The sequence below is a fragment of the Lissotriton helveticus genome, chromosome 10, assembly GCF_964261635.1.
Source record: "Lissotriton helveticus chromosome 10, aLisHel1.1, whole genome shotgun sequence".
NCBI classification, from domain to species: Eukaryota; Metazoa; Chordata; class Amphibia; order Caudata; family Salamandridae; genus Lissotriton; species Lissotriton helveticus.
In genome coordinates this window covers 914,055,146-914,343,503 of record NC_136071.1, presented here as the reverse complement: position 1 = coordinate 914,343,503, position 288,358 = coordinate 914,055,146, and positions in this window count along the sequence as shown.

Sequence of the window (288,358 nt, the reverse complement as noted above, 5' to 3'; positions counted from 1 at the left end):
TTTTCCTTTCACAACATTGCCAAACTCTTTATGCTGAAGAGTTATCAAAATAGGTAGTGTGAATCCAAGTAAAGCCTCTATTCAAACAAGCATTCGCAGAACTAAAAGGCGTGGACTTGGCAAGCTGCTGTGATGATTATATTTTATCTAAAGCATATGCCTTAAAAAAGAAGGGGAAAAAAGCTGACAGACAGCTGCTAGCAATACAAATTTGAAAATGTATAAAAAAAATAACTATTTCATATGACTTTAATAATACTGACCCATTGCTTCCTAGTAAGCAGGCGTATTTGGAACGGACATTGAAAACTGAGTTTTAATGCGCATCACAGGAATTTGTAATTCATAATAGTGCAAAGTAAGGTGTGTTTGGCTTTGAGTTACTGTAATATGACCAATAGCAAACAGTCTGAGCACCTACGCCGGAGTGATGTAGACAAAGTACATATTAAAAATGATAACTCTAACAAACGTAACAAAGAGGATAGTGTTTAAAATACACCATCCCACATAACTAATACTGAGCTGGCTACAGATGGTTCACCGAGCTAAGGCTTTACCTCCCCAGGCCTCACCTTATACAAAACAATGAATGTGCAGGCCTAAACCTGGTCCCTTTCAAGTTAATGAACAACCTACAGTTGCTTTTTCTTAGCTGATATGAGTCACATGCCCCACCCCAGGTCTTCCTGCCAAAAGGCCTAAGCCATATTTTCTGCTCTAGGAGCAGTTGTCTCACTCCATTAAACAGAAGAACTGATAGGGGCAGATGCTGCCAGGCTAATGTTAATCAACATTTGTTAGAAATGGGGTGTCTAGTAGGCAGAGGTTTGCACCCTGTCCAAGTAAGGACCACCACTGTAGTCAGGGTAAGTCAGATACACACCTTGTGTGTATCTGACTTAACCTGTGCTCGACCTCTGGTAGCTTGGCACAGAGCAGACAGGCTTAACTTAAAAGACAATTTGTAAAGAATCTGTGCAACACTTAAATTACAGTAACTCAATGAAAACACCAAAACGACAAACATCCAATTAGTAGAAGTCGAGCTATGAATTTTTAAAGATTTAAGACCTGATATCATTATAGGATGTAAGGGAATTTACATTTCGGCGGATGGGATATCCATCACCGCTGAAACAGAGTAACCCTTCCGCCGAGATCTAAATCAGGCCCCCAAATGTGAAAATAGCGCTTTGAAGTCATTAGAGGTCAAAAACTTCCTTGAAGTCACGAGGGACTGGTGCAAATCCAAAGTTCAGGCTGATCTTGATGGAGCACTGGCCAGCATTAGGGACTCTCTTGGGCCCGTTGAACACAATCCTTTCAATCCTGAGGCGCAGTGAGGCTTTCACTGTCCAGCATCAGTTCCAAGAAGCTGTACGGTGAGGCTTTGCAAGACTTCGTGTCATCAGGCATCAGTTCCAAGAGGCTGTGTGGTGAGGCTTTGCGTCATCTATTCTGAGGCGCTGTTAGCAATGCTGCGAGGCATGGTGAGTCTTCACGTCATCTGGTGTTGGTTCTGAGAGGCTTGCAGCGAGGCTTTGCAAGGCTTCACATCATCTGGGATTGGTTCCAAGAAGCTGTCAGCTGTATGGTGAGACTTTGTGGGGCTTTGCGTCGGATTTTGCAGAAATCAGCTGGTGAACCCACTTCTGAGACTTAGGACTGGAGGGACACCTCAGGCAAGGGCAGGTCTTACAGATGGCAGAGTCCAGCAGCACCAGAAGATAGATGAAGTCTTTTATATCTGTAAGACTACTAGAAAGAGGAGGCAAGCCAGCAAGCCCTTGGAATCATTCTGGGTTAAAGTTGGTGGGTCCAATTGTTGGCCTCAGTGGGGCAAGATCAGCAGGCAGAAGAGCAGCTCAACAAAGCAGAGAAGCAGTTCACAGCAAAGTGGCAATCCTTACAGCACAGCAGTCTTCACTCCATCAGAGTTCTTCCCCTAATCCAGTAGTGTACTGATTTGATAGGGCCAGAGCCCTGTAATTTAAGCCTCAAAGTGATTTTAAAGTAAGCACTGTTTGTGAAAACAATGGTTCCTATGTGGCAAGAAAATAGTCCAAAAAGGGACGCAAGTGTTGTATCAGAGTTAGGAACAATACATCTAAAGTTTAGATAGGCAAGTAATGCCAAGGGGAGCAATGAATAGTGTGACCAGGGACACGTTCCAATCAAAATAACATTTGTTATTTATTTTCGATAATATGCAAAAAAAACAGTTCAGGAGCTCACATATAAAAGTGACAACAAGCGTGATGTGATAAGTGGAGGTGACTTTAAAATATATACATTGCATTGGTAACACAAACAAACTCCTCATGAATAGATTATACAGAATGTATGGAGTTCTTGTTGTAGGGGGGTTGACAGCGTTTCAATCTCAGTGATTTGAGATTATCTTCAGGACATAGCATATGTGAGCAGGCTCAATCTATAAGAGATGTTATATGTGTTAAGATAAAGTCCCTGGATTATTTGTTTATATTATCTCATAGTGAAAAATGTGGACTAGTGCTCCCAGTGAAACAAAATAATAGTCATAAATCCTCATGTTACTGGAAACTCTGTTAATTAGTGCCATTCATGACTTGCTATACATTTCCTCAGTCAGACAGAGTTATGTCAGAAAGGTACTTCGAGGAGATTGTGCCCAAAGTTGCATGTAAAATGTGATAGATGAGGTATAGATGCAAATATAAATTTGGTTTGAAAATTAATTAAGGAGACAGGGGGAGGCGCGAATTGGAAGTGCAAAATTAAGGAGAGCAAGGAACTTACTCTGAACCGGGCATTGGCGGAGAAAATGGAGAGAATTCATTGAGATGACAGCAATTAAGGAGTTCTGGCTGTAACTGGTGGAAGAGCTTTAAGTTGCTTCCGCTGGGACTGGCGCTTGCTAGCTTGAAGTATAGACCCCGCTGATTAAAGGTAAAAAAACTAATTAGGGCTAATGAAACCCACGGACGAGGTAAAAATAAATGAGTAGAAGAAAAAGCACTTACAAGGAAGTAACCAGCGCGGGTGTGGTGAACAAGTCTAGATGACAGCGCAAGGAAGGAGCTCTCAAATTAGCTACACCGGGTCAATTTGGGAAACGGAAAATACCACGGGGCCGTTTCCACGAAAGGCTTTACCACACATGCATTAGAACCACAAAAGCCTTTACAACGCATACCTTTACTACGAGGTGCGTAGTAAAGGCATGTAAGGTAAAGGCAAAAAAAAGGGGGCATTGGGGGCCCCCCTCAAAAGTGAGAATAAAAAGGGGGGTTGGGGGGTCTCCCCACATAAAAAAAGAAAATGAAATAACGAAGTAAAGTGGAGACAATAGACAATCGGCGTTGTTAAAGAGGAAACGGAAAGAAACTTCTGCTTCCTCTTTACAACGTAGGACGTCATCAATGAACATGAAGGAGAAGAGACGACGACATGAAGAGGTAAGGGGAATAAAAAAAAAAAGATTGAGGGTTAAGGGCATGGGTAAATATATGAAGGTTTGGGGGCTGGGGGACACGTAAGGCTACAGGGGAGGGGTATAACCTCTCCCAAGAGTATGCCCATATCATGCATAAATTATCAACGAAAATCGTTGTTAATCTATGCGTGGTAAAGCAATATTTGTGGGAAAGGTTATGCGCCAAAAAAGTATTCTGTTGTAACGCATACGTGGTAAAGGCATGTGTTGCAACGGAATGCGTTGAAACGACATATAACCGGTCAATTTCTGTAAGGTTAAATGACATAATGCAGACTGCAGCTGAAGGAAGAAGATAGTGAGTAGTGCCAGTAGTGACAAATTGCGGACTTACATGAGTGGCTAGGCTCGTCATTCAATAAGGTGCAACATAGCGGTGTTACCTGAGGGGGAGGGTAGTAGGATTCCGGCGAGAATTACACTTACTTGAATTTCAGACTGCAAGAGGCAGGCCATATATATGAAGAACGGGGCTATGTCTCCCACTTCTAACAAAGGGCGTGCTGAGTGAGGGGAGCTGGGACAGCGAGCCAGGGGTTTTAAACAAGCCGCCGGTGCCCGAGTGCAGAAGCTTAATTGGGCCGGGGGGGTGTCTAATTGACTACGTCTGGGCCATGCCTATTGTTGCAGGGTATTAACCCTCACTTACCCTACCAAAGAAGATGAAGTATTTGCTAACGCTATAGAATAAGCGTGAATGAAGGGCAGTTAAGGGTGAATAAAAAGACAGAAAAATTAAAGATTGAGACAACTAAAGATATTAAAGTAAAGGTAATTAAACAACATCTCATTTTTGTAAAAAATAACATAAATGTTATAATTAGAGAAACACAAACAAAATCGACATCATCCTTAAGAAATTATATACAAGAAAAAACGGGTATGATGTAACAGGTTCAGTAGTGTACCCATTTACAGGAACTGGAAAGGGAAACATGTGCTCTGTGCCACATATCTGATGTATTTTATAAACAAGGATACCTCTGACACCATAGATAAAATACTTGTTTGTTGCCACAATAGTCCCTTTATTTGACCTTGGGCTTGAAACTTATAATTTTTCGTTATTTTCACTTTTTTATATACACAGTTAGAATCTCCTTCATTTCAAAAATTTAATCACCTCTCCTTAATTCTTATCTATACACAGTCTCTATATATACAAAACATTAATTTATACACAACATCTATATACACAAAACATATAGATTTGTACACCATATGTACATGCAACTTGTTGCTTGATGCAGTATAGAATAATTAAACTCGATGTTACTTCATCATAATTAAACTTAACACATAGAATTTCTATTGATTCACAAGTTCAAAGATAATAAATTCTCTCTTGTTTGTCCTACTTATAATTGAGAACATCCCACACGAGGGGCCAGATGTAGGAGCCCTAATACCGGTCGGAAACAGCCGATTTCGGCCGTTTCCGATCGGTATTAGGGTTTTCAGATGTAGGGGGCTGAAAATTACAGAATCGGTATATTTACTGATTCGGCAAAATTACTGATTCGGTAAATTACCGAATCGGTAAATATACCGGTTCTGTAATTCCAAATGTAGGTGGCACAGTTTACAGTGCCACAGGCCCTTAAGAGTCGGTATTTTACCACACAATCCTATTGTGTGGTAAAATACTGAATTCAGGTGTGCATGCACATCTGTGCATGCACACCTGTGCAATGTGACACACAGACATGCCCTTAGGGCATGTATGTGTGCCACATGTCACACAAGCCTGTACTTGGGGTGCTAGAGGGTGTCAAAGTGACACCCCCTGCACCCTTGCAGGATTCGGTATTGCCCATTGATTCCTATGGGCTTCAAGGCCCATAGGAATCAATGGGCAATACCGATTCGGTATTTACCAAATCGGTAAATACCGAATCATACAGATTCGGTATTCCTGAATTCGGAATTACCTACATCTGCCCCCTTCCCATTTACAGACTCTTAAATACCGAATCGGTAAAATTTGGTATTTAAGAGTCTGTAAATGGGAATTACCTACATCTAGCCCTAGGACTTTGTCCTTCTTAACCTCAGTGTCACCTAAAAAGTGGAGTCCTATATAGGGTCGGAGATTAATTAATTTCATTCACACAGTGGAAAATTGAGTCCATTCCACTGAGGGACCTTTGTGGGAAAGTCTATTTCATAGGCTTTTATTCACTTGCCATGTGAAATCCAGTTCAGAGTGTCCTTTATCCAGAAAATGTTCGACAGGCGCTGCTGTGGTAACCCTGCAGCGAATCCAGCTCTTTTGTTGTGAGATCCTGGTTTTTATCTTCTGAGTTGTCTGTCCTATGTATAACAGCTTGCAAGGACATTCAATGCAATAAATCACATTTTGTAAATTACAATTTGAAAAAGACGTTAATGTGTGTTTTATACCTCCATATTCAAACACTTTGATAGTCACAGTAGATTCACATACTAAGCAGTTATTACATTTATAGTGACCTTGTAAAGGGGGTAGGTTGAGGTAGAATTGGAGCGAATTATCCCTACATGCGGGTCTGTGAGCCCTAACCCAGTGGCGTCACTAGGGGGGTGCGGGGGGTGCGGACCGCACCGGGTGACACCAAACATGGGGTGACACCAATCTGTCTGGTTACGCTTTGTAATACAGCTCTGCAACCTCGCCTTTGCTCTGCAAGAGCACCTGCTTACAAAATACTGCAGTGCACACCACGCACGCACCACCTACTACCCTAGTGGTAGTGGTGATGCGATGCGCGGCGGCGGCGTACCCAGTTTGTGGGTCCCAGGGCCGTCAATCTTACAGCGCTACCAATGACGGCCCTGGGACCAGCCCCTGCGCAGAGCTCTCTGACGCACGGCACCACTAGGCACTGAGACTCAGCGGAAACAGTCTCGGCAGAGGAGTGCTGCCGGGCGATTTGCAGAACGCCTAGGGGCCCAGCCACCACTACTAAGGAGTCTAAAGTCTAGTATAGGTAAGGGCAGTTGTCCTCCCCACCATTTAAAACACAGTTAAAGGAGAGTTACCCCACTGCTGCTCTTCACGGTTAAGTGCCGTCATAAATGCCTCATATTTCACAGTTGACTTTTGTTTATTTCAATTCCACTCCCTTATTAAACTAGCACAGTCGAGGCACAGAGCCGGCAGCGGGCGGTGCATACGGCGCTTTAGGGTTCCCACTAAAATCCGCTAATATCGTTACCGAGAGCACAGAACAGCGGAGTACACAGGAGTGCAGCGTTTAACTGCCTTTTTTTAACTCCAAGCGGGAAGGGTTTGAACGTGTTGGTTGGTTGGGGTCTGATAGAACTAAAGGCGTAGCAATTATGCCAGGGGCCCAGCCAGGTGCAAGCAAGGAACACGCAGTCTTTCACTGCTGCTGGCATAGTATAGACGGAAATGCTCAGGGTTCAACGGCCTCCGATACGACTGCACCTGCTGGGCCGATGGTAACTACTACGCACCTTCTAGAAATGTGATCCATACTAGCAACCCGGACAGTGTGATTCCCACTTGTCCAGCGTTCTTCGTTTTTTTTCGCTGCTCAGCTGCATATCTGACAACCTGTGGCCCCTTTGATGAGAACGAGATCAGATGTTTACGAGGTTTGTACTATTGAAGTGAAGGGAGGGAAAGGTTTTGAAGGTGGTGCGGGTTTGCAAAGGGGTGACCCCATGGAAGTCTTTGGCAGGATGCTGCTTTTTAGGAGGGTAAATATAATTGAATGGGTTGAACCCCTCAAAATATGGGCAGTTGACAGGTATTCGCTTACGTGAAAAAGAAGGAGGCTTGTGTGCGTCATATTGCATATGTGCATGATGAGAAACAAGTTTGAACACAATATTAAGCACAGGGTTTTGCAGATGTTTTTGAGGTAGTGATAGGACATGCATATGCCAGCAAGCAACCAGAGCTAAGATTTCTTGTCATCGGTCCCTTTGAGTCCATGAGTGCTGGGGGATAGGTGCCGGTGCTAATGGGAGGGTGCAAGTAAAGCTTAATATAACGTTCACCCTGGACCTCAAATCCCATACATTTCCTCACCTTGAAACCGCCTGTGACTGTCAGCCCCTGACCAATCACGTCTCTTGAGCGGGTGTGGATTGTGCCAGATTCTGCTGCTCTTTATTTATACTCTCTGCTCATCAAATGCACTACACCTGGGGTGTATTTTCGTGCTCGTTTTTTACCGGTGAAGCATCAATTATAGAAAAACAATGTGTAGATACTTCTCGTGAATGCATTTTAAATGCGTGTAAAATTACAGTCTTGATAGAATTCCGGCTCCTTATTTTATCAAGTTGTGTTATAACTTTAAAAAATATAAATTATAAAACTAAATTATATTTTCGTATGTTGTGAGGTCGGGATTCGAACTGATGACTTTTTCTTTGTTATATAATTCATTTAGCTCCTGGTGCTAGCGCAGTTGATAAGATCGCCCTCATTTATTAAATCTTCAGTCCGTTCCTCTGGTGTCTATTTACTATATTAGGGGTAGCCCAAAATTACGTTTATACTAATTAATATGCAGACTTCAAACTGGACGGCCTTATTCTTGCTATTAAGTTCTTCAGATTCCTCATTATGTGCATGTTTTGACTTACGATTATCCTTTACAATTATTTGTTTTTCTAAACATGACCTACCGTCGCTGTTATGTTATTTTCGCACTCACAGGAGTACTCGCTATTCCTCTCATTCTCTATACCTGTATATTTATGTACTAATTTCTTCACCGCTAACTTATAAAGAAAAACACTTGTCATACTTAGAAGTATTTATTTATACGCTTTAAAATATATAAACTTAAGTCTTGACACTCATTGTTTCAGGTTGTGGCCCCTATCAAATTGTTACTTATCAACTTGCAAAACTACCAATGTCTAACACCCTAAATGAATGTTTCATGTGTTGGCAGGTCGGGAGTCAAACCTACAACCTTCCTTCTAATATATGCCTCCTCCAGCTTTATATATATATATGTTTCCATGTGTTGTCCTGAAGCGAAGCCGCACTCCCCATCAGGTTTCTGATATAGTGGAAAGAACCATGTGCTTAATAATGTATATGGTTTGCATTTGACCCGTGTAACTTCCCTGTGTGTAATCGGGAAGATTTTGCGCGTGTTTTATGATTCCTAGGGATTTAGTCTCCGAAAAGATCTCAATTCTCATGGCTGCAATGTTTATTGTTGAACACAGACGGTACAGCCAAGGGTTTCACGTCTTCAATAGATGCCAAAGGGGGGCTGAACTATTTTACTGTAGTAAGGTCGCACCTCAGTGACCTCCTACCCGCCATGACCCCACAAAACAGGTGATCATCCCCTCGGGGGATTGGAGGTTGCTGCTGCCAGACTGTTGTCGGTATGCCCACTGCAACTGGATTCTGCGGCCATACCCAGGACTCGGAGGCGGTCCTTACTGGACAGCTGGCACGCGCCCGAAGAACCACCAGACCAACAGTGATTCTGAGGGGGTGACACCATGAGTTTCGCACTGGGTGACACCAACCCTAGTGACGCCACTGCCCTAACCAAATGATCTTTATTATTGCGAGCCTCTTTTGAAAGAGCAAAAAACACAGTTGATGGACAGAATTTAGAACAATGTCATACATTCACCCCAGTACAAAGATCTGGGCCTAAATCCATCGTTTTTTTGCACTCCACACCACCCTGGGTTAGACACTGGCTATATTCAAATCAGCTCTGACCCTGTGCCTCATGGGAACAGTCCAGTCCGAACTACCAAGCCATGTCTTTCCCAGACCGGAATCAAGCATCCAAGGACCGGTTTCTGGCTATCAGCCTTCATTCAGCCTGGATAGCTTGACTCCAGTGGTGTGGAGAGCCTGGGACTCACGTCTGAGCATACCCCGCCCACTCGGGGTGAAAATTGCAAAAAACACAGTTGATGGACAGAATGTAGAACAATGTCATACATTCACCCCAGTACAAGGATCTGGGCCTAAATCCATCGTTTTTTTGCACTCCACACCACCCTGGGTTAGACACTGGCTATATGCAAATCAGCTCTGACCCTGTGCCTCATGGGAACAGTCCAGTCCGAACTATCAAGCCACTGGGGTGAATGTATGACATTGTTCTACATTCTGTCCATCAACTGTGTTTTTTGCAATTTTCACCCCGAGTGGGCTGGGTATGCTCACACGTGAGTCCCAGGCCCTCCACACCACTGGAGTCAAGCTATCCAGGCTGAATGAAAGCTGATAGCCAGAAACCGGTCCTTGGATGCTTGATTCCGCTCTGGGAAAGACATGGCTTGGTAGTTCGGACTGGACTGTTCCCATGAGGCACAGGGTTAGAGCTGATTTGCATATAGCCAGTGTCTAACCCAGGGTGGTGTGGAGTCCATCAACTGTGTTTTTTGCTCTTTTGAAAGAGAGCAAGGGGGCTCCTGTAGTCCAGTCTAAAGGTGCTAGGACTGACCAGTGTCATTTTAGTCAGTTTATTGCTCACTGGGGAGTATGTACTGACACATGATTTTAGAAAGAGATGTTTTTTGCTTGGGTTGGAGCAGGTATTGTCGGTGCGAGTACCATGCTTGTTTCATTGAACGTTTGACTAAGTGTTTTGGATAGACTCTGTCAGTCAGGTTTTTACAAAGTATCTCTGCTTTTCTGAAGCAGTCCTCTTTGAATATACAATATCTTCGGATTCTAAGCAATTTTCCATATGGTTCTAGGGTGTGAACTATTGTACTGGAGAAGTGCATTACACTTTCCTGAATAGTGTTGTAGATAGTTCTCCGTCAAGGCTTTTTATGGTGACATCTAGATAATCAATTTCTGTGTTGTTGTGCTTATATGTGAATCTCAGATCAGGCTGACTATTAAGCCATGAGCAAAAATCATGTAAGGCAGTACTGTCGCCCAGCCAAATCATGAAGACATCATCTATATATCTACGCCATACTCTAATTTCTTTTAGCTATGGATAGATTATGTTGAGAATTATAGTGGTCTCTACGTTGTCAGCGAACAGAATCGCAAACTTTGTGGCAAAAAGAGCGCCAATGGATGTCCCTTTGCATTGTCTATAATACTTCTCTTGGAAGAGAAAATCATTTTTGGTTAGGGCTATTTCAAGAAGTGAGATAATGAAATCGGTGGGGGCCTGGTGTGGAGCTTGTCGTTGGTTGAGGTGATTTTTGATAACATCAATATCCTTGTCCTGGGGGATGTTCGTGTACTGTGATTCAATGTCTAGAGTGACAAGGAGTTTAGTTTGGGGGTCAAAGGGTTCTGATTCGATCAGATTTATGAAGTGTGTGGTATCCTTCACATATGTATTGGTGCCCTATGCCAGATCCCGGATAAAAAAGTCAATATATCTGCCTAAGGGTTCTAAGATAGAGCCGCAACCATATAGGATGGGCCTGCCTGGTGGTGTTTCCAGGTTTTTATGTATTTTGGATGGCGTATATAGGACAGGGGTACGAGGAGTTTTGTTGTTGAGAAATAGGAATTCATTCTTACTGATAAAGCCCTCTTCTACAGCTTTTTTGGTGACATTCAAGATGAGATCGCTAATATCCTGGAGTGGATTGCGCATTAGTTGCTCATAATGTGTAGCATTATTGAGCCAATGGTAAATCTCATTGTCATAGGCTGTTTTATCCTGTATGACTATTCCACCACCTTTATTACAGGGTTTTATAACAATATCGTCAAGATCTTTCAATCTATAGAGACTCTGTCTCTGACTCTGTTTTAAAGTAAGCAAGACTTCAAAAGAAATCTATGAAGTGCACAAGGATACCTTTCAATTCAGCCCTGGCTCCAGACTACCAATAGGGGATAAATAAGCCGTTTGTATGAGGGTAGGACACAACCGATTCAGATGTAAGTGTGAACACCTCTCCCTGCCCAGGAAGACTATCACTACAGGATAGGATAGGATAGGATATGTGTTTATAAAGCGCTCGAATGCCGTGGCATCTTGGCGCTGGTGTATGTGGAAGTGGTGCAGTCCAGATTACAGAGACTATATTAAAGCAAACAGCCAGGTCTTCAGGTGTCTCCTAAAGGATTGTCTGTTGGACTGAAATCGCATGGCTGTTGGCATTTTATTTCACAACTTTGCTGCACAATTAGAGAAAGTTCTTCCACCCCATCTCACTCTCCTAATCCTATCAATGTGGAGTAGGCCCAACTTATTCAACTTATTGGATCTTAGGGCACAACCTGGGGTATAGGGCCTGCACATTTTTTGGATGTATTTAGCTCCTCCCCCGTAAAGTGTTTTGTGGACCAGGCACAATGCCTTAAATTCCACTCATTGCTGTACAGGAAGCCATTGAAGAGCTCTAATTCCAGCAGAGGTTGGTTGGCCTCTAAGTATATTCAGAAGCGGCCTCGCGGCAGCATTCTGCAGTATCTGGGTTTTGTTAGTACCCAACAACAAGCCATTACAATAATCATAATAACAACAGTGGTCCCATGCATGTAACAATGAGCACAACCATTCAATATAGACACAATGGAAACTATATTCAGTAGGTTGACTTATCCAGCCGGACAGAGGTCACAAATTTTTACTATACAAAAATTCACAAAAGATGCCTTCACAGTTCTTTAGGAGTAGAGCACAAGCCTGTACCCTAACGTTTTCAGATTGGCATCGTGAAAAGATAGTTAAGCAGCAGAGAAAGGTATTTAGGCAGAAGCAAAGGATTTCTGTACAATGAACCATAAGCAGAAATTCAAATCACACCATTACAATCGTATCCCCTACGATATATATTTCATAGTATATGGTGTTACAACAAAGTCGACGGCGTTTCGATCCCATTTAGAAAATCAAAAGGATCATCATCAGGACATCATAATTGCCTAAACAATATAAGCCACAATAGCCTAAAAGGACGAAGAGAAAGGAGAGAAGCAAGGATCAGCTTAAAAACAGATAATAAAGTTGTATTAGAAAAAGCCAATATACGTGACATTAAGTGACAGTGAAGTCACTCACGTGAAGTGATGACCGTGCATCATATCAGGAGAATTGGCGTAACAGAAGTGAAATTAGTGCCGAGACAGCTAATTGCTTACAATGCGTGGTGAACAATTTGATTCAACGTGAAGTGAAAGTGACTATTCGAAGGGATCACACCAGGGGCCACAAGGTCCATGTAGGAGGTCTAATATTAATAGTAGCCCGGAAGGTCGCATGCACAACAGGGTGATTGGTCAGGTGGGCGAATTCTAACAGAGGCGACCAGATACATCCACAAGGTTGCGAAAAACTTTTGGTGACTATTTGTGACTATGAAAACGGTGTGTTTGAGCAGAGCCGATCGTGTCCACGGGGGAGACGTGCTTACCATGGAGCATGCACTGGGGGAAAGGTCAGGCAGACTTCAGAGGGGCGGTGGGTGTCATCACAGCATCTACAAATTGAGAGTCAATGATGCATGTGAATTGACAGCGGCAGCAAGCCGTCCTGGTAGTAAAAAGGGGGTGGACAATTGTCTTACCGTTTCGGACTCGGTAAATAGCACAACAGGCCTAGGCTCAATAAACGTGGATGATAGCGCGGGATAGGTGAGCCAGGCTCTGATCCTGGTGAAGGGTCTAGTGTTACCGCCCGGAATCCTAATCCCCATTTTTTAGGGAGAGGAGGGGGAGAAGCACCCAAGAGAGGCAGGGTGAAACAACAGGCCCGATGGTACAACCCTCCCGGGGAGCGACAAACGAGACACAAGTTCTACCAGTGGTAACCAACCTCGACACCTTAGACATGACCATCCCGATATTCAACTTGTCTGACCATAACCTGTCTTCACAGGAGATATCTATCCTCAGTAAGGGGCTCTCGTTTGTACCTACCACCTATCCCAACTTCCTTGAGCTGCAATCCGAACTATTAGGTTTCTTTAGGAAAATAAGACTGCGTGCATTCTTTGACCAGAACCCAACTCTACCTAAAAATGCTATCACCCCATTCAGACCCCCTTCCACCTTCTTCCCAACATCCAATATGATCCCCAAAGAAATTCTTACGTTTGAAAAGGTCATTCTAAAAGAAACCAACAACTTGTCTAAAGCTCACATGTTTATTCCTTACAATATCTCGCTTGATGAGAAAAAGGCTATGACTTCACTACGTGACAAGAGTGATTTAATCATTAAGCCCGCTGACAAGGGCGGTGGTATTGTACTACAGACTATAGGCAGCTATAAAACTGAACTATTACGACAAGTTTCCAACACAGATCACTACTGCAGACTCCCAACCAACCCCACTAAAGAGTTACAAGATTTGATAAGACAAATTACTTTGGAGGCACTCGACACTGGTTTCATCTCCAAACATGAATTCAATTTTCTCAATATCACTCATCCCCGGACGCCGGTCATTTACACACTACCCAAAATTCACAAACGTTTAGATAACACCCCAGGACGCCCCATCGTCTCTGGCTGTGGTTCTGTGTTGGAACCGCTCGGTCATTATGTTAACTTTTTTCTAAAAGACTTTGTATCAACCACTAACTGTTATGTCAGAGACAGTATGTTTATGATAAATCTTACTGAAAACCATCCTTTTGCTCCCGATAATGAAACTCTGTGCACACTAGACGTGGAGTCACTTTATACGAACATCCCTCAAAGAGACTCCTTGTTTGTCATGGAAAATATCCTGAATGATCGGCCACGTCCACACCATGTACCGACTCTCTTCATTATTCAGCTCCTGGAGATCTGCCTCACTAGGAACTTCTTTATGTTTGACAATGAGTATTTTCAACAGGTTAAGGGGACAAGCATGGGGGCAATTTTTGCCCCAACGCTACCAATCCTCTACATGGACTGGCTGAGTGTGATACCATCCTCTCCCCCACGAATCCTTTTCATCAAGGGGTCCGTATGTGGAAACGTTATATAGACGACGTTTTTATGATATGGGGTGGCCCTGTTGAAGTCCTTCCTACCTTTTTGCATTGGTTGAACAACAACTGCAACGGGCTTACCTTTACCCTATCTCATAACAAAACAAGTATACCCTTTTTGGATCTTTGTATCCAACATAAGGATGGTCTACTCTTCACCTCTTTATTTCGGAAACCCACAGAGAGAAACACACTGCTTAGCTACAGTAGTTGTCATCCCAGACCCCTTAGGGACAGTCTGCCCTACTCTCAGTTTCTTAGGCTGCGAAGAAATTGTTTCCAAAAAATTGACTACTTCTATGAGGCAAACATACTTGCAAACAAATTAAGATTTAGGGGTTACCCTCGGCGCCTTGTTAAGAATGCCATGAAAAGGGCTTGGTATTGCCCACGTGAAACATTGCTAGAACCAAGGGCCAAGAAAACATCAGATAAATTGGTTTGCGTGACGACTTTCTCCCCTGTGTCAAACAAAATACGTAACAGTATAAAAAAGAATTGACATATTCTCAACTCAGGTGACCTAACATTAGAGACTCCCATGTTCGCTTTCAAACGGAGTAAAAACCTAAGGGATCAGCTTGTAAGGGCTGCTCTTCCCTCTCAAAAAACAGCGAATACTACCTTGAATGACCTATGGTTACTCCCTCCTCTAAAGGGACACTGTAAATGTGGCTGTTGTGTGGTTTGTGACTTTTGTATCGAGAGTAAGGAATTTGTTTATAAAGAAACTAGCAATGCACTTAAAACATTCACAAACTGCAATAGCTGTAATTTGATCTACGCTATTTTCTGCCCCTGCGACATGATCTACGTGGGACAAACGAAACAAAAGATTAAACTGAGGATTTCCCAGCACCGAAGTCGTAGTAGATGCAAAACCGCAAATGCACCCTTGGTTGAACATTTTGTTGATAAAGGACACTCCGAGAGTGAAATCAGATGGACTGTAATCAGCCAGGTCATTTTACCTCCAAGAGGCGGCGATCTGTCTAAGTTGCTGAATAAAGAGGAGCTCAAGTGGATCCTGAGAACTGACAGTCTGAATTCAGGACTCAACTTGCAAGAAGACTGGACAAACTGAATGTAATGTGGTAATCCATTTATGACACTTCAGTACTCGTTTTTAAACCTCTTTTTTATTCTTTTTATTCTCTTTATTCTTCTGTCTCTGTTTTATTGACTCTACAGTGCACTGTATATAAGTTTCACCCACCTAAGATGGCCACCGGCAAGTCCTACACCTATTTTGCTTCTCCCTGATTGGCCGACCACCTCCCAATCAACCACTCCCTCACTATCGAGTGTTTTTCTTATAATCATCCCGTCCCGCGGTCTGCCACAGCTACCGTCAGGGAAGACTATTGAAGGCCTACTCACGGTAAGTCGAGTCCATGGCCCGGCGGGAACCCCCGTGTCCAACTGTTCCTTCTCCCTACTACATTATTCTTATATTTTTCATTTTTTCATAGCCTCCCTGAAACGCGACCAAGCTATCCGCTGGCGCGTGACTGCCTGTTCCCTTACTAAGGGAATCCAACTGCTCATCTGGCCCTGTTGTCGAGACTACTCACCCGGACACAGCCCGCCTCCATCCGAGGACGGAGCCTGGCTCGCCTATCCCGCGCTATCATCCACGTTTATTGAGCCTAGGCCTGTTGTGCTATTTACCGAGTCCCAAACGGTAAGACAATTGTCCACCCCCTTTTTACTACCAGGACGGCTTGCTGCCACTGTCAATTCACATGCATCATTGACTCTCAATTTGTAGATGCTGTGATGACACCCACCGCCCCTCTGAAGTCTGCCTGACCTTTCCCCCAGTGCATGCTCCATGGTAAGCACGTCTCCCCCGTGGACATGATCGGCTCTGCTCAAACACACCGTTTTCATAGTCACAAATAGTCACCAACAGTTTTTCGCAACCTTGTGCATGTATCCGGTCGCCTCTGTTAGAATTCGCCCACCTGACCGATCACCCTGTTGTGCATGCGACCTTCCGGGCTACTATTAATATTAGACCTCCTACATGGACCTTGTGGCCCCTGGTGTGATCCCTTCGAATAGTCACTTTCACTTCACGTTGAATCAAATTGTTCACCACGCATTGTAAGCAATTAGCTGTCTCGGCACTAATTTCACTTCTGTTACGCCAATTCTCCTGATATGATGCACGGTCATCACTTCACGTGAGTGACTTCACTGTCACTTAATGTCACGTATATTGGCTTTTTCTAATACAACTTTATTATCTGTTTTTAAGCTGATCCTTGCTTCTCTCCTTTCTCTTTGTCCTTTTAGGCTATTGTGGCTTATATTGTTTAGGCAATTATGATGTCCTGATGATGATCCTTTTGATTTTCTAAATGGGATCGAAACGCCGTCGACTTTGTTGTAACACCATATACTATGAAATATATATCGTAGGGGATACGATTGTAATGGTGTGATTTGAATTTCTGCTTATGGTTCATTGTACAGAAATCCTTTGCTTCTGCCTAAATACCTTTCTCTGCTGCTTAACTATCTTTTCACTATGCCAATCTGAAAACGTTAGGGTACAGGCTTGTGCTCTACTCCTAAAGAACTGTGAAGGCATCTTTTGTGAATTTTTGTATATTAAAAATTTGTGACCTCTGTCCGGCTGGATAAGTCAACCTACTGAATATAGTTTCCATTGTGTCTATATTGAATGGTTGTGCTCATTGTTAAATGCATGGGACCACTGTTGTTATTATAAATATGTTCCCCGAGGTCCTGTGTTGACTCGTATGGGTGCCCTTGTTGTGTTTGATAAATAAATTGCGCAACCATATGGTTGCAAGGGCTTAAACGTCCTTCTGCTCCTAGGAGTGGTTCACTTTCCCCCCTGTCCTTCCGTGAGTCTTATTGACAACCTCACCCTTTCCTCAAACACGAGTACACTGATATGTCTGACCCTCCCCCTCTATACTCGGATGAGTATATTGATAATATTTGTGCAGGACGTTCATTATTTACAGACCAAGATGAAAATACTGTAGCTGGTAGTTCAAATCTACTAGACGACCTAGAAAAACAAAAAAAGAAATTTGTTCGCCTAGAGTTGATGACCCTAATGCTCAAAGAATATTTAAAGTCCAAAACTATACCTTTAGGGCTTCAGGCCTGAAACATCCCAGGGGTGTTTACAGATAACCCCAGGTACATTACTGGCTTCAGCCATATAGGAACAACTTGTTCCCGCCATTGGCTTGTCCTGGGTATAGAAACAGCTAGTGAAGAATTGAAGAAACTGGCTGATATTATTAATGATTTAGAGAAGCAAATCTCTGAAAACGATATCATTACTGATGCCAAAAAATTGCTAGAGAAGATTGAGAAGAACGTAACTGAATTTCACCGTATTGAACAAAACAAAAAATCTGTGAAAGTTAAAAAAGATATCAAATCATTTACCCCCGAAAGAACATACCCCTACCTTCAGAAGGATTTTTATACTAACCGTAACTTTAGTCAAAATACGCAGAACCCAAGACCCTGGGGACGTTTTAACCGTAGGAACACAGTAGTGGGGTTTACGGACTTTTCTGCTGACTCCTCGGATAATTCTGATCCTGGTGAAGGGTCTAGTGTTACCGCCCTGAATCCTAACCCCATTTTTTAGGGAGAGGAGGGGGAGAAGCACCCAAGAGAGGCAGGGTGAAAAAACAGGCCCGATGGCACAACCCTCCCGGGGAGCGACAAACGAGACACAAGTTCTACCAGTGGTAACCAACCTCGACACCTTAGACATGACCATCCCGATATTCAACTTGTCTGACCATAACTTGTCTTCACAGGAGATATCTATCCTCAGTAAGGGGCTCTCGTTTGTACCTACCACCTATCCCAACTTCCTTGAGCTGCAATCCGAACTATTAGGTTTCTTTAGGAAAATAAGACTGCGTGCATTCTTTGACCAGAACCCAACTCTACCTAAAAATGCTATCACCCCATTCAGACCCCCTTCCACCTTCTTCCCAACATCCAATATGATCCCCAAAGAAATTCTTACGTTTGAAAAGGTCATTCTAAAAGAAACCAACAACTTGTCTAAAGCTCACATGTTTATTTCTTACAATATCTCGCTTGATGAGAAAAAGGCTATCACTTCACTACGTGACAAGAGTGATTTAATCATTAAGCCCGCTGACAAGGGCGGTGGTATTGTACTACAGACTATAGGCAGCTATAAAACTGAACTATTACGACAAGTTTCCAACACAGATCACTACTGCAGACTCCCAACCAACCCCACTAAAGAGTTACAAGATTTGATAAGACAAATTACTTTGGAGGCACTCGACACTGGTTTCATCTCCAAACATGAATTCAATTTTCTCAATATCAGTCATCCCCGGACGCCGGTCATTTACACACTACCCAAAATTCACAAACGTTTAGATAGCCCCCCAGGACGCCCCATCGTCTCTGGCTGTGGTTCTGTGTTGGAACCTCTCGGTCATTATGTTAACTTTTTTCTAAAAGACTTTGTATCAACCACTAACTGTTATGTCAGAGACAGTATGTTTATGATAAATCTTACTGAAAACCATCCTTTTGATCCCGATAATGAAACTCTGTGCACACTAGACGTGGAGTCACTTTATACGAACATCCCTCAAAGAGACTCCTTGTTTGTCATGGAAAATATCCTGAATGATCGGCCACGTCCACACCATGTACCGACTCTCTTCATTATTCAGCTCCTGGAGATCTGCCTCACTAGGAACTTCTTTATGTTTGACAATGAGTATTTTCAACAGGTTAAGGGGACAAGCATGGGGGCAATTTTTGCTCCAACGCTAGCAATCCACTACATGGACTGGCTTGAGTGTGATACCATCCTCTCCCCCACGAATCCTTTTCATCAAGGGGTCCGTATGTGGAAACGTTATATAGACGACGTTTTTATGATATGGGGTGGCCCTGTTGAAGTCCTTCCTACCTTTTTGCATTGGTTGAACAACAACTGCAACGGGCTTACCTTTACCCTATCTCATAACAAAACAAGTATACCCTTTTTGAATCTTTGTATCCAACATAAGGATGGTCTACTCTTCACCTCTTTATTTCGGAAACCCACAGAGAAACACACTGCTTAGCTACAGTAGTTGTCATCCCAGAGCCCTTAGGGACAGTCTGCCCTACTCTCAGTTTCTTAGGCTGCGAAGAAATTGTTTCCAAAAAATTGACTACTTCTATGAGGCAAACATACTTGCAAACAAATTAAGATTTAGGGGTTACCCTCGGCGCCTTGTTAAGAATGCCATGAAAAGGGCTTGGTATTGCCCACGTGAAACATTGCTAGAACCAAGGGCCAAGAAAACATCAGATAAATTGGTTTGCGTGACGACTTTCTCGCCTGTGTCAAACAAAATACGTAACAGTATAAAAAAGAATTGGCATATTCTCAACTCAGGTGACCTAACATTAGAGACTCCCATGTTCGCTTTCAAACGGAGTAAAAACCTAAGGGATCAGCTTGTAAGGGCTGCTCTTCCCTCTCAAAAAACAGCGAATACTACCTTGAATGACCTATGGTTACTCCCTCCTCTAAAGGGACACTGTAAATGTGGCTGTTGTGTGGTTTGTGACTTTTGTATCGAGAGTAAGGAATTTGTTTATAAAGAAACTAGCAAAGCACTTAAAACATTCACAAACTGCAATAGCTGTAATTTGATCTACGCTATTTTCTGCCCCTGCGACATGATCTACGTGGGACAAACGAAACAAAAGATTAAACTGAGGATTTCCCAGCACCGAAGTCGTAGTAGATGCAAAACCGCAAATGCCCCCTTGGTTGAACATTTTGTTGATAAAGGACACTCCGAGAGTGAAATCAGATGGACTGTAATCAGCCAGGTAATTTTACCTCCAAGAGGCGGCGATCTGTCTAAGTTGCTGAATAAAGAGGAGCTCAAGTGGATCCTGAGAACTGACAGTCTGAATTCAGGACTCAACTTGCAAGAAGACTGGACAAACTTAATGTAATGTGGTAATCCATTTATGACACTTCAGTACTCGTTTTTAAACCTCTTTTTTATTCCTTTTATTCTCTTTATTCTTCTGTCTCTGTTTCATTGACTCTACAGTGCACTGTATATAAGTTTCACCCACCTAAGATGGCCGCCGGCAAGTCCTACACCTATTTTCCTTCTCCCTGATTGGCCGACCACCTCCCAATCAACCACTCCCTCACTACCGAGTGCTTTTCTTATAATCATCCCGTCCCGCGATCTGCCACAGCTACCGTCAGGGAAGACTATTGAAGGCCTACTCAATAAGTCGAGTCCATGGCCCGGCGGGAACCCCCGTGTCCAACTGTTCCTTCTCCCTCCTACATTATTCTTATATTTTTCATTTTTTCATAGCCTCCCTGAAACGCGACCAAGCTATCCGCTGGCGCGTGACTGCCTGTTCCCTTACTAAGGGAATCCAACTGCTCATCTGGCCCTGTTGTCGAGACTACTCACCCGGACACAGCCCGCCTCCATCCGAGGACGGAGCCTGGCTCGCCTATCCCGCGCTATCATCCACGTTTATTAAGCCTAGGCCTGTTGTGCTATTTACCGAGTCCCAAACGGTAAGACAATTGTCCACCCCCTTTTTACTACCAGGACGGCTTGCTGCCACTGTCAATTCACATGCATCATTGACTCTCAATTTGTAGATGCTGTGATGACACCCACCGCCCCTCTGAAGTCTGCCTGACCTTTCCCCCAGTGCATGCTCCATGGTAAGCACGTCTCCCCCGTGGACATGATCGGCTCTGCTCAAACACACCGTTTTCATAGTCACAAATAGTCACCAACAGTTTTTCGCAACCTTGTGCATGTATCCGGTCGCCTCTGTTAGAATTCGCCCACCTGACCGATCACCCTGTTGTGCATGCGACCTTCCGGGCTACTATTAATATTAGACCTCCTACATGGACCTTGTGGCCCCTGGTGTGATCCCTTCGAATAGTCACTTTCACTTCACGTTGAATCAAATTGTTCACCACGCATTGTAAGCAATTAGCTGTCTCAGCACTAATTTCACTTCTGTTACGCCAATTCTCCTGATATGGTGCACGGTCATCACTTCACGTGAGTGACTTCACTGTCACTTAATGTCACGTATATTGGCTTTTTCTAATACAACTTTATTATCTGTTTTTAAGCTGATCCTTGCTTCTCTCCTTTCTCTTCGTCCTTTTAGGCTATTGTGGCTTATATTGTTTAGGCAATTATGATGTCCTGATGATGATCCTTTTGATTTTCTAAATGGGATCGAAACGTCGTCGACTTTGTTGTAACACCATATACTATGAAATATATATCGTAGGGGATACGATTGTAATGGTGTGACCTCTGTCCGGCTGGATAAGTCAACCTACTGAATATAGTTTCCATTGTGTCTATATTGAATGGTTGTGCTCATTGTTAAATGCATGGGACCACTGTTGTTATTATAAATATGTTCCCCGAGGTCCTGTGTTGACTCGTATGGGTGCCCTTGTTGTGTTTGATAAAATTACAATAATCAGGCTTAGATAGTAGGAGAGCCACCATCACTGTTTTTTGTAATGTCTGCACAATGAATGGAAACATCTTTCTCAAGGTTTTTATTAGGAAAAAGCAGGAAGAGGTAAGACTGTTTACCTGAGCGGAGAAGTTTAGCTGGCTGTCAAAAATAACTCCAAGGTTTCTGACCTTGGGTACCGGGCTGGGGCATTCTCCTGCTCTCACTGGCCACCAGGAGTCATTCCACAGGGATCGCCCCTGACCAAACTCAGTGACCTCCGTCTAGTCAGTATTGATTTTTAGGAAGCTATGGTTCATCCAGGTCATAATCTCAGCAAGGCACGCATGAAACCTGATAACTGTGTCTTCAGACTATTGAGATTATAAATTGGGAATAATCTGCTTAAGACACCAGGGCAAAACCATGCTTCCTAATAAGTCAGGCCAGGGGAATAACATAGATGTTGAACATCGTTGGTGATAAAGCTGATCCCTGTGGAACCCCACAGGCAGGCACGGCCCGTGCCGGGCTTTATACTGGGGCGGTGACGTCAAGCAGGGGAGGGTCAGGGTGGGGGGTTGTAAAATGCGGGATATGGACCATTAGAGGCAAGTATCTATAAAAATAAATAAAACGAATTTCGTTGCCCACGCTGCATCACATTTGGCGATGCAGCGTGGGCAACGAAATTTGTTTTATTTATTTTTATCGGTACTTACCTCTAATGGTCCATAACCCGCATTTTACAAACCCCGACCCTGACTCTTCCCTGCCTGACGTCACCGCCCCAGTATAACGCCCGGCACGAGCCGTGCCTGCCCACAGGACAGATGGAAACTATCTGACTGCATGCCCTCCCAATACAGGCTCTGCTCCCTCCCCTCCTATGCGGATGAATGCAGCATGCACATGATCCACTGTCACTCCCAGCCCTTCCTGTGTTGTCGCTGTCTGGAAAGAATGCACAAAGTGGGGCTGTTACCCAGCCCAGACGTTTATTGGAGACAGGCTGCAAAGCACAGTTATAAGCACAGAGAATTGTCCACTTCTAAAGGTGGCATTTCTAAAATAGTAATGTGAAATCCAATGTCACAAGTCAGGAGGATTTATCATTACCATTCTAAACATATTAAACATGAAAAAGCAACTCCTTTCTGGTCAGGAATTAGCAATTAAAAATATATAAGGGAATTTGCATTGCTAGCCTATGAGAGGAGTAGGCCTCAAATAAGTGAAAAATGAAATAGGCTGTACATCACTACCAGGACATGTCAAACATAAATGTGCATGTCCTACCTTTTACCTACATTGCACCCTGCCCACAGGGCTACCTAGTGCCTACCTTAAGGGTGACCTATGTGTAATAATAGGGGAGCTTAAGGCTTGGCAAGTAATTTTAAATGCCTAGTCGAAGTGGCAGTAAACTGCACACACAGGCACTGTAGTGGCAGGCCTGGGACATGGTTAAAGGGCTACGTATGTGGGTGGCACAATCAGTGCAGCAGGCCCACTGGTAGCACTTAATTTACAGGCCCTGGGCAGATGTGGTGCATTTTACTAGAGACTTATAAGTCGATTAAATATGTCAATTGGGTATGAGTCAATGCTACCATGTTTTAGGGAGAGAGCACATGCACTTTAGCAATGGGTAACAGTGGTAAAGTGCCTAGAGTCATAAAGCCAATAAAAACAAGGTCAGAAAAAAGGTTTGGCGTAACCCTGCAAAAATGGCCATTCCCAGCAGCCTTCTAGAGGTTCGGTCAGAAAGTTGCATTTACTAAATTTTTATGAAAAATCAGAATTCATCAGTGACTTAATTGGATTTTTAATAACCATTAAAAATACTTGATGAATAATTCAGTTAGCCTGTCCTAAACAAAAGATAGCTAAGTCATGATTTCATTCTAAGCTTTAGAAGGGAACATTTCTTGTGGGTGCTAGATGCTATGGCTGCATGCTAGCACTAAATTCTTTCATGCACCACTTTTAAATAAAAGGCACCCTACCTTGTGCGTTACAAGGTCTACTTAGAGGTGACTTCCTTAATATTTAAAAATAGGGTTCCTTCCTATGAATAAAATGTATTTTTATATGCTGGCCCTCAGGTTTAAAAGCTGCAGTAGTCAGGCTATTCACGTAGTCTGAAGCCATGTGCTGCAGTTCACAGGTGACATCGATTTTGTTCAATTGGTGTATTTTCCTGAACCATATACCATGGCCTTACCTAGAACATTAAACATGCTAATTGAGGATTGCCAAATTTTACTGTGTTTTAGGGGTCAGAACATACACTGGGGACTGCACAGCAGTATACCAATGTGCACAGCTCAAACACCAGAAATGCCAGTCAGTACAAACATGGAGGTGGCCATGCAAAGAGAGAGATTTACTCACACTGTGATTGTGTTAACAGAATATTCATAGTAATTTTGATCATGATGCCTGTCTTGGTTCATTATTTCGCAGCTGGAGTCAAATGCCATTAAAAAGAATATTGGCAACTTTCTTTACAGTCCATTACATTATAACATCTCTCCTGCCTATTTCTAAGAACCCAGTTAAAATTCATATGACAGTCTCATAAGATTTACATATGCCTTTAGATTCCATATCATAATTTTCAAATAATTATATTCCATTCTAGGGACATAAAATAGGCCAGATGTGTATTCATTTCCCTCGCTGTGTCTGTGCCTATAGTTTGTGACTAATAAGTCACAGGTAATTGTGCATTTTGTCAGGCTCATTTCATCAGCATGAGAACAAAGGATTTTATTAACTTACATGTGTTATTTGAATCTAATCCTTATTTTTAAATATAATCAAATAACATACTAATGTGTGCCATTGCTAAAATAATTATTGCAGAAAGACTGCTTGTGTAACACTGCCATCAGATAAATTATCAGACTAATCCGAGGAACCTATAGCAAGTTTCTACAGCTGTAATCTAATTAACCAGAAATTCATGAAAATGGTAGAAAAACCTATGCCAGTCTTCTCCATGTGATTGTCCAGGTAGGGGCCAGCCATTGGCATGCCAAAATGCAGAACAGGGCAGATTTCATATTGATTACCTTTGGGAGGGAAGAAGGGGGGCAAGCACGACCGACTACCATTTTGTGTGTGTAAAAGGCCACTTCATTAAAAAACTAAAACCTCTCTAAACATCGAGTTATCTGACCCCTTTTGTCTTTCTCCCCCCACCCCTACGATCCCCACATGATAAAATCCCCCACCCTGCAATACACAAAAATATAACTCAATTACATCATAATCATATCCAATTTTATGCCCTACATCCTAACTCCAAAACCTCCCAAGACCTACAGTCCCATTTGCCTTCTTGCAACTGTAACTAACTACCCTCTAATGTAACCCCCAAACTGGTTACCCTTTCCCCTCTCCCGTTCCCCAACTCCCCAAACTTAACGATAAAGTACCGAACTCCAGACAAACTTGGCCAACATCAAAAACAACTCCGCCAGCACCTGTTCCAAGCGACAACTTACATATAACCCCCCTTGTGCACCTGTCCCAACATCGCCGCCCAACATAAAAACAAAACCCTGCCAAAAAACCTCCCGAAAAATCCAAAAGCCCAGGGAGGGTGGACGGGGACAAAAGGGCTCCTAACTGCTACGCTCCCAGCCACCAGGTCTCAGTACCTAAAATGGTGGCTGGGCTAACGCGGGCACCCTATTTAAACCTGTTGAGCTGGTAAATTCATTTGGGCTGCCTTTGGGCTATCCCCGGCAGCCCAACACAGCAAAATGGCCGCTCTTCCCTTCGCCCCCCTTCCCCCTCCCAAATCTGCCCGGGGGGCAGACCTCGCGGCTCGGCTGCCCCCCAAACTCCCCTTGGGAGAGAAGAAGGGGGGCAAGCATGACCAACTACCATTTTGTGTGTGTAAAAGGCCGCTTTATTGAAACAGGTGCACATCACATTTATTAAAGCTGGCAACCCACCTTACAAAACTAAAACCTCTCTAAACATCAAGTTATCTGACCCCTTTTGTCTTTCTCTTCCCACCCCTACCATCCCCACATGATAAAATCCCCCACCCTGCAATACCCAAATATATAACCCAATTACATCATAATCATTTCCAATTTTATCCCCTACATCCTAACTCCAAAACCTCCCAAGACCTTTAGTCCTATTTGCCTTCCTGCAATTGTAACTAACTACCCTCTAATGTAACCCCCAAACTGGTTACCCTTTCCCCGCTCCCGTTCCCCAACTCCCCAAACTTAACGATAAAGTACCGAACTCCAGCCAAACTTGGCCAACATCAAAAACAACTCCGCCACCCAGGAAAAGGTGGACGGGTAGGTGATTACACCGCCTCTCCCTTTTCCTGCCCCCACACCCCCCTCCCCCATTGACGCAGAACACTCTTGCCTTCCACAACCACCCCTACTCCCGGCGCACTCCCAACAACCTGGCCAAGACTTCCCTGAGCTCCAACAAATACAGGTCCCTCCCCATGCGGGAAAGGTGAACCCCATTGTCCCCACACAAATCTGGCGCGTCGTACTTTATATCCCGATGCAAACTACGCGAGACTTACATGTCTAAAAATGCACCATCTCCACATTAATCTTACGTCGCGCTTTGTCCACCACCTGCGGCTTCACCACACCTCCCCATACTCTCTGCGGAACCATCTCGGTCCAAACCAGGTACACCCCGACCCTGACCTCCATCACTCCGCCAAATCCCTCCGCATGGCCCGCATCAACCAAACCAGTCTCTTGCACCATATTGTTCTCCCCCAAGTGGAGGACCACCCTGACACCAGCCCGTTCAGTGTAGCTTTCAGCTCCTTCCACCTCATGCCCCCCTGCCCCGACCAGCCAATTTGAAACATTGCAGGATTGAACCCCAGATTCGCCCCCATGCAGTGCCAATATTGTAAGGGACTTCATGCCCTAGATTTAAACATTTTCCATCACTGTAAGCAAATACACGTAACCTCATAAGGGCGCTGCATAGGGTTCATTTTAATTGCATTTTTTCCCTACAGAATAAGCTCTGTAGTTTCACTTTACTTTTATTCCAGTGATGATGTGTAAGGAAGGCAAGGAGGCACTGAGGGCCAGATGTATTAAACAGTTTTAACCATTCTGTGTTTATGCAAAAATGTGTTCACACATTCGGCCCTAAGTCCCTCATTTACAAGCCCATTGCACCGCCGGTGCGTCACTTTTATTTTACGCACAAGCAGCTTGCCCATATTTACAAGATCACGTAAAGTCAACGTGCGTTACTTATCATGGCCTTGTAAATATGGGCCCCTTTCTTGCATTATTCTGCATGAAAGGGGGGTTCTATTGGTGTTGTTGTTGTGGATGCTTCCATGCAACATCCATGGAACCTCACACCTTACCAAATTTACAAAGTGTCGTAAGCCTGGGAATGTCTCAAAAGACTATGCCTCCCCAGGGGAGGCATAGGAGCGATGCAACTAGGAGAAATACTTGTATTTCTTCTGTTTTTTTCCTCTTTCTATGCCTGCTGCATTCTGCAGCAGGCACAGAAAGAGGAAAATACCACCAATTATTGTTTTTTTACAGGAAGGGACACCTTCCTGCACAGAAACAATCATTGATGGCAAGGTGTCCCTTCCTGCACAATAACAATCATCCCGGCAACTCAGACACCCTTGCAACATAAAGGAAGGGTGTCTGATTTGGCGCACAGCTGCAGTTTGTGCACCGGCGCAAGGGAGAAGGACAGGAATGTGCAGTTTTTTGTAGATACAGCGCATTTCTGCCCTATTAAGTTTGATGCACGGCAGCGCAGCAGAAAGGCTTGCTGCGCTACCATGTGTCAAAATATAGTAAATGAGGCCCTAAATGTACAGTAAATGTACAGTTAATGACCAATAAATAGAACATGTTTTTAATGTATATGGTAGCAACCTTTTGAAGCTTCTCAACATTTTGCTGTAGGTATTTTCCTAGGTCACGTTACTCCAAATTCCAGTTGCATTAATTTTTTTATATGTAGGAGGTTTTCTCATCAAACCAGTCTCCTACCGGCAGTTTATAATGGCTTTATTATGATGTGAGTGCCCGTTCACTTAAAGAAAACTCATGTGAGATTCCCACAAGCTACATTTTGCTCTATATGGGTATGTTTCCTAAATTGTGATGCAATTTTGTGAAATTTTGCAAAAACAACTACGCAATTGCACATAACCTTAGTAAAAATAGTAATGATAGTAACAAGAGCTTCCTACTGCTTTTAGCCCCTTCTAGGCGATGTAGTTATTAAAGTGCTTTTGAGTACTGTCACTGCAGTAGTAAGCAGTTTTTCTTTCGCAGAAGAATGAAAGACTAACGGGCACATGCATCAAGCAAAGGAATTGCGATTCCTTAACAGCAATTAATAAGGAATCACTATTAAGGACTCGCAATTCCTTATGCATGTAGGAATCACAAAATAAATCGAGATTTCTACACATTCCCTAATAGTGAAGCTCAATTTGCGATTCGCTATTCGGGAATGCCTTCGAACCCATTCCTATGGGCCTAGAGGTCCATAGGAATGAATGGGACAGCATTCGCAAATTGCGATTCCAATTTAGGTAATCGCAAATTGCTAATGCAATTTCAAGTGTGTTAGTGGGCCAAAAGGCCACCCTGATGCTCCCCCAAAAATGGTATGTGTGTGAATGTGGTACACACACATGCCCTAAGGGAAGTGTATGTGCCACATGGCACTTAGAAAAATGCAATTTTGTGCATTTTTTTAAGGATTTGCAAATTAACATCAACTTGAAGTTGATGTTAATTTGCAGTTTCTTAATGCAAAGTCGCATTCTGAGAATGCTTCTTGCATTGCATTTAGGAATTCGCAAATTGCAATTGCCTGACTGCATTCGCAATATAGGTAATTGCCAAAATTGCGATTGCCTATTTTGCGAATGCATTTTGAGTTGATGCATCGAAAATGGCTTTTTACCGGTCGCAAACGAGCCGATTCTGGGAATCGCCCCGTTTGCGACTGGTAAATAGCTTGATGCATGTGCCCCTTAGTTGGTTCTGCCAGAAGCTGAATGTATGAGCAGAAGGTCATAAAAATATATCAGAAGTGACAAACTACCTATTTTCTAGATACCCAAATGAATCAAATGCAGTTTAAAACCAGTTGGGTCATGGTCTAGCCCTGGGGAATTGTGGATGGAATGTGGATATGTGGAAAGGTCAAGGAAAGCACAGTCCACGCCTATGTTAGGCACACAACTCTTTAGTAAAGTGTATCCTTAGGTAGTTTTAGTTGAGCTTTACTTTTGATCCCATCATGCTTGTTTTCTTCCCCCCATCGCTACCTGGCACTATAGTTAGGTGTGGTAAAAACGATCTTACTTTTCATTAAAAGTGCCTCAGAAGTTTTCTGACAAAAACTACTGGAATTTACCAGTGATAGTTAAATAAAGTAACAACTTGTGCACTTGCTGTGTACAGCAATGTACTTAATGATGTAATTTCAGATGTCATAAGTGATATTATCAATGATATCATAGAACATGTCATGAGTGATGTAATTTGTGTGATCATATTTGAGGTCATAAGCAGTGCATGGCGAATCCACAAGTTATAGTTAATTTATTTAACTATAACTGGTGAATTTAAATGTATATTGAGTTTAAAATGTTATGTTTATCTTCAATTTTGACCTGTCTATATTGATTTTTCAGGGAATTTCAGAGGTTGTTTTCATGTAGAATGCGATATTGCTAACATGCCTAACTATCATGTCTGTTTAAACTGTGTTTTTTCAGTAAATGTCTAAGGTTTTTCAATGTAAACTGATATGTTCTTACCGTTTCAACCCTGCATCCAACACCCTGCTGCGCATAGTCTTTGGCAGTGTGGTGCACTGGTTTTTTGTGAAGGTCAGGTCTTCAGTCAGGTCCTGTGTCCAACCCCCAACAGGTGGCAGGCCCCCTACCTTAGCAATTAGAAAGTCCCAGGGGCCCCATTCCCAGGGCCATTTTAATTTTTGTATGTGAAGGGGGAGTGTCTCCCCCTCCCTGAGACTTTTGAAGGCCTGCAAGAACCCTATCCCCTAGGGCATATGTTTTTTGGGGATGGGGGTTGCCCTTCTTCCTGAGCCTTTTCAATGCCCCGGGGACCTGATCTTCTAGAGCCAAAGCATATTTTGTGTTAGGATGTGGGCCCGTGCTCCCTGAGCTAAAAAGTGGCCACAGGCATTCCCTCAATTGGGGCCAAAGAGAGCCTGTGTCTGGGGGATTCGACACTATCTTGTCCCTGCCTGGGAGAGTGTGGGCAGAATACAAATTGATTTCCCTGCCACAGTGAAAACAGCCTTGCTCTACCCGGGCAGGAGCTGAGAAAAAAGCTGCTCCTGCAGGTGGGAGCAAAGCATTAGAGCCGTTTCCCGCCAATACCCAGGATGTGTTCTGGCAGGGCTGCCTGAGGGCCCATGGGTGCCATAGGCCTCCCCCATACACCCTAGGATCTACATATTCGGTGAGTGCTCCGAGTGGGACTGAACAGCCACTTAAAATATATATATATATGTTTTTTTAAAGGTACAGGCAACATGGAAGTGGACTATCTAAACTGCCTTTTTTAATAAAACAAATGTAGGCTGTGGGTGCCCCAGGTAAGACCTGGGTGTCCAAGTATATATTTTAAAAAAGTAATACGGCCTCGCCACCTGCTCCCTCTCTGGGGTACCCCATAATGCCCTCTATATACTTTTTTCTAAAAAATATGTTTGTTGTGGTGCCCCAAGGAGAGGCAGTGCCACTACCTACACTTTTGAAAAGTGTTGAGTGAGGCTGAAAGGAGCACTGCAGCCCCCCAGGAAACTTTTTTTTTAACTGTAAGACTCCTGGGTCATTAAATGCATAACCCTTGGAAATCTTACCATTATTTTTTAAAGCACTCCTAGTTGGATCTATATATTTTTCAACTGGAGTGCACGGACCTCTTGTAGTTGGTTTTATGGCTGTGTTTTGTGTTAACGAATGACACATACACACCTTTAAAGTTGTTTGGAATAAAAATGTGTTATTTCAGATATTGTTGTGACAATATTTACTATGCATTGCCATTTGTATTTATAAGGATTACTTTGGAATATGGGTATTGGTAAATTAGCTGGGTGTCTTTTTGACAAAATCTATAGGTCTTCATTATATAGTTTGAAGCGCTTACCTTTTGATAAGTCCAATAAACCACCTTTTATTATTTTGGTGTTCTAGCTCCTTGGCAAAGCCTGTAGTTCTGTGTTACTTAAACAACTTCTCTTTTTATTGTTACTCTACATTAAAATACCTCAGAAATTCACTGAAAAAAGCAAAGTGGCATTATAGTGAAGTCTGGCAATAATGTATTTATAATAAGAAGCAAATAACTAAGAAATGCACTGAAAAACAAAGGGTAAAGTGACATATTGTTTACTTGCTTGTCGTTCCCTGTTCTCATGTTGTGTACAGGCTTCAGAGTAGCCTTACTGAGGCTTCTCATTGGCCTATCAAAAGCCAACACCTATGGTCATGTGACTGCAGTTAAGGCACCCACCTCATGTAGAGCTTTGAAACAGCCTTTTCCCATTATATATATTTTTTTTTCTTCTGTGCATCCCATGCTCTCAGAGGAGGACCGGTCCATATCTGCGTACTGGAAAGAGTCTGTACCCCTCTGGCTCCCACTATGTTTGAAGGTTTTACCAAGAGACCCCACTGACTTTAAGTGAAGTATCGCGTGAATGGTGGCACATGACTACAGCCTGAGCCCCCACATATTTTTAAAACCTTTTCCATTTCCTTTTTTCACTTACTGTTGTTCCCATCATGCTACAAAAAGTCAGTTCCAAACTATCTCTGTCCTGATTAACAATCACTTTCTTTTCTGCTCCCCTACTGGCCTCCCTGCCCTGAATAGAAACATGATATAGGGTCATGTGACCCTGGCCAACATTGCCATAAAAAGATATTACACATTCTTTGTTATGTTATGTTATGTTAATTGGTGTTTATATAGCGCCAAATCACCGTCAGGTCTCTAGGCGCTTGGGGTGGGGAGGGCGTGGCTGCAAGACGACAGTCGCGGTAGGTGAGAAGTAAATGTTAGGCTATGATTAGGGCTTCCTTAAACAAAATAGTTTTAAGCTGTTTTCTGAACTGGGAAAGGTTAGGTTCTTTTCGAAGCTGCTCAGGTAGCTGGTTCCAGAGCTGGGAGATAAGGACGGAAAAGGCTCTGCCCCCTTTTGAAGTAAGTTTGTGATGTGGGCAAGACAGGAGACAAGCCTTAGAGGATCGCAGTGAGCGTGCCGGGATATAGGCCGCTAGGCGTTCTTTTATGTAGGTAGGGGCTCGACCGTAGACCACTTTGTGGGCGATGCAGAGGCCTTTGAATTTTGCTCTTTGCCTTATAGGGAGCCAGTGCAATTTGTGTAATATCGGCGTGGCATGAGACCTTCTAGGGAGTCTAAGGATCAACCTGGCTGCATCATTAAGGACCACCTGCAGTCTGTTTGCCAGTTTCTGAGGGAGGCCAATGTACAGGGCGTTACCGTAATCCAATCTTGAGACGATAGTAGCCGAGATGCTCGTCTGGAGTGTGGAGGTGGAGAGAAGAGGAACCAGTCTCCGTAATTGCCTAATCAGGCCAGTGCAGGTACCGCCCACAGAGGAGATTTGATTGGTCATAGAGAGCTCGGCATCAAGTTTTATGCCGAGGCTCTTTACAACTGTCATGGGTCAGGGGTGGGACCTAGTTCATGGGGCCAGCAATGGTCCCCCCAAGGGGAGTCTGTTGTGGGGATGACCAGGATCTCTGTCTTGTCGGGGTTGATTTTTAGTGAGTTAGCTGTCATCCAGCTTACGGTGAATCTGAGGATGTTCTGTGCTTGGGCCTGAGCGAGGGGGGTGTTGTCAGATAGGAATGATTCAAGCCACAGGAGTGCCTGGCTCCTGATACCCAAGGAGGCGAGTCTATCCAGTAGCTGGGCATGGCTCACAGTATCGAATGCCGCTGATAGGTCTAATAAAATCAGGGCACAGGGTTTTTTACTGTCCGCCATGGTTCTAAGCTCATCAAGCACTGCTAGCATGACCAGCTCAGTGCTATGATGTGCTTTAAACCCCGCTTGGCGTTCCTGGTGGAGATGGTGGTCCTCCAGAAAGGGTGAGAGTGTTTTCAGGGCATGTTGTTCTAGGACCTTGGCCAGGAATGGTAGCTGATAGATAGGCCTATAGTTCTTTGGGTTGGCCGCATCGGCACCTGGTTTCTTCAGGAGGGGTGTGACTCTTGCTTCCTTTAGGTACGAAGGCAGGTACCCGGTCTCTAGTGAGTTGTTTAGCATAGTAATATTTAGATTTTCTAGGCCGGGAAGGGCCATTTGAAAAATTCTAGGAGGGCAGGTGTCTGCAGGGGAACCTGATTTGGTCCGGTTCATAAGTAGCGTCAAAGAGGTGGTATTCAATTTGGGGAAGCAGGTGAGTACCTTGTCAGGAGGTGGAGTATGCGAAAAGGGTGGCAGGCTAAGATTGATAGGGGTATTGTCTATGTCTAAGAGAAAGTCCCTCACTTTCTGCAAGAAGAAAGTTTGAAACGTATTGCAGTCAATTGAGTTGGCAGCGGGTTTCTGTTCCGGTTTTTGGCTGAGTTCTTTCAGAATTCTGAAGGTCTCTTTCTGACTGTTTGTAGCTTTACTGATTCTGATCTCATAGTATTCAGCTTTGGTGGTCATAATGCCTTTTTTGTAGGAATTGAGTAGTGACTTATAAATTGCTCGGTCACCTGGTTCGTTAGTTTTGCGTCAGTGTCTTTCCGTGTGGTGAAGCTTTTTCTCTTAGTTTCTCTTAGTGAGTGATTAACAAGCTTTGTCGTATTTCCATTGTCCTTGCTATACTTGCTATACCACAGAGCTGGATTCAATCTCTTCCCTTTCTGTGGTAATCTAATGTTTCCTTCTTCACTCTTCAGTGTCCAGCAGCAACTCTGAGGCCTCCTATTGTCTTCCTGAAATGGCAGGAAAGAGCAAGAAACAGTCTCTTTCTCCATCCTAGTAACATGCGAATTTCCTACTCCATCCCACCCTGCTCTCAATTTCCTAGGATGCTTCAAAGAAGTCTTGTATTGGCTAGTAGGGTATTGTGTTCTAGAGTCAAAAGAACAAAACTAGGCATCCCATGCTACATAATTAACAAGCCTTATCAGAAAAACACTAAGATTTTGGAATAGGTATGTAATTTCCTCCTGCTGGAGTCAATTTACTTCTTACCCCTTTTCTTCCAAAAACCATTGTTCCTAGGGACTTCTCGGAGGTCTCCCAATGACCAATTTGATCAGGTGATCTAAAGCCAAAAAACTGAAAATAGGGCACTATATGGTAAAATATTAAAGTTAGAGGTGTTGAAAATCACACAATTTGAGAGAAATATGCAAACGTTTTGTAAAATTATACAAAATTGTGTGTACGTTCTGAGAAATACACTTTTGGGTACCATGAGTGAGGATTTACCATGATGGCACACCTCACATTCAAAAACTGCTCTAGATGCTAGCAAGGGGACTAGCTTGATTAGGGCCGGTCCTAGGATTTGTGGGGCCCCGGGCGGATTAGGAACATGCGAGGCCCCTATAATTTGCATAAGATTTAACCTGATAGGAGGTAATATCAATTGGACATTAATTATACGGCATTGTTTGAAGCTGCTTTGCAAGAAGCAACTTACCTAGTTTTGATATAAGTAAAATGGTTAGAAATAGCTTTAAAAATCCAAATAAAATACGTACATAAATTTTAAATCTCGAATAAGTGGATAAACATTAAATGAATTTAACCTAGTTATTGTTCTCTTGAATGGGATGAATGAAAATGATATGCAAATCTGGCATTCTGGCACTAAGAGTGCTCCAAAGGAGAGGTGCAGACTTTAGTAATGTGGAGAAAGGACAGTTTTAAGTGTTTTTCACAAAAACTGGAGTCACGCCATAGCTCAGGAGGGAGAGAGTCTCAGTCCAGCACAACTAGAAAGGAGAAGTCTCTGTCTCCAATCAGGGCCATCTAAATTTTAGGTTGACTTAGGAGTTTGGATGGCATAGAGTATAGGATTCTGAAATTAACAGTACTGTCAAAAGAGAGGACCCTTATAATGCAGTGCACAATTACAAAACCAATTAATCTATGCTCTTGGAACATGCACGGTTTTAGCAGCATGAAGCAGGACCACGAAACGCAAATATTCTTTGATGATATGGACATAATACTCCTACAAGAAACCTGGAACTTGACTCAACTAGGTATCCCAGGTTTCACGGACCATCATATACTCGCAGAGAGGCATTCAAAACATGGGCACCCACGAGGAGGTCTAACAATCCTCGTTTCTCAAAAATATAACTGGGATCAAGAAGTACTGGACGTTGGGCTAAACTGGGTCCAAGCAATAAAAATTACAACACAGCCCCAGAACCAATTGCTACTTCTAAATATCTACGTACATCCAGACCCTAAAGCAAAAAAGGAAAAATTGGAAACATTGCTCAAACTTATTAAAACCTTACAAAAAACCAACAAACTAAGCTCAATGATAATCTCAGGAGACTTTAATTCTAATCTACTCAGTACTGACAGGGGTAGATCGAATAGGGAAAAAGGCGCAGCATTCGGGGCCAAACAAACCGAATGGGGCACTATAACCTCAATGGGCTTAACAATTTTAAACAGCAAGAAAAAAGGTCACTCTCAGCCGTGCCCAACCTATATGAACGGCAATGTTAAATAGACTCTAGATTTCACAATTGTAAGTGTAAGTCTGATAAAATCAATAGTGGAATACAGAATAGTTCGGCGCTTGGAAAGCGATCATTTCCCTCAAATCATTAGGATGATTATCGCAGTTCAATTCAATTCAAAAGTGCTTTATTCGAGTATTACTCATAAAAGCAGACATACAAACATATAATAAAAAGCAATTAAATTTACAAAGTCATTTAGACACAAGCACATAACAGTTTTTTTAAAAACTATAACTCGTCATAGACACAGGTGCAAAGTACAATACTATTAAAAATACCGAAAAATGATGATCACAAAAGCATTAAAAAATCCTAAAATTTCATACCAATAAGATTTCATACCGATGATACATTAAGTGAGCATTTACAGAGAATAGACACTAGTCTAGCAGTCTCTGATCAGCTAAATAAACATTTACAGAGAATAAACATTAGTCTAGCAGTCTCTGAGCTATTAATAAGCTGTTACAGAGAATAGACAAGTGTCTAGCAATCTCTGAACAACTAGGCAGTGAATAATTAACCTACCAGCAATCTCTGCCTTATAACCCACGCCCACCCCAAGTACTTTGCGGTGGCAATTATGATCCAATTTACAGAAGTAGATCTTACAATACGCAGCGCTACCATGCTACTTTTTGTGCCTAAGTTCCTGCACATAGGAGCCAACCAAGCTCGCCTTGGTGCGGAATATACTGGACAGGAAAACAAAAAGTGACCAAGAGTTTCATTTCCTACCCCACAGACTGGACAAATTGCTACACCCCCTGTTTTCCACTTAGATGTTAGATTACGAAGGGGGAGGGAACCAACCCTCAATTGAAAGAGCAGTTTTCTGTCTATGGGGTTCGATATGTAGTCCCAGTACATTTCATAAATAGGGTACATCTTAAATTCCAGGAAACTCGTGGTCATAGACCCACTGTTAATACTTAGCAGACTCCTATTGACAACATATTCCCCAAAAATGTTTTTTAAAGTAGACTTAGTGGGAAAGGAAGCCCCAACTGGATCGGTCCATAAAGCATTTAGTCCTAATTCGAACAATGCAATCTTTAATGTTTTAAACCATCTGATTTTATTATAACGATCGGCTTTAATAACATCTATGAACCCATCTGCGTAGTGGGAGAGCTCTGGCGTGGTCCAGAGCCTACGCCAGTATAGGATCGGGCGTAGTTTGGCCATTTCCGAAATTTCTCTTCTACCTAGCTCATAACGCAGGGGCAATAGCGGACTGCTCTGTGGGGTACCTGTCAGTGACCTTAAGAATTTATTTTCTGAAGTTTGGAGTTCCTGGAGATTTTCATGCCCCCATAACTCCGCACCGTACAAAGCAGACCCAATTGCTTTAGCCTCGTATATTATCAGAGGTGGTTTAATAGGTTTAGTCAGCGATTTCCTGTGTTCCTTAATAATAGTGCCAGCTAGTTGCTTATGCCTTAATATAGCGAGATTAAGATGTTGCTGCCACTTATTGTCATTTGAGATAAGGATCCCCAGGTAAGTAAAAGATTTGACGACCTCCAGAGTGCGACCACTCATGGAAATTTTTTATTTAAAATTTCTATGTGGATTAAAAACCATGAGTTTTGTTTTGGACGCATTCACCTCCAGTCCATGATCTACACAGAACTCGTCAAATATTACCAATGCTTTTTGCAGACCACTTGGGGTTTTAGATAAAATTAAGGTATCATCGGCGAACATTAAAATTGGAACTTTTTCACCTGCAAGAAAAGGAGCATCCACTGCCCGAGATTGCATGCGGGAGACAATACCATTAATAAAAAGGGTGAACAAAGTAGGGGCCATTGAGCACCCTTGCCGAACCCCGCGCTCAACGGGGAATTCGGCAGTATCATTTCCATACCCACCCCATCGAATTTTGGCATAGTTGCCCTCATGCAATCGTATGATTAAGGACAACAAGACCCCAGGGACCCCTAGAGTCTCAAGCACTTCCCACAGTTTTGCCCTTGGTACCAGGTCGAAGGCAGCCCGCAAATCAACAAATGCTGCATACAGGCTGCCTCCACCTAGCACCACGGTCCTCCACTGGATCAGTTGGAAACGAAAAACTTGATCTACGGTGCTGGTTGCCCTACGGAATCCAGCCTGGAAGGGAGATAAAATATTATTAACATCAGCCCAATCCAGTAACCTATTAACGATTACTCTCCCCACTATTTTTTGTATAGTATCTAATAAACTAATAGGGCGGTAATTACAGGGCTGAGCACGATCTCCTTTTTTATATACCGGGATGATTACAGCACCCCGCCAGGTTACTGGAATATCTGCACCTCTGGTAATGTAGTTTATTAGCAGGTGGATGTATTTGGACCATCTTTCAGTATCGTTTAAGAAAACATCTGCTGGAACCCCATCAATGCCAGGGGCGCGACCACTTTGAACAGTTTTAAGTGCAGTCAGTATTTCGCTCTGCGTGAAAGTATTGTCTTCTGCCAGTGAAAAAGGCAAGCATCTACTGACTACAGACTGATCTCTGGAAGCGTACTGTTCACTAAAGAATTTAACCCAGGCGTCCTGGGGGACATTGTTAGTACTAGCCTCTTCAAGCCTGTCATGACCCCATTTGACTATATGCCAGAATAACCTAGAATGATTTTGGTCGCTAGCACTTTTTAGCTTGTTCCAATGGGCTTCATCCCAATCTTTTTTCGCTTGAGCTATGCAATGTTTATATTGATTCCTGGCTGATCTAATAACCTCCAGATTTTTGTTCTTAATTGCATCACCCAAGGAGGTTCTTGCCGCCTTACAGTCGTGATTGTACCATTTAGCAGCTCTATAGGCACAGATCCTCTTTTTATTTACCGGTTTTAAGAAGTGGAATTTGATTTCATTAAAGAGATCTTCATGGACCTTGGTAATATCATTTTGACTAGTGAGATGCCCAGCCTCTCCCTCAAGGGCCATTATAGCCTTATCAGTTGCCATACTTATTTTTTCTAAAATCAGCGGATCTGTTCTAACGCTTGTCCACCTCAACCTGCGTAAGTCATTAGTTGGTACAATCAACGGGGGTAAGGATTCAATACAATTACTAGGAACCATAACATCAGACAGCCACCATTTGTGGAGAACACATAGAGGATTATGATCACTCTCGAGCCTTTCCAAAACAACCATATCAATAACAAATGACCATATGGACATACTACATATGACATAGTCAATACGGCTCTTATTTCTCCCATTATTAAAAGTCATGGCTGGTACTCTATCTGACTTGGTCCGACCATTCAAAGCCCTTAACCCTTGTTCAAGGCACATAGCATTTAAACCTAGAATGTCCACGGTCCAGCGAGTTATTGGGGTTGTGTCAAGTGCGGGGATGTCCCAAATCTTATCTTCCTCCGCACCTAAGAAAGCCTCACCAGTGTCTAGTGGTTCGAAAGTGCGGTTTAAGTCGCCTGCTATTATAATGTTCTTCCCAGAAGAGTAAATGTCTAGGAAATTATACAGAGACAAAAGAACCTCTGATTTTCCTGCTCTTCCACCTCTAGCGTATATATTATAAATGTCAATGGAGGTGGATAAGTCCCCCGTAAGTCTAATGAGCTGAATGTCTTTTTGATGGAGCTCAAGATTTTTCACTTCGATCTTTAGGGACTGGCGGACCCATATAGTGAGACCCCCCATCGGGCGTCCTTTAGGGCCCTTAGTGGCCGGAATGTGAAAATTCAAATACCCCAGTGCAAAAACGGGATCACAGGCCCAAGTCTCTTGAAAAATACAAACGTCATACTGACTGACAAATCCAAACCATTCTCCACAACCCATTTTGGAACAAAGCCCAGCAACATTCCAAGACAATAGGTTCCCGGTGGCATTTGCCATACTTGGTTTAGAACTGTGAACAGACCCATTCAACATTGCATCGGCATTAACGTTATCTTTTATATTTGCAGTAAATAGTCCTGCTGTGGCATCAAGGTTGGGTGACTTGTTTTGTGTACCTGTAGAACAACTGTGCTCCCCTATTGTACGTGCAGCCGAAGGAATTTGCAACAGAGGCTTGGGGTTAAATGGTTGTCAGTCACAAGCATCAAGGTTGGAGAGGGCAGAAAATCTGTTTTCCAGACCTAGACCCCACTCAGCGAGGCCGAAATTCTTACTGCCCCTTTTAGTTACAACGTTCCATTTTGTTCTTAAGGTGCTTGAATTGGGGCCTCTACCTTTCCGGGGATAGAAAAAGTCTAAAGTCAATGGAACAATAGAAGAAGATCTTCTCTGTGGAGGGAAGATATTAGGCAAGATGTTTGGCAAAACCTCAGGGTCAGAAAAATTGAGCACAACGCAATCACCCTTGAATTTTTTTACCCTGTTCCCAATCCACTCAACCCTTCTAGCGTTTACCAGTTCTTCGGATAATTGCTGCTTGCCCCAAGGAGATATGGCCATGTTGTTAGTTAGCCATGATAGAAATTTATTTAGAAGTGATGATGTTGAATCAACTTCGCCAGGAGCTAGTGGGGGTACATTTGCAAGTACAAGAACAAGTGGCGAGGCTTCCACAACCAGTTCAAACGACCCTTTCGAAGTATTAGGTTCACCATTAAGAGGAGCAGAGGGTACAACACCGGAAATGCTATCAGGTGGATTTATCAGTGAAGCCATCGGAGGGTTTGGCACAACAGCAGGAGTCAATCCATTCGATTTGTATGAATGAATTTCACTCACCAATGGCTGAACACTAGACGTAATGACTTCTGGGAGTTTTCCCACCTCCCCCAGGGTTTTTCCAAGTAAGCCTTCCAATTTGCTTACCTCGGCAGATAATTTATCTATTTTACTTATCAGAGGTTTGACTATCCCTTTGATTTTTATGTCCATCAAGCTACAGAATTTCTGAAATTGGGCGTTAGAAAGGGTCAGATAAGTTTCCCCAGTCAAATCATCCTCTTCTTCATCAGATGTTTTCCTTGGTGGCGTAGCAACTTTATTTTTAGCTGACCTTAATCCCCCCCGTTTTTGTATGGCTTTTCTTTTTCCCCCTGTAGCCCTCGGGGCAGGAATAGGAACAACAGTGGGGATGGTGGACTCACTATCTGTAGGGATCACAGTCACTGCTTCATTGTCACTATTTTCTTCAGTAATAGCTACTATACCACTGGGCTGGATGATAATTGTGTCCTGGAGAGAGTCTTGCGCCCCACCGGAAAAACTGCTATTCAATAAAGCAAATGAGTCCTCTGTCTCTTTATCTGCCAGTGGAGATTGTGTAGATGAATCTAGTCCCAAGGAAGACCTTCTATCACTATTTATTCTCGCCACAACTTGGACAAGATAGTTCTCCATGGTGTTTGTAACTGGGGTTATCTTTTTTCCTGGCATTAGTGCAGATGGATTGTGAACTTAGAACAGGATGTTGGCTCACAATAAACTAAAAGATGTTTGTTTACCTGGTCGTCGCTGGTCCAGGAACAATGGATCCGATGGTGGGCTAACAGAAGTGTAGAGCGGAGTCCCTGGCCCAACCCAACCTTGTCCAACCTCGGACAGCCTCAGACGGCCCGCCCTTTGCCCGGGCTTAGCCCGGCTAGTCCCGCGCGCGGTCCCGCGACGCGGGAGGTAGTGCGGTAATTTATGCGCCGCTTGGCGCGAGGCTCCCCAGGTGCGGCACCGGCCGCTAAGGCAGATGGTAGATGGAGTCCCCTCGCTGCAGAGGCCCCCCCTCCACTCGGCGGCCACTCGGTGCTGTTGTTCAAGAGTAGCAGTGGGAGGCAGGAGGCATGCAGCGGGGACCCAGAGCAGGTGAACAGGGATTCCAACGCTGTCAGGGACAGATGAAGACGAAAGCCAGGCACAGCATAAACAGCAGACAAAGGTCGCCCACTCCGCCGGAGGTAGTGCGGTAATTTATGCGCCGCTTGGCGCGAGGCTCCCCAGGTGCGGCACCGGCCGCTAAGGCAGATGGTAGAGGGAGTCCCCTCGCTGCAGAGGCCCCCCCTCCACTCGGCGGCCACTCGGTGCTGTTGTTCAAGAGTAGCAGTGGGAGGCAGGAGGCATGCAGCGGGGACCCAGAGCAGGTGAACAGGGATTCCAACGCTGTCAGGGACAGATGAAGACGAAAGCCAGGCACAGCATAAACAGCAGACAAAGGTCACAGTTCCAAGAGCAGAGAGAACATGCTCACTACAGCAATACCCAGAAAAATTTAATCTGCGGAAAATAAAATGGAGGGGTGGAGAAACACAGAAAATTATGACCACAGCCAGCAACTTTATGTTAAATCTTGGGAGCCTTGAAAATGGAGACCCTATAAACAATTGGGAAAATTTACTAGAGGAACTTAAGGCAAAACACTCAGTCCAGTCGAGAGCGATTAGAGAACGAAAAGGAAAGCCAGCGTCATGGTTTAATGCGGAATTAAAACTAGAAAAAAGAAAATTGGCCAGGGCGCAAAGATCGGCCTCAAAGGGACACCCCCAAAATACCACAGAGCTTAGAAGTATGCGAAAGGTATATCGGAAACAATTATGGACAGCAAAAGCCCAACACAAAGAACGGGTCTGGGTAAAACTACTGATCTCAAGTAAAAAAGCATCCTCCAGAGAGCTCTGGGCAATCATCAATGAACTAAACTCAGGAGTGGCATTGCAACAGGACCCCGGAATCAGCAATAAGGAATGGGGGATACATGTGAAGAACCTTTATTTAACAAAAGAACCTCAAAGAACAGAAAAAAACCACAAGGGTCACTAACGGAGACCAAGGTTGACAGTTCAAGACTGCACGACAGCTCAATCCTTGAAACAAACCTCAATCAACAAGAAGTTTTGATCACCCGGGCCCAAATAAAAAGGCTAATCCAAAAATTAAAATCAGAGGGGGCACCGGGACCGAACGGTCTCCCAACAGCAGTCTACAAAACAAACATAGACTTCTGGGCCGAACATTTAGCAGCAATATTCAATCACATCTTGAAAAATGGAATCCTTCCGGCCACATGGAGAGGAAACATCATCCAACCAATCCATAAGAAAGGGGACCGTGAAAACCCAGGAAATTATCGACTAATCTCCTTAATAGACGTTGAAGCCAAGCTATATGCCTAGGTTTCAAATTGGTTTCAGACGGGGGATGGGGACAACCACAAACTTGATCACCTTGGGCCTGCTAACGGAAAATGCCCAAAAAAGAAACCAACAACTATTCGGCTGCTTCGTCGACATAAAATCAGCTTTCGACCACGTAAGCAGGCCTAGGCTTTGGAGTAAGTTAAGACAGTGGGGGATGCCGGACAATTTAATAAACGCAATAACCAGCCTATACAGTGAAACATGGGCTAAGGTTAAACAAGGGAACGGTACCAGCCTCACACACAAAATTGAGACACAGGACGGTTTAAAACAAGGTTGCGTCCTTGCCCCCAGTCTTTTTAATTTATATCTTGCTGACATCGGACGCAACTTAGATGTACGGAAAGTCACGCACCGAAACTTGGCAATGTTCTTGTGCCTATTATGCAGTATGCGGATGATATAGTTTTACTAAGCAAAACCCCAGTTGGTCTGCAACGCTTAGTAAACATGCTAGCCTCATATTTATCCCAAGAAAACCTGGAATTGAACAAAGATCAAACAAAAGTGCTCCGAATTGTGGAGGGGAAGAAACTAAAATACAGATGGTTAATTAACTCAATTCTCTAAGAGCAGTCCTCCTACAAATATTTGGGGATGACCATTGAGCTGGGCAATACAAAAAAAAGGCATACACAGGTATTAAGAGGGAAGGCGCAATCATTAATTTACGCATATAGGCAACTGCAAAAGACAGTGGGAGGCCCAAATTATATGCACTTACTCAAAGTAATGGCTGCTCAAATTATACCAACTTTGTCATACGGACTATTTGCATGGCTCGGAGGGCAATCAACGATTCTAAACAACTTACAAAATAAAATATACAAAGTTGTGTTCGGGTTGCCGTACACATCCGCACCAGCACAAGTTCGCTCAGAATTTGTTTTGCAGAACCAAGAAATCAGGTCGATGTCGATATTTGTAAAATTCTGTCATAAGCTCCGATCCACCCCAAGTGAGTCAATGGACAATCTTTGCTGGAAGGAAATAACCTTTCAGGAAGTCGAGCCCAATACCACCCAATGGGGAAAATTTCTCAGCACGAGTTTGACAACATTGGGCCTACATGAAGTGTGTAAAAAAAAATATCGACCATAAGCAGTTCTGCAAAGTAGCAAACGGATCAGCAAAGAGGATTTCTTTGCTTAAAGACAAAAGAGCCCTAACTAAACGGAGACACCCTTGGACAGTAGTTAATTCATACACCGCCCAAAAACCACAAGACTATCTAGCTCTACACTACTGCCAACATCTAAAAAAAGCCTTTACAGTGTACCGAATGGGCATACACCATTCAAAAGATCTAAGGCCTTCTTGGAAACAACAACTCGAAAGTGCTAATTGTAGACTATGCGGATACAAGAAGGAAACAGTGACACACTTGCTATGTGTATGCCCAGCCTTGCAGGCTTTAAGAAGAAGATATTTACGGGCAATCTTCAACACACTGAAGATCCGCACCTGCAGGCAGGCGGTGATATGCTGGCTGAGCGGTGTTTCGCCTATTCTCTCATGCCGGGGAGTTAAATTTATGGCAAAGGTAACAAAGCTGTTACATGAAAGGGAACAGTACAAGGCACCTGCCGCCCGAACTAACAGTAGTCCAGGGAACGAGTACTAGGTGATAGAAAGGTCATCGAGCGAAAGACTTGTCATGGACAGACTCAGTATGTTTTAACTCAAGATACATGATTATTGAGAGGACATTTTTTGGGATAGACTATTCTGATCGTACTTCTTTTTTAAAATAGGTTACTGAAGTTTTATTATCCTTTTGTTGTTTCTGTTGCGTTGTTTTTATTTGAAGTGAACATTGTAAAGATTTTAATTAATCACACAATATATGATGATGATGAATTACAAATAGATAGTGCCTGTCAGATGAAGGGTTTCAATTAAAAAACACAGCACACAGCGGAAAGGTGAGAAGAAATAGAATTGCAATGCAGCAGTCTCAGATGAGGAGCATAGCACTGTCCTGAATGATTTGAAGGGTACTGAATGCAAAAAGGCGGGAAGCCCAAGAGAGAGGGAATAATAATCTACTGAGAAGATAACTGACTGCACAACAGCTTCACTATAGTGAGAGGGGAGAAAATGGATGGTCGTGTAATGCTTATGGATGTAGTAAAGCAAGTGGATGAAACATGGTTAATCTGTTCCGAATAAAAAAGAGAAGATGCAGGAAAATGAATCGAAGATTTTTTTGCCGACTCCACCAATGTGGGCGATTGACCCAGCTCCACCAGCCACCAAAGAGATTACCATATGGTATGAGATCGTTTAACCCTTGATTTGTCACTTTAAGGTTTTAATGAATTTGTCTTCTTACAGAAATCAACTGTTAGCATACAAGTCCAAATATGTTCTTGGGCAAAGACAGATCGCTACTGAGGGAAGTCATGTTTGGGTATCAATATCCGCTGGATATCAGCAAGAAACCAAAGCACTGTATGAGTAAGACTAACTGGGAATTATATAGATTGAACAGTGGAGGCCCAATAAATTCCACAAATCAGAGGTGTAGAACATAATAGAAATAGGTGGTGAGTGAATTGTTTCAGATTTCTCAAATCGGATACAGGTAAACCACACCAGGGGGATACTTAAGTTCCAGGTTGTACTAGTTGATTTAAAAGCACTGGCTGAGAAACAGTGTCAAATGTGGTACTAACTTTTAGTAGTATTAAGGCTGCTCTAACTCTATGATCAAGAGTCAACCACAAATCATTTGAAACAGCACAAATGCTACTTCAAACTCCTAGAGTTGTCAGAAGCCGGCACATTGTTAATGAGTAAATTATGTTTTATAAAAGAGATTTGGAAGTTGACTTCTTTTTTCTAGGATTCAAATTTCTCTTGCTGTTTCTGACCCTTCAAACTTCCACCTCTCCCCTCCTGTCTCATCCCGCCCAACCTCTGACATCTTTCAGTGGTCCTGCTTTCTTTCATCCAGCTCTCAGCAATACTTCTCTCTCCACTCTGCTTATGTTCCCTTGCTGGTTCTGTCTCTCTACCACACATCTTATCCATACGCTCCCCTTCAACTCTCATCTCACCTCCAGCCTCATTACTTCTTTGCTTGTTCTGCTTCATTTACATCCACCTCCCCCCTTCCATACTCCTGGAGCATCTTACCATTTCTTGATGATGATGACCTTTTTAAATTCAACTTCCCCTCAATGCTCTACTCATTTTCTCATCTTTCCCTCAGCTCTCTGTGATTGAATCCAGAAATATAAGACAACAACTGACTTACATCTAAAAACAGCCAAGGGTATTGTTTTTTTGTCAATGGCTGCTTGAGATAAATGAGTAACAACAATAAATTATTTTACGTTCACCCTGTCACTGTTTTGACCAATGAGTACCTCCTTCGCACACATTTGCACAGAATACCAACTGCAACAGGAATACCGAACCGTTGCTCAGTGTGCTCTCCAGAGAGGCCCTGTATTGAATGACCATGTATTCTGGACACCTTTTTGACCCACAGACAGGCACAGTGTGAAAGTTGTACTGCCTGCATCCTCAATTCCAAAGCACTCAACTGTAGCCTGTTGTAAACCCCTGGAGGCGACTCACTACGATGTGTGCCCCATACAAGAAAAAAATACTGTGAAATTAAATACAGAAACACACATCCTGGACATAGCTAACACTCTTGGGGAACGCAAGATTAAGTAAAGCATGTGAAATATAAACAGGAACAAAATCGCTGCCATGGATTACCCTATCATGCAGTGTGAGACTGGGTCAGGAAATAGGCCTGGCACTAAAATAAAAGTGGCCCCCATTAGTGAATTAGTTAGCTAGAAAAGTGTTCCATGTTTCAAAATTAGGGCAGTTTTTAACTTGTAAAGACATGCTGTTTAGGTATGGGAGACTGCATAAATTGATTTTGCTGCAGACAATGTTTGTTTTAATATCATGAAAATCAACATTAAAAATTAGTTCATCTGACCATAAAGCAGGAAACTAAACTGCCCAAAAAAAGGTCATATACTAATCCAACAGATTAGACCATCACACACTGCCTGATTGCCCTAATGCCAGTCCAACCCGGCCACTGTGTTATACAATTATTGTGTAGATAGACGATCATTGCTTTTGCATGTAAAGTAAAGGACATGAATATAGGGTCCGATAGGGGCCTGTTTCAATGTCCATTTTTAGTAACCACCAGGTAAAGAAGAGGCACCCAGCACACTTCAATCCCTAGTCCAGCCAATTTTACATTCGGATTGTGCTCCTCTTTATGCACTACTTGTCTGGCTGCTGAACTCACACCAATCTGCTCCCCCGCCTCCTCTCACTTTATTCCATTTTTCGTACCCCTTTCCTTCACCTCTGTGCTCCTTTCCCTCATCCTGGGTGAGCTGAGTGGATTTCATTGTGAGGTGCAGTCATTCTACCTTTTGTTCTGCGCCCTGAATGTTATCCTGCTTATCATTCAAACAGTTTGGTCTGCCCTGTTCCCATGATGCACTGGGCAAGGGACAGACTAATTTGCATACAGCCAGGTTCTGAAACTGGGATGGTGCAATGAGCTAAAAAACGGTGTTGGATCTAGCCCGATCTCTTGACTGGGTGAGAGTATTCTGCTTAATTCAGAGACTCTGTCCATCACCACCCCTTGTTGTAAATATCATTCAAACAGGGGCAGGGCGCACTTCACAGGTGAGGGCTCTTGAATTAAGTGTCTGATCGCTGCTATCCTCATGCAGATGCAGCGATTAAAAGAGAGATGGACCAGCCGGCAGCTATTGATCAAACTCCCCTGGGCCTCCTGGGCCCCCTGGGCCTCCAAACTCTGAAGTTTATGAAAGCGCAAAGCCCCCTAGCTGTGAGCCGGCGTGGGGCCCTGGGCAGCTGCCCACGCTGCCCATGCCTAGCGCCGGCCCTGAGCTTGATGAGCAGATGTTTTGTGCAAGATGTTTTTGGTTTTATGAATATCAGCCACATCTTGATACACAAATAAAGCTGTCAAAATATTGCTGTCAAAATATGGAAAATTAAAACAACAACAATACATACTTACGAAGTACATACTCACAAAGTAATATTGATTACCAACATATTGAGGTCCAAACTATCAACATAATGTTGGAAAGTATATATATTAAGTTGCAATTAACATTTTTATATTTTAAAATGATTGTTTAATTACTAAAATAACACATAAACTTGAATGTATTAACCTAAAAATACTCTTAAGCATAAAAATGAATGCAAAACTATATTATACATTAACATAAATGATCATTTTAAATACACATTTTAATAAATGTATTACATGAATACAACTATTTTTACTAGAAGAATATAATATTATTACTTTTTATTATGATTCAGATTTACTAGTCTAACTCTAGTCTACCAAACATTGGGAAAGTGCATACATTAGGGTGGGAGGAAGTAGATTTACTTTTATTAACCTAACTCCAATCTAATAAACGCTGAGGTGAGGGGGGTCGGATTCAATATTCTAACTCCAGTCTGATATACACTGGTGAAATTATATACATTGGAAGGTTCAGATTTAGTACACTCAAATAATTTGCATACACATAAAAAGTGGTCATAAAGTTAAACAGAAACTTTAAAAGTCCTAAATATTTAAAAACATTAAATACCATTTAAAAGTTAGGAAATATGCCAAAATAAAACATGTTTCCAATATATTTAAACAGAATGTAAACACTTTTTTAAAACAAAACATTAACTATGCATTCCCTTAACATCCCAAATAAATACATAAATAACTGTAAAATAATAAAACATGTAAACAAATAACTAACAATGTTAAACATTACAAAGGTAAAATTTTTAACAATTAACAAAAACCTACGCTTTAAAAATGCAACGCTACCAAAACGCTTAAATACTCCACAATCCATAAAAATACATTATAATAATTTTAAACATATATATTTATTAGATACACTTAATTAAAGATATTTTAACAAATTCCAATGAAAAATGCAAAAGTGAATACATTAATCAATTCATATTTGTGTATATATAGTGGAAGGCATTACACATTTGAATCATATATGTACATTAATATTACCTTTTTCAATTGAAACAGAACCATTATGACGTGTTTTAGTAAGTTTTTCTGGTTTAACATAATCTAGGCATCAGTTAGGTCTCGACTCCATCTTATTACAAAATGGCTGTAATATCATGATGTTCATTGTGTGTTTATATTTCTCGCTATACACCACAGGCAGTAAGATGTGCACTGTCTATTTTGTATGGCATACTGTTGGTGAAGAACTCACTGGAGGAAGTCATTTTTTCACTTCCCAATGCTCTTGCTGCTTGCATACTGTATTGTATTCATTCACAATTATTTTCTGTTGTGTATGTAACTAGTTTGTTCTGACACTTACAGATTACATTAGGTCAGAAGGAACAAATCAATATTAATGTAGTGTGATAGAGCTATGGTGGTAGAGTTATATGACATTTTAGATGATTGCAATTCTATTTGTTGACATTATAATACTTTTGCTCACACCATGTTGACTTTGCAGTTTTCATCATTTCCTATGATGAAATTCACTATAAAACGTCCCTGAATTTGGGGTGAGCCAAGATTCTTCCCTGTTGATTCCTGTATTATTTCATTGATTCAAAGAGAATTTCTGCTGCATTTGCATTATTTATTCCTATATTGCACTTAAATTTCAATAAACCTTCGAGGTTTTTCTAATTACTGATCTCAAACTTCCTTTTTGAGACAGTGGTTTCTTATTGATTGTATTTTGAAATACTGTTTAAATCTTGTCTCTAGGGGCACATTACTTCATTGACATTTAAGTCAACACTGTCCTGACCTCATAAATTGGGTGCACCACTTTAATGCAGATTATGTAAGAGATATCATATTTATAATTAAATGCTTCCCTCCCTATCTCCCAATAAATCCCACATCACAAAGTTAAAATTCAATAATTAAAGTAATAAACATGTAAAGAGATAAATAAGAAATGAAGTCTTGACATATTAATCAATTAACATTCATTTGAATGCAATTTGTTGGTAAAACTTCCAACCTAATACCCCAATAACCCCACAAACTGAAATTTAAGTTTATTGCAAACTGTAAAACAACCCAGAGAAATAAAAAACAAAATAAAACAATAAATGTATCTGTTAACATCAATATATAATTTTCAAAAACACTATCCACTCAATCCCCCAATACACCCAACAACTCAAAAGAATTATACATTACTATAAAGTGATTTAAGTATAATGCATGGGATTCTGTACTCCCAGAATAAAAACTTGTCTCAATTTTTGTTTTATAATTGTGGCACACCAAGTCACCGAATGTAAAGAAAAGATGTCAAAGCTCGACCATAATAATGGTATTACAGTCATGTTCTAATGTCACGATGTCTGCTGTCAGCAGGTGAAGTGAAAGGCAGGTTAGGTCACAAAGCATAATTAAAGCAGCTATTTAAAGCAACAAATGAAACTTTTTTCTTTCTTTTGCTCTATATTTTAATAATTTGCAATAACAAGCAGAGAGAATATGTTTCATTTTTTTACTCCTTAGATATAGAAAATTTTAGTCTTTCTACATTTTTCTACATGTTCCGATCTGCTGCAGCTTCTTTTTTAAACTGACGTGTATTGAACTATTCTAATATTGGTTTGCAACAAATATCCAACAGCTTTCTGATATGCTTAAGTTTGCACTAGAGCTGTACAAAAGGGGGTGGTGATGGACAGAGCATCATTTTTGTGGTAGAGTGGGCTAAAGAACGGTGATGGATCAAACACAGATCTGTTGACTGGGTGTGAGTGTTTGATTGGTTCAGATGCTCCGTCCATCACCACCCCGTTTTGTACAGCGTAATTTTGCACTTGAGGTTTTATTTGTATTCCTTTTGTTTGCACCATGCTCGTTATTTCATTTGTAAGAACAACGCGCCAATGTCTCAAGTGGTTTGCGGGAAAGGTGATGATGTGACCATGTATTACAATGGATAAAGTACCTCCTGCCATACATGATACGTTGCATAACCTTATAAAGGAACTCAGCTTTAAGCCTCAGACCTCTATAGGAGTATGGAACTCCTCAGTAACAGGGGGTTCTTTATCACTAATGTAGCTAAAAGTAAATATCACAACAACGTTAATTTTGAAATAAAAACGTAATGAAAACAATATAGTAAAAATATTTTAAACTTCGATGTTCTTGTAAAACAGGTTTTTGCAAAAACAACATACGACCCTCGATATGTTTCTGCACAATATTTTTATAGTCAGGATATTTAGACCACATTATTATGGTCACACAATAATTCTGAGTGGGTATTTAGGTGGAGTAACACTTTTTCTGTTCAAAGGAGTCTATAGCAAATTACTTAAAATATTCTAATTACTTGTGCATAATGGAAATTTCATACTGGTCTATCTAATTTGTTTCTGTCTTTTGCCCTTTTTTCTGGGCCCTGGCACCTCCAAAAGAAAATGTAGAGCCCACTTCTCAGCCGCCGAATCTGTATCCTTTTTTTCCCTCATTCCCATCTTGTTTCCACAGTGCTGAAGGCTTCCTCCAGGCCCATAGAAAATTGAGAAAATTGCTATTGGGTGCCATGCATCTGCATTAACAAGCCTTTAGATCTGTTCCCTTTGTTTCTACTATGCCGCTAGAGCTGGATCCAACCCCTGTACCCAAACTGGAGAGTAATCATTCACTTCTTCTTAACTTCCCATTTAGACTATCTCTGGCAATCTACACAAGGCCCTATTTACTTTGGTCCCCACAATACTTCCACAGCTAGATTCTCTTAATGTGCTCATCCTGGAGCTAACTGATTCACCTTTATGCTCCCATCTCTCACCTTTTTTCAGTCTTCGCTATACTCCCAGAACTGAAGCAAGACCCCTCCTCATCCCGGGGACTCTCTATTATTCTGCCTTAGCACTCTACTATCACAATTCACTGAGACTTTCTGGCTTGTTGTTCAACAAGTTGGTGGCATACCATAGAGCAATCTGACTGTGGCAAATGGTCCCTATGAAAAGGCTTTAGATAGGCTTGTGTTCCTCTTGTTGCTCTTTGTCCTAGGACCTTGCTTCCCCCAGTGCTAGAGCTATTTCACTTCTACATTCTGGAGACTTCTCACTTTCTTCTAAAGTATTCCACTGGCATAGAGTGTAAAGTGACCCAGGATAATCTGACTATGGCTAGGGTGTCTTATGGAAGCTATTATCAATAGTTTTTTTTCTTTTTGCTCCTTAAGAGAGTCCAAAGCTGGATGGTGTCTGTTTCCTCATACTGTGGACATCCAACTCATCATCTGATGCTTCCTCACTCTGCTCCCACAATCCATAGACACTTGCCACCAGATTCTGACAGCCCATAAGGTCACATGACAGCATTCAGGGTACAAAATAAAAATGTTTTAGAAATTATATTTCAATACTTCAGAAATGTCCTTTTAGTCTGCCATGGCTCCGAAACTGGCGCTATTCTACTTTCCCATTCTTGATGGAATTTCCCCTCCTCCTTAATTGTTATTGTGACCGGAATCCTCTGCAGGGCCTACTCTTGGCCTAGACTGTGATCCATGTGACCTTACCCACGGCACCCTTACGGGAAGATGTTAAAAAGATATATTACACTATATACCCCTATTGTTTATGTATACTGCTCCACAGAGGTGGAGATAGTCTCCTCCGTCTAGGGAGTGGTCCATACTCTCCCCCCATCACTCCCAGCTGCACTTGTTTTGGATTGGCTTTTTCTATTTCTGCTGGTCTATCTGCTATCACATCAAATGACCACTTCAAGGGCACTCCTTTCACATGCATTAATTAAGCCTCTTTCGTTTCTTTTGCCCTTTTCCTTTGATCCCTGTCATATCCTTGGAGCTGGAGGGAGACCATGTTTCCATACTGGTAATGCTTTCTCTCTACCACCTCCCCACAGCCTTCTCACAATGACCAGAGGCTTCCCAAGGCCTCCCCTAATTGACAAGAAGGCTCAGTGACTTAAATACTAACTGATGACATCTGCTTTGATCTGTAGGTAACACCCTTCACTTGCCTTCTAATCTAATGATCGAATGTTTCTTAGCCTTTTTGTTCCCTGTACTTCCCATCCCCCTCCAATTATGGCTAGGTTTACTCCGTTTAAATGTTGTATACATACATAGCTGCATATATATACATTCATACATATATAGAAATAGACAAAATTATTGGGGGAGAAGATATACAAAGAAACTGTACCACTGTATACCGATCCCCAGAATACTGTGGTACAGGTATATCGAAGACAGAATATTGAGGGGCAAAATACCAAAAGTTATGTGTTTACAGGAAAGTATAGATTTAATAATCCTAAATCCTCATCTACATACCTTGAAGATATATGTACCACATAGGTATATATATCTGGAGTGAAGTACAGAAAATCCGGACTTAATTTTTTTTGTTGTTGATATTTTGATCTTGATATTGTGTCCCATCAATATTCTCGGGTCGATATTCAGGGTGCAGACCATGCAAAGAGAAGAAGAGAGTGAATGAGGAAAAACGATGCCCTTCAGTATAGCGTAGGTGGGGAAGATGACAATGTAACCATCCATGAAGTGTCATGACTTTGATGCATAGTCCATCCAAGCAAAGAAAAACCATGAAAAGCACATGGAAAGTAATGGCTGAAGGGATTTGAACCAAAGACCCTCGCTCTCTCTCTATATACTTTCTATTATACCTTTTTGAAAGAACCAATTCCACGAGGTTCTTTATTCATTGAAGCTGTCTATTCCCATACTTAAAGTAGAAACCTGCTGACATTTCATGGTGTTCTGGCCATTGATACAAACCTGTGTAATGTTTGTGCAATGAATTGCCAGAAAAAACTAAATTTTTATTTCATTGTTTCTTTGAAATGCAGACAGTTGTTTTACAGATCATCATTGATAATACAGAATGGGATGATTAAACTATCTCAAATCATTATCTAGCTTTTCTATATTTAAGACAGAACACAAAAAATATGAATAAACCTTCTTAGAATGCTGATAAATGATGTTTAAAATATTATATGATTGCAACGATGTACAGTATATATTTTGTTTTTTAAATACTGTGAATATATGTTTTTAACAGTTTGATGTTAAAAATATAGAGATATAGTGGGGAATTTATCACACTTGGTTAAGGTGCTATGGATATTGAAGAGTTCATTTGCAATCTGGACAAAGTTAAATAGTACTATCCGAACATTGGTATGGCACTATTGCATGTTTCTCCTGGATTAATAATGTAAGAAAAGAGAAACGGCATGCGTTAATATTACTATTTTTTCAATTTTATTTTATTTGAGTTACCTCCAGCCTCTTCCTTATGGTAACTACTCACATATCCTCTGTAAGGTGATGGTGTATCTCTGTATGACTAAACATCTGTGGACATGATATAAATATGTGGTAACACATGTAATGCACATGTCTACTGACTTCAAAATAAGGATTAAAGACCAAGTTATTGTTTTCCTTTTTTTGTCAGTGATCACATACACCGGTAAATAATCTGGAATTTTGGTGGATCCTGTAAAATCTCTTTTAACTGTGCTGCAAAGGGCAACCCCTGGAGGTTTCTTTACAGGATATGACTAATGAAAGCAAAATCCTACAAGCTGTAATTTTCTAACAAAAGGCCAGTTTTCCACACTAGTAAATTGGCATTTTTATAACCACAGCAGTTTCAGTTCCGCTTCCTGTCTGAAGCAACTTCTGTAGCAAAGCAATTAGCTGAGACAGATCGACTTTGAGGTTAACAAATGGAAAGATGATTGAGGAAATTTTACTTTCATATACATATCGCAAAAGTGGTCTTGTTTTGCCAGATTAGATATGGAGAGGTTCCAGCAGACTCACACAATCTCTTACAATGCTTTAGGCGAACAATAAGAATTTCTCCTGTACTTGCACAAATTCTCAACAGAGGCTTTCCAGCTCAATCAGCGGGGGGCAAGATCCATTTGATTGGAGTTGGGGATCACTATGCAAGGGGTTAGAAATAGCATTGGATTCCTATGGACAGAGGACTATGGTGAGATAACACAATACGCTGAAATGTGCACATTAACCAATATTATCCAAGAAAGGTACTGGCTGCTAGAAGAAATCCAAACAAAGATAATACCAATTATTTTGGCTTTTGTGGAATGCAAAGGATGTTCTCAGTCTTCACTATATTCACACTCACTCACACACACACACCCACACACCCACACACACACGCATACACACACAAACACACACACTCCCCCCACACCCACACACACTCTCATTGACACACATAGGTAGGACATACATTCATTGATCCCAAGATCAAGAATGCCATCTGCATATGCATCAGGACTTCCCAAACTTTTCTAGAATTTAGGGACCAACAGAAGGCACGTTGCTTTAAAGAACACTACATTACGACAAAGTAATAGTCCACCTTCATTCTAAGAACTCAGGGGCCTATTACAATGACGGTGAGACTGTCGGTGGCGGTCTCACGGCCATCATTTGCATGTTTTATGCCCGCCATATTATAATGGCGGGCGGAAGGATGGTGGTCGGAAAGCCCAAACACCACGCATCTGACGGGCTCCTTTAGCCTGCCGGTGCGGTGGAGGCCTTGCATTCCCTACAATGGTGGCATACGATGTCCCTTCCTGCCTGCCTGTTCATGGCGGTTAACCCGCCATGAACAGGCAGGTGGAAAGGAACTTTGGGGGTCCGTAGCAGGCCCCCCTTCTACCCTGGCCCTAAGTTGTGGGCACTGGGGGGCAGATCTACAGATCCCTGCCCATAGTGTTGGTGCCCACCTTGGTGAGGGAGACAGGATGCAGGGAGCTGATGGGACTCAAAACAGTTAGATTGCCCTACTCCAGATCTCCTTCTAAATATGCAACAATGAGAAAACTCCATTGGCTTTGCATGTTAAACAAAATGGTGCCAACACAAATTTGACATAGCTGCCTAGAATGCACAGTGGGCCAGCAGCCACAGGGAATGGATATCTTCTATGGATGAACCCCTAGTCAAGCCTGTTAGATTGCCACATGGTTGGAGTGGGTACATTTTTGGATGTAAAATTGTTGTGGAGAGCAGTGGTGAGTGGGATTCAATTGCTACTTTCAGAACGTGGCCCAGCAGCATGGAGTGGGACAATAGCTCAGAAAAGTACAGGGATTTGTAAAATGGCAATGAAGTACCATGTGTCCTCTGAAACAGCTCCGGTTTCTTCCTAGACCAAGTGTCTCAAAAAAGCTGTGGGCTATTTAGTTATCTCCAAATAGAACCTCTGCCATCAATTGACTCTCCTCATTTTGTGGACGAGCTTGGATCAGGTTTACAAAAGTGAAAAGACAATAAACCATTATTAAAGCTTTCTCAGACCTGATTACATTTTTGAAAATTCAACAAAAGACTTTAATCCAAGAAGTCATGCTACAGACAAACAAAGGAATGACAACACAATGACTCATGTTTTCATAAAAGGCTCACCTGACTGTCCTTTTCTAAGAAACTAACAAATGTCAATCATGATCTAGATGGCAAACTAAGTAATTGCTTACCACACTGTCCAAACAAGTAAATGAGTGTCTCATCCAAACTCTAGATCTCGCAGAGTTGGGTGATAAAGGAGAACTAAACCCAACATATAGAGGGAGAGGCTGCCATTCCTATATTGACTATATCCTTGTCTCACCCATTCTAAAAAGGAATATCAACAAAATCATAATAGACACAAGCATCTACAGTGATCACAACCCGGTGATACTTGTAACCAAAGGATTTGATTTTAAATTGGGCTCAAAAAGACATGACACATCAGAAAGGGCAGTGGATCAAGGAAGGAGAATCAGATGGGCCAAGATTGATGGGGACAGCTTTTATAAAAAACTGATAACAGAGGGCACAAATGCAATTAACATATGCCTTGACCCAAGGATAGAAGGAGCCATGGTGGTCAGGGCTTTTGAAGAGATTGCTTCTTATGTTAATAATCTCTTAAAGATCCCAAGCAACAGTAAAGTATCCCTGACGCCACTTTGGTTCGACTCTGTTTGTACCAAGGCGCACAAAAAACTGAAACTTAGTCTTCACGAAAAACCAAGGAATAACCTCACAGTAGCTCAGAACAGACTGGAATACAAAAAAGCTCTGAAAAAGCGTAAACAAAGTCTGCAAATCCAAGCCTGGCAGGATCTAAGGGACGCCGCAGAAAGGAAAGACACCTCAAGCTTCTGGAAAGTTATTAACTCCCCTTGCTTTCAGGATCCAGGTGTACCCAAAATAACTAATTACAAAAAACACAGTTGATGGACAGAATGTAGAACAATGTCATACATTCACCCCAGTACAAAGATCTGGGCCTAAATCCATCGTTTTTTTCACTCCACACCACCCTGAGTTAGACACTGGCTATATGCAAATCAGCTCTGACCCTTTGCCTCATGGGAAAAGTCCAGTCCGAACTGCCAAGCCCTGTCTTTCCCAGACCGGAATCAAGCATCCAAGGACCGGTTTCTGGCTATCAGCCTTCATTCAGCCTGGATAGCTTGACTCCAGTGGTGTGGAGAGCCTGGGACTCACGTCTGAGCATACCCAGCCCACTCGGGGTGAAAATTACAAAAAACACAGTTGATGGACAGAATGTAGAACAATGTCATACATTCACCCCAGTACAAAGATCTGGGCCTAAATCCATCGTTTTTTTCACTCCACACCACCCTGAGTTAGACACTGGCTATATGCAAATCAGCTCTGACCCTTTGCCTCATGGGAAAAGTCCAGTCCGAACTGCCAAGCCCTGTCTTTCCCAGACCGGAATCAAGCATCCAAGGATCGGTTTCTGGCTATCAGCCTTCATTCAGCCTGGATAGCTTGACTCCAGTGGTGTTGAGAGCCTGGGACTCATGTCTGAGCATACCCAGCCCACTCGGGGTGAAAATTACAAAAAACACAGTTGATGGACAGAATGTAGAACAATGTCATACATTCACCCCAGTACAAAGATCTGGGCCTAAATCCATCGTTTTTTTCACTCCACACCACCCTGAGTTAGACACTGGCTATATGCAAATCAGCTCTGACCCTTTGCCTCATGGGAAAAGTCCAGTCCGAACTGCCAAGCCCTGTCTTTCCCAGACCGGAATCAAGCATCCAAGGACCGGTTTCTGGCTATCAGCCTTCATTCAGCCTGGATAGCTTGACTCCAGTGGTGTGGAGAGCCTGGGACTCACGTCTGAGCATACCCAGCCCACTCGGGGTGAAAATTACAAAAAACACAGTTGATGGACAGAATGTAGAACAATGTCATACATTCACCCCAGTACAAAGATCTGGGCCTAAATCCATCGTTTTTTTCACTCCACACCACCCTGAGTTAGACACTGGCTATATGCAAATCAGCTCTGACCCTTTGCCTCATGGGAAAAGTCCAGTCCGAACTGCCAAGCCCTGTCTTTCCCAGACCGGAATCAAGCATCCAAGGACCGGTTTCTGGCTATCAGCCTTCATTCAGCCTGGATAGCTTGACTCCAGTGGTGTGGAGAGCCTGGGACTCACGTCTGAGCATACCCAGCCCACTCGGGGTGAAAATTACAAAAAACACAGTTGATGGACAGAATGTAGAACAATGTCATACATTCACCCCAGTACAAAGATCTGGGCCTAAATCCATCGTTTTTTTCACTCCACACCACCCTGAGTTAGACACTGGCTATATGCAAATCAGCTCTGACCCTTTGCCTCATGGGAAAAGTCCAGTCCGAACTGCCAAGCCCTGTCTTTCCCAGACCGGAATCAAGCATCCAAGGACCGGTTTCTGGCTATCAGCCTTCATTCAGCCTGGATAGCTTGACTCCAGTGGTGTGGAGAGCCTGGGACTCACGTCTGAGCATACCCAGCCCACTCAGGGTGAAAATTACAAAAAACACAGTTGATGGACAGAATGTAGAACAATGTCATACATTCACCCCAGTACAAAGATCTGGGCCTAAATCCATCGTTTTTTTCACTCCACACCACCCTGAGTTAGACACTGGCTATATGCAAATCAGCTCTGACCCTTTGCCTCATGGGAAAAGTCCAGTCCGAACTGCCAAGCCCTGTCTTTCCCAGACCGGAATCAAGCATCCAAGGACCGGTTTCTGGCTATCAGCCTTCATTCAGCCTGGATAGCTTGACTCCAGTGGTGTGGAGAGCCTGGGACTCATGTCTGAGCATACCCAGCCCACTCGGGGTGAAAATTACAAAAAACACAGTTGATGGACAGAATGTAGAACAATGTCATACATTCACCCCAGTACAAAGATCTGGGCCTAAATCCATCGTTTTTTTCACTCCACACCACCCTGAGTTAGACACTGGCTATATGCAAATCAGCTCTGACCCTTTGCCTCATGGGAAAAGTCCAGTCCGAACTGCCAAGCCCTGTCTTTCCCAGACCGGAATCAAGCATCCAAGGACCGGTTTCTGGCTATCAGCCTTCATTCAGCCTGGATAGCTTGACTCCAGTGGTGTGGAGAGCCTGGGACTCACGTCTGAGCATACCCAGCCCACTCGGGGTGAAAATTACAAAAAACACAGTTGATGGACAGAATGTAGAACAATGTCATACATTCACCCCAGTACAAAGATCTGGGCCTAAATCCATCGTTTTTTTCACTCCACACCACCCTGAGTTAGACACTGGCTATATGCAAATCAGCTCTGACCCTTTGCCTCATGGGAAAAGTCCAGTCCGAACTGCCAAGCCCTGTCTTTCCCAGACCGGAATCAAGCATCCAAGGACCGGTTTCTGGCTATCAGCCTTCATTCAGCCTGGATAGCTTGACTCCAGTGGTGTGGAGAGCCTGGGACTCACGTCTGAGCATACCCAGCCCACTCGGGGTGAAAATTACAAAAAACACAGTTGATGGACAGAATGTAGAACAATGTCATACATTCACCCCAGTACAAAGATCTGGGCCTAAATCCATCGTTTTTTTCACTCCACACCACCCTGAGTTAGACACTGGCTATATGCAAATCAGCTCTGACCCTTTGCCTCATGGGAAAAGTCCAGTCCGAACTGCCAAGCCCTGTCTTTCCCAGACCGGAATCAAGCATCCAAGGACCGGTTTCTGGCTATCAGCCTTCATTCAGCCTGGATAGCTTGACTCCAGTGGTGTGGAGAGCCTGGGACTCACGTCTGAGCATACCCAGCCCACTCGGGGTGAAAATTACAAAAAACACAGTTGATGGACAGAATGTAGAACAATGTCATACATTCACCCCAGTACAAAGATCTGGGCCTAAATCCATCGTTTTTTTCACTCCACACCACCCTGAGTTAGACACTGGCTATATGCAAATCAGCTCTGACCCTTTGCCTCATGGGAAAAGTCCAGTCGGAACTGCCAAGCCCTGTCTTTCCCAGACCGGAATCAAGCATCCAAGGACCGGTTTCTGGCTATCAGCCTTCATTCAGCCTGGATAGCTTGACTCCAGTGGTGTGGAGAGCCTGGGACTCACGTCTGAGCATACCCAGCCCACTCGGGGTGAAAATTACAAAAAACACAGTTGATGGACAGAATGTAGAACAATGTCATACATTCACCCCAGTACAAAGATCTGGGCCTAAATCCATCGTTTTTTTCACTCCACACCACCCTGAGTTAGACACTGGCTATATGCAAATCAGCTCTGACCCTTTGCTTCATGGGAAAAGTCCAGTCCGAACTGCCAAGCCCTGTCTTTCCCAGACCGGAATCAAGCATCCAAGGACCGGTTTCTGGCTATCAGCCTTCATTCAGCCTGGATAGCTTGACTCCAGTGGTGTGGAGAGCCTGGGACTCACGTCTGAGCATACCCAGCCCACTCGGGGTGAAAATTACAAAAAACACAGTTGATGGACAGAATGTAGAACAATGTCATACATTCACCCCAGTACAAAGATCTGGGCCTAAATCCATCGTTTTTTTCACTCCACACCACCCTGAGTTAGACACTGGCTATATGCAAATCAGCTCTGACCCTTTGCCTCATGGGAAAAGTCCAGTCCGAACTGCCAAGCCCTGTCTTTCCCAGACCGGAATCAAGCATCCAAGGACCGGTTTCTGGCTATCAGCCTTCATTCAGCCTGGATAGCTTGACTCCAGTGGTGTGGAGAGCCTGGGACTCACGTCTGAGCATACCCAGCCCACTCGGGGTGAAAATTACAAAAAACACAGTTGATGGACAGAATGTAGAACAATGTCATACATTCACCCCAGTACAAAGATCTGGGCCTAAATCCATCGTTTTTTTCACTCCACACCACCCTGAGTTAGACACTGGCTATATGCAAATCAGCTCTGACCCTTTGCCTCATGGGAAAAGTCCAGTCCGAACTGCCAAGCCCTGTCTTTCCCAGACCGGAATCAAGCATCCAAGGACCGGTTTCTGGCTATCAGCCTTCATTCAGCCTGGATAGCTTGACTCCAGTGGTGTGGAGAGCCTGGGACTCACGTCTGAGCATACCCAGCCCACTCGGGGTGAAAATTACAAAAAACACAGTTGATGGACAGAATGTAGAACAATGTCATACATTCACCCCAGTACAAAGATCTGGGCCTAAATCCATCGTTTTTTTCACTCCACACCACCCTGAGTTAGACACTGGCTATATGCAAATCAGCTCTGACCCTTTGCCTCATGGGAAAAGTCCAGTCCGAACTGCCAAGCCCTGTCTTTCCCAGACCGGAATCAAGCATCCAAGGACCGGTTTCTGGCTATCAGCCTTCATTCAGCCTGGATAGCTTGACTCCAGTGGTGTGGAGAGCCTGGGACTCACGTCTGAGCATACCCAGCCCACTCGGGGTGAAAATTACAAAAAACACAGTTGATGGACAGAATGTAGAACAATGTCATACATTCACCCCAGTACAAAGATCTGGGCCTAAATCCATCATTTTTTTCACTCCACACCACCCTGAGTTAGACACTGGCTATATGCAAATCAGCTCTGACCCTTTGCCTCATGGGAAAAGTCCAGTCCGAACTGCCAAGCCCTGTCTTTCCCAGACCGGAATCAAGCATCCAAGGACCGGTTTCTGGCTATCAGCCTTCATTCAGCCTGGATAGCTTGACTCCAGTGGTGTGGAGAGCCGGGGACTCACGTCTGAGCATACCCAGCCCACTCGGGGTGAAAATTACAAAAAACACAGTTGATGGACAGAATGTAGAACAATGTCATACATTCACCCCAGTACAAAGATCTGGGCCTAAATCCATCGTTTTTTTCACTCCACACCACCCTGAGTTAGACACTGGCTATATGCAAATCAGCTCTGACCCTTTGCCTCATGGGAAAAGTCCAGTCCGAACTGCCAAGCCCTGTCTTTCCCAGACCGGAATCAAGCATCCAAGGACCGGTTTCTGGCTATCAGCCTTCATTCAGCCTGGATAGCTTGACTCCAGTGGTGTGGAGAGCCTGGGACTCACGTCTGAGCATACCCAGCCCACTCGGGGTGAAAATTACAAAAAACACAGTTGATGGACAGAATGTAGAACAATGTCATACATTCACCCCAGTACAAAGATCTGGGCCTAAATCCATCGTTTTTTTCACTCCACACCACCCTGAGTTAGACACTGGCTATATGCAAATCAGCTCTGACCCTTTGCCTCATGGGAAAAGTCCAGTCCGAACTGCCAAGCCCTGTCTTTCCCAGACCGGAATCAAGCATCCAAGGACCGGTTTCTGGCTATCAGCCTTCATTCAGCCTGGATAGCTTGACTCCAGTGGTGTGGAGAGCCTGGGACTCACGTCTGAGCATACCCAGCCCACACGGGGTGAAAATTACAAAAAACACAGTTGATGGACAGAATGTAGAACAATGTCATACATTCACCCCAGTACAAAGATCTGGGCCTAAATCCATCGTTTTTTTCACTCCACACCACCCTGAGTTAGACACTGGCTATATGCAAATCAGCTCTGACCCTTTGCCTCATGGGAAAAGTCCAGTCCGAACTGCCAAGCCCTGTCTTTCCCAGACCGGAATCAAGCATCCAAGGACCGGTTTCTGGCTATCAGCCTTCATTCAGCCTGGATAGCTTGACTCCAGTGGTGTGGAGAGCCTGGGACTCACGTCTGAGCATACCCAGCCCACTCGGGGTGAAAATTACAAAAAACACAGTTGATGGACAGAATGTAGAACAATGTCATACATTCACCCCAGTACAAAGATCTGGGCCTAAATCCATCGTTTTTTTCACTCCACACCACCCTGAGTTAGACACTGGCTATATGCAAATCAGCTCTGACCCTTTGCCTCATGGGAAAAGTCCAGTCCGAACTGCCAAGCCCTGTCTTTCCCAGACCGGAATCAAGCATCCAAGGACCGGTTTCTGGCTATCAGCCTTCATTCAGCCTGGATAGCTTGACTCCAGTGGTGTGGAGAGCCTGGGACTCACGTCTGAGCATACCCAGCCCACTCGGGGTGAAAATTACAAAAAACACAGTTGATGGACAGAATGTAGAACAATGTCATACATTCACCCCAGTACAAAGATCTGGGCCTAAATCCATCGTTTTTTTCACTCCACACCACCCTGAGTTAGACACTGGCTATATGCAAATCAGCTCTGACCCTTTGCATCATGGGAAAAGTCCAGTCCGAACTGCCAAGCCCTGTCTTTCCCAGACCGGAATCAAGCATCCAAGGACCGGTTTCTGGCTATCAGCCTTCATTCAGCCTGGATAGCTTGACTCCAGTGGTGTGGAGAGCCTGGGACTCACGTCTGAGCATACCCAGCCCACTCGGGGTGAAAATTACAAAAAACACAGTTGATGGACAGAATGTAGAACAATGTCATACATTCACCCCAGTACAAAGATCTGGGCCTAAATCCATCGTTTTTTTCACTCCACACCACCCTGAGTTAGACACTGGCTATATGCAAATCAGCTCTGACCCTTTGCCTCATGGGAAAAGTCCAGTCCAAACTGCCAAGCCCTGTCTTTCCCAGACCGGAATCAAGCATCCAAGGACCGGTTTCTGGCTATCAGCCTTCATTCAGCCTGGATAGCTTGACTCCAGTGGTGTGGAGAGCCTGGGACTCACGTCTGAGCATACCCAGCCCACTCGGGGTGAAAATTACAAAAAACACAGTTGATGGACAGAATGTAGAACAATGTCATACATTCACCCCAGTACAAAGATCTGGGCCTAAATCCATCGTTTTTTTCACTCCACACCACCCTGAGTTAGACACTGGCTATATGCAAATCAGCTCTGACCCTTTGCCTCATGGGAAAAGTCCAGTCCGAACTGCCAAGCCCTGTCTTTCCCAGACCGGAATCAAGCATCCAAGGACCGGTTTCTGGCTATCAGCCTTCATTCAGCCTGGATAGCTTGACTCCAGTGGTGTGGAGAGCCTGGGACTCACCTGAGCATACCCAGCCCACTCGGGGTGAAAATTACAAAAAACACAGTTGATGGACAGAATGTAGAACAATGTCATACATTCACCCCAGTACAAAGATCTGGGCCTAAATCCACCGTTTTTTTCACTCCACACCACCCTGAGTTAGACACTGGCTATATGCAAATCAGCTCTGACCCTTTGCCTCATGGGAAAAGTCCAGTCCGAACTGCCAAGCCCTGTCTTTCCCAGACCGGAATCAAGCATCCAAGGACCGGTTTCTGGCTATCAGCCTTCATTCAGCCTGGATAGCTTGACTCCAGTGGTGTGGAGAGCCTGGGACTCACGTCTGAGCATACCCAGCCCACTCGGGGTGAAAATTACAAAAAACACAGTTGATGGACAGAATGTAGAACAATGTCATACATTCACCCCAGTACAAAGATCTGGGCCTAAATCCATCGTTTTTTTCACTCCACACCACCCTGAGTTAGACACTGGCTATATGCAAATCAGCTCTGACCCTTTGCCTCATGGGAAAAGTCCAGTCCGAACTGCCAAGCCCTGTCTTTCCCAGACCGGAATCAAGCATCCAAGGACCGGTTTCTGGCTATCAGCCTTCATTCAGCCTGGATAGCTTGACTCCAGTGGTGTGGAGAGCCTGGGACTCTGTATGACATTGTTCTACATTCTGTCCATCAACAGTGTTTTTTGCAATTTTCACCCCGAGTGGGCTGGGTATGCTCAGACGTGAGTCCCAGGCTCTCCACACCACTGGAGTCAAGCTATCCAGGCTGATGAAGGCTGATAGCCAGAAACCGGTCCTTGGATGCTTGATTCCGGTCTGGGAAAGACATGGCTTGGTAGTTCGGACTGGACTGTTCCCATGAGGCACAGGGTCAGAGCTGATTTGCATATAGCCAGTGTCTAACCCAGGGTGGTGTGGAGTGCAAACAAACGATGGATTTAGGCCCAGATCCTTGTACTGGGGTGAATGTATGACATTGTTCTACATTCTGTCCATCAACAGTGTTTTTTGCAATTTTCACCCCGAGTGGGCTGGATATGCTCAGACGTGAGTCCCAGGCTCTCCACACCACTGGAGTCAAGCTATCCAGGCTGATGAAGGCTGATAGCCAGAAACCGGTCCTTGGATGCTTGATTCCGGTCTGGGAAAGACATGGCTTGGTAGTTCGGACTGGACTGTTCCCATGAGGCACAGGGTCAGAGCTGATTTGCATATAGCCAGTGTCTAACCCAGGGTGGTGTGGAGTGCAAACAAACGATGGATTTAGGCCCAGATCCTTGTACTGGGGTGAATGTATGACATTGTTCTACATTCTGTCCATCAACAGTGTTTTTTGCAATTTTCACCCCGAGTGGGCTGGGTATGCTCAGACGTGAGTCTCAGGCTCTCCACACCACTGGAGTCAAGCTATCCAGGCTGATGAAGGCTGATAGCCAGAAACCGGTCCTTGGATGCTTGATTCCGGTCTGGGAAAGACATGGCTTGGTAGTTCGGACTGGACTGTTCCCATGAGGCACAGGGTCAGAGCTGATTTGCATATAGCCAGTGTCTAACCCAGGGTGGTGTGGAGTGCAAACAAACGATGGATTTAGGCCCAGATCCTTGTACTGGGGTGAATGTATGACATTGTTCAACATTCTGTCCATCAACAGTGTTTTTTGCAATTTTCACCCCGAGTGGGCTGGGTATGCTCAGACGTGAGTCCCAGGCTCTCCACACCACTGGAGTCAAGCTATCCAGGCTGATGAAGGCTGATAGCCAGAAACCGGTCCTTGGATGCTTGATTCCGGTCTGGGAAAGACATGGCTTGGTAGTTCGGACTGGACTGTTCCCATGAGGCACAGGGTCAGAGCTGATTTGCATATAGCCAGTGTCTAACCCAGGGTGGTGTGGAGTGCAAACAAACGATGGATTTAGGCCCAGATCCTTGTACTGGGGTGAATGTATGACATTGTTCTACATTCTGTCCATCAACAGTGTTTTTTGCAATTTTCACCCCGAGTGGGCTGGGTATGCTCAGACGTGAGTCCCAGGCTCTCCACACCACTGGAGTCAAGCTATCCAGGCTGATGAAGGCTGATAGCCAGAAACCGGTCCTTGGATGCTTGATTCCGGTCTGGGAAAGACATGGCTTGGTAGTTCGGACTGGACTGTTCCCATGAGGCACAGGGTCAGAGCTGATTTGCATATAGCCAGTGTCTAACCCAGGGTGGTGTGGAGTGCAAACAAACGATGGATTTAGGCCCAGATCCTTGTACTGGGGTGAATGTATGACATTGTTCTACATTCTGTCCATCAACAGTGTTTTTTGCAATTTTCACCCCGAGTGGGCTGGGTATGCTCAGACGTGAGTCCCAGGCTCTCCACACCACTGGAGTCAAGCTATCCAGGCTGATGAAGGCTGATAGCCAGAAACCGGTCCTTGGATGCTTGATTCCGGTCTGGGAAAGACATGGCTTGGTAGTTCGGACTGGACTGTTCCCATGAGGCACAGGGTCAGAGCTGATTTGCATATAGCCAGTGTCTAACCCAGGGTGGTGTGGAGTGCAAACAAACGATGGATTTAGGCCCAGATCCTTGTACTGGGGTGAATGTATGACATTGTTCTACATTCTGTCCATCAACAGTGTTTTTTGCAATTTTCACCCCGAGTGGGCTGGGTATGCTCAGACGTGAGTCCCAGGCTCTCCACACCACTGGAGTCAAGCTATCCAGGCTGATGAAGGCTGATAGCCAGAAACCGGTCCTTGGATGCTTGATTCCGGTCTGGGAAAGACATGGCTTGGTAGTTCGGACTGGACTGTTCCCATGAGGCACAGGGTCAGAGCTGATTTGCATATAGCCAGTGTCTAACCCAGGGTGGTGTGGAGTGCAAACAAACGATGGATTTAGGCCCAGATCCTTGTACTGGGGTGAATGTATGACATTGTTCTACATTCTGTCCATCAACAGTGTTTTTTTCCCAAAATAACTAATATCATTCTGCCAGAACAATGGCAGACCCATTTCCAGAGTCTTTATAACCACACAAAAGACTCCACTCAGGGGGATAACCCAAGGATGATACACCCAGTAAAACTGGTTTTCTCCCTAGAAGAAGAGGAAATGGGTATAGCAGGGTTAACCAAAAACAAAGCACCCGGCCCGGATGGAATCCCGCCAGATCTCTTCCTGAGTAAACCCGAGCTATGGGCTCCGCTGCTCACCAGGGTCCTGAACGAGGCTATGGTGGCAGGATTGCCTTGCTCCTGGTCGACGGCGACCATAGTCCCGATCTACAAGAAGGGAAACCGTGATGACCCCCAATGTTACCGCCCCATCTCACTCATTGATGTAACTGCGAAAGTATTGGGGCGGGTTATCTTACACCGTTTACAAGATTGGGTGGAGGAACATCAGGTATTTTCGGACATCCAATATGGCTTCAGGGAGGGAAGATCCACCACTGACCAATGCTTGAATTTATACCTCTTAACAGCAAAGTATATCATCGCTGGGAAGGGGGCCGTCTACATGGGGTTTATGGACCTCTCGGCGGCCTTCGACCGCGTAAATAGAACGAAGCTTTGGTCTCTGTTGGTAGAACTAGGTGTGGAACAACCGCTTGTAGATATTCTGCAATCCCTACATTGGAATACATCCGCATGCGTAAGATTCAACCAAGAGGGAAACAAGACCAACCCCTTTGCTTGCACCAGTGGAGTAAGGCAAGGTTGCATCCTTGCTCCCTTCCTTTTCTCCATATATATCAACTCCCTGGAAAAAGATCTACTGAAACTGAAGGTGGATTCACCTCAAATCGGTCATCGTGCAGTGCCGGTACTACTCTATGCCGATGACGCGGTATTACTAGCTAGAACCCCTTTAGGCCTACAAAAGCTGATTGACGGCTTTGTAGAGTTCATGGGCAAGCTGGATCTAACGACAAATCTGGAAAAATCTTACATCATGTCTCTAGGGCAAAGGAGAAAAGAGAACTTTGTTTATTACATCGGGACACATAAAATCAATCAGGTTAATACATTCTCATATCTGGGGGTACTGTTCGATACTCACCTTAATTTTAAACCCCTGGCAGAGAAACATGCTACAAAATTGGCGGCGTCAGTAGGAGCCATTATGGGGTATGGACAAAGATTGGGAAGGTGGTCTCCAGAACAGATACTAACCTTATATAGGTCAATTTGCTGTGCAAAGGTAACTTACGGCGCAGAAGTCTGGGGCTTCATAGACAATAAAGCACAGCAAATACAGACAGAAGAAAATCAATTTTTGAGAAGAATCCTGAAAGTGCCCCAGAGTGTTCCCGCCTATATTATACATGAGGAAGTAGGTGAATCCTTTATAGAAGACCAGATCAAACTTAAACCACTCCTGGCATGGGTCAAGATATGGACTAACCCGGAGGCGACCCTAACAAGACAAATCATCTTGGATTGCCTCAAACGTGATAAAGGACACAATATACCCTGGCTGCAGTACATTAAGAAATCATTTGTAGAGATTGATTGCGCAGATTTTTTCAACTCACCAGAATCCCTAACCGGAGAGAGTAAAACCATGACAAAAAAACTTTTCTCAGAACGGTCACGGATAATTAGAGCCAAGAATGAAAGGCTTAAACCCACTGTTTTATTGTACTGTGAACTTTCACCAAAGCAAGGAATGGAGCCATACCTGAGGGTCATGCATAACACCCAGGATCGCTATTACATGACCCGTTTTAGACTCAATATGCTTCACCACCTATTTGCGGTCCCTGCTGGGTTCACTCACACAGTGGAGGAGAAGGGTACCTGCGGCTGCGACAACAGGTCTCCGCAGGATACCCTTCACTTTGTTTTATTGTGCCCATTCTACACAGTGCCAAGACGCAAGTTCCTTGTAGAGATTCTGAAAGAACTAAAGTTTAGACAAGCAAAACAGGCCCTGAAGTTCCTGCAGGAAGCTGGAGACGCTTATACTCTACTCTGCACTATAAACTTTATCCGGTTAGCATTAAGATTACGGAATACCAGAGAATTATGACTCTAACATTAACCGACCCCATGAAAAATGATTCCCTATTTCCCACTGACCCATTGAACGATGAATCACGATTTTAGTTAACTTATCTTTTTAAAGGAAATTGCATTCTTTTAAATATTTTGTGTGTATATTGTGGATGTGCTTTTATGGTGTCTTTTTAAGAACCGAATAAAGATTATAAATTGAAATTGAGTGTCTTGTGGCCCAGTGAAGCTGCCTGTCAACCAGGGGCTGGCCACATCTTTCCATTTTTCCAAACTATGTTTTCTCTGGAAGCCCTGTATCTCTCTCTAGTGAAATTCAGCTTCAACTCCCAAATACTCAGGCCGCTCAGGGCCCCCAGGAAAAGCCACCAACAAATGTACGAAACTCTTTGTGCCAGGCTGCTAGCCAGAGATCAGTCTTACCTTCAAACCCTGTGCTATTCTGGCCGTGGCACCATGGACCTTACGACAAAGCCCGCTGGTTTTCATCAGTAGCAGAGTGACCTTTTGACTTATTTAAAATTGTCTGTGATTACCTCTCTTTGCATGTTTACTTTTAAATTCATTGGCTACTCATACTTTAACCTAGCTTCCGGGGGTCACTAGGGAAGTCATAAGCTTGGCAATTATAGGATAGCACCTATGCATGTTAAACAGCTGTTGCACGCTTCCACCTTAACTTACTGTTGCCCCCACAGATACTCCTGAGTAAACGGCTTAAGTGGGTTACAGTGTTAGCTGGGTAACATCTATTAGGCATCAGCTTTTATCCTTCTTGGCCATGTACACTTCAAAGTAAGTCCTGGGGGACCTCTAGTCAACTCTAGCCTGGCAACCCCTAGGTAGCACACACACACTTTAACTAGCTGCTGCAAGTCTGCACTTTAAGTCACCTTTTGTTCCCACAGGTATTCCTGGTCAAGTGACCGTGAGCAGGGCGGGGTATCATTTGGGAAAGTGTTTATATATCAACATCTACCAAGCCATGGGCTCCGAACAACACAAAGACACTCACGCATCCTTTTAAACCTCAGGGCACAGAGCTGTAATTGCCCCTTCTCTGTAAGATTTTGACTATTCGAATACAAATAAAGATTGAATTGAACTGTGGAGCTGAATGAACTGCCAGCTCATCTGCTCTCTACAAAAAGTCCATGCATTTAAGTGTTCTATGCATAGGTGAACTATGCTAACATATGTGTTCCCTACTCCAGCTTGCATTTGAGTGAACTGCGTACTATTTTTACACTGGACTGCCAGCATTTTGTGTGAACTGTGTACTATTTTTACACTGGACTGCCAGCATTTTGTGTGAACTGTGTAAACATTGTGTGTCAATTCCCTGTATTTTGAGTGATTTGTTAAAGTGTATGTCGAATTCACGGCCTTTAAAAGAACTCAGTTGTTTCTTTCAACCCATCCTTAACTTTAATGACGTTTGCAAGAATATCTTTCACCCCCTTTTGCCAGGCACTTAGAACTTAACACTTTGATATGTCGACCCTCCATTCTCCCCCCTGTCATAATGAAGCAGCACCCACTTTCCAAGGTTCAACTCAAATTTCCCACTCTCCCAGATCTCTTCATCTCGGACTCCCTCCCACATAGATCACACCACTAAATAATTGTATCTCTTCCAAGAAATGAAAGGCTAATGCACTAAATCCGCTCAAGATTACCCTTCCCCTAAGTGATCTTATTAAATCGCCAGGTCTAGTCTTCCTCTCTAGAAAACCGAACATCATTCTCAGGCACATGAAGCAGATCTCTCCACTGAACAATGATATTATTTTCACCAAATCAGCTCTAGATGTACACACCAATAATCTATAGTCTCTAATATATAGGCACTCCACTGCATTAACTTCGCTGCATGAATATGCACACTGTGCCTCTAGGTAATCATAATACTCAAACATGCATACCAACTTCTAATTCCTCCACAGATCACATCTAAGCCCTCCCCTCTTGCACTCTCAGCTAAAACTTCCTCTAAAATCTCACCTTTACATCCTCTCAGTTCACTGGCATTTGCACATTTTTCACCCTGGGAGGAACATTGAACACAAGTTCTTCAGATTCATTGGCTCTTAATTCCTGCTTCTATCCACAGGATTGAACGCAATTCCCTCATTGTCTCTTGGAGAACTGAAGGTCTTCTATCAAACATCGATTTGAATTTCTAATTCTATCACCAAGCATAACTCTGATTGTAAAGGAAGCCTGGTTTAAAACAATCTTCCAAATCATTATGAAGCCCTTCTCGCACCCAAGTCCTCCAGCATCCAACCATTCACAGAAAAAGAGGTTGCTAAGGGAATGGGGGAAGTCAAATCGGGATCCCCTCTCAATCCCTGCCCGCATTTTATTTTTTCACAAATCATACCTATCCTGGGCCCTTAATCATACAGCTGTTTAACCAATCTCTGGAGACAGCTGTTTTTCCAGAAATTTGGAAACAAGCCATTGTGACCCCCTTACTGAAGAAGGCTGGTTCAGATGTACATAACCAAGCTAATTACAGGCCATTTTCTCAACTTCCCTATCTCTCCAAATTACTGGAGAAATTAGTCAATAGACAACTGTCTAACTATTTAGAATCCAATGAATTGCTTGACCTCTCTCAAACAGGTTTCAGGGCCACCAACAGTACAGAGGCAACTCTCTTGGCTGTCTTTGATAACATAAGATCACTGTTGGACCAGGGAAAGGCGGTAGCCTTGATCCTGTTAGACCTATCGGCGGCCTTAGACACGGGTTCTCACCAACTTTTATTGGAAAATTTACACGAAAAAGGGATACATGCATATGCCCTTCAATGGCTCAGTTCATTTCTGAGCAACAGAACACAAACTGTGCAAATAGGCGCCTTCTCGTTCACTCCACAAAATCTCATCTGTGGGGCTCCGCAGGGAGTATCCCTGAGCCCCACACTAGCCAATGCCTACATTTCATCTCTGGCAAAAATTGGCATGAAATGGGGATTTGGGATCTGCTCCTATATGGACGATACGCAACTGACAATAGCTATTGGAAACAGGCATGAGGACACTAGATCCAAACTCAACAACTGCCTCACTAAAATGGCAACCTGGATGTCAGAGCACTGCTTAAAGCTCAACCCAGAGAAATCTGAAATCCTGCTTCTCGGCGGAGCCAATCATATCTGGGATGCGTCATCGTGGCCCCACTCTCTGGGCGCGGCCCCTGCGCCAAAGCAGTGTGTAAGAAACTTGGGCGTCATCATTGACAAAACCCTATCAATGCAGGACCACATGTAAACTCTGTGTGGCAGAGGTTTGCCACACTGAAGCTCTTAAAAAGGCTTTTTCCCTGGATCCCACTGGAAAGCAGGAGATCGGTCACACAGGCCCTGCTTGTCAGCAGGCTAAACTATTGAAACACACATTTTGTTGGCTTGCCAAACTACATTTTCAAATGTCTGCAAGTAATACAAAATGCAGAGGCCAAACTGGAGTGCAACAAGGGCAGATACAGCTCCGCAACGGACTGCCTGAGGCAACTTCACTGGCTGCCCATGCGTCAAAGAGCAAGATTTAAGCTCTTGGGACATGCACACAGTACACTCCATCATACAGGCCCTGTTAGACTTGGCCTCTTTTGGCGTGGATCCCCTGAGATTTTGCTTTCTGACCTACCAGTTTTGACTCTGTTTTTGCTGGCGTAACATTTCTGCGCAATTTTCGCACTGCTGATCAGTAGTAAAGTAAAGGTGCTCCTGTGGTAAAGTATGTTATGGATTGATGTTTACCCAATTGTATATTTGATTTGCATGTCAGTCCCTAGTAAAGTGCACTATGGGTGCCGGGGCTTGTGAATCAAATGCTACTTGTGGGCCTGCAGCACGGATTGTGCCACCCACGCACGTAGCACAGAAAAAGGTATCTCAGACATGCCAAAGCAGAGTCTGCGCGCAGTTGCGACTGCCATGTTGACGTGGCCCGTACACACACTAGCACGTCACAGAACCTTCCCTTTTCTTACATGTCAGACGCCCCTAATGTATGCCCGAGGTACCCCTATGGGCAGGGTGCATTGTATGTGAAAGGCAGGACATGCCCGAGTGTGTGTGTGGCTTGTCCTGATAGTGAAGACAGCCAAATTTGCTCTTCACTATTGTAAGGTCACGTCTTCCCCCGTAGGAGGGATCGGGCCATTCGTTTATGACATCTTATGAACCCAACGGGCCCGGGGAAAGAGGTAAGGAAAGGAAGTTTAGTATGCCTGGCCTCAGAGTCTAAAGACTCAGCTTTTAGCGAGGGTGCCCTTTTCTTTCATAAGAGCCACTTTTAGAAAGTTGGTATTATTTTGCTTGGCCGTCCTGTGTGCCTCTGTTGGAATGTGGATTGCCTGTCTGGGTTTTGGATGACAGAAGGCTGGGCAGTGAGTGTGGCTCCAGATAGTCTAGGTAGGTCAGGAAGGGGCTGAACAGACCTGGGCTGTGATGGGGGAAAGATGGGGAGATTTCCTTGCACCTCAAATGGCCTGGACTGCCAATGACAATGCCGTCTCAACCTCCTGCCAGGAAATCACACCAGAGTAGACCGGACTGGTTCTGCCGGACACATACACCCTCTGCCAGAAAGATCAAAGGATTTTTGTATACAAATACTGGGGCCCAGACCCCTCAACTTTAGAATTCATCTGGATCAAGAAGACTTCCAACAAGAAGAGCGGGAGAAGCTGTGAAAAGGAACGACTGCTTTTCTGGGTGCTTTGCTGGGCTGACCTGCAGTGGCTGCTTCTGTCTTGGGCAGTGAAAGGCCTGGACTGGACTTTCTGCAACCTAATTTATGAGTCTCTCCAAGGGCTTGAGGTAGAGCTTGCCCCCTGTTCACAAAGTCTCAGGAACCCCAAAGACTTCAAGCTCTTCTGCCTGCAGCACTGGAGACAGTGTGTTTGTGCTGCAAACAGACAAAAAGCATCTTGAGCACATCTACGACGCTGCTGCTGACTCCGTGCCCTGAAGGCACCGCAGACCGCACGCCGCAATGCCGCACCACAACCTTGGTCTCAGCGACAACGCCTGTTGATGCCGTCACCAAGCCACTGATTGCACCGCGACCTGTGGGCACCGCACTCCGCAACACCTCACTTCATGCCGAAGCTTTGGCACCGCAGAGAGCACAGCCGCACCGCGACAATGGTCTCACTGATGATGCCTTTTGACGCCACCACTGAGCCGCTGCTCTCACCTTGACCTGTGGGCACCGCACTCTGCACCGCCTGGCTTCCCGAGGACGCCTTGGCCTCCCTGACGCCACCACTCCACGCCAAATTCGACGCTGCTGCTTGTACCGTGGTTCGAGGGCACTGCTCGTAAGTCACATGACCGACCACCCTCATCCTGCACTGCAGCTTTGGCCTACCGACACCGGTGCAATTGACTCCCACTTGTCAGCCGACGACAGCACTCCAGCGACGACGACGACGCTGCTTGCACCATGACCTGCTAGCACTGTGACAAGCACCACCTTCATCTCGCACTGTGACCCTGGTCTCACTGACGACGCCATCTGACGCCGCCACCGAGACTCCGCTCGCACCGTGACCTGAGGGCACAGCACACCGCACCGCTGCACTTCGCACCACAGTACTCGACCCCTGTCAGCGGCAGCACTCCTGATTCCATCAGAGAGGAGTTCGACCTGCAACGCAAGTGACTTTAAGGGCCCCATCGCCCTGCATTTCTCACAGGTACTGTTGGCGGGTCTTACCGACACCGTGACCCAGGCACCAGCTAGAACTGTTGGACTTGCAGTTCACGACGCCGTGATAGCCCCGGATGGAGCTATCGACATCAAAGAACTGTGTTTGAAACTTGTTTTGATAACTGCAGATTTTTATGGGTAGTGTTGTGGATTTTTATCATATTTGGTCTTGTCTTAAAGCATATAAAAATATTGGCTATTTTTTCTAAACTGGTGTGGTGTCCTATTGTGGTGCATAGACGATATTACTGTTGGTTATGTGCAAACGCTTTACAGAATTAAGTAGTAGTGTTCACAGGGGAAACGTCCGCACCATTCATTCAAAACAATATTGTTATATGTACAGATGAAACGCGAAATATATAGACAAAGTAAAGCAAATTTTACATAAAGAGTGGGTGCTAAAGAAGCTCAATGCACCTACTACCTCAAGGTGCTATAGGCATACACACAGTGTAAAACCAAAATAGAATTATCGGAAAATGGGTTTCTAATTACAGCACACCTAACAGTCAAATGTATTTTGGTCTTGGCTTAAATAATACGCCCTCCGAGAAAAAACTCTAACTATCATAGAGAACAGAATTGAAGACATCACAAAATATTAAAGCATCAACGGGGTCCCAGTAATCCAAGGTAAATTCAAAGAGAGTCCTCTTTAGATTTCGTCAATTTTTTCCTTTATTGGTATTCACATTTCATACAAAAGATTCTCCCAGCATGTAAATCGCCAACACATGTTTCATCCCACACAGAGACTTCATCAAGGCATAAATACGATAGATTGGTTTATTAGTCCGCCCAGTCTTTAGGAGCTAATGCAGTATATTGGAAGCAGAGCACCACCATATATACAGAGTGATGTGCCTAGGAGTGCCTCAAAACATCATTGTCGATCGAAGTAAAACAGACCGCTGCATCTACCATATGTAAGGAGATGTGACTCAACAAGTAATATACAGACTCATTAAAGTAAGAATCCCATGTTTCAAGAGGGTCCGAGTTACGCAAAACAGACCATCCGCTATTAAAGATTAATCCATGTTCGCAACCATGATAAGTTGCTTTCCGCAGAGTAACGGACGTGCTCCGTAACTGCTCGGACACCCACAGCAACACAAACGCTTTACACACTGCCTCTAGGATAAGCCTAGCTGCTCATGCCAAGCTACCAAGGGGGTGAGCATGGGTTATTTTAGGAGTGTAACTCCCTTATCCTGATTAGAGTGGTGGTTTCTGCCTCACTTTAGCGCAAGTCTCAGCTAGCCAGAAATCCCATTTCTAACAGGCCCCAAGATTCTCCAGAATAGAATTAAATTTTATACCCCGTCCAGGTGCCTAAGGTCATGCGCACAAGGGCTAGCTGAGACTAAAAGAATCAGCAAGAGCAGGGCAGGCGGACGCACCTTTTCGCATCTTGCAGCTTTACACTGGAACGAGCTTCTGTTGGAACTACAGCTTACTAAAGAGTATATGGCTTTCAGGAAGAAACTTAAAACCTATTCATTTCCTTAGGACTGTAGCCACCGACCTTAAAGAAACCAGCTTAGCTCACCACCCTCCCGCTACATTAGAGCAGTGATATCCCAAGGGGATGAATGTCGCGCTTTATAAATAATTAAATAAATAAACCAAACAAATTTCTAACCAATAGACTAGAGGGCTCATTATGATGGCGGGAGGACTTGGTCCGCCCACCACAATAGCGGTGTTTGGAACTGCCCGCCAGACATGCGGCAATCCCACCACTGCTATTAGGATGCACCCACCATAGTGGAGGGAGCATCGTGGGCCTTTATCATTGCGGGCAGTGCTGCTGGCTGCAGCACCGTCCGCAATGATAAAGGTGCATGCACCGCATTTCCCTGTGCCACTTGGTGCATGGAACTGCAGGGGGTACAATGGGTCCCCCCCAGTGCACCCTCCACACAAATAGAGGGGGCCCGCAACGGCCCCCCAAAGCAAGTCTCCGCTTGTCCTTTTGCGGCAGGATATATGCCGCAAAATGACAGGCAAAATGGGATACTCTAATCCCTACAGTGGTACCTGCACGGAACCGCCGCAATGTTGGCCTGGTTCTGGGTTCCGCAAGGTGGGTGGAAAAGGACTGCCTTGCGGAACCATTGTGATTCCCACCGCCATCCTAATTTGGCGGTGGGAATTGTCAGTATGATGGCGAAAGGACCACCACCGCTGGCCCGGCGATCTTCCGCTATCAGAATGACTCCCTTAGGTCCTGATTACGTGTGGCTCAGTAATTACAGTACCACCTGCGTTTTGATGTGTTAAGCACCAAAACATGCATGCTTTACACTAGAAACTCAGAAACTCATAATAGGTGCTATTAATTGCACCCAATAAATAATGTATCCAGGGTATTATTATCACGTATCATAAAAATCACTTGAATTCTAACCAACTTGGAATAAGGGCCTAAATGTCATATGCCATTATCATGTAGCAATTCCGCATTTGTCGAGCAGTGCCTTCAGCATACAGTTCATTCTATATACAAATGACCTATTTATAGGTAACTTTAATCTTCACTGGAGTGCAACAATGCTAACGCTGTATTATACTTCACATTTTCCCTATCATCTAATGGCCTCATTCATCACTGGACTAAATGCATCTATGTTAAGAGGTCCACCGTGGATTTCATCATTCCTACGGATGACTGCATTAGGTCAGATGACGCCTTTACAGTATTAGTCTAAAGATTTGCGGTACCCTGTCTCGCTCTAGTTTTTAAAAAAGCAGAGGTACTGGCCAGCTTGAAAAATTGAAACAAGGGTTTGAGAAATAAAATGTATTCATCTCACTCATTTGAGGATTTGTGTCTCAGCTCTGTTACTTTGTCCAGCAACAGTTGAGAATGTAAATTCCCTCAACACTTAATACAATAGGACTATGGTTCATGTCCTCCATGACTTACACTCACTAAAAAAAGAAAAAATCCATTTGTCAACATCAGCATGCCATCATGGTAAACAGATCAGTTTTTAAAATAAAGTCAGTGGTCTGAAAATGGTATCTCCTGAACCTAAAACAAGATCTATTGTCATAAAAGGGCTTTGGCATATGGAGGACTTGTTGTTTCAAGTCTTGGAAGCTTCTGCTTCATGCCCCCGAGCTAGCGTTGTAGAAAGACATATATGCAAATGTTGGAAAACAAGCCTGATCAGGAGGCCAGCCATCTAGCCTTTGAAGTCACTCTGGTGGTCTTGGATTCAAGAGGCAGGTCCACTCCTTACCACTCAGGCAGGAGGGCAGCAGGACAGCATATCAGGACAGCAGAGTGGCAGTTATTCTTGCAGCAAAGCAGCACAGCTGTCCTTCGGAGCCTTCAACAGGTCCAGATGTGTACAGAAGAGTTGGGTTTGAGGGTCCGTTATTTATACCTCATGTTCACTTTGAAGTAGGAGGCGAATCAGGAGGTTTCCTCCCCCTGAGGTTTTAGACGTCCCCTTCCGCCCTGTCCTGATCTCAGCTGGTCCAGGGATACAATAGACCATTGGCAAACCTTTTGTGAGTGTGTTCAAGCAGAGCCTTTGTCATGTGCAAGTGTGATAGGTGACAGCTCATCCTCATTAAGTCACAGTGTCCCATTCTGCCAACACCTATCATCCCTTTGTCTTACTGTCTGGGAGCAACACACAAAGACCATCTGCAAGCTACACCTCATCATGTGACCCAGGGACTAAGGCTGCAGGCACCAAATGGTCAGGACAAGACTTTGCCATCTTTCTAAAAGTGGCATTTCCAGAATGGCGATATAAAGTCCAACTTTACCATTAAAGAGGGCTTTACATCACAATTCTTTAGCCACTAAACGAGACTCATCTACCTGCTCTCAATTGAAATTTATCGCTTATTAACGGTAATAAGGAAACCCTATGTTATCCTACAAGAGAGGCCGGCCTTGCAGCAGAAAAAAACACATTTTAAACGTTTTCACTACCAAGACATGTAAAACTAAATAATACATGCCCAATTTAAATACACTGCACCCTGCCCCTGGGCTACCTAAGGTAACTTATATGCATTAAAGAAGAAGGCTTGGGCATGGCAAGAGGTTTATTTTGCCAGGTCAAAATTGCAGTATAGAATTGCACACACGGGTTGCAATCGTAGGCCTTAAACACGTTTTACATGGCTACTTAAGTGTGTGGCCCAGTCAGAACTGCAGGCCCACTGGTAGCAATTAATTTACAGGTCCTGGAGTACATGGAGTATCACTTTACCAAGGACTTACAAGTAAGTTAAATGCGCCAATTAGATACTAGCCAATTATACCATGTTTAGGGGAGAGAGCACACGCACTTTGGCATGGGTTAGCAGCCCTAAGGCCAACAAAAATAAGATCAGCAAAAATAGGAGTGTTAAGGCAGAAAGCTTGGGGGAAGACCACCCTCAGCTGAAGGCCATAGACAGAAGGCTGAAGGCCATACCCACACCAGTTTGGGCACAAGATTGCTTTTGGCCATCCCCCTCCGTGGATTGAAAGCGCAGCTAGGCTCAAGGTTCGTCACCCCTGGCCAAAGGCCAAGCCTGTGACCAATCCCTACAGCACACGACTGAAGAATGGAGTTTAACATGGTAGAAGTAGCACGCTTCCTGCCTCTCAAGAAGGTGCTGATGACTGCACATCTTTGTGTCAATTATTGTTTGGAAGGTGCCACAGTAAGTTAGAAGCACACATTTTGCTAATGGGACATCCTGCCCAAGTACAGAAGACAAATTCACTGTCATCTCCCTACGAGTAAGTAACAACAATATCTTTAGGCATTGGCGCTGATCAGCAACTAGCAGGACCTTTTACTAAAATAAAATATCAGCGTTAATAAGGCCATATGTCTGGTGACTTATGCTGGATCATGTTTTTTTATGTCTGAGGCACCGAAACGGTAATGAACTGTGATGGGTTTTCTGTCCACGACCACACTCACTCTTCGAAATTGCACATTTTGTTGAAACACATACATTTCCCAAGGTAGTCTCATAAAATCCACAAAAATGGTCTAATGCAGTTGCAATTATATTTTTTACCAGCCATCCTATTCAAAATGTTTGGACGATTTGAGGAAGTAAATGAAGTCTTGAAAAAATTATTTTATTCTTACAATTATGATGGCAGTAATTGGTTTCTATTCCTACTTTCGGCAAGCTTTCTTTTATCACAAAACCCATCATCCTTCCACTCAGATGTCAATGACATATAATGCTAATCTTCCTCACGGTGCTCGTGTACATCAACCACTGCAAAGATACTAAGGTTTGCTAAAGATAAGCAGCAAGGTGATGTAAACTGATAGAGCATTAGAGGAAGGTCCAATCTCAACGGAATATCTTTGAGGACTGAACAAAAGGAAACTAACCTAATACTGCGAATCCAGGATGCTGACGCACCCCGAGTTTGGTGATTCCAATCAATCGTATACGTGAAACAATAATTCCATGTTTTAAGTATCCTAATTGATACTGCTCGAGCAGCCTCCAAGTTAGCCCACTATCTCTAAAACCAAGGCTCAGTAATTGTGATGCAGGGGAGGGTGGACTAAAAGAAGTCCAGAGCACTGGCTGCGGCGCAAGATTGTTCTAAGTGCTCATCAGCCACAGTTATGCTTCAAAGTTATGGTAGGGCAACCTCAGGGCTACTGGAAAGCAAATTCCCCCTAAATATTTTCATATTGTTTTCTTGCCTGGGGTTTTTGGAAAGGGAATTCCAGGTCTTCAATGCAAATGTTTAGAATTCATTTCTTCTTGCTGCTAATCTTTGGACCCCCACAGCCATCCCCAAACTCCCCCACTAGTCTTCACTTACACACTTTAGAAAACAACCGAGGACTGGCTATTTTCACAGTGACACTAGCTGCAGTGGAAAAGATAATATTTAAGTGCCATAAATGTCAGGTGACCGCACAAATACCCCTAGAAACACAAATAACTAATGTTGGGTGCTGGATCAGATAGGTCATTCGGTTGTATATGGCCTCGCTTACACCCCCAGGGCTTGGCATTGGTCCTGAAGCAGCCTGAGGCTAACTTTAGCCTCCTCTGACAGCCACTGAGGCACTATAAGCTTCCAGCAATATGGTCAGTTTATATGAGGGTGACAATAGAAATGCGGGCTCTTTAAATAGTTCTCAGATAAACTAAAGCACACAATCTTTGCAAATCCAAACGTCGTGTGTACAACTAACTACACTACCATTGTTTCGTTGGGCTTTTTACCTGATGTACCTGTTTCAGTACACGTCACGTTGTTGAATTAAGTTATGCAAAAGTAAAAAACAAATCTTCATTTTCTTTACTTTTAAGTGGAATTCGGGAAGCTGGAAGATCTCCATATCTGTTTCAAAATGAAAGCTGTTTGTCCGGAGAAGGGCACCTGATCAGAGTCCAAAGCTACATTATCTATACAACATGTGTATCTGTGCCTAGAAGGATCCAGAGCCAGCTCCTGCTGAAGCATCCTCTGACGTCATGATTGGGGTGCTTTGATAGTTGGGCGCCAGTGCAGCCTGGGCGAGTAAATGGGAGAGAAAGTGAATGTCCGATGGTCGAGTACTACTGCTGAAAATGGGGCTGTAATGGGGCAGTATCCTTTGACCCTGATGATGCCTTTGTACATGGGGTTCCAGGTAGCCCTGAAACTGAGAGTGGTGACTAACAGGGACTCTCAGGTTTACCTTAAAAGAGTCGCCAGACTCCTGAGACTTAAACTGTGTCATCAAATAGTGAGTAAAAAAAAACCTTCCTCAAGCATAGCCCTACAGGCTAAGACGTGGACCCTGCGGTAGTCAGTGTCCTGGTAAACCACCAGGACTGATTCCATATTTTGCAAGAATTTTTGTAACAGGGTTTGCCCTTTTTGCCTGGCGTCATAACTAAATAATAGAACTGCCGCTGTCCGCGTCACCCGCAGGGGGACATAAGCAGGACAGCCTTTTAGTGCCCACTAGTCGGAGCACCCCTCCCCCTCCTGGTGTTTGATTCAGCCACAGGAATACTTGCTAACGTTTTAATGGAAATACTTATAAAATACCGAGGGAGGGATACGCAGAAGGTTTTTCTTACCGACCGTTTCTTTTGAGCGTTTAGACTGTATCTAAAAGACTGCATTACCAGACTGACATTTTCAAATAGATAGCGAACACTATAAATTCATTCAAACAGGTCTAAGATGTACATAGATTTACTTCAAATGAAAGATTTTAAAACCGGGCCAAGCAGAGTCTCTTTGTTTGAGTGTGACCAGGTTATGGGTTATAATTAATGCAAAGAATAAAAATACTTTACACCGGTATTTGATATGAACAATTCTTTTATTAGTAAATGTAATGGAATTCAGTACGAAAAAGAGAACTGATTATATGTCTTCATCCCTGCAGAACGGATACTACGGGGTAATAGTGGAGTTAAGAAAGGCTTCGAAGTACTACATATTTGTGCAGGGATGAACCGATCATTGGATTCCACTATACAGACCCTGCCAGTCTCCTTCTTCTTTCCACCTACCCGTACGCAATATAACCCGCTTTACGAAGACTGGACTAGGGTGGAACGGAGATCCAGACCAAAGGGACATGTTGAACGCTTCAAGTACCAACCACCTGACACCCCTTACTTCCACTATAATCGCTTTAACTGTCTGAGTGGACTCGAGGGGGTTGACTGACTGCCCAGGAATAACCCCGCGACCTTGGACATTGGTTCTCGTAGTCTCCCTGTTCCATCTAGTCCTACTGTGGAAAAAGTTCCCGTCATAGTGTCCGGTATAAATTACGAAACTGTCCTGTCCCAATCTTCTGTTCCGGCAAATCCCACCCCCGATCATTTAAGACTAATCTGGTGGAATGTTGCCGGCTTAGCCAACAAACTAGCCGCCGAAGATTGGGAAACCTACATTGAGACTGGGGACGTTTGTATGTTTCAGGAGACTTGGGCAAGAGAAGACCTTGGGCACCAAGGTTATCAGTCATTCTTTATTCCAGCAAGGTGGGAGGGTAAAGGTCGCCCCTCAGGCGGGCTCACAACCTGGGTGGCATCTCATCTAGGCTGTGAGGCAACACGACTATCAGTTACATCTGATGACATCCTTGTGGTGCTGCTGTCCTGGCCAAACCAAGCAAAGCTTGTTTTAATTAACATCTACTCCAGGCCAGTTGGAACTGCCAGGGAATCACCTACCATAGAGGAACTTACGAACTATTTACTTGAACTACCAAGTGAGTTACCCTATGTAGTGGGAGGGGACTTAAACTCTCACTTTGAGCCATTGCCAGGTCTTTTGGAGGGTTTTCCAATGGAAGAAGAGGTTAGATGGTCGGTGCCTTCGACGGACGCTCCCCCCCCCGAAAGCATGGTCTTCCTTAGCATTACAGATCACAGCCCTCACCCTGAAATTTGGAATCAGAGCCTGTAATGGGCGTATCAGATCTGACATACCAAGCAGAACCACTTACAACAGAGCGGGACGAGAATCTCGCTTGGATTATGTCCTGGTCCAAATAGCGAATTGGGCAGCCATTCGGGACTTCAGGGTGAGGGAAAGGCTAGATAGTGACCACAACGCTCTGGAGCTTGACTTCACTCATCCCGGCCTTGGAACTCACACCACATCCCACGAGGGGACCAAACCTGAACTCCTCCTGGAAAATAACAGGAGAAGAATCAGATGGGACCATTTGGTCACAAGCAAAGAGAAATTGGCAAGGCTTTACGATGGGATAATTCCCATTTTGGAGGCTGTGGGAGATTTGGATACAGCAGAGGATAACAAAGACTATCAGGCCAAACTACACCAGGCCCATGAGGACCTCATAAAGGCTGCAGCACCCAACCTCCATAGTAATGTACAGAACTTAACCAGGGGGCGGCCGTGCAAGCTGTCATGGTATAACTCAACATGCAGAAGGGCAAAAGGGGATCTTCTTAGATCCATTAAGGAGGGCTTAGGGGGGGATAAGATAAGAGAAAGTAGATGGGCCTACAAAAAACTCACCACGCATGCTAAAAGAGAATGGGAGGAAAAGCAATGGGAAGAGCTCACTAAGTCCCTAGCGTTAAAAGATCACCGCTTGTTTTGGAGAATAGTGAGTGGGGGGTCGGAAAATCTTCATCCGGCAATCGAGCCAAACATTGCTCCAGGGGTGTGGGAGGCACACTTTAAATCCCTATATAGTGCTAAGAAAGGGGAACTTATTGCCGCCACCGGCGCTGGCTGGCCAGATTATGAGGGGGATCCGATAAACTTGGGCGAGGTTATGGCCGCAACAGCAGGACTTACCCCGGGAAAGGCGCCAGGATTGGATGGCCTGCCTGGGGACCTGTTCAAACAGGAACCCGTTGTCTGGGCCCCCTATCTTACAGCCCTATTCAACGGAGTTCTTGGTGGCATGGAAATCCCCAACACTTGGATGGGGGCAGAGGTTGTACCCATATTTAAAAAGGGTTCGCCTCTCCTCCCAGCCAATTACAGGCCCATCAGCCTGATTGACGTGGCACAGAAATTGTTCGGTAGGGTACTGCTGAATCGGCTTCAGGACTGGGCAGAAGAGGTGGGCGCTCTCAGCCACTTTCAGGCGGGCTTCAGAAAGGGGGTCTCCACAGTGGACCAGGTCTTTCGACTGAACATGATGTACTGGAGGACAGCATTATTCGAGGGCGGCAGCCTCTACACAATTTTTGTGGATTTGCAGGCCGCCTTCGATCTGGTGCCCAGAGGGAAACTTTGGAGCGTTCTGGCAGAGATGGGCGTCCCCCTGGACATTCTGATAATCCTGCAGAGATTGCACCATAATAACTACGCCCGAGTAAGGTGCGGGCGGTCAGGGGTACTTACGGACAAATTCCCCGTTGGCCGAGGGGTGAGACAGGGCTGTGTGCTGGCACCGACCCTGTTCTGCCTCTTCGTCAACGGGGTAATCGCCCACCTAAATGCCACCGAATACACTGACGCCCCCAGGTTGAACGGCAGCAGGGTGCCTGCTATTATGTTTGCAGATGACACCCTGCTGCTGTCCAAAACCCCAATGGGGATACAGAGGATCCTCGATTCATTTATGGCCTTCTGCACTGATAGGGGGTTAGAAATCAATGTGGCCAAGACTAAGTTTATGGTTTTGAACCCAAACCAAAAACTACGGCCGAACCCGCTACTGGGCGCTTCACGGCTCGAGAGAGTGTCCACCTTCGAATATCTTGGTGTGACTCTCAACGAAACTATGTCATGGTTAACACACCAGAACAGGGCCAACCTCAAACTGGTGCAAACGACAGGGGGCATTGCGCGAATGATGAAGGGCTCCTCCTATCGTCCGCTGGGTTCACTTATTCAGATCTACAAGGCGCAGGCCAGGGGAGCGACCATGTATGGGGCGGAATTGTGGGGACACACATCTTGTCGCAGTCTGTCTGTAACGGAGAACAACTTTATTAGACAGATAACCGCACTTCCGCCAAGCACCCCCCTTCTTCCTCTGAGGTTGGATCTCGGTCTGCGACCAATAGCGGACGAATTAGGTTTGAGACCCATGGCTTTCTGGCGGAGGTTATGGAGCAGTGATGATCTATCTGCCTATAGGGCGGAATTGAGGGAGCTACTGACCCATCCAAAAGCGCTCCGAATCCCCTGGATAAAATATATCCAAAACACCTGTATGACATTGGGGTTTCCTGAACTTTGGTCTAATCCCGCCAATGCCTCACTGACTATTTCCAAGAGAGCACTGGCCAATGCATATCATGGAAAAAAACTAGCTATGACTATAGACAGCCAGGGTGAAGGGTCACTAGCTTCTGCATTTGTACAAAGCAAGGACTTGTATAAGTTTGAGACTGTTCTCGATGATATTTCCCCTGTGTTGTCCAGGAAGCTATTCCTCCAATGGAGATATGGCACGCTGCCCCTACGATCCTTTTCCAGCTCCTGGTCAATACCCCCCTCCACTAAGCAGTGCCCGGCCTGCACTGCCGCGGAGGAAAGCGACTTGCACGTGGTCTTGTTCTGTCCAGCCTACAAAGCAGCGAGGAAGTATTGGCTTCTCCCATTGATTAGGAATCTGGGTGGTAGGGAGTATATTCCTATGTACAGAATTTTAAAAACTGATGTCACGAGTTTAACTGTGTTCGCACTTGCAAAATTTCTTACCAATGTTTGGCATATTCGCAACCGTATTTTGAAAACGCAGGCTCCATTGTAATTGTAAAACCACAGTTTTTAAATGAGATTTTTAGCATAACAACTGGAGATTTTATATTATTAACTGTGTACTGAGTGATTAAGAATGTTGATTTTTAGTAAATGTATGTATTTTAATGTATATCTTTGATGGCCTACGGCCGAAATAAAGATTGGATAATAATAATAACTTAGCCGAAGCAAGACCTCCATCTCCCGTTGTGCCACACACCGCATGTGTCAGACATGGGAAAGCCCCTCAGGCTGAATAAATTGCAGCATCAGAGAATGTATGTAGATTTATGCACAGTGATGTGATAGGTGAGCTGCATCTATTCTTACGCAATTTTAAGGAAGAATTGTTTATTGTCGGCCACAGGCACTCGTTTTGCATTTTTAGTGATTCACAACTTGTAATAAGGTTGTCATCATTCTGTGAACTAATCTATGTATTTCTTTCAAGCAAAAAAGCGATAAGTATGCATATGAAATGCAGAAGAGCATTTAGAACTCTCTGAGGCTGCCTAGTACACTCGTTTGATAGATCAAACCATAGCTTGAGCAGGTAAGGATCTCTTTCCAGCTGCTAGTAATATCCCTGTCACTGCATCTATGGGTTGCCTGAGTGCTCCCTGTTTTGCACTCAAGGGGAGATGGTAACACTTTTTACCATCCATAGGTTGTTACCTAAACTATCTATTGTTGTTAACGTAAACTATCTATATTCCTAATTTAGATTCCATAAATGCCAATACACCTTATTAGCTTACATAAACAGCTATTGAGTAAGATTCCCATTAAACAGAATGCTTCTCTTGGATTAGCTATAGACTTGTGACTAATACCTCGTATAGGATTTTGACTTTCATACGCTCACTTTATCGTTTTCTTTTCAATATTCGTGTTCGCTTTGTCAAGACTCAACGATATTACAGGGCCACGCTTGCATAACCATGATTCAAGCTCACCCTATTAAATGAGAGATGGAACTGCACAAAATATTACAACCATATTGACAGAATGCCAGGGAATCCCGTGTAAGATGTAATAGGGAAAATTTGATATTAATCAGGGCCATAAAATGTGTCAATAATGCATCCATGGAAAAGCTAAATATTCCTATTTAAGACATACAAGATGGCGATGTAAAATACGCTTTTGACATGTACAAATTATTGTTTTATACTTAACATGTTGTATTTGTTGAACTGAATCTGTTTGCTCATACAATCAATCTATCAATAGGATTGATAAAGTGCAGCTAATCACTTGACAGGTTATCCAGGCGCTTGCAGGTCCCAGAGGCTTATTCAAACAGCCAGGTCTTGAGGCCCGTTTGGAACTCCGGAAGTGAGATGAAGGTCCAGAGGAGCGTGAGGTGGATGTTCCAGGTCTTTGCTGAGAACTGGGCAAGTGAAAGGGAGGAGGAGCGTAATCTTCTTGATGGTTGGTGGAAGTTCAGGTGGTGGGTCCTTGTTTGTGTAGAGCCTAGAGTGGGTGGGTCAGAAGCTTGAATTGGCATCTCTTCTGTACAGGGAGCCAGTGGAGTTGCCTGAGGTGGGGTGTGATGTGAGTTCATCGGGGAAGGTCGAGGAAGAGTCTGGCTGTGGTGTTCTGTAAGGTATGAAGTCACTGTAGAAGGTGTGCAGCGATTCCCATATAGAGAGTGTTGCCGTAGTCAAGTTGGCTGGTGATGAGGGCTTGTGTCACAGTGCATCTCGTGTATATGGGGTAGCCACTTGAAGATCTTACGTAGCAGGTGCAGAGTAAGGAAGCAGGCGGAGGAGATAGTGTTGGTCTGTTATTTCATGGTGAGCTTGTTGTCAATAATGATTCTGAGGTGTCTGGCATGTTTGGAGGGTCTGGGTGAAAGTCCTAGGTCTGATGGACATCCGGAGTCGTTCCATGTCATGCTGTTGTTGCCAAAGATCAGGACTTTCATCTTGTCTGTGTTCACCTGCAGGCAGTTGGCAACATTTGTCATGCATCTGTGGAAGTTGGTTCTTGTGGTGGTGGGGTTGTCAGTGAGTGAGAGGATAAATTGGGTGTTTACCATTAGTGAACCTGTCTGAAGGTTCATTAGGTAACAGAAACTAATATGCATTTTCATAAAACTGTATTGATAATCAAACTAGATTAGTGAAGATTTGTGAATTATTACTCCCTAATTTAGTCGATTGTGTCCCATTTCCCCTCGTCTAGTTGAAGGGACAGGGAATCCAAAGACCAGGATTAGGAATTAATCTGAATTTCTTTTTAAAAAGATCTCCCACTTGGGTAACACGATAATGAACCATTGATTTTAAGCACCGTTTGGGAAGTCATCCTACTCTCTAACTGTGTGACAGGCTGGTTAGAGGTACTATTATCTTTCACATTGGGAAGGGAAGATACAACCTTCGCCACTCTTCCATCAATAACATTCACACTTTCCCAAACGGTTTGGCCTTGACAAAGTTCAACGGTGATATATTTAAGAATGAAACACATGTGGCATATGCACTTTGTGGTTATGGGCATACCTCAAAGCAAAGGAGAGACTCAAACCGTTTTGACTATGGGTTCGGAGTCTAGCTTGAAGTGTGCATCTTGATTACGCTAACATACTTGTGATTTTTGTTTACAAGTTAATCTGAATAAAATTATAATCCCGCTGTTCTTTTAATTTGAGATTTCAAGCGTACATATGCATTCGTAAGACATAACAAGCCAACGTATGCTGAAAGCCTAAAAACAATTTGAGCAGGCATTTTTGTGCTTTACAATTTACAACACTAGAAATAAAAATTGGTGTGCTGATCTCTAAGAAATTAATTAGATGCTTTACTTAAGTGAGAGCCCCTCCCTTGGAATATCAAGCATCCAATTGAGATGCCTTTGTATTTGCTCGACTCCTCAGACAGTTTCAACTACAGAAGAGGACTAAGGATTCTAATGTAAAAAATTTGTCAAATTTAGACCTTATCGCCAATTTCCTTAAACAGGGGACTAGATCATGCAGCAGCAACTGATACTGAATCATAACTCAACTGAGTGCTTCATGATTGGTTGAGAATATAACATATTGACAATCTTCGTAAATCAGATCTATGCACTAAATAAATCCTAATGCAACTATTATGCCTTCACGTCATGGCTAACTGCCTACAATGGGTAAAACGCATCATACCAAAGATTCTCCGGCTAACCAAAGATTTATCACGACGATGAACAGATTACCAAAAAAATGTAAGGGCTAGATTTATGCTATAAGTGGGTATCATCAGGCAATCGGTAGCCAAAGTATGTAAATAAAAACTATCATTGTGACAAGAACTACCTCCATTAGCTTAAGGTCAATATTATGCTAGAGGTGGGCACCATCATGCCGTTAATCCTCACCTTACAACATGAATTACCAACACTAAGAAAATAAATATTGGTGTGGTACCAGAATAGCAAGTTCTAACTATTGACATGCAACAATAAAGTGATTAGTATATTGACTAGCAGAATTTTATGAAGACATATAAATGTATATAGGTTACTCCACTTCTACATATATTTACAATGCATGTACATTATTGTCAAGATATGTAGATGTGGAGCTAAGTATAATAAATCTGTACTTACCAATATATACTTATCTTCCCAATAATCTGGTTACGGATATTTTGGCTATCATAAGTTTACATGTTGATTTTTTTTACTCAGTATTCTGTCATACAAGCTAAATAGCAGCATTATACCAGAAAGGGGCCCAGTATGCCCTGTGGGTGGGAAGGAAGGGTCACCAGATTCCATTGGTGGCATCAAATATAATACACACACAAGCTAAGCAGACACATACACGAACACACACACCAGCCGCCACAGCAATAAAAAACGTTTTTAAATTTCCTCATTCCATTGCCTGGCCTGATTCATAGAACACATCTGCGAAGCGCGAACCACTCTGATTCAGGGGAATAATAAACACCCTGAGAGTAGGAAGGTGAACTCTGTGGCCCCATATAGTGAAAAGGGCTGTAGGGGAAGTTGCTTGAGACACCTTCCTGCAATCATTCTTGGCAATTTGCTGTTTCTAGTGTGCTGCACAATACAGCACACAGAGAAACAGCAAAAACGAGAAGAAATTAAGCAGTTCTCCTCTTGTCGCTATGTTAAGACCAGGTTTTCCCTGATCTTAATTTTCGTGCTGCTTCCTACTTACTCTACCCTTGTAAATAGGGGGCAGAATCAAAATCAATGGGTGTTGTGGCAGAACGCCCAACCCATAACCCATTGCACGTCCTTCTCACGCTAAGTGTAGCATGAAAGGGGGCCTTATTTACAAGGCGGCGTTAAGCCATGGCTTAACGCCGCCTTGTAAATAAGGTAAAGGGTTTATCGCCACAGGAATGTCATAAAAAGTGATGTACCAGTGGTGAATGGGGCTTGTAAATATGCCCCCTACTGCTGCTGTAGGGAAACAGGAGTAGCAATCTCTATTTGCCTCGTCACCCATCTACAGCACTGCAAAAATGGTTCAGCACCATGAACGCCCTGGGCTATGTCCAGCCAGTACATCAGGGCTAGCAAGGAAAGCCCTTGAGAACGCTGCCAACAATTGTGTGATTGATAGAATTGAATCTCTAATCACAGAATGCGAAGGGATATTAGAAGCTGAGTTGCCTGCGTCTGCTTGTGTTATCAACCCCTTGCTTGAGAAGAGCAGTAGCCCACTCCGCCCAGCTATAATACCTTCAATGTTCCAGAACCCCTCCCCCCCCCTAAACACACCTCAAGCAGTAATGAGGTTACTCATACTAAGGCAGGGCAGCAGGAAGACATTTCCACCCAGCATTCTAACCCAGCAGCCCACGATGCTGCAGGTCATTTTGATCATCTGCTCTAATCGATTTGCAGCATTGCCTGATGCGCCTGATTGTTTTGGGCAAGTAGCACCCCAATGTCTAACTCCAAACCTTACTGAGAGTCCCACCGAGATAGCTGAAATTTGTGTCTCCTTACTTCAAGATCCTATGCAGATTGTCAACTCACTTAGGATGGAAAAAGCCGTGATGAAGCTGATGATTGAAGAGCTAGTCTCCATTGTTAAACTAATGGCCCTGGATAATATTTTGCATGAATCAGCAGCTAGTCTGTCGCCTAACTCCTACTTACAACGAGCACTCACAAATATGCACAAAGAAGGATCTACAACATACAAAGGTCCCTTTCCCCCTTCCACAGCTCCCGTTCATCAGGCCCATAAGGCCCCCACTTTTAGACAGGTGGGTCCCTCCCAAGCTATTTCACCTAACATCCAGCCAAAACAATCTCTTTTTCAAGTCAACACAAAACACATTAGATCCAATAACATATCAGTAAACTCACGCCGGTGCCCCAAAGATTCTTACCAATAAAGTAATCCATCGATTTTCCACCTTGCACAAACGTGAACAGTCTTCATGGTCAACATCCCCAAGGTTGATTCACTTGTGGCTATGAAAATGAAGACTCTTTAAAAAACAAGTCCATACATTGGATTCGCCATGTATGGGGTTGCCGATTGTTGATACGGGAAGATATAGTCAGGGCACGGAGATGCACGTCCTATAACCAATCTTTGGACGGCATCGAACTTACCCTTGCTACGCCCGATCTGGCTGAAAATCTTTTGGCATTAGAATACCCGACCTGCTTCCGGGTTTCTTGGCTATTCAGTTTAGACGTTTCCCAACAACTGTTGCTGCTAGGGCACAGGATAGCACATTAGATCTGCATACAGAGGGGTTGGCCTCACTAGAAGCTATTGATTGACTGAGAACCAATCCTATTTTACATCATGAATCTGAATCTATTCATTTTACTAGTAACTTAAGCACCCATCCGAGCACACAGCGACCAAATGTTCTTCACCAATCATTTATTAGTTTGAGTTCCACTGACCATACTAGCTACCATGCCAACAAGTTGAGGGGTCAGAGGGCAGCTACATATATGGAAACTTCTGGTTCTCCCCCTGTTTTATTGTCCCAGAACCAAGAAATCCTCTTATGCAAGCCAGCCCTCATCCCGGCCCCTTACCCTCAGCTGAAGATCATTTCCTGGAATGTAGCCGGGCTTTATAGTACACTTATTGCCCGACTGGAATGACCTAATAGAAGGTCAAGACATTTGGCTTTTGCAGGAAACCTGGAGTTCAGTTCCTCTCTATAAGTCACGTTATACTGTTTTTTTTCACATCAGCTCTAAACATGGTGAGAAGGCGCCTCTCGGGAGGCTTTATTATTTGGGTCAGTATTGCTTTGGGCTGCAGAATCACGGAACATCATTGTGCGAGCCCAGACATAACGAGGCTCACTATTAGTGGAAACAGAGGTGGTGTATTCCTTGAACTGTTTAATGGTAGGTAGGTAGGTAAATTCCTTTATTCGGCATTATGCAAAACACCATAAAAGTTCAGATAAAAATACTAATAATACACACATTCTTATCATCTGTACAAGTAGTTTTTTCCTTTAAAAAAAGGGAAAAAATGTTAAAAAAAAGAAAAGAAAAGGGCATAATAATAATCGTTAAAATTCAATGCAATTCATTAATCCACTATCTGTCCGCCACTCCTTTACACAGATCCTCTTGTCTCTTTTAGCTTCAAAGCAACCCTTAAAAAGCTTGTAATGGAGAGCAGGGTAAGGGGATCTTGTGTTTAATGTATATGTAAGGGGGTCAAGAGGGGGAGTGTCCGCTTCTATTGTTTCATCTCTGGAGCAGGAGCTATCTAGTTGCCCGCCTGATTCAAATCTTGTGATCACGGGAGACTTTAGTTGTACGTTTGAGCCTCTTAGCCCGGAGGACATGCTGTAGTTAGAGGAAGATGATGGGAGGCAGGGTGTCCCACCTTTAAGTATTTCCCCTATATAAAGATGGTCTCAGGTTGCAATTCAGCTGAATACACTTACTTTGGAATTTGGTCTAGGGGCTGCCAATGGCAGAACATTGTCAGATGCTGTAGGGGTCTGTACAGATGATAGAGTCAGTTGCCTTTCCCGCATTGACTACATCTTAATAGACCTAAGACTCCGGAGAAGCATGATCGACATTGAAATAGTCAGTACTATCGACAGCGACCACAATCCACTTTGTCTGACCATGAAGGTCCCCTGGTCTTCCTCTTGTCCTGTTTCTGGTGTAAGCATTGCTATGCCGACCAAGGAACTGGCCCCATCTAGCTGTAAAAGATATCTCAAATGGCCGAACTTGTTGCTAATTAATCAAAAATGATTGGTATCAAACAAGTTCTGAGAGAGAATATTGTTGATTTACAAGAGGCATCAAGCGAATTTGATGCTCCAGAGAAGGTCTAAGAAATGTATATGAGAACTGTAGAGCAGACTAGCAACTAGCTGCAAATTCCATGTTGTGCGACCAAAAAGTGGGCCGATATGATACTCTAAGGACTCTAGACAAAAAAGGAAAATTTTAGCCATTGCTCTTAAAAGTAAAAATTGTCCTCGGTACAAATTGCTAGGAAGGAGTACAAAGCAACCCTGCTTTGTGCCAAGCTGAAGTGGGAAGAATCCCACTGTCAGGATCTGAAGGACGCTAGCATAGCAAGGGATGCCATCTTATTTTGGAACCTTGTCAGGGGGACGTACAGAAAAGAACCTGATCTAATTCCCAATCCATTTTCGAGTCAGGACTGGTTTGATCATTTTAGGAAACTCTATTCGGGGGCAGACCGGCCAAGAAGGGCTGTATGATCAGCTAACCTCCCGCCTCACCCCAAATACTTGCGACCTCTTTACGCTAAATGAAGTAGAAGCAGATATCAAAAGCATAGTGCCAGCAAAAGCTCCTGGACCAGATGGTCTCCCTGGGGACCTACTTCTTGTGGATCTTCGTAATTGGGCAAGATATAGTACGCTTTAATTAACTCTATCTCTAATGGATGCCCCATACCCAAATTGTGGAAGGGTACCGAGGTGGTGCCAATTTTCAAAAGGGGAGCTAGGGAGAACCCTGCTAACTACTGACCTATCAGTTTGATTGATGCTGTCCAAAAAGTAGTTGGCAGGGTGTTGCTGCCGAGAATCCAACTGTGGGCTGAGGACAAGAATGTCCTCTCACATTATCAGGCGGGATTCAGCGCCAATACCAGGACGGTTGACCAGGCATTCAGGCTGCTTCTCCTTTATTGGAAGGTAGTCTTGAAAGGTAGAGGCAGTCTTTATCTCTCTTTTATTGACCTGAAGACCGCTTTTGACCTGATCCCTCGGGATCGGTTGTGGCAAGTCCTGGGCGAGATGGGCATCCCTCCAATAATACTTAACTTGTTGATTCAATTGCACAAGGGTAATTATGCACGAGTGAGATGGGGGTGACAAGAGCAAAAAACGGACAGGATTCCTGTGAACAGGGAAGTACGCCAGGGCTGTGTTATGGCATCCATCCTGTTCTCCTTATATGTGAATGGGGTAGTTAGCTTCCTTCAGGAAATTCCAACGGATGCCCCGGCCCTGGCAGGAGATAGGGTACATACTCTCCTGTTTGCAGACGATACACTGCTGATATCTAAGACCCCGGGAGGGTTACAAGAACTCCTGGATAGGTTTCAGCTCTTCTGTAACTCCAGGGGCCTGATTATTAACACCACTGAATCACTGACAGAATATTGAGGAGCTAAATATTGACCTACAAAAATATCTGTGACAAAATATTGATACCAGAATATCGAATTTCTATCTACAAACAGATAAGTACAAAAATATCGAATACAAAATATTGTTGTAAATAATATAGTTTGTTAAAATATCAAATTTTTTAAATGTCTTAAAAGTAATGTTAAATCAATGAAATAATACATATAACTAAATACAACATACTTACAAAAATAGCTTTAAAATTAATAAATAATGAATGGCATTTAAAAAAAAAATGAAACATGCATTTTTATTTTTTAAAACATATATATATATTCATTTAATATTGTTAAAAAATATTCCATATTTTTAGAGTAGGGAAAGCATTGGATAGCGGGGGGGTAAAAATTACTATTCCCACTCCAGTGAGTGCAACAGTAAGGAAAGCGTTGGATAGCAGGAGGGTAAAAATAACTATTCCCACTCCAGTGAGTGCAACAGTAGAGAAAATATTGGAGAGCGTAAGGGTCAAAATTACCATTCCCACTGGTTGTACGGCTTTACAACGCGTGCTTTTACACCGCGTGCCGTTACAACTTGTTTTTTTCAACGCAAGTCGTTACCACGACTTGCGTTGGAGGGTTGCGGACTTAGGAATTTTTTAATTTACTATTCTAACACCAGCCTATGTACAGTAGGGAAGGTGTTCGATAGTAAATTAAAAAATTCCTTGTCCTCCAGCGCCCTCCAGCGCAAGTCATGGTAACGACTTGCGTTGAAAAAAACGTGTTGTACGGCACGCGGTGTAACAGCCGCGTCGTAAAGGCTGTTCCCCTTCCCACTCCACTAAGTGCAAAAGTAGGGAAAGTGTTGGATAGCGGGAGGGTAAAAATTACTATTCCCACGGCAGTGAGTGCAATGGTAGGGAAAGCATTGGATAGCGGGAGGGTAAAAATTATTATTCCCACTCCAGTGCGTGCAACAGTAGGGAAAGCGTTGGATTGCGGGAGGGTAAAAATTACTATTCCCACTCCAGTGAGTGCAACAGTAGGGAAAGTGCTGGATAGCGTAGGGATAAAAATTACTATTCCCACTCCAATGAGTGCAACAGTAGGGAAAGTGTTGGATAGCGGGTATGAACAATTTACTATTCCCACTCCACCAAATGTAACAGTAGAGAAAGTGTTGGAAAGCGGGAGGGTAAATATTACTATTCCCCCTCCAGAGACTGCAACAGTAGGGAAAGTGTTGGATTGTGTAGGGGTAAAAATTCCTATTCCCAATCCAGAGAGTACAACAGTAGGGAAAGTGTTGGATAGCGTAGGGGTGAAAACTACCATTCCCACTCCAGTGAGTGCAACAGTAGGGACAGTGTTGGATAGCGTAGGGGTAAAAATTACTATTCCCACTCCAGAGAGTGCAACAGTAGGGAAAGTGTTGGATAGCGTAGGGGTAAAAATTACCATTCCCACTCCAGAGAGTGTAACAGTAGGAAAAGTGTTGGATACAGTAGGGGTAAAAATTACTATTCTCACTCCAGAGAGTGCAACAGTAGGGAAAGTGTTGGATAGCATAGGGGGAAAAATTACTATTCCCACTCCAGTGGGTGAAACAGTAGGGAAAGTAATGATTAAATATTTAAATAAAAATAAATTAATTATCAATATCAATAAAAAAAGATTACTTACCAATTACAACATATTTGATAATTAATTAATTATAAATACTCATAAATATTATTTATTAAAACATCTATTACATATTATTCATTCATTACAACAAATGAATTTTCAATACCAAAAATGAATAAGTAATGAAAAAAGCCAATTAATACATATATGACAGTAAATTAATTATCAGTACACAAAAATATTTCAATAATTAATTAATTACAATTAAATTACTCCCCACCCTATTACCCTATAAACCCACAACCCGCTCTGAATAATACATTAATATAATTAATATAATTATCAATGTATCAATTAATAAAATTAATTACCAAATAATAATTAATTAACAATAAATTAATTATCAATGCCAATAAAAATTACTATTCCCACTCCAGTGAGTGCAACAGTAAGGAAAGCGTTGGATAGCAGGAGGGTAAAAATAACTATTCCCACTCCAGTGAGTGCAACAGTAGGGAAAATGTTGGAGAGTGTAAGGGTCAAAATTACCATTCCTACTGGTTGTGCGGCTTTACAACGCGTGCTTTTACACCGCGTGCCGTTACAACGCGTTTTTTTCAACGCAAGTCGTTACCACGACTTGCGTTGGAGGGGTGCGGACTTAGGAATTTTTTTATTTACTATTCTAACACCAGCCTACGTACAGTAGGGAAGGTGTTGGATAGTAAATTAAATATTTCCTTGTCCTGCAGCGCCCTCCAGCGCAAGTCATGGTAACGACTTGTGTTGAAAAAACCGCGTTGTAACGGCACGTGGTGTAACAGCCGCGTCGTAAAGGCTGTTCCCCTTCCCACTCCACTAAGTGCAAAAGTAGGGAAAGTGTTGGATAGCGGGAGGGTACAAATTACTATTCCCACTCCAGTGAGTGCAATGGTAGGGAAAGCATTGGATAGCGGGAGGGTAAAAATTACTATTCCCACTCCAGTGCGTGCAACAGTAGGGAAAGCGTTGGATTGCGGGAGGGTAAAAATTACTATTCCCACTCCAGTGAGTGCAACAGTAGGGAAAGTGTTGGATAGCGTAGGGGTAAAAATTACTATTCCCACTCCAGTGAGTGCAACAGTAGGGAAAGTGTTGGATAGCGGGTATGAACAATTTACTATTCCCCTCCACCAAATGTAACAGTAGAGAAAGTGTTGGATAGCGGGAGGGTAAATATTACTATTCCCCCTCCAGAGACTGCAACAGTAGGGAAAGTGTTGGATTGTGTAGGGGTAAAAATTCCTATTCCCAATCCAGAGAGTACAACAGTAGGGAAAGTGATGGATAGCGTAGGGGTGAAAACTACCATTCCCACTCCAGTGAGTGCAACAGTAGGGAAAGTGTTGGATAGCGTAGGGGTAAAAATTACTATTCCCACTCCAGAGAGTGCAACATTAGGGAAAGTGTTGGATAGCGTAGGGGTAAAAATTACAATTCCCACTCCAGAGAGTGTAACAGTAGGAAAAGTGTTGGATACAGTAAGGGTAAAAATAACTATTCCCACTCCAGAGAGTGCAACAGTAGGGAAAGTGTTGGATAGCATAGGGGGAAAAATTACTATTCCCACTCCAGTGAGTGCAACAGTAGGGAAAGTAATGATTAAATATTTAAATAAAAATAAATTAATTATCAATATCAATTTAAAAAAAAGATTACTTACCAATTACAACATATTTAATAGTTAATTAATTATAAATACCAATACATATTATTTATTAAAACATCTATTACATATTATTCATTCATTACAACAAATTAATTTTCAATACCAAAAATGAATAAGTAATGAAAAAAGCCAATGAATGCATAAATTACAGTAAATTAATTATCAGTACACAAAAATATTTCAATAATTAATTAATTACAATTAAATTACTCCCCACCCTATTACCCTATAAACCCACAACCTGCTCTGAATAATAAATTTATATAATTATTATAATTATCAATGTATCAATTAATAAAATTAATAACCAATTAATAATTAATTAACAATAAATGAATTATCAATACCAATAAATAAAAATAAATAATTACTTAATTACAATTAAATTACTTCCCACCCTATTCCCCTATAAACCCACAACCCGCTATGGAATTAAATTACGCAGAAATTAAATTCCATTACTTAAAAAAAATTCAAACATACATTACAAAAATATTACATACTGTTAAGACATATACTAACACTTAAAACACTATAAAAAAAATTGATATTTTTAACAACTATCTTAAGACTCGATATTACGAACTTCGATATTCTGAAAATCGATATTTCTTACCTGATTTTCGATATTCTGCATTACTATATTTTTGAAATTCGATATTCTGCCCATTCTATATAAAAAACTCGATATTCTGTCCAGTCGATATTTTCTTTTTCGATATTGTGACTAGTCACCAACACCACTAAGACCAAACTGATGACATTTAAACCCTATAAACCTTTTAGGCATAACTTTACCCTGGGAGGAAAACGCATGGAGAGAGTCAGCACGTTCGATTACCTTGGGATTCAACTCTCCGAAACAATGCATTGGAGATCCCACATCAACAAGATGCTTCTGAACCACAAATGTGTGGCTGGGGCAATAGGTAGAGAACACCGCTCTTCACAGAGCAGACCTGTTGCGCCGGAGCTCACGAATTATGCTGCAAAGGCAGTTAGGTCGGCCCTTTATGGTGCCGAACTGTGGGGTTTCAACAACGTAGAAGAGATTTGTAGATCCGAACATATGTTTATAAGAGAATTAGTGACGCTTCCTCAAAACGTACCACTCAAACCCCTGATGAGCGATATTGGTAGACACTCTTACAGAGATATTGCCAGATTACGGCCCTTGCTTTTTTGGGGACATCTACTGTGGACCGTTGAACTCACGAAATATGCTGCTGCATTCACAGAGGTAATTGACCTAGACGGTAACCACAGGGTCAGCTGGATAAATAATGTTAATAAATTACTATTTGCCCTAGTCCTTAACGAATCCTGGGAAGGTCAAAACCCACCCACTAAGGTTGACCTTAAAAGATCATATTGGGCCTGGGTTGACACTCAGGAACTCAGTAATACCAAAGCAGGAAAGCTGACAGAAGATTTTTATCAGCACAAGCAGCACATATTTCTGGAACCATAATTAGGCCCCACCAGGCCGGTGGTAGCCACCGCCGGTCTGGCGGGGGCGATCCGCCCGCCATCCTACCAGGAATGACCCCCGCCATATTAGGATGGCTGGGGGGTTTGCGGTGGACGGAAAGACCGTCTGGACTGGTTCAGAAAAGGGTTCATATGGCTGGCGGAGTCTGCTGTGGAAGGACTCCGGGGGGGTGGGGGGTGCACATGGGGGGTACCTATGGCACCTCCCAGCAGTTCCATGCACAGCCTGCCATGCTGTGCATGGAAGTGCACAGCATAACTTCCTGCCATTGTGGCGGGCGGTGCTGAGTGCACCGCCTGCCACAATGTTAGGAAGGCTGGATGCGCCTGCCACTGTGGCGTCGCATCCTAATCCCACCAACGGGACCCCCGCCCTTATGGCGGGCATTCCCCTTCACCGGTAGGATGACGGGCACACAAAGTCCGCCCGTCATCCTAATGGACCCCTTAGATTTTACCAGAGACCAAGAGATAAGGTGCTCTACATATAGTTTAGGGTTGGCTCCCTTCTGGTTTGCGAACTAACTGTGTAGCCCCCCTTATCAGAAAATTGCGGGTTGCCCCTGTGGCTCATCTCATACTTGCATGCCCAGCATATAATCCAGCTAGATCCAGATGGTTAACACCCATCTGTAGACAGCTGGACACTTCTAATCATTGTGCTGCTTTGCGAATTTTGAAATCAGATTCAAGGACCCTTTTTGCTTGTGGTGTGGCAACGTACTCAGTTGCGTTTGTCTAGTCAGGTCCAGATTCTTATGCAGGGAGGTCTGATATCACAACGTGGTTTTTTTTTTACAACATCTTAAAATTGTCTTCAAATAGCTCAAACGAGATGAAATGCATTGTCACTTTATCTAATTAAGTTTTTTTATATATCAATCAAATTTGACTATTTATTGGAAGTACGAATTTATTTTCCATCCTGAATCCGGGATTTGCCCGTTATTGTTTATAACCATTAATTAAATGAATATGTGCTAATATACTATGCCCTGATGGATTTTATATACTTTGTTATTAATAATGCTTTTATGATAACTCGTATTTTTTACTGCTGGACTGTAAGAATTATGAAGCTTTTAGGGTACTTGTTAGGGATAAAGCTATTTGAATTGAATTGAATTGTATCTGAATATGCCTCACTAATGTCCTAGCAAAGGAGGCATGTGGAGACCCAAATGCAAAAGTCCAGAATTGAAGCACTTTTAGGCTTACCTCCAATCACCTCAATTAACCTTCCTGCTTTGTTTGTCTTTGCCTTGTCACTCTGCTCCACTAACTAACTGGTGCTGCAGCACCCTGTTCACTCGCATTGTTCCATTTTCCAACCTTTCCTTTGTGTCTCTACCAGGTCCCCTTTACTATGCCACCTTAACAATCTCCTCCTCAAAGCTGTGAATCTTTAGCGGACACATTACCTACCCGTTTAACGTCAGTAGCCTGCTCTGCTCCTTGCTACTGGTACTGTCCTATGAAGGATGTAAATAGTATGACTGACGTGGACAAGCAAATAGTACACTAGGTGCACTTGGTCCAAGGAACTTAGCTGCCTCTGGTTTTGCCACTGTTGGACCTAATTATGTCCCCCCTCTTCATACTCTCTGAAGCCTGTTGACTATTATGACCATCTACAAGGAATTTCTTTGCAGATTAATGCTACATTGTGCATTTTGGAGCTGATTATTCCAAAAACCTTCCTCCAAATTGGCCAAGATGTAATGACAACTTTGCAGGCAGGCCGGGGGTTCTATCATAAGAAACCCTCATGGAAATTAATGATAAATGGTCAGATACAAATTAGGCCAAAGACAATGGTAAAGATTGGATGGGTCTCAGAGTTATGAAGATCACTTATTCTCAAGAACCAAATAATATTCATAACTGTAGCATACCAGAGTCAGCCCCCAATAGCCCACCAGCACAGTGACTATTGGGGAAAAGCACAATGTAAAAGGTCAGTACAGAGCAATCTGCACATAGCCTCATAACAACAACATTAATCCCCACTGTAAATAACCAAGTGTTGCTATTTTCTATATTGACACAATTGCACACTTTGTAGGTGTACACAATGCCTTGCTTAGCATAGTATGCAAATTTCTTCAATGCCACAAAATAACAAGTTACCATGTTTTCCCAGAAATTATGCAAACTTTGTAAGTTTCCATTGATATACTTTATATGTTTCAACAATACCCCTTGTAGAAGGCTTTACAAGTTCCTTTCACCATAGTACACACTAACTAATATTTCCATAATGATTCACTTAGCAGACACAAATTGTATGACATGGCTAGAGTCACTTAGTTTAATACTGATGTCTAAATTCTCATGGGGCTTTTATTTGAGTGACTCTCACACCATGTGCTTTTGCCTTTTTTGCCCATCGTCTCCATACCTATGGTGATTGTAGCATTCAAGGATTGCCATTGGAACACAGGTCTTGCCCTAGACCCAAGGTGATCTCAGCCCTTTCCCAAGAGGGAATGTGGGGGGCACCGAGGCCCTGCGGGCCATGACTAGTATCCTGACAGACTTCATCAACACAGCCCCACATCAGAGGGCAAAGGGATGCCAGCAATCAAATTCACAGCCCATCACCTCCATACAACATCCTATGGAGTGGAAGGACTGCAGGACAGATAGACACTCCTTGCCACAACTGAAGGCATATCATGAGCCAGGGCATGAGAAGCACACCAGACAACCAGCACTAAGTCAGATACCTGTCTACTAAGACAGAGCTCTTAACAAGGTGTTGATCTTGGTTTTCAAAACCCTAAATTACTACTCCCAGAATTATCTTTCTACAGTCCTTTGTCTTTTCTTCCCACCTGTAGTAAGCACACTGGATAGTTTAAGTTAGGAGTACCTTATATACATTTTTCCCCAAAAGTATGCATAGGCATAACCAGATATTTTTTTTCACAGAAAACATAGAAAGATGAGTCAACAGATGAATATATTTCAGCTTTAAGGAAATTGACTTTAGGTTGCAGATTCGGAGTCTTAGTTGAAAAATGTATATGTAACCAGGTCGTGATACATGTTTTTTAGACAATAGACACTACAGGTAAAGGGGGATGCAGATTTAAAATATGTAATAGCCATTGTTAGAAAAGCTGAAATGTCAAGGAGGTGTGCTAAAGCACTAAAAAAACAGAGTCTGAAATTCTAGCAAAGATTGTTTCTATTAAATCTACCACAACTAAATCTCATAAGAAGGGGACGGCGGATAAACAAAAAATTTATAGATGCTACAGATGTGATAGCACCAGTTAACTAGTGTACAACAAAAATTGTCCAGCTCTAAAACAAAAATGTGGAATATGTGGGAAGGTAGGTCATTATGCTTGTGTTTGCAGAATGAAAACCCCAAAAGTTGCAAAGTGAAGTGGGTGATGTGGGCCCGTCAAGTTCTGAAGAGAAACGTGGAAACTATGATATGCTAAACATAAAGGAGAAAGCAGTGTTGAACCTTTCTTAGGTTCATTATTAAAATAAACCAATATGTTTTATGCAGATAGGGGGTGTTTGTATACTTATAGCAGCAGATTCTGGTTCACCCTACAACAGGGGTTCTAAATCTGTAGTCCAAGGACCTCAGGGGTTTTGCAAAGCATATTCAGGGGGTCCACAACTGTTTTAACAATTAAATAATATTAAAATTAATAAATAACATTTTTATGAAGTATACACAATTAAATAAGCAAAATTGAAAATATCAATTTCTTTCCTTATTTTTTCCCTGGGACCACTGTCTACCCTTAAAAAAAGTTTTGAGAGCTACTCCCAAAGGGGGACCCCTTCCCGTTTGTGAGTGGTTTACCACCCTTTATGAAGGGTGGTAAACTGTGACTGTTTTGCAACTGAAATTGCGGTAGCAAAACAGTCATACATAGCTTCAGGAGTCGCTATTAGGAAGGGACACCCTTGGTATGCCCCTTCCTAATAGTGAGTCGCTAATCCTATTTTGCGAGTCGCAAATTGATTTGTGACCCGCTAAATAGGATTAGTACATGGGCCACACGATTTTTGTGGTTGCTAATGGGTCTAAAATTCATTTGCAACTGCAATAAACGTTAGTACATCTGGCCCTTAGGGATGTCCTGCCCCTTGAATATGTATTAAAACATATATATATGGGGGCAAGGTGAGCACAATCTGACTTCCAGGCATGCAATTGTCTGGCCACAACATGGATAACATGTTGTGGTAGCCATTACAGGAGTCTGTGTTAGGTCCCAATTGAAATGTATGGTAGTGAAAATCTGCTTTTAATGGTCACAAACCCTGCACAACACCAGCACACGGCAAATTGGTGCGTGGAGGGTGAAAACTGGGAGCAGACTCTTCTTCATGGCACAATAGCGACAGAGCTACTCCCCCACTACAAGATGCAGGGAATTACCTAACCCAATGAGCTACCTAACATATTCTGAAGAGTGGCAATAGCATGGAACACGATGGTTAAGAAGGCGTACTGGCATCCACCATTCTCGAGGTCACTACCGCTCGAATGGAGAAAGGCCTTTCGGGATGTTGAGCAGGCCATGTCCCTTGCAAAGTGGAAGGAGAAGGGATGCCTCACAATAGGAGTCCAATATTCAGCTGATTCATTTATCATGCTTAGGGAGGACTGCAAAGATCTTTAGCATCCATTTGAGGCAATTCTTACAATTTGCTAAAATCAATAGCATGGCCAGACAAATCTGTACAGACTTCCCATAGATGGCCCAGTCACTCCACCAATGAAGCACTCCTAGAGGGAGGAGAAGGGAGACATACATAGAACATACAAAGCTCTCAATGGAGACTGAGTGAAAACCCCACTGCGTGTGAAGCTGTAATGGTAGGAGAAACTAGAGGAACAACTCTTGAATGCAGAGTGGGGCGGGGGACTTGTGCACTAGTTCAAACCCTACCCTGTAACTCAAGGTTCAAGCAGATGCATTTTAACCTCCTGCATGGTGCGTACCTGATCCCCTCCAGATAGGACTAAAAATCCCCCCGGAGGTCTCCCATATACCCCAGCATGTTAATGAATCTGCCACCTTCCTGCACTTGATGTGGAACTGCAGGCTGCTGCAAACTTACTGGGAAGTGTTCGACCTGGCCCTCTCTGTAGGGTCTTCCCCAAACTTTATTCTTTGCACCCTCCATTTTTTGCTGATTTCTTTTCAATTGGCCTAAGTCCTTAGGCTTTCCCACTGCTAATCTAATTTCTAAAAAAGTTATTGTGCCCTCTCCTCAAAACATGCTTAAATTGGTTTATATCCAATTGCCATATCTAATTTACTTCTAAGTCCCATGTGGAGTGGTATACCATATACCCAGGGCCCGTAAATTAAATGCTGCCAGTGGGCCTGCAGCAATGATTGTGCCACCCCCTTAAGTAGCACCTTAAAGCATGTCCCAGGCCTGCCATTGTAGCCTGAATGCAGTTTTAAACTGCTGTGTCAACGTGCCATTAAACTCCCCCCTGCCAAGCCTGGAACTCCACTTTTATTACAAATAAGTCATCCCTAAGTTAGGGAATAGGTAGCCCTTATGGAAGGGTCCTATATAATTAAAAGGAATGACATGTACTTGTAAGCTTTGCATGTACTAGTTGTGAAAGACTAAAATTAGTTGTTTACTACTTTGAGACCTACCCATCCCATAGGATACCATTAGAGATTCCTTATTACATTTAATAAGCTGCAGTTTCAAAATGAGAGCTGGTGGCTATGTCATATTCGGTATCTTTGAAATTGTGGGGAAGAGCGGTTAACGATCACATTATAAAAATGCCACGTTTAGGACCTGTTTCGGAAGCAAGCTATACCTGGCTGTAGAGCCCATAACAAGGGCAAAACTGGACCCGGGTTGCTTGGGTTCCAGTTCAGGAAGGACCTGGCCTGGCCGTTCAGGCTGGACTGCTTCCCTTGAGGAGCAGGGTCAAGACTGATTTGCATATGGCTGGGACCAAACTGAGGTGCATGGTGGGTAAAAAAATGATGGACTGAGATGAGGCCTGAGTGATTCCAGTGGCTAAGATTAATTCAAGTATTCCATCCATTGCCTTGTTATTTTTACTTTTAAAAAGTTTTCATTTTTCTGCCCTTAGCCCTTTTGTGCCTATAGCCTGGTCTGGGCCACCTGACTGGGTGTAGCTGACAGACTGTGAATTCCTCCTAAACAGCCACACAGTGGAGGAAATAGGTGTGCCTGAATCAGCCATATGATGGCAGCTGGATGAGCACAGCCCCACTTACAACTGAATAGTCTGTGCTCTGCTTTCACACAAAGGACCTAACAACCTCAGGATGTTACTGCAGCTAGCCTGGAGCCAGGGCAGGGGAGGCAGGAAGTTCCATGCACTACAAAGCCACTGTATAGCAGCATCTCCCACCTTCCAGAACCAGGGCACTGGGGTATAAAATTAGGATCTCAGATACCAACTCTTCAGTACACTTTTGGACCTGTGGATACTCTGCCCGGAAGAAGAACTGCTGTGCTGCTGAAAGGAATGCCACACTGCTGGACTGCTACTCTGAAGGAATTGCTGCCCTGCCCTGCCCTGCGGTGCAGACATCCTGCCTGTTGCCCTGTTGCCTGGTGAAGAACTAGACCTGAGACTCCATCCTTTAACCCAATACCCCAAAGTGACTCCAATGGCTAGTCTGCTGGAATCCTGAGCCTAAGGGACATGGAAGGCACCCCAACATCCTGCACCAGCCCCTGAACCCATCTGAAATTAGTTCCTTACCTCCAAGTGGTGCCCCTCAGGTTCTGGGCACTTGGTGCGTCTCAGATTCTGAAAAGCAAGGTTTTGGGCTCCTCACGACTGCAAACAGACCCATTTGTACCGAGACCTCGCTCGCAGCATCAGCCCGACTCTTCGAACTGCAGAATTGGCTGCTTACTGGGACTGCGAACGCAAAGCTCCAGCAATGCCTGCTCTACCCCAGCAGTTGCCCGTGATGTTTTCCCTGCTCCTCGTAGCCCCCTCAAACATGAACAGGACTCTTGGCACCAACTTTGAGAAGATAACGCTCATCAGGCCGGTTGGCACTTTAGGCATTTTGGCACTATATTGCACTTTAATCTTTAAAACTTCGTAACTCTTGTTCTCCTGAGGATTTTTGTCATTTTGGTGTCAGGTAATTTATTAAGATTTAGGGCCATATGTAGGTAATTTGTGTTTTGCGATTTTCAAATTGCGATTTTTAGGGAATCGCAATTAGAGAATCGCAAAATGCAATTTAGGTAGGATTAGCAAATTTGTTTGCAAATCCCACTTATTCCTTATTTGCGAATCGCAAATTGAGATTCGCAAATAAGGAATGCCTTCTCATTCATTCCTATGGGCTAGAAGGCCCATAGGAATGAATGGGAAGACATTCTCAATTTGTGATTCTCAATTAGAAAATCCCAAATTGAGAATGCAATTTCAGGGTTGTAAGGGTGTCAATCGGACACCCTTTTGCACCCCTGAAATTAACATGTGTGCACATCTGGCCCACATACATGCCCTAAGGGCATGTATGTGACCCACATGGCACTTTGAAAAATGCCAAAAAGTGCATTTTCAAAGAAATCGCAAAATACAACCAACCTGAAGTTGGTGGTATTTTGCGATTCCTTAAGCCAAAATCTGCACAACTTGGGTGCTTCCTACATTGAATTTAAGGAATCGCAATTTGTGATTCCTTAAATGCAATAGCAAAATAAGGAATCGCACATTTTGCGATTCCTTATTGTGCATGTGGGTTTTTGTGTCTTACATAGCACACTGCCCTAATTGCGATCGCAAATGCTGAAATTCCGTGAATTTCAGCATTTGCGAGCGCAAATAGGCTTCCTCCATATGGCCCTTAGTCTATTCTTCTAAATTGGTTTAGGATTGTTCTTATGTTGTGTTTTCACTTTATTATTGTTTGTGGGCTGCAAAAACAGGAAGAAGTTGTGATGATCCTTAAAAGAGTGACCAGCATATAGCTTGCATTAGGTGTGAAGCAATGTGTGCTAGGGCTCATACCGAATCCCAAAATGTGTGCAATGGCACTCAAATCCACTGCTCTGGAATTGGTCTTGGGAAAGCAATGAATAGCAATTTATTGGCTGTCGCTGAGGACACCCATGAACAACACTTGGCTGAAAGCATTGGCCGAACAGCGGCGCTTGAGGGAGGTCCGGTACAAGACATTAGATGACATTGCAAGTTGTGGGGAAATGAAAAATATGCCATGCATGGTGGGGGTAGGGCACTTGCTGAAGGCATGGGTGCTGGGCCAATTTAAAACAGAAATTCATTGGAAAACCCAAAGACTAAAGTGATATTATATTTAGGTGTTGAATTGACTCAAGAACTAACGTTAATAAACAAATAACCACTTTAAAACGCCTCTTATAGCATAGTCAATTCCCTATAGCTTGTACCCTCATAATGCACTGTTGATGTATTACTTCACTGATGTTAAATTCCATCAGTTATGACATCACTCAATACATTTAAACAATATTATTGTTCAAATTACTAATCGGTACCACAGTTTGCAAGGTAATATGTGAGGTCACAAACAGTGCAGCATTGAATGGTGGAGGTGCAGGTTACATTTTCATCTGTAATCTTTAGCTCTGATGGCCAATTTATAAAAGTGATAAATTGTTATGTACATCGGACTATTTTGGTTGCATGATATATAGCGTTTGTTGGTTGTCCAAAACATGTGATACCAAGAGCCATCACCTTTGTTTGTAGCTTATAATGATTGTTCACTGGGTACTATTATTATTAGTGAGTGAAAAATGGGTATAAAAGGAAGCTTTGCGTTTTTTAAAAGGAAGCTTTGCGTTTTTTAAATGTGCTTATGATAATGAGTTTAGTAAAAATGGTTTTCTGTACATCTCTTAATTTGTGGTTACTCATAATATTATCTGATTTAAAGGGCATTTTGTAAAATTTGCTCTTTTTTGCGCGCTGGTTTTCATTTGGGAGCCAAAATGTAGAGAAATCCAATTGATAATAACTAATATTTTACCATTCTGTCTTCCCACACTTCTCCTGTTTAAAACAGTTGTGTGATTGCGTCTCTTGTTAGTGACAGGAAAGGCCCCAAAGTACAAGAAGAAAACATTAACAGTTTGCTTTTAAATGTATTCATTCTGGTGATGTGGATAGCTGTCACATTTGGGCCCAGGCTAAGCCAGCACCCCGGAAACCTACCAAACCTAGACTCCCAGAAGAATCCAGGGTGATGAGTGTGAATTTTATTATTCATAATTCCCTATAAATAAGAAACATTGGCCAAATCACATCTTTTTACTCTGTGCGGACCCTCAAACCTTCTACGACTCAGTGTTACCACACTTCCCCCAATAAAAAGAGTACCCCCATAAATATCCGATAAAGAAAGCACATACATACCTTCCTGAATAATTGTAGTTGGGAAAAGTGTTAGAAGGCTAAATGATGTACCCTTCTTCATTGCTTTATCAGACATTGTGAGAGTTACAATACAGATATCACAATTTCACTGATAGTGTACCTCATTACATTTCCCTTCTTCTTTGGTGTGTACTACTTTATTCTCTTGACTTTGGGATATGTATTGTGTAGGAAGGCAGACACCTCACCCATACAGTATTGGAGTTGAATTCTCCTATCTCTTGCTAGGGAACTTCTCTTAATGTTGTCAGGTATTTGTAGAGCGCACAAGTGCCATACATGTGAAGAATTACAGGTGGACCTGGATGTGTGGTTAAAGAAGGTTGTACGCTATTACCATGCACCCATTACACCCATTACACACAATGCCTTTACCACACAAACCTTTTCCACGCATATACCTTTACCACGCATGCCTTTATAACACAAGGTAAGTATACATAAGATAAAGAAAACCCATATATATATATATATATATATATATATATATATATATATATATATATATATATATATTAACACGCACCAGATTCCGGTATTGTAACCAGTGCCCGCTCGCGAAAGGGTCATTGTTAGGGTCCCGGAAACCCAATATCTTAATCCAAGAGATTCTTCAGTGAGAAGAAAACGTACAACGACACGCCAGGAGTTGCTGTACTGCAAAGATTTATTCGGCAGCAAAAAAAAAAAAAACCAACGCGTTTCACCTCTCGGCTTGTTCACGTTTGTTGTGGACCCAAAACACTAGTCCTTTTACATTCTCAATGAATAATTGTAAACATAAACAGAGGACTTCCTGTGCACACCCTTAAGTGACATAAGTGCAGCAGACATATTGGAAAAGAGGTTTAAGCATATACAATGCAGTCCATTACCAAATATATATAATCATGGAATCATGAAAATAAATTGTGGCAACAATTATCTGGAGTATTCACATGCTATATCTAATAAATAGCATTCGATAAACAATCATTATTTACATTGATTCAAATGAATTTTACAGAAAATATATCTGAAAAAACCAAACATATTAAATTCGGTGCTACCTATTACAGCAGCTCTATTTGGTTCATAGAGCCAGGATTTGTGTACATTTTGAATGCCTCTTGACCTTATGCCCCAGTGGGCGTAAATATAGTGAGCAAATGAGACTAAATAATCTTGAAAGTTATCAACATAAATTCCACAGGTGGACAGTTTCTTTCGGATGATTCAAGCCCAAGTGGGCATATAAACATCAGTGAAATGTATATACATAGATTGAAAATCTTCCACATATAATTCTGTCTCTGAATTCCCAGTTCTCATAGCCTCATATTGTCCCAAAATTCATATTGTCTGTAGCACAGCCATAACGGTTGGTTGTAATCTTAGTCTGTATAGTTCATACCAAATTGATTAGTGTCTTCTGTGCCACTTGAAATTATTGTTCTAATGGACTTTCTTGTTCTTATTCTCCAATGTCCAAAAAATACAAAATCAGATTCTGTGAATTAAAACATAAATGTACATTTTTAAAAAAAGACAACTTTAAGTTTTGACAGCTAATCATTCTGACAATCATCGTACAAATCCTCAATAGTCCAACTCTGAACATTTATTCATTATTTGTTAAGATGGACTGACAATTCTTCATGGTTATTCAAGCCCTGAGGGAACGTACATTCGAAGTCAATGATGAATCTGGATTCTAATTTGCGGAGGCATGATGTTCTATCACCCCCACGTATCCCCATATCTACTTTGTCCAGTACCACCATTCTTAGTAAATTTTCATTTTGAAAATGATATTCAAAGAAATGTCTGGCCACAGGATATTGTGTGTTATTGTTCTTGATAGCTCTAAGGTGTTGTAACACTCTCTCCTTAGCTTTTAAAGTGGTGCTCCCCACATACCACTTATCGCAAGGGCATATGAGTAAATATATACAGTACATGGTATTGCATGTTAAGGTCTTTTGTATCGTGAAAACTTTTCCTGTACTTGGTATAATTACCTCCTTGCAATTACTGCTATTGCGACATGACTTACATGACCTACAACACCTGAAACCAGGTATATCCTTTGGTTTGGTGGTACTGGTTACCGAATTTGGGCTCAGCTCGTCTCTCAAAGATCTGCTTTTTCTGAACGTGACTTGTGGAATATGATTTAAGTGCGGTTTCAGATGCTGGTCAGTTAACAGTACATGCCAATGTTTGTTTAAGATCTTTTTTACATCAGTTGCCTGGCCTGAAAAGGTTGTAATGAATCTAATTTTGGATTCTGTATCTTTGCTTGTGTTAGTATTCAGTAGATCCTTCCTGTCTTTAGTATCAGCTCTTGCAATAGCCCCTTGTATGGTCTTATTATTGTAGCCCCGTTGTCTGAAACGCTTGATCATTGTTTCTTTCTCAAGTTCAAACGTTTCGGATGTGCTACAGTTACGTTTGGCGCGTAGCAGTTCCCCGTAGGGGATACTGTCTATCAGATTTCTTGGGTGTGCACTTCTTGCATTAAGCAGGCTGTTGCCAGCTGTGGCTTTTCTGTATAAACTGGTGGTCATCTCAGTCCCTTTGATCTCAATGACAACATCTAGAAACTCAATCCTGGACTTTTGTATATGTTCAGTGAAACCCAGATTGAGTGTGTTGTCATTTAGCTTGCCCACAAATCTACTCGCAGATTCCTCAGTACCATCCCAGATCAGGAAGATATCGTCGATATACCTAAGCCACAGGACAACCTGGTTGTTAAATTCGGCGACCTCGTTGGACACCTGCTCCTCCCACCAACCCATGAAAAGGTTGGCATAGCTGGGAGCAAAGCAGGTGCCCATCGCCGTGCCCTGTGACTGTCGGTATATCAACTCATCGAAGATGAAAAAATTGTGATTTAGACAAAAGTTGATCAATCCTAACAACATCTCAGAATGTTCCAAATACGCAATAGACCTAGATTTTAAGAAATGTCTTACTGCTTGCAGACCCAAATTGTGCTTAATGCACGTATAGAGGCTATTGACGTCCAATGTGACCAAGATATAAGTTGGCTCCCAGACGATACCCTCTATGCTTTTCAAAAAGTGTGTTGTGTCTTTAAGATATGTAGGCAGGGATGTCACAAATGGTCTCAGATAGTAATCAATGTATTGAGAGGTTTTCTCCAGTAGTGCACCCATAGAGGACACTATAGGTCTCCCTGGTGGATCAGTGGCGTTTTTATGTACCTTTGGGAGAAGGTATAAAATAGGGGTTTTAGGATGATCACATTTGAGGAACAAATATTCCTCCCATGTGAGCAAACCTCTATCCCTATAGTTCTGTAGCTTGGTGTCAAATGTGTTTTTAGTTTGTCTTAAGTCAGAAAAGGAGCTTAGTTCATAACAGTTGACATCTCCCAACTGCCTGTACCCTTCTGCCAAATATTTCTCCTTGTCTAGAACCACGACATTACCACCTTTGTCCGCATGGCGGATCACAATGTCATTATATTCTTTAAGGCTTTTGATAGCCTTATGCTGTTCAAATGACAAGTTTTTCTTGTTGTTAGGCATGCGGGTTGATCTTAACTTTTTAAGGTCATGTAGAACACCCTTCTCAAACACTTCCACTGCCTCACACATAACCTGAGGAATAAATCTCGATTTTACTTTAAAATTACTCTCTGGGTTCAAATGGGTATCAACCTGATCATCAATTAAATATTCATTACCATCAATTGTACCAGAAGAAATAATTTCCATTAGTTCCATGTCATTCAAATCCAGATTACTTACATGAATGGTTCCCCTCACGGGTGGAGGTTTTGGGGGATGGGTTTCAAACCACTTTTTTAGTTTCAATTTTCTTGAAAAATAAAACAAGTCAATCCTTGTTTGTGCGTAGTTTAAATCATTAGAGGGGCAAAACGATAATCCCAAGGAGAGTACATCATGTTCATGAACAGTTAAAAATCTAGTAGATAAATTTATTACCGTCATATTTGTGTCTATATATATATATTTTGAATAAGAGTGAAGATTTTTAGACTTACCTTCATTAAGATCTTCTGTAGATGAAATATATATATATTGATTTGAACATATCCGACCTAATTGCTACCTGCATCCCTCCATATGACAAGATTTTGGCTTGAAAACTTTTTTAGGAATATCCTTATTTACAGTATGATTTTACACAGGGTTAGCACAAATTTTGCACATTGATTTGTATGTACTTCCTGAAGTCTGACATACTATGGTTATAGGAACTGAGTTGGTCGAGATGACCGTATGCCCACTAAGGCGGAATTTTTGGGAAAGACCAGGATTTTGCTGGTGGATCTTGATGTATTTCATAAGAACAGCGAGTTTTGATTTTAAGACTTAATTAATTTGAAAACTTTTTAAGACTGCTCTTTTTAACCATATACACATTTTGATATAACGAATGCATAGATGCTTCAACAGTGCAATACAGTCTTAACAGCTGGAAAAATGTATATGAATATATTTGAATGCAGACAAGGATTCAAGTGTTTTTATATTAATATATGAATGTTTATATATATGTATATATATATTTTTTTTAGGGGTATAGAGATGTATATTTTAACTTAGATATTTAAATATTTATGTATTTATTTATTTATGTATTTATATGTAGACACCTATCTCTGCAAAGTTGATTTTGTACACCATTTTCATCTTTGTATTTTTTCAGTGTAGTAATTAATGTATTCATTTATGTAGAATTCTCACATTTGAATTTGGTATATTGACTGTATAGCCCTGTATCTTACAAGGATTATCTTATTTGCACGTGAAAAATAGCTGCATTTATGCAGTTTTACAACAAAGTATTTTTACTATGTCTATGAACTGAAGGGGAAGTACTTCATGCACTATCACTTTAAATTGTTGTAATCCTACCAACATGTCATGTGACCAAGGCCCTACGTAGGCTGGAACGCGTCGTGGCGAGGGGTGTTGTTGGGCTAAAACAATAAAAATTTGCACCATCTACCTGGGTACGCCTCGTCTTCGTGCAGACACAGAAGTGGGGCTGGAGGACGATTTTCTTCATATATATATATATATATATATATATATATATATATATATATATATATATATATACATATATATATATATATAGACACAATCTCAACATTCTCTCACCAGGAGCCCTTATACTGGATACCAACGGCGCAGAAGAAGAGAGGAAGACCCAGGGTGCAGGTGAGCAGTGGTTTTATTCAATAACGTGGAAGGCCCACCTCAGCATAACGTTTCGGCCTTCACAGAGGCCTTGGTCACATGACGCAAAGGGGAGGGAAGGCAGAATTTAAAGTGCAAATGCAAAATTAATTAAACCGTGATTGGTTGCATTAATCACATGCTCCTGCAGTAAGTTCATAGACATGAAAAACATACTATAAGGCTACTCAAATTGCGGGATAATCCTTGTTTAGCCACTGTACATGTGCAAAAACAATAGAGTGTAAACAGTTGTATCCAGAAATGGGGTTTAAGAACACATAATAGGCATATTTACAAGATACAATATCCATTTAAAAAATACGCACTTTATAATATTGTCTATAATTATATATCAGGTAAAAATTCACCAATATAAAACTAGGATAAGACCGTACAAAAGTTAAAATAAATTTAGACTTCTGATAAGGAAAACACTGATGTCCATATTCAAATATTGCACATTTTGTGATGGTTGGCACACACTACTGTGACTATGCCATGGAGGAGATAATACCTGTCTAAATACGTTATCGCAGCCTCCAATATTATTGTAGAGCAGTTAATATCATCACTTTGCTAGCCTCAGCGGAAAATTCAATATATTGCAACCAAAGTGATAGTGCATAGTGATAAACATAAAATAAGTTTGTTTTATTTACTATAAGTTTTATCTCTTATTGCATAGCCTAATCCTAGGCTATGATGTTTGACTACTGCGTCCACATTACTCATCAGACATAGGGCCTATGATGTTAAAACAGTTAAATAACCCTATGTATAGTATCCTGGAACCAGCTATATAGTATGTCTGTGAACTCAAGTCCCTGATCTGCGCTAAAAGAGACTATGAAAGGGAAGTGGGGTTCAAAGGCAAGTGTAAAAATCCTCCGTTGAGTTGAGACCACCTGGTGTCTTGCTGTCCATCTCTAAGATGTACCTGGTCTCTAACATTCTCAAAGTTCCCTCTCTGTCCCCTCCTCTCCTCAGGGGGCCCACACAATCAATGGTGTAATATTTTAATAGTGCACTGTTGTTATTATGCCACTCTTTAAAGTCCTGAGCTACCGGATACGCGGAGTCATTGGTGCTCGTATGTGCTGGAGTATCCTCTTGTGAACCTGCAACTTGGTACTACCAACACATCGCAGGCCACAGGGACACTCCAGCACATACACCACGTATTTGCTCTTGTAAGTTAGTTGTTTATTAATCTTGCGCTGGGTAGCTGAAAAGGGAATAGTGTATTCTGATTTGTTGATCCCATGAAGGCAGGCCTTACAGCTGGAGCATTTTCTGAAGCCCCTGCTTTTGTCCATCCAGTTTTTACGTGTAACCACCTCCGGACTAGACTTAACTAGGGCATCCTGCATAGAATATGCTTTCCTGAAGGTGATTGATGGCTTGCCCAGCATTTTTCCTCCTATAATAGGGTCACATCTGATTAGATCCCAATGTTTGGCAACAATTTTTCTGAGTGGGCCATGTTGCCTACTGTATTATTTACAACAAGGGGTGGTGATGGACAGAGTCTCTGAATTAAGCAGAGTAGTCTCACCCAGTCAAGAGATCAGGGCTAGATCCAACACCGTTTTTTAGCTCATTGCACCATCCCAGTTTCAGAACCTGGCTGTATGCAAATTAGTCTGTCCCTGGCCCAGTGCATCATGGGAACAGGGCAGACCAGACTACAAAAGCCAATTCTTACACTGGGAAGGAAACAAGCTTCCGGGGACCGGTTTCTGCCATTTCAGGCGTCTTCGGCCAGGCTTGCTTGAATCCTGATGGTGCAATGAGCAAGGGACTCACATCTGAGTATACCCTTCCACGCTTAGGGTGGACAAAATTATTTACAAGGGGTGGTGATGGACAGAGTCTCTGAATTAAGCAGAGTACTCTCACCCAGTCAAGAGATCAGGGCTAGATCCAACACCGTTTTTTAGCTCATTGCACCATCCCAGTTTCAGAACCTGGCTGTATGCAAATTAGTCTGTCCCTGGCCCAGTGCATCATCGGAACAGGGCAGACCAGACTACAAAAGCCAATTCTTACACTGGGAAGGAAACAAGCTTCCGGGGACCGGTTTCTGCCATTTCAGGCGTCTTCGGCCCGGCTTGCTTGAATCCTGATGGTGCAATGAGCAAGGGACTCACATCTGAGTATACCCTTCCACGCTTAGGGTGGACAAAAATATTTACAACAAGGGGTGGTGATGGACAGAGTCTCTGAATTAAGCAGAGTACTCTCACCCAGTCAAGAGATCAGGGCTAGATCCAACACCGTTTTTTAGCTCATTGCACCATCCCAGTTTCAGAACCTGGCTGTATGCAAATTAGTCTGTCCCTGGCCCAGTGCATCATGGGAACAGGGCAGACCAGACTACAAAAGCCAATTCTTACACTGGGAAGGAAACAAGCTTCCGGGGACCGGTTTCTGCCATTTCAGGCGTCTTCGGCCCGGCTTGCTTGAATCCTGATGGTGCAATGAGCAAGGGACTCACATCTGAGTATACCCTTCCACGCTTAGGGTGGACAAAATTATTTACAACAAGGGGTGGTGATGGACAGAGTCTCTGAATTAAGCAGAGTACTCTCACCCAGTTAAGAGATCAGGGCTAGATCCAACACCGTTTTTTAGCTCATTGCACCATCCCAGTTTCAGAACCTGGCTGTATGCAAATTAGTCTGTCCCTGGCCCAGTGCATCATGGGAACAGGGCAGACCAGACTACAAAAGCCAATTCTTACACTGGGAAGGAAACAAGCTTCCGGGGACCGGTTTCTGCCATTTCAGGCGTCTTCGGCCCGGCTTGCTTGAATCCTGATGGTGCAATGAGCAAGGGACTCACATCTGAGTATACCCTTCCACGCTTAGGGTGGACAAAATTATTTACAACAAGGGATGGTGATGGACAGAGTCTCTGAATTAAGCAGAGTACTCTCACCCAGTCAAGAGATCAGGGCTAGATCCAACACCGTTTTTTAGCTCATTGCACCATCCCAGTTTCAGAACCTGGCTGTATGCAAATTAGTCTGTCCCTGGCCCAGTGCATCATGGGAACAGGGCAGACCAGACTACAAAAGCCAATTCTTACACTGGGAAGGAAACAAGCTTCCGGGGACCGGTTTCTGCCATTTCAGGCGTCTTGGGCCCGGCTTGCTTGAATCCTGATGGTGCAATGAGCAAGGGACTCACATCTGAGTATACCCTTCCACGCTTAGGGTGGACAAAATTATTTACAACAAGGGGTGGTGATGGACAGAGTCTCTGAATTAAGCAGAGTACTCTCACCCAGTCAAGAGATCAGGGCTAGATCCAACACCGTTTTTTAGCTCATTGCACCATCCCAGTTTCAGAACCTGGCTGTATGCAAATTAGTCTGTCCCTGGCCCAGTGCATCATGGGAACAGGGCAGACCAGACTACAAAAGCCAATTCTTACACTGGGAAGGAAACAAGCTTCCGGGGACCGGTTTCTGCCATTTCAGGCGTCTTCGGCCCGGCTTGCTTGAATCCTGATGGTGCAATGAGCAAGGGACTCACATCTGAGTATACCCTTCCACGCTTAGGGTGGACAAAATTATTTACAACAAGGGGTGGTGATGGACAGAGTCTCTGAATTAAGCAGAGTACTCTCACCCAGTCAAGAGATCAGGGCTAGATCCAACACCGTTTTTTAGCTCATTGCACCATCCCAGTTTCAGAACCTGGCTGTATGCAAATTAGTCTGTCCCTGGCCCAGTGCATCATGGGAACAGGCCAGACCAGACTACAAAAGCCAATTCTTACACTGGGAAGGAAACAAGCTTCCGGGGACCAGTTTCTGCCATTTCAGGCGTCTTCGGCCCGGCTTGCTTGAATCCTGATGGTGCAATGAGCAAGGGACTCACATCTGAGTATACCCTTCCACGCTTAGGGTGGACAAAATTATTTACAACAAGGGGTGGTGATGGACAGAGTCTCTGAATTAAGCAGAGTACTCTCACCCAGTCAAGAGATCAGGGCTAGATCCAACACCGTTTTTTAGCTCATTGCACCATCCCAGTTTCAGAACCTGGCTGTATGCAAATTAGTCTGTCCCTGGCCCAGTGCATCATGGGAACAGGGCAGACCAGACTACAAAAGCCAATTCTTACACTGGGAAGGAAACAAGCTTCCGGGGACCGGTTTCTGCCATTTCAGGCGTCTTGGGCCCGGCTTGCTTGAATCCTGATGGTGCAATGAGCAAGGGACTCACATCTGAGTATACCCTTCCACGCTTAGGGTGGACAAAATTATTTACAACAAGGGGTGGTGATGGACAGAGTCTCTGAATTAAGCAGAGTACTCTCACCCAGTCAAGAGATCAGGGCTAGATCCAACACCGTTTTTTAGCTCATTGCACCATCCCAGTTTCAGAACCTGGCTGTATGCAAATTAGTCTGTCCCTGGCCCAGTGCATCATGGGAACAGGGCAGACCAGACTACAAAAGCCAATTCTTACACTGGGAAGGAAACAAGCTTCCGGGGACCGGTTTCTGCCATTTCAGGCATCTTCGGCCCGGCTTGCTTGAATCCTGATGGTGCAATGAGCAAGGGACTCACATCTGAGTATACCCTTCCACGCTTAGGGTGGACAAAATTATTTACAACAAGGGGTGGTGATGGACAGAGTCTCTGAATTAAGCAGAGTACTCTCACCCAGTTAAGAGATCAGGGCTAGATCCAACACCGTTTTTTAGCTCATTGCACCATCCCAGTTTCAGAACCTGGCTGTATGCAAATTAGTCTGTCCCTGGCCCAGTGCATCATGGGAACAGGGCAGACCAGACTACAAAAGCCAATTCTTACACTGGGAAGGAAACAAGCTTCCGGGGACCGGTTTCTGCCATTTCAGGCGTCTTCGGCCCGGCTTGCTTGAATCCTGATGGTGCAATGAGCAAGGGACTCACATCTGAGTATACCTTTCCACGCTTAGGGTGGACAAAATTATTTACAACAAGGGGTGGTGATGGACAGAGTCTCTGAATTAAGCAGAGTACTCTCACCCAGTCAAGAGATCAGGGCTAGATCCAACACCGTTTTTTTAGCTCATTGCACCATCCCAGTTTCAGAACCTGGCTGTATGCAAATTAGTCTGTCCCTGGCCCAGTGCATCATGGGAACAGGGCAGACCAGACTACAAAAGCCAATTCTTACACTGGGAAGGAAACAAGCTTCCGGGGACCGGTTTCTGCCATTTCAGGCGTCTTCGGCCCGGCTTGCTTGAATCCTGATGGTGCAATGAGCAAGGGACTCACATCTGAGTATACCCTTCCACGCTTAGGGTGGACAAAATTATTTACAACAAGGGGTGGTGATGGACAGAGTCTCTGAATTAAGCAGAGTACTCTCACCCAGTCAAGAGATCAGGGCTAGATCCAACACCGTTTTTTAGCTCATTGCACCATCCCAGTTTCAGAACCTGGCTGTATGCAAATTAGTCTGTCCCTGGCCCAGTGCATCATGGGAACAGGGCAGACCAGACTACAAAAGCCAATTCTTACACTGGGAAGGAAACAAGCTTCCGGGGACCCGTTTCTGCCATTTCAGGCATCTTCGGCCCGGCTTGCTTGAATCCTGATGGTGCAATGAGCAAGGGACTCACATCTGAGTATACCCTTCCACGCTTAGGGTGGACAAAATTATGAGTCCCTTGCTCACTGCTCCATCAGGATTCAAGCAAGCCGGGCCGACGAGGCTGAAATGCCAGAAACCGGTCCCCGGTAGCTTGTCTCCTTTCTGGTGAAGAATTGGCTTGGTAGTTTGGTCTGCCCTGTTCCCATGATGCACTGGGCCAGGGACAGACTAATTTGCATATAGCCAGGTTCTGAGCTGGGATGGGGCAGTGAGCTAAATAACGGTGATGGATCAAGCCCTGATCTTTGGACTGGGTAAGAGTGGTCTGCTTAATTCAGACACTCTGTTCATCACCACCCCCTTTTCTGAATCGTTTTGGCCACTATAGGTGTGGCAGGGTATACTCAGACATGAGTCCCTTGCTCACTGCTCCATCAGGATTCAAGCAAGCCGGGCCGACGAGGCTGAAATGCCAGAAACTGGTCCCCGGTAGCTTGTCTCCTTTCTGGTGAAGAATAGGCTTGGTAGTTTGGTCTGCCCTGTTCCCATGATGCACTGGGCCAGGGACAGACTAATTTGCATATAGCCAGGTTCTGAGCTGGGATGGGGCAGTGAGCTAAATAACGGTGATGGATCAAGCCCTGATCTTTGGACTGGGTAAGAGTGGTCTGCTTAATTCAGACACTCTGTTCATCACCCCCCCTTTTCTGAATCGTTTTGGCCACTATAGGTGTGGCAGGGTATACTCAGACATGAGTCCCTTGCTCACTGCTCCATCAGGATTCAAGCAAGCCGGGCCGACGAGGCTGAAATGCCAGAAACCGGTCCCCGGTAGCTTGTCTCCTTTCTGGTGAAGAATTGGCTTGGTAGTTTGGTCTGCCCTGTTCCCATGATGCACTGGGCCAGGGACAGACTAATTTGCATATAGCCAGGTTCTGAGCTGGGATGGGGCAGTGAGCTAAATAACGGTGATGGATCAAGCCCTGATCTTTGGACTGGGTAAGAGTGGTCTGCTTAATTCAGACACTCTGTTCATCACCACCCCCTTTTCTGAATCGTTTTGGCCACTATAGGTGTGGCAGGGTATACTCAGACATGAGTCCCTTGCTCACTGCTCCATCAGGATTCAAGCAAGCCGGGCCGACGAGGCTGAAATGCCAGAAACCGGTCCCCGGTAGCTTGTCTCCTTTCTGGTGAAGAATTGGCTTGGTAGTTTGGTCTGCCCTGTTCCCATGATGCACTGGGCCAGGGACAGACTAATTTGCATATAGCCAGGTTCTGAGCTGGGATGGGGCAGTGAGCTAAATAACGGTGATGGATCAAGCCCTGATCTTTGGACTGGGTAAGAGTGGTCTGCTTAATTCAGACACTCTGTTCATCACCACCCCCTTTTCTGAATCGTGTTGGCCACTATAGGTGTGGCAGGGTATACTCAGACATGAGTCCCTTGCTCACTGCTCCATCAGGATTCAAGCAAGCCGGGCCGACGAGGCTGAAATGCCAGAAACCGGTCCCCGGTAGCTTGTCTCCTTTCTGGTGAAGAATTGGCTTGGTAGTTTGGTCTGCCCTGTTCCCATGATGCACTGGGCCAGGGACAGACTAATTTGCATATAGCCAGGTTCTGAGCTGGGATGGGGCAGTGAGCTAAATAACGGTGATGGATCAAGCCCTGATCTTTGGACTGGGTAAGAGTGGTCTGCTTAATTCAGACACTCTGTTCATCACCACCCCCTTTTCTGAATCGTTTTGGCCACTATAGGTGTGGCAGGGTATACTCAGACATGAGTCCCTTGCTCACTGCTCCATCAGGATTCAAGCAAGCCGGGCCGACGAGGCTGAAATGCCAGAAACCGGTCCCCGGTAGCTTGTCTCCTTTCTGGTGAAGAATTGGCTTGGTAGTTTGGTCTGCCCTGTTCCCATGATGCACTGGGCCAGGGACAGACTAATTTGCATATAGCCAGGTTCTGAGCTGGGATGGGGCAGTGAGCTAAATAACGGTGATGGATCAAGCCCTGATCTTTGGACTGGGTAAGAGTGGTCTGCTTAATTCAGACACTGTGTTCATCACCACCCCCTTTTCTGAATCGTTTTGGCCACTATAGGTGTGGCAGGGTATACTCAGACATGAGTCCCTTGCTCACTGCTCCATCAGGATTCAAGCAAGCCGGGCCGACGAGGCTGAAATGCCAGAAACCGGTCCCCGGTAGCTTGTCTCCTTTCTGGTGAAGAATTGGCTTGGTAGTTTGGTCTGCCCTGTTCCCATGATGCACTGGGCCAGGGACAGACTAATTTGCATATAGCCAGGTTCTGAGCTGGGATGGGGCAGTGAGCTAAATAACGGTGATGGATCAAGCCCTGATCTTTGGACTGGGTAAGAGTGGTCTGCTTAATTCAGACACTCTGTTCATCACCACCCCCTTTTCTGAATCATGTTGCTTATTGTAAGCCCAGATCAGTCTCATGGATTGTTTGTCATGTGCCTATATGGATTTAGGTTTTTGCTTGCGCTCAAGGGCCAGGTCACGGGGCAGTGCATTTGCCTTACGCATAGCCTTGTCAATCTCCCCCGTCTTGTAGCCCCTAGCCAAAAAAAATCTAATTTTGCTAGCTTCCTGAGCTTGGCTACATTGTGCGTCAGTACTGCACAGACGTCTGATTCGGAGCATCTCCCCGTAGGTGATGCTCCGAATCAAATGGGCGGGGTGATGGCTACTGGCATGGAGCACAGTGTTCCATGCCGTTGGCTTCCTATACAGCTTGGTCTGTAGTTTACCCTTATTGATCTCAATGGTGATGTCCAGGAAGTGTACCTGAGTTTGGCTGATGTCTGATGTAAACGCCAAATTATAGTGATTACAGTTGAGAGTATCAATAAACTGTTCAGCTTGTGTTCGTGTGCCACACCAAATTAAAAACACGTTGTCAATGTAACGATACCACTGAACAATAGAACGTGCAGCAATGTCAGCGTGCTCACCATAGAGGACCTGTCTCTCCCAGTAGCCCATATGCAAACAGGCATAACTGGGAGAGAAGCAGGCCCCCATGGCTACCCCCCTGACCTGCTGATAGTACTGGTTATTGAACATAAAAAAATGATGGTTCAAACAGAAAGTTATCATAGACAAGATCATCCTGTTGTGTTCTGACATAATTATAGGTCTTTGTCCCAAATAAAATTCAATAGCTCTAATTCCATCCCGGTGCACAATGCTGGTGTACAATGATGTTACATCTAAAGTTATTAGCCACCAGTTTGGATCCCACTGGATATCCTTAACTTTGCGGAGGAAATCACTGGAGTCTTGGACAAATGATGGTAAGTTTTGCACGTGCTCTTGTAAAAATAAGTCCACATAAATTGTTGTATTCTCTAGTAAACCCCCGCAAGCTGCAATGATAGGTCTACCAGGGGGTTTCGCTGGATCCTTATGAATTTTTGGGATCAGATACAGAACAGGCGTGATGAGGTGGTCATTTTTTAAGAACTTCAGTTCATCCATGCTAATAAGACCATAGTACCGCCACCCCATTAGCAAGGAGTAGGAGTCTGCCTGGGCTTTTCTTACCACCCCCACATCGCAATGTCTATAGCAGTCACAATTATTCAATTGAGAGAGGGCTTCTTCCAGATAGAGTTGTCTGGGCCATAACACAATATTGCCCCCTTTATCTGACTGCCTGACAATGATATTGTCATCTTGTTGGATCTTTTTAACCAATTTAGTGTATAGGTCGTTCTGCTGGTATTTGTGTTGCTTAGTTTTGAGCATTTTGGTGTATAGCACCTTGATTTCTTTAATAGCTGCCTCATGGAATATTTCTATATTGTCATATAACATAACCGGCGTGTAGGTGGAACGTGGCTTGAAGTTGGTGAGTCGCCCTAGATTGGTGTTCGGTTGTTCAGGTGTGCTCTGTGAAATCGATTGTTCGCATCTGAGGGATTCCATGTCATGTAGCAACGGGGCATCGCACACCAAGAGCCCTTGGTTGTCTATTTCTGCTCGCACCTCAATTGCCCGTGTCTTACTCCCAGCAAAATATTTTTGTAGCTTCAATTTACGGACAAATTTGAATAAATCTATCCTAATATTGGCATAGTTGAAGTCACTAGGAGGACAATAAGACAGTCCCATTGATAGAATACGCAGTTCAGATGCTGTGAATTTAATGTTTGTAAGATTTAAAACAGAAAGAGCAGTACCTGATATTGCCGATGAGTTGCTCACTTCTTGTTCCACCGCCTGTTGAAATTCTTCTTTTTTTGTTGACTTTTTCCTTGAGTTGGCTTTTCGGCGCTCGTAGCGCTTGGCATTGCGGCTTTTGATTTTTGTTGCGCTGATACCCTGGGGCGAAGAGTCTCGCGTCTGTCCTTGCGTAGACACTCCACCTCTTGGGCCAGCGAGAACCGGGCAAACCCCAGCCGGGGTTCTACCAGCGAAGTATTGGAGTCCATGTCACTTTCCACACTGGAGCTGAGATTGGATTCAGACGTGTCTTCCTGTTGGACCAAGCCAGGTATGGCTTTGGAAATAGACGGTTGCGATGGGGGGACAGCCTTAAACGCTGTACTGGCTTTTATAGCGTCATATTTTTTCGCGAACATAAAAATTCGCCCCTCAGCATAATCAGCCTTGTCGCGTTGAAACTTGTATGTTTTCCTTTTTCTAATTGTCTCCTCTTCTTTCTGTAACCTTGCCATCATTTCACTCCTTAGCTTGTTGCATTCCGCAATATCCTCAGTGCACGTAGCTTCAATCTCTGCATTCAATTCCTCAATCTTTGCTTGGGTCTTCACACGGCCACTATCCGCATATCGTACCAATATTTGCACATGCCGACGGGAGGAGTCAAGACTACACTCCGCCCACTCCCTGAGCATATCTGGGTCAGGATCTTTGTAACGGGGGGCTAACATAACTCGCAGCCCCCTAGGTATTCTATTGACCTCCAGATAGCGGCTCAGGGAGCGGTGCTCCCACCATTTCGACTGTTCACGCCTCATAAGTTTTTCAAGCTTTTTGAACTTCTCACGCGCACTAGCGCTTCCACTCTCTGCCACTTCCTGCAATGTGGACACAGCTACATCCCCGGCCGGGGAGTCGTCAAACGCGTTGAGGGCTGCCAGCTCCCTCCCACGTATAGCATCTGCTGACATGGCACTTCCCAGGTGTTCTTGACGCTCAATGCGCACTCACAGTTACGATAGCGGCTTTGACAAATGCTTTCCGCTAGCTAACAGGGCACTCACTTCCTCACCGGATCAATCTTTGAACGTGACGGCTTCACAAAACCGGGCTTCAGGTGCAAATAGAGACAGCTGTCCCAGAGCTCCTCGCCAGGCTCAGGTTACCGCCACCGTATACAGCGTCTGGGTGCTGGAGCAGTTTCTCCCCAACGGGAGGCACTAATCGACTTCCGGGTCAACAGAGGTCTTGGCTTCCTGCTGCTCCGCCACTTGAGAAGGAAGGGGTCAACCAGAACCGGAGAAGCTCGTAACCGGTTGTACAGATAGACACGATCTCAACATTCTCTCACCAGGAGCCCTTATACTGGATACCAACGGCGCAGAAGAAGAGAGGAAGACCCAGGGTGCAGGTGAGCAGTGGTTTTATTCAATAACGTGGAAGGCCCACCTCAGCATAACGTTTCGGCCTTCACAGAGGCCTTGGTCACATGACGCAAAGGGGAGGGAAGGCAAAATTTAAAGTGCAAATGCAAAATTAATTAAACCGTGATTGGTTGCATTAATCACATGCTCCTGCAGTAAGTTCATAGACATGAAAAACATACTGGAAGGCTACTCAAATTGTGGGATAATCCTCGTTTAGCCACTGTACATGTGCAAAAACAATAGAGTGTAAACAGTTGTATCCAGAAATGGGGTTTAAGAACACATAATAGGAATATTTACAAGATATATATATTACCTACTAGCGGTCGCCAGTAGGTAGTTATAGTTAGGACCTAGTTTCCATACGAAATCCACAACATTCTATTTGGAATAACTTTGGCACCGGTGGATGAATCTTCGCGAATTTCTCCAAGAAAATGGCCTGCTCAGTTCCGCTCCTTCCCTGAAAGTTTGGGGGTGATTCGTCAAGTGGAGGCTGAGAAAAAAGGGGGGTCCCAAAACATGTTTTCCCCATGCAATTTTCCATAGGGACCTTTAGCCAGGGCTACAGCCCAAACGGCTTAACGGAATTACACAAAATTTGGCAGAGAGGTAGAGTTCTGTTCACAGATTGTGCTTTTTGTTAAATGGTGTAAATCCGTTCAGTAGTTTCTGAGAAAATTGCAAGTAAAATCATAGCGATATCTAGAGACGGAGTTCAGCACGTGTACTGAAATCTGTTCAATTACGAGCGCGAGCTGCATGCTGATTGGCTGTTAACTGTCTGTCAACACCAGGGAGTGTTGGTGGCCATCTTGTGCCTCGCTAGAACCTAGTCACAAGAAAACAGTAAAAAAAAGTTCAGAAATAAGGGAAGGGGGTAGGGTAGAGACATTCTGACCCTCTAGGCTTGCTCAGGGGTTCTTAAATGGATGTTTAGGTTCTATTTTTTATTTTATTTTTTTAAAGAAAAATCGCGGCATACACGTATGGAAATACGTACAATTACGAGCAGGAGCTGCATGCTGATTGGCTGTCAATACGCCGAAGTGTTGGCAGCCACGTTGTTTGTCGGGAGAGCAGAGTCACAAGAAAACAGTAAAACAAAGTTGAGAAATAAGGAAACGGGGCAGGGTAGAAACATTCTGTAGTCTTGGTCAGGGGGTGGTATATGGATCTTTAGGCTCAATTTTTTTTTTTTAAAATAAAAAATGGCGGGGTACTAGTGCAGTACTTGTACGCGGTGGAAAAGGTGAAAATAAAGTAGAAGTCTGTTTTATTCATTAGGTCCTGGGAGGGCAAATTACGGGGGCAATTTTTATGCATAATGGGGGCTTGTAAGGTGCCCCGAGCACTGGGGAATGGCACTACGCTGGTTTTATTTTGAAGTATGCGGGGGGGGTTACGGCCCTACTCCCCACAGTCTCGGTGAGCGGCACCCCTTGGGTCTTTTAAAAAAAAAATATGTTTTGAGCTCTATCTCTCTCTCCCCGTACACGTCGCGGGGAACGCCACATTTCTGGGGCAGTGATATGTAAAATGACCTTCCAGCTCCGGGTACCTGCATTGTCTGGAGTTTTTTATTAATAATGGGAGGGTGGGCTTGATAATACGTCCTTGTAAATTCCCATAGAAGCCTATGTTCTGGTGTTAACATGGGCTTCTATGGGAAATAACAAGGCCGTATTATGAAGCTCATTATCGCCGTTTTATCGGCAGTTTCCTGCCAATAAAATGGCAATAATTTTAACACCGGTCCTTGACAATATGCACCTAAGTTTACTGGTCAAAAAAAAATAGCAATGGGCCATATTATCAACAAAAGGCGAAACATTATTGTCGCTTTTATTGGCAGGAAACTGCCGATAAAGCGGCGATAATGGGCTTGATAATATGCCCTTGTGAATAACCATGCGGTACAAAAGGGGGTGGTGATGGACGGAGCATCCAAACCAATCAAACACTCACACCCAGTCGAAAGATCTGGGTTTGATCCATCACCGTTCTTTAGCCCACTCTGCCACCCTAGTTCAGACATGGCTATATGCAATCAGTTTGACCCTGTGCCTCATGGGAACAGTCCAGCCCGAACTGCCAAGCCATGCCCTCCCTGGACCGGAAACAAGCTTCCGAGGACCGGTTTCTGGCAAAGAACGGTGATGGATTAAACCCAGATCTTTTGACTGGGTGTGAGTGTTTGTGAGGAACGCCACATTTCTGGGGCAGTGATATGTAAAATGACCTTCCATCTCCGGGTACCTGCATTGTCTGGAGTTTTTTATTAATGTTGGGAGGGTGGGCTTGATAATACGTCCTTGTAAAATCCCATAGAAGCCTATGTTCTGGTGTTGACATGGGCTTCTATGGGAAATAACAAGGCCGTATTATCATGGTCATTATCGCTGTTTTATCGGCAGTTTCTTGACAATAAAACAGCGATAATTGTAACATCGGTCCTTGATAATATGCACCTACGTTTACTGGTCAAAAAAAGAGCAATGGGCCATATTATCAACAAAAGGCGATACATTATCGTTGCTTTTATTGGCAGAAAACTGCCGATAAAGCGGCGATAATGGGCTTGATAATATGCCCTTGTGAATAACCATAGCAGCCCAGGTTAACATCAGAACTTGGGCTGCTATGGGAATTTAAAAGGGCCTATGGTTTTTTATTAATGTTGGGAGGGTGGGCTTGATAATACGTGTTTGTTAATTGCCAAAGAAGCCTATGTTCCGGTGTTAACATGGGCTTCTATAGGAAATAACAAGGCCGTATTATCATGGTCATTATCGCCGTTTTATCGGCAGTTTCTTGCCAATAAAATGGCGATAATTGTAACACCTGTCCTTGATAATATGCACCTAAGTTTACTGGTCAAAAAAAGAGCAATGAGCCATATTATCAACAAAAGGCGATACATTATCGTCGCTTTTATCGGCAGGAAACTGCCGATAAAGCAGCAATAATGGGCTTGATAATATGCCCTTGTGAATAACCATAGGAGCCCAGGTTAACACCAGAACCTGGGCTGCTAGGGGAAGTTACAAGGGCCTATTATCAAGCACATTATCGCCGCTTTATCGGCAGTTTCCTGTCGATAAAAGCGGCGATAATGTATCGCCTTTTGTTGATAATATGCTCCTTGATTTCTATGATAGTATGTAAAGCTTTCCTTTTTTTTTTTTGGTGTAGCAGTTGTACTCGCTTCGCATGCTCAGCGTCGTTTCGAAGCCCACGTTTTCTTTTTCTTCAAGTTAAACAAGCAAACCTTTCTTTATATCAGTTAGTAAATCTGTCGCTTTCTTTTCCCGGTTCGTGTGTATTTTTTATATATTTATTTGAGAGGTAGTGCCGAGGCGCCAAACTTTGATTACATACTCCGTCCACCGCCATTTTAGTAGTTTCTCACTGTTGTTTTTATTATATCTGTTAGTTAGAACTCAGTAGTTTTCAATCCTAGTCTTGAATATCTTACTATAGTATTTCAACATTATTTTAATTGTGGGCCGTCATACCCCTCCCCCACAAAATAAAAGAAGTATGTAGTTTTTTTTTATTCACTTTTATTAAACAATAAATATAAACGAAACTCAATTATAACTATATTAGAACTGGAAAAATAACTTAAACAATGTTATAAACAAATTGTGAAATGGATTCCAAAAGGTATGCGATTGGTAATCTGCAAAAGAAAAAAGAAAATTAGAGTTTAGAATTATGTGAGTAAATGAGCTGAAGCATTACGGGGCATATTATCAAGAACAGCGATAAAATTATCGTCGTTTCAGCGGCAGGAAACTGCAGCTAAAGCGGCGATAATGGGCTTGATAATATGCTGTTGTGAATTCCCATAGCAGTCCAGGTTCTGGTGTTAACCTGTGCTACTATGGGAATTCACAAGGGCATATTATCAAGACCATTATCGCCGCTTTAGCGGCAGGAAAGTGTCGCTAAAGTGGCGATAATGGGTTTGATAATATGCTCGATGGAATTCCAATTGAAGCTCATGTTAGATGTCCTTCACATCTAACATGAGCTTCGATTGGAATTCAATAGAGCATATTATCAAACCTATTATGGCTACTTTAGCGGCTGTTTGCTGCCGATGAAGTGGCGATAATTTGGTTGCCAAGGTTTGATAATATGGTCCTCTCTACTATCATAAATAAAAGTTACACTACAGTTTTACGAGTGCAGTGTACCTGGTACATTTTACTTGTTATAGTGCCGCATTCAAGTGGTGTCTATATGGAAGTGCCTACTGCGTTACTAACGTCCGTTATGCCGAATTATTTCTAATGCATTCCTATGAAGGATTTGTAGATCTAGGCCTCTGTGCTTACCGTTGTATAAACCTTGCAGCCAAACAAATAAGGAAGTAGACTTTCCAACTTCATTGGGGCTGTTCTTCTACACGTCCAAGGAGACAGCAGTGTCTAAGTTTAAGAGAGAAAGAGAAATGATGTCACAGAGAGTGAGAGAGAGAAAAATAGAGAAAACAACATTAAAACTGTGTCGCAGAGTCTGGAGTTGAGATTTTTACTAGAAAAGTTAGACGTATATTTACTAGCTCCTTGCGTCACTTTACCCATGTTACAAGTGACTCAAAAGTGGCATATTAAGGTTGTGGATCTGTTTGACAGACTGTTGTAACGTATCTGTTGTCACTGTTCGGAGGTAATTATAGATTTTACAGAGAAGCTGCTGTAAACTACGCACTCTGGGCCATAATATCAAGCCTGGGCGACAAAATTATCGCCACTTTATTGGTAGGAAAGTGTCCCTAAAGTGGCGATAATGGGTTTAATAATATGCTCTATGGAATTCCAATCGAAGCTCATGTTAGATGTCCTTCACATCTAACATGAGCTTCGATTGGAATTCCATAGAGCTTATTATCAAACCTATTATGGCCACTTTAGCGGCAGTTTGCTGCCGATAAAGTGGCGATCATTTTGTTGCCAAGGTTTGATAATATGGCTCTCTCTCGTTTCACAAATAAACCTAACACTACAGTTTTACGAGTGTAGTGTACCTGGTATATTTCAGTTGTTATAGTGCCGTGTTCAAGTGGTGTCTATATGGAAGTGCCTACTGCGTTACTGACGCCCGTTATGGCGACTGATTTCTAATGCATTGCTATGAAGGCTTTGTAGATCTAGGCTGCTGTGCTTACCTTGTATAAAGAGTGCTGCCACCGGAGTTCACCACTCGACTTGAACTCTGCTTCTATACATCAAAGTATATTCAATAAGTTACAGAGAATTCCATTGCTGTTGCTCGATAGGCCGTGGTTGCTTCTGAAGGATGTTTGCTGAAGAAAACAAAAGGACGTTTTGATTAGTCAGCGTAAACTGAGTTGCGTAACTCCTATTAAAAGTGAATTTTATTGTGGGTTCTTAATATTTCGTAGTTAGACTGTTGCAGCTCCAGCAAACAAAGGAAGATGAATAAGTTAATAGAGGCTCAGTTCAGTTCAGTTCATAAAACTTTATTTCGATTCATCAACAGAATCATAAAAGCGTACATTGTTAAAAACACCAATACATTGAGATAATCTGAACTACAATCACAAATTTCCAGTTAATTCGTAATTTACATGTAATTTTCTTAACATTTGATTTTGACATTTAAGTTCCAATAAACATATTAAAAGACCAAAAAGTACTTGTGCTATAAAAACACCAAAGGCTGTGTTGCTATGGCTAAAAGAGACCTGACATGTTAGCATCAATTATCACATGGTACTCCCAGCTAAAACTGCTCAATAACGTTTCCTAATGTTAAGTGCCAATCTAATAAAGCTTATCATAGAACTACATATGACTGCAGTAGATAGTGACATCAAATACTCATATCCTTCTTTGTAATTACACGGTCTAATATTCAAAAGGACAGGTTTAATAAATCGATTTCTTTGGGTCTTTATACAAGGAACAAAAAAGAACAAGATGCAGCTTGCATTGTGGTGTTTTATTATCGCATGGGCATGGTGATAGTCTCTCACACCAACCCCCTTGCTTTGGAAAAGTAAATTAAAAAATGCAATGTATTTAAACGAAATCTTATTAAATAGAAACGCCATTGCGTATGCACAGTAAACGATAAATAAAACTGGTGCCTGAAATTGCCCCTATAATAAGTTAATAGAGGCCTGGGACGGTCTTGTGACGCAGAAAAAAAAATACTATCATGGACGCACAATTAATAATAATAGAGGCCTAAGCACGTGGCGTAGTACAGAAATGCGACACAGAAATTTATGCACGCACAATTTTTAAGATTAGATGTGTATAGGACCTCCTGACATAAAGAAATATTTCAATTATGTAAGTACAATTTATAACCATTGAGGGGTAGGAAAGCCATATGAAGGATAAAAAAATAGCATTATGCATATGCAATTTACAGTGGAAGCAGATGTTGTGACGTCTTGTCTTACCTTTGCTTCTGTCGTCTTTTGTCGTGTCTTGAAAGGCTGCGGTTTCGCTGAGTCTGGGGTGTTTTCGACAGTCTGTCTGTCACCGCAGCACAGGCAGGCAAAAGAGAGCGTGCTCACGTCAGTGCCCGCATTATATGGGAACCGCGGGGGTTGACCACACCAAGGCCAGGGCCGTCATTGGTAGCGTTTTCACAGTCTGTAGGAATGATGGCCATGGGGGACTTGCCATTGGGTAATGTATTGGTTTCCAGGCTAAATGATAGCAAGCATGCTAGGTGGTGGCAAGTGGGTAGTGTGGGTGGGCGTGCACCGCGCATGTGCAAGTATGAGTGTGTGCACTAACAATTAACAACAGAGAGAGATGGGGCGGTGTTATCATGTGCGCAGAGGCAGGCCCAGAATCGGATCTGCAATGAGTCAGCACTTCTAATTATTCTCTTTAGCGCGCCCTGAGCTCTGATTTGTCACTGAGAGGGTGATTGCACCATAGTTTGTACTGCTTATCATACTCAGCGTGTACCCGCGCATACGGTACAAATATGCTTTGATATTACGCGTCGCATTAAAGCTTCGGTGTGACGTCATGTACGGCGCTCTGTACGCGAAAGGGGGCAATGTTTCTACTTGGTTTAAAACATGTATGTATTTAATGTACATACTAAGGGCAGACATTTGGGATAACTATGAATTTGTTTTAATACTTGTAACAATCATATATTACTTTCAATCAATCAAATAGATTTGTATAGCGCACTACTCACTCGCTAGGGTCTCGAGGCGCTGGAAGGAGGGGGGGAGCGGCTACTGCTCGAACAGCCAGGTCTTGAGTTATTTCCTGAAGGAGAGAAGGTCCTGGGTCAGCCGTTGGTGGGTGGGGAGGGAGTTCCATGTCTTGGCCGCCACGTAGGAGAAGGATCTTCCTCCAGCAGTGGCTTTGCGAGTTCGGGGGACGGTGGGGAGGGCGAGGCTGGCAGATCGGAGCTGGCGGGTGGGTGTGTAGAATGTGAGGCGGCTGTTGAGGTATTTGGGGCCCATGTCGTGGAGAGCTTTGTGTGCATGGGTGAGGAGTCTGATGTGAACCTCTTGCTGACGGGGAGCCAGTGTAGGTCTTTCAGATGGGCGGAGATGTGGCTGTGGTGGGGGATGTCCAGGATGAGTCGTGCAGAAGCGTTCTGTATGCGCTGGAGTCTTTTCTGGAGTTTGGCTGTGGTTCCAGCGTAGAGGGTGTTCCCGTAGTCCAGTCGGCTGGTGACGAGGGCCTGGGTGACCATCTTCCTGGTTTCGGTGGGGATCCACCGGAAGATCTTTCGGAGCATGCGCAGGGTGTTGAAACAGGATGACGAGACGGCGTTGACTTGCTTGGTCATTGTGAGGGAGGAGTCCAGGATGAAGCCCAGGTTGCGTGCATGGTTCGTTGGCTTGGGGGCGGTGCCCAGGGCAGGGGGCCACCAGGAGTCGTCCCAGGCAGAGGGGGATGGTCCCAGGATGAGGACTTACGTCTTGTCTGAGTTCAGTTTCAGACGGCTGAGCTTCATCCATTCCGCGATGTCTTTCATTCCTTCCTGGAGCCTGGCTATGGCGGTGGCGGGGTCGTTGGTGAGGGAGAGGATCAGCTGGGTGTCGTCGGCGTCGGAAATTATGTTAAGGTTGTGTTGGCGTGCGATGGCTGCGAGGGGGTTCATGTAAATATTGAAGAGGGTGGGGCTGAGCGAGGATCCTTGCGGAATGCCGCAGATAACTTCGGTGGCCACGGATCGGAACGGGGGGAGGCGGACTCTCTGGGTTCTTCCGGCAAGGAACGAGATGATCCACTCCATTCCAGTGTTGCTGAGGCGCTGTATCAGGGTGCGGTGGCATACAGTGTCGAAGGCTGCTGAGAAGTCCAGGAGGATGAGGGCAGCTGTTTCCCCATTCTTTCGATAATCTTTATTTCGGCAATCTGCCATAAAAGATACAATAAAATTGATACAAAAAACAATCATACTTTCAACCCCATAGCAAACCCTGGAAGTACACAATCCATCGGATGTTCGGGAAAGCAGTACAAAATCAGTGCTTAATACTAAACTACTACTAATACACATACAGTCTATCAAAATAAAAAAAAATGAAGCTAAAACACATTAAACAATATGAGTTAAAACTTGGCTCTTGCATACAGTGTCATAATTATCAGAATGAATGACACAAGGACGGGCAAAAAATTAGGGTGTCCTAGAGATTAGGCGAAGTCTCTTATGCCAAACTGCCTCTAAAAACTTCGCCATTACAAACACAGTTACTTTGCTCAAGTCAGTTTTATGGATTTGAAAAGCCTCGGAGCATCTGCGAAACCCTAGATTCTTGCATAAGGGAGATACCGAAGATCTTCTGGCAGCAGAGTAGGCTGGACAAAAGAAGACTAGATGGAGTTCGTCTTCCAGTCTGCAAATGCAGCCCGGGCAATTCTCCGGGTTTGACTGTTTCCATTTGCTCGTAAGTGCTCTTAACGGAAGAGTACTATAGCGCCATTGGAGGAATAGCTTCCGGGCCAGATTTGGGAAAATATCATCCAAAACTGGCTCGAACTTATAGGAATCCTTTACCACAAGAAATGTATCTACCAGTGAGTCTGGACGTGTACCCTGGATATGGGATGCCAGATTGCATGCATAATACGTAGCCACAAGATGTCTACGGGGCATGCCCTGGCAGGCGACTAAAGGATCATTCCACAGGGGCAGAAGGCCCAGCCGGTCAAATTCAGATTTAATGTATTTGAACCATGGGATATTCTCTACATCCGGTAGGGCAAGAATTCCCTGGAGTTCCTGCCTGTAGTTGGCTAGCTCGGGGGTTGTCCATAGTCTTCTCCAGAAGGTTACATTTTCACACCCACCACTTGGTCCAAGGGTTTTAGGCCCAGATCCAGCCTTAGTGGCAGGAGTGGAGTGCTTGTCGGTAGCTTTAATAACTGCCTGAGAAATTTGTTTTCTAAGGTGACCAGATCTTTTTTACAAGCATACCCCCAGAGTTCACTACCATGGAGGATCGCTCCTCTGGCCTGGAGTCTATAAATCTCCAGGGGGGGGGCTAGCGGCCTGATGGATGATCTGTTGGAGTTTACTAGCCTAATAATACCCCCAGATAGTTGCGCCAATCTAAGATGTGACTTGGCCTGATGATCGCCCCAATCAAATTTGTCATTGATAGTCACACCCAAATACTCAAAAGTGTAGACTCTTTCTAGTTGGTTAGCACCTATAAACGGATTGGGGCGTGTCTTTTTGGGGGGGTTAAAAATCATATACTTGGTTTTTGAAGCATTTATTTCGAGCCCATGCTCTCGGCAAAATGCCTCAAACCCTTCCAAAATTGGTTGAATCCCCATAGGGGATTTTGAGAGCAGTAAGGTGTCATCCGCGAACATGATCGCGGGCACCCTAGTGCCACCAAGCCGCGGTGCATCTGTGTTGTTAATGGTATTTAAAAAATTGATTACCCCATTGACAAAGAGGCAAAACAGAGTCGGCGCTAGGACACAGCCCTGCCTTACCCCTCTGCCAACGGGGAATCTATTAGAGAGACGGCCCAACCTCCCACACCTTACCTGTGCAAAATTTTGGGTGTGTAGACGGATAATAACATCTAAAAGAGGGTGGGGGAGCCCGAGTTTGGCCAGTACCGTCCATAATTTGCTCCGCGGAACAAGATCGAATGCCGCTCTGAGGTCGACGAAGACGGTATATAGCGTGCCCCCCTCCACCCTCACAGTCTTCCAAAAAATAAGGGCCAATCTAAAAAGTTGATCCGTAGTTGAAACCTTGCTCCTAAAGCCCGCCTGGAATGTACTCAACACTGAGTGGTCAGTCATCCACTCCTGAAGGCGGTCAAGAATCAGCCTCACAAAAAGTTTCTGCGAAACATCAATCAGGCTGATTGGCCTGTAGTTGGCTGGGAGCAGAGGAGTGCCCTTCTTGAAGATTGGGACAATCTCTGCTCCCAGCCAAGTACTGGGGACCGCCATTCCTGCAAGAATTGCGTTAAAAACAATTAACAAGTATGGAGCCCAGATCATGGGTTGGTGTTTAAATAAATCACCCGGAATTTTGTCTAATCCGGGGGCTTTACCTGATGGCTGTTTTGCTATTACAGCAATAACCTCACCCAAAGAGAACTGCAGAGGGTCGGGTTCATCCACATTTAAGGGACAGACATTTGGACTACCCAGCAGCGAAGAATGTTCCAGTGATACACAGGCATGCTGCTTCGGCGGACCCGGGGCGGCCTCTTCATAGAGGCAACGAAAATGGTCCTCCCAGGCCGCAGCCGCAATATTGGCCTCAACTGCTTGAGTCGGCTCTGATGAGCCTGTTTTCACAATTTGCCAAAATTTGCGGGTGTCTTTTGTCTGGAGGGTGATCAACATGTTTTCCCAATTCGTGAGGTCCCAAGCCGCCTTCGCGTTGTGAATGGCTTGCTTTAGATCAGCCCTCCTTAACCTGATTGTCCCAGGGTCCCTAGAATGCTTCAGCACCGCAATCAGTTTGCCCTTTGCCTCCCTACAGGCTGAATTGTACCATGACTGCCTTTGTATCCTGCGGGGCCCTTTCCCCACCACTGGGTTCAGGAGATCCGCAAGGGTTCCCACCAGATCCTTATGAAGATTGCCCAACTTCCGGAAAAGATCTTCGGAATGGGGATGATTTATGATAGTCTCCATAGATTCTAATGTAGGGAGTATCCTCTCGTAGAGCTCCGAGATATGGGCAGGATTGTCTAAGAGTTTGGACCAACGAACTCTACGCCTATCATTTGTTAGGGTTAGGTTGTCCTTAGATGTCGGGTGATCCGACTGGTCAATCGTGAGTTCAGATGGCAAAGCCAGGGAGAGAATCAAAGCATTATGGTCACTCTCACTTCTTGGTACTACATCAAAGGTCAAAACCCTGCTCCAGTCCAGGGTCTGGACCAAGATGTAATCCAAATATGACTCGTGGCCGACCCTATTGAAGGTAGGTTTAGAAGGAATATCCTTCCCACATCTACCATTACAGGCCCTCAAGGAATTACTAAGGGTAAATGCCAAAATTTGTGTCGCTAAAGGCGACCATGATTTTGGTGGTGGACCCACCAATTGAGGAATTCCCCACTGATCATCCTCTTCCCCAAAAGCTCCCTCCAGTGTCAGGGTAAGCTGCTCAAACTGACAGTTGAAGTCACCCCCCACCACGATCATAACACCCTTTGGGAGATGTGGGAAGAATGCAGAGAGCTCCTCGACGGTGGGAGATGGTTTTGTAAGTCCTACCGGTCTAGAATAGACATTAATCAGTGCAAGTTTTATATGATTGGGCCATTCCAGTAGTACGCACTGGACATCCAATGAGTTAGTGTTAAGGGCCCTAGCCTTGCAACCCAAATGAGATGCCACCCAAATATAGAGCCCCCCAGAGGGCCGTCCTCTCCCCTCCCATTTAGCTGGGATGGTAAAGCTCGCATATCCCAATCGCCATTTATCCTCCCGTGCCCATGTCTCCTGGAACATGCAAACCTCTTGGGTGTCGATAAAGGACACCCAATCAGGGGTATCTAGTTTACTCTGTAGTCCCGCTACGTTCCAGGAGAGAATAGACAGGCTTGAGGTGCACCCGCTTAAGACTGGGGCATGATCAGATGGGGGAGACACAATAATGGATGTCAGGTCATGGGATGGATTGTTGGGGTAAGTTCTCCCGCCTGGCATACCAGTAGACAGTGGATTTATTTGGGCACCTGTATACTGATCATGCTGTAAACTTAAATCGCAGGTGTCCAAGCCCGAAAAGATATCAAACCTATTAGTGATCTCCAGCGGTGTGAACAATCTCAAGTGATCCATTCTACCATTGGGGTCACTCTTTGGGCGAACCGGTGTTGTGTTCCACCCAAATGGGTCAGCAGCATGGTGAAAGTGTGGGATCTGGGGCAGGTAGCCAGGATTATAGGGCAGTTGGGGTGCACTGTGGATAGGTAACTGTCCACCAGTATAAGTAAGAGGGAACAACGGAGATCTTGGATAAAAATAGGTCAGGGGGCGTGGAGTGATGGAATTACTGCCCCCACCCTGGGACCAATTTAGAATGTAGTTAACTGCTCGGGGGTCCCTAAAATTTATAACAACAAGATCACCATCAATGTCCTTAACCCTACTACCCAACCATGAGAGTCGTCTTACATGCACAATCTCCCCATTGATGTTATGCGTGAGTGGTCGATACTGGGCTAGCCAGTGCATGATTTTATTTTTGAGCTGGAAGTACCCCTCCCTCTTATTATTGGGTAGGGTGGGCACTCCCGTCAAAACAACCACATATGGGGCAGCATCCGGAGGCAGTTCTGTTTGTTGGACTCTCTGGGGCGGTCTTGTAGATCTAGAAGGAGCCCTATTATTCTGGTGCAGATTCCCAACAGGGGCTTTTAAGAGACCAGCCTGAGTTGAGTTAGATGCCATAGGAGCTGGAGTAGAGACCTGATTGATAATGGATGCCTTTTGATGTGTGAGGTTCGTAATGCGACTGGTTTGGGAGGCGCCTTTAGAGGTGCTAGTGTTGCAAGAGGTCACCTCAAGTGATGGTGTAGGAGCACCACCTGGCAATCCCTTTGTGGCCAGAGCTTCAAGCACCTCGAGCTTTTTCTCAACCCTCCTCAGCCTCTCTATAATCTGTAGAATAAACGACCTGATAAGATGTTCCATACTGTCCAAGGAGGCAGTGTTAGAGTCAGGAATTAGAGAAGGATCGGGAGGAATGTCATTTGAGCCATTTACGCTGATTGGTTGTTGCACTTGTACCAATAATTGTGGGGAAGCCGGTTTGGGAGCGTCGACGTTAATTGCCACTGAAGCCGGGTCAGACCTAGTGGTTAGCTTGGAAGTCCTTCCAAAGTCCGAGTGGCTGATCTTTGGTTTTAACAGATCCCCCCCTTCCGTCTTCTCTTTGCAGGTGGTGGACGATGGATGGTTACCTGCACATGTTTCCTTGATTTAGTTTGAGCATGTTTGACCTGAACTGGAGTCCTCGTGGATAAGACTGCATCAGGGAGTGAGGGACTGGGGGGAATAATAAGGTTTGCGGACTCGGCTGCCTGGCCCGGAGGTAATGGCGTGCAGTCTCTCAACAGGAGTGGAAAACTTTCTAAAATTAGGGGGTCTTCAATTGTGGGAGTACAGCTGATGGTAAGGATTGAAGTCTCCAGGGAAAAGTCAGCAGAGGCCTTATTCTTCACACTTTCGACAGAGCGACGACGCTCTGCCAGACTTTTTTCCCTGTCAGTGTCAGTCCCAGATTTGGTAAAATAGTTATCAAGGGGACCATTGATGATGCTCCCTACCTTATCAGCAGAGGTGTGAGCCAAAGTCTCAGCCATGGGGGATTCCGGAAACAAAACTGAACGCAGATAAAAGGGAGAGGGCCCTGCCGGCCTCACTCGGTCTCTGAGGGCCTCAGAGGGCCCGCCCTTTGCCCGGGCTTCGCCCCGAGCTTTGTCCCGCGCGCGTCCCGTGAAGCGCGTTAGCAGGTCTGCCTTTGATGTATAAAGGGGCGTGGCACTGGGAGGGGGCGCGGCTTGGCCGGGAAGAGGAGCCAGCTGTAGATGTTTCCTGGAATGCTGGTCCTCGCAGTCCCGGTCTCCGCGCCTCTCACCTCTGTGGCCACGTTAGTCCTGGCAGCAAGAAACGGGGTCCTGGAAGGGCAGGGACCTCCACGCACTCCTCGCGTGCAAGGGCAAAAGTCACAGGTTCAAGGTCCAATCTCGAGCGGCTCCCGTGGAGCGGGGGCCGCGAGAGGTAATGAGGCAGTGAGCAGGGGGCGCGGCACTGGGAGGAGGCGCGGGTCGGCCGGGAAGAGGAGCCAGCTGAAGATGTTTCCTGGAATGCTGGTCCTCGCAGTCCTGGTCTCCGCGCCTCTCACCTCTGTGGCCACGTTAGTCCTGGCAGCAAGAAACGGGGTCCTGGAAGGGCAGGGACCTCCACGCACTCCTCGAGTGCAAGGGCGAAAGTCACAGGTTCAAGGTCCAATCTCGAGCGGCACCATTGTCGAGCAGGGACCTGATGTCGTCGGTAGCTGCGATGAGGGCGGTCTCGGTGCTGTGGTTTGCTCGGAAACCGGACTGCGAGGGGTCGAGGGATCTGTTTATCTCGAGGTTGTTTGTTGAAGGTCTTCTCGATGACTTTGGCAGGAAAAGGGAGGAGCGAGATGGGGCGGAAGTTCTTGAGGTTGGTGGGGTCCGCGGTGGGTTTCTTCAGACGGGCGCTGATCTCAGCATGTTTCAAGCTCTCCGGGAGGTTGGCTGATGCGAAGGAGCTGTTAATGATGTTCCGTAGTTGGGGTGCGATGATGGAGTCGGCTTTGTTGAAGATGTGGTGTGGACAGGGGTCGGTTGGGGAACGGAAGTGGATGGTTCATCGTGCGGGTGGTGTCTTCGGTGCTGACCGGGGTCCAGGTGCAGAGGGTGGTGGTGGGGGGCGCTGGTTCGGTGGTTGGGTGTGTGGTCTGTTCACCGAAGCTGTTGTGTATGTCAGCGATCTTGCGGTGAAAGAACGAGGCGAGTGAGTCGCAGAGGTCTTGCGAGGGTGTGATGTCATTGTTGCAGGCGCTGGGGTTGGCGAGCTCTTTGACGATGCTGAAGAGTTCCTTGCTGTAGTGGGTGTGGTTGTCCAGTCGTTCCTTTAATGCAGTCCTTTTGGTGGTGCGGATCAGCTGATGGTGTTTGCGGGTGGCGTTCGTGAGGGCTGTCATGTTTTCTGTTGTCTGGTCGCGGCGCCAGGCTTTCTCGAGGGAGCGGCAGGTTTTCTTGGAGCTTTTGAGGTCGTTGGTAAACCACAAGGTTTTATTGCTGCTGGGTCTGCTGGGAGAGTTCATCAGTGGTGCGAGGACATCGGCGCAGTTGGTGAGCCACTGTGTGAGGTTGCGGGCTGCTTCGTTGGGGTCCGTCGTGTTGGTGGGAGGGTTCTGGCTGAGAGAGGTGGTGAGCTGGTCGGCGGTGATCTTGCTCCAGCTTCTGCGGGGAGCCTGTTGCGGGTGGTGGTGGGTGGTGGTTCTCCTGAAGTTGAAGTGGAGGCAGCTGTGGTCTGTCCAGTGTAGTCTGGTGGAGTGGCTGAAGGAGTTGTGCTTGCTGCAGGAGAAGAGGGAGTCAAGTGTGTGGCTGGCGTAGTGGGTGGGGGTGTTCACCAGTTGCTTGAGTCCGAGGTTGGCGAGGTTGTCCAGTGGTGGTGTTGCTGTCATTGTTGTTCTCCAGGTGGAAGTTGAGGTCCCCTAGGAGGATGTAGTCTGAGAAGGTTAGGGCGTGTGGGCTGACGAGGTCTGCGATGGCTTCGCTGAATTGTGTGTGTGGTCCCGGGGGTCTGTAGATGAGAGTGCCTCTGAGGGTGGTTTTGGGGTTGGTGTGTATCTGAAAGTGAAGGTGCTCGGCGGCGGTGAGGGTGTCGTCGGAGTTGGTCGTGATTCGGATGGTGTCTCTGTGGACGATGGCGACGCCTCCCCCGGTTTGGTTGACGCGGTCCCTCCGGGTGATCTTGTAGCCTTCCGGGATGGCTATGGCGATGTGGAGGGTTGAGGAGGCGTTCATCCAGGTTTCTGTGAGGAAGGCGACGTCTGGTGATGTTGTGTCGAGGAGGTTCCAGAGTTCGACGGTGTGCCTGTGGATGGAGCGGGTGTTGAGCAGGATGCACTTGAGGTGATTGTTTCTGGTGTTTGGCTTGGCGGGTGCGGTGCAGGTTCGGAGGCTGGTGAATTTGCAGGCTTGGCAGGTGAAGGGTCCGCGGGTGCGTTTCGGGGTGGCTTGGTAGCAGGCGGGGTTCCGGCCAGTGTTGAGTGCGTGGAGGGTGGCAGCGTCGTAGGTCCGTCGTGTGGGCTGGCATCGTCGAGGGCCAGGGGTCCTGGCACTGGGCGCGGTCCAGACGCAGATGGGCTTGCCTTTGGCGCGCAGCGTCCGCCATAAGAGGGCAGGAGGGGAGGAGGGGTCAGCTGGGAGGCGGGAGGGTAGGAAGCCAATGGGTGCAGGGGGGCAGGGCCACACGGGAGGCAGCTGCAGGAAAAAAAACGGGGCTGAGGAGCCAGAAGAGGATCGAGGCGATCCAAGGAGATGGCAAAGCACAAAAATCACTCACTCACTCGGGGTACAAGAGAGAAGAGGGGGCGGGCAGGCACACGGGGGCACAGAAAACAAGGGGCACAGGCAGTGCAGACGGCGATCGCGCAGGCATGAGTACAGCGCCGATCTGGAGGGAGAAGCAAAGCAGGAACAGCGGTCAGGGTAGACTGAGCTGCAGCGGTGGTGGAGCGACCTACCCGAGGGTCAAGGGTCGCTTGACAAATACACAGTTCGTGGTAGAACATCATGCGTACTCGTATTGAAAGAGCTGCGCAAGCGCATCATAAGCATGCGCAAATACATGTGACTTTTAAAGTAGAGATTTGATTTGTTCATAACTTTTCCTATTGTGACTGTTGAAAGTTCCGTCACATTATAATTATTCGACTTTGACTTTCAAAGAAGAAGCATTTGTTCTGAGAATCTTCTCAAATAGAAGGAAGATCACCATATTAAGAGCAATGGAGTTATCTTCCAGCAGTTCTTCAGAGGGAGATTTCATTCCTGAAGAACGTCCAAAGAAGAGGAAAGAAGCTCTAATTTGGAAGTTTTTCACTTTTCCAGAAGGTCAAAAAAAGGTTAATGCTCCAAAAGTAACCTGTAAAATTTGCCAAACAACTCTTTCAAGGGGTGATCCATGTAAAAAATACTCCTTTGGGACAGCAAATATGGTGCAGCACGTGAAGAACTTGCACCCCAAGAACATTGCTCAAGCTGCAAGACGGAGGTTGCACGAGAATCCACCTGCTATTGCACCAAGCACATCAACTGCGGCAGCAGCATTTTCAGCAAGCAGTCCACACCCACAAATTGATTCTGACTTTGCTAAAGTTAAAATTCTATGCATTTATTGCGATAAACTTTTGTGTTATGGGGAATAGTCTATAGACTTGATGAAACGCAGGATGCAGGATCATTGCTGTCCTCGACATTAGGTGTTCTGTTTTTCATTCTTTTGTTCCGCTTGGAATTTGTTGAGAAAATACAAAAAAAATACAAAAGAAAAAAAACCAATTCTTTTTAGAACTACCTTCACTGGTCAAAGAAAGAACTATATTTCTATGGTAGTGTGTAAAAGTTTGTTAGAATGAATGTGTAGGTCATAAATGAATGAATGAATATGGTACTAGTGTAAGGAGAATGTGAAAGTGCAGAACTATAAGGAACTGCTACAGCATAAATCTATAAGATGTTTATCTATAGTATACTGTAGTATGTCCGAAGCATTTGAATGTATCATATGTACATAAATATGTTACAAGTGTATACTTCAATTTGCGCTGCTGGTGAAAGTGCCTGGGTGAATTTGTATGTGTTAGGGGAGGATTTACAATCCCCTTGTGCCTCTTTTACACAGCAGTTGCGTCACTTTTGTGACACAGCGGTGGTGCAAAGGATGTGCCATGGTGTGTGCTATTAACAATGTGATGCATCTGGAGGGTGTATTACATTGTAAAGCGCTGCGCCAAAAGAGGCTTTCTTGTGCAGAAGGGGGTGCAGCAAGATCTCGTAAAAGTGACTGAGTGAAATGTATAACATTTTATTCAGTGAGTTTTGAGCTCTTGCTGCGTCAAAACCTTGCACGTGCTTGAAGCAGGTGTAAGGATTGATACAGCATTGTGAGCATAGGGCCCCAAGAGAATTGCTGGAGCTGTGTTATACTTGCAACCGACGTCAAGCAATAATTCATCCAAAAATTACTTTGCAATTTAGTGTTGTTATTATTTTATAATAAGAATATGAAATATAATCTAAAAAATAAAATAAATATAAATATTTATATTAAAAATATAAGAAATTAGTATAAAAAGAAAGACATAATAATTAATACATTTATAAATTATCATTTACAAAACCTTTGAAATTCACTGAAAAAACCATAGGATTCACACACGTTATAGTTAGGAATTAGCATTTTAAAAACCTTGCAAATTCATTGAAAAAACCATAGGTTTCACACACGTTATAGTTAGGAATTAGCATTTAAAAAACTATGCAAATTCATTGAAAAAAACATAGGTTTCACACGTTATAGTTAGGAATTAGCATTTCAAAAACCTTGCAAAATCATTGAAAAAACCGTAGGTTTCACACACGTTACAGTTAGGAATTAGCATTTAAAAAAACTATGCAAATTCATTGAAAAAAACATAGGTTTCACACGTTATAGTTAGCTGAACATTTCTCTCATACAAAACCTTTGAAATTCCTCTGTTATAGTTAGCTCAGCTAACTATAACTTGCGCGCACGCAATGCACTGCTGATGACATCACATATTACATCACTCATGACATGGTCAGTGACATCACTCATGACATCACTCATGACATCTCAAATGACATCCCTGATGACATCACTGATGACATCAGCCAGTGAATGTGTGTCTTTCTGAAAAATAATTTTTTTTATATATGTATATCTAAAGGTCGATGGAAGAATAAATGGGTAAATAAGTGTCTAAATGGATGGTTTTTTTTTTTTAATTGATTGTATAACTGACTTATTAAGTATATCTTAGTGAATAGGTGTACTAGCGAGTAATCTTTAAATATTTAAATATCTGTATCAGTGTCTCATTCTGTATATAAGTGGCTGCATGGGGTGGTGAGTAGCTACATGAGTGTGTATATGGGTTATTAGTTGTTTTTTTGAGTACCAAAATGAGTGTTTGTACGGTTCGGTGGGGAGTATTACTTAGGGCACAGATGCATGAATGACTGACTCACTGTTTGTATGTGTTTGAAGACAGTATATGTGCAGGACTGTATGGGTGGATGAGTGTGTGTATGGGAGATCAGGCAAATTAGGGAGCTCCTCCCCTTTAGAAAAAGTGTAAAAACCTGGCTGTTCCCCAAGACCTAGATGCCTGACCTTGTTCTGACTCACCCCCATCTTTTGAGCTGCTCAGCGCCAGGATGCCTGCAAGGTGACAGTGCGCTCTATAAGTTGAATAAATAAATAAATACATCAATACCTGAGTAAATGAATTAATGGAATGGTAACATCTGAGTGATTGGCTGAGTGCAAAGTTAGTGCCTTGGTGATTGGGTGAAAACATAGATAGTGCCCGGGTGACTGAGTGAATTAATGCATAGTGGCTGAATGATTGGGTGAGTACTTGGATAGTGCATGGGTGAATGGATGACTGCATTGGTTGTGCTTCAGTGAATGGGTGAGTGTATGGATAGTGGCTGAGTGAATGTATGAGCGCAAGCGTAATGCCTCAGTGTATGGATGAGTGCAAGGGCAGTGACTGGCTGAATGGATGAGTCCTTGTGCAGATCATTAGACTACACGAGGACAATTTTGCAAGGGTTAGATGGGGACCAAATGGCAAACTCACAGACCATATACAAGTAAAAAGGGGGTAAGACAGGGATGCGTGTTGGCCCCAACTCTATTTTCGTTATATGTTAATGACATCCCTGAATACCTCTTGGGCTGCGAACATGATTCTCCCAAGTTAGGGGGGGTGCCAGTACCTGCACTTTTATTTGCCGATGATACAATTTTAATATCACAAACCCCCAAAGGTCTTCAAAGTTTATTACATATTTTCTAAACTTACTGTGAAACAAAGGGCTTGGAAATTAATTCTACCAAAACAAAATGCATGGCAGGTAATCCACATAAATCTTTTAAAAATAACTTAACTGTCAAAAATGAGAAGATAGAATATGTGCTAAATTTGAACTATTTAGGCATCCTTTAGATTCTAAAATGAATTGGAGACCACAGTTGGAAAAAATAAAACAATATTAATCCAAAACTCAGTCCCAATAGCAAGGAAGCATGAGAACAGTTAGTCTAAAACAGTTTCTCCTGCACGTGAGTTATATAAATATAGGGTGCAATCTGCATGCCTTTACGGGGCTGAACTGTGGGAACATGCAATATTGAATACTTTTATGGTACACGAGAATAAATTCCTTAGGAAACTGTTAAGTTTACCAATGCGTACACCGTTAATACCAGTAGTGATGGACTTAAACATCCATGACCAGCAGGCAATCTTGCGACCACTATTGTTTTGGGTCCATCTGTGGTCAACAGACAAACTTATTCATTTTAGAGAAGGCCTAGAGGACATTTTAAAATTTTAAAATGGCACAAGGTTGCCATGGTTGAATCATATTCACGATTGGTTTTATAAATTGGGATTAAAACAGTTTTGGGAGGTCCCTCGGGGATTGATTATGGGGGGGTAAAAAAAAACTGTTGAAACAGACATTTTAGGCTTTTTTTCAAGATGTATCGTCTAATAGTTCAAAACTAGGCACTTTATCTACAAGGTTCCTTTCCATTAAACCAAATGGCAAATTTGAGTCCTTTCTGGAACAAATACAACCACAGCTTGCTAAATCCCTCTACCTAAAATTCTGCTATGGTATTTTACAGAATAATGCAAATACAGTGAAATGGATCCGCAGCGCTGGGGGTACAAACGCTGGTTGTTGTGACATCTGCCACACTGGTGCAAAAGAGAATGATTTGCATGTGTTATTCTTTTGTCCAACTTATACACACTCGAAGAGGAAATGGATTAGACCCATTTGCCAGCTCTGGGGTACTAGATCATGTTGTGAAGCGGCAAGAATATTGCGAACAGACACAACACAAGTAATAGTGTTTAGTGTAAGCAGATATCTCTTTGGTGTTGATTTAATAAGAAAGAAAATAGGACTGACATTTTAGACACTTACAGGTACTTGTGAGTCTTAATGAATTTATATTTAAATTTGTATTTTGCTGGTTTTATACTGGAGGGACTATGTCCAATTATATATTATTTTAGTTGATTGCCATGTAACCTTGTATATTTTTGAAAGTGCCATTAATTGTTTATAATATAAAATGTTCTTCCCATAGAAATGCTGATTGAGATTATTGTCAAAATGATATCTTATTGTAAATTGTGTTTATTGACGGGATTCTATTTATATTTATTGCTTTTAAAATCTAAGAAAGGTCTTGTATCGGGACATGGATTTTCAATAATTGCACATTATCGGGCGGGTAACCCTTTGAAATGTTACTTTATGATATTTTTATGTTGAATGCAATCTTTTAAGGTTTTTTTAATCGAAATAAAGATTATCGAATTGAATGGATGAGTGCATAGGTAGTGTCTGAATGAACAGAAGAGTGCAATGGTAGTGCCTGAGTGAATGGATGAGGGCATGGGTAATGGCTGGGTGAATAAATGAGTGCATGGATAGTGCCTGGATCAATGGAGGAGTGCATGGGTAGTGCCTGGGTGAATGGATGAGTACAGGGTAGTGTCTGGGTGATTGGATCAGTGCATGGATAGTGCCTGGGTGAATGGTTGAGTCCACGGGTAGTGCTTGGGTGAATGGATCAGTGCATGGGTAGTGCTGAGTGAGTGGAGGACTGGATGGGTAGTACCTCAGTGAATGAATGAGTGCATGGGTAGTGGCTGAGTGAATGTATGAGTGCATGCATGCTGCCTGAGTGAATGGATGAGTGCACCGTTAATGGCTAGGTGAGTATATAGGTAGGGCCTGTGTGAATGGAAGAGTGCATGGGAAGTGGCTGAGTGAATTGAGAAGTGCATGTGCAATGGCCGAGTGAATGAATGAGTGCATAGCTAATGTCTGGGTGAATGAATGAGTGTATGGGTAGTAATTGGGTGATTGGATGAGTACATGGATACCCTTTACTAACACCTCCCCATAACAGCCTGCGTAGGCTCAGGTGGACCTTTCTTGAGCCTATAGCACACTTGCTGCACTGAATCAAACACCTTCCACAGTTTCTGTAATAAATTGGGGGTGTTAGAGAATGTCCTGTTGATCCATTCATCTGACAGTGTAAGCATATCTATATTTAAAAACTGGAGTACAATCTCTGGGGCAGACTCTCCTAATATATATATATATGCCAAATGTTGATATAAAAATCTGTTGAAATTAGAGCCTTCCTCAGAGCGGACGCCTTCTTGGAAGGTGTTGCATCCTTCCATCGTGGCTACATAGGTACAATCAATCACATGATTGGTGGAAAAAAACACATCACTACTAGGCCCTAATGAGTTTCCCGGTAAACATCACGCAGCATATCAAAGCCACTGCTACTAGCATGTAATCCACTCTCAGGCTGTTTAGCTCCACCTGTAATTCAAAGAAATGTGATGAATGTCTGAAGGTGTCCACTGCGCTGTGGCACGATGTGCACCCTTAACATATGTTGGACTGGGAATCGATGGGTGGCATGCTCCATTCAAGGTTGACGCCCAGCTGGAGGAAAATACAATTTTTTAGCCATCAACTGCCAGACTTTGAGATCCTCTGCCACTTTTTCATCTTGTTTCACTAGCTCCATCCTGAATTCCCCCACAACTCCATTCCCCAACATCCTTCCTCCTGCTAGTGACTGTTGGTGCCTGAGGGGTCAACCAGTGCACAGCCAGCTGCGGGAATGCCAGTAGAAGTGTATATTGAAAAATCGTACATTTCATTTTATTTTTGAGTTACTGGCTGCCATAACCAATAACCAAGCCTGTTGGTTATTGTGTAGAGCTAGGCAGATTTCCTCCTGGTATGAGTCAGCTATGTGCATTCAATGTATGTATAGTCAGCGCCAGTCCCATGTCCGGTGAAAATATGTGATCTCCATCTGGATACATTCAGTACACTCTAGTTTCCTAGTGGGATGGAGTTTGTGTAACATGGCAGTGATGTATGTTCTGTGTAAAAAATTTAATTGTATCAATCTAAATTGGGCATTGCTTGTAATGGGGGTTTGGCTACTTATCTAATTTAATGCAATTTAATGTAACATAATTGAATGAAAAATCAGGTTCTAATATTTATGTTACTGTTTTGTAATTTGATTTCCATAAATTAACAGTTAAGGCTAAAATTAGACTGATAGATTACTTTCTACATACTTTGCAGAAAATAATAATAAATCAAGGTAGGGGCCAGTGTTACCATGAGGGTTATGCTGATGATAATCATTAATTTAATTTAAATTCATTAAGGGTTAATGTTGCCCAAAAGAATACAGTTGGGTTAGTAATTACATTAAATCCATGATTTACGGCTAGCATTACAGGTATATCATTTTAGTTGGATTCATTAAATAACATGATTAACGTTAAATTAAATAAACATTTTAAAATGAGATGGATATGTCATGTCCTTTGTATCAGGAAAGGAATGCAAAAAACAATGGATGAGTTGTTGGAATGTCTCTACCAGCACTCACAAGTAAAACATCATTTGTTGTGGGATTAACTGCCTGAGTACAACACCATAAAATTTCCTAACAACAACACTATACACATAAAATACAGATCTGAACACCACCTTTTTAAGAAAGCATCCTAGTGTTTGAGGGATAACTTAATCCTCAGACATTTCCTATTATTAAGTAAAAACTGACTGTTTTAGAATATTAGAACACTGGAATGTTGGGAGCTCCATTGAAAACAATGGAGTGCTCTGGGCTTCTAATGGCTGGTAAGAGCCGGAGCTCCAACATTCCAATGTGTGTAGGTCACAGCTGTTGCTTTGAAAAAAGGCCTCATGGAGCCAGAGGGGATTTAAATCCACTTGGACACCCTGAGGCCTTTGTTTTACTTGTTAGAACATTTGCAATATGGCGGAATGTTCTAATAGCCTTAGAGCCCACAGTCGGTGGGCTATACCCGGGGCCACTGGAATTATGTGGCAGGAGAGGTCCAAATTATGCAGCGGGTTGAGTAAGTTATGCAGCATGGAAAGGCAAATTATGCAACATAATGTAGCACATTTTGTAATAGTATTACTTCACTATTTTGTCATTTAAAAACTTGGTAACACTCTCTGGGGTATTGGTTGTACCTCATTAGAACCAGTTTAACACCCAAATATAGAAATAAGCAGCAGGGAGGTGACCAGTCCAAGAGCCGTCCACTGTGGGGCAACACGTCATCGCATTTTTAGTAACTTTTTAACCATTTGAGCTTGAAACAATGTTTTTGTAAAGATGATGGATTATGTGGCAAATGCAGCAAATTTATAATTTTGTGAAAATCGCCGCAGTAGCTCAATTTCATAATTCCAGTGGCCCTGGCTATACCACCCATTAAAGCCTTGCTCCCTTGTTCAGACCCTCCAGGATATCGCGATTTCGCGATTTGCCGCGAAATCGGCACTTTTAAAAAAATGCCGCGATTTTTACAAAAATGCCCGCGAAATCGGCATTTTTGTAGAAATCGCGGCATTTTTCGCTATATCCTGGGGGGTCTGCTTTATGTGGCTATCGCATATGAATTGGGCTAGCAGCCAAGATACTCAGCAGCATTGGAGGGGCACAGCGGGGTGGCAACCCTCACACCTCCAGCCCTGATGACCTGTTAAGAGGTGCTTCGAAGGTGACTGAGAGGAGGGGGCAGCCCTGACACCTCCAGCCCTTGCTGACCTGTTAAGAGGCGCTGCGAAGGTGACTGAGAGGGAGGGGCTGCAGGTTCAGGAGCAGCAACATCTATTCACATGCAAACAGCCCTGAATGCATCATGTCTCTGCTATTTAGAGGGGGCTCACACATTCCAATCCTACCCAGGGCCCCAAACATCCGTGACTCGGCCAGATTACACCCCTGATTACACCGAGGCAGCACGTGGTTCTCTTCACAGAGCGTAATTACTGTCAATAAATTGTAAGCAAACCTCGGTTCTTCAAACATGCAGTCTATAATGTAAGAAAATAAAGAAATGGCACAATCGCACCCACACTGATTAACAAAGTATGGAGGACAATCAGTTCAATCAGTTCTCTTAGAGTATCTCCTGTAAGTACTGTACATCACAGTGGGGGATGGCATTTTGGACAGAGAGCCTGTCTTCTCGTTGTCTTGTGCAGGACGGGGCGAGGAGCCCAAGATGATACTAGAATACTGCATGCCCACCCCTGTGCCCACCCTGGTGGTTCCTGTTCCCTCTCCTGTGATGGCTCCTGCCCTCCCCTCAGTGATGGCTCCTGTCCCCCCATGTGGTGGCTCCAGTCCCCCCCCCCCGCCTGTGAGGGCTCCTGTCCCCCCATGTTGTGATTGATGAGAGGGGACGGATGGAGAGAAAATGTAAATAGCTGGATGTATGGGTGGAAGGGTAGCTGGATGATGGATGAGGGGAAAGATGGATGAGGGAAAGGATGATGGATGAGGAGAAGGATGGATGGATGGATGGAGGGGAAGGATGGATGGATGAGGGGAAGGATGGATGGATGGAGGGGAAGGATGGATGGATGAGGAGAAGGATGGATGGATGGGTGAAGGGAAGGATGGATGATGGATGAAAGGAAGAATGGATGAGGGGGAGGACGGATGGATGAAGGGAAGGATGGATGAGAGGAAGGATGGCTGGATGAGGGGAAGGATGGATGGATGAGGGGATGGATGGATGAGGGGAAGGAAGGATGGATGGATGTGTGAGGGGATGGATGGATGAGGGGATGGATGGATGGATGAGGGGTGGAAGGATGGATGATGAGGGGAAGGGTGGATGGATGGATGAAGAGGGGAAGGGTGGATGGATGGATGATGAGGGAGTGGGTGAAAGGATGGATGGATGGATGGATGATGATGGAATGGATGGATGATGAGGGGGTGGGTGAAAGGATGGATGGATGGATGGATGATGAGGGGAAGGATGGATGGATGATGAGGGGAAGGATGGATGGATGAAGAGTGGGTGGGTAGAAGGATGGATGGAGGATGAGGGAAAAGGATGGATGGATGATGAGGGAAAAGGATGGATGGGTGATGAGGGGAAGGATGGATGATGAGGGGAAGGACAGATGGATGGATGGATGGATGGATGGATGGATGATGGGTGGGTGAAAGGATGGATGGAAGGAAGGATGGCTAAGTGAAAGGGTCGATGGAGAGAGAAAGGGAGGATGGATGGATGACTAAAATAGTGGATGGGTGGAAGGATTAGTAAGTGAAAGGATGGCTGGATTGGTGAAAGGGTAAATGGCTGAATGGATGAGTGAATGGATGGATGGGATGAAGAGTGGATGGATAAGTGTACAGATGGATAGGGTAAAAGGGTGGATGGATAATGGAGATGAGTGAAAGGATGGATGAGGGGATGGATGAAGGGATGGATGAGTGAAATGATAGATGGAAGGATACATGATGGATAGGTTTGCAAACGGTTGAATATGTTTGGAAATGGCTGGGCTTACTTATATACTATTGCGCGACCTCTGATGTGTCTGTAAAATGTACCTATTGTCTTGACCCTTTGTCCTGAATTTTGACCTCCTGTCCTGAATTTGTGTCCTGAATTTTGACCCTTTGTCCTGAATTTTTACACTCACCGTCCTGAATTTGAACCAATGCCAGTTGGTCTCCCTGTTCGCGGGCTTGGAGACGGAGCGCCGTGCAGAGATGTCTGTCCCTCAAGATAAACAGACTGAACCACTCAGCCGAGAGAGCTGAGGCGCACACGGGACGGGGTATCTGTAGAGGCGCGCTGGACAAGGGATGAAGTCAGAGGGTTGAGCTCACCTATTGCAGACCATTTCCCCCTGGGAGTGAGCCATGGGAAAAATCCTAGAGGCGAGAAATTTAACACGGGCGTCAAGTGGCCCCATGTCATGGGTGTCAACTTCAACCAGTCCCCGCTTTTAAATCGGAGACGATTTGCAGGCTGACATTTTGCAACAAAACTACAAGTACCAACATGCAGTTCGCTACTGTTTAACAAGTGACCACTTGGCGGTTTTGACTGCTCTTTCTCTAGTGTTTAGGTCTGTCGAACGGGCATCCGGTGGGATACCAGGTCGTGTTCAAAATACACTGTAAAGGGGCGATAGGTATAGCCATCATTAGTGCAGCAGGTACAGTGGCACCAAGCTCTAAGGCTATTGCAAGACACAAACTGACCTGCAATGGTACGCCTCTTCTGGCGCAGGGCTATGCAGCGTGACGCATCTGGGAGATGCGTCACATTGTAAATACCCCGCACCATGGTGCATCTTTTGCGCCGCCGCTGCGTCACAAAAGCGACGCAACGGCGGCGTAAAAGCAGCCCAAGGGGCTTGTAAATCTGCCCCAAAGTGTCTACATTGTAAAGAAATCAAATATACATAGCTTCATGTTGTTAAATAACTAAAAAAACTAAGATATCTGTGTTTGTTGTAGAAAAAATTGGCACATAAAATGCCGCAAAATTGCCGCTAAATTTCCATATTTGTGCCGCTAAATTTCCATTTTTGTGCCGCTAAATTTGCTAATCCATGCCGCTATATCCTGGGGGATCTGCTTGTTAAAGGCCCTTGTCTTTGGCCCGGCCTTTAATGCTGAAGCTGGCGTTTAATGGCTGGTATAGGCGGGCTATAAGGTTATACTATTTTTTCAACTTGGACACCCTGATTGAGAAGCTAAAGAGAGGGGCTACCTTAAGAAATACTTGGACAATCCTAAAATAAGGGCTTAGTTCACCAGAATGAGGAACTACTAAAAATAACCTCAAAAGAACAACGCATTGTTCGATTGTGTCTCAAGTTTCCAAGAACCAGTGAAGTAAAATATATCAGTAGGAACTGGCCCATATTTGAAAGCTTGAACAGTCAAATAGAAAATACATTATTCATATTGAAGACAGATCATATTAGAGAGGAACTAGCAGAGTATACACAACACTTGAAAATCATTAGACAACACGTGTTGCTGACGAGGAACGTGCCACTCCTTCAAGGCCACTTCAGATTTGGCAGCTTTTTCAGTATCTCATCAAGCAATATTAGAAAATTACCGTGTTTACCAGAGGATCAGGATAAATCGCAAAGACTTGCTAACTGATAATTTTTTTCTAATTGGAGATTTTAACCATCACGCGGATATTCTATCAAATTCAGACACCGACCAGTTGATTACAAATATAAACACTCATGACCTCGTCCAGCTGGTTGCGGGTCTGACTCACAGTGCTGGTCATACTCTTAACCTTTTTACTAATTCCTCTGGGATCACAGCTGAATCCCCAGTTCCATTACTCTGGTCGGATCACCATCTATTAAAATTTGCTATATCTATAAATGTGACCAAATACGATCATAAAACTGAAGCAATACTGCGAAGGTTCAACCGCAATGGATCGCACACCGCTAGCCCCTCCTCCGGGTCGCCCCTAAGGATTCTGGTACGTATAGTTCATTAGTGGTATACCTCAGTAGGTGCAAGTAAGTACTTGTTGTGAAGATCTCTAGACCCGAGACATGGCCCGGGTTTCGGGATATCTTCCCTCATCAGTAGAGAACGTATTTGGGGTGGAAAAGAAGGCCGCCAAGCAACCGTCACAGGCCTTGATGCCTAACCGGCACGCAGGTGCGTCATCCAGAAGCTCGTCAGCTTAAAGGCTCAAGGGAGCCCATTTGTAGAATCAACTGCAATGGATCGCACACCGCTAGCCCCTCCTCCGGGTCGCCCCTAAGGATTCTGGTACATATAATTCATTAGTGTTATACCTCAGTAGGTGCAAGTAAGTACTTGTTGTCGTGAAGATCTCTAGACCCGAGACATGGCCCGGGTTTCGGGATATCTTCCCTCATCAGTAGAGAACGTATTTGGGGTGGAAAAGAAGGCCGCCAAGCAACCATCACAGGCCTTGATGCCTAACCGGCACGCAGGTGCGTCATCCAGAAGCTCCTCAGCTTAAAGGCTCAAGGGAGCCCATTTGTAGAATCAACCGCAATGGATCGCACACCGCTAGCCCCTCCTCCGGGTCGCCCCTAAGGATTCTGGTGCATATAGTTCATTAGTGGTATACCTCAGTATGTGCAAGTAAGTACTTGTTGTTGTGACATCTGCCACACTGGTGCAAAAGAGAATGATTTGCATGTGTTATTCTTTTGTCCAACTTATACACACTCGAGGAGGAAATGGATTAGACCCATTTGCCAGGTCTGGGGTACTAGATCATGTTGTGAAGCGGCAAGAATATTGCGAACAGACACAACACAAGTAATAGTGTTTAGTGTAAGCAGATATCTCTATGGTGTTGATTTAATAAGAAAGAAAATAGGACTGACATTTTAGACACTTACAGGTACTTGTGAGTCTTAATGAATTTATATTTAAATTTGTATTTTGCTGGTTTTATACTGGAGGGACTATGTCCAATTATGTATTATTTTAGTTGATTGTCATGTAACCTTGTATATTTTTGAAAGTGCCATTAATTGTTTATAATATAAAATGTTCTTCCCATAGAAATGCTGATTGAGATTATTGTCAAAATTATATCTTATTGTAAATTGTGTTTATTGACGGGATTCTATTTATATTTATTGCTTTTAAAATCTAAGAAAGGTCTTGTATCGGGACATGGATTTCCAATAATTGCACATTATCGGGCGGGTAACCCTTTGAAATGTTACTTTATGATATTTTTATGTTGAATGCAATCTTTTAAGGTTTTTTTAATCGAAATAAAGATTATCGAATTGAATGGATGAGTGCATAGGTAGTGTCTGAATGAACAGAAGAGTGCAATGGTAGTGCCTGAGTGAATGGATGAGGGCATGGGTAATGGCTGGGTGAATAAATGAGTGCATGGATAGTGCCTGGATCAATGGAGGAGTGCATGGGTAGTGCCTGGGTGAATGGAGGAGTGCATGGGTAGTACCTTAGTGAATGGATGAGTACAGGGTAGTGTCTGGGTGATTGGATCTGTGCATGGATAGTGCCTGGGTGAATGGTTGAGTCCACGGGTAGTGCTTGGGTGAATGGATGAGTGCATGGGTAGTGCTGAGTGAGTGGAGGACTGGATGGGTAGTACCTCAGTGAATAAATGAGTGCATGGGTAGTGGCTGAGTGAATGGATGAGTGCATGCATGCTGCCTGAGTGAATGGATGAGTGCACCGTTAATGGCTAGGTGAGTATATAGGTAGGGCCTGTGTGAATGGAAGAGTGCATGGGAAGTGGCTGAGTGAATTGAGAAGTGCATGTGCAATGGCCGAGTGAATGGATGAGTGCATAGCTAATGTCTGGGTGAATGAATGAGTGTATGGGTAGTAATTGGGTGATTGGATGAGTACATGGATACCCTTTACTAACACCTCCCCATAACAGCCTGCGTAGGCTCAGGTGGACCTTTCTTGAGCCTTTAGCACACTTGCTGCACTGAATCAAACACCTTTCACAGTTTCTGTAAAAAATTGGGGGTGTTCGAGAATGTCCTGTTGATCCATTCATCTGACAGTGTAAGCATATCTATATTTAAAAACTGGAGTACAATCTCTGGGGCAGACTCTCCTAATATATATATATATATGCCAAATGTTGATATAAAAATCTGTTGAAATTACAGCCTTCCTCAGAGTGGACGCCTTCTTGAAAGGTGTTGCATCCTTCCATCGTGGCTACATAGGTACAATCAATCACATGATTGGTGAAAAAAAAAACACATCACTACTAGGCCCTAATGAGTTTCCCGGTAAACATCACGCAGCATATCAAAGCCACTGCTACTAGCATGTAATCCACTCTCAGGCTGTTTAGCTCCACCTGTAATTCAAAGAAATGTGATGAATGTCTGAAGGTGTCCACTGCGCTGTGGCACGATGTGCACCCTTAACACATGTTGGACTGGGAATCGATGGGTGGCATGCTCCATTCAAGGTTGACGCCCAGCTGGAGGAAAATACAATTTTTTAGCCATCAACTGACAGACTTTGAGATCCTCTGCCACTTTTTCATCTTGTTTCACTAAATCCATCCTGAATTCCCCCACAACTCCATTCCCCAACATCCTTCCTCCAGCTAGTGACTGTTGGTGCCTGAGGGGTCAACCAGTGCACAGCCAGCTGTGGGAATGCCAGTAGAAGTGTATATTGAAAAATCGTACATTTCATTTTATTTTTGAGTTACTGGCTGCCATAACCAATAACCAAGCCTGTTGGTTATTGTGTAGAGCTAGGCAGATTTCCTCCTGGTATGAGTCAGCTATGTGCATTCCATTTATGTATAGTCAGCGTCAGTCCCATGTCCGGTGAAAATATGTGATCTCCATCTGGATACATTCAGTACACTCTAGTTTCCTAGTGGGATGGAGTTTGTGTAACATGGCAGTGGTGATGTATGTTCTGTGTAAAAAAGTTTAATTGTATCAATCTAAATCGGGCATTGCTTGTAATGGGGGTTTGGCTACTTATCTAATTTAATGCAATTTAATGTAACATAATTGAATGAATAATCAGGTTCTAATATTTATGTTACTGTTTTGTAATTTGATTTCCATAAATTAACAGGTAAGGCTAAAATTAGACTGATAGATTACTTTCTACATACTTTGCAGAAAATAATAATAAATCAAGGTAGGGGCCAGTGTTACCATGAGGGTTATGCTGATGATAATCATTAATTTAATTTAAATTCATTAAGGGTTAATGTTGCCCAAAAGAATACAGTTGGGTTAGTAATTACATTAAATCCATGATTTACGGCTAGCATTACAGGTATATCATTTTAGTTGGATTCATTAAATAACATGATTAACCTTAAATTAAATAAACATTTTAAAATGAGATGGATATGTCATGTCCTTTGTATCAGGAAAGGAATGCAAAAAACAATGGATGAGTTGTTGGAATGTCTCTACCAGCACTCACAAGTAAAACATCATTTGTTGTGGGATTAACTGCCTGAGTACAACACCATAAAATTTCCTAACAACAACACTATACACATAAAATACAGATCTGAACACCACCTTTTTAAGAAAGCATCCTAGTGTTTAAGGGATAACTTAATCCTCAGACATTTCCTATTATTAAGTAAAAACTGACTGTTTTAGAATATTAGAACACTGGAATGTTGGGAGCTCCATTGAAAACAATGGAGTGCTCTGGGCTTCTAATGGCTGGTAAGAGCCGGAGCTCCAACATTCCAATGTGTGTAGGTCACAGCTGTTGCTTTGAAAAAAGGCCTCATGGAGCCAGAGGGGATTTAAATCCACTTGGACACCCTGAGGCCTTTGTTTTACTTGTTAGAACATTTGCAATATGGCGGAATGTTCTAATAGCCTTAGAGCCCACAGTCGGTGGGCTATACCCGGGGCCACTGGAATTATGTGGCAGGAGAGGTCCAAATTATGCAGCGGGGTTGAGTAAGTTATGCAGCATGGAAAGGCAAATTATGCAACATAATGTGGCACATTTTGTAATAGTATTACTTCACTATTTTGTCATTTAAAAACTTGGTAACACTCTCTGGGGTATTGGTTGTACCTCATTAGAACCAGTTTAACACCCAAATATAGAAATAAGCAGCAGGGAGGTGACCAGTCCAAGAGCCGTCCACTGTGGGGCAACACGTCATCGCATTTTTAGTAACTTTTTAACCATTTGAGCTTGAAACAATGTTTTTGTAAAGATGATGGATTATGTGGCAAATGCAGCAAATTTATAATTTTGTGAAAATCACCGCAGTAGCTCAATTTCATAATTCCAGTGGCCCTGGCTATACCACCCATTAAAGCCTTGCTCCCTTGTTCAGACCCTCCAGGATATCGCGATTTCGCGATTTCGTGATTTGCCGCGAAATCGGCACTTTTTAAAAAATGCCGCGATTTTTACAAAAATGCCTGCGAAATCGGCATTTTTGTAGAAATCGCGGCATTTTTCGCTATATCCTGGGGGGTCTGCTTTATGTGGCTATCGCATGTGAATTGGGCTAGCAGCCAAGATACTCAGCAGCATTGGAGGGGCACAGCGGGGTGGCAACCCTCACACCTCCAGCCCTGATGACCTGTTAAGAGGTGCTTCGAAGGTGACTGAGAGGAGGGGGCAGCCCTGACACCTCCAGCCCTTGCTGACCTGTTAAGAGGCGCTGCGAAGGTGACTGAGAGGGAGGGGCTGCAAGTTCAGGAGCAGCAACATCTATTCACATGCAAACAGCCCTGAATGCATCATGTCTCTGCTATTTAGAGGGGGCTCACACATTCCAATCCTACCCAGGGCCCCAAACATCCGTGACTCGGCCAGATTACACCCCTGATTACACCGAGGCAGCACGTGGTTCTCTTCACAGAGCGTAATTACTGTCAATAAATTGTAAGCAAACCTCGGTTCTTCAAACATGCAGTCTATAATGTAAGAAAATAAAGAAATGGCACAATCGCACCCACACTGATTAACAAAGTATGGAGGACAATCAGTTCAATCAGTTCTCTTAGAGTATCTCCTGTAAGTACTGTACATCACAGTGGGGGGATGGCATTTTGGACAGAGAGCCTGTCCTCTCTTGTCTTGTGCAGGAGGGGGCGAGGAGCCCAAGATGATACTAGAATACTGCATGCCCACCCCTGTGCCCACCCTGGTGGATCCTGTTCCCTCTCCTGTGATGGCTCCTGCCCTCCCCTCAGTGATTGCTCCTGTCCCCCCATGTGGTGGCTCCAGTCCCCCCCCGCCTGTGAGGGCTCCTGTCCCCCCATGTTGTGATTGATGAGAGGGGACGGATGGAGAGAAAATGTAAATAGCTGGATGTATGGGTGGAAGGGTAGCTGGATGATGGATGAGGGGAAAGATGGATGAGGGAAAGGATGATGGATGAGGAGAAGGATGGATGGATGGATGGAGGGGAAGGATGGATGGATGAGGGGAAGGATGGATGGATGGAGGGGAAGGATGGATGGATGAGGAGAAGGATGGATGGATGGGTGAAGGGAAGGATGGATGATGGATGAAAGGAAGGATGGATGAGAGGGAGGATGGATGGATGAAGGGAAGGATGGATGAGAGGAAGGATGGCTGGATGAGGGGAAGGATGGATGGATGAGGGGATGGATGGATGAGGGGAAGGAAGGATGGATGGATGGATGTGTGAGGGGATGGATGGATGGATGAGGGGATGGATGGATGGATAATGGGTGGAAGGATGGATGATGAGGGGAAGGGTGGATGGATGGATGAAGAGGGGAAGGGTGGATGGATGGATGATGAGGGAGTGGGTGAAAGGATGGATGGATGGATGGATGATGATGGAATGGATGGATGATGAGGGGGTGGGTGAAAGGATGGATGGATGGATGGATGGATGATGAGGGGAAGGATGGATGGATGATGAGGGGAAGGATGGATGGATGAAGAGTGGGTGGGTAGAAGGATGGATGGAGGATGAGGGAAAAGGATGGATGGATGATGAGGGAAAAGGATGGATGGGTGATGAGGGGAAGGATGGATGATGAGGGGAAGGACAGATGGATGGATGGATGGAAGATGGGTGGGTGAAAGGATGGATGGAAGGAAGGATGGCTAAGTGAAAGGGTCGATGGAGAGAGAAAGGGAGGATGGATGGATGACTAAAATAGTGGATGGGTGGAAGGATTAGTAAGTGAAAGGATGGCTGGATTGGTGAAAGGGTAAATGGCTGAATGGATGAGTGAATGGATGGATGGGATGAAGAGTGGATGGATAAGTGTACAGATGGATAGGGTAAAAGGGTGGATGGATAATGGAGATGAGTGAAAGGATGGATGAGGGGATGGATGAAGGGATGGATGAGTGAAATGATAGATGGAAGGATACATGATGGATAGGTTTGCAAACGGTTGAATATGTTTGGAAATGGCTGGGCTTACTTATATACTATTGCGCGACCTCTGATGTGTCTGTAAAATGTACCTATTGTCTTGACCCATTGTCCTGAATTTTGACCTCCTGTCCTGAATTTGTGTCCTGAATTTTGACCCTTTGTCCTGAATTTTTACACTCACCGTCCTGAATTTGAACCAATGCCAGTTGGTCTCCCTATTCGCGGGCTTGGAGACGGAGCGCCGTGCAGAGATGTCTGTCCCTCAAGATAAACAGACTGAACCACTCAGCCGAGAGAGCTGAGGCGCACACTGGACGGGGTATCTGCAGAGGCGCGCTGGACAAGGGATGAAGTCAGAGGGTTGAGCTCACCTATTGCAGACCATTTCCCCCTGGGAGTGAGCCATGGGAAAAATCCTAGAGGCGAGAAATTTAACACGGGCGTCAAGTGGCCCCATGTCATGGGTGTCAACTTCAACTAGTCCCCGCTTTTAAATCGGAGACGATTTGCAGGCTGACATTTTGCAACGAAACTACAAGTACCAACATGCAGTTCGCTACTGTTTAACAAGTGACCACTTGGCGGTTTTGACTGCTCTTTCTCTGGTGTTTAGGTCTGTCGAACGGGCATCCGGTGGGATACCAGGTCGTGTTCAAAATACACTGTAAAGGGGCGATAGGTATAGCCATCATTAGTGCAGCAGGTACAGTGGCACCAAGCTCTAAGGCTATTGCAAGACACAAACTGACCTGCAATGGTACGCCTCTTCTGGCGCAGGGCTTTGCAGCGTGACGCATCTGGGAGTTGCGTCACATTGTAAATACCCCGCACCATGGTGCATCTTTTGCGCCGCCGCTGCGTCACAAAAGCAACGCAACGGCGGCGTAAAAGCAGCCCAAGGGGCTTGTAAATCTGCCCCAAAGTGTCTACATTGTAAAGAAATCAAATATACATAGCTTCATGTTGTTAAATAACTAAAAAACTAAGATATCTGTGTTTGTTGTAGAAAAAATGGCCACATAAAATGACGCAAAATTGCCGCTAAATTTCCATATTTGTGCCGCTAAATTTCCATTTTTGTGCCGCTAAATTTGCTAATCCATGCCGCTATATCCTGGGTGGTCTGCTTGTTAAAGGCCCTTGTCTTTGGCCCGGCCTTTAATGCTGAAGCTGGCGTTTAATGGATGGTATAGGCGGGCTATAAGGTTATACTAATTTTTTCAACTTGGACACCCTGATTGAGAAGCTAAAGAGAGGGGCTACCTTAAGAAATACTTGGACAATCCTAAAATAAGGGCTTAGTTCACCAGAATGAGGAACTACTAAAAATAACCTCAAAAGAACAACGCATTGTTCGATGTGTCTCAAGTTTCCAAGAACCAGTGAAGTAAAATATATCAGTAGGAACTGGCCCATATTTGAAAGCTTGAACAGTCAAATAGAAAATACATTATTCATATTGAAGACAGATCATATTAGAGAGGAACTAGCAGAGTATACACAACTCTTGAAAATCATTAGACAACACGTGTTGCTGATGAGGAACGTGCCACTCCTTCAAGGCCACTTCAGATTTGGCAGCTTTTTCAGTATCTCATCAAGCAATAATAGAAAATTACCGTGTTTACCAGAGGATCAGGATAAATCGCAAAGACTTGCTAACTGATAATTTTTTTCTAATTGGAGATTTTAACCATCACGCGGATATTCTATCAAATTCAGACACCGACCAGTTGATTACAAATATAAACACTCATGGCCTCGTCCAGCTGGTTGCGGGTCTGACTCACAGTGCTGGTCATACTCTTAACCTTTTTACTAATTCCTCTGGGATCACAGCTGAATCCCCAGTTCCATTACTCTGGTCGGATCACCATCTATTAAAATTTGCTATATCTATAAATGTGACCAAATACGATCATAAAACTGAAGCAATACTGCGAAGGTTCAACCGCAATGGATCGCACACCGCTAGCCCCTCCTCCGGGTCGCCCCTAAGGATTCTGGTACGTATAGTTCATTAGTGGTATACCTCAGTAGGTGCAAGTAAGTACTTGTTGTTGTGAAGATCTCTAGACCCGAGACATGGCCCGGGTTTCGGGATATCTTCCCTCAACAGTATAGAACGTATTTGGGGTGGAAAAGAAGGCCGCCAAGCAACCGTCACAGGCCTTGATGCCTAACCGGCACGCAGGTGCGTCATCCAGAAGCTCGTCAGCTTAAAGGCTCAAGGGAGCCCATTTGTAGAATCAACTGCAATGGATCGCACACCGCTAGCCCCTCCTCCGGGTCGCCCCTAAGGATTCTGGTACATATAATTCATTAGTGTTATACCTCAGTAGGTGCAAGTAAGTACTTGTTGTTGTGAAGATCTCTAGACCCGAGACATGGCCCGGGTTTCGGGATATCTTCCCTCATCAGTAGAGAACGTATTTGGGGTGGAAAAGAAGGCCGCCAAGCAACCATCACAGGCCTTGATGCCTAACCGGCACGCAGGTGCGTCATCCAGAAGCTCCTCAGCTTAAAGGCTCAAGGGAGCCCATTTGTAGAATCAACCGCAATGGATCGCACACCGCTAGCCCCTCCTCCGGGTCGCCCCTAAGGATTCTGGTGCGTATAGTTCATTAGTGGTATACCTCAGTATGTGCAAGTAAGTACTTGTTGTTGTGACATCTGCCACACTGGTGCAAAAGAGAATGATTTGCATGTGTTATTCTTTTGTCCAACTTATACACACTCGAGGAGGAAATGGATTAGACCCATTTGCCAGCTCTGGGGTACTAGATCATGTTGTGAAGCGGCAAGAATATTGCGAACAGACACAACACAAGTAATAGTGTTTAGTGTAAGCAGATATCTCTATGGTGTTGATTTAATAAGAAAGAAAATAGGACTGACATTTTAGACACTTACAGGTACTTGTGAGTCTTAATGAATTTATATTGAAATTTGTATTTTGCTGGTTTTATACTGGAGGGACTATGTCCAATTATGTATTATTTTAGTTGATTGTCATGTAACCTTGTGTATTTTTGAAAGTGCCATTAATTGTTTATAATATAAAATGTTCTTCCCATAGAAATGCTGATTGAGATTATTGTCAAAATGATATCTTATTGTAAATTGTGTTTATTGACGGGATTCTATTTATATTTATTGCTTTTAAAATCTAAGAAAGGTCTTGTATCGGGACATGGATTTCCAATAATTGCACATTATCGGGCGGGTAACCCTTTGAAATGTTACTTTATGATATTTTTATGTTGAATGCAATCTTTTAAGGTTTTTTTAATCGAAATAAAGATTATCGAATTGAATGGATGAGTGCATAGGTAGTGTCTGAATGAACAGAAGAGTGCAATGGTAGTGCCTGAGTGAATGGATGAGGGCATGGGTAATGGCTGGGTGAATAAATGAGTGCATGGATAGTGCCTGGATCAATGGAGGAGTGCATGGGTAGTGCCTGGGTGAATGGAGGAGTGCATGGGTAGTACCTTAGTGAATGGATGAGTACAGGGTAGTGTCTGGGTGATTGGATCTGTGCATGGATAGTGCCTGGGTGAATGGTTGAGTCCACGGGTAGTGCTTGGGTGAATGGATGAGTGCATGGGTAGTGCTGAGTGAGTGGAGGACTGGATGGGTAGTACCTCAGTGAATAAATGAGTGCATGGGTAGTGGCTGAGTGAATGGATGAGTGCATGCATGCTGCCTGAGTGAATGGATGAGTGCACCGTTAATGGCTAGGTGAGTATATAGGTAGGGCCTGTGTGAATGGAAGAGTGCATGGGAAGTGGCTGAGTGAATTGAGAAGTGCATGTCCAATGGCCGAGTGAATGGATGAGTGCATAGCTAATGTCTGGGTGAATGAATGAGTGTATGGGTAGTAATTGGGTGATTGGATGAGTACATGGATACCCTTTACTAACACCTCCCCATAAAAGCCTGCGTAGGCTCAGGTGGACCTTTCTTGAGCCTTTAGCACACTTGCCGCACTGAATCAAACACCTTCCACAGTTTCTGTAATAAATTGGGGGTGTTAGAGAATGTCCTGTTGATCCATTCATCTGACAGTGTAAGCATATCTATATTTAAAAACTGGAGTACAATCTCTGGGGCAGACTCTCCTAATATATATATATATGCCAAATGTTGATATAAAAATCTGTTGAAATTACAGCCTTCCTCAGAGCGGACGCCTTCTTGGAAGGTGTTGCATCCTTCCATCGTGGCTACATAGGTACAATCAATCACATGATTGGTGAAAAAAAAAACACATCACTACTAGGCCCTAATGAGTTTCCCGGTAAACATCACGCAGCATATCAAAGCCACTGCTACTAGCATGTAATCCACTCTCAGGCTGTTTAGCTCCACCTGTAATTCAAAGAAATGTGATGAATGTCTGAAGGTGTCCACTGCGCTGTGGCACGATGTGCACCCTTAACACATGTTGGACTGGGAATCGATGGGTGGCATGCTCCATTCAAGGTTGACGCCCAGCTGGAGGAAAATACAATTTTTTAGCCATCAACTGACAGACTTTGAGATCCTCTGCCACTTTTTCATCTTGTTTCACTAGCTCCATCCTGAATTCCCCCACAACTCCATTCCCCAACATCCTTCCTCCAGCTAGTGACTGTTGGTGCCTGAGGGGTCAACCAGTGCACAGCCAGCTGTGGGAATGCCAGTAGAAGTGTATATTGAAAAATCGTACATTTCATTTTATTTTTGAGTTACTGGCTGCCATAACCAATAACCAAGCCTGTTGGTTATTGTGTAGAGCTAGGCAGATTTCCTCCTGGTATGAGTCAGCTATGTGCATTCCATTTATGTATAGTCAGCGTCAGTCCCATGTCCGGTGAAAATATGTGATCTCCATCTGGATACATTCAGTACACTCTAGTTTCCTAGTGGGATGGAGTTTGTGTAACATGGCAGTGGTGATGTATGTTCTGTGTAAAAAAGTTTAATTGTATCAATCTAAATCGGGCATTGCTTGTAATGGGGGTTTGGCTACTTATCTAATTTAATGCAATTTAATGTAACATAATTGAATGAATAATCAGGTTCTAATATTTATGTTACTGTTTTGTAATTTGATTTCCATAAATTAACAGTTAAGGCTAAAATTAGACTGATAGATTACTTTCTACATACTTTGCAAAAAATAATAAAAAATCAAGGTAGGGGCCAGTGTTACCATGAGGGTTATGCTGATGATAATCATTAATTTAATTTAAATTCATTAAGGGTTAATGTTGCCCAAAAGAATACAGTTGGGTTAGTAATTACATTAAATCCATGATTTACGGCTAGCATTACAGGTATATCATTTTAGTTGGATTCATTAAATAACATGATTAACGTTAAATTAAATAAACATTTTAAAATGAGATGGATATGTCATGTCCTTTGTATCAGGAAAGGAATGCAAAAAACAATGGATGAGTTGTTGGAATGTCTCTACCAGCACTCACAAGTAAAACATCATTTGTTGTGGGATTAACTTCCTGAGTACAACCCAATACAATTTCCTAACAACAACACTATACACATAAAATACAGATCTGAACACCACCTTTTTAAGAAAGCATCCTAGTGTTTAAGGGATAACTTAATCCTCAGACATTTCCTATTATTAAGTAGAAACTGACTGTTTTAGAATATTAGAACACTGGAATGCTGGGAGCTCCTTTGAAAACAATGGAGTGCTCCGGGCTTCTAATGGCTGGTAAGAGCCGGAGCTCCAACATTCCAATGTATGTAGGTCACAGCTGTTGCTTTGAAAAAAGGCCTCATGGAGCCAGAGGGGATTTAAATCCACTTGGACACCCTGAGGCCTTTGTTTTACTTGTTAGAACATTTGCAATATGGCGGAATGTTCTAATAGCCTTAGAGCCCACAGTCGGTGGGCTATACCCGGGGCCACTGGAATTATGTGGCAGGAGAGGTCCAAATTATGCAGCGGGGTTGAGTAAGTTATGCAGCATGGAAAGGCAAATTATGCAACATAATGTGGCACATTTTGTAATAGTATTACTTCACTATTTTGTCATTTAAAAACTTGGTAACACTCTCTGGGGTATTGGTTGTACCTCATTAGAACCAGTTTAACACCCAAATATAGAAATAAGCAGCAGGGAGGTGACCAGTCCAAGAGCCGTCCACTGTGGGGCAACACGTCATCGCATTTTTAGTAACTTTTTAACCATTTGAGCTTGAAACAATGTTTTTGTTAAGATGATGGATTATGTGGCAAATGCAGCAAATTTATAATTTTGTGAAAATCGCCGCAGTAGCTCAATTTCATAATTCCAGTGGCCCTGGCTTTGCTCCCTTGTTAAAGGCCCTTGTCTTTGGCCCGGCCTTTAATGCTGAAGCTGGCGTTTAATGGCTGGTATAGGCGGGCTATAAGGTTATACTATTTTTTCAACTTGGACACCCTGATTGAGAAGCTAAAGAGAGGGGCTACCTTAAGAAATACTTGGACAATCCTAAAATAAGGGCTTAGTTCACCAGAATGAGGAACTACTAAAAATAACCTCAAAAGAACAACGCATTGTTCGATTGTGTCTCAAGTTTCCAAGAACCAGTGAAGTAAAATATATCAGTAGGAACTGGCCCATATTTGAAAGCTTAAACAGTCAAATAGAAAAGACATTATTCATATTGAAGACAGATCATATTAGAGAAGAACTAGCAGAGTATACACAACACTTGAAAATCATTAGACAACACGTGTTGCTGACGAGGAACGTGCCACTCCTTCAAGGCCACCTCAGATTTGGCAGCTTTTTCAGTATCTCATCAAGCAATAATAGAAAATTACCGTGTTTACCAGAGGATCAGGATAAATCGCAAAGACTTGCTAACTGATAATTTTTTTCTAATTGGAGATTTTAACCATCACGCGGATATTCTATCAAATTCAGACACCGACCAGTTGATTACAAATATAAACACTCATGGCCTCGTCCAGCTGGTTGCGGGTCTGACTCACAGTGCTGGTCATACTCTTAACCTTTTTACTAATTCCTCTGGGATCACAGCTGAATCCCCAGTTCCATTACTCTGGTCGGATCACCATCTATTAAAATTTGCTATATCTATAAATGTGACCAAATACGATCATAAAACTGAAGCAATACTGCGAAGGTTCAACCGCAATGGATCGCACACCGCTAGCCCCTCCTCCGGGTCGCCCCTAAGGATTCTGGTACGTATAGTTCATTAGTGGTATACCTCAGTAGGTGCAAGTAAGTACTTGTTGTTGTGAAGATCTCTAGTCCCGAGACATGGCCCGGGTTTCGGGATACCTTCCCTCATCAGTAGAGAACGTATTTGGGGTGGAAAAGAAGGCCGCCAAGCAACCGTCACAGGCCTTGATGCCTAACCGGCATGCAGGTGCGTCATCCAGAAGCTCGTCAGCTTAAAGGCTCAAGGGAGCCCATTTGTAGAATCAACTGCAATGGATCGCACACCGCTAGCCCCTCCTCCGGGTCGCCCCTAAGGATTCTGGTACATATAATTCATTAGTGGTATAGCTCAGTAGGCGCAAGTAAGTACTTGTTGTTGTGAAGATCTCTAGACCCGAGACATGGCCCGGGTTTCGGGATATCTTCCCTCGTCAGTAGAGAACGTATTTGGGGTGGAAAAGAAGGCCGCCAAGCAACCGTCACAGGCCTTGATGCCTAACCGGCACGCAGGTGCGTCATCCAGAAGCTCGTCAGCTTAAAGACTCAAGGGAGCCCATTTGTAGAATCAACTGCAATGGATCTCACACCGCTAGCCCTTCATCCGGGTCGCCCCTAAGGATTCTGGTACGTATAGTTTATTAGTGGTATACCTCAGTAGGTGCAAGTAAGTACTTGTTGTTGTGAAGATCTCTAGACCCGAGACATGGCCCGGGTTTCGGGATATCTTCCCTCATCAGTAGAGAACGTATTTGGGGTGGAAAAGAATGCTGCCAAGCAACCGTCACAGGCCTTGATGCCTAACCGGCACGCACGTGAGTCATCCAGAAACTCGTCAGCTTAAAGGCTCAAGGGAGCCCATTTGTAGAAACAACCGCAATGGATCGCACACCACTAGCCCCTCCTCCGGGTCGCCCCTAAGGATTCTGGTACGTATAGTTCATTAGTGGTATACCTCAGTAGGTGCAAGTAAGTACTTGTTGTTGTGAAGATCTCTAGACCCGAGACATGGCACGGGTTTCGGGATATCCCCCCTCATCAGTAGAGAACGTATTTGGGGTGAAAAGAAGGCCGCCAAGCAACCGTCACAGGCCTTGATGCCTAACCGGCACGCAGGTGCATCATCCAGAAGCTCATCAGCTTATAGGCTCAAGGGAGCCCATTTGTAGAATCAACCGCAATGGATCGCACACCGCTAGCCCCTCCTCCGGGTCGCCCCTAAGGATTCTGGTACGTATAGTTCATTAGTGGTATACCTCAGTATGTGCAAGTAAGTACTTGTTGGTGTGAAGATCTCTAGACCCGAGACATGGCCCTGGTTTCGGGATATGTTCCCTCATCAGTAGAGAACATATTTGGGGTGGAAAAGAAGGCCGCCAATCAACCGTCACAGGCCTTGATGCCTCACCGGCACGCAGGTGCGTCATCCAGAAGCTCGTCAGCTTAAAGGCTCAAGGGAGCCCATTTGTAGAATTAACCGCAATGGATCGCACACCGCTAGCCGCTCCTCCGGGTCGCCCCTAAGGATTCTGGTACATATAGTTCATTAGTGGTATACCTCAGTAGGTGCAAGTAAGTACTTGTTGTTGTGAAGATCTCTAGACCTGAGACATGGCCCGGGTTTCGGGATATCTTCCCTCATCAGTAGAGAACGTATTTGGGGTGGAAAAGAAGGCCGCCAAGCAACCGTCACAGGCCTTGATGCCTAACCGACACGCAGGTGCGTCATCCAGAAGCTCGTCAGCTTAAAGGCTCAAGGGAGCCCATTTCTAGAATCAACCGCAATGGATCGCACACCGCTAGCCCCTGCTCCGGGTTGCCACTAAGGATTCTGGTACGTATAGGTCATTAGTGGTATACCTCAGTAGGTGCAAGTAAGTACTTGTTAATGTGAAGATCTCTAGACCCGAGGCATGGCCCGGGTTTCGGGATATCTTCCCTCATCGGTAGACAACGTATTTGGGGTGGAAAAGAAGGCCGCCAAGCAACCATCACAGGCCTTGATGCCTAACCGGCACGCAGGTACGTCATCCAGAAGCTCGTCAGCTTAAAGGCTCAAGGGAGCCCATTTGTAGAATCAACCGCAATGGATCTCACACCGCTAGCCCTTCCTCCGGGTCGACCCTAAGGATTCTGGTACGTATAGTTTATTAGTGGTATACCTCAGTAGGTGCAAGTAAGTACTTGTTGTTGTGAAGAACTCTAGACCCGAGACATGGCCCGGGTTTCGGGATATCTTCCCTCATCGGTAGAGAATGTATTTGGGGTGGAAAAGAAGGCCGCCAAGCAACCGTCACAGGCCTTGATGCCTAACCGGCACGCAGGTGCGTCATCCAGAGGCTCATCAGCTTAAAGACTCAAGGGAGCCCATTTGTAGAATCAACTGCAATGGATCTCACACCGCTAGCCCTTCCTCCGGGTCTCCCCTAAGGATTCTGGTACATATAGTTTATTAGTGGTATACCTCAGTAGGTGCAAGTAAGTACTTGTTGTTGTGAAGATCTCTAGACCCGAGACATGGCGTGGGTTTCGGGATATCTTCCCTCATCAGTAGAGAAAGTATTTGGGGTGGAAAAGAGGGCCGCCAAGCAACCGTCACAGGCCTTAATGCCTTACCGGCACGCAGGTGAGTCATCCAGAAACTTGTCAGCTTAAAGGCTCAAGGGAGACCATTTGTAGAATCAACCGCAATGGATCGCACACCGCTAGCCCCTCCTCCGGGTCGCCCCTAAGGATTCTGGTACGTATAGTTCATTAGTGGTATACCTCAGTAGGTGCAAGTAAGTACTTGTTGTTGTGAAGATCTCTAGACCCGAGACATGGCCCGGGTTTCGGGATATCTTCCCTCATCAGTAGAGAACGTATTTGGGGTGGAAAAGAAGGCCGCCAAGCAACCGTCACAGGCGTTGATGCCTAACCGGCACGCAGGTGCATCATCCAGAAGCTCGTAAGCTTATATGCTCAAGGGAGCCCATTTGTAGAATCAACCGCAATGGATCGCACACCGCTAGCCCCTCCTCCGGGTCGCCCCTAAGGATTCTGGTACATATAGTTCATTAGTGGTATACCTCAGTAGGTGCAAGTAAGTACTTGTTGTTGTGAAGATCTCTAGACCCGAGACATGGCCCTGGTTTCGGGATATGTTCCCTCATCAGTAGAGAACATATTTGGGGTGGAAAAGAAGGCCGCCAAGCAACCGTCACAGGCCTTGATGCCTCACCGGCACGCAGGTGCGTCATCCAGAAGCTCGTCAGCTTAAAAGCTCAAGGGAGCCCATTTGTAGAATTAACCGCAATGGATCGCACACCGATAGCCGCTCCTCCGGGTCGCCCCTAAGGATTCTGGTACATATAGTTCATTAGTGGTATACCTCAGTAGGTGCAAGTAAGTACTTGTTGTTGTGAAGATCTCTAGACCCGAGACATGGCCCGGGTTTCGGGATATCTTCCCTCATCAGTAGAGAACGTATTTGGGGTGGAAAAGAAGGCCGCCAAGCAACCGTCACAGGCCTTGATGCCTAACCGACACGCAGGTGCGTCATCCAGAAGCTCGTCAGCTTAAAGGCTCAAGGGAGCCCATTTCTAGAATCAACCGCAATGGATCGCACACCGCTAGCCCCTGCTCCGGGTCGCCACTAACGATTCTGGTACGTATAGTTCATTAGTGGTATACCTCAGTAGGTGCAAGTAAGTACTTGTTGTTGTGAAGATCTCTAGACCCGAGACATGGCCCGGGTTTCGGGATATCTTCCCTCATCGGTAGACAACTTATTTGGGGTGGAAAAGAAGGCCGCCAAGCAACCGTCACAGGCCTTGATGCCTAACCGGCACGAGGTGCTCCATCCAGAAGCTCATCAGCTTAAAGGCTCAAGGGAGCTCATTTGTAGAATCAACTGCAATGGATCGCACACCTCTAGCCCCTCCCCCGGGTTGCTCCTAAGGATTCTGGTACGTATAGTTCATTCGTGGTATACCTCAGTAGGTGCAAGTAAGTACTTGTTGTTGTGAAGATCTCTAGACCCGAGACATGGCCCAGGTTTCGGGATATCTTCCCTCATCAGTAGAGAACGTATTTGGGGTGGAAAAGAAGGCCGCCAAGCAACCGTCACAGGCCTTGATGCCTAACCGGCACGCAGGTGCGTCATCCAGAAGCTCGTCAGCTTAAAGGCTCAAGGGAGCCCATTTGTAGAATCAACCGCAATGGATCGCACACCACTAGCCCCTCCTCCGGGTCGCCCTTAAGGATTCTGGTACGTATAGTTCATTAGTGGTATACCTCAGTAGGTGCAAGTAAGTACTTGTTGTTGTGAAGATCTCGAGACCCGAGACATGGCCCGGGTTTCGGGATATCTTCCCTCATCAGTAGAGAATGTATTTGGGGTGGAAAAGAAGGCCGCCAAGCAACCGTCACAGGCCTTGATGCAATACTGCGAAGGTCATGGCGAGAAGTTACCTTGCCTCTCTTTTTAAAATATTTTTGTCTAGACTGTCAAGATCCAGAAGTAAGCGTAAACCAAATGACATATGACTGATAAAGCGATTTTGACCGCACTGGACAAAATTGTCCCTCTTACCCATGTTAAAATCAAGACCAGGATCGCCCCCTTGTTTACTGATCAATTAAAAATAACAAAGCTCTCATGTAGAACCGCGGAGCAAAAGTGGCGTAAAAGCAAAAACATGGCAGACCGTGAAACATATTAAAAAATCCATCACGACTACATGACTGACATCAAACTGGCAAAAAAATAATTTCTTTTGAAATGGATAAACATGGCTGAACTTTATCAAATCTTGAGAGATTTTTCAGCACCTAGTAATCAGCCATCAATTCCCAACTCTCAAGAATGGACTGATTCTCTTTCTAAATTCTTTGAAGATGAAATTGCAGTCATTCATCATTCTTTCCCATCACAACTTAATAACATCCTCTCTGAATATGTGCCCAGCGTGTCCACTGACCCCCCTCATATTTTGAACTAATTCGTCAAATGTGACATTAAGTCTGTTACAACTGTCATGCAGAAGATAAAATCCGTTTCCCCTATCGAACCCGTATCTCCAAATTTTGTTTCCATTTTTGCACCGGTATTATTGGAAAGTTTAACTGGTCTATTTAATAAATCTCTCTCAGAGGCTGATTTTCTTGAAGTGTGGAAAGATGCCAGGGTAAGACCGATTCTGAAAAAAACAACTGCAGACCCTAAACTGCTTTTAAACTACCGTCCCATCTCTTTACGTCCCTATTTTGGGAATATGTTAAAAGCCATGGGCATTTTGACCCTTCACAGTCCGGTTTTAGGGCGGCGCACAGTACAGAGAATGCTCTGGTCGAAGTAACAGATAACATCAGGCTGGCCTTGGACAATTATCAGTCAGCCATCCTCCTCTTGCTCGACCTCTCAGCCGCCTTTGACACCATCTCCCATAGCATTTTAGAACATCGGCTCTGGGAGATAGGTGTCAGGGCCAAAGTGATCAAATCCTATGGATTTGATGTTATATCATATGCAAATGACACGCAGATCCTTATCACTATTGGCCCAGACCCTGCTAAAACCAAACAGCGTTTCCAAAAATGGATGACTCATATTGATAGGTGGATGTGCTCCAACCACCTTCAATTGAACGGTGTCCAGTCAGAGATCATGCTATTTGGTAAGGCCAGGAGCAATGGGCACACAACTGGTGGCCACCGAACCTGGGCCCGTGCCCTTTCACCAAAGAAATGATACGTAACCTAAGATTCTACATGGACAATCAATTGTCCATGAAAAACCAGATTAATCACATCACTGGTACCTGTTTTGGAATGATACACAGTTTGCGGAAGGTTTTTATATGGATTCCCACTGAGGCCAGGAAACCATTAGTACAGGGACTTATAATAAACCGAATGGACTATGGAAATGCCCTATTGCTTTCAATTGATGAAAATCTCTTAAACAAACTCCTAATGTTGCAGAGCACTGCTGCCAGGTTTGTCCTAGATCTTCCGTGGAGATCTTCTTCTTCTTCTCCTTGTTTAAGAGCCATTCGCTGGCTTCTGGTGAGAAAACATATCCTTTTTAAGACCCTCTGTTTGACACACAAGCATATGTATGGAAACGGCCCAAAATACTGGTCTAAAAAACTATGTTGGTATCAGCCACGAAGGGTGCTCAGATCCAGAAATTAATCATTTATTACCCCTCTCAGAATCCGCACCTCCAGAAAAGGAGGCAGGTCTTTCTCTTTTCCTGCGCCGGCATCATGGAACAAAATTCCTTCTACACTTGCGCATCATCCCTGATCATAACTGCTTTCGTAACAAGCTGAAGTCATGGCTATTTGATAACTAAGCTAGCATCTCTATCAGAGCCGTCTGCAAGCGCCATGATACTTCCAAGTGTTGTGTGCGCTATACAAATGTCCCTGATTTGACTTGATTTGAACTGTAATAAGATTAAAAAAAGAACTAGTGATTGGTCAGACTATATCCAGAATCTTTATAGGGGATCACTAGAACCCTTGAAGATTCATGTACCGAAACCTATTCCCCCCTTTGGCAATGGTGAATTATGCTTATATTGGTGAATGTTTTTGTTGGTTTCAGGGCTCTGGGCACTTTGCCACTGCTGATCAGTGCTAAAGTGCATATGCTCTCTGTGTAAAATGTTGTTATGGATTGATGATTCAATGATTGGTCATTTGATTTACTAGTCAGTCCCTAGTACAGTGCACTGTGTGTGTTCAGGGCTGGTAAATCAAATGCTGATAGTGGGCTTGCAGCAATGGTTGTACTATCCACACAAGCAGCCTTCAAAGGTATCTCAGACCTGCCACTGCAGGGCCTACGTACAGTTTGAAACTGCCATGTCGTCTTGGGAAGTGCACCCACTTGCAAGGTCCTACCCGTCCTTTTTCTTACATATTAATCAGCCCTAAGGAAGGCCCAAGGTACCTCTGTGGGCAGGGTGCAGTGTATGTGAAAGGTAGGACATGCCCTGATGTGTATGACATGTCCTGATAGCGAAATACTGCCCATTTAGTTTTTCACTATTAAAAGGCTATCTGGGCCATAGGAAAGCATGGGAGTTAATTTATAACACTCTTAGATATAACTTCCCATTGGGACCAGATAGGAAAATAAAGTTTAGTATGCTTGAACTCGGAATCTAAAGATTCATCTTTTAGTAAAGGTGGTTTTTCCATTCTGTATTTGAAAATGGCATTTTGAGAAAGTAGGTATTTTCATGCTTAGCCGTCCTGTGTGCCTCTGCTAGGATGTGTATTGCATGTCTGGTTTCGGGATGACTGGAGCTGGGGAGGTGCAGTGGCTCCAGAGAGTCTGATGGATTAGGGCAGGGCTGAAAAAATGTGGGCTGGATTCAAGGGTAGTGGGAGGACTTTTCACTAGCACCTGAATAGGCCATATCTGCATTTAGAGTGGTGGGAGGAGATATCCCTTGCACCTGAGTAGGCCCTGTCTACCTTGGATAATGCTGTTTCTGCCTCCTGGTGGGAAGCTGGGCCAAAGAGGACCAAACTGATTTGGACTAAATAGAGACACTCTCTGCCTGAGAGGACAAAGGAATTTGGAGTATAAATATTGGGGCCCAGAACTTTAGAACTATTTTGGACCAAGAAGACTGCCAAGAAGAAGAGCTGGAGAAGCTGTGAGGATGCACTACCCCTTTGCTGAGTGATTTGCTGTGTTGGCCTGCAGCGGCTGCTTCTGTCTTGGGCAGTGGAAGAACTGGACTAAACTTTCTGTAACTTCTTTATTGAGTTTCTCCAAGGGCTTGAGGTAGAGCTTGCCCCCTGTTCAAGAAGTCTCAGGAACAGCAAAGACTTCAAGTTCTTCTGCCATAAGCACTGGGGACTATGTGTTTTGTGCTGCAACAGAAGAAAAGGCAACCCGATGCCGACTACAATGCTGCTGCTGCTCCGTGTCCTGAAGGCACCGCAGAGGGCACCACCATACTTTGCACCGCAACCCTGGTCTCACCACCAACGCCACCTGACGCTGCCACGGAGCCGCTGCTTGCACGGCGAGCTGTGAGCACCACACTCTGCACCACCTAGCTTCATGCTGTCGCCCCGGTATCCCCGACAATGCTGTTCCACGCTGACATCGACGCCACTGCTTGCACCGTGGTTCGAGGGCACCGCTCGTAAGTCATGGCCTGCCGGCTCTATCGACTCCAGTTCATCAGCTGACTACAGCGCTTTAGCAACAATGATGCCACTGCTTGCGCCGTTATCTGCCACAGATGCAACAAGCATCGTATCACTTTGCTCTCACTGACGCCGCTGGACGACAATCACCGAGCCGCTGCCTGCACTGCGACCTGAGGGCACTGCATGCCACACCGCTGAACTTCTCACCGCAGCCCTGATGCCTGCCGACTCCTGCCGATGCTGCCGCTCCCGACTTCAACTGCCAGGAGTTCAATCTGCAACACCTGTGACTTCAAGGGCCCGACGACTCATGCACCGACCTCTGGATCCAACGCCTGCAGACGCCAGCCCTTCGGAGCTCATCGAGAGGTCTTCCCGACACCATAGCTGGCCCCCTACGTCGCGGTCAGCCCAAACTGTTTGGATTTGCTGTTCACCATACCGTGATAGCCCCAGATGGAGCTATCGACTTCAAGGAACTGTATTTAAGTTTATTTTGATTACTGAAGATTTCTGAGAACTGTATTGTGGATTTTTCATCATTTTGGTTTGTTTTAAACATATAAAATATTGAATATTTTTCTAACACTGGTGTGTTGTGCGTTTGTAGTGCTTTCACTGTATTATTGTTGGTTACGTGCAAATGCTTTACACACTGCCTCTAGGATAAGCCTGACTGCTCATGCCAAGTTATCAAGGGAGTGAGTAGGAGTGTAACTCCCTTATCCTGACTAGAAGTAAGGGTCCCAACTTGGACAAAGGTGCAACCCTTGCCAACTAGAGACCCCCATTTCTAACAGGTTGGTTACACTGTTTTCAGTCATTATTTCAAAGTACCAGGTCTAGACTATTTGAAAATATGTAATATAGTCTCATTGTAAAAAATATCTAAGATAGCCCCAGTGGGGAAAAATGCATGACCCTGTCCTTCATGCGTATGGTGTGCCCATGTGCCAAGTTGTTTTTTTATACATGTGAAAACTTACATGTTAGAATGATTTACTGAGCACAGTATAATTCCTGAGAAACAGACTGATTCATGTGTGAAAGTGTATTATGCAAAGCACAGTGACCCCTGTAGGCATGTCTCACCTGGCCTTGCAACGTGGAGGTGAATCACTGAATAGTTCTTACCTGGGAAAGTAACAGTTTAAAGGGACAAGGTGATCCTCAGGAATCCTACTGTGGCCCTCATATACAATAATATCAGAGCAATGTACTTACATTAGATATAAAAATCACATTTCCCTGACTTTAATTTAGCTGCAGACACTATCGGTAACCCTTTATTAGTGAAACACCAGTGAGGCTGGGCGGCAAGAAATTAAGATTCATAAACTGCACTTTGTAGTACGTTTTTAGTACTACAAAGCATACTACAAACCGCTATTCACAAACTACGTGTCGATTTTATGCCTTCCAACAACCTTTATTTATGTGTGAGGAGTTCTCCGCACACATAAGAATGCATTTTAGCAGCAAATGTGGGTGAAACTGAGTGGTCAGACTTTCTTCTAAAGGATAAGGGAGAAGTGAGAGGAGTTTATGGAGGGTCGGTGAGGGGCTTAGGGAGAGACATCACTCACCACACAAGACCAAGCGAGTTGCAGTACTCCGGGGTGTAATTTACACCTTAGTAGCAAATTTACACCCAGAGTTTCTGAATACCAAAAGGTAGTAAACTTACCCCAAAGTTTAAATTACTCAAAAGTGTAAGGGCCATGGGGGGCGTGGCCAGCCAGGCAACATGGCGGACGTGACTTTCTAGAGCTCCGTCCGTAGGGCTCTGAATTCTCCCGTATTTCTCCTGCGAGAGTGTTTCACGTTTCCCCATACCGGGCAGAGCAGGCGCGGGACCGGCTGAGGAGGCTGCTGGTGCGAACTGCGGCGAAAAACGAGGCGGCGGTGGAGGGGGAGCGGCCATCGGGCAAAGGCGGTGCAGGGAAGCCGGAAAGGCGCGAAACTCGCCCGGGGCCTTGATGCACAGGAAGACCCTCGGCGTCAGAGCAGTGGAGGGGACGGAGAGAGTCCGGCCCTGACCAGCGCCTCGGACCCCGGTGAAGTGCTGAGGCGAGCAGCGGCGGCCCCAGAGTGAGCGGGTAAGTGACGGGTGGCACCCGAGGAGGTCGAGAGGGGGCCGTGGGACAAGAACCTGATGTGGCCGGTGTCACGGTGCCGGGAGAAGGCGGAGGTGTGCCACGATAGACCAGCACTGCGGTGAGACGAGGGGACCCGCATTCGGCGCGCCTACAGGAATACTCTGGTGCATGAGGGGGAGACGGAGGTGGGGTCCAGCGACCGGCAGGCCCAGACCCAGGCGGCAGCGCAGAGGGAGGCTGAGAGGCAGATTGCAGCGCACCCATCCTGGTGACAACACGGCCTGGGGACTCGCGGCGAGGCTGAGGGCGAAGCGGCGAGCTAACGGACCCTCGCGGAGCACTGTGGTGGTCTAGTGACGGACTGCAGGGGTGAGGCTTGGCCCTGGTGAGCACCTGCTGGCTGACGCCGACAACCACTGTGCGACAAAGCTGATGCTACCTGCCGCCACCCAGTGAGTCATTGGGACAGGGGACGCTGCATGCCAGCCACTCAGCGAGCCGCTTAACAACTGCGAGGGCATCAGGCATTGGAACAGTAGCCAAGGGACCCAGAAAGACAGAGGAGGCTGGGAACTGTGGGGCCAGGAGGGTGCGACGGGCCACAGAATCCACTACTCGGGCACCATTTTGCCCCGGGCGCCATTTTGAGCACCCCTGCAATAAGAGGCTTCTGCCTCTGGGCTGCATCGGTCGCTCCTCCTTCTCTGACACCACTGGACACTGGGGCCACGCCAGCAGCAAGGAGTCCTGAGGGTCCCCCTGTGTTGCTGGAGTGGGGGTGCACCTGGGAGAGAATCGCTGTCTGTACCCACACACTCTATTGGGAAGGGTCACGCACAGAAGACTCGGAGCCGGTCTGAGTGGCGGACTGCCCCTGAATACTTTGGCAACAACGCCCGGCGATGGAGGACGAACACAGCTGATCCCCCCTTAGTCGGCACACAACATTGTCTAGTTGAGCGGGACAGACCCCCCTGCAGTCACTACTGGACATAAAGCCAGACGCGTTAATGCCCACGGCACAGCAGCTCGCAATGGGCAGGCTAAGGGACAAAACTCAAGCGAAGCAACAGGAGGTGAATGGCACTGACCCCACGCAGGAGCAGAGATGAACAGTCATGGAGCCCACAGCCACCCTGGCGGCCAAAATGGACACTGTTCTGGTGGAGATGGAACGTATTGGCACCACCCTGGCGCAAATCAAGACCTCTCTGGAAGCACGAATAGTTAAAGTCACATCTGACTCGGCCTCGGCTCTGCAGGATCTGATTGACAGAGTCCATGCACTAGAGGACCGCGCGGAGGATGCGGAAGGGCGCTCTCGGCACAACAATGTCCGAGTGGTAGGCCTGCCAGAGGGAGAAGAAGGGAAGGACTCCGAGAAATACACCGAGGACTGGCTGCGGACACTCATGCCGGCTGGAACATTGTCCCCACATCTCGTGGTGGAGAGGGCGCACAGGGTGCCGGCGCAGGCCCAGAGACCCGGGACTCGGCCTCGCCCGTTTCTCTTCAAGCTCCTCAACTATCGGGACCGGGACGCAGTGCTCCACGAGACTCAGAAGATGAGTGACCTCAAAGTAGGCAACGGCCACGTGATTCTTTTTCCGGACTACACAGCGACAGTGCAGAAGAGACGTGGCTCATACCTGGCAGTGAAGAAGCAGCTGCGGGAACTGGAACTGCCCTATTCATTGTTGTTCCCCTCCCGTTTACGAGTGGTCACCAAGGAGGGCACTCGTTTCTTCGAGGCTCCATCAGATGTCTGGGACTGGCTGGAGGAGACGGGGCAGTGGTCGGAGACGAGACCGGCGGGCCCAGAAGAGGGCGGATGGCAAGAACAGCGCTCCAGGAGACGGAGGAGGAAGAAGGGGACCCGGCAGGGCTCTTGCCTAGGACAGGCCGCGCCAAGCCCAGAGAAGAGGAGGCAGGAGCGGCAGGAGGCACTTGAGGCGGTTTGCGACATTGGGAGTGGTGAACGCTAATGGTTGCCCAGACAACAGGCAGCAGAGCAAAATGGCTGCAAGCCGATCGTCCCCGCCATCCACCGTAATGTCGGATGACACTATTCTTCCTGTGGTGATGCCCCAGATGGCTGATTTCATAGTGTGACTGATGGTGGACTTGAGATGGACTGCTGTAATGCCTGTGCTCAGAAAACTGTTCACTGTATCCTTTACACGCCAGCTGCAACACGCTGTTAGGACTAGCCGCTGGTCTTGGCGCCTCGCAGATGTGCATTCGCACATTAGATTGTGGCAGGTTCGGTGTCTGCCGCGCGGGGTGGCCTTCGCGAGCAGCTCATGCTAGGGTGTGTTTCAATTGACCAGTTATACCAACACATCTCAGAAGCTCCAAGGGCCCCAGGTGAGGGAGCACCATGGCGTAACTACTGGCCGAGCGCTTCACCGCATACACTTCAAATGCGGACACGTCACATTAAGAGGCAGACACATTGCCCAGTTTGGACGCATACCCCGTTGGGAACTCGTCTATAATGTTACAATGTTAGTTTTGGTTTACACGTTTCAGGAGCGGCACTTCGAATCTTTCACCCGAGAGACTGTCCCTACGCCCAGCATGACAACCCCCCTAACCTCCCGAGTGGCTGCATCACAACACAAACCATGGCGTGCACTAACATCATGACCTGGAACATCCGCGGCATGCATACCCCGTCGTGCCGGTACTCTGTCTTCGCCTATATGCACGCCACAAGGTGGGGATCTCGCTTCTACAGGAGACTCATATGTCCCGGGTGGAACTGGAGCAGCTCCGTAGACGCTGGAGAAGGCAGGTTCATGGCACGACTTACTCAGCGCAAGCGCGCGGCACTTTGATTTGGGTATGGGCAGGCGTCCCCTTTATGTGCGCTGACACACAGGTAGACTCAGAGGGGAGGTACTCCTTTGCAAGGGGGAGGCTCAATGGACCGGAGATACTATTAGGTTCCATTTACGTCCCTAATACAGATCGGCCAGCCTTCCTGGCGTCCTTAAACCATATCCTTCAGCGGTACATGGGCCTCTCTTGGCTTCTGGGCGGAGATTTCAACATGGTGCTCGACACGCACCTAGACCGCTCCTTCCCGCTTCTTTCCCCCTGAGAGAGGACGCCGCCCCGCGGTCCGTGCTAAACCCCGATGAGCCAGGACTATCCGGTGCTCCCCCCACGATCCAGCCTGTACCCGACTCCGGACGGGAAACATTGCGACGCTGCATCCTGTTAGGTTTGCCCCACCAGAGACGCCATCCTCTCCATTGTCCTGAGGGCTATACCTGGTGTCACTTCCTGACCATACATATAACCCGCTCCACAGTGAAGGAATTCGGCGCTGAATCTCCTAACATTTGATCCTGTGGAGGCCCTCTCATTCCTGAATCTTCGGGATTGAAGATCTCTCCTATCCAGACCCTATGAGCCCTATGACCGCTGATCCGCTGATTTTGGAGCTCGCCGTGTATGCCCGAAAGACTCCATCAGACTAGTCGAGCACCCTACCTCTAAGAAGGACCTCGATACAGCCCTATCTTTGAGACTTCGCCTTTTATGTTCTATCAGGACTATACATCGCACCCTTGACTACTGAAGCCTGAGCATTTAGAAACCCAAAAGCCGGACTCGAGAAAATTCACATCATCCTTTTTGGGAATCCCTGACTCATCTGACGCAGGAAACCCCCATTCATGCTGATCAAACTCTTACCTCGCCCCCTATTTATAGAGTGCAAAGTGTGTGTGTGTCCCCGCCCTGTGATCCTCGTCGCCCTGTTGAAGGTGCAGCCTAAATAGGCCCTGCATCGAAACGCGCATTGGCGTGACCCACATGGATGGCCCCAGTGTAGTCTCTGTTAAATTACCCCATCCACATTGTTTTGCCTCCATGTTGTAATTTCAGCCCTAGCAGCCATAAGATATGTCCCTTGCAGGCCTCAATGTAACCTTACAATTTCATATGTGTGATTGTATTACTTTTGTATTGAGTGAGGTTAAGAGTGAGTGCATTTTTAGTGGATGATTGTGGGAGTGTGTGGGACCTGAATGAATGCATTTTGCTTAATTTTAACTTTGATACACTCTATATAAGAGTGTTAACCAATGTGTATATATATTCTTTCTAAGCACTTATATGGACTTCCTATATAAACTTAAATCCAACAAATAATCAATAAATTATATATATTTTCATAAAAAAGGCATATTGATGTTGATTTTGTATGATATATGATGTATTGTCAGCTCTGATACGTATCCTTTGTCACCTCCCTTTTGACTGTAAGGATCTCCTTGTGGGACCTTGAAATTAAACCTTGGCAGGGTAGTTCTTGTTTCTATTTAGCCACTCCTTCCCGCCCCTCCGCGCAGCGGCAGCAACATCAATAGCGCAAGCAACTGGGTACTGTACTGGGACATACATGATCTGTGGCGCGTGCAACACCCTACGGACAGAACGTACTCATACTACTCGACGGTAAACGACCTCTATGTCCGTCTAGACCGAATAGTAGGCTCAAAGTCCCTGCTCCCACTCCTGACTAAATCTGAAAACCTGGGTAGAACGCACTCAGATCACAACCCCCTATGGTTTCAGCTTAGCTGCGAGACGGACCGACCCCCGGTGCCCACGTGGCGGCTACAGCCGACCGCGTTGGAGGACGCCGAGTTTCGATCTTCGCTGGGCACGGCCATTCTAGCCTATTTTGAAGAGAACGAGGAAACGGCAAGCGATCCCATGGTGGAATGGGATGCCCATAAGGCGACTATCCGTGGACAAGTGTCTGCATCCCTGGCCCGCATAGAGTCCGAGCTCCTACGATACAAAAGGGAAGGGGAGGGGACAGGCAGGCACGTGAACAAACTTGGAGAACTCCGTGGAGAGCATACGGTTCTTATCGAAAGACTGACTATGCAGCACATACCACCAAAACGCATGCCAAGGCAGATAGAGCCGGCCGCTTCCTGGCCTGGCTGGTGCAGAAAACAGAGCACAATACCCCGATTGGTGCCATTCCCGCAGGGGACGGGACAGTGGTATACACACAGCGCGAGATCCACCGGGCGCTGACTGACCAATACTGGGACCTCTACAGAGCCCGGGGCCTTGGCCAGCGGACAGGGGGAGAGAGGACACTGCCACGAATGAGCCACCCTATACCCTGGAGCAGATCACCTCGCTATTCCACCCACTGGCGGCGCCAGTGCGCCCCGCCCCACTGTTGCTGGCGGTGGCACTCAAATGCTTCCGCAGGGCACTGAAGCTTACAAAAACGGTGCTCCCATACGCACCTGCGGTGCCGTTGGAGGGCTCGCCGGGGGGCGAGGGAGTTCTCACGCACTCTATGCTGGAGCAATGGCAGGAAGCGGACGTCCAGACGTTAGGCGACTTGTATCAAGATGGAACACTGATACCCTATGAGACGCTAGTCACGGACGTTGGGCTTCCCCCTGGGAGGTTCCTAATACACCGCTCCCTCACGGCTCACATGGCGGCTAAGTGGGGTGATATTGCGTAGGAGCCAGCGCAGCACTTGACCGTGCAATATCTGCATGTCATGGGCAGGGGCAGGCATCTAATTAAGTGGTTTGCTGCATCACTACGGGCGCATACGGAACTAGACCTGATCCCACTTCGCGGAAAATGGGAGCGGGATATGGGGCGTGCACTGGCTGACAAAGAGTGGGAGAGGATTCTTAAAAGCCCGGTGCGCATCCCCAGAAATATGCGCTTCCGCCAAATCTAAGTCTACATAGTTCATAGGGCTTACCTCACCCCCGACTTAATAAATAAATACTTTCATAGGGCTGATGCATCTTGCCCTAGGTGCGGTGAGGTGAATGCAGACCTCCTTCATCTTTTGTGGCACTGCCCAGGGCTTGGCACCTACTGGAGAGACATTAGCGTACTGCTTGCGCAATGCACCGGCCACACCATCCCTTGTGGCTGGCCTGAGTACCTCTTACATCATTTCAAGCGATCGCCTAAGGATAAGGCATCGTCCCGCTTTCTGGATTTGGGGATGGTAACAGCGGCACGAATACTCACTAGGAGATGGAAGGCGAGTGACTCACCTAGTATATGGGCATGAATTCTGTCCCTCCTATCATGGGCCCGGGCAAAATGGACTGCCATACGAAGGGAGGAAACAGTGGGGCTTCGCAAGGAACCCATGGCGGAGCACTAGGAACGCATGCTCAACGCTCTGCAGGCAGCAGAGAGCGCCGCAGGCGAGGGAGTGGAGGGGGACCAAACAGGTACAGAGGGTGACGGGGGGTACATGGCGGACGACACGCCTGACACACCGACTGGTGCACGACATGAAAATGCGGCGAGGAAGCAGTAGGAATAGGGGCATGTGCGCTTGGAGAGGGAGGGTGGGCAAGGCGCCTGGGGGGCGGGCTCGGGGGATGGGAACGGAGACGACTTGTAATGTAACTCTGTGACAGTGCCGCAGATTGATGTTCCTGATTTGTCGCAAATGTTTTTTTTTGCAGTTGTTATGCACATATAAGACTTGTCTCTTCACACAGTGATAAGACGCATTGACCATTTTATGCTGAGGGCGCGCCTCGGTGCCCAAGGTTCATATACATGCTATTTATGTGTAATGTTGTAGCGACTCATTGTTATACCACCTTGCTTGTGCATTGGTACCGGGCACAGTTGTAGAGTTGTATTAATTGCAATGGCGCACCTAATGTAATGTTGAAATATATAAATGCCAATAAACAGATTTGACCAAAAAAAAAGTGTAAGGGCCATTAGTATCATTCCAAATTGCAACCACAAACGACAAAATTCTAATTTATGGTGCAGTCGGATTTTAAATTATAATCCAGCAAATGGCACTTTTGAAGTTGACATTTTCCTGCCTTACCCATTTAGTGCCTGTAGTCGGTCTCTGGTCACATGATTGGGTGTAGCTGACAGTTGGGTTGTGTGTATTCCTTCTAGCCAGCCTCACACAATATGGAGCTTAGATGTGCCTGGATGGACCCTCACTGGCAGGATAGGAAGGCGGTGGTGGTGGTGTATACCTGAATAGGCTGTGTTCTGCCACCACACAAAGGCCTGCATAACCCCTTCAGTTAGTCTGGAGCCAGGGAAGTTGAGGCAGGATACCTGGGGACTTCAAATGGAAACCTCAAGAAGCTTCTCCCCTACTTCAAAGGAACAACTGGGATAACTGCTAGACCTCTGACACCACCACTTCAATACACTTCTGGACCTGTGAATACTCAGTCAGGATGAAGGACTGCTGTTCTGCCAAAGGACAGCCACTCTGCTGGACTCCTGCTTTACTGTGCAGACCTGCTGCCTGCTGCCCTCCTGCCTGGGTGAAAAGGACTGGGCCTACATCTTTTGAGCCCAGAATTCCAGGGTGACTTAAAGGGCTTGTTGGCTGGCCTCTTTACTTGAGCCACAGAGACAAAAGTCTCCAACAATGGTGGATATGCCCCTGGACTTTGCCATCTGTGAGCCTACCCTGGCAAGTGGTACCAGCCCAGTCCAGGACCCTTGGAAATTGGCTTAAGGTGCTTATCCAGCCTCTGTAGATCCAGTGGAACCGATGCCTCTCTTTTGACACGCTACGCAACTGCGAGCAAAACAAACGCTTCTCTGCTGCTGCGTTGATTGGTCTCGTCATAAAGGCTTGCGCCATCGCCACAGCCCACATTGTATTCGGAACCGTCACTGCGCAACACATCCTTTGAGCAGACCCTTGCATCTCTCATAAACACTAGCCTCAATGATGACGCTGTGTTCCGCATCACAGACTCGCAGCTGCTTCTTGGAACCAATGTATTACCCCGACTGCAGGACAAATCCCCGACTTCGGACTTTGCATCACAAAGCATCCACAACGGAATCTTCAACGACAATACAACACGACCTTGCACTGCAGCCTCATTGCATTTTAAACCAACGTATTGCTGTAGCTGTTCAACACATCTTTGACATGGATTACCCAGTGCTTTGCAAACCAGGATTGAGGATACTTTGTTCAGCGGGGCCTATTTGGGTCTGTATAGCCGGCCAGCACTCCATAGTGGTCAGCCTGAACTTGTGACTTTATCCTGGTCCGGCACGATCAGCTATCCTCAGCTGGCACTTTCCACCTTCCCATGCTATTTTTATAAATTAAATATCTTTGGTTCTACTGATAGGAACTTTGTCATTTTCGTCTTGTTTTATTTATGAAACACTACTTTATTTTTCTAACTCTGTTGTGGGCTCCTTTGGTAGTGTGTTGTTACTCTGTTACTGTTTGAAGTGTTGTACAAATACTTTACACATTGCCTCTGAGTTAAGCCTGACTGCTCATTCCAAGCTACCCGAGCAATCACTAACCCAATTTCTTTAAAAAACAATTTTTTCTATGTGACCTCACCCTGCTTCAATATAGACAGTAACTCTACTAATTTTCTGTCATGGTCATTCTTACTCCTAGCATAAATTAGAACAGCATCCTGAAAATGGTGAGCAGACAAAATATCGATTTTTTTAATATCGAAATACAGTAATATCGAGTTTTTTTTATATCGTAGGGACAGAATATCGATGTCAAGAATATCGTTGACCAGAATATCGACCTTAAGGTAAGTAATATAGTTTTTTTTTAATATCAAAGTAAGTAATATCGAATTTAATAATATTGAAGTAAGTAATATAGTTAGCAAAAGGGTTGTTAACAATATCGGTATTTATATTAGTGGTATGTTTTTTATATGTATGTTTACCATTTTTTGTAATGTAGTTTTATTATTTTTAAATATTTGTATTAAATGTTTAGAAATTAGTAAAAAAAGTAAGTACATTTTGCGTTCTAATATCTGAGCGGATTGTGGGTTTATAGAGGAATAGGGTAGGAAGTAATTTAATTATAATGTATTAATGTATATGTTTTTATTCATGGTTATCAATTATTAATTTATTGCTAATTAATTATTAATTTGAAATTTATTTGTATTAATTGATTGATTTATACGCATATTAATTATAATTAATGTTTTATTTAGTTATTGTTATTGTTAATTAATTATTAATTCATTTTTAATAATTGATTAATTGATAATAAAATTAATTATGTTAATTGTTATGTGTAGTGGGTTGTGGGTTTATGGGGGAATAGGGTGGGAAAACATTTAGTTATCATAAATTAATTCTTATTTTTTAATCTGGTATTGATAACTAATTTATTGTTAATCAATTACTAATTGGTAATTATTGTTTTATAATAGATTCATTGATAATTATATTAATTATAATGAGTGTATTATTGTTTTTTATTTGTTTTTTATAATTAATTTATGGATAATTTATTATTCATTGAAATTAATGTTATTAATTGATTAATTTCTAATTAAATTAATTATGTAAACTTTTATGTGTAGTGGGTGGTGTGTTTATGGGCGAATAGGGTGGGAAGTAATTTAATTTTATTTAAGTAAATATTAATTTAATTTTATTGTTATTTATTATTATTTTCTTAATGTAACCACTACGCTATCCAAATTTTCAACACTGTTACATTCACTGGAGAGGGATACTAAATTTTACCCCTACGCTATCCAACACTTTCCCTACTGTTGCACTCACTGTAGTGGGAATAGTAATTTTACCTCTACGCTATCCAACACATTCCTTACTGTTGCACTGTTTGGAGTTGGAAGAGTAATTTTATTACCTCCTCTTGGTAATATTTTTTTAATTATTTAGTTAATGTAGTATAATATTAATATTAAAAAGAGTAAAAATTATTTTCATTTTTTAACATTTAGTATAGATATATATATATATATATATATATATATATATATATATATATATATATTTATATTACTGTTTTATGTGTATAGATGTATTCATAATTTATATGATTTTTTATGAGTTATTAAAGTAATTAATAAAAATTATTAGTAATTAAGTATACATATTATGTATTATATGTATATGTTTAATTTATTTGTACATTATATATATATTACTTATAATTTTTAAATATTTTAAAACGTTTTTTTACTATGTTTATTTTAATTATATGTATTTGTTACTTAATTTCTCATTTTTCCTAACTAAAAAAAACGATATTTTTAACAACGATATTTTTGACATCAATATTTTTTTTCGATATTTTTGTACTTACCATAATGTAGATAGGATGTCGATATTCTTGACTTCGATATTCTTGTGTCGATATTTCTGTAGGTCGATTTTCTGTCCGTCGATATTCTGTCAGACATTCTTAAAAACATGTCTCCTTCAATCACCTGGAACAGCAATTCCCCCAGAGTCTGAAAAACAGCAGATCCTGAAGCAAGACAAAACGTCATATATCCAAATGGAAAGCTCCATCTGGGGTGACATTTAATATCAAATGGTGTGACTCCCTTCTGCAACACCATTTTAAGGTAAGCAGAAGCCATGTTGAGTGTAGTGAAAATGTCCCCTCTTTCATTGTATAAATACTCATATTTACATGGCCAAGGTAACACAAGGTTAAAAAAGAGCTTAAGTGAGACTTACTAAGCCACATAAAGCCACCTTGTGTTGCTCTGCGTGGTTCTGTAAATCCAGAGTAAGGCAAGGGAGCGCAAATCGCTACTGATGCAGTATTGACATTTCTGCCATGCAGGATGCGGTGCTCTCAATACTTGGAGGGCTGGAAGGCATTGTGACATGGGTGACAACCGTATGTCAAGAATTACCACCATTTTGCCCTGGACAGCAATGTGCTCATATTGGGACTAAATATATTATAGAAGACTACATTATGTAAAGAATTACCACCATATGCAAGAATTACCACCATAATGTCAGTGAAAACATTATATCAGAAGTGAGTACCATTATGTCATTGGTGCCCATAGTATGCAAAGAACTATCAACATGATGTCAAGGCCTACAAAATGCTTTGGATGGGCACCATCATACCAAGGACGCACATGGTATGCATTTAATGGGTATCATAAACCACGCATTCCTTTCACATTTATCTACAGAGTGTTTTGGCTAAATTTTGTTGAAATAATATGTACAACACCCATCATGTCTAAAATATTGTAGTTGGAGAAATAAATATGTAGCATAGTTTAGTTATTATCATAAAATATTATATTAATAACTGTGTTAGCTTTCATTGATTATTACATTTACTTTATTTGTAGTCTTAACTTGTTCCTTGCAGTGTTGCGATCTTCCTTTTTTATCTTTGAAAATTCATCAGATTAACACTGTTTTGCTACTGTGTGGTTTGGTGTTGTGCTGTATTTTTGTGTTAGTTAAGTGTGGACGGCTTGTTCCAGTGGTCTATGCCAGTTTTAACTCCCCTATTATTTAAAAATTCATTTTTTGTCAACAAATTGCTTTACTAATTGTAATGAGTCCATGCGTACTTTAGCTAAAGAGATCACACAATGCATTAAGATTTGGTATGAATTTTTACAATCATGAACTTCTGCAAATTTTTGACAGTGTTTCCATTCAAGAATCTATTTTGAGAAATAGAAAGAAAAACGGAAAAGCTAAAAATAGAAATAGATGAACCAACAACACCGTAGGGAAGTTAGAATTATGATGTTGAATGGAATAGCCCTTTTAATCGCTGCAAGGGGAAGTTTTTGGTTTCACTCATTTGTTTGTAATCTTGCTGTGAACCCCATGAGAAACTGTTTTTACTATTGCAAAGTAATAAAACACCTAAATTGTGAAATCATATTGTTTTTCTTAGAAGATAATAACCAGCTATTAGATGTGTGATATGAGCTTAAAAATACTTTTCTATGACTAGGCAAAGGGTTCTTGGAGGCTGGCTAAACTACACAGGTAGGATTTCTTTGTTAGTGTGCTTCTCCTGAAAGAACAGGCATTGTAAGGTGAGCTTAATAGCATAGGCGGAGTTGTTGGGATGATTGGGCCATGGATTGAGCCATATAGGGGGAACCAATGTGTACATGTGTAATCATCCTGAATGTCTACAGCAGCTGCCAATCTGCATGAGTAGTGGTGCTGAGTGCGTCCATTTTTAGATATGGCAACAGACAGTTTCAGCTTTCCACAAGAGCTATTGTCATTAGTTTTTTTAAATGGGGTTCGAGTGGTGTTTTTCTCAACAGTGTTTCTGGAACAAATTTCAGAATGGAGGTTCTGCTATTAATGTTATGTCACTGAAGGCATATGGATTGTGAACAATTCACATTGACATACCAGTTTACTGATAAAGCTATATAGCACATAAACAATAATGTGTGGGCATCAGGTTTCAGCAAATATTTATTATTGACACATCACCAAGTAAAGTTTCTGGTAAAATAAGAGATACCATGACACAAACATACTAGCAAACACATGATGCTAGTACCACCCTGTACTACAATACAATATTACATGACACCATATTGAGAAAAACAATTTTGATAAACAAAAGTATCGCTAAAAAAATTTGTAAACATACTTATTGTCACCCTACACTTAAACAGCAAACACACAAATATCGGAGACAAAAATATCACAAAATGTTATCTAAAATACAAGGATATTGTGACCAAAACTAAAGAAATAACAAATATCACTTACACATTTAAACTGAGAAAATATAAAACAATCATGAAATCCAAAATATTGAACACCAGAAAATCATCATAATTCGAAATACAAAATTATATTTTATTCTATTTATACCAATATATACAAATAACTCAAAATAAAATTAATATACATTAAATAAATAACACAAACATTAATTTGCATTTTCAATAAATGATTAGCAAATAAAAATGCTGTTCAACTTAACAAACTGCATGAAAGGCCATGAAAATGAACACAATCCTTCCTATAAAAATAATTACAGCAGAATAATGTTACTCTGCCGGCTTTCAAATCTACAAAAGCTCTTAACAGCACACTACCAACACCACCACACAATTACCATTCTCTACAACAAACCACCGCACAGCATCATGAGTTCACCAATTATCACCACACTTCACCACTTGTGTCTACTACACTTTGGTATCCTTGTATGTGTCAAATCATGTGATGGTGTTTTTACCTGAAGGGTTAAATCTTCCAAACTTTACCTCAAACCATTCTGTGGCATGGAGCCTCTTCTTTCTTGATTTATATCATATGGAATTTGTAAATATGATTGGCTTCTACTGTTGCAATGTTATGGTTGGGTCGCAAACATATCTAGCCCATATGGGTGCAGGTAAAGTTGAGATCTTGGTAGGAGGGATACCTGAAAGAGCCCTGTTTAGGCTGAACAATGTGGCCTTTACTACGAGAACTAGGCATTAACCTTGGGCTACTAGCTGTCCATGTGTACTTTCAACTTGGTTAAAATGGTATACACTATCTAAAGATGCACTAGTAGGAAAATCAAAACTGTTGTGTATAACACATCAGTAAACCTTTTAGAGCGGGGGGCTAATGATGCTCAACATAGAGTTTGTTGGATGCATTCAGAGGTTATAATGAGGAAAAAAGATCTACTCTGAAAACAGAAATAGTTGTGTTTGAGAAAATAAATATTTGTGCAGTTGACAACTGGATGTTGAATCTATTGAGAGTATGAAAAAAAGATATCAGCACTTGGTGTTTATTACCCCATTCTAGATCAGTAAATTAAGTATAATACTTTGGCCATCATAACTAGAGATCTTAAGTATCAAAGCATTTGACACAGACACAGAATGGGCAAAGCCCTTTAATACTCTAGGCTGCATGTCAGTTGTAAACGGTTGCAAAAACAATCACTGCTACAGAGGTTATTGGTGATCAGTGCTAAGATTTTGACCATACCCAGTAGATCCCTTTTTCCCATTGAGCCCACAATTATACCTAATGGGCCCTGCAGAACAGTGGAAATTGCCAAGAGTTGTTCAAGTCCTTCCCTCAAGTCATACCAAAGAGTAGAAACTTAGAATAAAACGTGCCTTAGCAGTATTTGTAAGTTGGCTTAACCTTCTTCATGTAGCAAACACACAGATATTTAATGCTATACGGGGCCCATTCTCAAAATGCATTTTGTATTGCATGTGTAGTACTACAATAGTACTACAAACATACTAAAAATGCTAGTCACCACATGCGTGCAGTGGTTCCGCCTCCACCTGTCCTTTCTTTTTCTGTGTGGAAATCTCTGCCCTAACTGTGGAGTATCCACACCCTTAAGTGTACATTTTAGTACTAAATTTGTGAGGCTCACGTTGAAGTGAGGCTATGATGTGATTATCCATGACTGATGTTTAAGGGAATGAGTCCGGGTGGTGGCCATTGTGGGGTCAGGCAGGCGGATTGATAACTATTCTATGTTGTTCCAGAGGAGGCTCAGCATGGGATTGCAGTGTAACATTGTTGACTGATTCTACTAAAAACCTTTGGCTTTATGATTGCATCTGGCATTGTGATGCTCCTCACTTTCTCTTGCTCTTTCTCTGACACATGCTGGTGATTTCTGAAGCTCACAGCTCATGCTCTTTGATTGACTCAAGCCCGTCTAGTGCCCTGTGCTAAGTTAATGGTCTCAAATCTACACAGCCCTTGGTGGAAGGAACACAAAGAACCTGGATAAGAGATGAGTTTGAAGAGCAGGTACAGCTATGAGGAGTCTAAAGAGACAGCTGACTGGCTGCTAGTGAACATGGAGAATTTTCCCATGGTGACCATTATCTGTGGATCGTCTGGGAAACCTGGTGGATCTTCTGAAGGAGCAAGTGGCTTTTAAATATAACGATATTCCTAACTTTGCCAAAAGCACAGTACCTGGCCATGTTGGGTAGTTGATGTTTGGCAGCTTGAATGGCAAGCCATGCATCTGCATGCAGGTTCAGATTCACATGTAGGCATGATACCCGCTGTGGAAGGTGATGTTTCCAGTTCGGGTCTTCCACCTAATTGGTGTGCAGGTTCTCACTACAACCTATATAGCAGGACACAGATCAACCAAATGCTTAGCACTGACCGAACAAACTGAGAACAGCTCCAACAATAGCAAAGACATTTTTGCCTTAGTTCAGGACGTCAACTGCCCCCGCCAGCTACAGGACTGTCACTGCATCATATGATCTCTTCATCCAGCTCTCCAGCTACTTCAGTGACAAAATGTGCACCATGTCCATTGTCCTTGTGGCTTACTTAAAATCGCCAAAACTTGCACCAAGGGTACTAGAATATGCAAAACAACCCCAATGTTAAAAAAAACAACGAGGACAATGGAACTTTAAGTCCCATGATTCATAGCAAACACCACGCGTTTAAATAAATGCGATGCTATCCGGAAACAAAACACTTGATATAGCGTGTTTGAAGGAGCTGAGTCCAGACGCTTGGGGAGCTTGCTCTAAAGCTATTGAGGTAGGAAGTAGCCCGATATATTTGTATTCTGAAACTTAACAGAGTAAAGAAACAAATTTTGAGCTTGACAGCCTCAATATATTAACCATAGTCACCCGATAAATTGCACAACCAGGATGTAAAAGCAATGCCTCTGTGCGCGAACAAACTATATAAATGCACAAAAGCCTGCCGGTTTGTATAACAAGTGCCCCATTTAAAATTGCCTAATCTGGCACTAAGGTTACTAGAATGTGAACAAAACCACGATGTTCTAAACAAAGAATTCGACAAACGAGTCAAGTTTGGTACACAAAACACACCCGTTTTGGTTGTCAATACTAGCATCAAAGAAGACGTCCCTCACGTTTTGTAACCAAACAAAGGGGCCTATTAGGATGGCGGACGGACTTGCGGCCGTCCGCCACCGCAGGGGCAGCGACGGTCCCTCCAGTGCAATTAGGATGTGACCGCCACCCTGGCGGTCACATCCTGTATCTTTAACCTTGCGGCGGGGGCTGTTGAAGCAGCACCCGCCGCAAGGTTAAAAATGCATGTTTAACATTTACATGCACAAAGCGGCAGGCACCGCGCGGTGCCTGCCGCTTTGTGCATGTAAATGCTGGGGGGTACCATAGGTACCCCCCCATGTGCACCCCCCACCCCCCTGACAACCTGGGGGCCCGCAATGGGCCCCCAAACGCCAAAGACCACATGCTTTTCCACAACAGAAAACCTGCTGTGGAAAAGCATGTTTCCCCATGCATCCTAATATGGCTGGGAGTGTCTGATAGACATGGCCACCATATTAGAGCCATCCTAATCTGGCGGGGGGGGGGTCTTTTCTCTCACTGCAGCGGTGAATCCGCATCCCCCGGGCCGGCGGTGGCTTCCGCCGGCCCGGAGGATGCAGATTCACCGCAATCCTAATCGGGCCCATAGAGCCAAAATCGTACAATTCCAGCTCGTGCACTTAATCTTCCAGTTAGTACTGGAAGAGGACAACTTTCAGTTAGAAAGTAGAGCACAATCATTCGAAATCGTCATTTTTTAGAAAAAAGCCCAATGCATGTAGCCTTTTCAGATAGATACTGCTGGCAATTTATAATGACCTGGGACAAACACAAAACGAAGCTGATTAAATTTTCTCCTTTCATAGAGGCTGATTAAAAGACCAGAGTAATACGTTTTCGAAGAACGGACAACAATATACTAAAGAGTCCTTCAGAGTAAGGTAACCATCCATCATAATGTATGCGAGAATTTCACTATCAATATTTGCCCGACTCTAATGGGTTGTCCGTATGTTCCTGTTATAAACAGAAATTTCACAGATAAGATCCCGAAAGAACTGCCTTGGCCGTGAAGCCAAAGACCCTGTGCTAAGTAAGATTCTCTCTTTCTTCTAAAAGGGAGGTAATTTTTTGAGACTTAAGAGACCGGACGTGACCACTAATACCCGTACATGTCATTTTCAGAACCAGATTGCACCGATCCAACCAAGCATTAAGAGGTAACTATGAGTGCTGTATGTCTGTTCGTAAGTAGAAGGTTGCTCATTCAGAATAGATAGTAAGAATAGCTGTTGTTTTATGTTTTTCAGGATAATTGTTCTTGGTCCTGAGGAGAACCCCCACAACTAAGGGGTTTCGAATCGCGTTGACCTTTTACTTGTTTAGGCCAATCTGTTATTTCACTTTTCTTGTATATAAGAATAAAAATTAAAAAAAGCTGGATGTTCTTTGTTTTGGTATTTAGGATGTTTTGTAAATAATAGGTATTAATCAGTACCCCACCCCTTCAAAATAATATAGAACTTAAACTTCTAGGTGAGGTACTCTTCACATCTTTCATTTTCCTTTTGTTTTTCTGAGTGTGAGTAGTCGAGTGTAAGATTTGTATGATAGTATCACGGAATGATTGAGTATGCTTATGGTATAAATGACCCTATTCTGTCTCTTTTTTTTATTATAAAACAATTCTATTTTTTTCCACTGTAATTATCCCTTTCCCCTGATTTTTACAAAAATAAGGGCTCACTTTGTAAATAGGCGATTTTTGTAGTTTTTTTCTCCAATGTATAAATCTTCTAAAAAAATACGGATAAAAAATTATGAAAAATTAAAAGCAATTTGATTGAAAGATTCATTCGGACTGTACTAGTGGTCTATACAGAACAGTTGTTTTGTTCATTGCTTTGTGAAATATATAAAATTATTGCGCAATACTGGCACATTGTTTTGTTGATGTTTATTTTTATAGCACCCTATCACTCATGACGGTATTCTGACACTTTACATGTTGTTGGGGCTTGCCTCTGGGCTTATTTCAAAAGCCAGGTCTTCAGCTTCTTTCAGAATTCAGGAAACAATGAGAAGATGCTAATGTGGTGTGAGAGCTTGTTCCATGCTTTAGGGGAGTTATATATGAGAAGGCACAATCTCCTGCTCTGTTTTTGCATATGCGTGGCTTACCTGCTAATGAGAGTCTGGCTGAGCGGAGGTGTCTGGTGGATTGGTGGTTCTGTACTCAGCTGTTTAGGTAGGACAGACCAGTGTTGTATAGTGTACTGTATGTGTGTACATAAGAGGAGCTCAAATCCTACACATTTATGTATAGGAGCCAGTGTAGTTCATTAAGATGTCGTTTGACGTGAGACTGGCATGGGAGGTTGAGGAACAGACATGCTGCTGTGTTCTGGATGCTCTAAAGTCTATTAGAAGGTTGGTTGGTCATTCCAGTGTACAGGGTGTTTCCGTAGTCCAGTCTGCTAGTGAAGAGGGCTTGGGTGATGGTTTCCCTGGTGTTGTTAGGTAGTCACTTGTATATCTTATTCATAGTTCTCAAGGTTTAGAAGCAGGACATAGTGGTGGTATTGTCCTAGGGTTCATATCCAGCTTATTGTGAATAATGATCCTGAGGTTTCTTGCTTGTGTGCTGGGGTGGGTCCAAGTTCAGTCAGCCACCAGGTTGAGTCCCACGTCAGACGGGGCCCCAGAGAGGAGGGTCTTAATGATAGGTATGGTTTCCTCTGTGTGATGGGGTTGCATGTTATCAAGGTGGCGCTTCTGTATGATATTGGAAGACTTACTGCAAGGGTTTTTGTGTCCTGTTGTGGGTTGAAGTTGGTGTAGATGGCTGTGATTTTGTTGTGGAAGAAGTCTGAGAGTTCATTTCACAGATCTTTAATTCGGGTTATGCTGTTAGTGGTTGCTGCGGGTGAGCTGAAGTCTTTGATGATGGCAACATGTCCTAACTGCTGTGTGAGCTGTTGCCAATGCACTCAGCTGGGGCCTTTCTTTTGGTTTCCTGGATTAGATGGTGGTAGTGTCTCAGGGTAGATTTGAATGTTCCTTGTCCAATTCTCTCCATCTCTTTTTTAATTGTTTGCAGTGTTGTTTGGTGCTTCTGAGTTCTTCTGTGTACCTGCGGCCTTGCATTTGCATTCTTACTACTTGCCGTCTTTTCTGAGGGCCAAAGCACCGGCACAGGTAATGATCCAGTTGTAAAAGTTATTGATGTTGCTTGATAGGTAACCAGTGAGTTCTGGTTGACTTTTGTTGAGGACGTATCCAATCTACGGCAGATGGTTTTTTACAGTGTCAGTAGTAAATGCCATTTGTGCTGGTTCTTCTGTGGTGGGAAATCTCATTACGAAGCTGAGGATGGCATGGCCGGTCCAGGTGATGGGAGTGGGTGTGTTGATCATGATGTCTTTGAATGGGGTGAATACTGGGTCCAGGGTGTATCTGGTGGCATGGGTGGTGGCTGACACGTGTTGGGTGAGTCCCAGATTTTTTAGACTTTCTAGGAGTATGGTTGAGTTGGTGGTAAGTCGGGTCTTCAAGGTGAAAATTAAGATCTCCTAGAAGGATGTAGGTGCTGGAGTCAATAGCTAGTGGGGCAATGAAGCTGATATGTTGCTGCTGAAGTTGGTCCTGAGGGTTGGTAGATCAGATTTCCACTTGCCAATTCTAATTCATATTACTGCCTTAGGACCCTTTTCAAGGCCATTGCTACAGGTTACAAAATCCTCCCCAGACCAACCCACCAAGATAAGAGGCAAAGAGCTAGCAGTTGTCAGAAGATGTTGTTACCCACTACCACCTCTAACAGTTCTCAGGCTGAGGATGTGATTCTTTATTGTTTAGGTGCTCTCCTTCCACTAGAGCCAACATCCTTGATGGTCCAACTAATCTACAGAGCTGCACAGCACAACCCAACATTAACAAATGCTTTTCATGACTCCTTCCACGTACATCTACATCAAGCACAGCATTTTGACAAACACGATTTGCCCCATCCTAGATCGCTCAGGTCAAGTATATAACATATGATCCTAAACTAACTGCTCCCTGGCCTCTCAAGCACTGTTGTACATATTCTGTAAACAATTTTTTATACCACATGATCAGTAAACATCAAAGGGATTCATGCCTTACTGACACAAACTAAATCCAACTTAGGCAGCTCCCCATTCTGAAAATGCAGCAACCTCGATCATTCAGACCATTGAAAGAAACTCATCCTCAAATAAGATTCTATCAGTTCCTTACCAAATGACAGTACAAATAATTAAAGCAATGAAACCACTGGCTAACTTCTGTCTTTGACAATCTGATCCCTCTCAAAAACTTCACTCCATTAGGAAACTGCAGCAAGTCAGGATGGCTCTCTAAAGATCTGAAAGAAGTAAAATCGAAAACAGAGTCCTGGAAATGCTTTGGTAGAATAGTAGACAAGAATAACAAGCTTTATTTCCTAGATCACAGCAGGCTATGCAAAGCCGCCATCAAAAATGCAATGCAAAACTACATGACACGCTTCACCAATACAATGTATCATCCTTTTGCAAGACCTTTGCATCTTGTTGGCTAATCCCTTCATATGCAAATTATACCCTGAGCACCTAGCGCAAAGCCAATTACTGAAGATTGTTTAAAATAGCCTCTTCTCTTCAAAACTGCTTTTTGATGGCGATGTAACAGAGCTTCTTAAAAGCAGTGGCACTGCTGGCACCTCAGTGGATCCAGGTCCTCTGCAGATCTTCAAATATGCCACCATCTACTTCTGCAGCGCCACCCATCCAAAAACATCATCACCCCCTTTCTTCATCGCCAGCCTTTTCTTAGCCACCTCCAGACTTCTCACACCAAACACATCCTCAAGAAAAAATATCTTACCCTTATGGAGTCCACAGACATCCTATCAATTGCTAATGGATCATTTTTAGGCACATTCATCAAAAGCATTTACCATATTTGTGGAAATTGCTTGGTGTCAGAAAGCACTGAATTCCAACAGGAGTGATGCACTCTTCCTTCTCTCAACGCATCCATTATTAGCCTGAGGGATATGTAGCCAAAAAGTGAAAATGGGAGAGGGAAATAGGATAAGAGAAAAACACAGACACTGGATATCACCCTCTTACTCCCCACTGTACTGGGCACACACATCTCCAGAACAAGATGAATATCTAAAAGCAAATAGTTATTGTTAGAGCAAGGCATCTCATCTAACAGTAGATATGGTCTACTTTGGGAATATCTCTTACAACCCACTCTATGTGATCTTGAGATGAATCTGATATTTCTGAAATGGAAGCATAGCAAAGTTCAATAATACATAAAAGTTAAACCACCCTCCTTCTCTGCAGATAAGCAAACTATATCTTGCTTTAAGAATGAGTACTCTCAGGAGATGATAAAATTAGTTCTAGCTGATCTGTATGTGCAGCTGTAAGGCAATTACTAACCATCAATATTCCAAGGTTTCAAGTACCAGAAATAAATATATACTATTCAATGAATACCTATTGTACCTTGCACTTACTCACATATTCACATCATGAGTAATCAAGTGTTTATTGTGCGATAATGCTTCCCATTACTTTACAAGAAGAACCTCAGACTTCAGATGAAACAATGTCTCAAACGTTTATATTGATAATCAAATACTCTAAAGAGTTCAAAGTTCTGTTTTCTCGTAAGGCAAATGATTTCTGAACAATTCTCTTAAATACAAACTGTCCTTCACGAGTTGTTTCTGACAAGTAACTTCTTCAAGGGGCAGATGTATCAAGGGAATTTTTTGTCCCAAACGCTGCTTTTTAGCGAATCGCAGCGTTTGCGACAAAAAATTTGCAAAACGGGATGTATGTGTGAATTTGCATTGCAATATTAAGGAATTGCAAATTTTGCGATTCCTTAATATTGCGTAAGCATTTAAGGAATCGCAACTTGTGATTCCTTAAATGCTATGTATGAAGCACCCAAGTTGTGCGATTTTTCATTAAGAAATCGCAAATTACCACCAACTTGAAGTTGGTGGTAATTTGCGAATTCTTTCACAAATGCACTTTTTGGCATTTGTGAAGGTGCCATATGGTGCACATACATGCCCTTAGGGGATGTATGTGCGCCATATGCGCACACATGTAAATTTCAGGGGTGCATCAGGGTGTCCTTATGACACCCTTGCACCCTTGAAATTATTCCCAATTTGCGATTCTCAAATTGCGAATCGCAAATTGAGAATAACTTCACATTCATTCCTATGGGCCTCCTGGCCCATAGAAATGAATGGGAAATTATTCCTTAATTGCGATTCACAATTTGCTAATCGCAATTAAGGAATTTTAAGAAATCGCAAAAAAAAAGGGAATTTCCAAATACACCCCTATTTGCAAATCTCAAATAGCGATTTCTAAAAAAATCGCTGTTTCAGATTCGCAAAGCAAGATGTTGATAGATCTGCCCCCTGGCTCCAAAAATGTCTCCCACTATATCTTTGACACTTGCACTTCTCTTAACAAGATTTATTACTTTTTTGAGGCAGGCTATAATAGGCGCTTTAACCAGAGATATAACTTTGCTAGTTAGATCGTCATTTTATCTTGTTGGGTAAGTCTCTACTCACCTCGAGAATACGCAAAAGGCGGACGGATGAACCAGATAAACTGCTGAATCCCTTTAGCTGACACATAAAATCGATGATGACACATGCGGGAGGAAAATGACAATGTGCACCAATTGAAATAACTATACGTTAAATAATCATGAGAAAAAAATCAATGAGAAGGCTGAGTTACGGAATCGTAAAAGCATGTACATAAAGTGTACGGTAGATGGAAACATACAATAAATATCATAGCAACTCGTTTCATGGTCTCGTCAGTGTCACCCATCTGTATTGGAGAGAGTGTGAGAAAGTGCGTCAAGAAATAAATCGGACCCTTGGTCAAATACTGCCTGCAACTTTATCCCCTGGAGGATTTCAACTTCAATTTCAGAGGGTAAGTTAGAAGGTAAAGTCTTTGACCAGGACAAGCCTGCATGGTACATTTGGCCTGCTCTCTCCATTGCAGTTGGCATGAAATCTGATCTCTGTCCCAGTCAATCAATCATTCAATCAATCAGGGGTTTATAAAGAGCGCTACTCATCCGTGAGGGTCTCAAGGCCCTGGCAAGTGTCTCAAGGCAACTGAGTCAACTGAGAACAGTGTAAGCTGATTGCTGCTTTACTTTTTCTTGTTTTATTTACTTAAATTTTTACAAATTCGTTGAAATACATATCACCAAGTCCCCATATTACATTTTTCTTAAACATATTCTTGTTTTGGTGTCATTTTACTCATGACATTTTTCCCAAGTTTCTAAATTAGTTGTAGGATTTTTATTATGTTGTGTTTCATTACTCATGTACACATTTTCCTAAGTAAACCTGTCAGCTGTGTACCATAGCTACCAGGGGGCGAAACCCCGGTTTAAATCATTGAAACTGTGGTTTACCCTGAGAAGTTTGTGTCTTATCCTTTGTGGTGGACTTATATTCACCCCAATAAAAATCCACTTTCTTACACATGGCAATCAAAGACAACAGAGAGAAAAAAGAAGACAGTCAAGGCCCAGTAAACCCATTAGCCAGGTTTTCATTGAAGTACAGTTTAAGGTATTCTGTTTCTGTTACAATGAGTGTATAGGCTCAAAGACAGAGCATTGGTGTTCATAGTCCAAAATAAATCTACAATAACAACTTTTTTATAGAGGTAAAACAATTCTTTTTTTCTTATCAAATACATCACGACTGAACACTTCATAACAAGAGGGCAGGAAAGTTAGTGAACCAACAACTGGAAACATACAAATTCCAGCAAACCTAAAAAGATGACTCTCCCCACATTCAAATGAAGCCAACCAACTAACCTCACAATAATCATTAGCCGGGGCATGCATAATAACATCTTAATCTATGAATAACTATCATGTCAAGGCAAATATTGTCTTGGTAAATTCCAAGATGCACATAAATGATAGATCCAATTCATACAAGAAGTCTATCCAAATACAATGATCTAATCTGCCCTTACATACACTTCAAGTGAGACCTCGACCAGCGCAATCTCACTCTGGCTGATGAATTATGTTCCCTGTGCACTGAAAACAATTGTAATAACTGTATCCCTCATTGCCAACGATGTCTCACGAACAGTCCTTTCAAAACACAGCAGACAACTTACTACGCCTATGCCACACTGAGACCACCTGTAGGTGTATATCCTGGGATCTTAGGTCACGACGTACCCAATAACAACTTCAACTTTTCTCCATAAATCACATTACTTAAATCTGAACATGAACTACTTTGCATAACCTCATACAGCCATTTCACATTACCACAATCTAAGCTTAAGCAGATAAAAACAAACCATCTTTTTATCAAACAGTACCTGGCCTGAGAACTAAATTGAACCATCAATGGCCTTAACTTCCTCAGAAAACTTTTGCTCAAATACAGGTGTCAGAAATTGGGTTAGTAATTTGAGAGATGTGTTGTCCATACTAACTTAATAAAAACAATCTGGTTAAAACAAAACACAGTATTGAGGGGACGGCTGCTCAACTTCTGGTAGCTAGCGGGCAGCACACGGTCCCGAGAGCGTGTTAACTTTAACCAGTGCCACCAATTATAAAGTCACATAAATAACACAATAATTTCCAAACCAATTTAGATACAATGGAGGAAACTTTAATAAGCAAAAAGACCCCAAGATCCTCAAAATTTGTAAAGGGAAACCGAAGATTTGAATTCCTTAGGTTTTAAGTTAAAAAGTGAATGGAAAAGTAACATGTCATTGACAAATCACAGTTTGCAGTTGATTAGCACATGAATGCAATTTCAGATGGGCTGTGATGGAGCAGAGACTATATACACCAAGCGGGCCAATCTGTTAAATATTTATCCCACCTGATTTAGTCTTTATGGTCAGTCCTGCAGCCCCAAGTTCTCAGGACAGGCATCCCCAGGCCACTCTCCTGAGAGGAATTTTGTAAGGTCTAGTTCTCTGGGGTCTGCTGGACTCTCTTGGAGTCAAGAGACCTACTTTGTGTGCCCCTGAAACAGTCAACCACAAGGCCAACCCCTTGAGCCTTAGAGAGCAGGAGTCCTTGAGTGGATCTATAGTTCCACAAGGAGTCAGTAAAATTCTTTCTTCCAATGGGTCCTACTTCTTCAGGTGTAACATTCCCACATACAGCAATGTTCTAAGCAAGTGATGGTTGATGTGCCAGATTTTCCTGTGCACTGGTCAGTAATTTAAGAAATCTCAACTTCTTGCAGTCCTCCACCTCTTTTTTCAGCATTTCCTCTTTGTCTTACTGTAAATGTCTCAAGATCCCCCATTTCATTATGGCAAAACTTCTCTGCCACCAGACATGGGTTTTTCAGCTCCTTAGACACTTTCCTATTTGGATTAGCTCTTCCACCTCACATGGTCCAAGCTGGATCTCTCCCTCAGTGTGAGTGAGCCTGGTTATCTAGGAGGGTCTCCCTCACATCTCCAAGTGAAAAGAGGTACTGATGAGGAGGATTTGATAGGAGAGTCAGCACAGAACAGGTATGTGTAAGAAAAGTAGTTTCTGGTAATGGAAGTAGTAACACCAAGAATCAGCATTCTTGGGATCTACAGGTAAAGGTACTTGAGGAGCCCTTTTCTTCTCTGGTTTAACATACTAGATATCTCTTGTTGAACAGGCTACTAATGCTAACTGAAATGAATTGCCTCCTCTAATTTAGCTACAAAATCCAATAACTGAGACAAAGGAGTGTCAATCAGGTTGGATAATAGCTTGTGGTAGGCAATTTGGCAGAGAGCACTCACTGATCTTGTACTCAGAATCCAAAAGGAGGTGTAGTCCACCCCTCACCCCTCAGCGCCATCAACTTCACACAGTAAGTATAAGAGGGCAAATAGCCAAATTGGGGAAAGCAAAATGGATTAAAGAGACACTGGCCATCACCCGCTGACCTGTCACTCTGCTGAGCACTGATGTCTGCAGGTGAAGAGGGATCTCTATAGTGAAATGGCTATATTTAATAATCTGTTGTTTAGAGCATGGCTTCTAACCGAACAGTACACATGACACAATTTAAGAATATCTCTATATAAACCACTGTCTGTGTTCTTAAAGTGCAGCTCATGTTTCTGAAACTGCAGCATAGCAAGGCTCAATACTACATGAATGTTAACTTCCCCTTCTTCTCTACTGAGAAGGAAATTACCTTCTGCACCTGGAATGCACACTCTCTGGAGATGATAGATTTCAGTCATAAGTGATTTCTGCACTTGTTATAAAGTAAATATTGACCATCAATATTCTGATGTTCCAAATGCCTGCAACATATATAAACTATTCAATAAACATCTGTTGTAGTTTGTACATAATCAGATATACATGTCATGGTAATCAGGTTTTTGTAGTGCAAAAACGATTCCTGTTCCTTGACAAGACGTTCTTGTGAAACAATGACAATCAAATGATAAAAAAAGTTCAACTTTTTTTCTCCCAACACAACTTGATTACTAAATAATTTTCTGAAATGCTAACTCTCCTTTAGTTGTCTTTTGTGACAATTAAGTTCTCCACATGAACAAAAAACGGATTTATTTCTGCCTTGTTAGGCAGAAATTAACATATTGCCTTACTAACAAAGACACAGTGGAAAAAAGGGGCGTTGTACCAAAGGATCCAAAATGACCACCACCATCTTTAAACAATGGGAAAATGTAAGGATTCCGGGAAATTTTTGTTTTCTTGTTGTGTGCAATTCACGCCAGACACAAAACCTTTCGCCAACCAGAATCTACATTTAATGAACACTGCTAGCTTTTCCTTCTTTGGAATGATCTTGGCACGAGCAGGTCACTGTGCCTGCTGAACCCTGACCAGTAAGCCATGCATCATTACCTTTTGAAACTGGACTATGCCTTGGTGGCAGCATTAAATCCTCCTTATTCACCAACAGTAATGACCTCAAGTCAACCATTCATTAGAACAGAACTACTGCCATCCTATAGCTGGACATCTCTGCTAACTTTGATACATTACAGCATTTATTACAGAGACTGAGTACCTTGGAATACAACAGGCTTCATAGACATAATTTCATTCTATCTCTCCAAGACGTTTAATTGAGTCTTGTTACTTCTGTTTGATTGAATTCTCTTCTCCCCTTGCTGATGCAGATGCTCCTCAAGGTTCCACTATTGCACCTTCCCCATTGAACACTTAGCTCAGCCCCCTTCCGAACATCAACTGATCTGTCAACCTCATGTACTCCATGCTTGTGATACTAAGATCAGCAAAGGGATGAACTTATTAATGGACAACGACTTCTCTCATTTTCACTCATTAAATAAGGTTATTAAAACATCCTTCTTTACCATGTTGGCATTATATGTCTTTTTCCACATCTTCTTCTCACTTCTGTGTTATATGTTAAGTTATGTTATGTAATGTTATGTTACGTTATGTTGTATTGATTTGTATAGCGAACTAATCACCTGAGAGGGTATCCAGACGCTTGGGCAGGTGTGTAGGTTTGTGGTCCCTAAGGTAGTTACATGAAGAGCCATTTCTTCAGCTTCTTGTGGAACTCAAGAAGTGAGGAAGAGGCTCTGATGTGTTGAGGGAGGTTGTTCCATGGCTTGGGTGTGATGTAGGAGAATCAGTGACCACCAGTTTTTCTATTGAGGATGCGGGGAATGTGTGCGAGTGAGAGTGATGTACAGCATAGGTGTCGGGTGGGTTGGTGAAAGTGTATGTGGCTGTTTAGGTACTCAGGTCCTGTGTTGTGTAGGGCCTTGAACAACTGCATGAGAATTTTGAATTGGCTGTGCTTGTGAATGAGGAGCCAGGGAAGCTTCCTGAGATGCGGTGTGATGTGAGTGTGATCATGCATGAGTCTTGCAGTGGTGTTCTGGAAGGATTACTTACAGGGCGCAGTCCAGCATCATCTTTGTTTTCTCTCACTAGATTAAGAACACAGATTATAGTGAAGTGAAAACTTCAGAGCCTCCAGAAAGTGGCTGCTGGAAAGCTACTACAGCTTCACATCCATGATACCATCACCCATGCTCTACAAGCTATTAATTTCTCCTAATGACAAGATGTATCGCCGCAAGCACTCTGCATAGCTCTTCAGTCCATCCTCAGTGCAAAGCCAATGTTCCTTCAGTGCAAACTCTAAATCTACGATAAATGAGGCTCAACTGGACCCACCAAGCTCTGGAAGTCTCTCCCAGCAAGAATCAGCAACCTCCCTAACCACCTTGAGCTGAAATACCTGGCCATTCTCCACTAATTGACCCATCCTAGATTACCCTACATTAGGTCACTTGTAAGCCTATACTGAAAGCTTCGCCCACAGAGACTGGCTGGGGATGAAATGTAACATGCCTGATTCGATGTACCATGCACTTTTCTGTATAGATATGCATGGCACCACGTCCACTGAGGCATCATTGGAGCACCTTTACCGCATCTGCGCATGTCACTCAGCTTCCCATATAAACCACACCATACCTACTCAATCTCCCAATCCTGGTTTGCAGGGCGACCATGAACAGGAAAATAGAGAACTGGAAAGCCTGCCCTAAATAGGTCATACGTTCCGGTGGCCTATGGCAAATGGCCTGCTATTTAAAGGTTTAAAGATATCCAATTATAAGTTTACTGAGACTCTGCCACCTTAAATCGATGAGTTACCCCATGTTTAAATGAGATGGGGAAATGCTGGATTGTTAGAGTGGGCATCCGCTAACTTTTGATGGATGTCTAAGTCCTAAGTGAGGCCACTAGACATAAATAAATGTCAGGGTAGGAACTATGCACATTTGTGAATCTGGAAAGAGCAATGTAAGTTTGGCTAAATGTGGAAAACAATAAATATGGAACTAAGTCTGGTGATGTGCACGACTTCCCCCTACAAACTTTCAGGGAATACTGGTGGAGTTCATTTATGCAAATAATGATTTCCATAGCTTTTAGTTTCCAGCTACATAACTCTCGTTTCTACTCTCAACCCCTGGTGGCTCCTGGCCTGCTGTCCCTGAGCTGGCCTTCACGTCCTACTTCTTAAGTAGAAGTTCTGACCTGCTGCTTTGTTTTAGCCTAGCTTTATGGTAGGAGAAGGGTGTCTTTCATAGACGCTGCTATTTAAGATCCTTCAATTATAAAAAAAAAATCCTGAAAATCACACGGGTGGAAAAACCACTCTGCAAACGAAAATAAATATCTGATAAACTTCAAGCAAATTACAACGCATCACTTTGCCTCTGAATTATGAGCAACCTTCTTGTTCTCTGGGTGGTGCAGTAACCGATTGGCCACTGTTCTAGTGTTCCTAACTGTATCTTGCTTATTGCTAATTTGTTTGATTTTGTGTTTTGCTGAATTTTGTGTTTGTTTTCTTTCCACTCTAACGTCAGCTGTTATCTTGCATGTCCTAGATGCAAACACAGCATGTAAACCAAGATATGCAAATAGGGTGACCAACCGTCAGTAAATTTCATGGACGCCCCTAATTTGGAACTTACGTCCGTTGTCCATGATGATCCTTTTTACAGACGCCTTTTGTCCGTCATTTTGGGCATTGCTGGGAACAGCACTGTTCCCTGCAAGAAGCCTCAGCTCCCTGATGGGGCCGTTTTGCACGCTTCCTCTGAGTACAAGTGCAGCCCCACCCTGCCCTTTGTCATTCTGGATATGCTGATGATTGCCACATACAGAATGACAATGGGCCAGACGGAGCTGTTACAGCTTGGGGTGGCCTCCTCCTGCCATGGGCGTAGGAAGTGTGGGGGACGCGGGGGACATATCTACCCCAGATTTTGTAGTGGGGGGGACACGGGGGACAAGGCTGAGGGGACGAAAGAATTTCCCCTCTCTCCCCTGTCTGTGGCAGGGCCATTAATATGTCAAAGCGCGAGTGCTTTGACGTGCTAATGGCCCTGTACTTGACCTGTGACCTTCCCTTTTGTTATGCAGCAAAAGCTACAGGAATGTTTTCACACCTCTCCCTTGCCACCGTTGCTTGCAGTCTGCATTTCCAGTTCAAGGAAGAGCGGAAGTTTGTTGATTGCTGACTGCAGGGCTGGCTTTACAGTTGGTTGCGCCCAGTGGGACCATCTCTGTGGGTGCCCCAACAAACTTTTTTATTTTGAGTTATGCGGGAAAACAATGGTGGTGTAATGCTTATTAAGGGACTCAGATTCATGGCGCTCTGAGCACATGAGATTTAAAATGTGCTATTTACTGCATTCCTGAAAACAAGAAAGGTATTTGGGCTAGAGGCACACAAAGTAAAGGAATATGAAGAGGTGCCCAGAATGCATTAGGTGCACACTGCTGAAAGGCATTGTACGGCACACACAGTGACAGGTGCAAGGCTACATGAAGCACAGCTAGTGCACGGTGCTTAAACCAATGAGACTACTAGAATGAAAGGCAAAAAAATGACATCTGATGCTCTGTAAGACACAAAGACAAAGAATTAGCAGGTTAAGCCCTTGTGCATCAGACCTTCACAAAGCAAAGGAGCACAGATGCCCAGTGGCGAAATGGATGGATAGTTGCTTCTTGAGTGGGAGGATATGTTCGGTTGCTATGCTTTCTTAGCAGTAACATTTTGCCTAATAGCCTAACAGTCTGCCTGCTTAGACGATGCTTGGGTGGCAGGCCTGTTACTGGTGGCTAGAAAGCCTAGATTGTATTAAAAAGATCCTGGCTTGCGAGGGGAAGTCTGGGCACTTAGTCATGTCCCAGGGTGTCCACCCACCATTTTATCCACTTTTGTAGTTTTCTTGTTGCACAAACCTGGCCGAAGGGGATCACAGTGCTTTATGTGAACACTAGATTATAGTACACAAGTCAGATTCATGTTTTTACCAGGTATGGGGAAATTAAATGCTTTGCCCAGAGTCACAGCATAGTGAGCCAACGCCGGGACTTTAACCTCAGTGCCCAGTTGGAAAGTTAGAAGCTCAATATGTTAGGCCACATCTGGTATCCTGGCCACTTGAATTTGTTGGATGGCAGACTGTATATGCATTAAAGCGGCATACAAAAGTCCATACCAGACTGTACACACCATGACAGTAGCGGAAAAATGATACAGGGCAGACTGTACACACCAGAGCAGCAGTCTAAATGAAAACAAGCCACAATCAGTGTAAAGAGGGTAAAAAAATAGACTGCATATAAGGGATAGCAGTGTAGACCCACAAGTAGGCTGTAAACCAGAAGAGTAGTGTAAAGAGAGATGAGGGCATACTGTACACAGCACACAGGGTTGCTGGGACCCACTGGCCTGAAGGGCCCATTTTCTTTCTTTCACTGGTTCCATGACACACTGATAGGCCTCTGGTAGCAGGAGAGCAGTGTAAATAGGCACAGTCAGACTGTCTACCACTGTAAAGTAAGACAGTATGGACCAGAATAGCGGTGTAAAGGGGGCAGGCTGTTAAGTAAAAACATTGACAAGCAGACTGTTCACAATAAAACGTAAAGGCATGAAAAACGGCGAGACAAGGAAGGCTTGTTCAAACCAAAAGACAGGAGCTGTGGTTTTAGCCACAGTGCTTTGCCTCAATTTCCTGTGATGGATGCTCTGGTGAAGGCCTGTGCTGTTCCTCTCCTGTATCTGAGGGTTGCTCCTTCAAGGGCCCCCGGGCTTGTTGTCAGAAGCCCAAGGGTGCACGGCTGCTTAGACTAGCTGCTGGGCCACGAGTCCACCACTTTTTTTTAGGACTTGTGCCTTGTTGGGAGATGTATATTAGAGAACTGGTGTTGGCGGTTGTGGGAGGCAGGCTTAGGATATGGTGCACACTCTCTGGAGTGATGCACCGTGCACTAATACAGGCAACCCTAATGGTGATTTTAGTGGTCTTTAATAACCATATAAAGCTCTCAAAGTGGTAGCTGTGGAGAGAAGCATTCAGGCTTATCTTGAAGGAGTGTAAAGCAGCTTGTTTTACCACAATTAATCAACTGTGTAGATTAGATGAAAAAGAACCACACAATGGTTATAAAAATAATGCTATTTATTATGCAACACAATCACTAACGCATTGGTATATCTCCTACCCAGAGATATCAACAATACACACAGGAATAGTTCAAAATAATGAGGTAAGTAGCACAAATCTACACTGGTGTCCAGGGGAAGACCAAACCATATGCGAAGAAAGTGGTATGCAAACTTCAAGGAGAACAGGACTTGGACCATAAAACTCATAGGAGATGGAGACACAAGGAACTACCCAAGGTAAGTACCCAGGAACCTCAAGGGGCTGTGTGCAGAGTAGAAACTCAGCCACATGCCCGATGGAAGTCAATGGAGAAGTCGCGGTTGTAGTTTTACAGAAGAAGGACCCTTCCCAGAGGACCCCCGAAGAAACCCTTTTGAAGTTCGGGAGGTTGGAGAGTCATCCCACCCATGGATGCCACAGAAACCAGGTTATCTGCACCAGGAAGCCGGGTGCATTGATGTCGGAACCTGCCATAGATGACAAAGGAAGACTTCAAATAAGATCCCTCTGAAGAAGCATGTGAAGGAGTCTGATGGAATCCAATAATGGATTCTTGAAGAAGAGAACCTGAAAGCAGAGGGGATAGAGTCTATGCCACTCAGAAGTGACCAAGAGGCACAGAAGCACAATCCCTACCGATGGTGGGAGGTTCAAGAGTGAAGACGGTGACCGTGTTTCTGCAGCTGCGAGGACCAGGAAATGCTGAGGAAGACCAGGATCCATGCACTAGCTGTCCCATATTGGGTGTCGGTGTTCACGTGGTCGGTGTCTAGCGGGAGGACCAACAAGCCTTGGTAGCCGATAATGGCGCAGAAAGCAAAAAGATGCAAACATTGGGACCAGTAAGATCCAAGCGACTCACCAAGTGCAGGAGAGTCAGAGCAAGCCATGAGCAAGCAGGGGAGCCCACTGAAGCAAAGGAAGACCCTTGAAAGGACCCACATGCCAAAGGCACAGGAGTTGCAAGAGGTCCTCAGGCAGCTCACAAAAGATGGAGGCCCACGGTGCAGAGGATGCAGTGAGGATGTTGATCTTTGAGGGATGAAGTGCTAGAGGGTGAATCTTCTTGCAGCCCAAATATCTCTGGAGTGCAGAGCCAACAAGCCTTGGCAACAGCAATTCATCACAGTGCACATGAGTTTGATCCCAACGGCTTCGATGAGCTATAATGTCCTCACAATTTGCAGAGAAGACAGGTCAGGCCTCTAGGGGCTGTAGAACCACCACCTGTGTTGCTGGGCTGCGGGAAGTCCGTTGGATGACAGGAGCAGCAGACCGGTCAGCTTTGTTGCGGTGCCTGCAGATGCAGTGGAGTGACTCCATCATGCCAAGGGAGATTACATCGGATGTCCTTGATGCCCAAAGGCCTTCTGGAGAACTTTAGTGATGCACAGACACAGACGACGCAGAAGATTTGAAGAACAGTGAGATCATGAACAGCAGGAGTCTTCTTTGATGCAGTCTCGGGTCCAGTCAAAGTCCGACGAAGTCCAAGTGCCCAAACGGTACAAGAATGTCTTGATTTCAGAGGTGAGTCTTCTTCCGCAAAGAATCTGAGGACCTACCCATGGGGGCACACTTAAGTACCCTAGGGAAAGGGTTGGAATGACTTGGGGGTCCCTCCCAGAGAGGGGCTGGACAGAAGGGAAGAAAACTTCCCTTTTCTTTGTCCAGTTTTGCACCAGAGTGGAAACCAGGGGTTCCTGGACTATCTCAAATAGAAGTATGCAAGGTAGGCACAAATATGGCCCTTCAAAGTAGTCTGGTGCCACTGGCAAGCGCCCCACCCCAGGCCAATACAATAAATCCTCTCTGGGAGGTGGTCACACCTCCCTGTGACAGGAAACCTATTGCTCTACCTTCCCTTGCTCAAGTTCAGCTCAGGAGAAGGAGGGCAGAATCATGTCTGTGGTCAGCAGCACTAGGTTGCTGGTAGACCCTGAAAGGCTGTTACTTGGAGTACAGGGAAGTCATCTAAGGAGCCTCCAGTACTTGGGATCATTCTTCTAGCACCAGAGTCAGTGTTGGGGTATGGTTCCAACACATTTGATACAAAACATGACCCGGTCCAGTGCAGCCGTTATTTAATTAGACATCTCATAATAACTGATGTCCACTATATACCTTAAAATGGCTGAATGCTCTTCCAAAGCCTGGAGAATCATCTCCGGGGCCTGTAGGGGTGTCTTTCTCATGTACGGGCACCCTCACATTTGGAACCAAGCATCCTGCCTACCTTAGGGGTGACATAGGGGCATATTATCAAGGGGGTTTATCTCCGCTTTTTTGGCTTTAAAATCCAAGAAAGCGGAGATAAAATTATCTCCCTATTACCTAGCTGTCGCTAACACCAGTTAGCGACAACTAGCAGGAGATAGCGCCCATCTTGGCCCCACTTTGCATGTCAGTGATATTTATCACTAATGACATGCAAAGTGGGCGTGCCAAGATGTTAGCGACTGGAAACAGTCGCTAACATCGCTATCTCCTATTACCAACTTATGGAGATATTCGCGCTAAGCGCGAATATCTCCAAAAGCTAACACCTGCCCTGAGCAGTTCTTAGCCATGTTATCCAATGGGAGGTGGATAACATGGCTAAGAGCATTAGCTCGATAATGCATGAATATCGCTGACTTTTCAGCGATATTCACGCATAGCGGCCGATTTTTATCGCATTTGCGATAAACCTTGGTAATACCAAGGTTTATTTGCGATAAAAATCGCCGCAGCTCAGCTGTAAATTTTTGTCTCTCTAATATGCCCCATAGTTTTTAAGTGCAGTGACCTCAGATATAAGTAACTTATAGCTATTGTGAGAGGTGCAAGTACTATCTCACACAGGCTGTGAGGGCAGGCCTGTAGTCAAGTTTAAGTGGACTACCCAATGTGATAAAATACATGCTGCTGCCCATTGGAGCCTCTGGTGTACCTATGTCCTGGGTACCTTAGTGGCATATACTAGCGACGTATAATGTTACACCAGTAGCCAATTGTGGATGTACCAAAGTACTTACCAGAGCCAATTTTGGGCAGAGAGCACAGTTGCTGGCGTCCTGATTAGTAGGATCCCAGCAGACTACAGTCAAAACACACTGACCCCAGGAAAAAACAATGAAAGCAGATCCTGCTTTCCTATACCCCCTGCCCCAAACATAAGGATGAGGCTAGCCTTTCCCATCTGAGGCTTCATTGTCATAGTGGAAATATCTGGAAAGTCCATCTTTGTTGGCATTTTTACTCTCAAGTCCATGTTCCACTGAAAAGTCCATCCCCTGTAGGGAAATGGACCATCTCAAACGTTTTGGTTTTTCACCCTTCATCTGTTTCAGCCATAAGAGGGGTGTATGGTCTTTCTGAACAATGAAGTGAGTGCCAAACAGGTATGGCCTCAACTTCTTCAAGGTCCAGACCACAGCAAAGACCTCCCTCTCAATAGCTGACCAACGTTTCTCCCTGGTGGTCAACTTTCTGCTTATAAAAGCTGGGGCTGATCCTGGCCCTCTGCATTAAATAGTGACACTACTGCGCCTATCCCTATCTCAGAAGCATCTATATAGACAATGAATGGTTTGGAGTAGTCTAGACTTTGCAGAATTGGAGCAGAGCACATTGATTGCTTCAGGTTATCAAATGCCTTCTGACAGCTAAATGCTAGATATGCTGCACTACACGCTTGCAGACATGTTAAGACTTTATTCACCAGCCTCTGAAATGTGGTAGGTGCATTTTTTTAAACCAAACATAATCACAATAAATTGATAATGTCCATTGGGGGTTGAAAATGCTGTTTTAGGTTTGAGTCTGATTTGCAAATAACCAGCAGCCAGGTCAAATGTACTGAGATATTTGGCTGTGGCCAAAGTATCAATCAGTTCATTTGCCCTTGGAATTGGATGGGCATTAGCCCTAGTGACTGCATTGAGGCCTCTATAGTCATCACAAAACTCATCTCTTTCTTACCATCCTGCTTTGAGATTTTGGTACAAGAATTACAAGACTAGCCCAAGGGCTGTCTGAAGCCTCAATGACTCCCAACTCCGGCATCTTTTGGACCTCTGTCCTGATGCAGTCTCTGACATGCTCAGACTGTCTGTATATTTTACTTTTCACAGGCATGCTGTCACCTGTGTCCACTTCATGGGTACACCAGGTGGTTTGACTGGGTGTCTGAGAAAAGGGACCAGAAATCTGAGAACCTGTCTACAATCAGCTTGCTGTTGATCAGTGAGGCTGTCTGCCAAGGCTACTTCTTCAACTGATCTGTCAACAGGATCCTGAGAGAGGAGATTAGGGAGAAGATCACTCTCTTCCTCTTGTCCCTCATCAGTGGCCATGAGCAAGCTCATGTCAGCCCTGTTAACAAAAGGTTTCAGGCGTATCACATGAAGTACCCTGTGGGGACTTCTTGGAGTATCTAGGTCAACTTGGGGCAACTCCACTTGTCTTAGAGAGCTGCTGGGGCCACCTGCCACAACACCCACACTTTCTGTCCTGGCCAGTAAATAGTAAGTCATGTCAAGCTTTCTGAAGCTCCTGTCTGGCCTCAAGGTTTTTTCTGGCCACCTTCATATGCTCAGCCATGTGAGAACGCAGGCTCAGAACATAGTCTACTGTGTTTAGGAGGCTTGCGATGTTGCTCCCATCCTTCTTTGACCATACATAATGGACCCCTAACTGGAAACCCAAACAGAGGTTCAAATGGGTTGTAGCACACCCCTTCGGAGGAACCTCTCTGTAGGGAAAGAGAAGCCAGGTCGTAAGGCATCCCATTTTCACTTCAGCTTTTCTAGGAGTCACATGATCATACCTTTGAGGGTCTTGTTGAACCTTTCAACAACCCCATTGTCCTGTGGATGGTAGGGTGTGGAAAGCTTATAGTATACACCGCACTCTTTCAACATAGCAGTGATGTAACCAGACATGAAGAGAGTACTTCTATCTGACAAGACCACCTTAGGGAACCCAACTCTGATAAAGATTCCCAGGAGAGCCCTGGCCGCTGCAGGAGCTGTAGTGGTCCTAGGGGGAATAGCCTCTGAATATCTTGTGGCATGGTCTACCACCACTAAGATAAAACTATCTCCAGATGCTGTCGGAGGGTTTAAGGGACCTGCAATGTCTATCCCTACTGTCTCATATTGAACCATAACCACTGGCAGAGGGATTAGGGGGGCCTGTGTAGTGCCACCTGACTTACCACTGGCTTGGCAGGTGACACCGGACTGACAAAACTCCCTGGTGTCTCAGACATGTGGGGCCAATGAAAGTAAGAGACAAGCCTGCACCAAGTCTTGCTTTGCCCAAGATGTTCTGAAAGGGGAATGTTGTGTGCCAGGGCCAATAAGAACCCCCTGAACTTCGTAGGTATGACCAACCTCCTGGTAGCACCAGGCTTGGGGTCTCTACTTAAAGAAAACAGGAGCCCTTCTTCCTGATAAGTCCTGTGGGACCTGCTGAAATGTCCTGCTTCCACAGCAGCAGCTTAATGACTGAGTTGTTCAAGAGAGGGACAGGCCTTCTGCTCCAGACTGAAGTCTTCCCTTGAAGGACCCCTGACCCTAGTTGCTCTGGCTTGTCTGGCCCAAGCTCTTCTAGTACAGCTCCTTCACAAGTACTCCCTGAGGAGGCTGATTCTCATTGTAAGTCTGAGAGGAGGATACATCTTTAACCTTCTTGCTCCATCTGTTGGGAGCTGGCTGTTCCATTTCTTCAGGATCCAGGGCTCCCACTGTGCCTAACTTCTTGGCCGCAGCCCTAGTGGCAGCAAATACACTGGCTGAAATTCCCATCATTTCTACATGAGTCATGAACTTCACTTTAGACCAGGCTGAAGTTTCCAAATGATTGCCCGGTAGACAGTCCACAGGTTGGTCAGGGGATGCCACAACTCTCTTTGGGCCAGTTACCCCTCCCCAGCTGAGATCGACATCTGCCATGGAATGATCTGTCCTGCTATTGTTAGCATTGGTCACTTGGTAAATCTGTCCAAATAGAATTTTCTCAGTAGAGACAAGTTTTTCTGTCACCATAGTGACACTGGCCCAATGTGTCCATGTATGCCACAGCTTCCTGACCATTGATGAGAGACTGTTGTCTGCATTTGCCTAAGTTAGTGGGACTTTACAATAAGGGTGGCGAGCTCAGTGCCACCATCACAAACTAAAACAGCCTGAGTGGGTGTCCTCACTAGGCCAGAGCCCCCTTTAGTACACAAGGTTAACCCAGCTAAACTCTTGGGGGCCCCACCAGTGCTATTGCTATGGGCACTAGGAGGTTTAGGAGTAGTAGTAGCAGTATTGGTGCTAGACTTAGAGCAATCAGCATCCTTTGCCCATTTACCTTTTTCCTTACACAAATAGCACCAAGGTTTCTTTTTAGAGTAGGAAGAGGTTTTAGATTTCGCCCCACCTTTCTTGTGGACCTTAGAATAATCTTGCTTCTTCTGGTCAGCACTACCATGAGACATGTGTTGCACTCTGGTACAGACCCACTAGTTTGCCTTCTTTACCAATACTTGGGGAGAGGTCAGATCTGAGTCCACCATGTACTGGTGCAGTTGCTGATTTTGACAGTTGTTAAAGATGTGCTTCCTCACAAGTAAATTGTACAGTCCCTCACAATCATGCACATGTCGTAAGAGCATTCAGTTTATTCTTCCTTTTTCGTCCCATCTTTGTTTACTGTGTGCATGAATATGTGAGATTTAAAAACATGTTTTTTCACATTTGGTCTAATTATTTTGTGAATCGAAGCATACTTGCAAACTGTGACTACATGCCTGCCTTTATCAATGTTCCACTACAAAACTATGCGATTGTATTCTTTTAACGGAGTGTACGGTTCCCAGACAATGGTCGATTTGAATCGGGGCACTGGAAAGTCCAAAAGGTTGTCCCCGTCCCCCCCTGAAATTTAGTGTCTCCTACGCCCCTGCCTCCTGCCATGGTCCAGGGCAGGGCATTCTGTCAGATGGAAGAAATATGCAAATACGCCAATGTTGCTACGGAATCCGGTTCATGAAAAGAAGCTGATGAAAGAAGTTAAAAAGAAGGGGCTACAGTTCTTTCATAGTCTTATCATTTTAAAACGGATTCATTTTCAATATTATATTCAACGAAGCCATGGTTGCTGCTTTTTTATGTTATGCAACCATTGACAAAGCCAATAAATAGTTCTGGCTTGTTGTAGGTGTAACATTACTTGTTGTGTTATATATCTGGATACAATGACAGAAGAGGTAAAATACCAGTCGGGCGGTACACTATGCTAAACACAGATTTTTAGCTTAGGTGTATTAAGCCACGCCCTTAATTACATCAAACATCCCCTTGTAGATAGCCCCCAGCTTTTTTCATACCACTTAAAGCCCTGGAAACAAAACTGTGTCACAGTCACCTCATGGCCTGGCACTGTGCATCATGCATGACTTCCACTTTTTCAGATTGCCTATGTGCAGGGGTATATTGAACCTTGGAGAGAGAAAGGGAGGATGGATGGATGACTGAAAGGGTGAATGGGTGGAAGGATGAGAGACTGGGTGGATGGATTTGTAAGTGAAAGTGTGGCTGTATGGGTGAAAGGGTAAATGGCTGCAACATGAATGAGTGAATGGATGGATGGGAGGAAGAGTGGGTGGATGAGTGTACAGATGGATAGGGTGAAAGGGTGGATAGAGGGATGGATGAGTGAAATGATGGATGGAAGGATACATGATGGATGGAAGGATACATGACGGATAGGTTTGCAAATGGTTGAATATGTTTGGATATGGATGGGCTTACTTATATACTATTGCGTGACCTCCTATGATGTGTCTGTAAAACGTACCTTTTGTCCCGAAGTTTTGTCCTGAATTTTGACCTCCTGTCCTGAATTTCTGTCCTGAATTTTGACAATTTTTACACTCACCGTCCTGAATTTGCACCCATGTTAGTTGGTCACCCTATATGCAAACTGTTACTGTACACAAATCAAAGTCATTTTCAGCTCCCCTATTCCGCTCTAGAGACAAGTGTTTTCGGAAATTTCGAGCATTTTAGTCACGCATAGTTCCTGCCAGCTTGTTTGTCATATTTCAGGAATCTAGAGAAAAGGTTAATGATCAGGAAGGAAATTAACGAAGACGAGGATCACTGTCACGTTCATTATTTACCCATCCAGTCTTATACTGGTATTACTTCCAAAAAAAGGTTCATATTTTCCATCACTCATCCCAATCCATTTCTTAATGCTGAGTAATGTTGCTTGAACATAAGGAAGGAGAGGGAACTAGAAAACTGGGAAGTTTAGCAAAGAAAAAAAATCCAAGTTCAGTTCACACAAATATATACTTCGTGTGCCACCACAAATCCCAGTAGAGAATAGACAGAAGGAGCTGTGGAATTTTAGAATTAAAATGGCCCATGGTTAATATTCTGAGAAATATACAGATGGCTATTCGTCTCTAATATTTAATCTAGAGTAAAAGAGACTCACAACAGTATAAAGTAAAAATAATTAAAGAAAGAAAAAATCTTAGCAGGCGTCACAGACAGGGGTGCGTGTTGAGAGATGATGTTCTAGTGTTGCCAGTGTAACGCATCTGGTGTGACATAAACATTTTCATTCATAATGCTGTAGTATGAAATATCACACTTGATGGGTTTTGAAGTAAAACTCGTACTCATGCTAGCAATCACGGGTCAGATATTTGAGTGCATTTCTAGTATCTGTCAGGCATTTTGCAAAGAGAAATTAGATGTTTCTGCTCAGTGGACCAAGTGAAAATGGCATGGGATGTCTTAAGAGGGTGTACCATAAAAAAACAGAACCAATTGTGCTTTACAAGTGATATGGCTTATGCAATTTAAGGCATAGTGTAGTACATATGGACTGTAGTAATGTGCTTGATAAATCTGAAAATAGTTTCTTTATTTAAAAAGAAAATAATAGAAATTGGCAGGCAACAGCATATTCATGTACTGCACATGCCCAACATACACCTTTCAGATCTATTTCCTTGAACTATCCATCCTCTTAGCACTTAAAATCAGGAAAATATGTATGTAGGCGATTGCACATTCAAGCAAATATAAATACCAATTATGCACCTTAAAAACTGTCGAGGACAGATCCTACAAAACATGTGGCATTCACGGAACTTGATTGTTAGAATTAGACGCAATGGATTTTTAGAGGTATTGAGTTCCAAATAGATGGTAATGTTTGATGGAGACAGAGTACTGGGGTTTTCTAAGGATTTGGCTCAGCAACCAGTGCTAAATAAAGCTTAGGGCCTTATTACGAGTAAGGCAGTCCTGGGACTGAACAACACCACTCTTCCACCCTTCTACCCTAGTATAAGTGTGGCAGTGGGACTGCCGGAAGACCACCGCCTCCGCTGGGATCTAGGATCGCACTGTGGCGGCAGTCTGACTATGGCCTGAATATTGGGCATATTCCGACCTACATATCCACTGCCCTTTTCATGGCGGGGGCCCGCCATGAAATGTATGCCAGACATGCAGGTAAGGGGGACATAACATGCCCCATGCCAATTCTGGGGCTGGGGTCGTATGCGAGGGGCACATGTTGTGTTGCCCTGGAATTGCATCCTTGTACATGCCACACAGTGCAGGAACATCCTGCAGGCTCTCTCACGGCGGCGGTATGCTTGTTAGGCTCTCTTATGAGCCTAACATTCTATCACCTTGAAAGTACCGCAGCACCGCCCACCCACCCTGCATTATAGTCGTAATCCAGTGGGCGGGCTCACCATGGCCTTGTCGGTCTTACTGGGACAATGGCAGTGGCAGTTCCTGCCGAAGACCACAAAAGTAACAGGCTTAGAGGAAAAACGTTCTAAGAGAAGGTAGATCTTTTTTTACCTTTTTGAGGGTTCTCCTATGGTTTTTCAGCTTTACTGGACTAGATGCAATAGCATGTGTTGACATGATCACTAGGAAACAGTTAAACAGTCCCTGTGGTATTTATTTTCCATTGGCTAAGCCCAATTGGCTTGTTTGCACATTAAAGCAAATATAAAGACCAATTCTGCACCTTAAAGACTGTCAAGAACAGATCCTACAAATCATGTGGCATTTACATGACTTCATTGTTACAACTGGACACAATGGCTTTTTAGAGCTTTTCAGTTCCAAATAGATGGTATTGTTTGATGGAAACAGAGTACAGGTGTTCTCTTAGGATTTGGTCCAGCAGCCAGTGCTAAATGAAGCTTAGGCTTTATCATTGTTCATCAAAGTAACAGACTTAGCGGAAAAAAATGCTATGAAACCTGACCTTTTTGAGGGTTCTCGTATGGTTTTTCAGCTTTACTGTATTAGATGTACCCGTCATGTGTTGTCATGGGTACTCGGAAACAGTTAAACAGCCCCTGTGGTATTTATTTTCCTTATATCTAAGCCCAATTGGCTAATCTAACTTTTATGTAAGGCCACAGTATAATCCTGTGAACATAGCACCAGTGGCATACAAGTTAGCTGAACATTTAGGCCTCACTGTAGTTTTACACCTCCAACATGAATTAATTTAAAAGTATATCTTCAGGATTGCCATTGCAGCACTGCTGTGAGCAAGGCAACTGAAGACAATCAGAAACTGTTTTTGGCATGCATTTAAGGCTACTTTTTGGGATTTACTAATTCCTCTAAAAGTAGTTGTTTGAAGCATTCAAGTTCTGGATGCATTGGGTCAAAAGTAGAACATGCTTAATATCTTGAATGATAGTCCTTGCATTGAAAGGATAACAAGTTCCTGTTCACTGCATAGATGGTGATCTTCTTTTTCCTGTGCTAAAAACCCTGCCAAATCAGGGTATCAGATCAATCAATCACTCATGCAATAGTTAAGAATTTTGTTAATTATATTGCAGAAATTATTGCAGCCGGTTTGTCTATTCCTGAGAACCTGGACATTAATTAATTGAGTTCTGCTGGTCTCTCCCGTCCCTCCAGTGGCAGTAATAAGCTCTTTGTTGAGGTATGAAAAGCTCTTTCTGGGAGAAAATAATAGGCTTGCTCATGCTGGCAGGTAGGATAGAATTAATGTTTACTGGTGACTTATCTTAAAATCTGGTAGAAGGGAGGAGATAGGAAAAGCAGAGGTCTTGACAAATAACTGTCTGGAACCTTACACAGCAGCTTATTTATGCTAAATAGTGCTACAGTCCGGGGAAAAGCTGGACAGACCACTAGAGACACCAGGCAATACCCTGGCATGTGGGGGGAGCCGGCAGGCTGTTTTTGTTACTCCCTGTTGCTCCCAAACCACGATGGGCTACAGTCAAGCCAGAGCAGATGCCTACACCATTAACTGTCATACACCTGTAGTGCCTGTTTAAGCACTGCCCTTTGTGACTTCCCCTTGTCAAAATGTTCAACTACATTGCACACAATCCAAAGCTGTGGGCGCATCAGAGAATAATGTCTATCTAAGTAGGCTGGGCAGCAGAGTGCATTGTAATATTCCTGTACCCCCGTCCAAACGCACCTTGATGATTTCTCATAAAACATCTTTAATAATGAACTGCACAATGATTGTGTGCATGGAAAGGCTTATTGGGCCACATGCATCAACATTACGAATAGCAATTACCTAACTGCAATTTTCTGCGAATCGCAATTAGGTCATTGTTTTTCCTAATGTGGTCCTCGGGGATTGCAAATCGACTCACCTCATTAATAATAATGAGGAAGGCCGCCCTTTGCGACCTACTGGGAACTGCTAAAATCATGAGGCGGGTGGCCAGCTAGGGTCAGCAAACCACCATGTCCGTGATTGCTTTTCAATAAAGCAGTATTTTTTTTAAATGCAGCCCATTTTCCTTCAAGAAAATTTAAAAGAATAAAATTAAAACTTTTCTTTTCATTTTTTAAGAGCAGGCAGTGGGCCATGGGACCACTGTCTACTCTTAAAAAACGTTTTTGCCACCATTCCCAAAGAGGAATGGGTCCCTTGGGAACCCCTTCCCGTTTGTGAATGGTTGCAAGTATCCATAAAGCTGCGATTCGGTATTTGGAATGGATGCCCTAAACATGCCCCTTCCAAATACCAAATTACCAAATCACAGAATAGGGCTTGATACATAGGAAAAGTCTTTTTTGCATTAGCAAATGGGCCGATTCTGCGAATCGGCCTCTTTGTGAACATAAATAGGTTCAAACATGTGGCCCATAGTCTCACTAAGTCCATAAATTCTCAGCTATTCAATGGCAATCAGACATTCAGGTTAATGCTGGCTGCTGCATGGTCTAGACACACCTTTCCAACATTATTTTGTAATATGTCCTGACTATGTTTTTTATTAGGCACTTCCTCTCCCGTCCTTCTTGTGGAGATAATTGAAAAAATGATGCCTTTTTACTTCATCTACCTCAACGACCCTCACAAAGTTCCTCAGGGAGTGAAACATGTTGACTGTCTGTCCTTCTATCCCACTCACATGGCTAGTTGAACAACGATTCACGTTTGAAAGCTCAATGGACATTTACACTCACTAACAACAAGAGGACTTTGAACTCCCTTTTTAGGTTGAGCATTCAAGACCCGTTTTAATTTCTCTTGTGGGCTTAAAGCCATCCCCCTGCTTTTGATTTGTTTGTTGCAGTGTCCTTTAGAAATCCTTGCTTGCTAGTGGTCAGCCCTGCCTCTTTGTCCTTCCTTTTCCCCTTCTGTTTCTCCCACGCAGCAGGAACTAAGTACTGTCTCATTCCAATATGGTTCTTTATGTGTTCTTTGGGGGACTATTGTTTTCTTGATTTCATGGTATTTTACTGTTTGCCTGCATTCAGCTTCAGAGGCATAGCTGCTTACATGTAAATATAGCATACTTCACTTTCATCTCCTTTTAATGCTATAGTTGCGTTAGTGCTGCCTCCCCCTCATTGGGCTTGTTGAAGTCTTGTCTTCCAAATGCTTGTTTTGCTCTGTCATGGTTTCATCTGCTGCGCAAGAAGTTTATTTGCCGTGCTCCACCACCTCCTCCTCCCGGGCTCTGGCGCTCTTGCGGTCCGCTGATTCGTGGGCCACAGCCATTTGTCAGGTGTGGCTCTCTTTATTAAATGTGAGAGTGGCTGCAGCAGTCGCGCCACTCCTGTCTTTGGACTCCTGCCCAATCAAGGTGCCTGTTTTCACTCAGCTGTCTGTGAGCTCACAGTTAGAAGGAAAATAAATTATATTCGTAAATACCAATACATCTAAATAAATAAAAAGAGAGACATTTCTAATTTACAGCTGCTGCCTTCAAACTCTCTCGCCAAGCTTGGGGAGGGTCCACAGCCAGTTTGTCAGGTGTGGCTCTCTTTAATAAACTGAAGGATAGGCCAGCCGCACCTCTCCATCTGTCTTCGGTTTTGTGCCCAATCAAGGCACCTGTTTTCATTCTGCTGTCCGTGAGCCCACAGCTTGGCTGGCTAATGACTATACATCTCATCAAGCATTCCCTTCAAACCACAGAGACCCCACTAATGATTACACTGAACTAGTATTAAGATAATATACCATAAATAGCTGGAGCAAGTGCATGCACTTTTTTTAGAGGACGACTAATTACAATAACCAACATTTAACTACTGATTAACCACTAAGCTTGGGAGTCTGGAGTAGAGTGCTACTTACCGTAAAGCACTTCAGTGCTTAGTTAGGGGTAGTAAGCACTATATAAATACAATTACAATACAGAAGATACAGATTGAGCTGTATCGATGTTTGTCTTCAGTAAACACTCCTAAAGTGAAAACGCATAATGGTACGAATGCAACAAAAAAAATTAATAAAGCAAAAAGTTGCTGACATTTGTGTGACTCATGAAATGCAGACAGCATGAGCTGCAAGTCACACCCTATGCTTTCTATGAGTCACGCAGAGAGGTTCGTATTTGCAGTGGGAGATAACAGCAACATGATTTTTTTTTGCCTAAACTAAACGCTGTGTCTTACCGCATCAGAAGAAGGAAGGTTTTCTTTCAGCATTGACCAAAATTAAGTAGCAAATCGCATTTCTTTACATCCCATTTTTTGTAAAGTCACAATATAGCTTAGAGCCAGAGCAAAACAGTCATTTATTTGTATAGAAATCTTGCACTATTGTGCTGCTTGACATCCACCTACCGTTACCACTTCCAAGACCAATAAAGTTCTAACTGCTCTTTGTAAATTAATATTTACCACCCAAAACATGGAATGATTTCTCAATTGCATGTAAATTTAGATTTTCGGGCTCAGGCACAGATTCTATCTTCCTGTGCACACTTTATTTGGGATAGGACAACCACAGGTTTTTCACCTCTGTCCTCACTTGTGTGATTGTTAGATCTAGAAACGGAGGGTTGCTTTCTGTAGTTCTCCAAAGAAAACAATGGAAAAACAAGTGCCTAGTCATGTCTCCAAGGGTGAAAAGCCCATTGTTTGGATTTGTACAATGCCCGGATAGTCACTCATCCTTCTCTTCCTGGTCAATCACAGTGACATTCATGGTGTCATCAGTTTAGGTCAATGAGAAGCCCTAGGACCAAAACCAAAGACAGTGCCAGGGGCTTCCTCTGCACCTAGGGTCTCACCATTGATACTGGGAAGATTCTCATGTTTGAAAAAGCTTTATTGCGAAAATTGTTAACAGGCATAGGTATCAGCAAGAAAGAACAGAAAAGTTATGCAAAATATATAAAAAAGGAACAATGCTGATATCAATATTAAAAAACAAACAGCTTTTTGTGGAATTTTGAAGATGAAGGAAAAGGGGAAGGGAGTGAAGAAAAGGGGGAACATAAGGGGAGGAGGGGATTAGAATTTAAGCTAGCAATATATAAGCATAAATAGTAAACAATGAATAGCAGCATACTAGTAAATGAAATAAACATATAAAATATAATATTCAACGGAAAACTTGTGTAATAAAAGAAGCCTGTAAAAAATGACAAAAAGGCAGAGAGTGAACATCCTCAAGGAGGTTTAATATTTTCTGAGTTGATAGGTAAAAGGTAACTAGAAGAGATCAGTATTACGGGGTGGTTTACAGGAGGAGGCAAAGGCAACATCCAGTCTGTGAAAATGACATAGAGTATTCCACCAACCTTGTATGGAAATGTTTGTGAGGGACTTCCAATTAGATTAAATGTGTTGAAATGCAGAGCAAGCATAAGGTCAAAAAGGCCATGTGAATGTGTAGGTAGGTCCAAAGAATCAGAAAAACTGCCCAAGAAGAGAAGAGACATAGATATGTGTAAGATATGACCAAATTTCGTCCCAGAATTTAGGACAGAGAAAAAAGAGATGAAGAAGATCAGCATTAGGTGTACCACACGTCCAACATTTAGAATCAGAGGAAGTTGAAAAACGTGACAAAGAAAGAGGAGAATAATAAAGTCAATGATATAGATAAAATAAAGATTGAGTAAGAGAAGCAGAACGAGAAATGTTTAAGGATCTGGACCATATCTTATCCCAGAGAGCAACAGACCAAGTACAATCCAAGTCCACTTCCCAGGAAAGGTCCAACTTAGTTTTGATACAATCTGGACTAGGAGAAGTAAAAAATGTATAAACCAGAGATGCTTTAGGAAAGGTAGTGAGAATTTTAAGAAGAGGAGAGGTAGACATATGTGATGAGGAGGATGGAAGGGAATAATAAAGGTCAAGAATTAGTGCCATATGGATGGTGAATTTCTGTAAAAAGGATTGCGGACAATGAAATAAGAGTTGAAATTGGGGAAAGAAACAAGGCAAAACTCCATCAAAAAGTTGGTTAACCCACATGATGCCCTTTATTCTCCAAGTGTTCCAAAAAGTGGGCCTATTATTTAAAAGGATCAATGAGTTATACCAAATGGGGGAATTTAAAAAGGATTCACGTGTGACAGTAACAGGAGAAACCAGGGGCTTCAAAATAGAAGAAGTGTGTTTGAATAAGGGAAATGAGGTTTGAGGAGATTTGGCAGAGAAGCGTATAATTTCATCAATGGAAAAGGGGAGCAATAGTGTTCGCTCGATAAGAAGCCATACTGGAGAAAAAGGGGAAGGGTCTGGCGAAAGCCATCTGGAGGCTTGGTGTAATGAAAAAGATTTATGATAGAGACGGAAATTTGGAAAATTAACTCCACCATTAGATTTGGGCTTTCGGAGAGTTGCAAGAGAGATTCTAGATTTTTTGTTTCTCAAAAAAACTTCGAGAGAGATGAGTCAATTCGTGTAAAATGGATTGCAGGAATATGAACAGGTAACATAGAGAAGATGTATATTAGAATAGAAGCTATCATCATTTTAATTGAATCTAAGCGACCCGACCAGGAAAGAAACAGAGGATTCCAGGCAGAGAGTGATTTATCAATACGGGACAAAACGGCAAACATATTTAATTTAATTGAAGAGGGAATAGAGTTAGAAAACAAAATTCCAAGGTATTTGATCTTAGAACTATTCCAAGCAAAGCCTGTAGAAGAGAAAAGATGAGGAAGACAAGTTTTAGTTAAAGGAAGAATTTTGGTCTTATCTGTATTATTCTTATATCCGGAGCCCTTTGAAAAGAGGTCAAATTCAGATAATAAAGGGGGGAACGGATACTTCTGGATCAGAAATAAATAAAAGAATATCCTCTGCATATGCAGAAAGTTTCAGTTGATTATCCCCATATGGAAAGCCAGAAATGGAGTGATTATTACGGATGGATGACAAAAAGGGTTCAAGTGCTAAAACAAAAAGGAGTTGGGATAAGGGACAACCTTGATGTACACCCCGTTGAAGAGCAAAAGAAGACGAAACCTGACCATTTACAAGCACCGAAGCTTTGGGTCCGGATTTTAGACAGAAATAAGGGATATGAATTTGGAGCCAAAGCCGTGCCATCGAGGCGAACAAGATATACCAAAACTCGGTCAAAGGCTTTTTCTGCATCGACAGAGATGGCGGCTAGAGGAATTGAAAGAGATGAGGCTTTATTCAACTCATTAAGAAAAAGTCGAGAATTGTCGGAGGTGAGTATGCCTTTAACAAAGCCACATTGTTCCTTACCAATGAGATGGGGCATGAAAGGGTCTAAGGGTAAAGCAAGTAATTTAGCGAATAGTTTATAGTCCACATTGCCTAAAGAAATCAGACGATAATTTTTACAGAATTGGGGATCACGACCATCTTTAGGAATAAAACAGATGGTGGCATCTTGAAAGGTACCTTCCGCCTTACTAGATGAGCAAAATGATTGAAAAAGCTTGAGAAGTCTAGGAAGTAAGAGATCAGTGTAAATAAAACTCAACTGGGAATCCATCAGTTCCAGGTGTTTTACCTTTAGTAAGGGATGATAAAGCTATAGAAAGTTCATGTAATGAGATATCAAGATCAAGATCCAGAAAGTTAAGATGAGAAGGAGAGGATTTAGGAAGTTTGTCAAGATAGGGCTGAAGAAGAGAAGGAGTAGGAGGAGATTCTGAAGTATAGAGCTGTTGATAAAATAATTGGAATTGATTAAGTATCTCTTTATCTTTATGAAGGAGGTTGTTTCAGAAGAGTAAATAGATTCTATAAGAGTACGTTCTTTACGTGACTTAAGATAATTAGCTAGAAGTTTCCCTGACTTATTACGACCACCATAATAACGTGCACTACTACGAAAGAAAATCGAAGATGCGTTATCCGTAGTGGACTTATTGAACTCCAATTTTGCTCATAAAGTTCCGGGGATATAGATTTGTCTGACGAAGTGTAAAATGTATGTTCCAAAGATTTTATATAAGCAAATGAGTCTTTCTGCTTCTGGAGATATTGCTTCTTGTTCTTAGAAACAAAATAAATGATGAAACCTCTCGCCGTGGCTTTAAAGGAATCCCAGAGGATATGAGGAGGAGTAGTAGGGTCGCTATTATGGAAGAAGAACTCATTAGTAAAAGAACGGAAAGAGGAAGAGAAATTAGGATCAGTAAGAAGGGAGCTATTGAAGCGCCAGCGGGAAGTTTTCAGGTATGGTGAAAGTAAATCATGGTCTGTTACAATGGGAGCATGGTCCGAAATTACTATGGGTTCAATAGAAGAGGACAATAAGTGTTGAGATAGGGAATGAGAGAGAAAAATGTAATCAAGACGAGAAAAGGATGAGTGGGGAGGAGAGAAAAAGGAATAATCTAAAGTATCAGGATCAGAGAGTCGTCAAGAGTCAATGAGACATGATTATGAGATAGTGTCAAGAAATTGTTTGTGAGTTCTATGAGGTATAAAGCGAACTTTGGATTTACGATCGTGGAACGGATCAACAATCTGGTTACAGTCTCCACCTAAAATAAACAAATCATCTTGATGTTGAATATACGTTTTTGTGATTAAAGGCCAAAAAGAGGAATCACGTTGTGTGGGACCATAAACATTAAAAACAGTTAAAGGTATAGAATTAATTAATAACTTAGCTAATATCCATCTACCATCAGAATCATTTTCTTGTGACAAAACTTTACTTTTTAGTTTTTTGGGACATAAAATGGCAACTCTATTCTTTTTGTTAGTTGAAGGCGAAAACAAAACCGTCCCCACCCAGCTCCTTTTAAGTTAAGGGATTCAGCCTCTGTAAGGTGAGTCTCTTGTAAAATACCTATATCAGGGTTTTAAGAGGCTAGATGGGAAAGGACTCTCTGCCTCTTAATAGGACTAATAAAACCTTTTACATTCCAGGAGACAACTCTGAATTTTCAAACAGTATAAATTCAATAGAAGCAAAAGCCACAAAATCGCATAAAAAATGAAACATTGTCAAAACATAAGATAAAGAAGAAGTGAGAAAAGTAAACAGCATCAAAAAGGGCACTGGAATGAAGGAAAACAAAGGAAAGGAAGTTTGTACAAAAGTAGGCATAAAAGAAGGATAAAGGCGGAAGCAGTATGCACATAATCAGCGAATAAGAAGAAGAAAGAAGGGAGAAAGGGGAAAGGGAGAAGAGTAGAAAATACAAGGAGAGACAGTACAAATCCAAAAATGATGAATGAAAATAACATACCTGAGGGGAACATAAGAGAAGACAATGGGGAAATGGTGACACTCAACAAGACGAACCAACCGAGAATGGGAATCCAAACCACGTCAGGACGGGAGATGAAGGTGAGGAGCCATATGAGTTGAGGGGAAACACATCAACAAATCTATATAAATAAGTATAAGAAGAGATTAAAAATAGGGAAATACATTAGGTCACATATAATGGAGCAACAATCTATGTGGAAAACATGGAAAATGCAAAGAGTAACAGTATTCATGTCAAAGAGTATGCAAATATATATCATCAAGAAAAACTTAACTTAACTAATCAAAAAGTCTTAATAACCAGAACTGCATTAAATAAGCAAATGCGAAGCAACAGAAGGAATCCTGTAAGAATTAAGAAGATTAAATAGTCATCCATTAGTAGAAGTAGACGTATCCATACAGTTATTGGTTTGAATGTGAATAAAGTTCTTGAGTTCTGCAGGGTCTTGAAAGGTCCATGTTTGATTTTGGTAAGTGACCTTGAAGATGCATGGATGGAATAAACCAAATCTAGCGCCCAGAGTTTGTAGAGAGGTGCGAAGGCTCGAAAATTCCTTTTGTCTGGTCGCAGTGGCGTTGGATACATCTTGAGATAAAAATACCCTTTGACCAAGCCATGAAACTTGACGTTTAGATCTAGCTGCAGATAGAACTGAAAGGAGATCCGTAAATTTCAAAAAGAGAAGCAGATGAGGGAGGTCCAAGGCGGTGAGCTCTCTGGATGTTAAGAGAAGTCGTTGTTGGCATGTCCAGGAGTTTTGGGAGAAAGGAAGTAAAGAACGCTACAGGATCATCACCTTCCAGAAATTCCGGTAATCCATAAATGCGAAGATTGTTCCTCCTATTCCTGTTTTCTAAATCTTCAGTATGCTGTTGGAGTGCAAGAACCGACTTTTCCAAAGAAGTGATGTGCTGCGAATTAGTTTGTATTTCTGAGACTTGCTGTTCCATAGAGGATACTCTAGTGTCCATAGTAGACCATTTCTCCTCAACAAATTGTATCTTGCTATTGGTTTCTTCTACAAACGGGCACAAAGTGTGAATCTCCTCTAAAATGAGTTCCATAGAGATAGGTGATGATGATTTATCAGGGGATGGAGGATCTTGTTTCAAGCGTTTGGAAGATGAAGTAGGTGGAGACGCTTTGCTGGAAGTGGATTGGTCGAGGAGGAGCGATTAGAGGCAACACCCACCATTTGGTCTGCGTAAGAGGAGGAGCCTGACTCTGAAAGCACTGAAGGCGTTGCTGAGGAGGTATTTCTGGAGGGAACAAACACAAACTTCGAATTGTGCAGTTTGCCCATAGACAACAATCTTCGGGGCGTAGAATGCGCAAAAGAATGTCACAAGATCCAGTGAAGTTTGCTTAATATTGAAAAAAGGTCAATGAAAGGGACATTCGAAATGTAACATCCAGAGGCAAGCAGACCTGAGAAAAGACGAATTAAGAAAAAGTTGATAAATAGTAATGCTCCAGTTACAAATGGTTTGAGCAAAACAAGCAGGAGGTGCCTATATGAACAGTGGATCACAGCAGGTTATCATATGCTCAAAATCACACACAAAAATAAATAAATAGATAAAGAAAAGTAGTCACGCTGCTGTAATTGTATCACAATTCAAAAGCGCAGTGTAATAAGGGCAGTGCAGGTGGGGAATCCATTATAGTGTGGTGGTCATGAGGAAAGTCGCACTTAAGATGTAGGACTGCTTGAGGAGATAATGAAAGCCAACAAAACAAAATAATACATAGTGTTATGAAGAAAAGAGGATCTTTTCATGAGATAAGAAATGCACATAACTCAAATGAAAAGCTCCTTTTGTTGCCAGGTGAAAAAAAGATTCTTACAGAGCGCACTCTGCGAGGACCTTAAAACCTCGAGCAGAAGGTGCGCATCGACAAAATGGCGGCCGCTACCGGAGTTACGAAGCGGCTGTAAAAACAGTCAGAGGATAAGAAGCGCGATGCGCTGAGTAATCGGAGAGATCTCACCCCGTGCTCTGCAGGCTCCGATTCATGGTGCGGCAAGTTGTGGGGAAAAAATCCGATGGGAAGCGGTTCGCAGGTCACAGGAACGTCCCGACGCGGCGGAGCTTCTACTCTAGGCAGCCATCTCGTTTGGCGCCTAAGCCACGCCTGCTGGGAAGATTCTCAATGAGCCGGTGCTTGTGACTGACATCAGCAGTGCCATAGGGTCATGAGCTGGTCCTGCAATGACAAATCAAACTGTCGTTTTCTGAGGTCATCAAATTTTGTTCCATTAAATGAGGTAACAGTAACACTTGCCATTTATAGCACTTAAAAATGTGGAAGCAATGTATAAAAATGTGTCCTTATTCCATCATGTTTCTGCCATCCTTATTCAGTTTCCATAAAATATCGGTGTTTGAGAGGTCCGAGGCAAGTAGGACGATACTAGTGTCCTTCCTCTGTGTTGCCAACTCCCCCCTGTCCCTGCAAGGGCAGCAACAGATTATAAGAAAGGTTTGGTGCAGTAACATGCACTGCTTGGTTGAAAATGTAAACAGAGATCTACAAAGAAGTAGCTTAGATGGAGCTGAGTAGGGGATGTTTCCTACTGCTTTTATTCCACCGGAAACTGTGCATTTGAAATAGTAGTGAACACTGGCAGATTGTGAACGGGTCTCCGGTTTTCACAGATAGGGTTGCTGAGGAAAAGCCTTCTTCCCCTACAGAACCGGATGGTGTGGTTCATTATACAGATGTACATCACAGCACTGCTTCAATAGTGGCACGCCAAGATGTGTACCAAGTATAGTGCACCGAACACAGCATTTTTTCTCATAAGATCGTATAGGATTTGGTGCCAGAAGGAAACAGTGGGCTTGTGCATCTTGGCACACACTGAAGTATTGAAATATTCTATTAGTTCTCTTAGAACCTATACGTAAAATGTATGCCTAATTTTCAGAAGAGTATATGAGAAAGTGATGGATGGAATGCTTGAATTAATCTCAGACACTGGTAACTACTTGGGCCGCACTCCAGTCCACCGTTATTTTATACAGCGTGTCACCTCAATTTGGACCCGGGCATAGGCAAATCAGTCTTGATCCTGCTCCAGTGGAACCAGTTTAGCATTAAATGCCAGGCCAAGTCCTCCCTGAACCTGAACACAAGCAACTCAAGACTAATTTAGCTATTCTTAGGGATCATCTTTCCGGTATAGCTTGGTTCTAGTGGCACAGTCTGCACTGGACCCACATCTGAGTATACCCATCCTAATAAGGGCAAAACCAGGCTTGGGTTGCCTGTGTTCTGATGTCAGAGAGGACTTGGGCTGGCAGTTCAGGACTGATTTGGATATAGCTGGGTTCAAATTGAGCCAGCATTGTGTGCAAAATAACCATGAACTGGGAAGCGACCCGAGTAATTCCCTGAGACTGAAATTAATTCAAGCATTTCATCCATCACTTTTTTGTATACTTGAGAGTGACACTCTAGGAGAGACTGGTAGACCCATTCTTGGGTCCCTTGCACACCGTGCCACTGGAACAAAGCTATACCTGATGGTTGAGCCCTACTAAATAAGGGTGAAATCAGTTCTGGGTTGCTTGTGTTCCGGTTGAGGGAGGATGTGGCCTGACAGTTCAAGCTTGACTGTTCCTAGTGGAGCAAGCATATGGCTTGGTCCAAACTGAGGTGGCGAGATGCTCAATACGAGCGCCCCGCAGAATCAATCAACGACTTGTAGGAGCAAACTCTGCCTAGCACAACATAGGAATATTGGCCCTGTTTGCAACAGATGCTCCATTTAGGATTGATTTTGACCCCGAAAAACCGCGAATTGGCAGGCTTCCAGTGTACATGGCTTCCTGATGATGGCTTCCAACCCGAAACGTGCGTAGTGTGATGGAAGCAAATAAGCCATGATGAAGATAAAAACTTAGCTCTAAACAATTCTTACAGTTGACGAAACAACAGAGATTTTTTCATTGCCAACAAATTCAAAAGAATATCTGCTATCCTATTAGAAAACATTATTACCACAATGAATATATAGAAGAAAATATCTTCTATGTGAGATATGAAAGAGAATATTTAATAGATTTGTGAAGTTTTTCATGTCATATTTATGTAATACTGAATTCTATGGACAGTTTAACAACATTGAAGTTTGAACGACTAAGTATGACTGAACGATAGGGTTGTTACGTCACATATCAATAATGAAAGTCTTTTTTAATTAAATTGTCTGACAAAAATTGAAATGCATATTTGTAACAATGTTTTACTCTCTTTTTGATATAAATAAAGGATTCTATAGTTATTTGTGATCTAGGTTCCTCTATTTATACTTTGTTGCCTAAGTATTGTTTCATACAATATTGATGTATACCAGACGTAGGAACTTCATCCAATAACAGAGGAACCCCTATATTTACATTTGTGTTCTGAAAAGCTTTATGCATTTTATTGGAAATGAACTTTGCCTGAGAGTGACGATCGAGAATGGGATCCATCACTTGGTTGCAATCCCCACCTAATATAAGATTTTCGGACGAATAAGAAGATAAAAGAGTAGAAAACTGATTCCAAAATAATGGATCTACTCCATTGGGGACATATATGTTGCAAAAAGAAAACTGGGCATCATTAATCTAATTTTTAGTAAACGCCATCTTCCAACATCATCTTTAATTCATTCAACAACTGAATACATAAACATTTGTGGAGCAGTATTATGATACCATTTTTGTTGTTTACAGCAGGAGAGCCACAGAAACTCCCAACCCATTGTCTACATAAGGAAGAAATTTCCTCTTCTTTAAGGTGTGTTTCTTGTAATAAAGCAATGCAACATTTTAATTTTGATAAGTGAGATAACACTCTTTGCTTCTCAGGGGCGTAGCTAGAGCTTGTGGCGCCCGGGGCTATCCCTCAGATTGCCGCCCCTTAGGGGGAGGGGTAACGGGGGGGGGGATAGGGGGTGCTTGGGAAAAAGGACGGTGAGCACTTTTGAAAGATGTCAGAGAGACACGTAGTATTGCTGCTAATAGTTACCTCGATCATGCGAGTTACATGCACATACATGAAACGGTCCAAGGCTACACAGTTAAATACACCGGTGACCGGCAGTACAAAGGAGAGCACACAGACTGCCACCCTGCAGGATTTCAGGAAGGGCCTAAAAACATGGTTATTCGATTAACGTCCCTCAGCAGAAGCATTGCCCCCACCCCACAGTGCCTAGATAACCTCACAGGTGATATGTAGCGCTATGCAAATCCTTTTTGTTTGATGAATTGACACCTGATTTCCACACATCGTTTGTGCCCTATATTAGTTTTATCTGTAAAAATGTATGTCTGTGCAAGTTAGAAATTACCAGCATTCACTGGGTTCTATACTTTATGGAATGTTCTCCGACACCCCACTATACAACAGACGGCAATGTCTACGTTTCTGCAGTTGCAGGGCAATGCCTGCAATGTTCAGCTCATGGTTTGTGCACGTGGAGGGGCGCAGCTGGCACTGGAAGTACAGCTAACAACAGCAGGCCGGACATAAAGGAAGCATAGCTGCCAAGGTTTCAGATTGCTAAGTGTGACATTTTGATAATGTCAGCGTAACTATGAGTGACATTTCAACAACTATGAGTGACACTTTTTTCGCAACTAAAATCAAGCAATAAAAACAACGGAAACATAAATATCTGAAATTACACCCATTTGAGCAACGAGAAACTGTAAGAAGATTGTTAAACGACTGCAAAGCACTGGAAATGGAAGGGTACACGCGTACCTTAGAGGTCACAACCCCTCTGCAGACTGTAATTTATCTCAAAAAGACACACTGAGCAATTTGATAAAAATGAATTAGCAGATAACAGCAAGGTGTGCGGTGCCGACCGTTATTTATTCACAACCTGAGGCTGAACTTGTATTGCTAGTCTAAGCAATTAACACTGAGACACAATAGAGTATGGGGGTGCATGAAAGCCTCAGGCAGGGCTTTAAGTGAACCGGGTCTCTCACAATCTTTTCTCCTTCTGTCCCTCCTGGATTCCTACATTTGCTTCGTACTTTTATTTACACCCCTTCTTTCCCTCTTCGACCCTTACCCCTCCCCTATTCCTCTTGCCTGGTTCCCTTATTTACACAGACCCCCTCTCCATGATAGGACAGCCTCCGCCCCTCTCGGCCCCTATCCCTTTTCTCTAACCCTTCCTCCCCTCTCTCCTTCTATTTTCCAGTTCCTTGCTTATTTCTCACCAAATCTTCCCCCTCTTGCCTCCTCTTCTGTTTCCCTCCCACTCACACGGTCATTCTTTTCTCACTTCTTTCCTAATTCTTTCCCTGTATCTCCACCCTACCCTTCCCTCTCTCACGTCCTCAGTCCTTCCCTTCTCGCCTCCTTCTCTCTTTCTTACTCTCGTTTTCTCACACTTCTGTCTGCAGTCATCATGTCCCCCGGACCAGGAAGACTCCCCTTGTCTCCTTTACACTCTCCTTTCCTTCCCTCTTCATTCCATTGCTCTCCCCTTACATTCTTTTCGTCATTTTTTTTTACCCCAATCAGCCCCTCCTGCTTTACTTTTCATTTTCTCCCCTACCCTTCATTTCCCAACTTCTTAGATCACCAACCTTCCACTCACCACTGTCCCAAACCTGTGTCTTATTCCGATCTCCATTTCACGCTCTCCATGCCATTATGTTTCACCCTCTTCAATTACCTCACTCCCCCATCATTTTCCTTGTTGCTGCTGGTGCTTTCTTTCCCTCTTCCATGACTTATCATCTCTTGTGCCCCCTCTCTTCCTTCTGCTCGCAGCAGCCTCTCCCTGAAGGCCGCCTATTTCTTTACTTTCTTTTTCTATTTAGAACCCTCTTTGGTACATCCCATCTTGCCAGTCACCAGTCTTCTGTTCTTTTTTATTTATTTATTTATTTATTTATGCATTTTTATATAGCGCAGACTTTACCCGAAGGCGTCAGAGCGCTTCACATTAGGAACAGAGATGAAACATAATGAGAAACATTATAAAAGAACAGATTGCAAAAACATGCGTTAGTTACACAAGGTAATAGTGACAATTGTGAGCAAACAAAATACATGAGGTAGTAAAAACTGTGAAATACATGAGGTAGTAAAGGTAGTATTCACTATTTTATCCCCCAAAGAGCGTGTGCCTCTGCAGACGGCACCGTTTTAAAAATCGTGTATTTCTGCAGCAGCATGGTGTTGATAGAAAGTCGGGTGGCTGGAACTTACTTCAAGTCAGTTTGCCACCCGCTTTCTTGGTCCAGGGCTGTCTGTGCTCAGAGTCTCGACTGTCCTGGTGTCCGCTGCTGGAACCGCCGGTCACCGACTCCATGATGTGAGCTCAGCTCGCCTCGGTAATGAGACAGCACACGACGGCGGCCTTGCAGCTGTGAGCAGGAGGCAGGTGCTTCAAGCTCCATAATAGAGGTGGCGCCCGCAGAGCCAGGCCGAGCCGCTTCCTGCTCCAAAAACCAACTTCCCCGCCTTTGGAAGCAGGACGTGACGTGACGTGACGTCCGCCCACCGTGCCAGACTAATGGATGTGTCATTGCAGGATTTTTATTTAATGCATTAAAGCGCGGACTTTACCCGAAGGTGGCAGAGCACTGTACAATAAAAAGGCCACCGCAACGGGGCACACCAGTGTCGCGCTGTTGCCACCCCCAAAACAGTGCCGCCTGGGGCGGTCCGCCCCCCTCGCCCCCCCCTAGCTACGCGGGTGTTGCTTCTTAACTGGATTGCGAAGGCATTTGAAGTTCCATGAAACAATACATAAACTATTCATTGGAAGAATATATAAAACAATATAAACAAGCATTAATGAACCTATGATATAGACAACACTTAACCATGATAAAGTATAAAATAAAAACTGGTGAAAGCAAAAATGGACAAAGCTGCATAAAGAAGAGGAAGCTGTATGACAAAATGTATAAGAAGATTTGAGAAAAGAGCTGAGAATAGAAGTGAAGAAAGAGGAAAGAAGAAAATGGGGAATAAAAAGACTCCCCAATAGTAAACAAAAAGAGGAAAGATGGTGAAAAGCCACAGGACTTTAGTCATAAGAAATAAGAACTACAAGGATAATAATAATGTTGCTGTAAGGTGTGAGCGAGAAAAAATAAGCCATTTTGAACAAGAACCACTAAGGAATTGAAAATATAATGAGAACATTTAATAGAGGAACAATGAATACAGAAAAGACAAAAAGGAAAATATACTAAGACCATTCTAACATGTTACAAAAGGAAACTTACCACACACTAAAAGGAACGATAGTTGATAGACAACATGAACACTGGAAAAAAGGACACTAGAAGACTCAACATCTTGATCCATTAGACAAGGGAAGACTGGGAACTTGCATGAAAGAAAGAGAAAAAAAAGAACAAAATGTATTCAGAAACCATTTCAAGATTTAATGAGTTCCATATCTTCTTTATGAATGCGTCTGAATCTCGTTGGTCTTCGAACGTTGTTCACTTGTCTTTTCAAGTAACCTTGAAGAAACAAGGATGAATAAGGCATAGCGAGAGCTCATAGATCTAAGTGTTGGTCTGAGATCCAAGGATTCCTTCTGATGAGTAGGAGTAGCCCTGGAAACATTATGACTGAAAAAAAACTTTTGGCCAGACCAAAGCATTTGCTTACGTTGTATAGCTGCTTTAAGAACCATCATTAAATCGAAATATTGAAGAAAAAATTAATAATCCCTCTTGGACTGTTAGAGTTTGAGATTCACGCTCTTCCGTTAACTTTTTCAATTGACTTACCTCCTTGATAAGAAAGTCAACTTTAGCGGCAACATCCTGCACTCTAACACTAACTCGTTGTTTGACTTCTGTAAGGCTTGACTCAAGATGAGACCATTTCCCCTCAATCCTCTGAAGTGCCACACTAGTCTCCACCATAAATGGTCTCATATTTCTGAGTTTGTCCATAATATCATCTAATGTCAGAGGCAGTGGTGATTTAGTAGGAGAAGATGGATCTTTTTAATCCATTTATTAACACTGCCACCAGTGTGTTTGCGTCAGTTAACATTAGGGATAGTAGAAGCCTGTGATTTGGACAATTGCGCTGCCTCCATATTAACGAGTAGCAGAAACGATATGACACGTTAAAATTCCTTCTGAGTCAACAAAGATAACAAGAGTTATTGGTAGCAAAAACTCACAGCAAAGAAAGTGAAGCCAGCTTTTGCAGGAAAGTTAGTTCATATTGAAAGAATAAAACTGCATGAAAAGTATTAGGAAATGCTGGGGGTAACCTATTATTTAATCAGGAAAGGCAGTCAAATAATGGCAGATTGTGCATTAATAGTTGAATCCATTGAAGGCCGAACTGCAAAACAGTATAATCATTTGACTGTATACTGAATTCTAAGCACCTATGAAGAAGAAGACAACGTAATTTTTAAATAAACAAAAAGGTAGTAGAAGTATGCCAATATAAGTATCAGGCACAAATTGTTTAGCCCATGTTGGTAAGTTTTAGACAAAGGTGATCTATCCTGAGGAGGAAAAAAAGAGGCTGAGCATCTAAAATGGCAGCCGGTAACTTCCGACTTCATCTAAGGGGTCAGAACAGAGCGTTGAGAAGAATACTGTGTTCCTCCCGGCAAAAGAGTCCTCAGCACCTCAGGAGAAAAGCTATCGAGCGACCATATTGTCTCACCATCCCATCTCTCTGCTGGGCTCTTCTCATCATCTCCTTTTGTCCTGTGTCTTAGCTGTGATATTTGCAGTCTTAAGTTGGTGATTTCTCTGATGTAAGGGTGTACCGCGTTATGTTTTTTGCCTTCTGCTTCCTTGACACAGATGATGTTTCAGGTTTGTCTTACTGTTAATGTAAAGATTTCTGTTTTTTCAACACGTGATTTTGCATTATATGTAACAGCAACAGCCTTTCTTAAAATCTGATTGACAATATTCTAATATGTTGCTACATTTATAACTTTATTGAGTGGTTAGTGGGATAGTGGTTTAGTGCTATATACACACCAAACAACTGTTTTATAATCTCATAGATACTAAGTTGTACTTACTTGATTGTCTAGAGGGAATGCAGTAAGCCAGCTGTCACCCACTCCAGGTGTGTCTTCCAGAGACAGGCAGAAGGCACCAAGGGCCAGATGTAGGTGGCCAAATACCGAGCCGTAACGCAGAAATTCGCAGAATTTCTGCGTTACCGACTGGTATTTGGCTGAGAGCAATGTAGGTGAGTTTAAACCTGCTTGCAAAATAAGGAATCACAGGAATATTAAGGAATCGCTAATATTTTAGCAATTCCTACCTACATTTAATTTAGCGAGTCCTTAATAGCGATTCAGTAAAAATCGCTATTAAGTACTCGCTAAATTGAATTTACCTACATCTGGCCCCAAATGGCTAAACTAAGTAAATGCCAACTCTCTAAAAGTTGCATTTGCTTAGCTGGAATTTTAAATCCAAATTCACCATAAATTGTGATTTTAAATTGTGAGTTTAATGATCCTAAACTTGAAAAGTCTACCTCTTCACAATTGGAAATTACATTTAAAAGATGTAATACGGTAATCCCAATGTTACCCTATGGGAGAGACAGGCCTTGCAGGAGTGAAAAACAAAATTGGGAGTTTTTCACTACCAAGTCATGTAAAACTCATGACCTGCCTTTTACATACATGGCACCCTGCCCTGTGAGTAGACAGGGCGTATTTTAGTGGTGACTTATATGTGTGAATAGGGAAAGTATAGGCCTGGCAAGAATGTTCTCTTGCCAGGTCAAAGTAGCATTTTAAAACTGCACATACAGGCTTCTGCAATGGCAGGCCTGAGCCATGAACAGAATGCTACTTAAGTGGATGCCACAATTAGTGCTTCAAATTCACTAGTCTAGAAACAAGGAGGGAGCTGAGCCCATGGGACAGAAGGGTTAGCTGGGCCAATTGAAATTGAAACAAAAGATTTGCCTACCCTTCATGTACTATCAAAGTTTTGCAGTTACTGAAGCAACAATGGTAAACACGTTTCTTCTGTTTATCATAGACATTTATTTGTCATTCCATTCATGCTTTTCATTTTTTTAAAACATATATGCATGTGGAAAAAGAGAGAGTTGCCTTTTCACCTTCCACTCACATACCACAAATAATAAATTGTGTCCATAAAAAACAGGTGATTTTGTACAGTGAAAATATTTTTGTTAAACAATATGTGACTTATATACAGTGACAAAAAAAGTGTTGATACTTGTCAAAACAAATATGCAAGATGATGATTCCAATCGTGCATATAGCGCTTTTATAACATTAATACATTGTGAACAATAAAGTTTTTTTTAAACAAAATGAAAAGACCAGTTTGTCTATTTGAAACAAGCATAAATCTGTGCGCCTTGTTTTACTACTAGGCTTGTGCCGACGCGTTTCGAGTCCGGACAATGAATCGCCAAACTCTCATCAGGGCTTTATTGTTCTGATCTAAAAAATGAAATGTTTTGACAACATTAGAAATGGACCTATCTCTATTTGTGAATAATGCACTGTCTACCATGATGTCAGAAGGGGGTACCTGAATGAGTGGTTTCGTCTTTCAATGTATCTCATAGATTTTTAGGAGCGTTGTGGCCATCCAACAAGAACCTGCAGGAGGACATATTTAAAACATTCTCAGTGTCTCGCTTTATTTTTGGGGACTGGTACTTGTCATGCATACAAGGGAGGAGTACATGCCTACAGAGTGTGGGAGTCAGTTAATGCTCCTGAACCTTCGTGAAATCACGATGTAGGTCAAAAAATTGGGGACTTTCTTGAGTGTTTCTGAAATTCAAAACATTTAGGTTTTCAGGTAACATGCCCATTCCTTAGTCATTGTTGTGAATGCGCCACAAAATGGGAGTAAGACGTAATGGTACCTGAATGAGTCTTTAGTGCCTCATAGTATCGCTGGGGGTCACATAAATACACCCTGCTGTGCAGATAGATTGTGCTTCAATTGCTGTCTGCAATAAAGTAAGCACGATATTTTGAGTAAAAGGTTCCATTGCTCATTTCCTAATTGTGTGTGTTATGTTTGAAAAACTCACCGCAATTATGCGCTCGTTTTCCTGATAATCAGTCTCTCCTACCAAACGCCATTTCTCCTTCACCCATTGTTTGCTCAAGTTGGTGTTTCTATACTGTCATGTGATCAATCATGTGACCTAGTGTCTTCCCTAAGGATTGTGGGATATGTAGTCCCTCCGCTTTATCTCTGATGCGTTTTCTTTGGATATGAGCATTCAAAACCTGTTTATTTCACTCATGCTGTTCAATCCACTAAGTGCGCTGTTAAATTTCATTATTAGATAGGCCTCCCTACGTAATAATGTGGTTTCAATCTCAGAAGAACTCAGAGCGTTTATGACTGACAACACAGTCCACTGAAAATCGTTTTCTCCATGTTTTTCCTCCATAAAGTGTTCCACCTTGGGTGCAGTGGACACCTTATTTTTTATGCGTGATCTATGCTGTGTGATTCTCGCATTTACTTGCTGATTAGTCTTGCCTATGTATATTCGCCTGCAGGGGCAGCGGATGGCATAAACCACGTTTTTGGTTCTGCAATTAGTAAATTGCTCATGTTTCCACCTTATTCCATTATGGGCAAATTCTATACCTTCAATCGTGTTACTGCAAGCCACGCAATTCCCACATTTGCGATGGCCTTGTATGGGTTTTAGATTCCATTGGGAAAGCAAATCACTTTTTTGTTTTGGAATAGAGACATCTGCTCTCACTATTTGCTGTCCAATGCTGGTGTTTTTCTTCATGGCGAATATTGGGTTTTTTAGGGGGACCTCTAGGTTCTCCAATAGGTGCCAATTTCTCAGCACGATCTTCTTAAATTGATTCGTTTGGGGGCCAAAAGTGGTTACACATACCAATTTTTCAAGTTCTGATTTTTCTTTGACTTGCAACAATGTTTCTCTGGGCGTACATCTGGCCCGCTTTTTCGAGTGGTTCAACAATTTCTTCGGATAACCCCTTTTGATCATTGCTTCACAAAAGACCGAGGCATGACTTTTGAAGTCAGTCAGTTCAGTGCAATTTCTCCGAATACGGAGAAGCTGTCCATATGGGAGATTTTCTTTTAAACTTATTGGGTGCGAACTCCTGAAATGTAAAGTAGTGTTTTTATCAGTGTCCTTTCTAAACAATGATGTTTTGAGTTTCTGGTCATGTGCACTCACCTCCACGTCTAAGAAGGTCATTTTTATTTTGCTGGACTGGATGCAAAACTTTATGTCACTATGTCTGGTGTTGAGCCAGTCATAGAATTCATTGAGCTCAATCTGGCTCCCCTGCCACAAGAGCCAGATATCGTCAATGTACCTCAACCAATGTAGGATCTGCGTCTTATAGGGATTATTGTGTTGGATAAACCTTTTCTCATATTGCGCCATATAGAGCACCGCCATCTCCGGCGCATAGGGACAACCCATAGCTGTGCCCTTAATTTGAACATAAAAGTTATCTTCGAATTTAAAATAGTTGTTTTTACGGGTCACCTCCGCCAGCTGAATAATGAATTGGGTTGGAACACGATGAGGGCGTTCTCTTTGATCAAGGTAAAGTTCCATAACCTCGAGTGCCTCCTCTTGGGGGAGTTGTGTATAAAGTGATGCGACATCTAATGTTGCCATCACTTGGGTCTCCTCATCGAACACTGTACCCTCAATCTTTATGATAAAGTCGGTGGTGTCCCTTAAGTAAGAGTCCACCCCCTGTAGGAAAGACTTAAGAAAAAAGTCAATGTACTTCGACACCGGTTCCAATGCCGAGTCACACCCCAAAACAATCGGGCGTCCTGGTGGTCTAGAGCTATTTTTGTGTATCTTAGGTAAAAAGTAAAGAATAGGGGTCCTTGGCGATTTTTTATTTAAAAATTCGAACTCTTTTGGACCCAAGTATCCTTCATCTAGCCCATCTTGAGTGATTTTTAAAATCTTTCCTTGGACTTCCTTTACTGGATCTGCCTTGACTTGTCTGTACCATTCTTTATTATTGACGTGTGATCTCCCTTCCTCAAGATACATCTCGCGAGGCCAGATCACTACTGCCCCGCCCTTGTCTGCTTGTTTAATGACCACGGACGTGTCTTGTTTCAAACTTTGAATCGCTTTAATCTGATCTTTACTGATGTTATTGTGATTAAAATGTTTTGCCTTTTCAAGTTTTGAGATTGAGGATAGGACTGCTTGTTCATAGGCATAAACCTGCTTCGGTATATTAAAGGAAGGCATGAATTTTGATTTTATTCTGAGTCCAGTAGTTTCCATTCCAGCAGGTATATCAGATCCCGCGAAGAAGGTTTTTAATCTAATCTTCCTACAAAAGTCTAGTGCCTCGAGTTTTAATTTAGTAAAATCAGTCTTTCTCGAGGGAACAAATTTAAGACCTAAACTCAAAATCTTTTCCTCATCTTCAGTCAGTTGTTTATCCGATAAATTCACTATTGCAGATGTCTCTAGGATTTGTAGACCCGACTGCGGGTCCGCATTTCCCATGGTTGTTTGTAGCGGTTTCTTGGTTGTCCTCCCTTCTCTAAAAAAGAGACTTGTTTTTTGGGATTAGTATCTCTTGAGTCAGACCCTGAGGACTCCGAAGAGGAGGCACTAGAAAAGGTAGTAAACCTGTTCCTTGATCTTCCCTGGAATGTATTTAGTGCTCGACGTGATTCAGGTAAGGTGTAAAAGTCTTCTTTCAAGAAGGGGTAAACTTGTTCAATATTGAATGACTTTGAGTCTTTCTCAAACTGTGTGGTTTTGGAGTTGATAGTAAAATCCCTAAAGCTTTGGATTTCCTTCTCAATCTTATCTAGTAAAGCTTTGGTGTCCGTGACAGTCTGGTTGTCATTAATTGCCTTTATCAATACATCAATCTCCCCTTCCTCTTTACTACAAAGTCTCTGGGCCGTCTCAATCGTATGGACCATGAGGTCACGGCTACATTTCGTGTTGATGTAGCTGAATCCTTTTTTATATTCAGTATCCTCAGTGAAAATCACTGGTATATTTTTTACCTGTAAACCCCACGATATAGTACCTGCTTTCAGATGTTGTAATAGAAAGTACCCATGGAGCTCAGTGCGTACATGTTTTTTAAAAAGACGTGTTAATTTCTCAGATTCATTCTGCTGTTTAGCTGATACACTCAATTTAACGGTAGAGAAAGGTGCAGAAGCAATTAAGTTTTGTATGTGAGTTTCTGTGAAAGACAACGTATCTTTATCCGACATAATTCGCAGGAGCTTGCACCCCTGCTGCCACTAATTGCTGTGTCTCTCGGAAGTTTATGGATTGAATGCCTGTCCCAACTCACGCGAGTCAATACCCGCTCAAAATTCTAGAAACAAGGAGGGAGTTGAGCCCATGGGACAGAAGGGTTAGCTGGGCCAATTGAAATTGAAACAAAAGATTTGCCTACCCTTCATGTACTATCAAAGTTTTGCAGTTACTGAAGCAACAATGGTAAACACGTTTCTTCTGTTTATCATAGACATTTATTTGTCATTCCATTCATGCTTTTCATTTTTTTAAAACATATATGCATGTGGAAAAAGAGAGAGTTGCCTTTTCACCTTCCACTCACATACCACAAATAATAAATTGTGTCCATAAAAAACAGGTGATTTTGTACAATGAAAATATTTTTGTTAAACAATATGTGACTTATATACAGTGACAAAAAAAGTGTTGATACTTTATGTTCAAATTAAGGGCACAGCTATGGGTTGTCCCTATGCGCCGGAGATGGCGGTGCTCTATATGGCGCAATATGAGAAAAGGTTTATCCAACACAATAATCCCTATAAGACGCAGATCCTACATTGGTTGAGGCACATTGACGATATCTGGCTCTTGAGGCAGGGGAGCCAGATTGAGCTCAATGAATTCTATGACTGGCTCAACACCAGACATAGTGACATAAAGTTTTGCATCCAGTCCAGCAAAATAAAAATGACCTTCTTAGACGTGGAGGTGAGTGCACATGACCAGAAACTCAAAACATCATTATTTAGAAAGGACACTGATAAAAACACTACTTTACATTTCAGGAGTTCACACCCAAAGAGTTTAAAAGAAAATCTCCCATATGGACAGCTTCTCCGTATTCGGAGAAATTGCACTGAACTGACTGACTTCGAAAGTCATGCCTCGGTCTTTTGTGAAGCAATGATCAAAAGGGGTTATCCGAAGAAATTGTTGAACCACTCGAAAAAGCGGGCCAGATTACGTAGGGAGGCCTATCTAATAATGAAATTTAACAGCGCACTTAGTGGATTGAACAGCATGAGTGAAATAAACAGGTTTTGAATGTTCATATCCAAAGAAAACGCATCAGAGATAAAGCGGAGGGACTACATATCCCACAATCCTTAGGGAAGACACTAGGTCACATGATTGATCACATGACAGTATAGAAACACCAACTTGAGCAAACAATGGGTGAAGGAGAAATGGCGTTTGGTAGGAGAGACTGATTATCAGGAAAACGAGCGCATAATTGCGGTGAGTTTTTCAAACATAACACACACAATTAGGAAATGAGCAATGGAACCTTTTACTCAAAATATCGTGCTTACTTTATTGCAGACAGCAATTGAAGCACAATCTATCTGCACAGCAGGGTGTATTTATGCGACCCCCAGCGATACTATGAGGCACTAAAGACTCATTCAGGTACCATTACGTCTTACTCCCATTTTGTGGCGCATTCACAACAATGACTAAGGAATGGGCATGTTACCTGAAAACCTAAATGTTTTGAATTTCAGAAACACTCAAGAAAGTCCCCAATTTTTTGACCTACATCGTGATTTCACGAAGGTTCAGGAGCATTAACTGACTCCCACACTCTGTAGGTATGTACTCCTCCCTTGTATGCATGACAAGTACCAGTCCCCAAAAATAAAGCGAGACACTGAGAATGTTTTAAATATGTCCTCCTGCAGGTTCTTGTTGGATGGCCACAACGCTCCTAAAAATCTATGAGATACATTGAAAGACGAAACCACTCATTCAGGTACCCCCTTCTGACATCACGGTAGACAGTGCATTATTCACAAATAGAGATAGGTCCATTTCTAATGTTGTCAAAACATTTCATTTTTTAGATCAGAACAATAAAGCCCTGATGAGAGTTTGGCGATTCATTATCCGGACTCGAAACGCGTCGGCACAAGCCTAGTAGTAAAACAAGGCGCACAGATTTATGCTTGTTTCAAATAGACAAACTGGTCTTTTCATTTTGTTTAAAAAAAACTTTATTGTTCACAATGTATTAATGTTATAAAAGCGCTATATGCACGATTGGAATCATCATCTTGCATATTTGTTTTGACAAGTATCAACACTTTTTTTGTCACTGTATATAAGTCACATATTGTTTAACAAAAATATTTTCACTGTACAAAATCACCTGTTTTTTATGGACGCAATTTATTATTTGTGGTATGTGAGTGGAAGGTGAAAAGGCAACTCTCTCTTTTTCCACATGCATATATGTTTTAAAAAAATTAAAAGCATGAATGGAATGACAAATAAATGTCTATGATAAACAGAAGAAACGTGTTTACCATTGTTGCTTCAGTAACTGCAAAACTTTGATAGTACATGAAGGGTAGGCAAATCTTTTGTTTCAATTTCAAATTCACTAGTAGCATTTAATTTACAGGACCTGGGCGCATGTAGTGCAATTTTCTAGGTACTTATAAGTAAATTAACTATGCCAATTGGGAATAAGCCAATGTTACCATGATTAGGGGAGAGAGCACAACCACTTAGCACTGGTCAGCAATTGGTAAAGTGTGCAGAGCCATAAAACCAACAAAAATGAATTTAGAAAAATAGAGGAAGGCAGGCAAAAAGTTGAGGGAAGACCACTATAAGGCTGTCAGTTCTAACATATGCCCCCCTCAGCTGAAAGTGAGGTAAAGTATCAAACCTCTTGGGAGCTCTCTTCACTAAGGCTTAAGAATATGGAGAGACCATCAGCATTGGCGTGGTCAGGCCACCGGGCAATGCTCCACCATAAAGCCCATTCCCTGTAGGGAGATGGACAATCTAAACAGTTTGAGATTTTGACCCCTCATCTGCATGAACCATCTGAGAGGTCTGTGATCTGTCTAAACCAGGAAGTGAGTCCAAAACATGGATGTGCCCAGACCACAGTAAAAGCTTCTCTTTCAATGGCACTTCATCTCTGTTCCTGTGGAAGTAACCTCCTATTAATGAAGGCTACCAATTGGTCGAGGCCCTCCTCATTCAGCTGTTCTAATTCTGCCCCTATGACATGCTCCGAAACATATGTCTGCATGATTAATTCCTTGACAAAGTCAGGGGCCATGAGCATAGGTACTGTGCACATGGATTCCTTGAGAGAATCAAAGTCTTTCTGACAAGCCTCTGTCCGGATCACCAATCTGGGCTACTCCTTAGAGATAGGTAGAGTTAAGGGGGTAACAGTGGTGCCACATCCCTTAACAAATATAAAATAGTAGCCAGTAAGGCCAAGGAAGGCTCTCACTTCCGTTTGGGTTTTAGGTGGTACCTAGCCCATGATGGTTTCAATCTTGGACGGGAGAGACTGCACCATGCCTCCACCTTACTGGTTTTTCAAATACACTTCTGAACCTTGCCCCCTCTGGCACTTACTGGCCTTGATGGTCAGGCTTGCCTGTTGCAGGGCCTGAAGCACCTCATGGAGGTGAAGCAGGTGTTCTACCAGCTGGAACTATAGACAGCAATGCTCTCTAAGTAGTCAGCACAGAAAGTCCCCTTACCTGCCTGGACACTGTTAACCAGACTTTGGACGGTACCAGGGGCATTTTTCAAACCAAAGTGCATCACCGGGAATTGGTAATGATCCTCCTGGGTTGAGAATGCTGATCTCTCTTTGGCTCCCTCAGTCAAGGCGATCTCAAACCAAAGGTACTGAGGAATATGGCGGTGCTGAACCGATTAATGAGCCAATCAGATCTGGGGATAGGGTAGGCGACAGTCCTAATGATGGAAATGAGTGCTCTGTAGTCCACACAGAACCTGAGTTCTGGTTTGACGCCTGGCAGGGCAGCTTTTGGTACCAACACGACAGGGCTGCACCAGGGACTGTTGGAGGGCCCAATCACCCCTAACGCTAATATATTGGAGACTTCCTCCTTGATGCTGGCTCTCACCCTCTCTGACAACCTGTACATTTTGTTCTTTACAGGGTGACTGCCTCCTGTGTCAACATCATGGATACACAGATATATGAGTCCATGGGTGAGGGGTAACAGTGATTCAAACTATCCCATTAACTGATAACAGTCACCTTGCTGTTTTGGGGTCGGTGTGGTAGAGAGGTTGACACCTCCACTGACCCATTCTGTTCCTGTGCAGAGGGAATGTCAGGGAGAGGTTCACTCTCTTCTTCCACTCCCTCATCTGTCATTAAGAGCATTCTCATTTCGGACCTCTCGAAGTAAGGCTTCAGTCGGTTGACATGGAGCAACCTTAGGGGATTTCTAGGGGTCTGGAGGTCTACCAGGTAGGTGGTATCTTTATCTCATATTGGCCAGACCAGCGGTCCTGGAGAGCTCTGGGCACCACTGGTTCCATGACTCATATCTTTTGGCCAGGCTAAAACCCCAAAAGTGTGGCATGTGGTCATACCAGAGTTTCATCACCTCTTGGCTGGCATCTTGGTTATGTTTAGCCTTCTTCCAGAAGTGGTGAATCTGATTGCGGAGGGCCAGTATGTAGCTGACCACATACTACGGGGCAATGGTTCCACAGAATACTGCCAACTCTTTTCAAAAATTAAAAGAACATTTTTAATTTTTGTTTTTGAAACACATCCCATTTTCTAGGCATTTTTTTAACATTTATTTTAAAGCAAACACAGACATGGTGGTCTGCTGTCCCCAGCAGGCCACCATCCCTGTATTTTTTAGCGCTTCTGAATGGGTTGCACATTGTGACCAACCTCATGAATATTAATGAGGTAGGTCAATTGCAACCCACTGGGAATCACAAACAGTATTGAACACACTATAGTACATAGCTGTTTGTGATTAAATAATGGCGAATTATAAAAAATTGCTACTAGAAAATCACAACGGGGAATATTTGTACATGTGCCCCCAAATGCAAAAATAGCTCTAAGAAGCAAGCAGTGCCTAAAGAGATGATTGTTTGTGCTGGACCGGGACAAAATCAAGAGTTCAGGCTGACCTTAATGCAGCAGGGCCAGATGCAGAACCCACGCAGGGTCCGCTGAGCAAAGGTACATTGATCCTGGTCACAACAGCGAGATGCGTCTGTAATTTCCTCGCAGTTGAGGTGTTGCACCAAGTTTCTTCCACGCAATAGCGGGAATGCGTCGGTTCCATGAGGGAAGGGTCGATTCCAGAGTGCAGCAGTTCCAAATGCAACGTGCCAGGTTTCTCCATAGTGTAGTGGTGATATGTTGATCTTCTCCACGCAGAGATGCGTCAGTTCCAAAGCAGTGGTTGCGAGTGTGATGCAGTGATTCTGAGTGTGATGCGTCTGTACGGGTCAAGCAACAGCGGCGATGCATCGATTCTGCTGTTGTAGCATAGGATACATTGGTTTCACTGTGGAAAACCCCTCCACTTCCAAGGGTCCAACACTGGGGAGGCACCACTTGGCAGGAAAGACTCACAAGCAGGTGGGTCAAAGGGTTAGAACAGGAGGGTACTACCTTTTTCGTGTCCCTGAGATTAAGCAGCAGGAGGCAAGCCAGAAAGCCTTTAGAGTCACTCTGGGTTCAAGTAATGCAGGTTTAGTCCATCTCACCTAGGCAGGAGAACAGCAGGCAGCAGGGCAGCTCAGCAAGGCAAGGGGCCAACAAGGCAAAGTCCAACAAACAGCAGTCTAGCAGAGTGGCAGTCCTTTTCACAGAAAGAACAGTTGATGGACAGAATGCGGAACAATGCCATACATTCACCCCAGTACAGAGATCTAGGCCTAAATCCATCGTTTTTTTGCTCACCATGCATCCCAGTGCTTTTCGCAGCACAGCAGTTCTTCTTCCTGGCAGAGTAGTCATACATCCAGAAGTGTACTTATTTGGTGGTGTCAGAGGTCCAGTAGTTATACCCAGTGCTGCCTTTGAGGTGAGGGAGACTTCAAAAAATGTTTTGAAAGTACACAGAGATTCTTCCTTATTGCCCTGGCTCCAGACGCACTAGAGGGGAGTAACCAATTATTTTTATGGGAAAAGGACACACCCCTTTCAGGTGTGTCAGCTCCTCCCTCCCATCCTGGTCCGGATGGCCCATCGGCATGCAAAGGACTACCCAGGCACACTTACCATTCCTTTGGTTGTGACTGTCTAGAGGGAATGCAGGAAGCCAGCTGTCACCCATCCAGGTGTGTATTCCAGAGACAGGCAGAAAGCACCAACTGGCTAAAGTAAGTAAATGCCAACTTTCTAAAAGTGGCATTTGCTAAACTGGGATTTAGAAAACTATTTCCGCATTAGTTGTGGGTCCAACTTCACCATAATTTGTGATTTTAAATTGTAAGTTCTGTGGCACTAAACTTGAAAAGTCTATCTCTTCACAATTGAGAATTGCATTTAAAAGATATAATAAGGTAGTCCCAATTTTATCCTATGGGAGGGATAGGCCTTGCAGTAGTAAAAAACGAAATTGGACGTTTTTCACTACCAGGAAATGCAAAAATTAGAAGTATATGTCCTGCCTTTTTAAATACATGGCACTCTACCCTGTGGGTAGACAGGGCCTACTTTAGGGATAACTTATATGTATGAAAAAGGAAGGTTTAAGCCTGGCAAGAGTGTTATCTTGGTAGGTTGAAGTTGCTGTTTAAAACTGCGCATACAGGCTCTGCAATGGCAGACCTGAGCCATGCTTAGAGGACTACTTAAGTGAGTGGCAGAATGAGTGCTTTAGGTTCACTAGTAGAATTTAATTTACAGGCCCTGGGTACACATAGTGCACTTTACAAGGGAATTATACGTACATTAAATATGCCAATTGGGAATAAGCCAATGTTTCCATGTATAGGGGAGAGAGTCCAAGCCCTTTAGCACTGGGCAGCAGTGGTAAAGTGTGCAGAGTCCTAAAACCAGCAAGAATGAGTTCAGAAAAATAGAGAGGTAGGGAAAAAGTTGGGGGAACAACCCAAAGGATGTCAGGTCTAACAGTAACATTGTCTCCTTCCCAATTGTCATATTTAATTTACTTGCAAGACCAAACAGTCATTGTGCACTTTGGAGGGGGCAAATCACTCATCCCCTGCCCTGCTCCGAGAGCAGAGCAGCCCGCCCGCCCGCAAAGCAGTACAAACATGAAATTATAGTAAGTGAAAGTTATCATTTTATGTTTCTACTTCTCACACTACTTGAAAGCAGTGGGGCGACGCTCCTCTGCCATAGTGGAGGAGGCGCCCCTGGGGTTGGGAACAGGTTAATTTTGGGTTTACTTGTGAGCCTGAGAATAATTGTGGTTGCTTCTGGAGAAGGGTTTCACCCCACCTCAGCCAGTCCCCCTATTTCGTACATACTTATTATATCATTTTGGGAAGTAAAGCATTTGTCACTTGCTTAAGGTCAGTAAAAAGCGGTGAATTTTTATCACACTAAACAACCCGCTTTTAGGACTACAGAGAAGGACGTCATATCTTAGAATGCATCTGTGCTCTTCCGCACGTATCTTATTATGCATCATATCTTGGTTTTCATTGCTCATTGCAGAGGAGAAAGGGTGGCATTTCAAATTTTTCCTTGATGGAACATATGACAAACAAACCACACACTATTCTTATTTAAAACTCAGAACAAACATCTAAATGTTTCAAACTAGCACTGAAATACAACTGCAAAATGTAGTCCCAACATAATTAGTACATTTCAGCCCATGATAAAACCTTATGCTGAAACTCCTTGATAGTGTCACCAACCAGATTTCTTGGGACCAAAGGAATACGACTTCCTCATGAAGAAATTTCCAAGGATCCTTGTGATCTATTTTTTGCCTAAAATATATTGTTAGACCTGGCATCTTTGGTGTGGTTTCCCCTGTCTTTTTGGCCTCTACCTCCTGTATTGTTGATGCTGTGCTGGATTTCGTTTTTGCTGGTTTAGATGCTTTGGACACACTGCCACTGCTGATCAGTGCCAGAGTGTAAGTGCTCGCTGTGTAATTTGTTATGATGAATGGATATACATGATTGGCTTATTTGTGTCACCAAGAAGTCCCTAGTAAAGTGCACTGAGTGTGCCAGGGCTGGTGATGACAAATGCTACTAGTGGGCCTGCAGCACTGATTGTGCCACCCACATGAGTAGCCCCACAATGGTGTCTCAGGCCTGCCACCGCAGTGCCTGTGTGCAGTCTGTGAACTGCCATGTCCTCCTGGTCAGTGTCCCCACTGGCCAGGCCTAACCCTTCCCTTTTTGTGCACATTGGTCACCGCTATGGAAGGCCAACGGTACCCCCCTGGGCAGTGTACAGTGTATGTGAAAAGTAGAGCATGTACTGGTACAGGTGACATGCTCTGGTAGTGAATTACAGCCATTTTCGCTTTTCACTATTGTAAGGCTATCTTGCTCCAAAGGTTAACATGGGGGATGCTGACTACAGTGGCTACCAGCTTTTCTTCCCATAGGAACAAGATAGGACATAAGAGTCTAGTATCCCTGAACTCAGAATTTAATAACACATATTTTAGGAAAGGTTGTTTTTGAATCCTGTGTTTGAGAACAGCACTTTTAGAAAGTTGCTGTTCTCTTGTCTGACCTTCCTGTGTGCCTTGGCCTGTTTGTGTATTGACTGTCTGGTTTGAGAGTGACAGGGGCTGGGGATTCCCCAAGAGGCTGGCTGAGTCAGCCCTAGGCTGAATGACTGCATTTGCAACTTGAGTGGTGGGAGGAGATGGCACCTGAGCCTGAATAGGGCTGTGCCTGCCTTCCACAATGCTGGCTCCACCTCCTGCTGGGATGCTGATGACCCTGCCCCTCACTCTCAAAGGAAAGGAGAAGCCAGGAAAACAAAGTGCTCAAGAAACACTCAGAACTGGTTCAGACCGGGCTCAGGGCCCACTTGCACAAAGAGAACAAAGACTTTTAGGGGTATAAGTACAGGACCCCTGACAACAGAAAATTAGATCATCCTGAAATCAAGAAGGAACCTCTGCCAAGGAGAATGCTGAAACTGAAGAAGGATGTTTGTCCAGCTGTTGCTCTGCTGGATTGCCCTGCTGTTGCTTTGCTGCCAAGGAGAGGGGAAGGACTTTGCTTTGTGATGTGTCCACTTGCTTGAAGGACTCTCCAAGGGCCTGAGAAGAGCTGGCTCCCTGTTCTGAAGTCCCAGGAACAAAATGACATCACCCCCAGCTTCCTCTGAGCTCTACTGAGAGAGTTCTGTCCTTCCTGGAGTGCTTGGTCCATGTGTGGTGCCTCTGGAAGTTGTACCTGTGTTGGGAAGCTGGAAACTAAGCTTGAGAGACTTTGCTACAGAAAAGTTATTGCATCGCTCGCTGCGGAGCGCATCCCCGACAGTGCGAGGAGATTCCCGCCGCTACGAAGGTCGAGATCGTCGCAGTGCCTGTTGCCGCTGTTAGAGCTGTCGCATCCTTCGTTTGCGGGACGCACCCAATCAGTGTGGGAAGTCTAACATCGCTGCAAGTGTCGTCGCAGAGCCTGTCATCGCTGGGGTGAGATCGCCGCACCGCCTGCTTGCGGACCGCATCACGTCGCTGCGAGAGTCACCGCCGAACCCATCGCATCGAGGAGCTGCGAGAGAGAAGATTATCGCTGGTCCGCGCATTGTCGCCCAGGAGATCGTCGCATCTCCCAATATCGTCGCATCAGACCTTTGCGAGAACAAACTTCCTACGGATCCTACGCACCGTAATCTAGACAAGTGGCCTTCCTCCCCATACAGACCGGATTCATCGCAACACGCCCGCTGCTGCAGCGGGGCTGTCGCAAACGCCTCCCCAAGGTCTCAGGAGCAACGCATTGCTTGTTTTCCACCGCACCAGCTTCTGCTTTTGGAACTTTGTCGCAACTAAAGGTACTGTGAGCTAAACGTGACGCAACTGTGAACTTTTTACGCATCCGTGGATTTTTTTTATCTCAACCTAAAGAACTTTATCGCAACCTTAAGAACTCTTTTGAAACCATATTCTTGAACTGTGTATGTTGGATTTTTGTTGTTTTGGTCTTATGTAGTTTAGATTAAATACCTTTATTTTGCTAAACTGTTGTGGAGTCAGTTTGGGTGTTTTCACTGTGTTACTGTGAGTGTTGGTACAAATACTTTACACATTGCCTTCTGATTCGCCTTGACTGCTCATGCCAAGCTACCTAGGGGGTGAGCAGGGGTTATCCCAGAGGGTTTCCTCCTTACCCTGACTAGAACAAGGGTCCCTATTTGGACAGTGGTACCTACCTCTGCCAACTAGAGACCCCCAGTTCTAACAGATATAAACACTTGATTGATCCACCAGGGAGGCCGATCGTTTCCGGTTGTGGTTCTGTGCTGGAACCAATCGCAAAATATGTCGATATTTTCCTAAAGCCTTTTCTAGTTGAAGTCCAGTCATACTTGAGGGATACCACTGACTTTATTAATAAAGTTGAGGGCCATGCATTTGAAGATCAACTACATTGGATGGTTTCATAAGATGTTACCTCATTATATACGCAGATATCTCAGTATGAGGCTTTACAAGTGATAGAACTCTATTTGGAAAGCAGACCTAAACCTCACAGAGTACCAACTGAGTTTATCATACAATTGTCCGAGGTAGCACTGAAGAGGAACTATTTTAAATTTGAGGAAACGTTCTATGTACAGACAAAGGGGAGCGCTATGAGTTGTCCCTTCACACCCGAGATGGCAGTTCTGTTCATGGGCTAGTAAGAAGAGAAGTTCATTTTTAATAACAACCCATTTAAGAGCAACATCATGCAATGCTTCATTACATCGACGATATCTGGTGTCTACGGCAAGGCACAGAAGAGAATCTTGCACAGATAAGAACATCGCGCTGCTGCCTGCCTGCCCTGAAAGAGCGCATTCAGCGCCCGGTATCGTTCTGCTGATATTTTAACTAATTATTTAATTAATAGCACACTCGGCGCCTGGATTCATTTGCCTGCATTAGTTTTGTTTATAGTAGCTGCGCACTATTGGCATTGTTTGGGGGGGAAGAGAAAATTGTGCGGAGAGTGTTTTAAATTGTACACCACTCCGGCTGTGACCCAGTTTAGTTTCAGGGACCGGGCTGCCATTTTAGGCTTGTGTTTACCTGCGTGAGCCCGTGTCTCCTCCCAGTGCCCGCCTCCCAGCTGACCCTCCCACCCACGAGTACAGCTACGGCGCCCCGTCCCACTACCATTTGTGACCGTGTGGACGCTTTCCTTAGCGGTCGCTCCCCTCGCCCTCTGCCTCCCTTCAGACGCTGAATTGCACAGATAAGAACATCGCGCTGCTGCCTGCCTGCCCTGAAAGAGCGCATTCAGCGCCCGGTATCGTTCTGCTGATATTTTAACTAATTATTTAATTAATAGCACACTCGGCGCCTGGATTCATTTGCCTGCATTAGTTTTGTTTATAGTAGCTGCGCACTATTGGCATTGTTTGGGGGGAAGAGAAAATTGTGCGGAGAGTGTTTAAAATTGTACACCACTCCGGCTGTGACCCAGTTTCGTTTCAGGGACCGGGCTGCCATTTTAGGCTTGTGTTTACCTGCGTGAGCCCGTGTCTCCTCCCAGCGCCCGCCTCCCAACTGACCCTCCCACGCTCCGCCCCCTCCACTTTCCATTTATGACACATGCTCCAACGCGCAGCGTTCATGCGCAGCGATGGCGCCCCATGCGCGCCGAAGGTGCGCCAAAGGTAAGCCCGTCTACGCCCGTCTGCGCCTGGACCGCGCCCAGCGCCAGACCCCCTGGTCCCCGCAATACCCAACCCTCTAGAATCACATATGATGCCGCCACTCTCCTCGCCCTCAACCCCGGACGCACACCACAATGCTGCGTAGCCACTCCAGGATATACCCACGGCCCATTCGCCTGCCTCTCCTGCAAGTTCAACTGCTTCAGGACCCTCACCAAATCCACCTCCTCCATACACAGCTCCGACTCCAACCGCCTGAAGTGCATCCTGCTTAACACCCGCTCGGTCCACAAACACGCAATTGAACTCTGGGACCAACTCGACACTGCATCACCGGACATCGCCTTCCTTACAGAAACATAGATGAACACATCATCAGCACCCGACATCGCCATAGCCATACCGGACGCTTACAAGATTATACGAAAAGACCGCACCAATCAAACAGGAGGAGGCATCGCCATCATCCACAGGAACACCATCAAAATCTCGACCAGCTCTGACGATAATCTTGCAAACGCCGATCATCTACACTTTCAGATACACACCGACCCTAGGACCACACTTAGAGGCACCCTCATCTACAGGCCCCCAGGCACCCGCACTCAATTCAGCGATGACATCACGGACTTCGTCAGCCCACATGTCCTCGACTCCGAGAACTACATTCTTTTAGGAGACCTCAACTACCACCTTGAAAACAAACACGACAGAAACTCCACCACCCTCCTGGACAACCTGGCCAATCTCGGACTTAAACAACTTGTTGACTCCCCCACCCATGTAGCCGGACACACGCTCGACCCTATCTTCACCTCCAGCAAACACATCTCCTTCGATCGCACCACAACTCTCCACTGGACGGACCACAGCTGTGTTCACTTCAGCTACAAAATCAGCCTGACCCACAACCGCCCACAACCCATTCCTCGGAGAAACTGGAACAAAATCACCTCCGACCAACTCCTCACATCACTCAACCAAAATCCTCCCACCCTCTCTTTGGACCCAAACCAAGCGGCCACCAATCTCAAACAATGGATCACCCACAGTGCTGACGAATTAGCACCCCTGAAAAAGCACCAGATCAAATCAGCCAGCAAAAAGGCTCCCTGGTTCAATGATGACCTCAAAAAATCCAAGAAGCTGTGCCGCACCCTGGAGAAAACATGGAGAAAAAACCCAACCACCGACAACATGACCACCCTTAAGGAAGCCACCCGCAAACACCACCAACTGATTCGTTCCGCCAAGAAATCAGCATTCAAGGATCGTCTCGACAACAACACCCACAACAGCAAGGAACTTTTTAACATCATCAAAGAATTCACCAACCCCACCGCAGCATCTAACGACATCACTCCCTCCCAAGACCTCTGCGATGCATTATCCTCCTTCTTCTACAACAAAATTGCCGACATCCACAACAGCTTTTAGAATACTCCCAATGATCAACCCTCCCCACCCCCCTCAGATCCTTCTCCGCCAATTAACAACCTTAGCGCCTGGAACCCAATCACCACTGAAGACACCATCCGCCTAATGAACTCCATCCACTCTGGCTCACCAACCGACCCCTGCCCCCACCACATCTTCAACAAAGCTGACTCCATCATCGCACCCCATCTCCGTGATGTCATCAACTGCTCGTTCAACTCTGCCACCTTTCCAGAAAGCTGGAAACATGCCGAACTCAGCGCCCTCTTGAAGAAACCCACAGCAGACCCCTCCAAACTTAAAAACTATCGACCCATATCCCTCCTCCCATTCCCGGCCAAAGTCATTGAGAAAGCCGTCAACTGCCAGCTCGCCGCCTTCCTTGAATCCAACAACTCCCTCGATCCATCTCAATCCGGATTTCGAGCCAAACACAGCACCGAAACCGCCCTCATTGCAGCGACTGACGACATCCGAACACTTCTGGACAACGGAGAAACTGTAGCCCTCATTCTACTCGACCTCTCCGCCGCTTTCGACACAGTCTGCCACAGCACCCTTATACAACGCCTCAGCAACATCGGCATTCAAGGAAAAGCCTTGGACTGGATCATCTCATTCCTCGCTGGGAGAACTCAAAGAGTCCGACTTCCCCCATTCAACTCAGAGGCCACTGAAGTCATCTGTGGCGTACCACAAGGATCTTCACTCAGTCCCACCCTCTTCAACGTTTACATGAGTCCACTCGCCTCCATCGCGCGTCAACACAACCTCAACATTATCTCTAACGCCGACGACACCCAGTTAATCCTCTCCCTCACCAAAGACCCTAACACCGCCAAAACCAATCTTCACACAGGTATGAAAGAAGTAGCCGAATGGATGAAACATAACCGACTAAAACTCAACTCAGACAAAACGGAGGTGCTCATCATAGGATCCTACCCCTCTGCATGGGACAACTCTTGGTGGCCTTCCGCTCTGGGCGCAGCACCCACACCCACGGACCATGCACGTAACCTCGGTTTCATCCTAGACTCCTCTCTGTCGATGTCCAGACAAGTCAACGCAGTCTCATCCTCCTGCTTCAACGTACTTCGCACTCTCAAAAAAATCTTCCGCTGGATCCCCCTTGAGACAAGAAAGACTGTCACCCACGCAATAGTCACGAGTCGACTGGATTATGGTAACACACTTTACGCCGGAATCACAGCAAAATCACAGAAAAAACTCCAACGCATCCAAAACGCATCAGCGAGACTCATATTAGACATCCCCCGCCAAGATCACATCACCGGACACCTAAAAGACCTCCACTGGCTTCCCGTCAACAAAAGAATTACATTCCGCCTTCTCACCCACGCACACAAGGCCCTCTACAATCTAGGACCCGAATGCCTCAACACCCGTCTGTCCTTCTACGAACCCACCCGCCAACTAAGATCATCCAATCTAGCCCTCGCCGCAGTCCCGCGCATCCGAAAATCCACCATGGGTGGCAGATCCTTCTCCTTCCTTGCTGCCAAGACCTGGAACTCACTCCCCACTCACCTCCGCCTTACTCAAAACCACATCTCCTTCAGAAAAGAACTTAAAACCTGGCTATTCGACAAATAATGAACCCCTTCCCCAAGCGCCTTGAAACCCCACGGGTGAGTAGTGCGCTATACAAATGCCTGAACTTGAACTTAATAAAAGTAAAACGACCTTGACCTTTTTGGACGTGGAGGTATTCCCCCAAGGGAACAAACTCATAACCACATTGCACCAGAAATCTACTGACAAAAATACAATCCTACATCACAAGAGTGATCATCCTCGCTATTTAAAGGACAACCTTCCCTGTGGGCAATTATTGCGAATCCGCAAGAATTGTTTCCAGAAAGAAGACTTTGAAAATCATGCTGCAATTTTTTGTGAACAAATGACGAACAGGGGCTATCCAAAGAAAACACTTAAGCACGCCATCAAAAGAGCCTGGTTCACTCCCAGAGAGGCCCTTCTCCAAAAAAAAGTTTAAACCACCGCTTAAAAGAATGGTTTGTGTCTCCACATTCGGCCCTGACACCAATAAATTCCGAAAAATAATTTTTAAAAAATTGCATTTATTGGAAAATCTGGAATCTCCATTTAAGAAGCCGCTATTTGCCATGGAAAAGAGCACAAGTATTGGGCAACAAATACTTATAACAGACATATTTCCAGTGCGACAGAAGAACAATCTACGCTCTCAGTGGAAACGGAAACCGGTGGAGGGTCATCATAAATGCGGCCATTGTTCTGCCTCTGAATCAACAGTTGAAGGTAAAGAACTTGTTCACAACACCATTAAATGGAGGCATGCGGAGTTTACCAACTGCAAGACAAAAAATGTCATATATGCGGTCTTGTGTCCCTGCTCCAAATTTATATTGGAAAAACAAATCAACAAATGAATCAATGCATTGTCCAGCACCGCTGTCGAGTTAAAAAGAAAGTTTTGACTGCACCCATGGTCGTGCACTATTTCGAGCACTCACATAGTGAGAAAGATCTTAAGTGGATAGAGTTGTTTGGAATAAACACAAAAATAGGGCCTTTGACACAGATGCAGCACTCTTGCAGAAAGAGGCCTATCTGATATTGAAATTTAATAGCGCCCTGACTGGATTGAACGAAATGACAGAATTATGTAGGGCATAAAATCACACTATATGGCCAGGTATAATTATAAACTACAGTATCGAGAATGTAATGTAGCTGTAGGTCACAACTTTGACATAGATTCCGACTACAACACCATTTGTCATTGGTTGCTTCAAGCAAACCACATTTCCCACAATTCACATCTTTTTAAAAATGTGTTCCCATTCGAAATGCGGTGGCTGCCATGTTCAGCTTACATCCACTGAGACATGCAGATTGAGTTCCGTCTCTTCAGCTTGTGAACAAGTACATTTATTAATTTCCGTAATGACTGATAGCTTGCTCCTCGAATAAAAATATACAGCAAATTGAATACGCTATCCATTTTTCTAGTCACGCGAGGCGTCGTGCCACACCTAAATTCCTTAGTAAACATTGAGTTTACCGGCCACCAGAGGACAGTGGAAAAGATTTACTGTTCGTGCAGGTACGCATTTAAACTTGCACACGCGCTTGCCACTTGTTTTTATTAACCGTTAATTGCAAACCATTTCCATATTGAAGGAGCCATATGCTCATCTTTATCTTTTGTATACATGATTAATCACCAGCGACACGTCTTGTCCAATACTGAAGCTGCAACAGAGAAATGAAGATTGTCATGAAAAGCTGTACATTTGACTATTAAAGGTATGCGCTCGATAAAGTATGCGCGCTGACAGAAAAATAGACTAAGGAGCAGATTTACAATAACTGGCGCATCCCTCCATATCAGCAGGGATACGCCAGTTCTTGTGCGCCAGGCCTCGGCCACCATAGTTGCGCCGCATTTACAATGCGGCGCAACATGGGGCAAAACCGACACAGATGCGTGACGCATCTGTGCCATAAAGTCAGTGCATTGCTGGAGTTGCGTCGCAAGTGCGACGCAGCTCCAGCAATGCTCTGGGGGGCCCTATTTTTACAATGCTGCGTCAATCCCAGGGCTTTAAGTGGGCCGGGTCTCACCGGGTCAGAGCACCGGCAGTTTTTTTAAGGAGGCCTCGAAACGGGTCTCTATCGGGCTCTGTTTTGTGCCCTGGCACAGGAGGTCCGTGTTTTTCGAGCGTTATATGGGAAGGGAAATCCTTTAAAGAGAGTCCTTTTCTCTCTGGATTTCTCTTCTCTTTTCGGAACTAAGGAGCAGCAACATTGTTGTGGTGTTACCAGGGCGTAATGTGTAAGCTTTTTCAATATTATATACAAGTCACAGTTGCTGCTTATTTATCCTATGCGGCTAACAACCATTGAGAAAGCCAATAGTCCTGACTTGTAAGTATGATGTTACTTGTTGTATCATATATCTGGATGCAATGACAGAAACAACAAAATACCAGTCGGGCGGCACACTATGCTAAGCACAAACTTTTAGCTTACGTGTTTTAAGCCACGCCCCAATTACATTGGCCACGCCCCCTTAAGAGAGCCCCCAGTTTTTCCATCCCACTTAAAGCCCTGGTCAATCCTTACGCCTGCTTCAAGCAGGCGCAGGGGTTTGACGCAGCATGGGCTCAAAAGTGACTGAGTGAAATCTTGTAGATTTCATTCAGCCCCCTGCGCAGGAATTCCTCCTCTGGTGCAGGGCTTTACAACGTGACGCATCTCCCAGATGCGTCACGTTGTAAATAGCCCGCAGCATGGCACATCTTTTGAGCCCCAGCTACATCACAAAAGTGACGCAACGGGGGCGTAAAAGAGGCACAAGTGGCTTGTAAATCTGGCCCTAATTGTTTCTGTAGGCACGCATTGTATTCTTCACTCGTGCTTGCCTTTAGATTTTATAAATCACATATTACTAAATGGTGTATGTGCTTATTGTCTTTTAGAGACGTTATTAGCAGCAATCTCTTGTGCAATTCCAAAGCTAAATACTGAAAATAAAGATAACGAAAAGCTGAACATTTGACAGGCCAACAATGTTTGAAGGTATGTTCACAATAAATCCCTCTTTTTTTAACTATTGGTGACCCCTAGTATATATGGTAATATGAATGCGTCTGCTTTAACTTTCAGACATGACTAATTCCCTGAGCAAAATAGTTTTTAGGAATTCATGGTTATAAAAGAGAGGAGTCAAGCATCAGCTTTATAAATTATTGCAATACAGGTACATGCCTTTTTTACCATTGGCTCATAGTAGAATCAGAATCAAGAAAGCTTTATTCGATTTTAGTTTAAAATCATAAAAGCATACAGATGAAAAAAATACATTGCATTATAAAAGGAAACGTGCATACATGAACCACAAATTGATTTTAAATTACACAGTTAAAAGGTTAAAAAGGACTTTAGCCCTCCCTTTGAGCATAACAATCTTTGGTAATAACGTACTTTAGACATCATTAGTGGTAACAGTGTTCTAAAAAGTTTGATAGTTACGGTACATAAAACTGTTGTACGACGGTTTAAGGCGGTTAAAAGCCACAGGAAAACTACCGCCGTTAATTAAATGACTTCCTCTACCCACTAAGTTGTTGTACATAGCCTGGGGTCTGGGGGAAAGCATGTAGGACGTATTTGGGTAGAAGTCATGTAGGTTCCAGACGCAAATAAGTCCATCACCTTTTTGAGGTAACCAAGTTTGCATATATGGCACAATGTATCTGCTCCTAAATCGTATCAGGATCAGATCGCCCGAGATGTCTTTTTTGAGGGGACCAAGCCAGCCCACCCTCCGGACGCTTATTATTCTACCATCAAAGTGATGGGGCAGAGGTCTGTTTTTAGCTAACCAGAACTTGACCTTATTCATCAGCTCATATTGTCTCTCAGGTTTACCTTGTGTTAGTTCAGGGACTCCCGAGAGAACAGTTACAAAAGGGGCTGCCTCTGGTGGTAAATGTATGTGAGTGGTGCGCTCAGGTTTGGGAGGAATGTGACGCGCTGTCGTTGGGTTGGGGGGGACTTTGGGAATGATTGGAGGCATGGAGGTGGGGACTGATAATTGGATAAGCACCGCTTCATGAGATGTAATCAGTTTGGGCGGATTTAAAGAAGCAGTTGTCGGAGGGCAGTGAGGTATTACAGCATGTGTGGAAGATTTCAGGTGAGATTTGATTGAATTCTCCAACCCCGTCAGCCTATCCCCCAACATGGTAATTTTGTCAATCAAAGGATGTAGTAGCGATTTGATCAGATCTTCGATCATGGGCAGTAGGGCCTGCCGGGATGATGGTAATAAGTCATCCAAGTTTTCGGCAATTGCCGGGGTAAAAGGAGACTTGCTTACGGGTGGTGTGGGACTTAAAGATGGTTTATCTAATTTTTGAGTTTTGGCTAAGCTCCCATTTTGATCGTCCCCATCGTGTTTCCTTTTGGCAGGGGTAGCCCTGTGAGGTGTAGCGCTATGGGTGTTAACTTTATGCGGTTCAGGGAAGGGTTCCAGCTCCCTTGGACAAAGTGGTAGGTTGCTGCTTTTTAAAGTGGGGGAAGACTCTGCTGGAGCATAGTTTACCTTACACAGGCTATTTAATTCTTCCAACCATGAGAAACTAGATGGTAGATGTTGGATTGGATCTTCACAGGGTGAACTAATCGTAGAATGGCAAGGTACATTTTTACCCACATCTCTAAACAAGGGAAACAGTTGGCTAGTTGTATACACAGGGGTTATATTAAGCGTAACCTCTGTTTGGGGCTTAGACATGGCTTGGTTGGGGAATTTCCAAACAAGGGGTTTTCCTTCGATTTTTGAGCCAAGGGGGGGTGTTGGCTGAGGGTGGGGGCGCGGCTTACTCCCAGTCCAGCTGTCAGCAGAGAGGATCCTGGGACTTGGAGTCCGCCTTGGTGTTCCGCCGTGACTACGACAAGCCCAGGATCACAACAGAAAGCCCCAAGCAATCCTCCCGTGTCCGCTGGTCTCCGTGTTTCAGGGGAGGGCTGGAATCCGGCAGACAGTTTCTTAATCTACCCCCCGGACCTCCACGCTGCGGCACCCGCGGAGCGGGTGCGGCGAGGTCAGTTTGTGTTGGCTGAGGGTGGGGGCGCGGCTTACTCCCAGTCCAGGTGTCAGCAGAGAGGATCCTGGGACTTGGAGTCCGCCTTGGTGTTCCGGCGTGACTACGACAAGCCCAGGATCACAACAGAAAGCCCCAAGCAATCCTCCCATGTCCGCTGGTCTCCGTGTTTCAGGGGAGGGCTGGAATCCGGCAGACAGTTTCTGAATTTACCCCCCGGACCTCAACGCTGCGGCACCCCACAACCTGAATAAAAGTCATAAATCGTGCAAGAGTTCAAAAGCACTAAAGGTTTTCACCAGATCCACTGGCTTCGGATACTTTCACTTTTTTTTTTTTTTTTTTTTTTGCAAATCCTAGATTCAAGTCTAGATAGCAAAGTTATAGCCGGTAAAGATATAGCGCTTTTCACCTTTCCACTTGATAGAGCAAATAGATCAAGTAGCTTGTTGCATGTGGCATACACAGACGCCGATGAATACAGAAGAAGCTGACTTTCCCTCCTTTCTGATACGTGACAGCGTTTTAACTCACGCCTCACCCACCAAACATAATTCACTTAAAGCAGGGCTCAGTCGCCTCCTACTTTTAAAAGTCTGAAAATCTCGGAGCCTTCAGCACAGACAAAGCGCAGCAGCGCCGATATCCAAAATCCGCGCTCCCCTCGTCTTGCGCAAATGAGCCACGAACCGCGGCGAAATTCTCCTTAGGGCACTTGTCCAGGGGGTCAAAAAAGTTTGCGCTGCTGCGTCCTTCTCTGCTCCATTTTCCGAATCAAGGGCTGTAGCAAAAACCAAGGCAAGAGCAGGAGCCGTAAGACGCCGATGAAACGCCGACCACCGCCATCATCGACTTCGAGGGAGGGGGGAGGAGCCACTGCACCCAGGTGCTCATAGTAGATTTGACTCGTTCTGCTCACTTAGAGACTAAAAAACATATACAATGTATGTTTCCTACAGCTCCTGCACCTAAAAAAGGTTCTGATTTAAATACTCCCCACATGATTCATAAGGGACTTCACTGAAGGCAAAAAGCGACATACATCAGGTAAATATAGGGAACAACTGTGAGATGTAAGTACTTTTGTTATATGGTTAGTTCACCAATAGGGAGGTCCCTAAATATTCCATGTCTGTTTTTGTAGACTACACCATATCATTCAAATACAAAGCCCTGATGAGAGTCCCTGGAGTTGACAAGGGTCTGGAAACGTGTCAGCATTTTGGAATCACATTGAGAAAGAGCCATATGGTGGCTATTCACAGCTAGAGTGAATTATAAAGTCAATTTAACCCCGGCTGCTGTCATTAATGTTCCCAATAAAGGGTATCCTCCTTCTATGATGAAAGGAAAGAAATTTGAAGGGTTTGCCCCCTTTCGTGAATTAAGATTGGTGTAGAGAAATCGGTTTTGTTTCACATGTAGGAATGTTAAATGTATATACATGTTGTTGTTTGTATTTTATATTCACTTTTGAATGAATAAGTGTTTCTCTCATATTGGACTATATGAAAAAAAGGTAAACATTTATAAAATGAGATATTAAAAGGTTAAATAAATAACCAGATCTAGTTGGATTTATTCCAGTGATCTTTGCTTCAACTGGTAAGTTAAATCAAGGAGTAGCCGGGTAAACTGTTGTGCACTACATATTTCGGTCCAACCTGGCTACTGTGTTTTGGGCCAAACTCCCCTTTTTGTTCTTTAACTTTCCAAAAGTGGCATTTGCTAAACTGGTATTCAAAATCCAATTTCCGCATTAGTTGTGGGTCCAACTTCACCATAAGTTGTGATTTTAAATTGCGAGTTCAGTGACACTAAACTTGAAAAGTCTATCTCTTCACAATTGAGAATTGCGTTTAAAAGATATAATAAGGTACTCCAATGTTATCCTATGGAAAAGATAGGCCTTGAAGTAGTAAAAAACTAAATTGGCCATTTTTCACTACCAGGACATGTAAAACTTAGAAGTATTTGTCCTGCCTTTTTAAATACATGTCACCCTGCCCTGTGGGTAGACAGGGCCTACTTTAGGGGTAACTTATAAGTATAAAAGAGGCGTGGCTAACTGCCGAGCATGGCGGCTGCAGCCTGACAAAGCTCCGCGGCAATACCCTCTTATATCTTCGAAATAAAAGGATCCGTGGGCTAAATTCTGCTGATTCCCCTTTCTCCCGACCCTGTGTCATGAGGGCACGAGCCTGGCTGGTCCAAAAGTCACCCTGAGCAGGAGACGGGGCATCGCCGGCCAGAGGCCTGCATACAGCGGGGCCTAACTGCGCCACAGACCCGGGGTTTGTGTTGACGAGCCGCGGCACCGGAGCTCGAGGCGGTGAGCCTTGCTGATGCCATCGCCCTTCTACAGCGGTAATATGGAGGCCAGAACACAGCCGGGGGCCCGAGCGGACACACGCTGTGTGTTGATATGAGCAGGAGGCTTCGGGAGGAATTGTGTGGCCTGTATGGGCCTTGCCATACCGCAGACACTGTCGTACCTACGGAAGCCGGATTCAGACTGCGGGGCTGAGTGCTCCATCTAACGAACAGTGGAAGACCTCAATACATCGCCAGGTACTGAGTCGGCACTACACACCGTGCTGACACTGCAACGCTCTCCAGAGGTGGGCAGGCGGGGGCCGATGGCGTGACGGAGACCAAAACTGCCCTGAGGCGACGACTGAGCGCCGCTGTGCGTGCGTGCGCTGTCATCCGCAGTGACGCTCCTACAGATCTGGTCTTTGGGATCTCGGTGTGGGCAGCTGCTGACCACTGCAGTCATTCCTGGGTTTGCAGCGCTGTTGTGACCTGAAGGAGTGCGTCCATACATGGCGAGCTCCCCTGCCTTTGCCCTCCCCCCCACTTCTGCCAGTAAGTCTGCTTTGTGTTGTGCGACACACTACCTGCAGTTGGGCCCAGCAGATCTCTGTAGGGGACTCCACTTATGCAGCAGAGGGCAGAGACAATGGGGCGCACAAGGGAAAAATATACAGAGCAACCTCAAACGGAACCGCCGACCCGAGAAGACCTCGAGGAGCATTCGCAAACCTCATCTATAAGCTGTGTCCTGCCGACCAATGAAGAACCTGTCCAGGACCAGCTGGACTTAATCCTACAGGAGATGCAGGAGTCTCGCACGTCCATGGAATGACAGAAGGGCTCCCTAGCTACAGACCTCTCCCTCCTGAAGGCTGACCATCTGAAGCTGGCGGACACAGTCAAAGACAACAAACAAGCAATGCTGAAGATCCTGCCACAACATAAAGATAACACGGAGGCCCTAGACTGTATGCGGAAACAACTAATGACCCTTCATGACAGAGCGGAGGACGCTGAAGGTAGGGTGCACTGCAAAAATGTTTGCGTGTTAGGCCTGCCGGAACGGTAAGAGGGGCCAATGAGACCCAATACATGGAGCAATGGTTCCGAGACCACATTGCCCCTGAGGGACTATCTCCTTTATTCTGTATTGAGCGGGCTCACCAGATTACAACAGGCAGGGTGGGGGCACCACCAAGGACAATGATTGCCCGCATTCTCAATTACAGGGATCGGGACATACTGCTTCAAACAAAGCACCAGAGAAAATGCGCCCATCCAATTTGAGCATCACCATATCTCGTTGTACCCGGACTACACAATCAAGGTGCAAACGCAATGTGCCTCTTACCTGCCCCTCAAAAAGAAGCTCTAGGGACTGCAACTTAAATACGCACTAATTTTTCTTGCCTGACTGAAAATACTGTATGACCAGAAATCCCACTTCTTCAATAGCCCAGAGGAGGCAAATGACTAGCTTGAGGCTACACTGCCAGCCTAAACACCGGCCAACCTTGAGCGCAAACTATGCGGCGCTACGAAAAAACCGCAGAGACCGAGACAGGGAGGCAGTGGACTGTACGGGACCAGGAATCGGACTGTACGGGACCAGGTATCAGCGATTGCAGCGGTGTCGGCCATGAGTGAAACGCACTCACCCACGCCTTCAACACAGTCAGATGACATGGCAGAACCCACAGACTCTGATAGTCAAGATCCTTTGTTCCCAACCATTACCCCACAGACAGTACAAACGTTTTTTGGATGAGGCGACCGGACTCACAAAAACACTAGGTGCAGCTGCGTACCGGGATCGAAGGGAGGAGGAAGGAAAGTCTGCTGTATTATGTCTAATGTAACTTTACCCCCAAATATCCTTACATTGATATGGTCATATAGGGTTCTTGCCAGTGTGTAGCTCCGTCGGGCTCGGTACAAAGATGGGCTTTCCAGGTCCCGCCCCCACAAGTATCGCTATACTTTACCGAGTGGACTTTTGTGTTGCTTCAGTTATTGTTTTGATTAGCAATGTTGCTCTGCTTGTCCTTGTATTGGGATGTTTACAGTTGTTAATGTTCAGGGAGGGAGGCTTGCCTCTACTTAGCGCACTTAATACTATGGCACAGGCCCTAGCAGTTGTAAAATATATGACCAAAACTCAGGTATGTCTACGCAGGGTAAATATAACATAGTGACCTGGAATGTCCCTGGCATGGGTTCGGTCCATAAACGACACCGATACACGCCCAATTGCATAGGAGGAATGAACATATTGCACTATTGCAGGAGACCCACCTCACAATTACTGAAATCTCTAAACTGCGCAGGAAATGGAGAGGGCAAATATATAGCACATCCTACTCGGCATTTGCCAGAGGAACCCTGATCTGGGTTCGGCATGGGGTGCCATTTGCACAATTAGAACAGCTTATTGACCAACAAGGCAGATATACGATAGTGAAGGGGATGCTAGATGGGGAACAACTGGTACTGGGGAGTGTCTACGCTCCAAACTATCATCAAGATGTCTTCCTTACAGGCCTCAACACCACCTTGGTGGACTGGGCTGGTCTTCCATGGGTAGTGGGAGGAGACTATAATGCAATACTGGACACCCAGTTAGATCGCTCCCACCCCCAGCTCCATGGAGCAACATCCCTTAAACAAACTGAATTCCTGAACTCATGGGCATGGCTCCTGGAAGATGTGTGGCACTTACGTAACCCCACATACGAGTATTCTTTTTATTCCCCAACGCACTTATTGCATACCAGGCTGGATAGGATTTTCTGCTCTGCCGCTATATATACACAAATCCACCACACAACATACCTGGGGAAAACTCTGTCGAACCACAACCCGCTAGAGATCACGTTGGAATGGGGGAGGGTCCCCACCTCAGTCCCCACTTGGAGATTATGGTCCCAGTAATTAGAAGACAAGGTTTTTAAAGACAGACTAGCCACAGCTATTTCTAACTACTCACTGAAAATACTAATACCGCCTCCTCCCGCCTTTTTGAATGGGATGCGTTCAACACTGTGATCCGTATTCAACCGATAGGGGTGTTGGTGGGGAAAGACAGGAAATTAACAAAAAACTCGCAACACTAGAGGCCACACTGCAGGATCTGGAGCGTGATGCCAGTGCTGCGGGAGCCACACAATCCCATTTACGGGAAGGCAGGATCAGGCTTTCGGAACTCCTTGAGGATCTCTGTTTGATGAATTACAAGGCATTCTCTCAATGGTATTATACTGAGGACAACGAGGCAGGCACCTTATTGGCCCGATTGATAAGAGGTACGCCCCCCCACAGAAATAATACCAGAAATTGTACTACAAGACGGCACTAGTGTGCATACACAAACTGCAATAAACACGGCCTTTAAGGAATATTACACAGCACTCTATTACACACCAGAGCCAATGCCATTGGAGCTAATACATAGATTCCTGGATGGTCTTCCATACCCCAAACTGCTGAAAGTTGCCCAGAAAGACTTAGAAAGTCCCATTAACAGGGTGGAAATTAAAGAGGCCATCAAGTAATAAGACCCCAGGACTGGACGTACTCCCAGTAGAGTTTTACTCCACATATGTGGATAAGCTAGTACCACACCTCGAATGCTTATATAAAACAGCGTATGACACCCATAGGCTCCCACTATCAAACATGCAAGCGTTGGTAATAACACTCCCGAAACTAAATAGAGACATGCGCGATATGGCGGGTTACCGCCTCCTGTCTCTCTTGTCCACGGAGTACAAGATACTCAGTAAAATTCTGGTGCACCGGCTCCGGCCCTATCTCCCCAAACTTATCCATCTAGACCAGTGTGGATTTGTTCCAGGCCGCAACACATCCTTAAATATACGTTGTTTGCATTGTGTAATGGAGGCTGCAGCCCAAGTATCGTAAACTGCAGGATGTATAACGCTTGACCTCCAAATGGCGTTTGATACTGTACATTGGTAATACATGTTTCAGACGCTGCATAAATTTGGTGTACCACCCAAATATATCTGACGGGTCAAACTCCTATACACTGCTCCCACAGCTCGGGTCCGTACGGGATCTCCCATTTACGATTCGTACCCTGTGTCAAGGGGCACTAGACAGAGTTGCCCCCTTTCTCCTATCCTGTTTGTGCTAGCCCTGGAGCCCCTTCTCCTAAGATTCTGGATGGAGGCCGGGGACAGGGTATCCTTTTAGGAGAAACCAATCATGTGGTATCGGCGTACGCGGACGATTTATTATTATATCTTAATAATTTACAGGATGACCTTGAGCCTGTCCCCTCTATCTTTAGCCAATTTGAGTCAATTTCTGGATTCAAAATTAATGGCACAAAATCATATGCATTCTACATGTCCAATAGGGACAGCCCGGGGCTTATCCCCTTTGGTCCCATTAGTTTGTCAGTTGCAGCGTCTACCTTCAAATACTTAGGTATCCAAATATACAGGACGACACAAGATCTAATAGATGGCAATCTTATGAAAGCTATTCGGTCACTGAGGACCCAGGTTGTGTTCTGGACATCCCTCCCTCTCTCGTTCATGGGTAGAGTGGCGATATCCAAGATGCTCGTGCTGCCCAGGCTGCTTTATTTCTTCACTGACCTACCTATCCTATTTCCACACAGTATATTCTGTACGTTGGATGCTCTGCTACCTGACCTGAGTTGGGGGAGGGGCCGCAGGAGAATTAGTCTAGCAAAACTAACATTGAGGCCAGGAGAGGGTGGGCTGGGAGCCCCTGACTTTAGGGCACACTGCATGGCCAGTCTGCTACAGTAGTTATCGTACTGGTTGGCTGGATGCAATTTGCACGAGATTGACTACACTCCAAGGAGACTGACTCGGGGATTACTGCACACATTGCTACTGCCGGCGACTCGCATACCTCCTGCTACCCCTCTCCTGCTCAAAGTGGGCCTAGCCTACTGGAAACGCTCCTTACACTATACTAGGACTGCTGCCCCTTATTTGGATAACATACCATTTCTAGGTATACCACTTGCCACGGGTCTGGTTACTACTCGACGTACTCAACAGTGGATGCAAGAGCGAGTGGACACATTAGGTTGTCTATTTACTGACAGAGTGCTAGTGGACCATAATAACTTTACCCAGAACTGGGGGATCCCTCAGACGTTGTATTTACTACAAGCGGCTATTATACATTATGCTAAAAAACAATGGTCCCCTGCGGGGGCGGAAGCCCCGGTGCATGAGTTAGTGCACGCAGTGTACCTAATGGGAAGACGACGCCACTTGGTCCGATGGCTCTACAGAGTTATCCGGGCACACGGTGGACTCCCACTGGCTTTCCTACGTGTAAAATGGGAGGGAGACATTGGGCGGAGTCTCACAGATAAGGAATGGGGAACTGTCTTAGAGCATCCAAAGAAAGTGCCCAGGATTGCTAGATTCAAATACATCCAATACATGGTACTGCACAGAGCATATCTAACACCACATCGCTTGAACTGCATATACCCAGATGCCCAGCTCACATGCCCAAGGTGCGGAGTGGCAGATGCGGACTTGTTCCACATGCTATGGAACTGTCCAAAAACGAAGTCGTTTTTGGGCACAAATAAGAGACATAATAGCAGACATCACAGGCACCTCGGTGTGGAACGCAGCCGAAAGCTGCCTTCTGGGAGTACACCCCCACCCCACACAACGGACAATGCAGTATAGATTTGCGATCCTGGCCATGCTACTGGTGACAAGAACCATCACCATGAGATGGAAGTCCACGTTCCCTCCTCGATTACACATGTGGCACACGGATATGGTCTGGTGGGGGGCGGCAGAGAGTCCTGCGCCACGGCGTGAGGAACAGAGAGGACAGCGCAAAAAACCTATCTCCATGGATTGGGACAGCATGATGGAATCACTTGCAGCAGTGGATGTATTGGACGCCGCCTCTATTGTGTTGGAAACATGGAGCATGTTGACATGAGCCTTCATTGTTGAGCTGCCCTTTTTCGCCGAACGTTGCCGGATCCATGAATCGGAGGGTGTGAACCATTTATTTTTGTTGACGGAAGCCCCTGTGCCTAGTTGGAGATCCCTCTCGCAGCTGACTTTTTATATAAAGATTTTCTACCTAGATTGTAGCCTGTCTAAATATCTCTTGGATATTAACGTGATATATTTGTTCAGAATTGAGCATTTTTCCTGGACTCCCAGTAAGGCCACCAGTCTGGTGGCTTACACGCGGTGACTTACTGGTTGGCGGATAACAGTTTCTTTACTGTCTGGAGTTCTGTTGTCCCACTCCCTCTTTATTTATTGTTGTGTTTTCCGCTCTGAAGAAGGTGTAGACCCGGCTGGAGCCACACACCGAAAAGCGCGTAGGCGTTTTTAGTCAAGGGAAAGCTGGATGATATCTATTTTATTTTATTATTTATTATTTTATTTTAAAATTTCTAGAGCGCACAAATACCTTACGGTGTCTCGGCGTGTCTCTACCCCTGTCCCCTGCACTACCACGATGTGCCGTATCATCCAGCCTCAGGACCATCATGTGGCATTGATTAATGTTTGCTGTTTGTGTGAATGTGATTTATTTGTGTGTTTGAGACACTAGGCTGTGTGTTGAATGGTGGCGATTATGAGGCTATGAATTGTGTAGTATGTTAGAGGAGTTTGGGATGATATCTTTTGTTTTGGATGTTTTTATTTGTACTATGTGTAATATGTTAAATAAGATATTCCTTAGAAATATGTCTTTAAAAAAAATCTAATAAACTATATATTTTTGTATTTATCGTAGTGACTGATCTCTGTATTTTTCTTGCTTGGGTGGCATCGGGCCTAATTTAGGACCCCCTACTGGGGCCTTGTTTAATCTACTGTGTATGCAGTGGATGTATTGGAGCCAACTGGTTCTCAGTTAGTGTAATGTATAAACATACACATTGTACGGCATATCTTCTCGGGGTAACATGTCCACACGCCAGGTCATTCGGGACTAGTTTTTAATATGAGTAATGGTGTTAGCTAGTGTATTGTTAATACCCTGTGTGAATAGTTACCAGACAAAATGTTCTCCAACGAGCCTAATGGGAGGGTGGTGGGTGGGGAGGACGGTTAAGTTAGAATAAGTGGGTTTGATTTGATTTGATTTGATTTGATTTGATTTGTCAATTTATAGAGCGCAGCGATTGCCCATGGGCGTCTTGGCGCTTATAGTAATATATGCTCAGACACCTTTATTAATACGGAAATGGACTGCACATCTGGATTTTATAGATAAGTCATTCTATGTACAGAGCCTAGTTGTCAGGTTGAACTAGAAATACTATGTCAACAATCATAGTGCTAAGGATGTACAGATTTGCATGTGCATGATGTTACATGAATGGATCCACAAATATGTGTCTATGGTTGGTATGTTGGCATATCATATAAAACTCAATAAAATATGTTTTAAATAAACTTATATGTATGAAAAAGGAAGGTTTAAGCCTGGTAAGAGTGTTACCGTGAAGTGGCAGTTTAAAATTGCGCGTACAGGCTCTGCAATGGCAGGCCTGAGCCATGCTTAGAGGACTACTAAAGTGGGTGGCACAATGAGTGCTTTAGGTTCACTAGTAGAATTTAATTTACATGCCCTGTGTACACGTAGTGCACTTTACTAGGGAATTATACCTACATTAAATATGCCAATTGGGAATAAGCCAATGTTTCCATGTTTATGGGACAGAGCCCAAGCACTTTAGCACTGGGCAGCAGTGATAAAGTGTGCAGAGTCCTAAAACCTGCAATAAAGAATTCAGATAAATGGAGGGAGGTAGGCAAAAAGTTGGGGGAACACGACCCTAAGGATGTCAGGCATAACAGTAACATTGGCTTATTCCCAATTGGCATATTTACTTAACATGTAAGACCAAACAGTCATTGTGCACTTAGGAGTGGGCAAATCAATCCTCCCCTGCCCTTCTTACTAGAGCAGAGCAGCCCACCCACCCGCCCAACCGCAAAGCAGCACAAACATAAAATGATAATAACTGAAAGTTATTATCATTTTATCTTTCTACATCTCGCACTACTTGAAAGCAGTGAGGCGACACTCCTCCACCATAGTGGAGGAGGAGCCCCTGGGACTGTGAACAGGTTAATTTAGGGTTTGCTTGTGACCCTTAGAATAATTGTGGTTGCTTCTGGAGAAGTGTTTCACTCCACCTCAGCCAGTAGCCTACTTTCGTACATACTTAGTATATCATTTTGGAAAGTAAAGCATTTGTCACTTGTTTAAGGTCAGTAAAACATTGTGAATTTTTAACACACTAAACAACTGCCTTTTAGGACAGCAGAGAAGGACGTCATATCTTAGAATACCTCTGTGCTCGTCCACACTTATCTTCTCATGCATCATATCTTGGTTTTCATTGCTCATTGCAGAGGAGAAAGAGTGGCATTTCAAATTTGTCCTTGATGGTACATATGACAACCCACACACTATGCTTATTTAATACTCAGAATAAACATATCTAGATAATTCAAACTAGCACTGAAATACAAATGCAAAATGCAGTCCCAACATAAGTAGTACATTTCAGCCCATCAGAAAACCTCATGCTGAAACTCCTTGATAGTGTCACCAATCAGGTTTCTTAGGATCCAAAGAATACAACGTCCTCGTGAAGAAATTTTCAAGGATCCCTGTGATCTATTTTTTGCCTAAAATACATAAACGCTTGATTGATCCACCAGGGAGGCCGATCGTTTCTGGTTGTGTCTCCGTGCTGGAACCATTTGCGAAATGTGTCGATATTTTCTTAAAGCCAGTTCTAGTTGAAGTTCAGTCCAAACTCGCACTGAAATACAACTGCAAAATGCAGTCCCAACATAAGTAGTACATTTCAGCCCATCATGAAACCTTATGCTGAAACTCCTTGATAGTGTCACCAACCAGGTCCTACTCCATGGGATTGACATGTGAGGTAAGCCATTAAACATGGAGGATGCAAAAAAAGGCAAAAAGGCTACAGGAATCCTGCACCCTCAAATTCTGCAAACATATATATAATACGCCCAGAAACTGCCCAACCGAAGGTGCAGAGCAGTAGTGCCCACATTTCCTCTGCTACTCAACTTCCAGAACCATATCTCTAAATTTCAGTACAAACTTAAAGAGAGCTACCCAAAAGATGTTCTGGGAGAAAGTGACACAATACCACTATTCCACAGAAAAAAACACCTTCAAGCATTTCACTATGCCAAACCACATTTGCGAACCTCTGTCTCTCAGGGACCTAAAACAGCACCTCTAAAAATCATTTCCCATTATACTGTGTAATGAACCCGATATAACACAAGAACTGAACAAAACTAAACCTAGAAAAACATGGAATAAATGTAGAAATATATGGCTGGACGCTTCAAATCTAAATAGAGATACCGAGTGCTGTGTGGTTTCTCATGTGGTGCTGCACAATTTTGCACTGCGCCCACAGGCTTTTACAAGGGTAAGTAAATGATTGCAATGCTTTGTGTTGCTTTGTGTCCCAGGAATGCCTCTGCAAAACCTTATTAAATAATCCCTTTCATCTCTTCCAGAGCATTACAGCTCTTTATTGTCTAGAATCATAAATACGTTTTCCCTCACTTAAGCAAAAGGAGAAAGCATACATACCACCCTAGGGGCAGAACATTGAAATATGCGCAGTAGGTGGACTGCAACATTGAAAGATGTCTACTGTAGTGGTGAGTATTTCCCCCAAATCGGCTTCCACATGCAGGGTGACCCATGTTGGGAAAAAGACTGCTGCAACAGGTTTATCATGCCATAGTGTCATCCAATAAATCTTGGAGATAGACTCCCACGTGCAGGTTCATTTCTAGGACAGATGTCCCATATCCAGTGCGATTGATTTTTCTCCCAGCAATTGGTCAACCTTTAAAACTAATTGCTGCCCAGGACTGTAATAGTGATCCTAGATAAAAGGGAGACAGAGGGACACTTCTCTTAATGAAAAAAATCCTTTTACAACTCCAGCAAAAATATTACAACTTTGAATTGGAAAAATACTATCAAAGTCAACATGGAAAGAATAAACGCAGTCTGTGACACGTATTGACATTGCTTTGTCCAGACACAAGGGAACACCCAGTATAACTTAAAGCATTACACATTCATGCTTATACCCAGGTCCCCACAAGGCAATGTCTTCAAAATGATAAATGGGTTCAGGAACATCCGTGTCAATTTTTACAACTTTTAAAAAATTGCCTTGTGGGGACCTGTGTTTTATCAAGTGTGTTCATATTTGTACTCAGCTCTGTCCCTGTAGATAGGAGGAGGTACTGCAGTCTTAAACACACTTTGCATTTAAACACACTTTGCTAACCAGAAACACACTCTAGCTGCAGCAAGGACAGCCATTTCAAAAGGAAAAGCTGCATAAACCGATATATGCAAAGATTTTTCATGCAAATTAACCTTTTATCTATTTAATAAAATATATATACTTTTTTACATGAAGTATTTATTTAGCCTATTTGCATTTGAATGTTGTTATTAGTTTTATAAATATTGCCAAGAGCAATTTGGGTCAGTTTCGAATTCTAGCATACTTCACTAATGCCATTTGATTCGCAATATGCTGCAATACAATATAAACTAGTTTTATCATTTTTGGCAACTAACTTAGAGGCATCAATGCTTATTGTTACATTTGAATGCTTGTACCAGGAATCCATAGTCTTTATGTTTCTTTGCCTCTGTAATTTTAAGGTTTTGGGTGGATAGTGGTAAACGGCAGGTAGGGTAGTTTTAGAGTTTAGGGATGGTAAGGGTATCTTTAGAGTTTACGGGTGGGCAGCAGCAGCGGTCGGTAGTAGGTGTTCCTGCAGGGCGGTGTCGTGGGGAGGGGGAGGGGCAGGGTGGGAGGTAGTAATCTATGGATTACGGACTTTAACAGGTAAGTAAACATAAAAATAAATAAAAACAAATTTTGTTGCTTGCACTGCATTACAAAATGCGATGCAATGCACGCAACGAAATTCGTTTTATTTATTTTTATGTTTACTTACCTGTTAAAGTCCTTAATCCATAGATTACTACCCCCCACCCTGCCCCTCCCCCTCCCCACGTCACCGCCCTGCAGGAACACCTACTACCGACCGCTGCTAGTGGGCAGCGGTAAAAGGTAGTAGGGGGTTTAGGAATGGATTATGGTAAATGGTTACATTTAGGGTTAAAAGTGGGTAGTGGTAAAGGGTGTTAAGAGTAAATTTAAGGTTTAAGGCGGATAGTGGTAGAGGACGGTAAGATTAAATTTAGGGTTATCGGGTGCGTAGTGGTAAAGCTTGGGAAGGGCAATTTTAGGGTTTGGGGATAGGTAGTGGTAAATGGTGTTTAAAGTAATATTAGGGTTTAGGGGTGGGTAACGGTAAAGGGAGGACAATCTAATTTCATGTTTTAAGGGTGGTAACAGTATTTGTAAGGTTTAAGGGTGGTTTGTGGTAAAGGGTGGTATGGGTAATTTGGGGGTTTGGGGTGACTAAGGCACAGTGTATAAAGGGTAATTTTAGGGTTTGAGGTGGTAAGGGGTGTTAAGGTTACTTTTAGGGTTATGGAGTGGATAGTGGTAAACTGTGGGAAGGGTAATTTTAGGGTTTAGGGTAGGTAGTGGTAAATGGTGTTTAGAGTAATTTTAGAGTTTATTTATATTACTACATACAGGCACGCCAATGGTGGTAAATCTAGAATGGTGTGTGTGTTCCTACGTGGGTTCACTGCTGTCTTCAGTGGAGCCACAAAGTCAATAACAGATGGCATAGTTTGTACTGGACTATGGTTGGGTGTGCATAATAGCATAAAAGCCCAGGGGACAACTGAAGGGGCCGAATCTCAACTTGGCCTTGAGTCAGTCACTTCTAAGTTCAACACACTACGTAAAGTTAATTAATGGACAAGGCTAAGAACAGGCATTAGGTAGCTTTGAAGATGGTACATTATTCTGAGATGGGGGAGGCAAAGGTCAGTGCAAAGGTAAACCATAATTCAATCAACCAATCAATCAAGCATTTGTAGAGCGCACTACATACATGTGAGGGTCTCAAGGTGCTAGGTGAAGCTGCTACTGTTCGAAGAGCCAGGACTTGAGAAGTCTTCTGAAGGTCAGAAGGTCTTCAGTCTGCCGTAGGCGGATAGGGAGGGTGTTCCATGTCTTGGCGGCAAGGTGGGAGAATGATCTGCGACCGGCAGTCACTCTTCGGATGCGGGGGACGGTGGCGAGGGTGCGGTCTGCGGAGCCGAGCTAGGCGGGTGGGGGTTTAGAGGCTGAGTCGGCTGTTGAGGTATGCTGGTCCGGTGTTGTGGAGTGCCTTGTGTGCATGGGTGAGGAGCTTGAAGGTTATCCTCTTGTTGACAGGGAGCCAGTTCTCTCAGGTGGGGTGTGATGTGGCTGCGGCGAATTGAGCAAAGCAGGCTGTACAATTGTACAATTGTAGAATACAATACCTTTATCAAAGGCAATTCAATGCGCTTAACTTGCTCAAGAAGAGACTAGACCACTTTTTCAAACTTTGCATCTAATTTAACATGTAACTAATCAAAAATGGACTGTTGAAAAGCATGATCTGGTAAAAATTCCATGGCAGTCTTTACACATGTATCTAATGTTTTGATGAAAGTTTCAGCTTTCCTCTCTTTTTGATGAAAGTTTCAGCTGTTGGTTAATTTTGAGTTGAGGGTATTAACAGCAGAAATTAAACAAGAGGAAATATCCATCATGAGAGAAGTAAGATTTCCATTATAGTAAAGAGCTGAGGGTGTCCCTTTTCTAATACTTGCATGATTTATGCCATCAATAGAAAGGTGGTACAAAAGGGGATGGTGATGGACATAGCATCTAAACCAATCAAACACTCACACCCAGTCAACAGATTTAATCCATCACCGTTATTTAGACCACTCTGCCACCCCAGTTCAGACATGGCCATATGCAAATCAGTCTGACCCTGTGCCTCATGGGAACAGTCCAGCCCGAACTGCCAAGCAATGCCTTCCATGGACCGGAAACAAGCTTCCCCGGACCGGTTTCTGGCATTTCAGCCGTCTTCAGCCAAGCTTGCTTGAATCCAGTGGCAAAGTGAGCAAGGGACTCACATCTGAGCATACCCTGCCAACTTATGGCGACCAAAGCGGTACAAAAGGGGGTGGTGATGGACAGAGCATCTGAACCAATCAAACACTCACATCCAGTCAACAGATCTGGGTTTAATCCATCACCGTTCTTTAGCCCACTCTGCCACCCCAGTTCAGACATGGCCATATGCAAATCAGTCTGACCCTGTGCCTCATGGGAACAGTCCAGCCTGAACTGCCAAGCCATGCCTCCCCTGGACCGGAAACAAGCTTCCTAGGACCTGCCAAGCCTTACCTTCTCTGGCCGGAAACAAGCTTCCTAGGACCGGTTTCTGGCATTTCAGCCGTCTTCAGGCAGGCTTGCTTGAATCCGGTGGCAAAGTGAGCAAGGGACTGACCTCTGAATGCCAGAAACCGGTCCTAGGAAGCTTGTTTCCGGTCCAGGGAAGGCATGGCTTGGCAGTTCGGGCTGGACTGATTTTGGCCGATCATTGTGTGTGTACAATTGTCACATACATGTAAATTCCGTGGATGCTGAAATAAATACAGTGCAGACATAATGTTAAACTTAGAACTCCATCTCTTTTTTTTGTGAAAGCTCCTTTCCGTTGCACTTTCAAGTGCAAAACCAAAACGAGCTTTTAAGGGATGGGGTGGGGAGAGGCGCTCCTTTCATACCACAGCACGAGGTTCAGCGCTTTGATGTGACCTCTGCCTCCAGGCCGAGAAGTCAAAAGATGCAATCTGCATACATTAACACCTGAATGCCGGTCACTTAAGATGCTTCATAGAAACCTTTGTTTTGTTAATGAAGCGCTTCTGTTCCAACAGCCACTGACGGTAGTGCGTCTTTGAATGTCTTTAATTTGTAAAAGCCCACTTGCAGGACCTGCTCTTGTCCTTGTTAGCAACACTGACTTGTTTGTACTTCGTGTCACCGCTTTATTTTTTGTTTGTCGTATTTAAGAGAGAACAGGAAACCAGGGGGAATGCCCAACATTCTGAAATGTTTTCTTTACGTTTTTCTGATCTGGGCAGCCAAAGCCTTTCTCATTTTTTAGCCGGGAAGAGATAGAAGAGGAAATGCTGCATTCCGTTCGGGTGGAACAGTGCTTATTGTGAAATAAGTGACACAAGCAACCACAAGAATCTAAAGAAACTAAAAACGCCATGATTTGGCGTAGTAGGGCAGCCTTCAACCCCCATGAAGTGCATTGAGCACACATTCCACTGGGCGTCAAAGTCCAGGGAAACTGGCAAAAACTTCAATTATCATAGTGCATCATATTCGATGTGATAATGTCTGCAGGCCATAATACTAGAGTATCTCTGCAAGAGCACTGTCTGTATCACATTCCTGGACTAGCATAGTGTAGATCCGAAAAGGTACACTGTGAAAAATATAGCACAAACGAATATGACCGTTACTAAAACATCAGCTCTATTTAAGCCCATCATGCAAATGAGTTTGAAATGATGCTTTGCATTGTCCTGCACTGGGGGTAGGCCAAAAAGATAACTTACTAGGCTGAGAGCCGGACTACATTAGGGGATCACTGATGAGTTAAGTCCTGATCCGTACAATGTAATTAGGTTTGATAATGGTGGCCCCTAAAACGTGATCTGTTTGATTTGGGCCATGCACGTCAATGTAAGGAATATTATCATTATCGTAGCTAAAACCTGTTTTTTTTGTTCACAGAGAAAACAGTGTCTTTTTGCTGCAGCTACTCTGCCATAAAGCATGCACCTGGGTGAAATTTAAATTTTTAAATTACACTCGCATAATTCACATGAATTTAGGAATTTCGGGCCATACTTCTTGCCTGAAATTCCCAAAATGATGCCATTATGCCACTTTCCATAATTATACACCATTCATGGTAAGCGTTTACTGCAAATGTGTTGTAAAAAAAATTACCACAAAAGAACAGGAACAGCAGAACACAAGTGGGTGTTGTTTGCGGAGCTCATGTTTAAATGCTATCCTGGTCCAAAAATTGGTGGAAGGATGTGAGAGAGCACAAGTTTGAAAAAATGTATAAGTACGCCATATTTACAAGCACGTAGTTAGTTAACATGTACTTTGCACCAGAGTGTTTATATTTAGAAGTGAAATACACCGAGTGTCTTATATTCAGTGGTGAAATGCATAGAATGTTTAAGTAGAGTAACAATAATCATAACTGTGTGAGACTAATGTAGAAATGTTTGGGATGAATATGAAAACCTCACGTTCTCATGTTAAAGGAATAATGTAAGAGTTGAATGTAACTCTAAAACCCAGTATTTTGTGTAGGCCTCATGGCAATTCACAAGCAAATCTAAACGTGCTGCTAAAATAATGTGAGACAAGGTTGACATGGTTCTTTCAAAATGTACTATTGAACTTAGGGTTAAAAGTATATGCTTTATAGATGTGTTATTTTAGAAACGTATGCTAGTTAAGAATGTTTGCTGTTTAAATCAAGTTAACGTTTTAAGAGTGCAGGAACCTGCTGCATGTAAATCAAGTAGGCCAGAGCAGATAATGTCATGTAGTTTAAATCGTCATGTGCTCGTTAGAGGAGAGGTCGTGAGGTGTCCAGTATGGAGCTCTGAGAGTGTTTTATGGCCTAAGATATGGTGAAGTCTGGAATTTGAGGCCCACTGCAGGACGAGCTGTATGCAGGTGCGAGGGTCCTAATCAGCTCGAATGAAAGGGACTTTGTTCAGTGGCGCCTTGCGCAGGCCTGTAGGAGTTTCCAGGAATTTCAGGGGGTATCAGCGCACTGAAGAAGAAGCCTGGGAACCAAGGTCAACTATAACGAGGGTCTTCAAGAGTACCATCATGGAGTTTGCCGCGGAAAGATGTACCACGTGAGGGGCGTCCCAAGGGGCGTTTCTATTGGAAATGTGATTTGGTATTAGGGAAAGTGACCCGGGAGGAGAGCAGAGCAGATGATTTTGGGAGCCTAAGGAAGCGGATGGGTAGGCAGATAGGCTGATCAGGAGAGACCCATTATCAGAGAAGAGACAAAGAGAAGTGCGTGATCTTCTTAGGAAATCACCACGGCTGACACCTAGAGGGTAAAGATCTTGTTAAGTAGGGATGTCATTTAGTATAGTGTAGGGACAGACTAACCTTAATTTTCTTTTCTGTAATGACTTTGAGGTTGCAACTTGTATTCATTTTGGCAACGCTCATGTTATTAGAAGTTGTACTTATTATTTTGTTCTTCAGACTCAGACTATTCAAAAGTTCATGTTCATAGTGATTCCGATCTACCTCTTGAATCTCATTTTGAGAAGTTTGTATCTTCAGTTATCTTTGACTTTATATTAAATCTTTAAAACTTAATTTTGGTCAGTGGTCATTTAGAGTGGTGTAAGTTCTTAAATTGATTGTTTTATTGCGAGATTACCTTTTACTCAAGACAGGTACCAACGATTCAGTCGACAGGAAATGGGATTTGGTAAGATAATTAGTAACCAGTAATCCCGCGTTAGCAGTTGGTAGCAGAGTGAGGATGGTTATCTTCTTGAGGAAGGTAATCTAGAGAGGTTAGTTTACCCCAAGGCCCGAGACGTCGAGAGACGAGCAGCGGAAGAATCGTGTGCCGAAAGGTGCAGACGGTGCGAGAAAAGCAGCAGTATCGGAGAGTGAGTATAAAAAGGGTCATGCGTGAACAGATTGCGGTGTTTTGTGTTGTATTTGTATTGTAATGTCTTGCGGAGTTGAATGCCTGTAGTGTGAGAGAGAGAAGGTTGTGAGCGCGCGCAACCTGGTAAACTGGTAACCTGGTAAACGGGTGAACTGGTGAAATCTTAAGTTCAGGCCAGAGCTTAAGTGGTTTTGGGTGTATCGAACATCCAGGGTAGTTGTCGACCATAGTACGGAGGTCACGAGGTACCATTGACCGCCGTGGATCCAAGATAGGGGGAGTGTAAGAGTGAGTGTATGAGTAACGGACGCTGGTCGAAAGTTACTGCGTGTGAGTAACCTATCGGAGAAGGCGATTGTCTGGAAGTAAACGGAAAGACATTTCGCCAAGTTAGGGTGACAACTACAGAAAGACTGTGGGCGTACAGTCAAAGAAAGGTGATCGCTTGGACGGAAGTAATCATTTTTCAGAGTATGAATGGGATGCGTGCATGACCGAGGAGACGAGCTGAGAAAGGAGGGGAACTGCTGCGAAGGGGGACGGGTGACGTCGGCTAGAGCCGCGCTGTGATTGAGCGGTTGGTGTGACGTTAGCTAGAGCCGCGCTCTGGTTGGGCGGCTAGAGTGACGTCGGAGGAAAGTCGCGTACGGATAGGCCAGTTAGTGAGAACGGCGCTGAGATTGGTGGAATATCATCAGGAAGTAAACAAACGCGGAGAAAAGAGAAATCATGAAGTGTTTTAAGTGTTTGAAAGGGATTTTTAAACGTAAACGAAGTGAACATTATTACGGGGAAGAGGCTCCCCCAGAGGGTACGCCAGCTCATTATATGGCAACGAATGTTGGGCTGCATACGATATTGTGGATTGGGGCTTGGAATAAGCTTACGGAAGGAAATGAGGAAATGCAGTTCCCGAAGTACGGGACGTTTAAATTAGAGGTGTTACATCGGCTAAAAGCAACCATGTCCTCATTGAAACCCTCACCTAGACCAACACAGTTTGAGGCTCTTAATGCATGGATTAAGGCTGCACACGACCGAAATTTGAACAGGCGTCAACAAAGGCTGACGCGATCGGTAAGGGCAGTGCGTGATTCCAAATGGGATGAGGAGGAAAAGCGTTGGAGGGTACAGACTATTGAGGTGGAGAAGATGTATCCGATGAGGGAGGTGTCAGGAGGAGGAAACCTCATGGAAGAAGACGAGGAAAGCGAGTCGGAGGACAATCTGATAAACAGATTGTTAATGGATAGACCACCTCCGAGAGTGGGATTGATAGAAGATAGAGGGCTCGCAAGGGAAGATGGGAATGAGATAGAGGGATATACACCACTCCCTATATCGGAATGGACACCTAACAAAGGCGGAGAAACACCTCCAAACAACACTGTACAGAGTGTAGTGGGAAGGTTTGTGGTGCAGAAAACGCCAACCACAGAAAGGGTTGAGTCTGTGGGATTGCCAGACGCTCTTCAAGTGCCTGTTACCATAGGACCCATAGTTTCGATCTATAATTCTGAGAGAGATAGAGGGGAACAACAAAGGCAATTGGATAGGGAAAGGATTGAGATGGAAAGGAGGAATAATGTGACAAATGCATGGAAACAATTGCCAGGATCAGTAACATGGAATACCCCATTAGACACAACTGTCGGTCCCAATTCAGAACAGGGAGGTCCGAGAGGACCAATGGATCTAAGGGGACCGCGGCCAAGATCTTTTTCAGAGTTAAGAGCTGATTTGAGGGAATGGGACGGGTCCATAGTATCTCCGAGTAACAGGACAAGAACGGAACCAGAGTGGGAAAGCAGGGGTAACGGGACTGTATCTCATTGTGGGGCCAGCGAAAGCAGTCAGGGCCGGGAAGGCCAAAGTCAAGAGAATAGAGGGGATGCATGTCCTACAAATCAGAGAGAACAGCCGGAACAAAATACTAAGATTGTAGAATGTGAGGAAATGTCCCGTCTCTGGGGGAACGGAGGAGATGAGGCGGTACGGGCTTTTCAGAATAGGTTTAGGTGCCTTCATCATACACTCGGGGAAGACGTTCATCATTGGAGAAAGGAGAACAGCGATAGGTCCCGCCACGCCTCGAATAATCAGGAATCACAGGGAAGTAGGGAAGAAAGAGGGAGTAAGGGAACATCTTACCCTGCATCCCGTGAAACTAGCCCGGATGGGGAGAGAGGGGCTATGAGGCATGAAGGAGTGTTTCACCACCCACCCCGAGAAGACGGAAAGGCATGGGATCTAGAGAGATGGGAACAGGGGAGGACTCCTTATAATTCACCCATACCTAAACGTAGATCTCGGAGCTGGGATGGGAGAGATGCGGATGGAGGAGCTAAATTGAGTGTCTTGAAAGCTGAAATAAAGGCAAAAAGGCTTGATGTTACCAGTTTAAAATCAGATGTTGATGAGATAATAGATGGAACATTGCCTTTGGAAAGGATAGAATTGTATGAACAGGATGAGTTATTGTTCATGGCAAAGGATATTACTAGGAAAGCTAGAGCGTTTCATGAAAAACTGACTGATTTGGCAGACAAGTATGCCGTGGATTTGTCTAGGACAAGGGCATTGCAGAGCAACCACAGATTACAGTACGCAGACCAAGATCTAGATGAGAAGAGAACTACTGGATTAAAAACACACATAAGAGAGTTGGTAACAGGGATAAGAGTGTGGAGAGAACTGGATAAATGGGAAGAAAGGTGGTCGAAAAAGGGCACAGTTAGGCGAAGTACAAATGTGATGACCCCTGAGGGAAGGGTAATGCAGATGGAGGCATTCCCTTTGCGAGAAATATCAAATGGAAATTATGTACATGTGCCCTGGAGTAGAGGAGACTTAGCCGCATTTACCAACTCATTTCCGAAGTTGCGGGACAATCCAGTCGAGTGGTATAAGCAGGTAGAGAGGTTTGTTAAAATTTCGAAAGTATTGTGGATAGATTTGAACACGTTGTTTGACATCGTGGTCCCATCTGATTTGTGGACCCCGTGCAAGACTAGTGTCGAATGGCCAAATGCTGAACCATTGAGGGATGTTCGAACAAATGGACCATCTGAGATTGTCATGCGAAAGTATGAAAGGGTAATAGCATGGCTGAAAGATAAGGTACCACCACAGGATATAGATTGGGTAAAAATAGACCGAACAAGGCAGGAACCCAAGGAGACAGTTCACGAGTTTTATGAAAGATTGCTGAAAACATTCAAGCAATACAGTGGACTAGATGTAATGGATCCCAAAGATATAGGGCAGTTCGTGTCAAAGTTTGTCTTGGGGTTGAGACCTGATATTTGTTTGATGATACAGCAACATTTAATCTGTTGGCAGAACAAACCACTAGATGAGATTTTACGATATGCGAGGTACTGCAGTGACGAGATAGATTCTAAAGCCAAGAATCTAAAGGAGAAATTGATGGTGGTGCAAATGCAGTCCGCTGGGAAGGGTGGCCAGCAGAAGCAGGGGATGGGACGAAAACCAAATGGTCAGAACAAAGATAATGAAGAAGGGCAGAGACCTAGGATAGACTTTGCCACTTTAAAGAAAACGACAAAGTGTCATCTGTGTCACCAGGTGGGGCATTGGCGACGCGAGTGTCCCTTTAACCCTGAAAACGGAGAGCAAGAAGTAGAAGAGCAGGTCCAAGAAGACCCAGTGCAAAAAGTGACAGTCCCAAGCAGTAAGGTGGCCAAAGGGGGGACTTCGGCTCCACGGGCCCAATTCCCACAGCCACCGAAGATAACAGCTGGAGGAAAGGTCTTTAAACAAATGCCTCTGTTTATCGAGGAAGAAAAATGTTATTACATTGATCCATTGACAGGACAACGGGTGAGCAGTGAAGAGGACTGTACCCTCGGGGCAGTTCTAGAAGTGGATCAGAGAGGGCCATTTGTTGAGGCAGAAGTGGCAGGGTGTCCCACTACGTTCTTAGTGGACACTGGGGCTACTCGTTCGACTCTGAGATCAGCGGTAGTTCCAGACTTGCCAATGTCAGGGGAAACAATTCAAGTGGTAGGAGTCGCAAATAAAAGAATGACTAGTCCCTTGACAGAACCAGTATCTGTGAAAATAGGAAATCATATGAACGAGCATCAGTTTGTGGTTTGTGACTCGAGTCCGGTATGTCTGTTAGGTAGGGATTTGTTATGCAAATTGAACTGCACCATATACTGCACCCCGCAAGGAGTGGAGGTACAGACTACCGACGATGATGCTACCTTTAAGGTGGCCAATTCAAAATTCTGTGTAGAACTATATCCTACTCTGACTGTAGAAGATCTTCCACAAGACTTAAGAGATGCAGTGGCGTCAGAGGTGTGGGATTTCACAGGAGAAGATATAGGATTGATTAAAGGGGTAGAACCGGTAAAAATTCTGGTAAAACAAAATGTTGAGTTTCCAAGAACGCCTCAATACAAATTGTCCCAGGAAACGATTGCGGGAATAAAGCCTGTGATCGAGTCAATGATACAGCAGGGAATACTGGAGGAAATCGTGGGCAGTCCTTGTAACTCCCCGATTATGGGTTTGCAGAAACCTAGCGGGAAATTCAGGATAGTGCAGGATTTACGAAAAATTAACAACATAGTCGTTTCATGTTGTCCCGTGGTACCGAATCCATCAGTAATATTGTTTCAAATACCATGTCAAGCAGAATGGTTCACAGTGATAGATCTTTGTCAGGCTTTCTTTTCAATCCCATTGGATGAAGAGAGCAGGTACCTTTTTGCGTTTAAAATGGAAGATCGCGTTTTAACATGGTGTCGAATCCCACAAGGATTCACCGACAGTCCATCCATCTTTAATCAGTTGTTGAAAAAGAATCTTGAGAATCTAGTACTGCCACAGAACTCGGTTCTGGTACAGTACATAGATGACCTACTTGTTGCGTCAGAAACAGAGGAAGCTTGTAAAGTAGATTCAATTGCCTTACTGAATCATTTAGCTGAAAATGGACATAAGGTATCTCCGAGCAAGTTACAGTATTGTCTGACAGAAGTACAGTATCTAGGGCACAGGTTAGAAAAAGGGAAACGTAAGGTGTCCCCAGAGAGGATTGAGGCGATAATGAAAATGAATGCGCCTACAACACAGAGAGAAGTTAGAATGTTCTTAGGAATGGTGGGTTACTGCCGACAGTGGATAGTTAACTTTTCACTGAAAGCAAAGCCCTTACAGAAACTGACGCACAAGGAGGTGAGTGATCCGGTACCATGGGATGAAGAATGTCTGGTGGCGTTTTTACAGCTGAGAGACGATTTATGTCGTGCTCCGGCTCTGGGAATGCCAGATTATGAAAAGTCGTTTTCACTCTATTGCTGTGAGAGAGAGGGATGTGCTTTGTCAGTCTTGGCACAGACCCACGGTAATGCCCGTAGACCAGTTGCATATTTTTCGGCTACATTAGATCCAGTAGCCGCAGCGTTGCCCGGATGTCTCAAATCCGTTGCTGCAACGGGTGTCAGCATTGAAAGGAGCGAAAGTATTGTAATGGGACATCCAGTGGTGGTGTATGTAC